The sequence below is a fragment of the Aedes albopictus genome, chromosome 3 (assembly GCF_035046485.1).
Source record: "Aedes albopictus strain Foshan chromosome 3, AalbF5, whole genome shotgun sequence".
Classification (NCBI taxonomy): Eukaryota; Metazoa; Arthropoda; class Insecta; order Diptera; family Culicidae; genus Aedes; species Aedes albopictus.
In genome coordinates, this window is record NC_085138.1 from 320,661,733 (window position 1) to 320,913,821 (window position 252,089).

At 41.5% G+C, this 252,089-nt stretch overlaps 4 protein-coding genes and 1 long non-coding RNA gene across 14 annotated transcripts; 2 read left to right on the forward strand and 3 right to left on the reverse strand.

The window, feature by feature from the left end:
- Positions 1 to 5,772: 5,772 nt before the first annotated feature.
- Positions 5,773 to 72,033, reverse strand: LOC109413626 (mitogen-activated protein kinase kinase kinase kinase 5). Of its 4 annotated transcripts, none has more exons than XM_062842745.1 (15): positions 71,186 to 72,032; positions 27,388 to 27,808; positions 26,797 to 26,895; positions 26,437 to 26,732; positions 26,235 to 26,301; positions 26,104 to 26,158; positions 25,453 to 25,491; positions 17,704 to 17,866; positions 17,505 to 17,637; positions 16,865 to 17,447; positions 10,334 to 10,527; positions 10,165 to 10,259; positions 9,967 to 10,093; positions 9,779 to 9,905; positions 5,773 to 6,056 (listed from the first exon to the last, which is right to left on the reverse strand). In XM_062842745.1, exons 1-15 carry the CDS (start codon positions 71,300 to 71,302, stop codon positions 5,945 to 5,947), a joined length of 2,628 nt encoding a protein of 875 aa, XP_062698729.1. In that variant the 5' UTR covers positions 71,303 to 72,032; the 3' UTR covers positions 5,773 to 5,944. The 4 variants fall into 4 exon arrangements, with proteins under 4 accessions (XP_062698729.1, XP_062698728.1, XP_062698726.1 ...); XM_062842744.1 differs by having other exon boundaries at positions 17,505 to 17,640; positions 71,186 to 72,031; XM_062842742.1 differs by having other exon boundaries at positions 17,505 to 17,866; positions 71,186 to 72,033.
- A 4,025-nt stretch (positions 72,034 to 76,058) lies between these two features.
- LOC134290823 (uncharacterized protein K02A2.6-like) lies at positions 76,059 to 79,184 on the reverse strand. The gene has a single exon (XM_062858028.1). It carries the CDS (start codon positions 79,182 to 79,184, stop codon positions 76,059 to 76,061), a length of 3,126 nt encoding a protein of 1,041 aa, XP_062714012.1.
- A 16,228-nt stretch (positions 79,185 to 95,412) lies between these two features.
- Positions 95,413 to 107,469, forward strand: LOC134291512 (uncharacterized). The gene is made up of 3 exons (XR_009999125.1): positions 95,413 to 95,815; positions 95,893 to 96,340; positions 106,922 to 107,469. It is a non-coding gene; the product is annotated as an uncharacterized LOC134291512 (long non-coding RNA).
- Positions 107,470 to 111,680: 4,211 nt separating this feature from the next.
- LOC109401275 (protein enabled) lies at positions 111,681 to 223,132 on the forward strand. Of its 7 annotated transcripts, XM_062842746.1 has the most exons (12): positions 111,683 to 112,079; positions 115,596 to 115,692; positions 130,048 to 130,484; positions 140,799 to 141,120; positions 141,214 to 141,605; positions 196,766 to 196,868; positions 205,177 to 205,440; positions 205,502 to 205,639; positions 205,702 to 205,966; positions 221,875 to 221,960; positions 222,041 to 222,232; positions 222,492 to 223,132. In XM_062842746.1, exons 3-12 carry the CDS (start codon positions 130,477 to 130,479, stop codon positions 222,636 to 222,638), a joined length of 1,917 nt encoding a protein of 638 aa, XP_062698730.1. In that variant the 5' UTR covers positions 111,683 to 112,079; positions 115,596 to 115,692; positions 130,048 to 130,476; the 3' UTR covers positions 222,639 to 223,132. The 7 variants fall into 7 exon arrangements, with proteins under 7 accessions (XP_062698735.1, XP_062698731.1, XP_062698730.1 ...); XM_062842747.1 differs by having other exon boundaries at positions 111,682 to 115,692; positions 205,180 to 205,440; XM_019673758.4 differs by having other exon boundaries at positions 111,683 to 115,692.
- A 19,038-nt stretch (positions 223,133 to 242,170) lies between these two features.
- On the reverse strand, positions 242,171 to 249,977 carry LOC134284187 (uncharacterized). Its single transcript, XM_062842752.1, has 2 exons — positions 249,077 to 249,977; positions 242,171 to 244,298 (listed from the first exon to the last, which is right to left on the reverse strand). The coding sequence occupies exon 2, from the start codon at positions 244,289 to 244,291 to the stop codon at positions 242,684 to 242,686; it is 1,608 nt and encodes a 535-aa protein (XP_062698736.1). The 5' UTR covers positions 244,292 to 244,298; positions 249,077 to 249,977; the 3' UTR covers positions 242,171 to 242,683.
- Between the last annotated feature and the right edge of the window lie 2,112 nt (positions 249,978 to 252,089).

The following is a 252,089-nucleotide window of genomic DNA, read 5'->3' on the forward strand; positions in this document are numbered from 1 at the left end:
AGGATCCAAGGAGAAATCCCGAGAGGGATCCCTGGGAAAAAAAAACATTATAAAAATCTAGGGTGAAGCATTGGGGGAATCCCGCAAGGAAACTCTTCAATAATATAAAGGTTCCTTTGCTGACTTTCACCTAGCTTCTGAAGAAATCCCTAGAAACGTATCCGGAGGACATTCGAGAGGAGTTTCCCGGCGGATTTTCTGGAGGATTCCCGTGAAAGGGTTTTCAGGAAGATTCTTAAGATTAGTTTACTGGAGAACTTCCTAGAGAACTTTCGATCAAGCATCTCCATGAGAAGTGCTCTAGTGTTCCCGAGAGTGGCTCCCTAGAGGAGTCTCAAGGGTGGCTCCCTGGAGGAGTCCCAAGAGTCCAAGAGTGGCTGCCTGGACGAATCTCGAGAGCGGCTCCAAGGAGGAATTCGGAAAGTGGTTCAATGGCGATTGCTGGAGATACCTAAGTGGAGGGCTCCCTAAAGCAGCTCACTGGAGAACTTCCGAGATAAGTTGTTCGAGAGACTCCCAAGAGGGCTTTCCTAGAGAGTACCGAGACAAATTTCTTCGAGAGGAGTACTCTGGATATCACCCCAAGTAACACACATGTTATATAAAAGTTACGACAGCGCAAGTTTTGGTTGTATAGAAGTTTATTTTACGTTATTTCAACACAATGTTAGAATTACGTAAAATAAACTTCTATACAACCAAAACTTGCGCTGTCGTAACTCTAATATAACATGTGTGTTGCTTGGGACCTGATGGTGGCTCCGAGAAGGACTTGCAAATCGCGCGAGTGTGTTGTTGGAGGGAAGTCCTAAAAAAGAGTGAAATCACTGGAGGAAAGCCTAAAAAATCGCCTCAGGAATCTGAGCAGATTCCTTTGTAGAATCAGGGAATACATTTTAAGAGATCACTGGAAGAATCACAGAAGGAATCCCTGAAAAAAAATACTGTAGAAATTTCAGGTAAAAAATGGAGAAATCTGGGAAAGCAACCCTCCAAAAATATAAAGGTTCCTTGGACGACTTGCTCCTAAATTCCGAAGAAATTTCTGAAAAAGCATCCGGTGGACATCAAGAAGAGCTTCCTGGTTGATTTACAGGACGACTTCCGTGGAAGATTCCCTAGATTAGTTTGCTAGAGGACTTCCTAGATGAATTCCTTCAAGCATTTTCATTTTGTCCGAGGGTGGCTCCATGGAGGAGTCCTGGAAGTAGCTCTCCGGAGGAGTTCCGAGAGCGGCTCCAAGGAGGAGTTCTTAGAGTGGCTCCAAAGAGGAATCCTAAAAGTGTTTTCATGGCGATTTCTGGTGGTACCTAGAGCAGTTTACTGCAGAACATCCGAAATAAGCTTCTCGAGAGATTTACAGGACGACTTCCTGGTTGATTTACAGGACGACTTCCGTGAAAGGTTCCCTAGATAAGTTTGCTAGAGGACTTCCTAGATGAATTCCTTCAAGCATTTTCATTTTGAAGTGCCCGAGGGTGGCTCCATGGAGGAGTCTTGGAAGTAGCTCTCCGGAGGAGTTCCGAGAGCGGCTCCAAGAAGGAGTTCTTAGAGTGGCTCCAAAGAGGAATCCTAAAAGTGTTTTCATGGCGATTTCTGGTGGTACCTAGAGCAGTTTACTGCAGAACATCCGAAATAAGTTCCTCGAGAGATTCTCAAGAGGAGTTTCCTGGGGACTGCCGAGAGAAGTTCGTTCGAGAAGAGTACTCTGGAAAAGTCTAAAAAAATCACTGCAGGAATCTATGCAGAAACCTTTTGTGAAACCAGGGAATAAATTTCAAGAGGTCTTTGGATGATTCCCGAGAGAAATTCCTAACAGAAAACATTGTAAAAATCTCGGGTAAAAAGCTAGAGAACTCCCGGAAGAAAACCATTTAAAATCTCGGGAACAATTCCTGGACGAACCCTGGAAGGCATGTGTGTAGGAATAGGAACCACAGAAAGATCTTCAAGTTGACTATTGGTGAGAATAATTGAGGGAATTCCTGAACAAATCCCTAGAAGAAGAAATCCATTCAATAAACCACATGCACTAGAAGCTCTAGCCTATTCTATTTGCGATACCTTCACCGGGGTCAGTTTTAAAATCGGACAAGCAGTAGTAAATCAGCTTATTTTCCAGATTGGATATATGCAAAGGTTTCAAAAATTCAAAGTTTCTCTTAGAATGCTTCCAGATTAAAGATTTAGAATTATTCGCATAAATTCTTTAGAAAAATGTTATTGCTCTGAAAAAGAAAAAAACGCCTCTCAACAATTCTCGAAAAATCCTGAAATTGTAATCCTTCTTTGTAAAATCTTTGAAAATATCTTAGTTCGTGCTCAGAGGGTTTTTCGTAGAACCTCGGAACGATCCTTGTAGTATGATTCTCCCGGAATTTTCTGAAAAATTCTCGCGTAATCTACTGAAGGATCCTCGTACAATTCTTTTCAGGACTCTCAAACACTCATTTGAAGAATTCTTGCGGAATCATCTGAAGGATTCTCGTGTAATCTTGTGGGGATCTCCCGAGAGTGGCTCCCTGGAGGACGTCCTAGTTATGAGAGTGGCTCCTTGGAGGAAAGCTTAAAAAAGAGCGGAATTACCGCAGGAAAGCTCAAACAATCGCTGCAGGATCTGTGCAAAATTTGTTTGTGGAATCAAGGAATTTCTAGAGGCATCAAAAGAGAGTCTCTGGACGAATCCAAAGAGGAGGAATCCCGAGAGGCATCATTGTAGAAACCTCGAGTAAAAAACTGGAAAAATTTCGGAAGAAAACTTTTCAAAAATTCCGGGAGCAATCTCTGGATAAACCCTGGGAGGTATATCCGAAGTAATACTAACAGAAAAGTCTTTGAAAATTAGTTCATGCTCAGAATGATTTTCGTAGAATTTTCATAATATGATTCTTCCGGAATTCTAAAAAAAAAAAATCTAGCATAATCCTCTGAAAGATTCTCGTACAACCCTCTACGGGCCCCTCACACAATCATCTGAAGAATTCTTGCGGAATTATCAGGATTCTCGTGGAATCTCCTTAAAACGTTCTTATAGGGCTCTCGCAGAATTATCGAAGGGTTCTCGTGGAATCCTCTAAAGGATGACCGGAATCAACTAAAGTATTTTTTGAAGGATTTTCGTAAATAGAATTCCTTTGAAATATCTTCGTAGATTCTCGCGGAATCATCTGAAGGAATCACACGAAATCCTCTGCAAAATCAATAAAAGAACACTCGTAGAACCAGAACATTTGTAGATACCTACGAAGGATTCTCTAGAATAAACGATTCTCCCGGAATCATCTGAAGGATTCCTGTCCTGCGGGTCCTCTGAAGGATTTCCACAGAACTCTGTGAAGAATTCACGTGAAATCCTCTGAACAACGCTCATAGAATCCTTTGAATGGAAACCATCTGCTAAACGAATCTGATTTATTCCTCTGAGGGCACCTAGTAGAATCTACTAAAGGGTTTTAGTACAATTCTGTGAAGGATCCACGTGGGACTTCCGGAGAATTATTTTGAAATCATCTGTAAGATCCACGTACAATCCCCTGAAAGGATCCGTGGATTCATCTAAAGGATTCTCGCACAATCTGAAGTATTCCCCAAAATGCTTACCGGAGATTGACTTTTTGGAAGGTTTCCATGGGTTCATCTGAAAGAATCCTCTGAAAGATCTCGCAACAATCTAAAAAAAAAATCGCGTAGAATCATCTGAAGGATTCTCGTACAATTCTCCAAAGGATTCCTCTGAAGGGTTCTCGCGGAATCCTTTGAAGGATTCTTGTAAAATTCTTTGACAGATTATCGCAGTATCCTTTGAGACATCCCCGTAGAATCCTTTGAAGCATCCTGGTAGAATCTTCTGTCAGATGTTTGGAGGGATTTTCGTGCAATTATCAAATGGATTGCAGTGGAAAATCATCCGAAGGATTCTTTGCTTTTTTGAAAGATTACCGTGGAATCATCTGAAGGATTATCGCGAAATCTTCTGAAAGACTACTATAGAATAAACCATTAGAAACTGCTGAAGGGTACTTGAATAATTCTCAAATGGATTCCAGTGGGATCCCCTAAAAAATTCTTGAACCAATCTTCTGAAGAATTGCCATATGTACAATGCTCTAGCGCAATCCACTGAAGAATTCTCTCGGAAACTTCGGAAGTTCTCGCTGAATCACTGGAAAGATTCTAGAAGAATCGCGTAAAAGATTCACGTGGCATCCTTTGAGGCATTTCTTACAATAATCTGACAGATGCTTCTGAAGGGGATACTTAGAAGGATTCTTGCGAAATTCTCTGCAAGATTCTTGATGAATCGTTTGAAGAACACTCGTAAATTCCTTCGAATGATTTTTATTAGAATCCTCTAAGAATTTCTCGTAGAATTCTCTGAAGGATTCCAGCGAAATCCTCTAAAAGATTCAGAAGAATTCTCATACAATGTTCTGAAGGGTTCTCGCGAAATCATCAGTATCTCTCGGTATCCTTGCTCGAATTCCCGTTGAATCATTGAAGAAATTCTAAAAGAATCACTTGAAGGATACACGTAGAATCCTCTAAGCCATTCTTCTACAATTCTCTGTAGGATTTTGTGAAGTATTTACGTGCGATTGCCAAAGGGATTCCAGTGGGATCGTTCGATGATTCTCGTAGAATCCTTTTGTTAAGATTGTTGTGGAATCTTCTGAACGAATTTTCACGGAACCATCTTGTTCAATCAATTCTTGTTAAATCCTTTACCTCTGAAGATAATTTGATGAAGGACTGCCGCAAAACTATCTGAATTCTCGCAGAATCATCCAACGGATTATTGTACATTCCTCTGAAATGATTTATGCAGTCTTACCAGAAGAAATCTTCTGAAGGGATAGAATCCTCTGACGGATTATCTGATTCTCGTCAGACCATCGAACGATTCACGTGAATTATCTGAAGGATTCTCTGGAAGATTACCAAGGAACCATCTGAAGGATTCTCGCAAAACCTTCTGAAGGACTACTATAGAATCCACTGAAAGATCCTTGCAGAAACCTCTAAAAGGTTCATGCAGAATTCTCTGAGGGCTTCTGGAAGAATTCTCCAAATGGTTCTGGTGCGAATTTCTGCAGGATTCTCTTTTCTAATGCATTTCTGTATAATCCTCTGAACAATTCACACGGAATCCTCAGAAGGATTTTCGCAAAATTTTACCTAAGAGTTTCCGTACCATTCTTTGAAGCATTCTCGTGGAATTTTCTAAAGGATTTTCGTGAAATCCGCTGAAGGATTCATAAAATACACTGAAAATGTAGTCGAAACAAAAAAAAAAAGAATTTCATTTGAAGTTGGATAAAACAAACGTCCCTTAATATTGCGTATTCTGTCAGTAGTCTATTTACAGTATTTTACATCAAAACCTGAACTGAAAACTGTCGGAACACGAAAAAGTCTAACAAACCATCGAAATATGTGTGTAAAATCTGTTCACCGACACAATCTAAAACAGAACCTTCAATTCCGGAATCTACCCTGATCAACTAAAACTAAATTAAAATCAATGACTATCAAAAGTTGTTCCTGGGGCTCAAAGTGCCAATCTCCACTAATTCAATCAACTTTCACTCCCTTACATGTGTATGTGTGTGTTTCTCAATCAAAAGTTTTCATGTTTACAAAAGAAAAATCTGTTCTGTCGCGAAGAGATATATTTGATATATCCTACTCTTTATATAGTTATGCCGGAAGCTCCAGCTTCCTTTCTGTACAAACTCTCAATCGCTCTAACCACAGAGTACATGCTGACTGCTGTTTCACCGTCACTCTTATAATTTTTTGCTCACTTTCTACTAAATACATTCTGCTAGTTTTTGTTTTCACGCTGCAATTGTATTGTTACCCTATATAGTTGCGTAACGGTACGTACCTTTTCCTCCAGCTGGGTGCTGGTGTTGCCTGCCTGACTGAAATAATCTGCTGCTTCCTAGTAACTGGCCTCGTGACCGGCAACCAAATACAGGTCGTGGCCCTCCTCGCTGGATCCCTCCATCGATTCCGCCGGCCGCAGGATACGGCTCTGCAGCATCACAATTCGGCTGATTTTGGGGAAATAAAAGGAAAAACGTGCTTAGAGATGTACGATATTTATTTTGAAGGAATTCCTAGAAAAGTATCCGGAGGACACTAGAAAGAAGCTTCCTGGTAGATTTCCTGGAGGACTCCCGTGAAAGAGTCTCCTAGAAGACGTCCAAGATCAGTTTGATGGACTGTCTATAGAGAATTTTGTTCGAGTATTTCCATGAGGAGTACTCTGAAGTTTCCGCGATTGGCTCCCTGCAGGAGTCCAGAGAGTGGCTTCAAAGAGGCTTCAAGGAGGAGCCCCGACAGTGGCTCCCTGGAAGAACCCCGAGAGTGACTCCAAAGAGGAATCCTGAGGGTGACTCCAAAAAGGAGTCGCGAGAAAGGCTCTAAAGAGGAGTCCCGGGAGTGGCTCCAAAGAGGAATCCTGGGGGTGACTCCAAGAAGGAGTCCTGAGTGTGGCTTCCTGGCGAAGTCCCGAGAAAAGCTTCAAGGAGGAATCCCATGAAGAATCCTGAGGGCGACTCCAAAGAGGAATCCCGAGAATGATTTCAGGGAGAAAAGTTCAGCGAAAGATTCCCCAGAGGGACTTCTCTTGGTAGTACTCAGGAAACCCTTCTTGGGAATCTTCAAGAAATTCTCTCGGTATTACCCAGAAACCCCTTCTTGGGAATCTTCAAGGGACTTATCTCGGAAGTTTTCCATTGATCTGCTCTAGAGTGTACTTCATTCAGATACCTCCAGGAATCACCCTAAACCCACACTCGGGATTCGTCTTTGGAGTCATCCTCAGGATTCCTCCTTTGAACCACTCTCGTAAACTCCAGAATACTCCTCAGGGAAATACTCGATTGATTTTCTCGAGGCAGTTTTCCAGAAAAGTGATCTTGAAAATTTTCCAGAAGACTCTTTCACGGGAGTCCTCAAGTGAATTCGACAGGAAGCTCCTATCCTAAGCTGTATCGATACATTTCTAGGGATTTTTCCAGAAAGTTCGTCGGGGAAGTCCTCCAAAGAACCTTTATATATTCGGAGGGTTTTTTGTCGGGATTCCTCCATTTTTAACCCGAAATTTCTACAATGATATTTCCAGAGATTCCTCTCCGAATTACTTTTTGGATTTTTCCAGAGATTGTGTCCAGATATGCCTCTTAAAATTCATTATTTGATTCCAAAAAGATTCTTGTACAGATTTCTTCGACTACTTTTTAAGGCTTTCTTTGATGATTTCATTCTTTTTGAGATTTCTCCAAGGAGCCACTCTCATCACTCGGAAATCCTTCATGAAGCCACTCTCAGGTGATCTCCAGAGTACTCGTTCCGAAAGAACTTCTCTCGGTAGTTCTTCTTGGGAATTTGTCGAGGAACTTATTTCGAAGGGTCTCCAGTGAACTGCTCTAGGGAGTCTTCTATTTAGATACCTCCAAGAATCGCCCTGAAAACACTCTCGGAATTCCTCTTTGAAGTCCCTCAGGATTTTTATCTTTGTAGTCACTCTCGTGAACTCCAGAGCGTAAATGATCGAACGTTTTTTTAGGCAAACTAAACATGGGAATTTCTTTTTTTTTTTTTTGAGCCCTTAAAATCTCTTTAAAAAAATCCGGGAACAATCTCTGGAAGAACCATGGGAGGTATATCTTAAGTAATTCTAATAGAAATGGGAAGGGTCCTATGGAGGAATGGGAACACCAAAAGAAACTTGCGATTGAACAGTAGAAGGAATCGTTGAACGTTTTCGTGCAAGAATCCCAAGGAGAATTCCGGAAGAAAACAAATTTAAAAGATCGCAAACACTAGTAGTTCTAGTGAGAAGTTTCTTGGAGAATTTCCATGAGGAGTACTCTGGAGTTACCGAAAGTGACTGGAGAGTTTTTTTTATTTCTTTTTACTCGTGAAATTTAACTACATTCTCTCTGGAGGGCTCCCACTCAATAGTGACTCGTTGGAGGACTCCCGAAGATGGCTCCCTGAAGGAGTCCCAAGAGTTGCTCCAAGAAGGAATCCTGAGGGTGGCTCCAGGGAGGAGTCGTGAGAATGGCTTCATGTACGATTCTTGGAGATAGTTAAGTGGATGGCCTTCTGAAAGAGTCCCGAGAAGGAATCCTTGTGGCTCCAGGGAGGAATCGAGGGAGTTGCTTTCTGGGCAATTCCTGAAGATAACTAAGACGAGGGTTCGATAGAGCAAATCTCTGGAGAACTTCTGAATCAAGCTCCTGGAAAGTTTCGTAATATGAAGTTTCGGAAAAGCTCCCGAGAGATGTTCTCTCGAGGACTTCCAAGTGAAGTACTCTGGAGATTTCAGGAGTGACAGTCAGGAGGACTTCAGAACGATGCTTATTGGAAGGATTTCCAGAGTGGCTTGTCTGAGGAAAGCCTCAAAAACGAGTATAATGACTGGGAAAAAGCCTAAAAATTTCTTGCAGGACACTGTGTAAGTAAGCTTGGGGAGGGGAAACATACATTTCTAAAGACATCTCTGGTATCCAAGCTAGAATCCAGAGAGGGATTCCTGGGGAAAAATCACTGAAGAGCCCTCGGGTAAAAATTGATGGAACCCCCAGAGTAAACCTATCAAAAATTACAGGGACGAACCCTGGAAGGTACATCTGATATATCAGTAGGTCGACTCCAGAGGCACGTTCTCCTCCATGTACATATTGTACATCTGAAGTAACCCCAACAGAATTCCCGGGAAGGCTCCCTTGAAACAGAAATTCCGGGAACTCTCAAAGGAATCTGGAAGCCTTCTATTCAAAGGATCGCAAGTTCTAGGCAATTCTGTTAGGCTCACCTTTGCCGAGGTCTGTTTACAAATCACCACCTTAACAATAAGTTACCAATTTTTAAATTCAGATTGTAAATCCTAATGAACATTCGGGTAGAATCTCTGAAGTAGTTCTGGGAAAATGCTACGAATCCCAGGAAAAATTTCCGCTGGAGAACTAATGGAATTGCAGAGGAAGGCCTTTCTGCCAAATGCTTAGAAAGAATTCTTGTAGAAATCCTCGATGAAATCTTGGAAGGAATCCTTGAAGAACTGGAGCAATCCCAGGACGACTCTTGGAGAAATCCTTGAAGCAATTTCATAATGGATGATTCTCAGAAGAAATGCAAGAAATAATTACTGATTTTTTCGGGAGGAATCTCAGCAGAAAAGTGTAAGGTAATTCCAGCGGAACTTCGGGAGGGATTCCGCAAATAATCCCTGGAAGAATGCCGGAAGGAATCCCTAGAGACATCTTGGACGAAATTTCGAGAGGAATCCTGAAAACAATACGAGGAGGAATCCATGTGGAAAAAGTAATTCCTGGAGGATACCTCCTAAGTAACATTTTGATGACAAATTAGTCTTGTAGAGGTTTTATGACGGTTCTAAGAACTTCATCTAGTCTATTTGACTAAAAAATGTTACTTGGGCTGAGAGAAATCCGTAGAGAGCCCCGGGAGGAAATCATAAACGAATTCCTGGAAGGATCTTTGAAGAAGTCGTAAAAGGAATCTTCGGATGAATCCAGAGAGTAATGCCTGTAAAATCTCTGCAGCAATTCTTGTAAGAATCCCAAAATCTTTGAAGACTTTCCAGAAAAAAAACTCAAGAAATTCCGGAGGAATCTCGGAAGGAGTTTCAATGGGAATCCTGGGGAGAATGTCGGAAAGAATCTCAATAACAATCAAGAAAAATATTCAAAACGGACTCTGGGCGAATACCTACTGAATTCAATAGTACCAAATTACTCACCTATCACTTCCGATCAGCTCGTATATCCGACTGATGTCGGTAATCTCTTGGGTAATCTCACCATTTCGTAGCGATCTGCCCTGCATGCCATTTTTGTGAAACGCTAACACACTATCGGTAAGACAAACTGAGAATGGGAATAAAATTAATGCTTTTCGTTGAGTGAGAGAAAATCTTGAAGCACTTACCTATACTATCGATATTAAAACTAAACTCCAGCCGAGAAATATACTTTTTGCTCTGTTTGGGAAATCCTACAACATCGACTATTTGTACGACATTATCGTAACACACTAGAATTGCGTCTCGTTCGATCTGTTGGGAATGTTATAAAGCACGTAAGAATCGATCTTCAGCGAAACCAGTTTCCCAGTATACCAACTCACCTGATGCACTTTGATTGGTCGTAAGGTGTCCCTTCGGTTGATCACCGTGGCCATGCCGTCCATCTCTTCCGCGTTGGAATTGAACCAACTGGAAGCTGTCAGAGAGAATAAATGGAAAAGGAAAGTTACATGACTAGAACTCCAACTAAACTTCTTCCTCGAATCTTACTGTTGTTGGTGTTGATCAAATCCAGCTTCAAGCTATCGTTCGGCCCCTTCCGCACGTTCACGCACACGATCGGATATTCCAGCTCCGGGGTGATGATCATCTCGAACACGTTCGAGTTCACACCGTAATACTGCAGGTTTCCGGACGGCCAGTCGCACTGCTTGAGCAGCATGAACTTGTTCAACGGGTCGTACCTAGGAAGGGGAAGGGATGCCAAGTCAGATCGTTGCTGCATTTGAAGTGTCGGGGTAATGTTGACCAAGATATGGTCTTCACAGGGAAAAATTTCTACTCAGTGCCTGAGTTGGTCTTACTCAGAAATCGAAAAATCCTTTGTTTTCTTACTCAGTTTCCGTCAAAAGTGGGACAACCCATTGCCAATTGGTTGTCCCACTTTTAGCCGAAACTGAGTAAGAAAACAAAGGATTTTTCGATTTATGAGTAAGGCCAACTCAGTCATTGAGTAGAAATTTTTCTCGGTGTTGGACAGTAGTTCATAAACATCAGCATTTGCTAATTGTCATCAAGAAGTAATGGGAAATCCTTGAAAATTGTCTAACCGTCTAAAGCAATATTTACTGGCGAAGAGTTCTTGACAGAATTCTCTAAGTTCCTAATGGAATCCTGACAACAGTTTTTGGAGAATCTTCAGTGGAGTTCCTACAAACATACGCAGAAATGATCCTGGAGGAACTCTAGAGAATTTCATAGAGGAATCCCTTGAGTATTTCCCTAGAGAACTCTCAAATGGAGTCCCTGACTTCCTGACTCCTCTGTCAATTGAGAACAGTACAAAGGAGTTTCTGGAAGAATCTAGAAAAAAATTTCTGACAAACTCACAAGAAGAGTTCCTGAAGGAATTTTTAAGAACATAACTTTCTAGAGTAGTTATGAAAGAGCTTCTTAGAAAAGTTCCTGAAGCAATCCTCACAGAATGTATGTAAAACTCTCTAGAGGAACTCCTTAAACATTTTCTAAGAACTACTTTTGAAAGTTCTTCAGGAATTTCGTTAGAGAAACCTTCAGGAAATCATCAAGAGAGTGCTTCAGGAATTCCGTCAGGAACTCATCTCAGACGGATTCATAGAATAATCTGCAGTATTTCCAGTGAATTTCTATAGGAGCTGTTGGAGAAATCCACAGAGTATCTGTAGGGTAGAGATGGGTAACTCACTCGCGAATCGACTCAAAGAATCGATTCGCGAAATCGATAAGTGAGCCATGACTCTTTTCAAAAGAGTCACGATTCGCTGATGTTCATTACGATTGGGAAAAGAGTTAGTATGACTACGCACTTCATGATGATTCGACGCAGAACATTGCAATCTTTGACAATTAATTTTGTTTCCATACTACTATATTATATGACCGGCTCGCACCAGCGATTCGATTTATCGGAGAAATTAACGAAAACCTGCGAATCCTGTATTTCACTACGTTATGCTCAGACGTTTGTGCAAATCGTCAATATACATACCATGCAAGTGAATTTTGTATGAAAAGAAGTTGGTTCACATCGAAAATTGACATTTTCTTCAAATCCCGGAAATGAGTTACTGAATCGATCAAAAGAGTCGACTCTTTTTTGAGAGTGAATCGGTAGCGATTCACTCTCAAAATTGAATCAGTTTTCCCATCTCTACTGTAGGGTACTCGAGAGGAGTTTCATTGAGTATATTCTTGAAAAGTTCACAAAGCCCTCTCTAGAGGAGTCTTAGAAGAATGTTAAAGAAGATGTCCTTGGGAACTCTCTCATGGAGTGCATGTAGGAAAAAATCCAGAGAAGTTCCTGGAGTAATCCCAAGAGGAGGAGCTTCTATATTAATCACCAGATAAGTTTCTGGAACAAGCTATAAAGGAGTTACTGAAAGAATCCTCTGAGAAGATACTGGAAGAATCGCTAGAGGTGTTCCTGAAGGAATCCCCTGGAGAAATCCGAGAGAAACGCCGTCGATGATTTTCTGAATGAATGTCATGTGGAGTTTCTGTAGAATAATCGAAATAAATTTCTGAAGGATTCTCAAAACGAATTCTTAGACGACTATCTGAAAGAGTTTTACAAGACTTTCTAGAGCAGTTCCTTGAAGATTCGCTGAAGACATTCCTGAAGGACTCTCTAGATTTGTTCCATCTGGAGGCCTTATCGGAAGGATTTCAGGAGAACTTTCTAGAGGAGTTCCTGATAATGTCTCTAGAAATTTTAGAGTCCTTCAGAAAGAGTCTGGAGATTTCCTCAGGAATTCCGTTTGAGAAACGTCTAGGTCTTTCTAGATAATTGCTTATGAAGAACTCTTTAGAGGAAATCCTGGAGTACTGCCTAGTTCCTGTGATGGTTTCTGAGAGTACTCCAAGAATTCCTCAAGAGAATCATCCAGGAGGAAGCCGTATATAGACTCTATAGTCTATAGTTTATAGAGTCCCTCAGGAATTCCGTAAGGCGTAGGAGAAACGATAGGGAATTGCCTACAGAAACTTTAAAGAGGAAAGTTTCTGGAGGAATAATTTGAAAAATCCATAGATGAATAACCAACTCAGAGGAGCTACTGGAGGACCACCAAGAGTAGTTCTTTGGAGGAATCCCCTGGGAAGTTCTTTGAATAATTTTCAGGAGCAACCTTTAGTGGAGTTCCTGTAGAACCTTCTAAGGGAGTTTCTGGAAGATCTCTAGAGGAATTCTGGGAGACTCTTGAGAGGAGTTTCTGGCGAAATCTCCAAAGTAGTACCTGAGAGAATCCTCAGAGAAGTTTCAACCGATATCCCAAAGGAGGTCCTGGGGTAATCCCCAGTGGACTTTTATAGAGGAATCTACAGAGGAGTTTCTGAAGATATGGGTCCGTTCACAAACAAAGTAGAAGGAAGGGAGGGAGGGAGATGGAAGATTTTCTGATCAAAATCATAAAGCGTAGACTTTCGAAAGTATCGAAAATTTTGCATGGACCAAAGTCTACGTGGGGGGGGAAATGAGTCTACGTTGTTTGTGGATAGCACCTATCTCTAAAGGGAGTTTCTGGACATAGCCCCAGAGGAGATCCTGAATCCCAAGGAATACCAGGAAAAATCTCCAAGAGGAACTCGCAAAAAAAAATACTGAAGAAATCCCTAGAGACATTCATGAAGGGATCCCCAGGAAGTTCCAACAGGATTTTACAATTTCCTGGATATCGTCCAGCGAAGTTCCCATGAGGTTCACTAATACACTAGAGAAGTCCCCTGAAAGACTCCCTAGAGGAGTTCTCTGAGAGATATTCTACGCCTACTTTTTTGTAAGCCTCAGAAGGCCTCTCGATAGAAATTCCCGACGATGGATCCCTGGAGGACATCCGGGAGTGGCTTTCTGGACGATTCCTCAAAGTAACTAAATATTCTTAAGAATCTAAACACTCCCTAGACAGGCTCTGGAGAGAAAATAAAGACTCCCAACAGGATGAGTTTCAATGGGGACTTCCGAAAGAAGTTCACTCGAGAATTCCCAAGAAGACTGCTATGGAGATTTTTCGAGAGTGGCTCCCTGGAGTACTTCCAAGAGTGACTTAATGGAGGTCACCAGAGACAAGTTCCTTCGAGAATTTCCAAGTACTTTGGAGAACTTCTGAAAGAGGCTCCATTGAGAAATCTCAATATTGATTTCCGTGAGAATTTCAGTAACTAGGTGGAGGAGTATTAAGAGCAGTTCTCAGGAGGACTTCCGGGAAGAGTTCCCTGAAGTAATCCCGAGAGGATATGCAGAGGATACACGCAGAAAAATGTCGCATATTTGAAACAAATGCATTACAACTTTGATTCAAATTCATTACTGTTTTTTAAATCAAAGCAAATCAATATTTGATTCTAATACTAAGCGACTTTGATTCTAAAATAAATGTATTAGAAACAAAGCCGTTGTGTCTTTGATTTAAAAACATAACTACTTTGAAATAAATCGGCATTTTGCACAAGTGGATCCGGCATTTTGTTTTCATTGTTAAAAAGTGACAAAATAAAAGACGAAATTGTCGAAAAAGAAATCGTAAAACATTTTTTTAAACGTTTGGTGCCTTCATTGGTAAGTACAATGAAGTGAAACTTGTTGTTTATTTCTAAAATTCATATCCTTCTAAATAACGGCTACACAGCAAACCTGTTCAGGATAATCGAACGCAAAGAACTCGAGGAACTCACTCTGTAATCGTTTCTACAGTCGTTCGTTGCCGTAATGGAGAAAATACCTGGTAAGCATATATTGTTCATAAAATTATGTTTTCTAAGGAAACCCATTTTGATATACAGAATCTTCCTCCGCTATCCAGTGAACCTTCCGCCGAATCTGCGTCTGCAACTACGCCGCTTCCAGGAGAACGTGCCTCTGGAGCTGACCTACTGATACGCCGCTTCCACCCACCTCCACCGGCTATTGCTGATGCAACAAAAGGCAACTGCAAAAAATATAAAACTGAAAAGTTCTAAAAACTTTCATTAAGATTATGTAATTAGGAAAATATAGTAAATATTGTTCCTAAAAAGTTTTATCCAATTCTATTGGATTATTATGTAATTAGGAAAATATAGTAAATATTATTCCTAAAAAGTTTTATCCAATTCTATTGGATTATCTGCTTTGATTGAATACGATCTTTTAACTAATGGGAGCATTTTGATCACATGCTCTCAGTATTCATAAGATCGCAATCAATTCAAAGCAGGTAATCCATTAAATACATATTTTTATGGTCTTTTTGAAGTATATTACTATCAAATAGTATTATTTTTAAAATAAAAAAAAAACTGTATTTGATTTAAAAATAAATATTTTTGAAATAAAGTAGTAATATATTTGTTTCAATGAACATTAGTATTAGAATCAAATATTTTACACTTTGACAGCTGGACTTAAAAACAACAAAATAAATGCTTTGAAGCTAATACTCGCTTTTTTTGATTCAACAAAAATTGCACTTAGGCCGTGGATCAATGCTATTTTATTTTTGATTCAAAGTCGTTTTTTTTTTAGAATTTAAAATATATTTTTCTGCGTGTAGCACATATGTTCTATAAATGCATATGCAACTCTTATATAAACAAATTGAGTCATACAAGAGTTGCATATACTGCTGTAGAACAGGTGTGCTACTCGGGGAGCTGGCTTCTGGAGAAGAGGAGAATCCTCGGCAAGCTCTCTAGAGGACTAATTGAAGGAATCAATAAAAGAGTTCTCTAGAAAACTCTTCACTAAAATTCCCGGAAGTACTTCCCTGAATAATCTCCTAAAGGGATCCTTAGAAAAGTTTCCAGAGGACAATAGGAAGGAGGCTTCACTAAAGGACGAGAAGAGACCTCTGAAAGATACCCAAGGGGAGCTCCTGGAGTCCTCCCGAGGGAAGTTCCTCGGCGATATCCTCTGGAGGACTCTATGACATTTCCCCGAATTCCATTAGCCCCTGAGGGTGACTCCCTGGATGACACATGAACGAATTGGCAGTTTTCACAGATTCGCAGATTTCGTAACATGGGACAAGCAATCTTCAGCTTCTTTGTGTGATCTCTTTAGTTCTTCGTTTGGGTTACACGCTACTGTTCAGTATAGTTAGCACTCAATATTTACTGGGTGCCGTAAAATGTGTTCTTCTTGAGGTTTGAACGTTCATGAACGTTTTGGGGAGTGATAATTTTGTACTGATGTTCATTGATTTATTCAGCCAAGCCCTACTCATGAGGGTGGCTCCCTGAAGGATTCCCGAAGGTGTCTCCCTGGAGAACCCACGCGAGTGGCTCCATGGAGGAATTAAGAAAATGGCTCTCAAGAAGAACCGTAAGAGGGGATTTCTGAGGGAAGTTCCTCCGAGAAGTGACTGCATGGAGGACTCCCAAAAGTGATCTTCATGGAGACCTCCCAAGAAAAGTTCCTACGAGGATTTCCAAGAGGAAAACTCTAGAGCTCCCGAGAAAGGAATTTCCTAGGGATTATTCCAAATAGTCCTTTAGAGTGTTTGTCTAGGTCCCTTCTAGAAATTTTCTCCAGGAGCCAGCTACTGTTGGGTGTTTTTTAGAAATCTTCTGTCGGAAGTACTCCAGAAACCTCCTCTGGGAATTCCTGCAGGGAACAAGCAGCCATTCTCGATAAATCTCCAGAGCTGTCTCTCAAAGCAACTTCTCTCAGAAGTTTCTCTGCAAACTCTTCCTTTTGGGATTCTTTAGTTAGCTTTAGGATTCCTCCTGAATGCCACGCTCTGGTCTCCTCCATGGAGCCACCCTTTGGGAGTTATCCTCGAATGTCTATGCTTTGAAAATTTCTCTAGAGTGGCTTCCTGGAGGATTCTCGAGAATGGCCTAGCGGAAGGCTCACGAGAGAAATTCCTTCATGGATTTCTAAGAAGCTTCCAGGAGTGACTTCTTGGAGTCACCCAAGATAGGCTTTCGGGAGGAATTCAAGAGTAGCTAAGTTCCTAGAAGAACAATTCTCTGAAGGGATCACAAGAAGAGTTATCTAGGGTAGTCCCGATAAGATATTTCTGAAAGATTCCCAAGAGGAGCTATAACGCTAATAATTCTACTTACCACTGCATCAGGAAGATCCCACTCGGCAGCGAACCGCACAAATACTTGTACCCGTTGTAGGGATTCCGCGTCACGCAGCACTGCGTACAACCTTTGGTGTCCGGCACTTTGGTCGTGAGGGCAAACTTCCGCGGGACCAGCTTCTCCGGAATCTTCTTCATATGCAGCGAGAAGCGGTGCGTTTGCTTGGAATGTAGCGCCAGCAGATCGTGCCGGTACAGCTGCGAGGTTTTCCCCGACAGCGACATCAAGATGTCCTTGATCACGTACAGCCAAACCGTCCGCCGCGGGTACAGCTGCTCGATGGCGGCGTCGTGCAGTTCGTTCATGTTCAGGTTGAAGATGCCCTCGTCGGCACCGATCAGCAGATGCTGATCCCGGGTCTCCGGATGGATCCACGACGTCGTACAGTGGATGTGCAGCGGACAGTCGTTGAAGATCTTGGAAAAGCAGGCACCCATGTGAACTTTTGGCGTCGGTGGCAGTCCGTTCGAGACGGGCCGGGGAGGCGTGTGCCGCCGGCTGCGGTGACTCCGCTTCGGCGGCACCGGAGGAGTGTTGTTCAGCAGATCCGGTTGGGTATCTGAATGAGGAAGAACGATTGATGGTACAGTGCGTTGTGAGTAAGATGCTTACTTACCATTTTCATTACCACCGTCTCCGTCGCTCAAACTTCGCTGTCTGGAAGACTTCTCCAGATCGTTGAACAATCCCGTCAACTGATCCATCGATCGCCGCTTAGTCTGACTATCATCGTCACTCGTTCCATTTTGCTGCTGAAATAGAAAACTTTTCATAACACACATCCTCAAAGTATTTCCCAGAAAAAAATGCCATACCGCATTCAGCTTCTCAAACCGTGCGCTCAGATCGAGATCCGCGTAGCTTAGCGTGGAATCGTCCCGTGCTCCGTTATTGTCGTAGCTGTTGTCCCCGGAGCAGGAACAATCGCCGCCACCGGTCAGCGAGTCGTTTGGATTGTTCGATAGCGGTAGCGTTCGCCTGGAAAGGGATAAATACAGAACCGATTAGCAGAACATTTCTGGGATCCCTCAGGTGGAATCGATGGGAGGGCAGCATCCTTCCCGATCAAAAGGTACGGTACACAGGGCAAACAACATATGTATTAGGAACAAAGTTATGGTCTTACGACAAAGCAAGCCTCCCACCGAAAGGGGGAATTGTTATGGGCTAGTACTATTACTAATGATCAGCGGGGACATTTCTCGATATTAATAGGTATTGCTGGTTTAAGTACGACAAGCAATCAAGCAAACGGGAAATAAGCTTAAGCGTTCGTTATCCAATATGTTAGTTAAACTGATCATACTAACGCCTCTACAATATTTGCGTTAAGAAGAATCGGAGATAAATACATACTACAAATATACTTACGAAAAGAAGTTTAATGTTCTCATTTGTTTACGCTTTCAAAATGTTTTACAGAGTTGTAATTTGAAGCAACTTTATCGAAGAAACCTTCTTTTTTGTAAAGTTGGGTTTATTAGTGTATAGTGTAAAAATAATTACAAACTACTGATTTATACAATCAATTTCAAATTCTAACAACTGAACATGTATAACATTACTACATTGCATAATAAAGATGATGTATTGGGTAAACATTTTCAAGATTCGTATTTTCTTAAATTTTCCTATAATTACATACCTATCGTAGGTCGTTTGAAGCGGTGGTCTAAATGTTGGTTCAAATTTTTAACAATTAATAAAATTTTGAACGCCAAAGGTAGGCTATATTCCGCTCAGACTGATGTTTGTTTCTTCTATGAGTTGCACTAGGAGTTTCTCTAGAAATCTACTGGAAATTAAACTAGGTTTCATTAGATTTTCATCTAGGACTTCCAATGGCAATTCCTGTTGGAGTTCCACTGGAAATTTCTCTAGGAGTTTCACTAAGAACTATTCCAGTGCGGAACGGATCTGGTATGATGGTTAAAGCCCGTGACTGTCACGTCGAGGACCTGGGTTCGAATCCCACTCCCGACATACTCAAAAAACTCTTCCAGGGGTTTCACTAGGATTTTCTCTAGGAATTTCACTTAGAAGGAGGTCTAATGGAATTTTGCCTAGACATTCCACTGGGAGATTCTTTAGGAGCTCCACTGACAATTCTTTTACAAGTTGCACTGCAAGTTCCCCTGGGAGTTCTAGGAGTTACAAAAAGAATTCCTCAAAAAGTTCCACTGGAAATTCCTCTAAGATGTTCACTGAGAATTCGTCTAGAAGTTTCACTGGGGAACCCATTATTAATTTTATTGGGAATTCTTTAACACTTTATTTTTTTTTTTTCATAAGTTCATTTGCGATCTATTCTAGAAGCTCCTTCAGAAATTTCTTTAGGTCCAAGAAATCGTCATTCTACCATTCAAAAGCAGTTACTGGAAATGAGTTCATTGTTATCGAGATATTCAGTAGAGCGCAGTGATAATCTTTATCGATATTGGTGGGCTTTTGAGCAAACAAGCTGCTTTTTCAGTTTTTGAAAAAAAAACTATGATGGCTTGATTACTCTTAAGGAATTGAGTTGCTCTGAGAATTTTCAGATTTTTTTGAGAATCCTTACAGAAGTTCCTCCTGGTATTCTTCTAGAAGTCCCTTCGAAGATTTGTCTGAAAGTTCCTCAGGGAAACCTACCGAGAGTTTCTCCGGTAATTTTACGAGGAAACTATCGTCGAATACTTTCTGTAGAATTTTCTTCAAAAGTGGCTCTGGTATTTTTTCCAGAAGATTTCAAGTATTCTTCCAAAAATTTTCTGGGAGATTGTTCCATGAATGCTTCTAAAATTTCTTGAAATTCTTCTGCAAAATCCCAGGAGAATTCTTTTGAATGATTCTGCAATAACTCTGCCGGAAGTTTCTCCGTGAAATCTTTCGGCATCTTTTCAGGAATTTTATGTTTTATAGATTCGACCGGTTTTTTGTTTATTTTTAAAACTGCCTCGGAGATTTTTTCCAGAAAATCTTCATGGAATTGCTGAAAGATTTCTTTCAGTAGTTCCTCTAAAAATTCCTTTACAATTTTCACCTGGGATTCTTCTGGAAGATCTTCCGGGGTTTTCCCCGGGGTTTCTTCCTGCTGGAATTCAAAAGTTTCACTGGAAATTCTTCCAAAAGTTCCTCCGTAATCTGTTCCGTAAGTAGTTCCTCTGACGGTTCTCCAGGAAGTTTTCAGAAAGTTTCTTCGGATATCCTTCTGAAATTCCTTCAAGACTTTCTGCAGAACTTCTTTCGAGGATTATTGCACGATTTTTTTTTTCAGGAAACTTCTCCAGAAGTTCCATTCGAAATTCAGCTGGAAGATCCAATTGGGATTCCTCCAAGAGTTCCATTTGGATTTCCTTCACGATTGTCACCTAGGATTCCTCCTGATTTTGTTTATAGAAACACTTTCTGGGGTTCTCTAAATTTTCTCAAGTAATGTAGGAAATTCTGTGGCAGCTCTCGAGTCCAATTCTATATTCTTTAGAAAATCAATGTTCCTAAATGAAAGCTGTGAGAAACTCCAGAATGCATTGCAAGAAAAATTCTAATGCAAAAATAACTCGAACAAAAATGACAAGCTTTAGGAGAAACATCCGAAAAACTCCTTGAAGAAAAAAATCATGAAAGTACCTGAGGAGATCACCAATGCAAAAAATCTAAGAAAAAGATATATACAAAATCAATGTAAGAATCCCTGAACGAAATGATAAAAACTGAATTCTGCCCGAATTTATTCTGGCCTGCTTATACTCTCATAGAAAATTGTACATTTGAGCGGAGCTGCACTGCTCTTTTTCTTCTTCTTAAGAAGTACCGTCTGAGATTACTTCAGGAGTTCCTAAATTCCCTTCATTTTTTTTCCGAGATTCTTTTTCGAGATTCTTCCAGGAATTCCTTCTAGGATTACAACAGCCATTTTTCTTGAGATTACTCCGAGATTTTCTTCCGTGGTTTCTGCACAAACTTATTCTAGGATTCGTCTAGACTTTCCTTCTGTGTTTGCTCAGGAGCTCCATCTGAGATTGTTTTTTGGGTTCTTTCAGAAGTTCCCTCAAGGATTCTTACTGAGTTTCCTAAAAGGGTCCTCCAGGAACTTCTTTCAGGATTCCTTAAGAGATTCCGTTCGGGTATCGGTGGATCCCCCGCACTTATGTGCACATTTTTTTGACGATGGGTATTTTTGCCGTTTTTTTTTGCTTTTGTCAGTTTATCCTTCAGTTCCATTGCGTTCGCGATTTGAACACACGCGATCGGGAAGGAAAATACAAATATTGTAATTTGAGTAAATGAAACGTTCGTTTATTTCGAAGTATTACCCGGTGTAGATTATTTCTCTCGCGTTCGAAAAGTAGTCGACCCAAGACTCTATTTACTGTAGTCAGTCCGGGACAAAAAAGAGATTCCTTGTGTGACTTCAAGGGGTTTCTTCCGCAACTTCTTAAAGCGTTCCGGGAATTCTAAATGAATTCCATCCTAGATTCTGCTAATAGTTTCCTAATAGTAGTCCTGGAAAATATGCTTGGGAGTTCCAGCAATTTCACCTAGGACGGAATTCCTCCAGGAGTCCTCTGGGAGATTTCTTCTAAGATTCCTACAGAAACACTTTCCAAAATTTCATCTGGGATTCCTTCTAGAAATTTCATGCGAGAATCCTCCAGTAGTTCTTGGGAGATTTCTTAAGGAATTCCTGGAGAAATGTTATCCCAGAAAGAATTATTGGAGGAAACCAAGAATCTTTTGGAAGAATTCATTAAAAAATTGTATGCAGAATTCGTCAAGGAACTCCTGTAAGAATTGTATCATGAATTCATGGAAAAATTTCATACGGATCTCCTGGAGTAATTTCGTATGAATTATAATAACAAAATCTTCTTGAAGGATTTCGTAATACTCTTCGGGAGGACTCCCACTGGGAAGGTTTGCGAGAATTTCAAAGTGAACACCTAACGCAAATCCGGAAGTAGTTCCTAAAAGGATCCCGGTAAGAGTTCCGGGAGTCCCTGAAGGTATGGCTGGAAGAATCACGCAAGATGTGTTACAAAAATAAAAGAAATTAATTATTACAAAGGATTAACACATCACGGACACATAGAATCTTACAAATGTACAAATAAGCGACATTACAAATTAACACAACACGACACAGAACATAAATGTGCCCTGTTATCCAATCCAGATGGATAACATCTTCCGATCACAGGATGACGAGGTTTCATGTATTGGTTTGGGTCCATCAGTCATCCTGGAATTGTATTTTTTTTTGGCAGTTTGCCTTTTAGTTCGCAGCATTTGTTGCTGTGTTCATGGTTTGGTTTTGTCTAGGAAAAGTAATTCTAATCGGGCATCCCGTTACGGGTTTTATTACTAGAGCTCTATAACTTGAAGTCCGTGTCAGGGAAAGGTTTGTATCTCTAGTATTTATCCACTGAACGAAATTTCCTGGAAGTTGGCAATCAAAATAGGATTGCACTTCATGGGCCACTATTCTGACAGAACCCTATAAATGTACATTAAAATTAGGCGAATATTTACAAGTCAAATATAATACAAATAACTCACGAATGTTACATTTAGAACACATTAAACAATTATTTTGTCTCATTATTATAACAAATATTTATACCCGTAACAGATCGCCCCCTTAATGCTAGAACTAGGTAACTCGTTTTGGAAAGTAAGGGTAAAAATGGCTGGTAAAACTTATCCTGCTCTAAAACAAACACTTTGTTGGTCTTAAAAGAAGAATCATTATGTGTTTTTGTAGTTTCAATCGACAAGCTTTTGTTTATGGTGGTGAACGTTCAGATGTAAACAAATTGCTCGCGATTTCGCAAAACCAGTTACCTAGTTCTAGCATTAAGGGGACGAGATGTTCTCAAAGGAATCTCGCATGAAGAAATCCTGAAGGAAAGCTGGAGAAATTGCGAAACGCACTTCTGGAGCAATCCCGGATAAAACTACTGGAGGGTTCCTAGTAGAAACTCCTGCATTCTTGGAGAAATCTCACTAGGAAAAACTTCAGAAATCCCAGACGGGATTCGTTGAGGAAACCCAGAAGGAACACCTAGTGAAATCAAGGAACTAATTTCGGGAAGCATTCCAAAAAGAACTCTTGGGGAAACTACTGTAGGAACTCCAGGAGGAATCCTAGTATAAATTTATGGGAAAATTGCGAAAATCCGAATCGTAAATAACAAAGCCACGAAGCGTCAAAGGCTTAGAAAAAAAATATCATAGAAAACGCAACCGTCGTATGCAGTGCCCTATAGGCCACTGCACTGTTTTGATTTTGTATGAGATTTTGACGTTTTTGGCCTTGTTGTTTGCAATATTTCTGTAAGAGTGAAAGAGAGGAGGGAATAGGGTGCTGTAAGAATGAACGAGAAGGAGAGAATAGTGCACGCCGTGGCACCTAAGGTAATTTTATCCTTCAGAAAGTTCTCCAATTCAGTATTTCTCCTAGGATTGCCCTTGGGATTCCTCCATATCTTTCACGGTTTCCTTCCATAGTTGCTTCTGGGATTCCTCAAGGATTTTCTTATGAGATTACACATGGGGTTGCATCAGAAATTCCTTTCGGGATTCCTTCAGAAGCTTCTTTTGAAATGCTTTCTGAGATTCATCTAGGAAAACCTTCCGGAAATCCTCCATGAATTTCTTCTGGTATTCCTACAAGAACTTCGTCCAGGAAGTGATTCCGGTATTCTTTTAGGAATACGGGCTTCAAGAATTTTTATTTTATTTATTTTTTTATTATTATTGAATTTTAACTTATTGCTAAATTCGTCACACTCTTCAAGAACTCCTTCCTGGATTCCTGCCGGAGTTCCTTCGGGCATTCCTTTCAAGATTCTTCCAAGATGCTCTCCAAGAACTACTTCTGGGATTTCTCCACTAACTCTTTCCGGGATTCCTCCGGGAACTTTTCTAACATTCTTCCAAGATCTGCTTACAAGATTTATTCAGGAACTCCGAATTCCTCTGGGGACTCCTTCCAGGATTCCTCGGGGGTTCCTTCAAGAACTTCTTCTGGGATTCCGCCAGAAGTTCTTTCCGGAATAGCATTAGGGATCTTTGCAGGACCCCCTGCAAACTCCTTCTACGATACCTCCAAGAAGTCGTTTCATTTCATTTTTCGACGTCATTTCAAAAGAAACGATTAAGAGCATCTAAGAAGGAACTCCTAGATGATTACCGGAGCTCTTTATTAAGGAATCCCATGAAGTAACGAAAAAAATCTCAATAAAAATCTTAAAAGAAGTTCCTGGAAGAATCCCAGATGGAACCTTTTGAAAAATCTCAAGACAAAAAAAAACGTGGAAGAATTCCATAGGCAACTTATGAAAGAATCTCGGATGGATCTCTTAGAGAAAACACTGAAGGAACACTTAAATGAAACATGTAATATTTTTTTAGAGAAACCGAGGGAGAAATTTCCAGATAAAATTGCTGGGGTTATCACAGAAGAAATTCCTGGAGAAATCTGGGAACTAATTTCTAGGGAAATCCAGGAACACATGGCTGAAAGTTAGAAGGTCCGGAAAGATTCTCTGGAGGAATCCTGACATGAGCTCCTGGAGGAGTCCTAGATGGAACTTCTAAATAAATCCTCAATAAACCCCCGGAAGAATCTCATAAATAACTCCCCGAAAGCCCCAGCAAAAACGCCTGCACAAGTCCTGGAAGAAATTTTTCGGAGGAACCGCGAAGAAACTCTAGTAAAGTAGTAATTCGATAAAGGCATTAATGGTACGATAGTAATGTTTTTTTTTCAACTTCACAAAATCATTTACATCATTGCATAAATTTTATGATTGAATGTGTCATTGAACCAGCGCAGCGGTCATCCACATGCAGACTACTGTCTTCAACAAATCCAGCAAGTTCACGAATCATACGTGCATTGTGGTACTGCTTCCACCTTTCAATAGCATAAAACCGAACATGGTGTTTGATCGGTCGGACCCTTTAACGAGTCGGTAATTCGATTGCATTCAGAGGCCTAGTTAGATGTGAACTTGAATTAACAACATATTGGAACGAACGTAGCTAGCTAGTGATTAGGTGTTATTTACGCAAACTGACGACAATTTGGGCTGAAAGTTGCTGTGGGTGATGAATGTCAGTGAATTAATGAATGAGTAGGTAAGTGAGTGAGTAACAGAGGCATATCTTGATGTTATAGCACTAACAACATGTGTTACGAAGAATGCACCAAAGGCGGCTTTTGCTAGTCACATTTAGAGAGCGCTAGGTGTTATTGCGATTAGTTTGGAACATTCAATGTGAGTGTTTGTGTGTTTTGGTGAGTTAAGTTGGGGAAAAGAGGGCGTGGGCATGGCGTGGTTTCGCATTTCTTCCTGAGCAGTAGTAGTGATTGCGGAAAGTGAAACAAACGTTGAGATGATTTGCCTAATTGGAGACTTTGAACAAAGTTCTGGTGATGACGGGAGAAGATAGGTACACGAAAAAGGTATGCAACGCGCGGGACATGTGGTGAAATAGGAATTATTAAAAGTATATGGAAATAGTTTTTGTTTTTTTAACTTCAATACTGGGTAGAGGTTGACTGAAGATTGGTTTACCTTAACTTTAACTCCTCGTCTATATAATGCAATAGACTCCTAGAAAAGAAGAAAGAGAGAAAGAACGAACAATGCAATGGATTCGAAATGAGTTGGCGATGTATAGAGTCGGGACTTGTATAGCGGGGAAAGAAAGGCGGTTCTTGGAAGATATACCTTACTGTGACGCTCTTACTAATTCAAGGGTTGCTACCGTTACTGGGCGGTGTGAGTTGATTGTTGAACTGCCATTTGTGTGAATATTTCTACTGTAGCATTTAGCTGTGTCAGAATGTGTCAATGAAAAGCTTCCTTCGAGTGTACATGTAGGTGTTTATGTGGGTAGTATGTGTGAGTGTTTTATGGCAGGCATTTGTGACTTTTCTGTGTGAAATGTTTATGGGTCAGTTTGATTAACATCGATTAACGGACGGGGAATCTCAACATCATTTTGGTACTATCTCATTCGCGGGTGCAACGGCGCATTAACTAGGTGTCCTTAGTAATATTACTGCCATTTATGGTAGTTTGGTCAAAAGTAAACGAAACGACGACAGCGGTCTAGTGAATTATTGGATCGGAAAAAACAACAACTTCAAGGAACAAAAGCATAGTTTTCAAATAACGATTTCACCGTTACTGCACTTCGAGTTGGGCGCCATCTGTACTTACATATCACTAGGTAGAGTTTCAGGACTAGATGATCGATCATTCTCCATGATTGGTTCTGTGAAATGAAAATGAAAAGTGAAATCACAATAACTCATTTTGAGAGCATCACATTGCAAGAACCTAATACTTACTACACATATACACCGGACTAGGGGAATGCATTTTGCTCGTAATTCTTTGTGGTCCAATTGCAACAGCCTGAAATGGAATGAAAAACTATTAGTACTTACAATTTATAGGTCAAGCTAAACCTATAGGTATTGAATACTATCAACATAAGTACAATATTGGACGTAGGACAATTATACACAAGCAATCACACCAACCACTTACCCCTTCTTCCTCCTCATGGTAGAAGTAGCTTTGATGCGGGCTGTGGTACTTCTGCAGCAGTTCCATCGCCAACCGGATGGACATCTCCGACTGGAAAAAGGCATGCTGCAGTAACCGTTCGGCCGTCGGTCGTTTCTTGGGGTTCTTCGTTAGCGCCACCTTGAGGAACGAGTGAAAATTCGGACTCCACCGGTCCTTGTCCTTAAGCGTGGGTGGTTTGAACCCGCTCTTGGACATCAGGAACAGGGCCCGCATCGGGTGCAGGTCGAACATCGGCGGCTGCAGCTCGGCCAGCTCTGGAAGATTGGTGAAAAAGCCTGTCATTATCAAGAAAAGAGAAAAAAAGTATAATCCGCTTACCGATAGCAGTAATTCCGCAGGCCCAGATATCACAGAGGTGATTGTATCCACCTTTTCGCTCCACAGCAGCCACCTCGGGCGCCATCCAATAGGGAGTTCCTGAGAAAGATTTCCTTAATGTAATCTGTTTCCAAGACCCTAATAAAGACACGAATCTAAGCATGGCATGTTCGAGAAACATTATGATAAGAAGAAGTGTCAGAATGCATGAGCATAGACGCCATTATAATTCGTATTAACTACTAAGTGATCAACCAGACAATCGATATGGCACAAGAAACCAATGAACGGAGCATGGAAAATGTTGAAGTCATTAACGACACTGACTGCGTCTTTGAGGTCTACGGGAAAGGAAGGAATACTAAATGTGACGTTGGTATTAAAGACCGAGATCACCTCTGCATCTTCACGAAATATTTTTTATTTTTTTTTTTTGAATAATATTGAACGAGCTCACGGATACAGTAAACACGAAGTAGCAACTATTGACATGAACAGCCGCTTTCAGCTAAGGTAATATGGAACGAGCTCACCAATAAATATCTACCCTTGTGTCAACCGAAGAAAAAATGCCTTTCCAAATCAACTCACCGATAAAACTCCGCCGCTTGTTGATGGTCGCCGTAATCTGGGCCGACACGCCGAAATCCGCCAGCTTGACGTCGCCCTTCTCGGTCAGCAGGATGTTTGCCCCCTTGATGTCCCGATGGATTTTACCCATCGAGTGCAGATAGGACAACCCGAGCAACGTCTCCCGGCACATGTACGCAATCTGCACCTCGGTAAGTGGGCCCGTCACCTGGTAGATGTCCTGCAAACTTCCACCGCCGCAGTACTCCATGCAGATCCATAGCTTGTCGTGCCGCAGATACGACCCGTAGTAAGAGATGATGTTCGGATGGCGACAGTCGCGCATCATCACAATCTCCTGCTGGATGATCTGGATGTCATCGCCCGGCTCGAGCTTGATCACCTTGATGGCCGCTAGTTCGTTGGATTGGAGCTTCTTGGCCTGGAAGAGAGGGATAGGTAAAGGAGAAATGATAGAGTCTTTCGCACGAAATGCTTTCTTCAAAGTACAGTTGGGACTTCATAATTTGTTGGCTATCTTACACCCAGTAGTCATAGAATGATTATTATTTAGCAATAATCAGTTGAATCAGTTCTAAAGATGATTGAGTATATTTACGGTATACGAAAACTAGGTTGGTATAGCGCTATAAGAGGGAATCAATGCAGGTTGGAGCCAGTTTTAGTCAATGTGAAACACCAAATGATAACATATCATTTCATATTAGGTCAAAGATCAAGCAATTAGATTGACGACATTTATTTACAAACACAAATCTCCGTTTTTCCATCACTTTGTAATCCTTATCAATTCATCGGAGCCAAACCACAATCTACAATGGTAAATACTACGGTGCATTATTTCGCTGCTGTTCCACGCTTCCACTGTCATCCAGCTAGATTAACTTCACACGCTTCCACTATGCAGCGAACGATTTAATTTTAAATCAGCACTTGTCTTGGAGAAGACTGGCGCTTAAGGATGCATTTGACACATTCTACGGGCCGTGTATCATCAATATTCATTTTTTCAAAGTTTAATTTTGGCATATTTCACATTTTTATAACATCTTTCCCGTAACGCCGGTTACTGCCCATATTCGCATAGTCGATGTAACCACCAACGTCTGCTCTGATGGGAAAATACTATTTTATAGATTTTTTCCGGATTTACATATGCACCGACTATTTGAATGAAATAATCTGTCAGTTTTGTGGATTACAGCTACAAAAAGTGAGCCGCAATGATTTTAAGATGTTTCATGTAATTTTTCCATATTTAAAACGTGTACGTCAGTTTATGCGACCATTCAGTCGTTTTGATGAATGATTACACGGATAAGTTGACGTAACAACCAGATAGCTATGATCGTTATGTTAGCTATTACGGTACCCGTTTTCTTAACACGTGTTAGATTTTTTTCCGGAATGTCCATCTTCTTCTTCTTCTATATGGCTCTACGTCCCCATTGAGACTTGGCCTGCCTCGCTTCAACTTAGTGTTTTTTGAGCACTTCCACAGTTATTATTTGAAGGGCTTCCTTTGCCTGCCATTGCATGCATTTGTATATTGTGAGGCAAGCACAATGATACACTATGCCCAGGGAGTCAAAAAAAAATTTCCGACCGGAACGGGAATCGAACCCGGGTCTCCGGCTGAATATCCGTATTCGTGCGTTAAATACATTTTTTGTTGATAAGCAGCAGTCCCGACTCGAAAGAAGATGTACTAACCGTGGTTTCAGAAAAAAAGTTAACACGTCACATTCTGAAAATGTGAACTATCTGATAGTGCGGTCGAGCGTACCGTAAAGCGTGGGCATCGTAGTAAGATTCACAGTTGGTCGGATTTAAATCAGACCGGACCAATTGTTTTTCAATGATTATGGGAAAATGTCCAGCAAGAAATTGGGATATCAAAGCATGTGAATTATTTCTTGAAATACTATGATTCCTTGGCTTATCTTTACCTGTCCAAAAAATCGCCTAGTTCAATTGGACTTTACGCCGACCAGTTTTCTTATTTCGTTTAAGGACAAGGTATTTGGTGTACATAGCTCAAATTTTCTAGATCACCGTTTTTTAGAACCGTTCAACGGATATGGCTGAAAATGCATCATGCTGGTTGCTTAGTGATTGTCAACATGGTGATGCATTTTCTTCTATATCTGTTTAACGGTTCTGAAAAAGGTGCTCTAGAAAATTTGAGCTATGTACTCCAAATACCTTGTCCTTAATGTGTGCAAAATACCGGAATTAACATTAATCCCCAGGCTCTGCGATGGATCCTAACGGCTTCTTCCAATGCACCTTGTAATTAAGGCAGTCTATGTTGAAAAGGTTATTTTATGCCTTATCCAAAATATGGTGTTGTACATAATTATTTATTAAGAAATACCTTAGTAATATTTACAATTTTTTGAGATTTACTTGATAAACTGAAACATTAAATGTCACCCGCGGGCCTCATTTATTTTTTCTCATATGCGACAAATTACGAAATGTTACGAAACTAATTTCATTTTAATAACCTTGTACTATTCCTCTACACTAAGTTTTTACAATTAAATTAGTAAACATCAAAAGCTCATACACCCAACGCCTAGTCAGATAGATATGGATTTAATTTATCTAAGTTTTGGAGGATGTTTACGACTGGGAAGAAATGTTGAACTGTTGTGGCTTTCTCAGTCTAACAGGATTAAGGCGAAACTGGATCCATTTCCTCACTTTTTGGTTTTTGATTTTTTATTAAGTAACGAAGCGATATTTCCAAAATCGGTTTTCGTGCACATGTAGAGTATGGATCAGGGTATCTTCTGATTTTTTTACGCGAGGGAAAATGTTTTTAGTTTTTGCAGAAACCATTTTTGAACAAAATTCCACTAAAAAATGGTTTCTGCAAAAACGAAAAACATTTTCTACAGCGTAAAAAATTCAGAAGATACCCTGATCCATACTCTATATGTGCACGAAAACCGATTTTAAAAATATTGCTTCATTAGTTAATAAAAAATCAAAAACCAAAAAAATGAGGAAATGCTTCCAGTTTCGCCTTAAGGCTTTTTACGGCATCACCAGCATCGACAGCCATGTTGGATATGTGGCTCGAAATTTCAAAATGATAATTCTTAGCAACGAAAGCGAATATTCGTATGAAAAAATTTCATCCCATGTGTTCACTCGCAGTGATTGCCATGATACATTTTCAGCTGCGTTACTGCATAATTATCAGTGTTTTATCACTTCAAAAACGCGAGGCAAACAATCATTGAAAAGTTAATAGTCAATGATTCGTTTGAAAGCCCAGTGATGCATCAAGACACCTTAAAACGGCTATGCCAAACTCCTGACCATTTCACTTTTGTTAGACTGAAAAGCCACAACAGTTCAGTAGTATTATTTCAATGATGGTTTTGAAACAAAACGTAAAACTTATAATAGTTTTGCTGTGGAATGATTTTACTCGTGGCTAACCATGAGTTTACTATTTCATTAATCAATCAGGTGCCACAAAAACTCACGTTTCGGGTTTCAATGAGTTTGCTTCAAGCACTTAGTAAGTAGCTGAAAGGGGGTTTGAGGAGTTTACATCGTAATTCAGAGGAAGCGATACAGAACTACCACAACCATCCATACAAAAAAATATAACTGTTCATACATGAGGTGTTTGGATTCTATACTTAGGAGATTTGACATACACCCATTTTAGAGTAATTTAAAGTAAGCACGTTAACTGCCAACAATACTCGCCGCTAACCAGGATCACGGCATATGGCTACATTGCATGAACTACGAATTGTATCAAGTATTTAAATAAATCGATACAGTATGAACCCAATTTTGACAGCCCACAAACTTTTTGCTCTCATTAACTTACGGTCAAACTTTAACTAATTTAATTATGTTCATCACTAAACTACTGCTTGGAAATCTACTTAGATCTTTAAGGAGAACAAAAAATGTGTCCCCGAAACAGGCTGACAAAATCGGTTAAGTGATGTATAATGAAGCGGACAAAACACGGCAGGCTGCGGTTGGCTGGGATCGTAGCTCGTGTGCCAGAGAAATGACAAACTTATACCATATTAGCAGAGAACCAGGAAGGAGCCGTTGGCTTCGTGGTAGGGCGCGCAGGTCTTTTAGGTCTTCCTCAACTGCATTTTGCGGCCCTAAGGGGCTCCAAAATCTCAGGGCGACTGGAAGCGATTGATCCAGGACTAAGACCAGTGGAAACGATTACTTCAATCGGCGTAGACTCACCATTACGAGTTGAAGGCTTTCAAGTATCAATTTGTTAAATTATTCGCATGTTGTTGTCAAAGCATCATAAATGTTTCAGTATCTACATTGCATCCATAATAAGTATTAAACATAATTGATAATATTCACTATGAAAGTTGTTGATATTGAAAATGATTTTCAGGCATCTGAAATCAAATAATTAGATATCTCAAATATAAATCATGTTTATGTCAATAAATTATCCCAATAAATTGTGTTCAATCACGTTTTATGGGGAGATTTTAGTTTTCTTGTACACAGACGTCAGTATTGCGACCACATGGTTCTTCTTCTTCTTCTTCTTCTTCTTGGCGTAACGTCCTCACTGGGACAAAGCCTGCTTCTCAGCTTAGTGTTCTATGAGCACTTCCACAGTTATTAACTGAGAGCTTCCTCTGCCAATGACCATTTTGCATGCGTATATCGTGTGGCAGGCACGAAGATACTTTATGCCCAAGGTAGTCAAGGAAATTTCCTTTACGAAAAGATCCTGGACCGACCGGGAATCGAACCCGTCACCCTCAGCATGGTCATGCTGAATACCCGTGCATTTACCGCCTCGGCTATATGGGCCCACATGGTGGTTACGTCAAAACGTTCTTTTCAATATACTCACATGTTTTAGAACAAACACATTTTTTTAATAATTGGAGCATATGCTATACATGGTGTAGGATATGTTAAGCTAAAAAAGTGGATTTTGACCTATGTGGCGTTTACGTCACCTATGCGAATATGGGCAGGGTAGATCACCTTGGAATGGTGCGTTACGGCGTAAGATCTACCACATCAAGTTTCAATTTTCCTATTTTCCTGCCTACAGTGGGAGCATGGATTGAAACTTGATGTGTTTTTGTGATGTTTCTGTTTTTAAATGTTTTGACTTTTACTGCGAACGATTTCTGTTTTTATTCGTTTATTTATTTTTTCCTCTTCAATCTTGTGTTTGCGAAACATTGGTTGGCTGCTTCAATCCTTCGGCCCCTTCAATATCTTCAGTATTGATATGCAGATGTGTATGTTATTTATATTTTTGTTTTTGTATACTACTTTCTTTCAGGAATATTAAGATAAGTTCATTTAACAGATCCGTAAACTATCCATCAAAATGTCAACTGCGCTCTAGATTGTCGAATAGAGCTCCCCATAACAATCCCACCCTACTAACAGAAATTCCTTTTCCTTAACGTCTATGGAGATAGTTTGGGTACCCTACATCTTCAAGTAGACGTTAAACTAACATTCCTACCCTTTCCTAGCGATTGTAAGGACGTGGACAGGTATACAATGTGATGCTTGTTTCGACCAACTGTAACAGGTAGAAAAAGGCGTTAATCCCAAACGTTATTTTAGCAACACTACGTTCTAGATTTTTCAAAACATATGAAGTTGAGCATTCTATAGCCACCCACGATGTGTACAATTGCCTATGCTATGCTATGCTATTTCACATTTTTATAACATTCTACATTACTCTGTCGTCCAAAAATGTATTCAACATGACATTAACGTAACAATAAATATTTATTGAAGGACAATTGAGTTTAACAATAAAATCGTAACTATAGGGTGTCCCAGAAAGTATGGGCACAACTTTGTATAGCGAGAATACCATATTTTTTTTACCAAACAGCTATTTCTATATTTTTGTATTTTTATTCAAAGTATTTTCTTTGATACCTGTGAAGAGTTCATACTTGAAAAATGGGGTTTTGTATGCAGAATGTTTAAAAAGAAAAAACAACTTTCTAAACTTCTGCACAAACTACTTTTTTACGTTTTTGTCACATACACAAATTCGAAACACTTTTTTCGTTTTTTTTTTGACATGATATATTAAAAACATGTTTCCTCAGATGCATGATTGAATTTTTTTATAAGAATGTGTTTTACCTGTGTGTAGGAGCACTTCCAAATATTGAGAAAACTGGAAAATTCACTTTTTCACGCCCACAGACACGCCCACAGACATTCGAGTTTTTGGATATGTTGTAACGAGAATAAATACTATTCAATCTACACTTAATAAAGCTGGAGCATTTATTTTATTTATAGTGAAATTTAATTGCAGATTTCTGTATGCTGTGATATACATTTTGAAGCTTGTTTTCGACTATTGGAAAACCGGGGATCCAAAAATATCGAAATTTGTTTTTGAATTGAATTTTGCTGCAAAGTTGTGCCCATACTTTCTGGGACACCCTATATAAGGCATTTAGGCACACTTTTCACCAACGCTGCCGTATTTCAAATACCAACGCATTGATTTTTCAAAAGTCTTCGCCCATTAATAGCTAAATGTATGAAGATTTTTTGGCATACAAAGAATATTGATTGCAATATTTTACAACTCTGAGGTATGGCTGTTCAAAGTGTAGGTTTTTTGTGCGCTGTAACGTCACGAAAAATCCAAATTTTTTAAATTGATTCAAATACAGAACAAGTTTCAAATATTGAATTTTGTGTGGTTTTTGTACTCCAGAATATTTTTCAAATGAGATTAATAGAATGTAAATCGGTTCACTGACGCCTGAGTTTCACCTGGTTAAAATTTTGCGTTGTAACGTCACGAAAAAAAAATCTGTGGAAAAGGCCAAATCTCTCTGCCTTGGACGACTTCTGCAGTGGTCAAACGTAGTTCTATATTCAAAACGATTTCCTTCTCGTTGTGTTTAAGCTCTTTTTAAGGTATCATTCATAAATAGCGTACCATTAGGGCGCGTTAACAAACTACGGGTGGACGGGGGAGGTGGTGTTTGGCCAAAATCTACGCTCTATACAAATTTCAAAAATTGTGTAAATTGAAACTGTACTGCAATCTTGTAGAATGTTTAAATCGTAATCAAATGCCCCTCAAACCGACAATTGCTATGACATCAGAGACAAACAGACGAAACACTGACAAAATTATCATCTCCAGTATATCAGAGTATTGATAACTTCGTGAGTTGGTGTCTTCAGCGAAGTTGTTAGGTTGGGCAAAGACTTACAGTTGATGAATTGTTTGGTTTAAAATTTCTCCAACAGGCGGCGCTACAGAACTCACAAATTTCATATATCTCAAGATCTCGATTACTTAGAAAGACGGTTTTTTCGGCAAAGTTTTTTGACAAGTCAAGGACTTGCAGTTGATTTACCATTAGGTGCGAGATTTCGCCGTTAGAAAAGGCTAGTGTTTATTTTGGAAAAGCTGGAAAGTGATTAGAAATGCTCAAAAAGCATTCGACAAGCTGGAACTTTTTTCACTTTGGACATATTGTATTCGAATCAAATGGTAATCAAAGAACAATATGTAAGTCATAAATGTTCAAAAATTAATTTAATTTGATTCACTTTGTTCTAAGATATAAGAGTTAATAGAACCACAGTCAAAAATGATGTATTCTACTTGAAGCGCTCCAACTTTGTGTAGAGCTATCCAATCAAGTCCAAATGTGTAGCAATTACAGATAACCCAAGTAACCTCACGACACGGGCGAACGTGAGGTGGTCGAAAGGTGGCGGCAGCATTACGATGAGCACCTCAATAACGACGTTTCAAGCACCGAAGGTGGCGAGGTAACAGATCTAGGAGTAAGTTCGCAGGACGAAAGATTTCCAGCCCATAACCTCCAAGAGATTGAAGAGGAGGTTGGCCGGTTGAAACTACCAGGAGAGTTACTAAAACACGGTGGAGAAACACTGATGAGAGCACTATACAGTGGCGTTTCGGTTTTATCACTAGTCGTTTTAATCACTACTCGCCCAAATTCACGGTTTTCTGTTCGATTATATCACGATTTTCATTTCGTTTTTATCACACTTGTTTCAAAACATTCCGAAATCAATACAGTATTGTCCAGTCCACCAAAACAGTTAAAAAATATAAGCTACGACTTATATATTTTGCAGCTGAACGATTTTGGGTAAAAAATTTACATTTATTTCTCTTTTCGCTAAATTTACGGTTTCGTTTATATCACGGTAATTTTTTTTTTTTGCCGTGATAAAACCGAAAAACCACTGTATTAGTTCATTAATAAGATTTGGGAGGAGGAGGTATTACCGGAGGAGTGGATGGAAAGTATCGTTTGTCCCATCTACAAAAAGGGAGACAAGTTGGACTGCGGGAACTATCGCGCGATCACACTACTGAGCGCTGCCTACAAAACACTCTCTCAAATGTTATGCCACCGTCTATCTCCGATTGCAAGAGAGTTCGTGGGGCAATATCAGACTGGATTCATGGGTGAACGCGCTACAGCGGACCAGATGTTCGCCATCCGCCAGGTGTTGCAGAAATGCCGCGAATACAACGTGCCCAGGTGCCCACACATCACTTGTTCATCGATTTTAAATCGGTGTATGATACAACCGATCCAGACCAGCTATGGCAGATTATGCACGAATACGGACTCCCGGATAAACTGATACGATTGATCAAAGGAACGATGTATCGGTGATGTGCGTAGTTCGAGTATCATGGACACTCTGGAGTACCTTCGAATCTTGCAGAGGGTTACGGCAAGGTGATGGTCTTTCTTGTTTGCTGTTCAACACTGCTTTAGAGAGTGTAATAAGGAGAGCGGGGATACACAAGAGTGGAACGATCTTCACGAAGTTCGTTCAGTTTCTTGGTGTCGTTGATGATATAGAAGCTCGCAAATTTGAAACGATAACAGAAAAGTACATCCGACTAAAGAATGTAACCAGGCGAATCGGATTAATGTGTCGACGACAAAGTACATGATGGCAAAGGGCTCCAGGGAGGAATCACCACGCCCACCACTCCGAATTTCTATCGACGGTGATGAAATCGAGGCAGTTGAAGAATTCGTGTACTTGGGCTCACTGGTGACCGCCGACAACGACAACATCAGAGAAATTCAGAGACGCATTACGGTAGGAAATCGAGACTACTTTGAACTCCGCAGAACTCTACGATCGAACAAAGTTCACCGACGCACGATGTTCACCGTCTACAAAAAAAACGCTGATAAGACCGGTAGTCCTCTCTGGGCACGAAACATGGACCCTACGTGCAGAGGATCAACGCATGGACACGGTGCTCCATTTACCGTTATTATAAAATAAAATATACCATCAAAACCTGAAACGCCATTTTCTTTATTTATCTATCCTACACCTCTGGGCAAATTTTTAAAATCATCGTTGGGCGAATTTTTGAGTTACGCCCTTTTAAAGGGCCTAACCTCTAAAAAATCAAGTTTTCTATAGAATAACACCACATTTCATAACAGAATCATGAATTAAAGGCATCAATAACAGAAATTATCATGAACAACATTGAAATTTGGTAGTATGCATCCATATGAATATCGGTGGAGTGCATTTTGTATCAAAAGTTGTCATTACGTCAATGCACGGTAGAAGTTCTTAGGGCCTATAGAAAGCAAACGTTACATTGGTGTAAGAAATTCAATGAAAAGTATATTGTATTCTGATTCCATATGTCAGTAGATGTTCATATTACTCTCCGTCAAGGCCATAGTATTTACATGCTCAGCACCAACATTTCAAAAGGACGTAACTGATCTTCAACACAATATCTTCTCCCATAGCAGATCGAATCTCGTCTTTACCAAGACACCAACAATCACTATCGGAAAGAATTGCATTTCCTCCGTCCAGTAGTAATTGTACAGTGCATCGGAGAGATCAAATTTTGGTTTCGGCAAGCAGTTTCGTCATTTCAAAATGTTAGCACCAATATATTAGGAGCGTACACTCTCTATACAGCAAATCTGCCTTAAGAACAATAGTCAAAATTTGTCAAAAATATTTAATATGAGCAACCACAAAGTAGACAAAAAGAAATATGTCTGTGGCCACATATCTTAAGTTATAAGAATAGAAATTCAAAATATCGAATGGCCAGAAGACAGAAAGTCGGAATAGGCAACAAATAATCAAACATGATATTCTGGGTGAAAATTCTTTCTTCTTTTAAAATATGTAGGTAAGACCTTTTGTCCCTACTAATTTAACTTTTCTTCGACCTATTGTCTTTCATTTTTTTATTTAACTCCTGGAGCAACATTTGAAAAATGCTCAACAGGTTTTGTGCCCTTTTTCGAAATCGCTTCGAGGGCCTAACAGCAGCCCGCAAACGCAAATGAACATTGTTATTCGAAAGATCGATGTTTGCTCTATCTGAAAACTGTCTTAGTTTGTGTGAATAAGTTGATGGGGGCTCAGGAGCGACTTGTGAAGTCATTGTTTACCAATGCTTGTATGCCCTTTTCAAATGTTGCTCCAGATTTGTACGATTTATCTTTTCAATTTCAGCATTTCAGAAGGGCGTAACCGGTTTACGATACGGCAACTTCTTCTATGGATGTAGATTGCATGTCACGCCTCTAATGTAAGCCATCGAAAGATGAGCATTCTTTTTGTCTAGAAGTGCCACGCCACAGCTTTGAAAAAAAAAATGTTGATTAGGAAAGCATTTACGCGCTCTTGAAATGCTGAGGCTGAGAAGACAAAATATAGAAATGCAAAAAAAATCGAAGACAATATTGCGTGTTTCGCCGTAGATTATCGCACAAAAATGTTCAAAATCGCTAATAGATAGTCGCCAGTACATCATATGTTCGTGTCTTCTACAATAAATGCGGAAAATAGCTGATGATTGACCGCGCCGGAGACACCGAAACGATTAACCTTTTAGGACGCGCGCCATCAAGCAACCAAAACTGCACCGCGCTCGCGCTGTATATGAAGAGCGAGGTTTTTTGGTAGTGTTGTACATTTTACAACAGCGCGCGTGCTGAAGGGTTAAATATAACCGCGCATATCTATTTACATTTATGCATAACTTTACGGGATATTTTTTCTTGTAATGCATAGTAGGTCGAAAAAAAATAAGTAGGGACAAAAGGTCTTACCTACATATTGAAAAAAAAGAAAGAATTTTCATGCAGCATTTTATGTGTGATTATTTGAAGCCTGATTCGACTTTTTGTCTTTTGGCCTTTCAATTTTTTGGTTTTCTATACTTTTAGCTTAAGCCGTTTGGCACACAGACATATTTCTCTTTGTTTAATTTATGGTTGCCCAAGTTTGACTATTGTTTTTAGGGCAGATTTTCTGTATAGAGAGTGTACTCTCTTCATATATCGGTGCCAACATTTCGAAATGACGAAACTGCTTGCCGAAACCAAAACTTTGTCTCTCCGTTGCTATGTACAACCACTACTGGACGGAGGAAATGCAATTCTTTCCGATGGAGGTTGTTGGTATCCTGGGAAAGATGAGATACGATCTACAGCTATGGGAAAAGATATTGTTTTAAAGATCAGTTACGTCCTTTTGAAATGTTGGTGCTGATGTGCATGTGAATACTATCGCTATGACTGACAGTAATATGAATATTTATTGACATATGGAATCAGAATACAATATACTTTTAATTGAATTTGTTACACCAATGTAATGTTTGCTTTCTATAGGCCCTAAGAACTTCTACCGTATATTGACGCAATGACAAATTTTGATACAAAACGCACTCCACCGATATTCATATGGATGCATACCACCAAATTTAAATATTGTTTATGATAATTTCTGTTATTGATGCCTTTAATTCATGATTCTGTTATGAAATGTGGTGTTATTCTATAGAAAACTCTATTTTTTAGAGGTTAGGCCCTTCAAAAAGGCGTAACTCAAAAAATCGTCCAACGATGATTTTAAAAATTTGTCCAAAGGTGTAGGATAGATAAATAAAGAGAATGGCGTTTCAGGTTTTGATGGTATATTTTATTTTATAATAACGGTAAATGGAGCACCGTGATGGACCATGGAGTTTTCGAACGCAAGGTGCTGCGTACCATCTACGGCGGAGTGCAGATGGAAGACGGGACTTAGAAAAGGCGAATGATCCACGAGCCAACCATCGTCCATGCCGCGAAAATCGGGAGGCTACGGTGGGCGGGTCATGTCATCAGGACGTCGGATAGCAACACGACTAAAATGGTTCTCGAGAGTCATCCGACCGGTACAAGAAGACGTGGTGCGCAGCGAGCTACAGTATGCGGCAGGAAAAAATGCGAAAGTATTTTTCAACTTCAAACCTCATTTTCGTCCACTTGACGTTAATCAATCTATTTTTCAACGTTCCATGATCTATAACAGGCTAGTTTTCTAGAAAGTGAATTAAAAATTTTCCCATTTTGGTCACTAACCTTTACAGGACGGCGCCTGAAGCTGAATGCAATCAGAATTTTTAAACAGCAGAAAAGTACACGGTTCGCTAAATTTCTCATCTGATAAAACAATATATTTAATTTTCTCTACAATATTATCATATTTATGTACTTATTTCATCTAGTATTTGAAACTACATGGCTTTGGATCAGTATGGTCTGATTTTTCATCAAATTAAAGCTAACTTTCTTACTGTTTTCGCTATTTTGTTTTATAACCATTGGGCGCGCAGTTTTTTGATACCCACTTTCTAGGCGTACATCATCACATGTTAAAAATCAAATATGTTCATTTTGATTTTGTAGTGCTAAAATATAGACATTGACTGATTCACTGACATGAAAAAATAATCAAATTTAGCCCCTAATTGGGGTGTGCTAGTGCCTTGAACTTTTCGCATTTTTTCCTGCCGCACCCTGTAGTTGGGTCGACCAAGTGTAGGACGATCTGCAGACCCTACGCAGAGTGCGGAATTGGAGACACGCAGCCATGAACCGAGTAGAATGGAGACGACTCCTATGCAGTGTTGAAAATTTCATTTCGTCATATCTAAATTCAACCACCTACAGCTCATTTTAGAAGCAGAACCTGAGAATATGGTATATGGAAAATTTGTGCAACTAGACCAGTTCTGCGAGAAAATCACGGAAAAACCGCTATTTTTCGAATATTCATGGTATATGTCACGGACTACCTTTGAAAAATGCCAAATGATATTCACCGTGAATATCATTGGGATTTTTCGAAGGTAGTCCGTGACATTTATCTTAAACATTCAAAAAGTTGCGATTTTTCCGTAACTTTCTTGCAGAACCGGGCTAGCCGCACAAGTTTTACATATATTATATTCTCAGGATCAGCTTCTAAAATGAGCTGTAGGTGATTGAATTTAGATATGACGAAATGAATTTTTCAGCACTGCTCCTATGTACAGCAGAGGACACTCAGATCATAGTCTGACCGGTAAGGGAAGTCATAAGGAGGTGGAACCACTGTGCATTGAAACTTTTTACGGGTATGAAGACCTCGAATGATATGCTGAAAAGCAGGCTTTATCCCATTTTGGGAAGTTATGCCAAGAATATGAAGCAGAAGAAGAAGAAGGAATAGAAGATGCAGAACCAAACATTACTATAATTTTGAGAAGTTTACCGAAGCCACCTTGATGATTTGTTTATTTACAATGCCTTGCACATCTGCTTTGCTATCAAAAAGTAAACTGATTGGGAACCACTGCAGTTCACCACTTTGGGCGTACTTTTTTCGTCACTCTGCTGTTGTGCACTTGAGGAGGAGCACGCTATGTCTGAACCAGCAGATTATAAAAATTGTATGTACATCGGGTTTCTTTCCATAAAACATCAGTATTCAAGCTATATTTTCATTTGCAGAAGGTTTTAAAATATTCTATCGGTGAAAATTTTTCCATACATTTTGTATGGGAGAGAAATTGACCGAAAATGAGGATTTCAAGCAAATTTGTATGAAAAACGGTCAAAAAGATGGAAAAATCAAAATTTCCCCGATAGAATATTTTGAAACCTTCTGCAAATGAAAATATAGCTTGAATACTGATGTTTTATGGAAAGAAACCCGATGTACATTCAATTTTTATAATCTGCTGGTTCAGACATAGCGTGAGGAGGGACCTCATCGCGGGAATGCGATCTGAGTTGCACGTGCGAAAGGTAATTTGAAATCAATTATTTTCGATTCTTCCCTACCGCACCACACCACGCGCGCGCGGTCATATGGGGACCATCGCATCGCGCCAAGACTCTTCTAGGCTGACCAGTGCATCGCGATTTTGGGTCGAACGAATGAGAAGGAAGAGAATGCAAGTTTTGTTGTGGCTCGGACCGTCGCGACGTCCGCCACATCAACCGCAGAGAATGCCTGCCCGTTATGCGACGGTGTCGGGCATGCAATTGTATCGATGGCACTATTTCCATTTATTGGAGGCGTTTATTTTGACATCCCATTGGATAGGTAAGGGACACCGAAACAATGCCCGATCAAATCGGTGTAATTCGCAGCGATATGCTAATCGACTGGAATAAGCGTCGTCGACTGGACGGACGAGGGGGTGACAATCTGTAAAATTAGTTTTCTGACGTGTGATGATTGTTTCGACTTTTGTTGTTCTGGGACATCGCAACGCGCAACGTTTGGCACCTGGATGCACGAATTATTACGTGCTAACGGAAATTATATTTGGAGGATAAAAAGGTCATTTGGGAATTGAAAGTGGTTGGTCACAATACAACGTGTGCTGCAATGAGTCAGTTTTAGCACTCCTTTTTGCTTTTCGCATGGATGAACGCTGTCAGCTGGACATTAACTCGAATTAGGACAAACACAAGCATTAAACCAGTTCCAGTTGTATCGTTGACTGTTTTTAATTATTCTTCTTCGTAACTTACCCACTGGGACAAAATGTGCTTCTAAGCTTAGGGTCCCATGATCACGTCCACAGTTATTAACTGAGAGCATCCTCTGCCAATGCAATGCCCATTTTGTGTTTGTAATGTTTGTAGTAACTGTTTGACCCCATTAAGGTACTCTTTTGAAACCCTTCAACTACAAAGAAAACAAAATTTGAGCAAATGGATTGATTCAACAGCAACAGACCAAAGGAAATTCAGATTATGAAACGTGAAGCTTTGAAACATATTGTTGTGTTGATGTTATTCTAAAATATAACATGCTCGAGGCACGACACGCGATTTAACCACTTCATGTGTAATGAAAGAAGATGAATTGGAAGTCACGTGTTTAGGCTTTGTTTACGGAAGCTTTCGAGCAAGTTGTTGCATATTATTTTCAGCATCTTTCTGCTGCTATTTGGCAGTGTTGCTATGATAATTACATCAGATGAAGTAGCTCAAATACCGTGGATGGAATGTTCGCCTGGCTAACATGCCTATTCATGTGAACTCACATACCTCCCAATTTTAGATGTCCACAGTGACTCTTTTACACAAAGTTGTATAACTTTTCAAGAAAGCACTCACTCATATGTAGTTTTTGCTTGAGTGACTTCTTGAATATTGAGGATGCTTTCGATGACGTGCCTTTCAATGTCATATTCAAAGTCGCATGGCGTCACAAGCTCCCTCCAACGAAATACAGGCTCTCATTACGCTTATGCGTCTCACAGTGAGATTCCTCCAGGCTCCAGGTATGCTTGTTGGGATTTCCTGCTTGGATTGCTACAGGAATTGCGGTCGGTCTTCTTTGTGGATCAATCCTTTAGAAGCCCTTAAGTAATTCGTGGTGTGATTCCGTCAGCTGCGTTTCTTCTATGTATTTCTGCTGGTGTTCCTCCAAGAATTCTGCCGGAAATTCTTCCAGGGATTTCTATAATGTGCCAATCAGATATTTCCTTAAGATTTTTTTTCCAGGCAATTCTACAGTGATTCTGAAGGAGTATTTTTTCTGACTCTTTCAGGAACTCCTACTGGGATTCCTACAGAAATTCATGCAGGTGTAGAGCCGTGCGGTCACGGCACTGGTCTTTTTCGGATTCACTCAGACTGTCCACTACATTGTTTAACACATTCATTCATTTTATTTTATTAATCTACATTGTGACCACAACTACAACTTATCAATCCGATCAGAAATAACTCGCGAAAAACACCCCCGGCTTCCAGCCGAGAACAATTAGGAAACCAACGACCGACGGCGACGACGCGCCAACGTCGAAACACTGCCAAAGGACACTGCGACGAAAACAGGCCACACAAGACCCCTTTACGCTCTCAATGTTTTTGGTTTGGCCACACTCTGCAAAACAGAAATGCAAGTGGGCATATTTAGTTAGGCAAGGTTAAGGTAACGTCGGTTGTTAAGAAACAACCGAGCGACCCGAGCGACCTTGCTGAGACAGACGGATGGGCTGAGTTACAGTAACGGCCGCAATAAGCGGGACGTTACACAGGCATCCCTGCAGCACTTTTTTCAGGAATTTCTTCTTCTCTAAGTATTTCTTCAATAATTCTATCCAGTATTACTACGTAGATTTATCCAGGAGTTTCTCTATGCATTATCCTGGAGACTCTTTCAAGAAATCCTGCTGGCATTTTCCATCAATTTCTGCTCTGTTTATTTCAGGAATTTCTGCTGGTGTTCCTCCAGGAATTCCTCCAGAAATTTCTTATAAAATCTTTTTAGATCTTTTCTCCAAATTCATGCATTCCTCCTGTGATACCCCTAGGGATTTCTTCAGGAACTTATCTAGTAATTTCAACAAAAACTCGTCTACGTCTACGTAGGTAGGTATGTTTCCAGAGAGTTCTGTAGACATTTCTGCAATAATACCTCCTGGAATTACTCCGAAGAGTCATCCATGAATTAATCTAGCGATTTTTGCTTAGATTTCTTCAGGGATCCTTCTAGGAATTTCTTAAAATATTCCTCTACACGGAGAAAAATAATTAGTAAATACAAACTAATTTCGGTTTAATTTAACCGGCGTTTTGGTTTGAATTTGGCACAACTGGCATATTAGTTTAATTTAATTACCCGTGGTAGTTGCTTTCAACCAAAGTTTTGGGTTGTTTCTCTGGCACTTCAGCGGTGAATTTCTACTAATCTCCGTTTGAAAATACTATTTTATTGGTTGTTTCGTTTTGACAGTCGAGTAAATAAACGGTTTTGTTTTTTGTTTCAACTGCCATATGCCGTTTGTATTTAACAACTACACTCATTTTTCTCCGTGTAGATTTTTCTATAGGGCTTCCTCTATGGATTTCCCGGAACCCGGGATTTATCCAAGATTTCCTTTTACGAAATTCTCTTGGTATTCCTTCCGAAATTTCTTTAGAAATTCTTGCTGGAAATTCTCCTGGAACTCAAGCTAGAATTAATTGAGCCATTCTTGCTGTGATTCCTGCTGGGATTGCACCAGAGATTCTCTCTGTACTTTTTTTTTTCAGGAATTCCTCCGTGAATTTCTCCAGAAATTTTATCTAATACCCCAACAGGGATTTCTTCCAAGATTGCAATAGTCATTCCTCCAATTTAAGAAATGCTCCAGGAATTCCTCTATGGATTTTTTTTTTAGAAATTGCAATAAGGATTCTTTCAGAGGTCACTTAAGGCTTTAATTCGGAACTCATATATAGGTTTGCTGCTGAAAGTACATACGGGATTCCTTCAAGAATACCTAGAGGGATTACGTCTCGTAATCCCTCGGGTGATTACTCCAAGAATTTCCCCAAAAAATCTTCAAAGTATTCTCCACAGATATATTTTATTTTCGAAGGTAAGCTTTAGAAACTAAAGTGGAAAGGCAGCGGAAACGTAGCCAATTCGGCAATATGAGCCGTATGAGTATACTTGTCCATCAGATATTGTTCCAAACAGTTCCGCTTCTGCTGCCGTCTACTGTCTTCTGTAGACCACAATTGCTATACGCTGCGAGAAGGCTTTGTTCCAATAGGAATGTCATTACATGAAAAAAAGAAGTAGAAGATTTAATTGTTCTGGTGTAAAATGCTATGACCTCAACACCCTTCTCGTTTTTTTTTTCGCAAAGCAGACCGTTCACCTACCTCCGCAATCCCTCACTCGCTGCTACTGCCTTTGATGAGCTTAGATCAATTTTTTATGGGAAGATTTTATCAGCCTAAAATGCTACCAAAATTAGTCCAATCATTGAATGCAATCAACATGAACGGCCATTGAACTCAAAGTGCGAGTTCTTGTTGATCCTCGGATGGTGATAATTTGGTGATTTTGTTCTAACTATCAGTGCAATTCAATATGATATATTTTTATCTAATAATGGGAAGCAGTACTGAAAGTGTCATTTCGACAATATGAATATCTATATGCATTTTTCGAAGGTAGTCCATGACATTTACCTTAAATATTCGAAATAGAGCCGTTATTCCATGACTTTCTCGAAGAACTGGTCTAAATAGCCGCACAAGTTTTTCATGTATCATATTCTCAGGTTCAGCATCTATAAAGAGCTGCAGGTGTTGAATTTAGATATGTCGAAATGCCATTTTTAGTAACTACTGATGGGAAGGATTAGTATTTGGTTTCAATTCAGAGATCGAGCAAAGGCGCTTAAGGCTAGGTATAATGGCCACGACACATTGGGGAAATGCCAATGTCTCATCCTCAGAAACTATGAACAAAGGATGACAGTTAACGTCTTAGCAACGTCATTCCCATCGATTTCAACGCGTTTTGCTAGATATGAAACTGAGCGGTTGGTACGAGATGTCCCCGTTCTTTGTCTTCAATGTAGACAACGCTGCACCGTAGACCTGGCTGCTTTAAGAACAAACGTCTTGAAATACTGCTTCAACAGTTCATCAGAACTTCAGACGTACAAATCTCATGAAGCAAGCTTCAAATAACAGTGCATTTTATTTTTCTGTTCTTGCTCACTTGTAAAAAGCTTAAAATAAGAAGATCAGGTGCGCAGGTTTTGTTTACCTAGAGATTTGTGCGCTCAAAATCGTGAGTAGGTGCCAAAGTCGGCCATTTCGGGGTTCTAACAAGTCTGTCCTTAATACTTGTAGTATTACATATGACAAGAAAAATGATAGATGTACGAATGACTATGTATGCGTTATTGACTGCACGAGACTACACTACACTAGAAACAGTGGCAACAATAGCGCAAGAGGTGATAGGTACCGCTCAGCGACGCCAACGCAACAACGGTTGGTTCGACGAGGGGTGCCAACGAACGTCAATGTTATAAATTTGCTGCCATGCAGAAGTCGAATTCGAATGTTATTGGCCGGTACCAGGCTCAACAGGGAGCAGTACAGAGTGGCAAGGGCAGAAGAGAATCAAATACACCGTAACAAGAAACGGTAGCAGCACGTAGAGAGTATGATTGATTGCTAGAATATGCAGGAACTCACGGATCGTAACGATATGCGGAGGATTAATGCAACTTTATGCTATCAAAAAAATAATAACTTTGTCGATGCAAAGACCTTGATGATTTCGTGGCTATATCGGTCTCTTTCTACCCATAGTATAAGGGAGTAGAGATCAAAGTGGATAATGAAATGATAGATATGATAGAATTCGCTAGGTAGCGAACAAGTGTGAATTTTTTTTAGAAGGTGAAATTAGGCAAGTAGGCCATGTATTGAACGAATACATCGAATGCGTGAAACTTCTGCCGTGCGACCTGTGTTTTTAAACAGATCGGCTTGGTTGGTAGTTCATACCACCTTACCAAGACTGGCAAAAGTTTCAGGCACCCGACTGCCTGTGTATTGTTCTGTTTTCATCACAAAATCTATCGATCGGTAGCTTTTTCGGAATTCGCACTCCGTTCATAGGGGCATGCCTATATCACGGCGTGTTCTTCCTATTAGCTTTTTCGATCTTATAGGATAGAACACTAATACTTTTTAAGCCAAACTTAGAGACCGATATAGCCACGAATTCATCAAGTGATTAACCCTCTAATACCCAATCCCGCCTTTAGACGGGGTATAGTTTGAGCATTTTTGTAATTTTTGTTTCGTGGAAAATCTTTTTTTTATATTTTTGACTGATATTAAGGACTGTTCTGTATATCTCAAAATGTTTTTTGGTGTATTTTAAAGCGTATTTACATTTTTTAAAAATCATTGAAAAATTGATGTTTTAGTCACCTTTTAGAATCATTGTTTATTTTGTATTGAATCGTTAAAATTAACATATTTTAAATTTTTCCCAAATCATTCTATCCTTGTTTAATAGTTTAAGGGAAACGAATACACTCTAAAATTATTTTCATTAAAATTACACGGAAAATGAAATTTTCTGTGATTTTTTTTAAATAATAATATTTCAACAATAATCATAAAATCTCAAAATGTTTTCGTCTCAAAAAATCCGTTCCCCAAATTGGCTTCCAGGAAAAATATAAAATAGTGGGGATATTAAAAAAAAAAAAATTAGAAAAATCAAAAACAGAAATTCACGAAATCGAGAATTGAAAAGAATCATCTTCCAAAACATGTTTAAATCGATTTTAGATGACGAAAAATGATATTTAGATCAAAAACAAAAATTTGGGTATTAGAGGGTAAATAGAATACGGTCGATAAACAAGAATATGATATAAAAAGTTTGGCTTAAAAAGTAAAGTGTTCTATCCTATAAGATCGAAAAAGCTAATAGGACGAACACGCCGCGATATAGGCAAAGAAATTAGTTTTGACGAAATTGGTATCAAAGGGTTGTATAAATAATTCTCAATTCAACATCACCAATTTCAGATATTTCCAACCGATTTACGATAGCTTACATAGGGAACTGGAACCATCTCGGCAGGGCTTCTACTTTGCCCAGACAATCAATTTGCACGTACATATAATGAAGTTTATGTTCATGTAATCCGTTTTTTTATGCGGTAAAGTTACATCGCATAAGATGCAGTCAAAGTTCCTTATGAGTACAAAATATCCCTACCTCCACGCGGTACCGGCCGGAAACTATGAGCAACCTTAGGGAAGATCGGGTAACCAACCCCGGTGGGACCTTTGGTCGTAGGCTGACAGGGAAGGGGGGGTTTGCTTCGGCAAACCTGAGCGTCTGTTCTCCAGGAGGAGCGGCTCACAACAGCGTCTGATCCCCATGTTAGGGGCGGCTGATCTACGTCCGAGTGCCAGGGAAGGACTCTAAGCTCAACTGTGCACTATGGTCCTCCGGAAAGTAGGGGGTTGGTGTCAGGCCCTACGAGCCAGCCGTAAAAAAACCATTGTAACGGAAAATCAGCAACAGAATAATACGAACCGAGACCAACGGCAACGACCCCAGCGAACAAAAAGGACTTGCGATTGGAAACTCGGTACGTGGAACTGCCGATCTCTCAACTTCATTGGGAGCACCCGCATACTCGCCGATCTACTGAGGGACCGCGGGTTCGGCATCGTAGCGCTGCAGGAGGTGTGTTGGACAGGATCCATGGTGCGAACGTTTAGAGGTAATCATACCATTTACCAGAGCTGCGGCATCACACGCGAGCTGGGAACAGCTTTCATCGTGATGGGCGATATGCAGAGGCGCGTGATCGGTTGGTGGCCGATCGACGAAAGAATGTGCAGGTTGAGGATCAAAGGCCGATTCTTCAACTTCAGCATAATAAACGTGCACAGCCCACACTCCGGAAGTACTGATGATGACAAGGACGCATTTTACGCGCAGCTCGAACGTGAGTACGATCGCTGCCCAAGCCACGACGTCAAGATCATCATAGGTGATTTGAACGCTCAGGTAGGCCAGGAGGAGGAATTCAGACCGACGATTGGTAAGTTCAGCGCCCACCAGCAGACGAACGAAAACGGCCTACGACTCATTGATTTCGCCGCCTCCAAAAATATGGCCATACGTAGCACCTTTTTCCAACACAGCCTCCCTTATCGTTACACCTGGAGATCACCACAGCAGACGGAATCTCAAATCGACCACGTTCTGATTGACGGACGGCACTTCTCCGACATTATCGACGTCAGGACCTATCGTGGCGCCAACATCGACTCCGACCACTATCTGGTGATGGTCAAACTGCGCCCAAAACTCTCCGTCATCAACAATGTACGGTACCGGCGACCGCCACGGTACAACCTAGAGCGACTGAAGCAACCGGATGTCGCCTCAGCATACGCGCAGAACCTCGAAGCCGCGTTGCCAGACGAGGGCGAGCTCGATGAGGCCCCTCTAGAGGACTGCTGGAGTACAGTGAAAGCAGCCATCAACGACGCAGCCGAGAGCACCATCGGGTACATGGAACGGAATCGATGGAACGAATGGTTCGACGAAGAGTGCAGAACGGTTTTGGAGGAGAAGAATGCAGCGAGGGCGGTAATGCTGCAGCAAGGGACTCGACAGAACGTGGAACGTTATAAACAGAAGCGGAAACAGCAGACCCGCCTCTTTCGGGAGAAAAAGCGCCGCCTGGAAGAAGCGGAGTGTGAAGAAATGGAACTGCTGTGCCGTTCCCAAGAAACACGGAAGTTCTATCAGAAGCTCAACGCATCCCGCAACGGCTTCGTGCCGCGAGCCGATATGTGCAGGGATAAAGACGGAGGCCTCTTGACGGACGGACGTGAGGTGATCGAAAGGTGGAAGCAGCACTTCGATCAGCACCTGAACGGCGTGGAGAACGTAGGCACGGGAGCCCACGGCAACGGAGGAAACGACGACGCCAGTGCAGCGGAGGACGGAAATGAACCAACTCCCACGCTGAGGGAAGTTAAGGATGCCATTCACCAGCTCAAAACCAACAAAGCAGCTGGTAAGGATGGTATCGCAGCTGAACTCATCAAGATGGGCCCAGAAAAGTTGGCCACCTGTTTGCATCGGCTGATAGTCAGGATCTGGGAAACCGAACAGCTACCGGAGGAGTGGAAGGAAGGGGTAATCTGCCCCATTCACAAAAAAGGCGACCATTTGGAATGTGAGAACTTCAGGGCGATCACTATTTTGAATGCTGCCTACAAAGTGCTATCCCAGATCATCTTCCGTCGCCTGTCACCTAAAACAAATGAGTTCGTGGGAAGTTATCAAGCCGGCTTCATCGACGGCCGGTCGACAACGGACCAGATCTTTACCGTACGGCAAATCCTCCAGAAATGCCGTGAATACCAGGTCCCAACGCATCACCTGTTCATCGACTTCAAAGCGGCATACGACAGTATCAACCGCGCAGAGCTATGGAGAATCATGGACGAAAACGGCTTTCCTGGGAAGCTGACTAGACTGATTAAAGCAACGATGGACGGTGTGCAAAACTGCGTAAGGGTTTCGGGTGAACTATCCAGTTCATTTGAATCTCGCCGGGGACTGAGACAAGGTGATGGACTCTCATGCCTACTCTTCAACATCGCTCTGGAAGGTGTGATGCGACGAGCCGGGCTCAATAGCCGAGGAACGATTTTCACAAAATCCGGTCAATTTGTGTGCTTTGCGGACGACATGGACATTATTGCAAGAACATTTGGAACGGTGGCAGAGCTGTACACCCGCCTGAAACGCGAAGCAGCAAAGGTCGGACTGGTGGTGAATGCCTCAAAAACAAAGTACATGCTGGTAGGCGGAACCGAGAACGACCGGATCCGTCTGGGTAGTAATGTTACGATAGACGGGGATACTTTCGAGGTGGTGGAAGAATTCGTCTACCTCGGATCCTTACTGACGGCTGACAACAACGTGAGCCGTGAAATTCGGAGGCGCATCATCAGCGGAAGTCGGGCCTACTACGGGCTCCAGAAGAAACTGCGGTCGAAAAAGATTCACCCACGCACCAAATGCACCATGTACAAAACGCTAATAAGACCGGTAATCCTCTACGGGCACGAGACATGGACCATGCTCGAGGAGGACCTGCAAGCACTCGGAGTTTTCGAGCGACGCGTGCTAAGGACGATCTTCGGCGGTGTGCAGGAGAACGGTGTGTGGCGGAGAAGAATGAACCACGAGCTCGCTGCACTTTACGGCGAACCCAGCATCCAGAAGGTGGCCAAAGCCGGAAGGATACGGTGGGCAGGGCATGTTGCAAGAATGCCGGACAACAACCCTGCAAAGCTGGTGTTTGCAACTGATCCGGTTGGCACAAGAAGGCGTGGAGCGCAGAGAGCACGATGGGCGGACCAGGTGGAGCGTGACTTGGCGAGCATTGGGCGCGACCGAGGATGGAGAGCGGCAGCCACGAACCGTGTATTATGGAGAAATATTGTTGATTCAGTTTTATCTTGAATTTGATGTAATACTAAATAAATGAAAATGAGTACAAAATTGAAGGTGCTATACGTGCATTATATGCACGCAATATGACTTGAAGCGATATCTTATGCGATGTACGGTAAGCAGTATTGCGACGTAATATAGCATCTTATGCGACTTAAAAATATTTGAAACAAAAAAATCTTGTCACCTAAGTATCGAACTAATAGCCTTTGGATTATCGAGCCGCACTTCGCACTTAACACCAAACACTACTTATGAAACACACTGATTAATTGTCATGACATTTTAAATCACCTCAGTGCTTGTTGGAATGCACTTGGTTTCCGTGCGCTGTACGTGTTCATCAAACTATCTGGCTGGAGATCAAAATGATGTAGCATGATTGCGGGCTCAGTTACCACTACTCCTCTCTTGCGAGTACCACCCATTGTTAATTATAAGGTCAACAAAACAAAAATGATGACTTTGTAACTTGTTTTGTAACAATATGATGACTTTTCACTTTCTGGTAGCTTTTTGGTACTCCAACAGCACCCTTTTCATTGTTATCACACATCACATCGCAATATGCCAACGTTAAAAATTCTTGCTTATGCGAGTTTGTATGTACATTTGAACGCGTTTATGTTCACTTTTATGTGATTTAGTTTGTACAGCAATGCGGGTTAAACTAACATAATTGGAAAAGTTCCAAGTGAAGTCGTATAACCATTGCAGTATGCAATTATGCAAATTCAATCAACACTTAGCGAGTTTACTCGAACGTTTTTGCGAATAAGCAAAGTTCGTCACAACACAACATCGGAATATCGTCTACTACGATGTATTGTTTTTTCACTCTTATATGATTTCAATAGATACATCGCAGTAAGCTCAAAAAATAACTTCATATGCGATGAAAATTGTCCCCCAGCCGTACATATATGCGATAGTGACTTAAAATAGTACCGTAATCCGGGGTCAAATTGATCACCACCCCGGTTTACGGTACTTTATACGATGTACAGCGTGCATTCTTATGTGATTCCTGGTTGTCTGGGTGGGCACTTTTCCGCTAAAACTTAGTCAATTTTGAACCAATTGACGCACTTTATGGAACGCGGTGAGATACGCAAAGTATCTAGTTGTGTACACAAACATCCTTATGTGAGTGTAGCTGATCTGGCGACATTGGTGTTGTGTAGCAACTACGGGTGGTCAATCAAGCCAAAGCTCAGCAGTGACACGCCATTGATCAGATACAAAATTTTGAAAAATTGTAATTAGTTTTTCCATGCCTAGATAGCTTTAGACGATTAAGTGTATAATATAAAACGCAAATCAACGCGGGATCAGATATTAATTTTCGGAAGAGATTTGTTTAATTGAGTGAATATGTTAGATAGGGTATTTTACTTTTCGTTTTGTTACATAAGGTGTTTTAAAGCTTAATTATTATAAACTTTTGAAATGTTTAGACGAAATAAAGAAACTTATACGCTGTTTTGTATAGTAAAGCTTGATTTGTGAATTCGCCGCCAACAACGCTGCAATCACCTATTCAAAACTGAATCACGTGCATCCAACACCGTTCGGGAACCACTGTCACAGTGGAATGCAGAAGCGACACCAATTGCCCAGGCCAACACTTTGGGGGAAGTTTTGGGGTGAACCTCATTATCGTTACGGCGCAACAAAAACATGTGTAACACGTTTTTGTAGGCTAGATGGCTTGGAAGGTAGCAACGACGACGGACGACCGATAGCGACCGGTACCAACCAACCAATAAGTAAGCATTCCACAAGCAAACACACTTCTCAGCAAGCTACATAGAGGTACATTAGAGCTATCGCAGCCGCAAGTAAGGCGAGTTCGGTTCGACAGAAAGCAAACAAAATGCAGAGGTTTAGCGAAGTAAGTTGAACCGGGCGGACGGCGGTACCTACGTATATCTACTACCCAGTAATTCCCTTTTCCGCGCTTATCAGTCATGTGGGTACGTGATAAATACACGGTATTGCGACGCTACTGGAAGGAGTAGGAGGATTGAATGAAAAGAAATCAATGCCAAATTCATCATCTTTGCGACACCTCTATACTGCGGATGGCGGATGGTGCGACTACTGCAAACAGAATCGTATGTTCGTGGCCAGCAGAGCATTCAAAAGTTACAATGACACATAGGTGCACTTTCGCGATTCTCATTTTATTGCTTGCTAGCTACTATTTCAGCTGCCTTTCGCTCTCGTTCGGGCGAACAAGCGAACACTCACGCACATTCCTAGAACCTCTTGCGGTCTTGCCATCTGCAACTTTTCCGCCCAATCGACGGTAATTTAATGTTTACGCTGTGTAGTTGATGATGTTTGTGTTTACTCTGACTGTAAGGTACTACAGTGGTTAACAAATTTATGGCATTATGTTCTTTGCTAAGAATGGTTTTAAACCAGTCTTGTAAACGACCATAGTTTTTTTTTTTTTTTTTCAAAAACCTCTAATAATAAACATTAAAATAATGCAATGTCCTAATACAGAACTGCAAAATGGTAAGACGACTAGGACCGTTCAATATAGCTGTCCTCACAAGTTCGTACCCCACGCTTCCACGAGTCAATCGATGGCAAACACCGCCAGCTAAGAGTTGTGTGCTTAGTTGGTACTGAAGCCTGGGCACTGTTGTTCCTCTGACTTCGGCTGGATTGAGTATCTCCGGTGGAGATACTGGACGGAGCGTGGTTGATGAGCCCGAATAAAAAATACAGTAGAAAAACCGAACGTTATATTGTAACAGTACTATTTAAAACCATATTTTTACAATAGACACCACTGTAAAAATAAAAATACAAAAACAATAAGATGTAATGTAGGATACCATACCGTGAATTGTAAATAAGATTTTTACAATATATTATACAGGTTGTTAAGTATCGTAACAATATAAAAAAATATTTTTCTCCATATATATTTTTTTGCAAAACCATACATTTTATTGTTAACAAATTGTTCAAAATACTGATACGTGGGTTTAAATATACCGTACATTGTATGGTACATGAATGATTTCAAACAATAAAATGTACCGTAAATAAATTGTTTTTAATTGTAATTTCACTACTGGTTATACATTTAATCAAATGGTTTTGGAATGGTTCTCTTTTGTTATGTTGAATTGTTTTACATTACATAAACCATATATTGTTATATTATCTTGCATTTTCCTCCTGTTAATGGCATTTTAAGCTTATTATATTTATTAGAATGCGCTTTGGGAATTCCCAGAGCGTTTTGGATAACCCTTCATATATAGGATCGCCCACGTCTAAGTCTGAGTAGTCTCTGATTGCATTATCAGTTGAAGCTTAGGCTCCCATTCCCCACCAGCCAGATAACCGGGTTTCGCAAACTAAGCATTATTTGTGGCAACACTTTGAGCGGCATGATGGAACTATGCCGAGCGCGCTAAGTGTTATTAGACCACTAATGTAGTTGCATGAAGTGGGTGACGAGGTACATAAGTATCATTACAGCGTGCTTAACCGTTATTGCAATATTGAGGCACCAGTTTGACTAAAGTTTGAAATACATAACAACTCATGAGATAACTGTCAAGTTCGATTCAAATATAAGTTAGGTTAAAAAGTGAACCCGCAGACGAACCTATATTAAAAGTCATTTTAGTGTTCAGTCCAGTCCATATGTTAAAGATGGCTCTACGTCAAAGATAAAGTTTGTCAACCGCATTTGATTCGATTGTGGTCGAAGGCAAATTCACATGAGAGAAGAGGAGAAAATTCCCCTAAATGCAAATACAGAAAGAATAGTGTTGAAGTGTTGAACTCATCTACTGATTTACGGTACCGTAAACCGGGGTCAAATTGATCTCCGGGTCGAAATTGATCAGACGTTTTTCCGTTAGATAAAGTATGTTTTAAATAGTTTTCTCACATGTATCGTGTAGTATAGGATTACTACATCACGATACTTGGAAGGAAACTATGTAAAGTATGCTTGATCTAACTGAAAAACGTTTGATCAATTTCGACCCGGAGATCAATTTGACCCCGGTTTACGGTAATCTGACCTGCATCTTTCCGGGTTGGCCTACATTGCATTCGTATTTCTCTCATCGCACTCTACACACCTAGCCCGCCCTCGAGCCCGCCATATCTCTTGGACCCCTGCTTGGACCTGCAGTTCTTAGGACATCTGGTTTACCACTGATTTAAACATGTTATTGGCATTAACCCTTTGGAGCCGGAGGGGTCATATATGACCCCAGCGATGAAACCGAGCATAACAAACGTGTTCGACACCAGCGAGGTTGCGTCAACAGCGGCGAAAAAAATCGATTCCAAAAGGTTAAATTGATGTTTCAACTTATTCACTTTTTTTTTCTTTCCTTTCCTTTGCATCAAAAAAGTCACAAACATCAACAAAACAAAGCACGGAAAAAATCTTAAACTGAATAAATCTGGTGTTCGATTTGAATAGGTCGAATCTGCATAGGAATCACAGCAAACATACGATCTATTCAAATCGACCACCAGAAATAATTAAAAATTCATGGAAAAATAATGTTTCGGAAAAGTGAATGGTTCAAACGTAAGAAAAACAGTATAATATATTGTTACATAAAAATCCAATGTAAATGTATAGTATAGCGAACCATTTCATTACAATACACTTTATTGTAGCTGGTACACTGTATGGTGCAGGAATGGTTTTCACCATACACCCTATGGTTAGTTTTTATCCGGGAGGCGATGAGGGTCATCCAATGAAAGAGAGGACTGCCCGCGATCGAGGTGACTCAGTAGCAGCTTGGCAAGATCATCGACTGATTGCGTCCACGAGGCCCAACATAAGTAAAGACCTGAAAATGGCCCTGTTGCGACTCCGTAAGTCAATGGACGATGCCAAGCAAAGCAGGATCACGTGAGTCTCGTGAATACTTGACTGCAGCAGCGGCGGAACCGGTGAAAGTTCAAAAGGTGTGGCGGATGCGACTGCTCGTGATAAGGCAATCGTCAGGTAAGGAGCTGCCTAGCGGTGCCCGCAAGGCTAGGCAGATACTAACCTCGAAGGTCGACAGTAATACCAGTAAGTCGGACCCCAGCCAGGCGTCCCTGAAAGCTGGGAAGGGTGGGCCTGCAAAGACTGGCCCGCCCCGGATGGAAGGAAACAGAAGGTTGCGGCCGTTGTTAGGCCCTCAGCAACCACAGAGTACACGGGAAAAAATCCGCTGCTTGAAACCTGCTAAATGAGTCATGATTTCGCGTAAAATGAGTGTTTTCATGTTATAAATATACACCACAAAAAAGGTCATAATTTCATGACTCATGTTGCCGTAACTTCACCTTGGCGTTCCGTTTTTCATATTTATTGACAAAAATTTGTAAGTTAAGTCATGATATCATGCCCATGAATACCAGAACTATTAACTAGATTCATAAAACCAGAAGCGGTATTCATAGAACAAGTAGGTTTATGGTTCCAGTTTTATTAGCGAAATTTGGTAAGTCGGTTCATATTATCATGAACAAGGTTGTTAATCGATAAATTATCGTTATCGGCGATAAAGTTAACGTCTGTTATCGTTTATCGTCGATAACGATAACGTCTTCGGACGGATTCTTCATCGGCGATACAGTTAACTGTTGAAATTATCGACTCGATAACGTCTCCGGAAAATTTTCTTCGCGATCTGAACCGTTGTTGATGCCGTCACTAGGGTTACTAGATTTATCGCAAAATTATCGAAGGTACGTTGATCTTCGCGTTGATTCATCGGTTGGTTATCGTTATCGAGAGATTATCGAGCAACGTTTATCGTTATCGAGTTTGCGTTGAGTTAACTGTCGATAATTTATCGGTTAACAACCTTGATCATTAGGTACGTACTCAAACTATGAACTAAATTTATGAAAGCTTGAGCATTACTCATGGTGCAAGTATTTGTCATTTATGGTACTGGATCGATTTGCGAAAAATGGTAGTACTGGTCATGTTATCATAAAGCATGTTCTAAATTTATTACCTAATGTTATAAAAACATAAGCTGTATGCATGATTCTAGTATTTGTAATTCATACTATCGGATTAATTGGTGCAAAGTGGCATTTAAGGTCATGTTATCGTGAAGCACGCACTCTGAAATCATGAACAAGGTTCCTAAATATTGAAGTAATTTTTATGATTCTGGTATTTGTCAATAATGATGCCCGTTTTATTGGCAAAATGCCGTACATAGAGGGTTTAGTGGTTAAGCCGAGGTGAAGAAATTGAAAAAAAAAGTTAAGCCCGGCTTAAAATGTTGCTAAGCCTGGTTTAAAGTTTAAGCCCGGGTGAAGAAATCGGCCCTTACCGTATTTTTTCTTCTGCTGATGAAAAATGGCCAAAATTTTGTGCCGGAATTGTGCGTGAGCTTGATTGTTCTGCTGCTAATTAAGCTGGCCGGAGTTTTGTGCCGGAATATGGAGTTTTTTCACTTTCAACTTCTGGAATGTAGTTCAATAATTATATAGTTTGCTACTATTTAAGTAAGAACAATTCACTACACTTTTTCGAAAACCAAAAAAAAAATCTCACCGGAAAACACTGCCGCTCACAAAAGGCGCCTTGACAGAAGTGACAAAAATGGCGTAGGTGATTCTGCGCGAGGGTTTGCGTAACGCTTACAGTGCCCAAATTCGTTTGTTGTGATTCATGATTTTATGACTCTGCGTTATGTTTATACGACTCAGCGTCTGGTTGAGATGACTCAGCGTCATAGTTTTATGACTCAGAGCCATGCTACCATGACTCAGCTTTATGGTATTCAATTTATGAAAACGAGCTTAATTTTTTCATAACGCTTTTGACGGCCATGGCTTTTGTTGATGGAATCAGTTAGTATTATTCATGATAATCGTTGTTAACGTCACGATATCATGACTTGTAGTTACAATATCATGAAGCGACAAGTTTTATGATTTCATAACATTTTAGTCATGGATCCGGCAACGATTTTTTCCCATATGGTGAACCAAGGGGAGGACCCCCCTTGGACAAAAGTCGAGCGGAAGAGGCAGAAGGAAAAGCCGCAGGTCGAGTGGAAAAATCGCGAGAAACGCGACGCGTTCGTCTTTAAGACCGAACAGTTTAAGTACTCGGACGTCTTGAAGGCAATGCGAAGCGACGCCAACATGGAGGATCTGGGAGTCGACATGCGCAGTATCAGACGTAGTCGTACGAGCGAGATGATCCTGGAGCTCAAGCACCATAAGGAACGCGCCTTTAGTGCTACAAGGCTACAAAAGTTTGGCGGAAGAGGTCTTTGGCGAAAGGGTAGAGGTGAGGGCTCTCACACAAGAGGCGACTCTGAAGGTGAAAACCCTAGACGAGGTCACCGAAGTGGAAGAGCTCGCCACGGCACTTCGGAAACAGTGACAAGTGCAGGTGGCCGCCGCTGCCATTTAGTCGTCAAAAACTCCGTTAAAGTAGGGAGTATCAAGGTAGGCTGGTGCGTATGTCATCTGACAATCTGACATTCCACGAGCCCCCGGAGGATTGATTCAGATGTCTGGAACCAGGACACAAGTCATGATACAGCAAAGGCCCTGGCAGGAGCAAGCTGTGCAGGAGATGCGGCACCGAAGTCCATAAGGCACAAGGCTGCACGAGTCCACCCATTTGTCTGACCTGTACTGGGAAACCCGTGAACAACAGGCATTTAAGGTGCCCGGCCTTCAAGAAAGCTGCAGTGAACAAATTACAGTACAGGCAACGCAGCTGAACCTGAACCACAGTGACGCAGCTCAACAACTGCTTTGTCAAGCGGTTTCTGAGTGGAGGACGGATGTCGTTATCATAACCCATACCGAGTACCCGCCGGCAACGGTAACTGGGTCGCGGCGATTCCCATCTACAAACAGGACTCGTAGTACATACGGTAACGTAATGTGCAATTCTCGCAAAAAGCAAGGTCATCTGAGAAGAAATTGCTACAGTTTGAAGAGTCGAGGTTCGGTGAATCAGGTAGTACAGGATGACAAGGATACTAACTACGATTTTGAAAGGTCAGGTCTTCTGGCGAAGAAACGGACGGAATGGAATGCTTGATGATTTCTGCAGTTAAAAAAATTATGAACCGTGTGTTATCAACGCGAAAGTATAAAATTGTTTGCTAAACATGGATCACCTGTTTCTGTTATCAGTGAGGCCGATTGTAGGAAGTTTTTCAGGGATATCCCAACAATGCGTAGTTCAAATAGACTGTTTATTATTGTTGATGGAGCTAGATTGCGAATCCTAGAACATCTTGTTATTGTCATCTGAACTGAGAAGTATGTACACCCTAAAACTGATCAGCACTAAAGTGCATAATTTCCAGACTACGCCAAAAATGTGTAACCCTTGCACTTTCACAAAATCAGCTGCCACAGTGCCACGTCCACAAAATCGTGAAATTCGCCAAAAAATTTGTACGTCGATCTAGCTAGGTATACTAGTGACCTTGGTAAACAAAAAATAGAAATGTTGCATCTAGAAGAGTGTACGAGCTGTTTTTTTAGAATGTGTAACTGCTACACATTTTTGTGTGGTCTAAAAATTATGCATTTATGAGTAGGTCTTACACATTTTAGTGCTGAGCGGTTTTACTGTGTATGCTCTGTTAGCTAATGATGCTGTTTTTGAATGGACAGATAAATGCGAGGAAGAATTCCGGTTCAGAAAATGCCTTGCTGCAAGCAGATTTGTTGGAATTTTATGCTGAGAGAATCAACCATCGTCCACACCGCGAACATCGGGATGCTAAGGTGGACGGGTCACTTCATCAGGATGTCGGATAGCAACCCGACTAAAATGGTTCTCGAGAGTCATCCGACCGGTATAAGAAGAAGTGGTGCGTGGCAAGCTAGGTGGGTCGATCAAGTAAAGGACGATTTGCAATCCCTTCGCAGAGTGCGGAACTGCCTTAGACCGAGTAGATTAGAGACGATTCCTATGTACAACAAACAGAGAACACTCAGCCCTTAGTCTGACCGGTAAGTAAAGGTAAGTTCATATGTACAGTTGGGTAAATTCCGCTTCCCCAACGTGTTCTCCGCACTCTGTTTGAAACCAGAAACTTCTACAGAAGAGGTAGATGCTCGAAAACGGCTCGACATTGACAAGGAGTTAATCCCAAGCACAATTCTGTTCGGTACTTTTGGACGAAATTAGAACAGCAAAATAATTTCGGTAGGTTTGGTAATCGATTAGTGGATTTGAAAACAATCCCTGTACTTAGATCTGCATATAATTCGGATGCTCCACTGGATCAGAGGTTTTAATATCTAACAGTACAAATCAACGGCCTCAACATCGGAATTGTTATTGTTATTGTGTATCGTGTTAGTCACATATTCATGAAAACCAGTGTAAACTGCAATATGCAACAATCAATCAGATCGAATTGGAAACGAGCCACCTTTCACACAACGTTGTCTACGATAGCGCAACATTGAGGATGGTAATCGATTAACCCGGAACGCATACTCATAGCATACATGGGGATGAATCGTTCTAATTCATATTAGAAACGATATTATATTCAAGTATATTCACGGTTCCACAGCGTAAATCCGCAAGCGCGGTATGGAATCACCATCGGATTTAATGTTGCGCAATCGGATAGAACTAACCACTTACACATAAGCATTATATATAATTACGCAGTATTGTGAAATCCATTGAACTAGAATACAAGCTATACGCCATTTGTAATTGTTAGCTCCAGACATGCACCGATAGGATATAAAATTGTAAGTAAAAAGAAAATCGTGTTAAGTACTGTTGCTTTGAATTCCACTAAGAATTTGCATCCTTTGACAGATACGTATTTCGACCTCAACTGTAAGGTCGTCTTCAGTGTCTTGTACTTGACTCGACTGACACTGAAGATGACCTTCGAAATCGATCGAATCAATTTTTTACATTCGATTTTTCTTTCGATTCAAAAATATTAAATTTCTTTTTTTTAGAATGATTCCGAATGGATTCCGAACATTTTTTTATCCCTCAGGATTCTAGTTGCATGTTTCTTAATAATGTGTAAGACTTAGGAACCCACAAAGGATTATGGGGCAATCTGAGATTCCTTTATAATACTGCATTTCTCTCAGGATTCTGGAAGAATCCGTCAGCGAGTTCTGGGAATATCCGTCTAAGCATTCTGGGAGATTCCCGAGGAAAAACTTCTCTCAGGATTCTGAGGGAATCCATCACAGGATTCCGAGAGAATCCATCTCGGGAATCTCTCAGGATTCTAGAAGAATTGCTCTAAAGATTCTGAGAGAATCCATGTCAGAAAACCGGAGTAACTCCCAGAATTTAGGGAAATCCTTAATGGAATTCAGGAAGAAGTCCTATTGGAATAGTTTTTCTCTCTCTTTTCTGGGATAAGGTCTCTTAGGATGCTGGTGTTATAATTTTCAGCATTTTGAAGGAATCCTCAAAATAATGGAAGAGTCCCTTTAATAAAAAAAATCCGGATGATTTTTTCTCAACAGTATCGATATGGGAATTCCTAGCAGAATTCTAAGGAATCTCCGGATTCTAAATTCATTTCAGAATTTTGAGGTATTCCCTACCAGGGCTCCCTACCAAGGGTAAAATCCCTTTCGGGATTCTAAGAAATTTCTGGATGATCTGGGCTAATTCCTCTACGGATTCTAGAAGATCCTCACTTAGGATCCCACTCAGAATTCTGAGGAAATCTTTCTCAGCACTCTCAGGAACTCTTCTCAGACTTCTCAGCATTCTCAGAATTGCGGCGAAATTCCTCTCAGAATTCTAGGGGAATATTTCTTAGGATTCTGGAGAAATCCCGCACAGGATCACTATAATCCTTCTCAGGATTCTGCGTAAGATCCTTTTAAGATTTTGATTAAGTATTCTGCGGGTCCCCAGATTCTCGGAAAATTTTGCTTTCAGGGGTAATCCCAGTCAGGATTCTAGGGAAATTTCTCTCAAGATTCCGGGGAACTTATCTCATGATTCTGGAGAAACCCTTGGGATTCTGGGGCTATATTTTTTCAAGATTTTATGTCACATTCTTTCAGCATTATTAATTATTGAAGAATCTCTCATGAGACTCTGGGCAGAATTCTCTAGAGAAATTTGAATTTTGGAGAATCCCTCACATAGATTTTGTGATTCCTCTTAGGGTTCGGAAGAAATCCTTCGCAGCATTCTTCGAGAATCCCAGTAGAATTCTGTTTTCTGTGTTCTGGAACAGATGCTCCAAGAAATCCCTTTCGGAATTCCTGGAAAGTCCCTCTTAGTAATCAGGGAAAATCTATGACAAGATTATGGGAAAAATCTCTTGAGATTCTGTTGTAATAGTTTAAAGTATTCTAGAGGAAACACTCTCAGAGTTCTGCGACAATCCCTTTCAGAAGTTTAGAAGAGTCCTTTCATAGATTCTAGGCGAATGTCTTTCAGGAATCTGCAGTAATTTTCTGTTTTATGTTAGAATATCTCTCAGAATTCCAGAGAATCCTTCTCAGGATGCTGGGGAAGTCCATTATCGTTATCGTAATCCCTTCCAGGGAAATCCTTATCAGATTTTCGAAAAAAGCTCTCTTAGGTTTCTAGATATATTTTTCTGGAATTACCCTTCTCATGATCCCTCTCAAGATGCTGGGGAACCACCTGTAGAATTCTCAGGAATACCTTTCGGGACTCTAGAAGAATTATTCTCAGCATTCTAATGGATTCCACCCAGGATATTTTGGGAATTTTGGGAGAAAACTTTAAAGGATTCTAGAGGAATTCTTCTCAAGATTCTGGGGTCCTATCTCCCAGAATTCTGTGAGAGAATATCTCAGGTTTCTTTGGCAATCCCGCCCAATATTGTGAGGAAACATTTCACAGGATTCCAGAATCCTTCTTAGGGTTCTAAAGCTACTCTTACGAGGATTCAGGGTATTTTTTTAAAGTATCTTGGGGAATTATCGTAGGAATCCGAACATCTTTTTTTGTGAGAATCTCTCTCAGTATTCTAGATGAATTTATCTCAAGAATGTAGAAGAACCAGTCTTGGAATTTCTCTCAGGATTCTGGGATAATCCCTCATAGGATTCTGGAACATTTTGAGAGAATCCCAGGGGAAAGCTTGTCTTAGGATTCTGAGACTATCTATCACAGAATTCTGGGAGAATTCCTCTCGAGACTCTGAGATAATCCGTCTCCTAGATATGGCTACTGACACGGATTTCTTCAGATTTTTCTTCCAGAGATTCCTACAAAAATAATACCAGGAATTCGCTAAGAAAGCTTTCCTGAAATTCCCTAAGGAATTCCTCATGGGATTTCTTCAGAAATTTTTCCAAGAATTCCTGCAGGGAATCACCCGCGAATTCCCTCTACAATTCTTTCAAGAACAACTTCCGGGATTATTTTAAAAATGCCTGCAAGAATCTTCTTGGGATTCCTTCAGAAACTCCTCCAGGAATTAATCCACGATTTCAGGATTTCCATAGGAATTTCAGCAATTTCTTCATTACTTAGATTTCCTCAGAAACTTCTTCTGGAATTCCCTCAGGAATTAAACTTTGTATTTCTTCTGGAATTCTTTCTGGGATTCCTCCGGGAATTCCTCAAGGGACTCCTCCAAGAAATGCTCAAGGGATTTCTCCAAAAATTCCTCAAGGAATTCTTCCAGGATTCCTCTGAGAATTCTTGCATGGATTTCTCTAAAAAATTCTACAGGGATTCGTCCAAGCATTCCTCTAGAGATTCTTCTAGGGACTCCTCCAGGAATTCCACCAGGGATTCCTGCTGCAATTGTTCCAGTGAGTCATTAAGAGAATTCTCCAGGAATTCATTCAGGGATTGCTCATGGAATTTTTGCAGGCAGTCCTCCAGGAACCCCTCTAGAAATTTCTCAAGGAATTTCTCTAGAGATTCCCCCAGATATTCTTACAGGCGGCATGTTCCAGGCATTCCCCCAGGAGTTTTTCCAGAGATTTCAGGGATTTCTATAGGGATTCCTCCAGAAGTATCCGAGGAACTCCTACAGGAATACCTTCAACAATAATTATCGTAGTTCCTCCAGAAATTTCTCCTGGAAATTCTCCAGAGATTCCTCAAAAAACTTCCCCAGGGATTTCTTCAGGAATCCAGGGATTCCTCCAAAAATTTTCCCAGAAATTCCAAGAATTATTCAAGGTATTCCTCCAGGCTTTCTTTTAAGATTTCATCCAAGCATTTCTCTGTGAACTCCTCCAGGAATTCCACTAAGAATTCCTCCAGGATTTACCATTCAGGAATTTCTTCAGGAAATTTTCCAGGGATTCATCCGAAAATTTTATCAAAAATATCTCCTCCAGGGATTCCTCTAGAGATTTCGCCAGAAATTTTTTTCATGGATCCTCCAAAAATTGCCCCAGGAATTCCTTCAGGGATTCCTATGAGGATTCTCCCAGAGATTCCTCCAGGAATTCCTCCGATGATTCCTCTAGTATTTCCTCCAGAAATTCCTCCTGAAATTCCTTCAGAAATTGCTATAGCAATTCCTCCTGGGATTCCACGGAAAATTCCTCCTGGAATTCCTCCAGATACTTATCTGGGAATTCCTCTAGGAATTTCTCCAGAAATTTCTCCAGGGATTCCTTCCAAAACTTATCTAGAGATTCCTACAGGAATTAATTCAAGGATTCCTCCAGGAATTCTCCCAGGGATAGTTCCTGTTGGGAATATGCAATACTGTTTCCTCTCAGTGTGGCATTCGGCGAGATCGAAGGCGAGATCAACCCTGCGAAAACTTTCCACAGCAGAGCCGAGCGAGCGCGCCACGCGTGCATCAATTTTTTTTTCATTTTTATTAATGTGTAGTTTAACCTAAATGCTAATTCTACACTCACGTGCATCAATGAGTAGCATTATTCATTCAGTCCCTTACGTTAAACCCGTTCAGACGTGATTAAAGTATTTTTCTAGTTTCATTCACACGAAGTGTTTCATTCCGAGTCCGATTCTCTTCTTTGGTTATTTCGTTTCCATTGTGTTTTGTCCACCTCTGCCCAACAGTTCCACGGAATTGCCCCAAGAATTCTTCTAGGGATTTCTCCAGGAATTCCTCCTAAGATTCCGCCATGATTTTGTCCAGAAGTTCCTCCAGGAATTCCTCCTGGGTTTCCGACAGAAATCTGTCCAGAAGTTGCTCCAGGCATTCCTCCTGAGGTTTCTCCAAAAATTGCTTCAGGGATTCCTCCAGGGTTTTTTTTTTCAAGAATGCCTACAGAGATTCTTAAAGAATTTTTCTAGAAATTTCTCTGAAGATTCCTTCAGGAATTCATCAAGAGGTTTCTTCAGAATTATCCCAGGAATTCCTTCAAAAATTCCTCCAGACATTGATCCTGGAGTTCCTTCTGAATTTTCTACAGAAATTACTACCGCAATTTCCTTCAACAATTCCCCTAGGAATTTCTCCCGGATTCCAGGAATTACGTGAAGAAATCCTCCAGGGATTCCTGCATGAACTCCTCCTGAGATTCCTCTAGGAATTCCTTCAAGGATTTTTCCAGGAATCCTCACATTTTTCCAGGAAATTATCACACAGGTGTTTCTCCAAGGATTCTTCTAGGGATTTCTCCAGGAATTCTTCCTAGGTTTCCGACAGGAATTTGTCAAGAAATTCCCCCAGGCATTCCTCCAGAGGATTTTCTAGAAATTGTTCCAGGGATTCCTCCAGGTATTTTGCCAAGAGTTTCTCTAGAAATTTCTCTAAGGTTTCCTCTAGGAATTCCTCAAGAGGTTTTTTCAGCATTAGCCCAGCAATTCCTTTAGAATTGCCTTCAGGAATTCCGATAGGAATTGATTCAGGGATTTCTTCGGGAGTTGCTACAGCAATTCCTCCTGGAGTTTCCCTAAGAATTCCTTTAGGAATTTATCCAGGAATTCTTCCTGGGTTTCCGACAGAAATTTGTCCAGAAGTTCTGTCAGACATTTCTTCTGATGTTCCTCCAAAAAATTTCTTCAGGGATTTTTCCAAGAATTCCTAAAGGGATTCTTCCAAGAATTTCTGTACAAATATCTCTCAACATTTCTTCTGGAATTCCCCAAAAGGATTCTTCTGAAATTTCTCCAGAGAGTCCTCCTAGAATTCCTTTAGGGTATTTTCCAGGAATTCATCATAGAATTTTTTCAGGATATCTTCCAGGGTTTGCTCCAGGAATTCAAACAGGAGTATCTCTAGGGAGTCCTCAAGGAATTTCTCCAGGAATTCTTCCAGGGATTTCTCCAGATATTCCTACATGAATTCCTCCAGGAATTCCTCCACGGATTAATACAGGAATTCTTCCAGGGATTATTATAGACATTCATTCGGGAATTCCTCCAGGGGATTACTCCGGGATTTTTTCTAGAGGTCTCTCCCAGAATTCCTCTAAAGGTTTCATCAGAAATTCATCTAGGAAATTTTCCAGGGATTGTCCAAGGTATTCGTCCAGGAATTTCTCCAGGGATGCCTCCAAGAAATCCTTCAATTATTCCTTCAAAAATTCCTCCATGGATTTGTCCAGAAGATTCTTCAGGATTTCCTCCAGAGATTCATCAAGGAATTGCTTCATCCATAGAAGATTCTTTCGGAATTCTCCCAGGAACTGTCGATGAATTCCTCCAGGGGAATTCCAGAATTTTTCTCCGAAAATACTTCCAAGAAATTCTTCAAGAATTTCTCCATGGATTCCCTGCAGAGATTCTTACTAGGACACCTCAAGCTTATATGGGATAATTACATCTCAAAAAGTTCGATGGGCACCCTTTCGGTTCGTTCTGATTTTCAGCTAAAGTCATTCACAATTGGGCGGTGCTAAACTTGTCTGAAGTTTGTATGGAGGTTCGTATGGAAAAACCAGAAATTGATCACCGCTACCGGCACTACACTGATTTGTATAGGATAGGTGAGGTTTTTTTAACGTAATGTACAAAATACAACAGCGTGAATGCTGAAGAGTGCAGTAATGCTTTTCAAGAATATAATGTTATTATTTCCAATTTCATCGTGTTACGTTTAGTTATAAAAGGTATTTGGTATCAATTTGCTGAGGCTGCTCAATCCAACCCTCTCTTCTTTTTGGCGTAACGTCTTAACGGGGATAACGCCTGAATCGCTGATTGTTTTGGAGATACATTGCTCAACGTCATAGCGGATGGCCGATTTACTCGAGAAACTACTGTACTGGATCGCGCTTTCAACGTTGCTTACAGTATCCGCGATCGGCGCACACGAAGGAGAGATAGCAAAATTCTAGCCCTTGTTTAACAGATCCAGTTCTGCTTGTGTTGGCCGCACAGACGAAAGATTGACAACGAAGTTATCAATGGTTTGTGGGGAATGCTTTGCCGTTTTCGGTGCTTGTGCGAGTGCAAGAGATAACAATTTTTTGCGGTGCCTTCGTTTTGTTTTTCTAACACCCTCGCTCAGGTTGCGATTTATTTTGCACAACACAGTTTGCCAACACTCTTTCTTCTGTTCCACACATCGATACAATACAACAATACACTCTGCAGCAGTGTGGTAAACAACGTCATTCAGCAACTTTAGATGGAGAGGGTACAGCTGTTCTTCCACAATAGATAGAGCTTTGTGTTTATATCTTATTTCTTCTATTAGCCAAATTCTTCTGGCACTTTTGGCTGCTTTTTCACTAGATTCACTTTTAATAGACGGTTTTATGTGGATGAACTTTGGTATTAGACCTCTTCTTTTACACCGTGTGAGAAACTGGATATCCAGTAACAAGCTTCTTTTCTTCGTAATCAATCGGCCATAAAGGCGAAAGCACTTCAAGGATGTAGCCTTCATTTCACTTCAATTCTTGGGATTTGCGCTAACGTAAGAACCTCGACAACACTAATAAGACGCGACGCGAGACGGAACACAACACTTATTATTCTTACAACGTTAAAAAGGAGATAAAATTACCTTTTTGAGTCGACCGGTTTGGGGCTCGTTGTTGCCCATCGACAGGACGATGTCCGACTGACTACGTAGAAAACTAATACTACAATCCTACTGTATGCAGTATTCGTCGTGAAGCTTTGTATTTTACTGAATTCTCAGCTTGGTCAAGTGGAAAAGGGAGGACGTAATTGGGGCATCGTCTTCATTCATTAATGGGCGGTCGGCAGTAGCTATATACATGGATTCCCATGCGTTCAGTTGTGTAACTTTTCGGACATTTTTAAGCAGCTTCGCTTGCTCCCAATCTGCAGTATGTCCCAGCGTCGTGGTGTGCATTGCCACACTTGAATCACAAGTCCTTCCATGTTCCACCGCGTTCTTGTGTTCGCGTAGAAGAGTTTTAAATTTACGGCGTGTTTGCCCAATGTATACCGCTGGGCAGTTTTGTCACGGTATCTGGTAAACTCCGGATTTTTCGTCGGGTGGGACTCTGTCTTTCAGATTGCACAACGCATCCTTCAAGGTGTTGCTACTCTTGTATACCACCTGAAATCCGTGATGGTTGAGGGCCCTTTGGATTGGGTTGGTCAGCTTTGGATAAAAAGGAAGGCTAATCCTTTTCACATCCGTCTTTTCTGGCCGCATTGTCGTAGCATTACTCCTCTGTTTCTTCCTCTCGTTCTTTCTTAAAATTTTGTCCACAAACTCTCTTTCGTACCCATTCAACTCAGCAGCTTTGTGGATCCTGTTCCTCTCCTCGACAAAATCATCTCTTTCCATGGGAATGTTGTAGAGACGATGGGCCATGGAGTGGAAAGCTGCTTTTTGCTGGGCTCCGAAGTGATTGGAGTCTGATGTTATATACCGATCCGTGGAGGTTGGTTTTCGGTATATTCCAAACTTCAGTTTATTATCTTCCCTCCTCGAGATCATCAAGTCAAGGAAGGGCAGTTTACCCTCTGCTTCTTGCTCTACCGTAAACTTGATAGTTCTATGTCGTGAATTCAATAGTTCAAGCGTCTGGGACAAATACCGCTCTTTGACTACTGCGAAGACATCGTCAACATAGCGTCTCCAGACTCGAGGAAAACACCTTTCTTTCTCTAATCCACCTTCGAAGTCACTCAAAAAGGGGGGTACCTAAAAAAGAATTCCTTTGAAAACTTAAGATTTCATTATTCGGCTATTTAAAAAAGAAGTCGTACAGAGAATTGCTATTTATATATGAAATTATAATTCATATTTCTGGTATCATATTTCCAAACAAAACTAATAGAGTCAATCACATAGTCCATTTTGGACAATGATCTTGTAAAATGTGACAAGTTAAGAATAGTTTCCAATAACTATCAATTCAAACGCATATTATGCCAAATCAATGTCTTTTATGGATCTATGTTTATCATTAAGACAGTGGCTCTCAGATTTTTTTCTAATTTCTATACATAAAGTCATGAAAAATTCCTGGGGGCCTGGCGGATTCTGGGGGGGCCTGGCCCCCCCTCTAGTTACGCCAATGAGCTTGATTGGGAAAACTTAAATCTTTGAAAAGAGTTACTTGGTGGTACTTAGAGTTGAGGAAGTCCTAAATCATACTGAATCGATCAAACTTTTTCCACTTTGGCACGCTACGGTTCCGAATGCGAGTAACTTTGGCAAGGGTCTGAAAAGGCCAGTTTGACACCGATTCAAGTGTGGGCAAGCATTTATTTTCCGAATGCGAGTAACTTTGACCAGAGTCTAGAAAAATATAAATGCATTGCAATCAACTTTTCCTCATCCGACTAAGTCACGTCTTCGAATGCGAAAGAATTTGACCGGATCTAGGAAGGCCAGTTGATCGCTCCACATTCGATTTGGATTGGGTATCTTCCCAGTTCCTTGGTATTTGGTTTTCTCCCATAGTTACTCCCGGGTTTTCTCCAATTATTCTTTCAGGGATTCATGCCGAGCTTCCAGTCGGGATTCATTTCGTGATTTCTTTAAGGATCCCATCACTGCCCCTATTCGCATAACAGTCCCATGTTTGCTGGGTTTCCTATTCACATGGGACTGTTGTGCGAATGGGGGCAGATCAGGGATCCTGTACGGGATTTCTTATGTGATTTTCAGGAATTTCTACAGGAAATCTTCCTCCAGAACTGCTCAAAGCTTGACCAGAAATTCGTTCTGTTTCTCGTTTTTTTTTTTCAAATATCCTCAATCTCTAGTTGTTATTTCTGTTCATATGTCGTCAAGTTTAAAATTTTATTTATTTTAGTGTGTTTCTCAAAATGTTTGCGGTACCAGTTTATTATTCTTAATAAGCTGGAAGCAGGGAACACTTTTTTTTATAAAAAATAGACACTCTGCGTTCAAACGGTTTGGAAACCCCTGTCGCAAGTCTCTATCGCGATCTAAGTATTAAGTACACAACACACAATGATGTTGATGCGCTCGCCTGCTGTTACAGAGCTACTAATTAAAATTGTATCACTTTTCGTTCGTTCGTGTTCCTTGCCGGGACTGCCGGAGAGGCCCCAAAAGTCCAAGAAAAGCGCAACTCCCCGGGGATTAAAGTTTCTAAAATTATCTACACCAGGAAGAGCAATTGTGTTTGCATTGCGACCAAAAATTCCCCGCATTAGTCCCTTCTTCCAGAAGGTGGAGGACAAAGAATCCCTTCTACCCCCTCCCATCCTCTACCGGAATCTTACCTTGTACACATCGCCGTACGTCCCGGAGCCAATCTTGTGGATCAGCTCGTACTCGTCCTCCGGATTGCGGCGCGAGATTCCCGAGCTCAGTAAACTGGTTGTTGCCTGGTGGGCCATTCTGTCAACATTGTTCGCTGCCTGTCCTCCGCCAGCCGCGACTCGCCTCCAGCCTGCCGACGACGACGACGACGACGATACCTGAAGAAGCAGTTTATCGGATTCTGACGTTTTCGTTGTTCCCTTTCCCTGCTTCCCTCTCACTATTTCCAGCAAAAGCACTAAAGTAGCACTGTCGTCACCTCTTTTTCTGCGTCTTCCGTCTGGAGAATTCCTTTGGCACCTCCCCTAGCAATGGGGCCCACTCCCCGAGACACTCCACTAACACAGTTGGTGGCCTAAATATTTTCGACCTCACCACCAAGAACAATCCCACACTCCAGTGCGCGTTGGCCACGGAGGCACCACTAAGCCAAGAAGCAATAATAATTATTGCTATAGCTGCTCAATCGACTTCCTCCCCCACCCAGACGGATGGATATCAATGGGGGTACGCAACGATTCGACCCGACCGACACACAAGAAATTATTACTGTTCTTCCTCAATTTGTTAATTCCGATGTTTCACTTCACCACAAAACGCTGCACTGCACTTCGATCCGCGCGACCCGACGATGAGCTTTTTGGCCCCGTCCGTCCGTAACACACACCTTTTTCTTCCGTCCGATTCGAGAGGCGATTGAATTTTTTTTCGTTTTCGACTTTTCAGTTTTCACTAGCTCTGCTGCGCTGCTGAGTTGCGATGCGATGATGGCTGATTTGGTTGCGTGTTTTGACAGTTTCTCCGCTGGTTCGCGTTTCAGCGATGATGGGAGCAAAACGGAAACGGCGAAGGAAAAGAGAATAAATGACAGGTGGGTTGGCGTCTCCGATAGATTAAAAACGTTGAAAAGGGAAATTCGATAGGGTGGATGGTGGTGGATGGTGGATGGTGGATGGAAAAGATTTTAATCCAATCGATATAGGTGAATTCAGATGACCCCCAATTGTAGAGGCGCTAAGTGAGATAATGTGAAAATCGTTTGTTTACATCAAAAATTCAATTTTTCGTTTTCAAAATTAACTCATATTTTGCCTTGCAAGGTGGTTGCTATTTTCCATTGGTAATGGCTTCTATTATCATCAATCTCGATGCCCACGGCGACAGATACCGGATTGACCAGCTAACAAAAAATCCGGAAGATTGCCCGCCGGAGGCATAGCGGGAGCTCCTCAAATTAATCACATAAGTTGCTCGTAAGTACCTACCGGATCTAAGCGCATCTGAAAGAGAATTAGATTTTCTTTTCAAAAAGTGCTCGTTTGTTTCTCTTCTCTGTTCTCTTCTATGGCCGAGTCTATGGCTGATTAAATTATATTTTTATTCTTTTTCGATTTGAATTTAGTATAGATTTAGTGTTTACTTCAGCTATACAAAATTCCGAATGAAAAGGGATGAAAATACTGATGTGATTCCTGATTGGAGTCAGTAACGCAAGTGCTGCCAGTATTTATTACACGTTAAATCCATACAAGTTAAATTCATGTTAACCAATATCATATCACCCTCCTCTCTTTATAGCTCACATATTTACTCTGATTAATCAAGAACAAAATCCTTAAACTTCAGCGGTCTACGAACTTGACGTTGAGGACGATCATCGGCTTGCGTTATCTCAGATGTTGATGCCGAGTAAGCTCCCCTGCTTGTTTGATTGGTACAGCTGCTTCTGGATGTGCTTCCGGATTCTGTCAGGGGCTCCGCTTTGATTGATTGATTGGTGTTCGGCGTACTGGTCACTGCCAGCGGATCTTCGAAACTGAGGTAACGGTCATCAGTATCTTCAGCTTCTCGTTCTGGCAATACCATTCCTGTTCCCTCTCTGATGTGTACACGGTTACGACGATAGTGTAGTGGTTAGGATTGGACATAGTAGATAAATGGCTATAATTCATCATGTGTGTAATGAATAACAACCATTCTATTGTGAACACCCCTAAACGAACCAGCGTGCAAACCGGGATAAAGAACGAGAACTGAACGAAAGTTGAATTCGTTTGGAAGCGAGAGAGTGCACCCATTCGATGCCACCGCGGCGCGCGGAGAACCGCATAGGAGTGAAAGAGAGAGGAAGAGAGATTCGGAACCGAGATGGTTTGTAGGTTGGGGTTCGTGGACTCGGGATTAGGTGGAGGACTTCAGTCTGGTTTCTATTGTAGTAACGATCAGATGTAGAATTTATGCTACCATCTTTCGTTACGACAATGGTGCAGCCGGTAGGTGGAATTATACTGATTATGATTTAGTGAAAATCATTCGTGGGCAAAGTGGAAAAGTGTGGTTCAGAGCTTTTGTCGGCGTTCGAAGTTTGAAATTTGTTTTATATGGAGTTGTGGTAGGTAAACGTATATAGTTCCGACGGGAGGGAAATAAATGGATATGTAAAGAATAATAAGTGGATGGAATTAACAGCGGGATATTACTGGACGAATAATGGCGGACACTGGATTTTGGGAAGCAGTTTTCTAAGCAGAAGCGAGTGTGCAGCATGCAGATATGGAACAAAGAGCGCGTGAATTTGTGTGAGGGCAAACAAATTGAGAGAATGGAGGGTGAAAGATAGTTTTGTGATGCAAAAGAGAAAAAATAGATGAAAGACGAAAGCAAGAGTAGAGTTTGAAAAAAAAATAGATGAATAAAAGGCAAAAAAATGAGAAAAAAACGGAATGCGCAACAGAGCCTTGAGAAAAAAAAAGAAACGTAACGAAGTCTTGGAAAAAAATGAGAACGCAAGGTAAAAAAAAACATGAAATGCCTGAAAAAAAAGCAAAAAAAGGATTTGTGAAAAAAAGAGAAAAAATAGATGAAAGACTAGAGCGAACTAAGAGTTTGACAAAAAAAAATGATGAGCGAAAGGCAAGAGGAAAAAAATATACAAAAGACAAAGGAAGAATATTGAGATGCATTGGTAAAAAAAGAGAATGAGAAAAAAATACGGAAAGCAAGACAGAGCCTTGGAAAAAAATTAGAGAATGCCTAAAAAAATGAGAAAAAAAGACGACGGAAGGATTTGTAATACGACGGAACAGATTTGGATAGCATTTAAATTGGATTGAATATGATTTGGTTTTAAAATGGGTTCGAATTAGATTGCATTTGGATTGGATTGGGATTGCATTTGGATTTCCATTGATATGGATTAGATTTGGCTTTGGATTGGATTTGGCTTGGATTGGGTTTGGATATGATTTGGATTGGATTCGGATTGGATTCGGATTGGATTTGGATTGGATTTGGATTAGATATTGGTTGGATTTGGATTGGATTAGATTTGAATTGGATTTTGATTGGATTCGGATTGGATTTGGATTGGATTAGATTTGGATTGGATTTGGATATGGATTTAATTTTGAAGGGATTTGGATTGGATTCAGATTTGATTTGGATTGGGTTTGGATTGGAGTGAAATGGATTTGGATTGGATTTGAATTGGATTTATATTGGATTTGGATTGGATTTTGATTGGATTTTGAGTAGATTTGGATTGGATTTGGATTGAATTTTGACTGGATTTTGATTGGATTCGGTTTGGATATGATTTGGATTGGGTTTGGATTGGATTTGGATTGGATTCGGATTGGGTTTGGATTGGATTTGGATTAGATATTGGTTGGATTTGGATTGGATTAGATTTAAATTGGATTTTGATTGGATTCGGATTGGATTTGGATTGGATTAGATTTGGATTGGATTTGGATTTGGATTTAATTTTGAAGGGATTTGGATTGGATTCGGATTCGATATTGGTTGGATTCGATATTGGTTCGGATTCGATATTGAATTGGATTAGATTTTGATTAGATTTGGATTGGATTCGGTTTGGATATGATTTGGATTGGGTTTGGATTGGATTTGGATTGGATTCGGTTTGGATTTGGATTGGATTTGGATTAGATATTGGTTGGATTTGGATTGGATTAGATTTAAATTGGATTTTGATTGGATTCGGATTGGATTTGGATTGGATTAGATTTGGATTAGATTTGGATTGGATTTGGATTGGATTTGGATTTGGATTTAATTTTGAAGGGATTTGGATTGGATTCGGATTCGATATTGGTTGGATTTGGATTAGATTTTGATTAGATTTGGATTGGGATTCGGATTGGATTTGGATTTGGATTTAATTTTGAAGGGATTTGGATTGGATTCGGATTCGATATTGGTTGGATTTGGATTAGATTTTGATTAGATTTGGATTGGGATTCGGATTGGATTTGGATTGCATTTGGTTTGGATATGGATTGGATTAGATTTGGATTGGATTTGGATTAGATATGAGTTGAATTTGGATTGGATTTGGATTGGAATTGGATTGAATTTTAAAGGGATTGGATTGAATTCGGATTTGATTTGGATTGGATTTTAATTGGATTGGATTTGCATTGGATTTGGAATTGAATTGGATTTGAATTGGATTGGATTTGAATTGGATGGGATTAGATTTGGATTCGATTTTGATTTGAATTGGATTTCGATTATACTTTGTTTGGATTTAGATTGGATTTGTATTGGATTTGTCATTGATTTGATTAAATGGTAACGTTATTTGCATTTCAATAGAGATTTATAAAGAATATTCTTTCGAATTACATAAACACGTTTCACCTTCCTAAGATGTTAGAATTTTCACACCACGATGGTGTAGTGCACGTTCAGCGTGCCTGTCTGGGTCATATTGACCCCAACCTTCTACTACAGGGTTAAGGAATTAATTTAGCAGAGTAGAGAAGGGGGATAATGTAGTGGTTAGGATTGGACATAGTAGATAAATGGCTATAATTCATCATGTGTGTAATGAATAACAACCATTCTATTGTGAACACCCCTAAACGAACCAGCGTGCAAACCGGGATAAAGAACGAGAACTGAACGAAAGTTCATGTTCGGCCAAAAGACTATTCCGCGAGCCTTTCGCAGAATCGCCTGCTCTCCTTGGTGGTTGTAGTGTAACAACTCGGACACTTTCTTCCGGTAAGCCGTTGGGACAACTACACGATCGTTTCGTAGGATGATCCCGTCCTGGATCACCAGTTCTTGTCGAAATCCGTGATAGGGTTTGATGCAATCCGCCATTGTTGATTTGTCTTCGGGCCAACCGTTCATAATGACAGTCTTGAGATTCTGCAGAACTTCATCCTGTTGAGTTTCTCGCCGGATTTGATCCAACACTGCATCCTGCATATCCACCTCGTCCAAAGCGTTCACGCTTTCGATCCCGTACCACAGCTTACTCCATTCGTCATCTTCCCTTCCCTTCTTCACGTCAATATTTCTCGATAGTGTATCCGCCAAGACCATTTTGGAACCCTTTACATACCTGATCTCCAAGCTGTATCTCTGCAGACTCAGCATCATTTGCTTGATTCGATTGGGTGCCGCGGCCAATGGTTTCTTAAAGATGGTTTGTAACGGCTGATGGTCCGACTCCACAATCACCTTCTTCCCTCCGAATATGTATTGGTCAAAACGTTTACACGCAAACAGGATCGCCAGCGTCTCCTTCTCGATTTGCGCGTATCGCTGCTCTGTAACCGACAACATTCTGGACGCGAACATTATCGGCCGGCCTTCTTGGAGCAACACCGCACCCAACGCATATCCGCTCGCATCGCATTGTATAGTTGTTTGCAGTTCAGGGTCGAAATACTTCAGTGACGAAATGTTGGTAATCTTCTCCTTCAACAGGTTGAAAGCTACCTGCTCCGGTTTTCCCCAAGTCCACCGATCTCCTTTCAATAAGTTTCTCAGGGGCACACTTACCTCCGATAGACGAGGGATGAACTTCGCCATGTACGTCGCCAGTCCCATGAACCGATGTAGCTCGGCCACGTTCTTCGGCTCAGGCATCTCTTGTATTGCCGATGTTTTCAGAGGATCCGGTTTCAGGCCTTCTTTTGACAATATATGTCCAAAAAACCGCACCTCCGTCTGATTCAGCTTCATCTTGTTCCGGTTCAGCTTTATTCCTTTCTCTTGACAACGTTGCAACAGGGCGGCTAGATTTTTGTTATGATCTTCCGTGGCTTCCTGCTGTGTTTTTCCTCGCCCAACACAGAGGATATCGTCAACGAGCACCTCGATACCCTCCAGCCCATGTAGTGCTTCTTGGAATTTGAGCTGAAAAATTTCTGGCGCACATGACAGACCGAAGGGCAGCCTCTTCCAGACGTACCTACCCTCGGGTGTCCAGAAAGCTGTCAATCTGCTGCTACTGTCGGTCAACTCTACGTGCCAAAATCCGTTTCGGACGTCTAGTGTCGAAAACACCTTGGCATCCTTCAGATCTGGAAGTATCTCCTCCAAGGTTGCCATCTGATACCTCGGACACCTGATGGCACGATTCAAATCCGTAGGATCCAGGCAAATTCGAATTTTGTCCTTCCGCATCACTATGACGATATTACTCGTCCACTCTGTAGGTTCATTCACTTTTTCTATCAGTCCTCTTTTCTCAAGATTCTCCAGTTCACTGATCAACTTTCCTCTTACCTGCACCGGTACTCTTCTCGGCTCTTGTACTCTCGGTAGCTCGTCATTCAGTTCAATGTTTACTTTTCCTTTCAGTTTTCCGTCCCCCACAAACACATCACTGAACCGCTCCACGACTTTGTCTGCTTCTTCCTTTATCTCACTTTCCCGCTTCGCTTCTTCATCGCACACTTTCACACTCTTTATGCTCACGATTCCCAGCGCAATGCATGTTTTGTAGCCAAGAAGAGGCATGGGCAAGATTTTCGGGGGCAAGTCAACTACTTGGAAAGCCACTCTGAACCGCTTCGATTCCCCACGGTGCCGCAGTACGGATTTACCGACCGCCGGAACCATTTGACCACCAAATCCCTTCAACTTCGTATCACTAGGTTCAAGCTCCGTTTGACCACCGGTAATGTACTTCAGTGCATGCAATGTGATTACATTGCATGACGCGCCAGTATCGACTTGACACCGAATCTTCTTTGCCTCATCGCTCTTTCCCACTGAAAAACTGATCTCGGTAGTGATTTTCTTATCTACAACATTGACCTCTTCCACATTGGCCACATAGTCGGACGAATCACTATCACTTTCTTCGATGTTGTCTACTTTCTTCGTGTGCCTTTTCTTCGGATTGCGTGATTCTTCAGATCTTGATTCTTCTTTCTTCTCTGGCTTCATGCGGCAAACCCTCGCATAATGATTTTGCTTCCCACAGCTGCGACACGTGACTCCATTTGCTGGGCACTCTTCACGGTTACCAATCTTATGGTCATCGCGCCCGCAATATTTGCACTTCACTCGCTCTCTGTACTTCGATTTTTCCACTTTGCACTTCGCGATAGTTTCCGGTTCCCCTTCCGGTTCGCGTGGCTCTTGCTTCACTTTCATCGCCGTCAGACGATCGTCAACTAGCTTCTGTGCCCGACAAATATCAATCGCACCAGCCAATGTTAGGTTCACTGTTTTCAGCAATGCTTTCCGCGTATCGTCAGACCTGATTCCGACCACTATGCGGTCACGAATCATGGAGTCCTTAAGATTTCCAAAATTGCACGACACAGACAACTTTCTCAACCGACTGACGAACTCGATCACTTCTTCGCTTTCCCGTTGCACAGCCGTATTGAAGACAAAACGTTCGTATGTCTCGTTAGTCTGGGGCAAACAGTATCCCCCCAACGCGTTTAGGATCACTCCGGGATTCACTTGATCCGCCACTGGGAGCAGCGTGTCCAACACCTTGACGGCATCCAACCCCAAGAAATTCTTCAGCAGCGCAACCTTAATGTTATCCGGCTTTGCTTCGATCTCGGAAGCTAACACAAAAATGTCCCATGACTGTCGGAAATCGCGAAAAGCCTCTGCGAGATTTTCACTTGACAGGTTCAGAAACTGCGGTGGATGCACACCAATAACACTCATGTTGACGTTTGTCTTTTCACTGTTCCTTTGCGATACGGGCCGTGCCCTGCTTCGTTGCTGCACTTATCTTCTTCTTGCGATTTTCTCAATCCGTTCGCGCCGTCAATTACGCCGAAACTGACGCCGAACTTTTTTCGCTCACGAATGCTTTCTTAATTCACGAAATCAGCACTTTCCTCGACGCCTTCTGTCGCGATTATCACTTCTACGCGTTATACACCTCGTTTCACTACTTTTCGCGGCTTTCTTACGCAAAAATAGCGATAAAAGTTTTCACTTCTGACACCATGATGTGATTCCTGATTGGAGTCAGTAACGCAAGTGCTGCCAGTATTTATTACACGTTAAATCCATACAAGTTAAATTCATGTTAACCAATATCATATCAAATACAATTTAATCGGCTATAGAAGAGCCTTTGAAATCGTTTCCATTTTACGTCGCTTCATTCACATCGTACAAATGTACATCGAATAAATTACATCGCAAGAATTACATCGGATCTGTTTATTACATCAACAGCCGCCGAGTACATCGGGCTGTGTAATAATCATCAATCGATGTAACGACCTGGTTGCAGCGATTTCGATGTAATATTCAACAATTTTTTTTGCTGTGTACGCTGTTGCTGCCTACTTCCGCTTCACACTTTTCGATGGAACGGTCATCTGTAGCCTCATCGCGGCGAAGACCAAAGTGGCCCCCCTTAAGCCACTTTCTATACCTCGCTTGGAGCTGCAGGCGGCCGTCCTTGGCGCTAGGTTAGCGTCCTTTATTGGTGAGAATCACACTATTTCAATCGAAAGAAGGGTTTTCTGGTCGGACTCCAGCACAGTGCTAGCATGGATTCGATCAGACGCACGTAGATACCGACAGTACGTAGCCTGCCGTATTGGAGAAATTCTCACGACAACAGAAGCTAGCGAATGGAAATGGGTTCCTACCAAAATGAATACTGCAGATGAAGCCACGAAGTGGGGCAGTGGCCCTTGTCTTTCTCCCAACGGAAGGTGGTTTCAAGGACTACAGTTTTTGTATTCTTCCGAGCAGCAGTGGCCACAACAACATCACGTGAGGAATAGGGTGTCCCAAAATAGAAAAAGTGTCAAAAAGTTAACTTGCTCACCCTTAGAATGATAGATTAGGGTCTTAGAAACAATAGTTCCATACATGAAAACTCAATCAAAAAATATTTAGAGGTTGCACGCATCGATTTTATGAAAAATGGACGATTTTTGGTATTTTTACCAAAAAAATGCTAATATGAGTTGAAAAGTAAAAGAAATAAAAGTCATCAATCAAAGTAAATCATAGTTCTGGGTCCCGCAAGTAAAGTTTGGAGGGAGTTTAGGTCGACAAAGCTGATTTTATATATTTGGCAAAGCTTAAAATATCAAGAAATCGCGATTTTTTTCACCAAATTTTTCAAAAATGCTCAATTTATAAAGATTTTGAAATTTTTCCTGTGATTCGCAATTCCCTTATTTTATAGCAAATTATGTGTAGATTATTTCGGCTGAAGACAGTTTTGAGCTATCTCCTTCAAGAGTTGAGTTATCGGCATAATAATGATAACACAATCAATGAAAAAATCGGATTTTCTTATGTTATTTGTTTTTGTTCATTAGTTTCTATGGCTACCATGCAAAAAAAGCAAATATCAAGTGTTTGACATGTTATGTTATGCAAGTACACATTTTTGAAGGTTTTCAGAAAAAAAAATTAGGTTACTTTGATAATTTTACATTGATTGTGCTTACTGATTCAAAGAAAGACTCAAGAAGTGACTCGTTGTGAAATTTTAATAATATAAGTGATCGCAAGTCAGACAATCAAATCCCATGTGTGAAGTTCTATGATATATTTTGAGTGATGTGTAGATCGCTCAACAATGTTTACCTTTTTAAATAGGTGTTGGTACTCTTGTTAAGCTAACATATAGGTTATTTTTAGTTATACCAGAACTACTGCTCTAACATTGAAAACCACTAAAATGCAAGGGTGTTTTCGATCACCTGGCAATCATTTGACTCATTTATCCATAACTCAGTTCAGAAGCATAACAGTGAAATGAGATGTAAATGCAGGAGTTTTTACGAATACTAGGATATTTTCTTCTTCTTTTTTTCGCGAATTTTAACTAAAGCAGATTCTTTACATAATATTGAGATCTATTATATAATTTGATTTTGAAAACAAACCATTAGCGCACATATTTGCAGCAAGGGTTGAATTTTAGGAAGAATCAGGATGTTTAGATTCTACTATTATTAAAAAAAATATAACTTAGTGACTGGTCTAATATGTTACAAGAGGTGTTAACCTAAGAAAGGGGTCGTTCATAAACCACGTAGACTTTTTGGGTGGTCTAGCCAAAGTCTACGCTCCATATAAATTTTAAAATTTTTGTTTGGACAAAAGTCTGCGAGGGGGGAGGGGGTTTCTGAGATAACCAAATTTTGGTCTACGTGGTTTATGAACAGCCCCAAATATCAATGCTAAAATCTTTCTGCTGCGCAGCTTACTTGTTAAAACATAATTTGCAACCAAAATTACAAGTTTTGAATCGGTAGCTTACTACTGTTATCTGATCAACAGATGAAATCTAAGAAAAAAAAATTCTTCTCGTGTTCACAAAGCGGGTGTGAAAAGTTATGTTCAGCATATGTATATAGATATAAAACAATAATTAACTCTAAAAGCCTTTACATATTGTTGCTGTCATGCAGTATGAATCAGTAATGATCAAAGCAACCCAATAATTCCTGACATTCTTCAAAAATGTACACTTGCACGTACTATTATGTCAAACATTTGTCGTGTGTTGTTTTAATTGCATGGTAGCCATGGAAACTAGTTAACAAAATCGATTAACGTAAGAAAACACGATTTTTTCATTGATTGTGTAATCATTATCATACCGATATCTCAGCTCATGAAAGAGATAGCTCAAAACTGTCTTCAGCCAAAACAATCTACACAAAATTTGCTATAAAATAACGGAAACGCAAATCACAGGAAAAATTTCAAAATCCTTATAAATTGAGCATTTTTGAAAAATTTGGTGAAAAAAAACGCGATTTCTTGATATGTTAACCTTTGTCAAATATATAAAATCAGCTTTGTCGACCTAAACTCCCTCTAAACTTTGTTTGCGGGACCCAGAACTATGATTTACTTTGATTGATGACTTTTATTTCTTTTATTTTTCAACTCATATTAGCATTTTTTTGGTAAAAATACCAAAAATCGTCCATTTTTCATAAAATCGATGCGTGCAACCTCTAAATATTTTTTGATTGAGTTTTCATGTATGGAACTATTGTTTCTAAGACCCTAATCCATCATTCTAAGGGGAGCAAGTTAACTTTTTGACACTTTTTCTATTTTGGGACACCCTAGTGAGGAACCTTTGTACAGAGGAAGTAATTCGTACCTGTTTCGTTCACGAAGTCACGCGACATGAACCGTCAATACCAATTGAGCGGTTCTCTCGCTGGGCTCGGCTACTAAGAGCGACTGCCTATACCTTGCGGTTCATCTACAATGTACGGAGGACGAAAAAACAGCGACACATTGGGCCGCTGAACTCTGAAGAAATTCGTGAGGCTGAGAACACTCTTTGGCGACTCGCTCAAGAAGAATCGTTTCCGAGTGAGATTTTACAACTAAAAGCAGAGAAATCAGAAGTGTCGAAATCATCACCTATCGCCAATTTGTCACCCTATTTTGACGAATTCGGAGTACTGCGGCAAAACGGTCGTATCGGCTCAGCCTCCTACGTTGGATTTAATACCAAGTTCCAGATAATCCTACCGAAGTCACATCGAGTAACAGTTCTCCTTCTGGATCACTATCATCGCCAAAACCATCATATAAATGCCGAAACCGTCGTGAACGAAGTGCGGCAAAATTTCTACATACCGTAACTTCGCGCTGCAGTACGCAAAACAGCAAGAACTTGCCAATGGTGTAAAATTTACAAATGTCTGCCATCTCCGCCGAAGATGGCACCATTGCCAGCCGCCAGACTAGCGTCCTTTGAACGACCGTTTACAAATGTGGGTGTAGACTACTTCGGCCCAGTACTAGTGAAGGTAGGACGTAGTCACGTAAAACGCTGGGTGGCCCTATTTACGTGCCTAACTTTAAGAGCAGTTCACCTCGAAGTGGCACACAGCCTGAGTACGGAGAGCTGCATCACTTGTTTTCGTCGTTTCGTCGCGCGCCGTGGAGCCCCTCTAGAAGTTTATAGTGACAACGGCACCAATTTTCAAGGTACCGAGAAACTGCTTAAAGAGCAAATCAACAACTGTTGATGTCGCAGAGGTTTGGAGACGAAGAACAAGGCGGGGTTGAACAGGAACTAACGTTTATTAATGAACACGTCTAAACTAATTGGTGGTTCGATTAGGAATGAGAAAATTTTGTAACAACCCTAGTTGCTATGTATCGCTTCACTCCATGTTACGGTTGTTAGGGGCGTAGCGGGGTTGCTACATGGGCTGCACGATTGCTTCGGTTTTCAACATCCCCTCTCAATCGGTTACTCCAAGTCTTGATCTCAAATCTTGGAATCGTACATTGTCCAGTGACTTCGTGAATAAATCAGCTTCTTGGTCTATGGTTCCAATTGGCTCGATCTTTACGGTCCCAGCCGCAACGTGGTCTCTCAGGAAATGATGCTTGATGTCAATATGCTTGATCCGTTTTGATTCCACGTTCTTTGCCAGTCCGATACATCCACGGTTGTCCTCAAAAATTGGGATTGGTTCCCCCTCGCGTTACAGTTTAGATCTTCCAGGAGTCCGCCCGACCAAATCGCTTCACTGACAGCGGCGCTGAGGGCCACGTATTCCGCTTCACTCGACGAAGTAGATACAGTCACCTGTTTTCTGCTTGCCAACGATACGGTTGATCCAAACACCTTGAAGACAAAGCCTGTTACAGACTTTCGGTCCTCTTGATCGGACGCCCAATCCGCATCCACAAATCCGATTAGTGGTGAAGAGGACTCATTACGCTTGTACAGCAAGCCAAACTTGGTAGTGCCTTTCAGGTATCTCACAACGCGCTTCAGAGCCTGCCAATGATGGTCCACCGGGTCCTGCTAGTAACGGCCTAGGTAGCTCACCGGGAAGCAGAGGTCAGGTCGAACACAAAGCATCTGGTACATCACGCTTCCTAGCAGCTCTCTGTAAGGCTCTTGAGTTCCATGTCCGGATCGGTTCAACTGCAGTCCCTTTTCCATAGGCGTTTTCGTCGCGTTGCAGTCCGTCATTTTGAATTTACTTAGAATCTTCTGAGTGTTGTTCTCCTGAGACAGCTTCAGAATCCCTCTTCTTCGGTCATAGTCCATCTTCATGCCCAGGAAGAATCTCGCCTCGCCGCAGTCCGACATTTCAAACTCACGAGATAGTTGTTGCTTCAGTTTTTCAATGGTTCGGATGTTTCTTCCAACGATGAGCAGATCATCCACATACAACACCAAATAGACTTCATCATCCTTGTTGGTCGAAGTATACAGGCAATAATCTCTTCTCTGTTGAATGGTAGGTACAATCTTGGAGGTGCATCACACAGCTCAGTGGAGAGCTAGGTATCAACTGGTAGGTAAAGTATGATGGAAATGAATTGTAAATAAGTTATACCTAGATTGAATAAAGAAGAGACACTGCGCTGGTAGCAATATCAGTCAGTGCCTGGGTTTGGAGAACAAAGCCTCGCCTGTGTTTTTATTTTCAACAGGTTATGGGCCCAGGGACGCCCTGGCGGTGGTTCGGGAAGCGAGGAGACCAAGATGCGGTACCATCCAATATTCGATGAGGTATCAAGATGCGATGAGGCCTGGTGCCAATAGTCGTTGAGATATCGAGAGGCGGTGAGGATCTAGTATCTTGAGGGCCTGCGCTGGAACCAAGAGGTCGAGGTAGAGGGTGCTGGCTGATCGGGACGCTGGAGCTGGATGATCGGGACGCTGGAGCTGGATGGCGGAAAGGTACTCGGATGAAGCTAGGAGCCAGGAGGAGCTTGGCAGCAAAGGTAGCTCAGTAGTTAGAGCAAATGTGCTAGTCGGAGCTCGGCGGGCTCCAGGGGAGTACGGTGGCCAGGTGAAGCTCGGGACGCGTCGAATCTGAGTGTGTGATGAGGAGTGTTGAATGGTAGGTACATTCTTGGAGGTGCATCACACAGCTCAGTGGAGAGCTAGGTATCAACTGGTAGGTAAAGTATGATGGAAATGAATTGTAAATAAGTTATACCTAGATTGAATAAAGAAGAGACACTGCGCTGGTAGCAATATCAGTCAGTGCCTGGGTTTGGAGAACAAAGCCTCGCCTGCGTTTTTATTTTCAACATTCTCGACCTTGAAAATCCGATTTTCAGCAACATCGCGTTGAATTTTTCATTCCAGCATCGTGGAGATTGCTTGAGTCCGTAAATTGACTTCAGCAGCTTGCAAACGGTCCCTGGTGCTGATTTGACTCCATCCGGTACCTCCATGTATAGCTCTTCCTTCAGGTTGCCATGGAGAAAGGCCGTCTTCACATCCATTTGATGTACGTGGAAACCATACCGTACAGCCACCGCCAGTACCACACGAACTGTTGCCAAACGAGCCACAGGAGCGAACGTTTCTTCGTAATCGACGCCAGGACGTTGCAGGAAACCTTTCACGACTAGCCTTGCTTTGTGCCGCACCGCTTGACCATGCTCGTTCTCCTTCAACCGGAAGACCCATTTGGATTTCAAGGGCTTGACACCTTCGGGCCGTGAAACCAGTTGCCACACGTGGTTGGACTCCATCGATTTCAGCTCGTCGTTTACAGCATTCATCCAACGGTCACGATCATCGTACATCGGAATATCGGAGAATTTTTGCGGTACATCTGGGAAAGGTGAAGAGCCAACAGCAGTTGCTTCAAAACCAGTTAAATAATCCAGTAACTTACCCGGAAACTTGCGCTCCCGCTCGCTGCGCCTCGTGGACGATTCATCTGAATTTCTGTCCCGTTATTGGTGCGAAGGGAGCGCGGTGGGTAGTTCGTCATCGGATTCGCTATCTTCTGCTTCGGTTAGATTCATTTCGGCGTCATTCTCCAGGACAGGACCAGGATGTTCGTTCTCCTCAACGGCGACGGGATTGTTTTCGCCTTTCCCCTCTTGATCGGACGATGTCAAGATCATCAAAGGAATTTCTTCTGATTCGCCGTGGTCCGATGCATACGGGTAACTTGCTTCATCAAATTTCACATCCCGCGCGATGACGACTTTCCGAGCATTTCTATCCCATAAGCGATATCCGTTTTCGGCATATCCGATCATCACCAGCTCACGGCTCTTTGCATCTAGCTTCTTGCGTAGCTGGTTCGGGATCCAAGCGAATGCTTTACAGCCGAAGACTTTCAACTTCTCCAGGTTTGGCTTCCGATCTGTCCATCTTTCCGCCGGGGTGAGGTTCTTCGGGAGAGCAGCTGTAGGACTTCTATTTAGCAAAAACGTACCTGTCAGAACAGCTTCTCCCCACATTGCTTTGGGCATCTTCGAGTCGATGAGCATGGTCCGGACTTTCTCCACCAAGGTTCGGTTGAACCGCTCCGCCACCCCGTTTTGCTGGGGGGAGTACGCCACCGTCGCCTCTATTTGGATACCTTTTGCCTTATAAAACTTCATCTGGTTTCCGGAGCAGTATTCACGTCCCTGATCGACGGTCAACTTCGATATCGATTTCCCGAACATGGCCGTCACCATCGCCTCGTATTCTTGAAATTTTTCAAAAACTTGCGACTTTTTCTTCAGGAGGAACACCATCGCAAAGTGGGAATAGTCGTCGATGAAGCTGACAAAATAGCGGCAGCCATCCCAGGACGCAGGCTCTATCGGTCCACAGACATCCGAATGAATTCTTCCGAGGGGTCTCGTTGCTCGTTCTCTCGTTCCGTCGAATGGTTCTCGACACATCTTACCTTGAACACAGGCGTGACAAAACTTGAGCTTCTCGGGTTTGAAGTTCAGTCCCTTGGCCAAATCTTCTCGCACCATCGTCTTCATTCCGTTTTCACACAAGTGACCTAGTCGCCGGTGCCACAGATTTGTTACGTCCGAACTGCACAGGTGCGCTGATTTCTCCGGGACTTCAATTTCAAGCTCGTACAGATTTCCTCGTAGATAGGCCGTCGCAATAGGTTTTCCATTGAGCTTCAACGTTGCCAACTTGCTGTTGAACACGACTTCGATACCTGCCTTCGCTAACTTCTTAACCGACATCAGATTGTCCCGGAGGCTTGGTACGTACAACACGTCCTTGACTTGCAACGGGACTCCAAGATTACTCGATCCTGCAATGACTCCAACCTGCCGGGCTTCTAGAAATTGTCCATCCTTAGCGACGTTGATGATAACCGTCTGGGGAGCTGGCTTCAGTGATGCGAAAAACGATTTCGAGTTTACGAGATGGTCACTCGATCCAGAGTCCAACTTGAACACGATCTTCCCGACACTGTCTCGCTTCGAACCATTCCGATCCGCCATGAATAGACCATTCCCGTCGAAAATTTTTATGTGCTCTACGGCTTTCTGTCAATTTATTGAGCAAACTTTCCCAAAGAACCCCCATGTTTTGAAGCCTCTAACTATTGAAAAACAGCAAAAATAGTGCGAAGCTCTATTTTACACCGCTTTCCCCTTTAGTTTTTATTTTGGTGAAAGTGCGTTTGATCCCGTCCTCCCCCCTCTGACGTTTCTCTTGTGAGGTGAATGGGCCTTTTCATTTGACGTCTTAAATCAGCTGATTGTTCGGGCGTTTGACAGTTCTTCAATGAAGATGACACGTTCTTGTTAGCAGCTGTTGTTCAAGCTTTGTAAACAAATGCATGCACGGATCTGTCACATGAAAAGGCCTATTTTGCGTCAGCTGTTTGGTCAGCTGGATGCTGGATGTCAGTTTTGCTTTGTTTACTCAGAGTGGCAAAAACAAACAAAAAAAAAATATTTTATAGAATCTTCTCGAAATCGTGATGGTAAAATGCGAAGACCATCAAAAATAGCATCAAAAGTTTCTCCGAATGTTCGACAATATAATTCAATCGATTTTATGTAAGTATTTATGGTTTCACAGTTTTCATACGGTGTTCTTCAAACATGTTCTGTGGATCTTCACCAGGTATGGCCAAACTCAACACCGGTTGCAACGGTTGGATCTGTTAGGCCCAACCGAAGCCAGAGCTACCGCCCTCGCCGCACAAACACCGAAAAGCGAAGTCATTTTATTCGCCAGTGACGTCGGTCCAGAAAGAGGAAACACCACGCAGCCGGAGCAGCACCGAGGTATTCGGATCGATTCTTCATTGAAACATCCTGCCGGATACACATGGCTCATATCGAAGCGTCCCATTGTCCCCGATGGAGGAGAATATTCCCAAGATTCCGCGGATACAGGGTCCGGTTGGGGTGGAGCTGTTTGGTGTGCAAGATTGGAGTAAGCTGGCTGGAGGAGATAAGAAGAGAAGGAGTAGAGTATACTGTTGCTGAATCGGTTCGCGAGAAACGAGCAAACAGACCTCGAAACAGACAGTTATGCTTCCGTTGCGCCAAAAGTTGACCACTCCAAAGCCAAATAGCTCGGTGTAGTAAAAAATTGTTCCTCCTCCTGCGGCGGGCATATATGAACGACGAAGAAGGCGACACTCGGCAGCGTCGGAAGGATGAACACCCCAGGCGAAGAGAACTTGGACATCGATCAAACCCTATCAAACCTATTACGCCGAAGCAGAAAAAAAGATCTGATTCGACGAGGAACAGCGGTGCCTACCAAAGTATCTGGAACCATCCCCGATGCTGGCCAAGGACACGCAGGACGTTGGTACCACTGGTGCGAAACCTCTATCCCAGGACGAAATCATCACGTTCGAAGAGACGCAACCGAAAAAGTAAGATTTGTTAATGAAGGCCATTCGAGAAGAAATCCGGAAGGAGTATAACGCTCGACTATCGGTGCTCGTCGTAATGGGGCCACCGCCCAAGGGGGAAGTGAAACAACAAGATACCTTCTTGAGCAAATCGGACTACAATGTGTTTCAGAAACCCACGATATAAGCACCTGTGGTATGCCACAATAGTTCAGCCTATTGGACGCAGTGGCTTAATTTCCCCAACAGGGGAGGAAAAAAAAAGCACCTGTGGTGCAGACGGGCGCTAAAACACGTCGCAGCATTGACTGCACGAGACAGTTAAATTTTTGCTGAACTGTGGCCAGCCGGCGGATGAGGACAGCAGTAAACTGCGGCTAAACTGCCACGAGTGTCGACTGGCACAGTTGAAAGATACTCCGCCCGGGTTCTGGAATGCAGAGTCCACTCCGACCCAAGAAATGAGACCGGAGCCATTGATGCTTAACGTATGCAGAGCCGTAGTGTGGTTCAGCAGCTCCCTTGGCGAACGCTTAGTTTAGCTACCCTAGCTGCGGTTTTCCTGTCTTTACAAACCGTGCCACAGACAACAATTATTAAAACTCAATAAATCCAATTCATTAGCGTTTGATGAATCTTATACTCATGCTTCTTGAATTGAACACAAATTTATCAGAAAAAAGCCTTTCTCCATGCACGTATGTATTTCAAAAATTTAAACATTTTTTCATCTTTGAAAAATTTTAATAAAAGTTCCGAAATGTACCCAAAAGTTTCTAAATCGCCTTCTTCGAATTTATAAATCTGGGACCATTTTGGGCACTTGCTGGTATAAATATATCAATTTCAAACCGATTGACTTGAATATTTGAACATTGTGAGATATTGTACATATCTGATCTTGTCCCAAAAAGCAAATGCTCAAAATAGGTCTCCATGCCCAAATGGCCCAGACCCTATTATGCTTTTGGTTGAAATCCAAAGTAACCTGGGGGCTGTCCATTTATTACGTAAGATTATTTCGACACTGATTCTTCATTAGGGCCTAATTGACATTTCTGGAGCTCGATTTGAATAGGTCGTATGTGCTTTCGTCGATATAAAATTCGATCAGTTGGACTCGCTTATTGAAGCGAAAGCTGTTGAAATTAAACAAAACTTATACACACAGCCGATTCAAAACAAAACAGGCTTTCCGTTCAATCGCTAGAAGTCCTCGAAAAGTAATTAATATTGCTACAGTAACTAAAATAAACTGATCGATTTTTATATCGACGAAAGCACATACGACCTATTCAAATCGAGCTCTAGATTTACGATTTCTCTTCATCGATCCACTCTTTGTGTTATTACGGAAAGTGTATTAAGTTTTCCAAAGATTTGTTGGTTGAAATGCGAAGACGACGACTACATCTTGCTCTAGAAACAAAAAAAAATGAATTTGTTTGTTTTGATCAAGTTATTAGCGAAAAAGACAGTCGACGAAGAGAAATCGATCAAGTCAGTTAGGCCTTTAAGAAAAATTATTGTCGGTTTTTTCGATTTTTAGGCACCCCCTCCTCCCTTGTAAGGTTTTTTTTTTGTATGAACGCCCAAATATTTAAATATGTTTGTATGCCGCATAAGATTTCTCAAACCTCCTCCCCCTATAAACCCTTACATAGGGGAAATTGCCTATTCTCGGCCGTTTTGTTCTCTTCGTCTTTGGAGTTTTTTTTTGAAACCTATTGAACTCAGAGTTGGTCTCAAATCCTTCCCAACTAAGCTGAATTATATGGCCAAGTTTCAGGCAATTTGGCTGACAAAAACCCCCCATGACGAAGAGAACAAACCTGCCGATAATACCCATTGTCACCCTAATTAATGGACGGCCCCTGGAGTGTGAATATTAAGTTTTTACTCACTTTTATGTGTCGCATCTCGATTCGGATGATATTGTAGCTCTTAATTAGCTGAATGATGCGCAATGATAACAATCGGTTCAAATTTACTTCCAGCTGTAACTTTGAATGTCGCGCGAGTCGATTTGGTGCTGCGACGATAATATAAAGGACTATCAAGTAACTTATCTCAGAGTTGTTTGAAATTCCTTGGAAGCTCATTCTTAATATATTCTAAAGCTGAAGGACAAGAAGACTGGGGAATGATATACCGCATTTAGTTCACTACTGGACTGCGAACTGCGACATTATAAGTGCGAAAACGTTAATAAAAGTGCGCGACTGCATCAAATCAGGTTGATGTCTTCGGCGAACTATTTCTTCAATCTATGGAGAACAAGTGCTCTGAAGACACCGAGTTGATTTGATGCAATCGCGCACTTTTATTAGCGTTTTCGCACTCGTGAAAACTAGTGCCATAGTCCAGTGGTGAACTAAATGCGCTATATATTCTAGGATATGGCTTTCGAGCGAATGTTAGAACCGTCATATTTTATTTCTGTTTGATTGTTCTCCTCAATAACGTTTATGATAGCATCCGCATTAATGCCCATGTGTTTAAGGTGCCGACGGATTATGCTGGTGCCCTGGAACCGCTTCTGTGCCATGATCACTAATCGCGGCCTATAATGTACCTGGAGACCACATTCTCGGCCTGCAACTTCCGCACGAACGGATTCAGGACTTCGAGGAATTGCTTCCAGGTCAAAGACAGCTTCGACCTCAACAGAATCAAAAAAATCAGGATGTTCTCCTGGAAGATTCAAGGAGGAATTCTCCGTCGCGCTTCGATGTGCAAAATAAGACGACTCTCGAGAAATTCTACCTCAAGGTTTCGGCCCTGGAACCGCCAACTTTACATTGTTCGCTGGGAAGTTCTGCAAGTTAAGTAGAGATCCACCAAGAACAGTTGAGGTTTCGTGTAGAACATCCGTTCACTTTGCCAAGATCCGGTCCAATAGTTTCGTTGTTCTTTCCCCGACATTTCCACCGTATCTTCATTCGGAATCCCCATCAAATAAAAAAACAATATGCTGGTTGATTAGCGGCCGGGAGAGGATCCACGAAAATCATCTGTCCCATCGGATGTCACCGGTAAATGTCAACATGTGATGGGAATTCTGGCAAAGTAAACAGGTGTTCTGCGCTAAGCCCCAGCTGTTTTTGACGGATGTCAACTCACCGGGTAGAACATGCAGGCGAACGAGGTGAAATTGGCGGTCCCAGGACTGAAACCTTGATGCGAAAACAGCTGCTTCACTTCCTGTACCGCATTTAGAACATACAGTGGATCCGGAACGGCCGGCAGTTTCAAATCAACCGGTAGTTGCAGCCATCGTTTGCCACGTAGGACCTGATGGCCGCCTCTGGCGCTGCCTCACCATCCTGCTTCTGACGTTTCGGATCCGTTATCGTTTCGTACTGCGCACCTAATTTTCTTCTTCGGAACCAGCGGATGAACACTTGCCCCAGCAACTTGAATCGCAGTCGCTGCGGCAGTTTCGGCTTTTTACTACCCGTCTGGAACCCGGGAGCTGATATCCGCTCCTGCACTAATATTCTGCATGCATGCGTTCATGGCTGCATCGCACATCTTTCGCATACAGCTTGCTTTGCTCCTTCTTCCTTCTGGGCATTGAAGCTGATCCGGCTGACGTCCGTGGCGCTTCTGGATATTTTGGATATGGTGACGACCGCTGTTTAAGTTCGCGCACAGCGCAAGGTATATTTTTTCATTTTTTCTTTTGGCAAAGATCTTCATTAATCCAGTCAGTGGTTGAGGTGGTCGCGTTGACTAATCCGTGGGACCTCTTCGCCGTCGATTCATTCGGAATCTGTTTGAGTGCTGTGCTGACCTTCCTGGATGGAATCGGAATCGTTTGAGTAGTTTGACGTTTCCGAGTATAAACAAACATGACAGCATAGGGCTGCCATGTGTTTCTCATTTTCTGAGAGGTGAAAAAAAAGTTCACCATTGACAGGGTTACCAAAAACTACTTCGCATGGTGATTTTATTTGAAAATGTGGTGAGATTCAGAGTTTTTGAAAATTTGTAAGAAAATCAGGAGCACATATAAAAAAAATCTGAAAACGGCAATAGTCATCAAAAACAATTGTCTTTCGAAGAAAAATAAGAAACAGGGGAGTTAGGTCAGACGGGAATGGTCTATTGTCAACTCTCGACCGCTGACCTACCTACCGTTGGAATCGGAAGAACAAGAAGCTCTGACACCGAACCACTTCTTACTCGGAAGCTCAAAAGGAGTCAAGCAACCGCCAAAGAACCCCACCGATCATCGTGAAGCAGTTTCCAACAACTGGAAGCAGATATGTCATCAGTTGGACATCTTTTGGCACCGTTGGCTGAAAGAATACTTGCCGACCATCTGTCGGCGGACTAAATGGTTCTGCGATACCAAGCCCATCGAAGTGGGAGACTTAGTACTTGTAGCGGAGGCCTCAAAACGGAACAGCTGGATTCGTGGACGAGTAACCGAAATGCAGCCAGGGCCAGACGGACGGGTGCGGCGAGCAACTGTGCAAACAAGTACAGGGTTTATGAGAAGGCCGGCGTGCAAGCTGGCTGTACTAGACGTGATATCTTCTGGTAAAACTGCTTTGAACACGCAGTGTTACGGAGGCGGGAATGTTGCTGCATCGCCACGCCTCACTGTACAGCCGACTGAGTCTGGCTCTGATAGAGTCACTCACACTAACCCATGTGATAAGGGGATATCGATGACAGCACGACGCAACGATGATAATGCAATAACAACAAAACCGTAATCGAAAGTTACCTCAACGTGGTGATCTACGAGTGTCTATCTAAACCTAAATTAAAATTAATTTGATTATCCTAAAACATCAGTTATAGTTATAAGTTATTATTGCTACTGAATTCGTATCATACGCTGTTGTGGATTTCTTATACTAAAGGTAGTGTACGGAAGCTTAGGTCGAGAACATTCGAGCCGCATTATTATTGAAAAAGCGAATTGTATTAAGCTTCGTCCAGTCAACACTCACTGATCCTTATTCAAACTTAACCTAAGAATACTAAGCCTACACCAAATTGTAAGTATTGTACAGTACACGAAAAATAATTTAATAATTTTATTTATGAAGATAGAATAATGTTTTTTATTAGATTCGACGTTATTAATTTTATAAAATCAACTAATTATGTTCATAAAATGACATATAATATATAATAATAGCCATAACATTTCCTTATACCATGTATAAGTTTTGTGTTATGGCTAGAGAAGTATAAGATTAAGCTAATAAATTCTCTAAGGCTTTGTTTTGAAAGACAGAAGCAAAAACGGCGCCAAATTTTATTCAACGTAGGCCATTGTGGCGCGTTGTATCTCGCCGCCAACAATTAAAAAGGAATTTTGTAAACCGGCGGAACAGCGCTCGAAGATCACGGTAGGTGTTTTACTTGCTTATTTTTTGTGCCAATAGCTTATTCATTATTTATTTTAAACAGAACCAACCAAGGCCAGAATGTAAAGAGATTTCCTCCAAGTACCTCAACACTGTGGCAGGCAGACGGCGGAGCCACTCGCTTGGTCGGAGCTGGAGCGGAGATTCCGGCTGGCTTCGCTACTGCTCGGCGATCCAGCTGACAAAGGGCGGCGCCACCCGCTTCCGGAATGGAGATGCCAGCTGGCTCCGTTTCTCCTCGATACTCCGGCAAACTAAGAGCTTCTTTGCTGCCGGAGCGGAGGTTCCGGCTGGCACTGTTTCTCCTTGACTCACAGAAGGCTGCATCACCCATTGTCGGAACGAGAATCCCTGTTGATCCGCTGCCCTAAGACTGAGGCAGTGCCACCCGCTTGTTTTCTGCCAGAGGGGACATTCCGGTTGCTTATCTGTACCGGCTGGCAAAAGGCGCCGAAATCCGTTGCCGGAACAGCGATTCTGGCTAGCATTTGTAATTTTGTGACTGTTTTGATCGAGGCTTTGTTGATATTATCAAATGAATAAATAAATTATGTACGAATCGTAAACAAAACATCAATGTTTTAGTAAAAATAAGAAAAAAAAGTAAAATATTAGGAATTTCAAACAAAATATAAGGTAATAGATTTTATTAGGTATGATGCATATAAATAATTAGGAAATTCTAATACAAATTATTACAAAGAGCGAATGGCATTCATAAGTTTAAACTTATACTTTTTATTTATCGTATGTTATATTCCATATAACGCACTCATATGAGCTTTATTAGGAAAACGAAATGGCAAAAATGTATAACATTTTCTTATATATTACATATGGAAATTTCTTTTCGTGTAGATTGTCTGATTTCCTCCTTAATATTGAAATATATTTTATGCAATTCAGTATCATAATAGGCTCCTAAACTCCTACACGAAAAGAAATTTCCATATGGAATATATAAGAAAATGTTATACATTTTTGCCATTTCGTTTTCCTAATAAAGCTCATATGAGTGCGTTATATGGAATATAACATACGATAAATAAAAAGTATAAGTTTAAACTTATGAATGCCATTCGCTCTTTGTAATAATTTGTATTAGAATTTCCTAATTATTTATATGCATCATACCTAATAAAATCTATTACATTTTAAATGCATTTCAGGTGTGCTATCCGCTATCTGCATCTTATAGTTGTTGCTGCCCAAACCACCCAAATCCACACCTGACCGTCCGGTGTTCGTGATTCCGGGAACTGCTGCATGCTGAATAATTCTATCTAGAGCCAAGAATGCTTCGGCCCAGGAGGGCAAGGGAAAGTAAACGGAAGTGGTAAGTATCTTACAGTTTCCCCCAATCTGCTTATGTGGCTTCAAGTAGGAATTATGATCAATCTTTGCATCTTTCAGCTCTATCCGCAATTCAAACTGGAGTCTGTTGCACTGATGGCAAACGGGAACAGTAACATATCTGTCCACGATATGACGACGGCGCATTATGGTGATTCGAGCAAGCTCGAAGGATCGCTGTATGGAATCCAGTTCCACCGGTACGTGTGACACCAGCTTTCGACCGACTCGCTTCACGACTTATCGAATTGATCAAATGCCCCTCCAAACTGCGAACTAATTCGTATGATGCCCTGAACAAGACGATATCCAGGAAGCCCGCTGCAAGGCCCGCTGTTGAATGTTCGCTGAAAAATGTTGACGAGTTCCTACGGGACCCATGTCCAACCGGTTCTAATCTGCACGCCGAAAGTGTGTACAACAAGGACACTGGATTTGCCCCAACGGAGTTCCATCGTGGACACATTGGACAAAACGTTTCGGACGCTGTATAAATCGACTTGGAATGGTAAGTAGGTAGGTTAATATACCTTTCCTATTCACAAAATACTCATTATTCATCACTCCGTTAAAATATTTGTTAATACTTAAAAGGGTTAATGTAAGCATGTGAAATTTCACGAGAATTCTTTCAAACGTCACTCCGTAATTTCTCCAGGAGTTCCTCATGAATTCCTCCTGGAGTTCCTTGGGAACTCCTCCAGGAATTTCTCCAGTAGTTCCTTGGAATATCCTCCAGGAGTTCCTCGAGAATTACTCCAGGAGTTCCTCGGGAATTCCACCAGGAGTTCCTTGGGAATTCCTCTAGGAGCACCAAGGGAATTCTTCCAGGAGTTTTTCGATAATTACTCCAGGAGTTCCTCGACAACTACTCCAGGAGTTCCTCAGGAATTTCACCAGGAGTTCCTTGGGAATTCCTCCAGGAGTTCCTCGGGAATTCCTCCTTGGTGCTCCTGGAGGGATTCCCAAGGATCTCCTGGAAAAATTCCCTTGGTGCTCCTGGAGAAATTCCCAAGGAACTCCTGGTGGAATTCCCGAGGAACTCCTGGAGTAATTCTCAAGGAACACCTGGAGGAATTTCCGTGGTGCTCGTGGAGGAATTTCCGAAGAGCTCCTGGAGGAATTCCCGAGGAACTCCTGGAAGAATTCCCTTGGTGCTCCTGGAGGAATTCCCTAGGAACTCCTGGTGGAATTCCCGAAGAACTCCTGGCGTAATTATCGAGGAACTCCTGGAGTAATTATGGAGTAATATCCCAGGAGTTCCTTGGGAATTCCTCCAGGAGCACCTCGGGAATTCCTCCAGGAGTTCCTCGGGAATTCCTCCAGGAGTTCCTCGGGAATTCTTCCAGGAGTTCCTCGGGAATTCCTCCAGGAGTTCCTCGGGAATTCCTCCAGGTGTTCCTCGGGAATTCCTCCAGGAGTTCCTCGGGAATTCCTCCAAGAGTTCCTCGGGAATTCCTGCAGGAGTTCCTCGGGAATTCTTCCAGGAGTTCCTCGGGAATTCTTCCAGGAGTTCCTCGGGAATTCCTCCAGGAGTTCCTCTGGAATTCCTCCAGGAGTTCCTCTGGAATTCCTCCAGGAGTTCCTCGGGAATTCCTCCAGGAACACCAAGGGAATCCTTCCAGGAGTTCCTCGGGAATTCCTCCAGGAGTTCCTCGGGAATTCCTCCAGGAGTTCCTCGGGAATTCCTCCAGGAGTTCCTCGGGAATTCCTCCAGGAGTTCCTCGGGAATTCCTCCAGGAGTTCCTCGGGAATTCCTCCAGGAGTTCCTCGGGAATTCCTCCAGGAGTTCCTCGGGAATTCCTCCAGGAGTTCCTCGGGAATTCCTCCAGGAGTTCCTCGGGAATTCCTCCAGGAGTTCCTCGGGAATTCCTCCAGGAGTTCCTCGGGAATTCCTCCAGGAGTTCCTCGGGAATTCCTCCAGGAGTTCCTCGGGAATTTCTCCAGGAGTTCCTCGGGAATTCCTCCAGGAGTTCCTCGGGAATTCCTCCAGGAGTTCCTCGGGAATTCCTCCAGGTGTTCCTCGGGAATTACTCCAGGAGTTCCTCGGGAATTACTCCAGGAGTTCCTCGGGAATTACTCCAGGAGTTCCTCGGGAATTCCTCCAGGAGTTCCTCGGGAATTCCTCCAGGAGTTCCTCGGGAATTCCTCCAGGAGTTCCTCGGGAATTCCTCCAGGAGTTCCTCGAGAATTCCTCCAGGAGTTCCTCGGGAATTCCTCCAGGAGTTCCTCGGGAATTCCTCCAGGAGTTCCTCGGGAATTCCTCCAGGTGTTCCTCGGGAATTCCTCCAGGAGTTCCTCGTGAATTCCTCAGGGAGTTCCTCGGCAATTCCTCCAGGAGATCCTCGGGAATTTTTCCAGGAGTTCCTCGGGAATTCTTCCAGGAGTTCCTCGGGAATTCCTCCAGGAGTTCCTCGGGAATTCCTCCAGGAGTTCCTCGGGAATTCCTCCAGGAGTTCCTCGGGAATTCCTCCAGGAGTTCCTCGGGAATTCCTTCAGGAGTTCCTCGGGAATTCCTTCAGGAGTTCCTCGGGAATTCCTCCAGGAGTTCCTCGGTATTTCCTCCAGAAGCACCACGGGAATTACTCCAGGAGTTCCTCGAGAATTACTCCAGGAGTTCCTCGGGAATTCCACCAGGAGTTCCTTGGGAATTCCTCCAGGAACACCAAGGGAATCCTTCCAGGAGTTCCTCGATAATTACTCCAGAAGTTCCACGATAATTACCCCAGGAGTTCCTCGGGAATTCCACCAGGAGTTCCTTGAGAATTCCTCCAGGATCACCAAGGGAATTCTTCCAGGAGTTCCTTGGGAATTCCTTCACGAGCACCAAAGGAATTCTTCAAGGAGTTCCTCGATAACTACTCTAGGAGTTCCTCGATAATAACTCCCGCAATTCCTCGGGAATTTCACCAGGAGTTCCTTATGAATTCCTCCAGAAGTTCCTCGGGAATTTCTCCAGGAGTTCCTCGGGAATTACTCCAGGAGTTCCTCGTGAATTACTCCAGGAGTTCCTCGGGAATTACTCCAGGAGTTCCTCGGGAATTCCACCAGGAGTTCCTAAGGAATTTCTCCAGGAGTTTTTTGAGAATTACTCCAGGACTTTCTCGAAAACTTCTCCAGAAGTTTCTCGGGAATTCCTCCAGGCGTTCTTCGGGAATTCCTCCATGAGCACCACGGAAATTCTTCCAGGAGTTCCTCGAGAACTAATCCAGGAGTTTCTTAGTAATACCTCCAGGAGTTCTTCGGAAATTCCTCCAGAAATTGCTTAGATAATTTCTCCTGAAAAACCTTGGGAATTTTTCCAGGAGTTCCTCGGGATTTTTTTAATCATAGTGGATGGACAATTCCAGCATGAGTTCTTGGAATTCTTAAAGGTATTTCTGAGGAACTTCTGGAAAAATTCCCGAGGAACTCCTGGTGTTATTTCCGAGAAGCTTCTGGGGGTTATCCCAAGTAGCTCCTGAAGGAATTCCCGAGAAACTCCTGGTGGAACTCCCGAGGAATCCCTGGATGAATTCCCGAGGAACTCCCGAAGGAATTCCCAAAGAACTCCTGGAGGAATTCCCGAGGAGCTCCTGGAAGAATTCCCGGGAAACTCCTGCAGGAATTCCAGGGGAACTTTTGGGGGATTTCCCAAGGAACTCCTGGTGAAATTCCCGAGGAACATCGGGAGTAATTGTCGAGGAACTCCTGGAGTAATTCCCAAGGAACTCCTGGAAGAATTTCCTTGGTGCTCCTGGAGGAATTCTCAAGGAACTCCTGGAAGAATTCTCTTGGTGCTCCTGGAAGAATTCTCGAAGAACTCCTGGAGAAATTCCCGAGGAATTCTTGGAGGAATTCCTGAGGATCTCCTGGAGGAATTTCTGATGAACTCTTTAGTTAACTCCTGGAGAAGTTCCCGAGGAACTCCTGAAGGAATTCCCGAGGAAATTCTGAAGGAATTCATAAGGAACTGCTGGAGGAGTTCCCGAGGAACTGCTGGAGGAGTTCCCGAGGAACTGCTGGAGGAGTTCCCGAGGAATTTCAGGAAGATTTCACAAAGAACTATTTTAGTATCTCCTGGAGGAATTCCCGAGATACTCCTAGAGGAATTTCTAAGGAACTCTTTTCAGGAATTCCCGAGGACCTCCTTGAGTAATTCCTGCTGAACTCCTGGAGGAATTCCCAAGAAACTCCTGGAGGAATGCCCGGAGAACTCCTGGAGGAATTCCCGGGGAACTCCTGGAGGAATTCCCGAGGAACTTCTGGAAGATTTCACTAGGAACTCTTTTGGTATTGTCTGGAGGAATTCCCGAGGAATTGCCGACGAACTCTTTAGTGAACTCCTGGTGAAATTTTCCAAGGAATTCCTGGTAGTATTCCCGAGGAACTCCTGGAGGAACTTCTGGAGGAATTCCCGGGGAACTCCTGGAGGAATTTCCGAGGAACTCCTGGAGGAATTTCCGAGGAATTCCTGGACTAATTGACGATGAACTCCTGGAAAAATTTCCGGGGAACTCCTGGAGGAATTCCCGAGGAAGTCATGGAGAGATTTCCGAGGAACTCCTAGAGGAATTTTCAAGGAACTTTTTCAGGAATACCCAAGGATCTCCTGGATTAATTCCCGATTAACTCTTTAGTGAACTCCTGGAGGAGTTTCCGAGGAACTCCTGTAGGCATTCCTGGGGAACTTCTGGAGGAATTCCCGAGGAACTTCTGGAAGAATTCACGAGGAACTTTTTAAGTATCTTGTTTAGTATCTGATGGAGGAATTCCTTGAGGAATTCCCAAGGATTCCCTTGAGAAATTCCCGAAGAATTCCTTGAGGAATTTCCGAGGAATTCCTGGAGGAATTCCCGAGGAACTCCTGGAGGAATTCACGAGGAACTCCTGGAGAAATTCCCGAGGAACTATTTAAGGAACTCCTGGAGGAATTCCCGAGGAACTCCTGGAGTAATTTCCGAGGAACTCCTGGGGGAATTTCGGAGGAACTCCTGGAGGAATTTCCGAGGAATTTCTGGAGGAATTCACGATGAACTCCTGGAAAAATTTCCGAGGCACTCCTGAAGGAATTTCCGAGGAAGTCGCGGAGGAATTTCCACAGAACTCCTGGAGGAATTTTCAACAAACTCTTGCAGGAATACCCAAGGATCTCCTGGATAATTACCGATCCCGATTAACTCTTTAGTGAACTCCTGGAGGAGTTTCCGAGGAACTCCTGAAAGAATTCCTGGGGAACTTCTGGAGGAATTCCCGAGGAATTTCTGGAAGAATTCACGAGGAACTCTTTTAGTATCTTGTTTAGTATCTCCTAGAGGAATTTCCGAGAAATTCCTTGAGGAATTTCCGAGGAGCTTCTGGAGGAATTCCCGAGGAACTCTTGCAGGAATCGACGAGGAACTCCTGGAGAAATTCCCGAGGAACTCTTTAAGGAACTCCTGGAGGAATTCAGGAGGACCTCCTGGAGAAATTCCCGAGGAACTCCTGGATGAGTTCCAGAGGAAGTCGTGGAGGAATTTCCGAGGAACTTTTGCAGGAATATACAAGGATCTCCTGGAGGAATTCCCGATAAACTCTTTAGTGAACTCCTTGAGGAATCCCCGAGGAGCTCCTGAAGGAATTCCCGAAGAAATTCTGAAGGAATTCCCGAGGAAATTCTGAAGGAATTCCTGAGAAACTTTCTGGAGGTATTCCCGAGGACCTGCTCGAAAAATTCACGAGCAACTCTTTTAGGATCTACTGGAGGAATTCCTGAGGAACTCCTGAAGGAATTCCAGAGGAAATTCTGAAGGGATTCTAGAGGAACTTCTAGAAGAATTCACGAGGAACTCTTTAAAGAACTCCTTGAGGAACTTCTGGATGAATTCTCGAGAAACTCCTGAAGGAATTCCCGTGGATTTGTTTTAGGATCTTCTGGATGGATTCCCGAGGAAATCCCGAGGAACACCTGGAGAAATTCCCAGGGAAATCCTGGAGTGATTGCCGTGAAGTTCCCGGAGGAATTCTCGAGGAACTTCGAGATGACATCCCGAGGAAGTCTTTGAGGAACTTCTGGAGGAATTCTCGAGAACTTCTGAAGAAAGTCCCGAGGATATCCTGAAGGAATTCCTGAGAAACTACTGGAGGAACTTCTGGAGAAATATCCGAGGAACTTCCGGAGCAATAACCGAGGAGTTCCTGGAGGATTTCCCGAGGAATTCCTACAACAATTCCCGAGAAACTCTTGGAGGAACTGCTGTGTGAATTTACGAGAAACTCCCGAGGAATTCTTGGAGGAATTCCCGGAGGGATTCCCGAAGAACTCGTGGAGGATTTATCGAGAACCTCCTGGAGGTATTTCCGATTCCTGGGTATTTCCTAAATATCTGCTGAAAGAATATTCGGGAATACCTCAAGAAACTCCTGCAAACATTTCTGGAGGAACTTCAGCAAACATTCCTGGTGAGAGTTTGTCTCGAACTCCTGAAAATTTTCCTGAAAGAATTCTTGAGGAAGCCGAGGAAGACCTTTCGGAGAAATTCTTATGTGAACTTCCGGAGGACCATCGGGAAAAATCCTGAATGAACTAATGAAAGATATCCCAGTGTATTAAAAAAAAAATCCCGGAAAAACAATTGCAAAAGAAAAGGAGGATCGAAGTAAGCATCGTCGCGATCGGACGTGTTTTGTTTTCGTCGTGTCAAGGTTTTTTCGCGTTCTTGTCCGGTTAGGTTCCCGTGATACTTTAACCGATGGTTCATCATCCGGAGTGATTTTCGTAGTCCTCAGGACTGGGTGCTGCAGGTTTCGTGAACAGTAGTGCTTTTGGTGCAGGGTTCGGTTCGTTTGTTTTCTGTATCGTGATTGAAAGCAGCCAGCCTATAGAGAAAAACCCGATTTAATCCACCTATGGTGAACAGAACCCTTCTTACACTTATTAAAAATATTGTTGTATTATGCGTATTAAGCAAATTTATTTTGTGCGATTGGCCAAAAGTTCTAGAAAATATTGTGGATTTGACATCGAGTGAAATGGTTCCCAAAATAGCATCAGACCATGGACTTACCAGTAATGCCAGATACCTCCAAGAATCTTATATGGAATGTTAAAAAAATAGCTTTCATATTCAAAATATTGTATCTTTTGTTAACTGCCAAATAATCTTGAATCGATTAACAAATGGATAAAAAAATCAGCAAGATGCACTTTGTCTAATATCTCTTAATCAGTCGAATAAATTAACTCCGAAGTACTTGGTATTCATGGTTATGGTGTTGAAAGGACAAAAATGATACATCTACTAAGTTAATCAGTTTTGGCATTAACTAGTTATTTTGGCTGTACAGTTCTTGCATTTTTCCCACAATATATAAATTTAAAGCTTTCAGTTAACATATTGTTAGTTTTCATAAAATTCCTGTGTATTTGTAATTTGTTAATTATAATTTTGTTGAAAACAATAACCTGCTAGAATACACTTTGTATGAGATCAGCATTATTTATTGAAAAATAATTTCCCATAGACTGGTCAAAAACAAATGCAAGATAACAAGTGAATATAATAAAATAAATTATTGAAATACTCTACGTAAGATATCTCAGTAATCAAATGTCGAATCGAAATAAAATTTCAGGGCCTTATACAAGCATATTGTAGCTTTCATTTGGTGCTTAGAGAACCCAAATCGGTTGACAGACGGCTGAGATATTTATTATGGTACCCTTGGTCAAAAATCTCAAAAAGTTAACCTGTATTACTCCCAAGTACTCTTTGAAAGATATCTCGGTAACCAAATGTCCAATCCTAATGAAAATGTATAGGGTTCTACTAGAATGTTGTAGCTTTTATTTGGTGCCAGGATAACCGAAATCGGTTGACAGACGGCTAAGATATTTATTATGATACTTTTGGTCAAAAATCTCAAAAGGTTTAGTTGTATAAATTCGAAGTACTCTTCGAAAGATATCTCTGTAACCAAATGTCCAATCGAAATAAAATTTCTGGGCGATCTACTAGGATGCTGTAGCTTTCATTTGGTGCCAAGAGAACCCAAATCGATTGACAAACGGTCGAAATATTTATTATGATACACTTGGTCAAAAACCTTAAAAAGTTTAGAAGTATGACTCATAAGTACTCTTCGAGAGATATCTCGGTAACCAAACGTCCAATCGAAAAAAAATTCAATAGCGTTCTACTAGGATGTAGTAGCTTTCATTTGCTTCCAAGAGAACTCAAATCGGTTGACAGACGGCTGAGAAACGTGCGTGACTTTTTTTTGTAACGCACATACACACACACACACATACACACATACACACACACACACATACAGACATTTGCTCAGTTCGTCGAGCTGAGTTCATTGGTGTATGAGACTCGGCCCTCCGGGCCTCGGATCGAAAGTCGGTTTTTCGAGCGATATTTATACCCTTCTTATGGGTGTAAGAAGGGTAAAAAGAAGAGTATTTTCACCGCTCGTCGCTGGTGAACCGTTTGGTGCTGTGCCACCCAGACATTATCTTCCATTGGAGGATTGCGTGGATTTTCTAGTATGAAGTGATGAAGTGATCCGCAGACTTTTGTGTTGGGTCAAATATGAAATCACGAGTGGTGTTTTTGGAGATTTTGATGGAGTGAGTGCAAAGATGCTGTGCGCGAGTTTTGCTTTGGCCGGATCAGATGCGTCTTCTCATAGTGATGGATCCACGTGTATCACTATCGACCAGTAGTTATAGATGGATCTGGTTATCAACATTGGGCTACAGGACGTCGCTAGTTCCATTCCTCAAGCGGATTCACGGATGAATTAACAAACTTCGGTGAGAACGTTACATGCTTTATTTTTCATTTTAACATTTATTCATACCACTACATACCTAATTTCATATTTGTATCTCAATCTCGGAGCGTTTGGTACGGTATGTCCACGCATCCTTCCCTCCCTGTAGATTCGAGAAGTGATCCGATTTAAAATAAAATGTTATGTTCATTTAAATCGAATCATTTCAAAGAATCATCTTTGCGGTAAACACTGCGCAGTAGGCCTGGCCGCTTTGATGCTTGTGTCATACCTTCGATATGCTGCAATCATCAATATTGACAAGAAAAATAATCGGGCGTAATCTAACCTGATTATTTTCCAGGATGCTTTCTTGTACTGGCTGCGAATGTGTTAGATTAGATTAGATTAGATTAGATTAGATTAGAAAAACAATTGCAAAAGAAAAGAAAAATCCTTATTGAATGTATAAGAAAATGTTATACATTTTTGCCATTTCGTTTTCCTAATAAACCGTATGAATAAATGTAATGTATAGCATAAGTAACCAGAAATAAAAAGTATAAGTTTACCCTAATACAATCAATCATTAATGCTAATGAATGATATTAGAATTCTTATATCATGTATGTGATACAACTAATGAAATCAATTACCGTTTATTTTGAATTTGCCTTCTACTTTTTCTTCTTCCAGTTAACATGATCAAGAAAAGAAAACATTATTTTAATCGAAATACTTAATTTATTAGTCATTTTTAGAGGTTTGCACTGCACTTGCATCTAAACTGGCACTATAATCTATGTAAAATTTTGGAAGGCATCTTTCGGCAAGATCTGACATCTCGAGTGGATGTACTCCAGCGGTAAGTTGGCGACGGGACGCGTTTGTTGCAGTTTCCGCACAATCAGATTGTTGTTACCGATAATCATAAGCCAATGTCGTTCCGCTTGCGAAGTAATTTGCAAGATTGCAACTAAAAATAGAAAGTTACACGTTAGCAGCTTATACTAGCAAATACACGAAAGTTCTTACCCGCCGCCTCCGTCTTCGCAAATTCCTTCATCTTTCGAGCCCCTCGCGTCGAAAATAGCACTGGTCCGCTTCCTCATCCGCTTCTTAGGGGTCTTTTCAGTGATGTCGACTTCCTCTTCCGAGTTGAAAAGAAAGCACGGGTGCGGCTCCTCGAACAAATCCTGAGCCGGGAAACGGGTTTCGGCCCGCTGGAATAAACTAGTATGCTTATGTGGCTGCGACAAAACAATAAAAAACAGATTACCTGATAAATCTTGTCGATCACTGTTAGAAAAATATTAAATTCCTGGTTTTGCTTCAGTAAAATACACTTGCGTGTTTTCAATTCGCATTTTTTGTTTGCGGAACTTCTTGATGTGGGCAAGCGCTCGATTGGCGGGAAAAATCAAACTGAAAACTTATTCAAAGTATAAGCTTAGCCTTATACTTTTTGTCCATTAGCCAAAATATATGAAAAGTATTAGTTTGGCTTATGGCAATGATGTGTTATCATAATACATAATATTAGGTGAATTTATTATCGTTATTAGGTTCGTTGTTATTGATTGTAAAAGGCGATTGTAATGGATTTAATAATTGAAATATTTTACGTGTGGATGAACTGCTACAGAATACCCAAGAAACTTTTTTGATAACCCATTCAAAGAATGTCGAGATAAATTTTTTGAACAATTTCCCGAGGTACTTCTGAATGAATTCTAAAAGGAACTTCTGGAAGAAGAACTCTCGGTGGAACTTCTGAACGAATTTCCATAGCAATGTTTGGAATAATTTTCGGAGAAACTTTTAGAGAATTCTTTGCTCTCTTATGGTACTTTTGAAGTCCTCACGATATAACTTTTGGAAGCATTCCCAGAAACTTCCAGAAGATATCCAAGAGTAATTCTTGGAAGATCTCCGGTTAAAATTCTGGAAGCATTTTAGGAGAAACTGTTGGAAAAATTTCCAGATGATCTAAAAGATTTTTTGTATTTATTATAGAGATTTTAACCTGAGAACGTCTGGAAGAATTGCAGGAAATACCTCTAGCAGCAGCAGCAGCTGAAAAAAAATACATAGAAAACACCTGATCTAAAATTCCTTTTACAGGAATTTCTGAAAAAAAAATGCATGAGTAAAATACCAAAAACTCAAGGTATACTTACGGAGAGAAATGTTCGGGAGGAATCTCTATATAAAAATTCTTAAAAGGAATATCCGTTAAGCTTAGTTATAAAAACACCTCTTAGAGGAACTTTTGCAAAAAAAAATCATTTGGAAGAATCGCATAGTATGTATTAAAATAATATTAATGAATGTTCGTATATTTCAGACTGACCGCGCAGCCGTCTTCCAGTGCTATGAAAAAGATTGACTCCCGCACCAAATACACCATGTACAGGACTCTGATAGGACTGGTGGTATTCTACGGGCATGAGATCTGGACTATGCTCAAGGAAGATAGCAAGTGTTCGAGCGTTGGGTGCTAAGAACTATCTTTGGCGGTGTGCAGCGGAACAATGTGTGGCGGTGAAGGATGAGCCACGAGCTCGCTGCACTCTACAGCGATTCAAGCATCCGGAAGGTGGCAAAAGCTGGAATGAAACGATGAGCAGGGCATGTTGTGAGAATGCCGGACAACAAGCCTACGAAGCCGGTGTTCGCAAGAGATCCGTATAGTACAAGGAGACCTGGAGGGTAGCATGCAAGATCAGGTGCAGAACGATCTGGATGTAAACGCGCGGAACGATCAAATGTAAAACGCGGCCGACGATGGAGCAAATGTGTGCGAATCGAGTGTTGTAGCGAGGAATTGTTGAATCAGTTTTATTATAACATGTAATAAATACTTAATAAATAAATGAATGCTATGAAAAATGACCAGAAGTGACCAGAACTCCTCAACGAAGAAAAAAGAAAAGAAATCCCAAAATAAACTCCCCAGGAGGAATGGGGAATATGCCCAGGACTCATAAAGAAAAATCTCTAGGAAGAACTCCTCAAAATCCTCGGAAAGAGCATTCAAGAGGAACCTATGGAAAACTCAGACCCCCGCATCGTACTCCACACGCTATGTCCAAAGGGAAGTATTATGAAAAGTGAATGTACCTCAAATTTTTTTCGCTTGAACCGCATTTTTGGACCTCTAGATTCAGAATATGTGCGATTTAAGATCATCCATCTTGGGTTTTTTCCCATACATTTTTATATGGGACGAAATTAACCGAAAAATGACTTTTTTCGGCATTTGTATGGGAAAATAGGAAAAATATAAAAAAAACCCAAGATGAAATATTTTAAGCAGCACAGATTCTGAAACTAGAGGTCCAAACCTATGATCCTAGGGAATAACATTTGAGGTACATTCGATTTTCATAATACTTCCCTTTGGACATAGCGTGCTCCAGCAAAAATCCCCAGGAATAACTAGTTTTAAAAATTATAAAGGTGAAATACTTTGAAGAAAATAGGAAAAATTGACGAATATTGGCAGGCAGGAACTCCTGGATAAAAATACCATAGAAGAATAATTCCTACTGGTAACTTCTGGAGTAAATTCTTTAGGAAAAGCTTCCGGAGAAAAAACTTACGATGGGACTTTTGGAAATAAATCATAAGGGAATCTTTTAAAAAAAAAATCAGTAGAAATAACTTAAAAAACTCCCGAAAAAAAACAGTACAATCCTGATCGTAGAAAATATTGATAAGGAACTATAGTAGAAAAAGGGTAAATCGTCCAAGAAGAGCGATTGAATCATTTTTAGCGCACTTAAACTTTGTAGCGACTCAAACAGACCAAAATGCGCGCGGAAACAATTCGAAGTGAATTCTTTCCGCCGGGAAAAATGTGTGTAGAGATGTTTTTCCTTTCCGTGCCAAAATCCGCTGCCGGGTTTACACTTCGGGAAAATTGTCATCCATGTTTTCCGTCACGGGATTTGAAATTCCGCGCTCCATTTAAAATGCACAGGCGTCAAAATCCCGTGGCACATTTTCCGAACTGTAAACCAGCCTTTACGTCTGTTTGTCTGTGATATAGACCTCAAATGTCAAAGTAGAACTATTTACCATTTTACTTATTTCGAATTTTCTCATTATTGGCCTCCTAAAGTGAGGTTAAGTTTTGTGAAATCCCATTTCGTATTTTAGTGATTGAGTCGTTTCAGATGAAATTTAATGTGGGATCGGGGTAGAAAAATTCATTTAATCGAAAAATTTATCAAAAAAATAAATGATTAAACCGATGAGGAACTGGTATTTCCCTTTCAAACTTCCAAATTTTCACGACATAACCTCTACTTTTAATCGCCAATACCGCATTTAGTTCACTACTAGACTGCGAACCACCGACGAACCGACGTGACAGCTAGAACAAATAAATTCAAATTTGTTGTCCGCGACGCCATGATGAAAAATAGCCGAACACTATCGCCACCTGCATAACGGCTCGCGATGATTTGATAGCTCGACACCGAACCCCCGTGTGTTCATATAGGAAACGGTTCGCGTCTGCGCTGATTTGACAGAAGCGATCGCTCGCTTCGGTGGTCGACCGTTAAATTTGGGGGGGACACTTTTGAATCACCACTGTCACGTCGGTTCGTCGGAGTGTGAACTGCGACTTTATAAGTGCGAAAACGTAAATGAAAGTGCGCGATTGCATCAAATCAGGTTGATGTCTTCGGCGCACTATTGTGTTTCCAGTTCAAAACCGAATTAGCGACATTTTTTCTTTTACTTCCGCTGCTTTTGCCTTGCGTTATACACTATGTCGGAAGTGGGGCGCTGTATAGAATACCAGGTGTACAATACAGCGCCCCACTTCCGACATTGTGTTTAACGCAAGGCAAAAGCAGCGCAAGTAAAAGAAAAAATGTCGCTAATTCGGTTTTGAACTGGAAACATAATATTTCTTCAATCTATGGAGAACAAGTGCTCTGAAGACACCGAGTTAATTTGATGCAATCGCGCACTTTTATTAGCGTTTTCGCACTCGTGAAAACTAGTGCGATAGTCCAGTGGTGAACTAAATGCGCTATATTCCTTTGTTTTTCAAGTTCGAGTAAAGTATAGATAGTAGAGTAAACATAGATCCGCGGACACCGCTGACTAAAGTGTTCCAAGCGTGTAAGTAGTAATTTTCAAGAGTGCGAAGATTGAATATGACGTCATGCGCTCCATTGATGTTGTCCAAATCGTGACGTCATGCTCGTTTGGATACAGATTTTGACAGTTCGTTTGGATACAACGGATTCATCTCACGCAGATCTATGTTTACTCTACTATCTATAGAGTAAAGTACAATTTCGATTAGAATACCATGCTTGATCGTATTATTCAATATAAGCGAGATTTCGTCTTTAATTTTAGGACCCTATTTACATATTATGTAACTCATTTTGGTATCATAATAGCCAATTTTTCCGAACTGGCTCATTATGCAACTGAAATGAGTTGCATAATGAAAAATAGTTATATAATTATGAAAAAAATCATTGCATACAATTTTGTATGGAACTCGTTGCAAAACTCGATTTTTCAGCACTCTTCGTATTTATCCAACTCGGCAAGCCTCGTTTGGATAAATGTACTACTCGTGCTGAAAAAATCAACTTTTTGCAACTTGTTACATAAATAACTATAAGGCAATCCATGACGACTTTTCGCGATGGGAGTGACAGCTAAAAAATGTAAACATAGTGTGAGTACAACTTAACAAAGTTTCGTCAAGTGTCGTCGGTGCTTAACAAATTCCTTTGTGTTCAACTGTCACCCCGATCATCGGATGTCAAATATACATGGTAAACAAAAAAAAAATCAGCTGATCGCATCTGTCTCATGGATTGCCTTATTAGCTTGAGCTGTTCTATAAAGCTGAAAGAAAGTGTAGCCACGTGGTGTTTAAACAATTTCCAAAAGGAAATTCCTGGAGGGATCTCTGAAGAGTGGATTCCTGGAGAAATCTAGGAGGAAATAACTGAAGGACAGTGGGTGGTCAGACCCAAGGAAAGTAATCATTTCGGCGATATCCTCTGAGGGCTTCTCAAAAGACATGGTAAGATTTTTGGAAAACGGCTAGTGCCATTCCCCTCGCATATCTCAGCTTATGAAAACAAATTGTATTACAAATTGTATTACAAATTGTATACACTGAACAGAATTAATATTGAATATTTAATTGGCTTTTTAAGCGATGTTGAGATAATGCCATATTCTGAATCTGCATGCCAAACTGAGCCAAAATCCAAATTTTCATGAATTTTGGAGCCCGGGAACCTATTTAAAAATCAACTTGAAGTTTGTATGGGAGCGATTTGTCGAATCACCCCTCGTCGGATTTTGTACTGGGCGGAGCTGTCAAGCAGTTGCCCAGCTGTCAAAAGGTGATTTGAATAAATCTTTTTGAAATTAATTTAAGGTATCAAAACAAAGTTCTAAAAATCTGAAAAAAATCATAGTGGCTTAGAAAAAGGTGCTCTTTCGTTTAAAAATATAAAATCATTGAATTTTTCTTAATTTAAAAACCCAATTAAAATGAAATGAAATGAAACGAATGACACTGCCATTTTTAGCGTGCATCACTGCGTGTGAGAGTGGACTCCGTTCACGACTGATTTCACGATACCTTACCTTTTCCATATCAACATACCTTTTTCCCTTGCGTTTTCGTGCGCAAGCGATTCGTTCGGTTCTTCGTCAAGTTTCGATCCAGCAGCCGCCAGCCAGGGATGCCGGGTCAACTTTTGAAAAATTTGAGAGGATTTCGAAAATTTTGTGTGGAAAAGCGTAGATTCGTAGACCGTTAATTGCAGTAAAATATATGAAGAATTCAGGAAATATTTCAAAATACTACAAATTCTGGTTAATGCTTTGTCTAGATTTACAGGATTCTGTCAGAATAACTTATCTTCTAAAAATTATAAAGATTTAATCTGGAAAAGTTAGATGAATTTGAAAAGTTGGCAACGCTTCGTCCAGCCTCGGCTTGTTGTTTCATCGCGTTTTCCGTTTCGCACCTTACCTTCATTCGTTCGTGATTCTTTTCTTCGACCGGACCCAAAGTATCTAAATATAATCTAAATAATAAATCTAAATGGGTATTTAGATACGTTGGACCGGACCGCCGTCGCGAAGCCTGCAGCAGCCAGCCAGCCAGCCAGCAGCCGTTCGTTCTCGTTTTGTAGTCGCGCAGCCATCGTCGTCGGGGTGCTGTTCCAGTCGCAGTCAGTGAAGGAAAAAAAAAAACTACTCTTGTGTGTCAGATTGTTCAACCTCTTTTGCTCCAAAACATGGCGACAAAATTGTACTGCTGCTGGCAGAAGTGTTTGTGCTAGGGAGAATCCGAGGGGAGAACGAGTGAAAAATCGGCCCTCTGTGCCGATCTGTGTCCTTTTCTTCTTTCCTGGTTCACCGTCGTTTCGGGGCGTTGTTTTTTCCGCTTCCGCCGGAGGACGACGGATTGAGTGTGCTAGTACAGTAGTTGGTCGTCGGTTCGTCGTTTTTGTGTCGGTCGTTACCGATTCTATAACATTCCCCAGAAAACCATTCCCCAGAATACCAATCCCCAGAATTCCATTCCCCAGAAAACCATTTCCCAGAATGTACCATTCCCCAGAATGTACCATTTCCCAGAAATCCATTCCCCAGAAATCCATTACCCAGAATGCACCATTCCCCAGAAATCCATTCCCCAGAATGTACCATTCCCCAGAAAAGCTTAATATACTCGTCTAAAAAGTTTAATTCGATACACAAACAGTACAATGTTGATCATAATGATATGTTATAGGCAAGGATTTTAACATTATAGTGTTGTTTCTTATACGATATTTCCATAAAAATATTCTACAATGGTTCAAACGTTTAATTACCATTGTACACAGTTGCATGTTGATCTTTAAACCTATCTTGAAAGTTCACTAACTGTCCATTCCAGTTGCGTTGCTATAAAATGTTTTGTTTTTGACAGATTTGTGAAAATTGTGCAGCACTTGTTTCACGATGAATAAAGTTTTAAAAGTGATGTGCAAAATTTATAGAGAAAATGCATTTTCTTTTGATGTTGTTCAGTGTACAAGATGCTAATGGACCAGTTTATGGTCGGTTTATATTAAAAAGATTTTTCTGTCGAAAACTTTGAGTTACTCGGAAAGACTCAACTGACCACGTTTTTCTACGCAAATGGTTGGAGGAATCCATCCCAATGGATGTTCCTAATTATTCGCTTCAAAGGCCCTTCATTCATGCGGTATGAGAAGGGCTTTCATCATTATTCCAATACTATGGAATAGAAAAAGTGATCATAGGTATAAGCAGTTTTAATGCCAGCAATTCTAAATATTTTTAATGAAGAAGGAAAAAGGTATCATTGTTTTCCTTTTGGCTTTCAAAAACCCAACAATGTTCCTTCTTTTAAAACAATTTTTGTCTTAGAATTAAGGCAATTAGTATTTTTTTTGGAATTATAACTGCTTACATTTTCAACATAGATTCTCCCTTCTTTTCTACATAGGCTGTTCTTTCAAATTGCACTTTTCAGGAAATTATGGGCATTATTGCAACCACCGGTGTTAAATTGATGTTATATTTATTATATATTTTTTTTCAAATTTCTAAACACCTGTGCTTGTGGTGCCGATAATTACCTAAACATTGCAACTCGAAAGAACAGCCCATGTAGAAAAGAAGGGAAAATCTATGTTGAAAAAGTAAGCAGTTGTGATGCCGATAATTTCCTGAAAAGCGCAATTCGAAAGAACAGCCTATGCAGCAAAGAAGGAAACATCTATGTTGAAAATGAAAGCAGTTATAATTCCTATAATTGTACCAATTGCCTAAATTCTAAACAAAAAGCTGGGTTTAAAAAAAGGAACAGTGTTGGGTTTTTGAATGCCGAAAGGAAAACAATGTCACCACAGACAAACAGACGTAACACTACGAACATTTTTCGATTCAAATTTTAGTCTCGGAAACAGATTCGCTTAATTCTAAAAGGACTGAATTTGGCCAACCATCAACTAGGTGGCAGTAGTGTCAAACTCGAACAAAAACGATGCGAGCGCCGCGGATTGGCAGTTGGTCAACCCTCAAATAAACCGTTAAATCGAAGTACGATGGCAATTATCAGAGTATTACGTTTCCTTCTTCGTTAAAAAAATGTTTGAGTCGTTATAAGAATTGTTGGCATTACAACTGCTTATATGTTCATCAACAATTTTCCCTTCTTTTGCATAGGCTGTTCTTTCGAGTTGCACTTTTCAGGAAATTATCGGCATCGCAGGGCCCATATAGCCGAGGCGGTAAACGCACGGGTATTCAGCATGACCATGCTGAGGGTGACGGGTTCGATTCCCGGTCGGTCCAGGATCTTTTCGTAAAGGAAATTTCCTTGACTTCCTTGGGCATAGAGTATCTTCGTGCCTGCCACACGACATACACATGCAAAATGGTCATTGGCAGAGGAAGCTCTCAGTTAAAAACTGTGGAAGTGCTCATAGAACAATAATCTGAGAAGCAGGCTTTGTCCCAGTGAGGACGTTACGCCAAGAAGAGGAGAGAGGAGGCATCGCAACTGCGTATATACTTTTTTAACATAGATTCTCCCTTCTTTTTTGCATAGGCTGTTCTTTCGAATTGCACTTTTCGGGAAATTATTGGCATTACAGCCTCCACCGGTGTTAATTGCTAAAATATTTATTTAATATTTTTTTCAAATTTCTAAATACCTGTGCTTGTGGCAGTCCTGCAAAATATCAGTCTCAGTGCCTGTTTTTCAGCCGAAAATGAATGACTGCGGCGGTCGTTTTCAGTTCCTCGATGTGAGAACTGACAGAGTCCGAGAGCTCCATTCGTGAGCGACCCAACAAGATCAATTCCCAATCATCCACACACTACTCATGCTGAAAAGCCATTCGTCTCAAGCGGTGGCTTGTGAGAGTGAGTGCCCTATACGTTAGCACGGGTGAAAACACTCAACTACAGAAAATTGAATGGAAATTTAGCCCTGTCAGCTCTCGCTTTCAGCACGCTGCGTACGAGTGTGAGTACCTATTTCATTTCGCTCCCGTGTTGCTGATCGGAAAGCAACTTTGACAGGAAAACCAAAACGGAGAAAATGAAAAAAGCAAAATATCGCTATCATAAAGGCCTGTCGAAAAATTGCAACACTGGCTTGTGGTGCCGATAATTACCTGAATAGTGTAACTCGAAAGAACAGCCTATGCAGAAAAGAAGGAAAAACTACGTAGAAAATGTAAGAAATTTTGATGTCGATAATTTACTGAAAAGTGCAATTCGAAAGAACAACCTATGCAGAAAAGAAGGAAAAATGTATGTTGAAAAAGTAAGCAGTTGCGACGCCAATAATTATACCAATAATCTAAATTGTAAATGCAAATCATGCTTACTTCCAAAGTTTTTAAGAATTTTTGGCAGGATGTTTCTTTCGGTGATTTCTTACGATTAAATATTTGATTTTTAGCGATTAATATAAACCATTCAGGGTCTCCAGTTAGCTTAGTGGTTAAGGCTATGGATCGCCAATCCGGAGACGGCGGGTTCGATTCCCGTTCCGGTCGGGAAAATTTTCTCGACTCCCTGGGCATAGAGTATCATTGTACTTGCCTCACAATATACAAATTCATGCAATGGCAGGCAAAGAAAGCCCTTCAATTAATAACTGTGGAAGTGCTCAAAGAACACTAAGTTGAAGAGAGGCAGGCCAAGTCCCAGTGCGGACGTAGAACCATAAAGAAGAAGAAGATAAACCATTCAGAAATAAAACAATAGTTTTATTTTCTTTCTGGGGAATGGTACATTCTGGGGAATGGAATTCTGGGGAATGGTACATTCTGGGGAATGGATTTCTGGGGAATGGTACATTCTGGGGAATGGGTTTCTGGGAAATGGTTTTCTGGGGAATGGTACATTCTGGGGAATGGAATTCTGGGGATTGGTTTTCTGGGGAATGGTTTTCTGGGGAATGTTATAGAATCGTCGTTACCTAGGTCGTCGTCGTTGTCGGGGAAAGAATTTCCGGGATTTTTCACGGGGTGCGACACGGTTTTTTTTCCGTGGTGAAGAAAACAAAGTGCAATTTTTTATGTAAGTGCCGCTGTAAGAGAAGAAAACGAAGCCGAGAGGGAGTGGATCCTCCAGGTGCTTCTGGCTAGTTTGGGATTGTGTGTGTTCACGGGAGAACGGGGAAGAGGAAAAACAGTGAAGAAAGAAGCGACAAAAGCAAACGGGAAACGAGTCGTGATGTGCGAAAAGTAGCTCGGTTGCTGCTTTTAATTTCTGGATCGCTTGCTGGTGGAGGGTCCCCTCCGGATGGTTCCCTGAAGGGGTTTCGAGTCTGTGAGCTGGAAAAACGGCCATTAATAATTTATCAATCTGTGCGGGAGGTGTTTTTGATTGAAGAAATGAGTGGCATTTGAATTGAGAATTGTTAAGTGTTGATTGCAATCCGACAGGAAGAAGCCAGAAAGCGAATCCGGAGAGTTCCGAAGAAAAAGAAAAAATCAAGTTCCTCTCATCACAAAAAGTTTATGTGCTGACAGATGTAAAAAATAAGGTTCCTCACTAGACCGGGACCATCTGCGAAAAAACATTTCCGGAGGATCCACCCGTCTTCGCCGTCGTCTCCTGCCCAAAGTGTTCCTCCTCCTTTCCCCTTCTGTCTCAGCAATTGTCCAAGAATTGCACCTTTGCAAAATCGCAAAGAGAACGAACATTCATCTTCCATTTTTCCTGTATCATCATCATCGTCCAACCATCTATCCAGAGGCCAACAGCAGCAGCAGCAGCAGCAGGAAGGCAGAAGAGAGAACCTGCTGCACTCACACAATCTCACGTAGGAGTTTCTTCCAGACCCGTGCCGTGGTGCGGCCCAGAAGGGAAAATTGCATCCATCGGTTCGTTGTCGTCGTCGTAGTCTGTTGGTACAATTTTAATTCAAGCATAACATGTGAAAAGGGAATTACTATTGAAATGAAGTACGTTATTGAGGAATGGATGGAATTTCCGTTGTAGATTTCCTGCTGGGGATGTCTCCAAGAATTTTTTTTTTTGTAAAGCAGGATTTCATTCGCGATACTTTCATCATGAAAGTGTCATGAATGTTTTCTGTGGATTCCAGCCTATTAATATCCTTGAATTGATCCCAAAAGTCCCATAATTTATATAGGCAAATAACCCACGATGCAAACAACCAAATCAAAAGGGAAACTCTTTGCTTTCATGTGATAGTGACCTAACGATACTGTTTTTAAAATATTCTTTACCGTAGACACCGTGCCTAGAAGTTTTCCGGGGGATTGCTCTAGGGATTCGATCTATGATTTTGTACAGAAACTTCTGAAGGATTCTCAGAAGGAGCTCCTGGAGGATTTGAAAAAGAAACTTCTAAATTGTTCCCAGAAGGAGTTTCTTGAAAATTCCTAGAGAAAATCTGGAAGATTCTCGTAAAAAAACTGTGGAAAACCTGGAGGATTCCCTCATAGGATTCCCTGGAAAGAACTCTTGAATAATCCCTTAAAAAAAACTTCTGAAGGATTCCTACCAAGGACTCTTGAGGGATTTTCAGAAGCAGATTATGGAGGATTTCCACAAACAATTACTGGAAGATTTCAAAAACTGAACATGCAGAGGTATTTCAGCAGAAACTTCAAGAGTATTCCTGAAGAAATAATGCTGGTAGGATTTTAAGAAGAATATATTGGAGGTTTTGTAAAAGACAATCCTGAAGAATTCTCAGAAGAAACACCTGGAAGATTCCCAAAATGAATTCTTGATGGATAGCACGGGATAATCAGTAAGAAATCCTTGAGTATGTCTATAGATAAGTTTGCAGGGAATTCAGTTCAAGCACTTGTAGGACATGTTTATGTCATGTTTATGGATTAATTTCCTAATGTTCAAACATCTTCTGGAATCATAAGAAGAACTTCTTTGGAATTTCCGGAAGAGTTCCCAAAAAAACTCCTAGGTGAATCCCAGAAGTACTTCAGGTTTTTTCTACCTTGCACTCTTCGATGCGCATTTCCGAAAATATTTCCTAAAAGAATGCTAGAAGAAACTCTTTGAAGAATCTCAGATGAAACTCCTAAGTGTAGGATCTAGTTAGTGTCCACGTCACTACACTAAGGAATCCCGGATTTTATTATAGGTATTCCAGAAAGAGTTTCTGAAGAAATTTCTTAAACAGTTCTTGGAATAATACTCCTAGTAACTTCTGGAGAAATCCCCGGAGAAGTTCCGGGATGAATTTCAGGAAAACTTCTTGGGTAGAAACTCCAGGATTTTTGATAAACTTAAAAGACATCTGAAAATTTAAGACTTAATCATGCGGAACCGCACGAGATTACCGCGACTAATTTCAGAAACGTTCTTGGAGACATTTCAGCAGGAACCCCTAGGGTAGTTCTAGAGAAATACCAAGAGATTACACCGAAAAATCTCATGGGATGTTCTGTAGGTATCCCGAAAGAAATCAATGAAGGAATTCCAAGAGAAACCTCAGAAGAAACGCATGGAGCAATTCCTGGTTGAAATTTTAATGGAAATCCCAAAGGAACTCCGAATTAACCCCCGGAGAAACTACTGGTAGTTTTTTCCCGGAGAAACTCCTAGAGGGATATAAGGAGGAAGTTCTGTGCAAAACCCAGACGGAACTTTTTAAGTAATCTCAATCCAAGTTTATGCAATGGCAGACAAAGGGAGGCCTTCAATCAATTACTATGAAGGTGCTAATTTGATGATATTTCAGCGGGAATGTAGAGCCAGTAAAAAGAAAATGACGTAGAAGTTTTTTTTTTGCTGGCGAACATATCGTTTACGATGTAACTTAATCATTGTCATTCATATGTGCTAAAGAATTCAAATACTTTGAATGATTTTGATTATTGATTGATTCGATTTTCACAGATGATTAACTATTATGATTAAATTGATAGGGAGACAATGCTATGTTTGTTGTTTTCCGTTTCTCTTTCATCATAATTCGCCTCAAAACTTTAGAGATGACAATCTCATCTTCCAGTAGACTGATTGAACTGTAAACTTAATCGATTGTTTATTGCATCTTAACGCTGGAGTAATTGAGCTGTTGTAACACGTTCAAGAAAGCTTGTTTTGGAACTCAGCATTACCGTGGTACTGCTGGCAGGGATTTTTTTTTTTTTTACTATTTCGTTTATTTCAAGGCTCACCCGCCAAATTTAGCTTAACAGAGCCGGTTTTCATTTTCTATTTTGTATAGGATAATTTACATCGTTAATAAATTTATTTTTTGATGACCCTTCTTTTTCATCCGGTGATAACGTTTGTACCGCATGATCCGCGTTTGGGGGACACTGATCAGAGCAAGCCTTTTTCGTTGCAAGCTGTGCATTGTTGCGCCTCGATCGCCGTCGCTTGTTCGATGCACTATTGTGTTCGGTGGATGAGCTCGATGCTTTGTCATCATCAGTCCAGTCGTCGTCATCAGTCTTCTGTTGGTTTGTTGTCTCGTTTGTTGTTTCTCTGCGTGCTGTTTTGTTCACGTGAACGGGTGATGATGGCGTTTGCCGCTCTTCGTTTATTGGTGGGAAATCATCACAATTGAATAACCCGCCGAATGACTTTGACGTCGTCGAAGTAGGTGTTCTCACATTTTGAGGGGAAGAAACGACGTTCGAGTCCGGGCATTTTCCGCCAGGATGAGACGGTTGGCCGCAGTGGCGACATGATTTCGGTTGATCGATGTAAGAAACCATGGTTTCGTGAGTTTCGATGGTAATAAACGAGGGAATGTGACGGAGTAGGTTCATTCTCAGTACTCGCACCCCGTTGGCTATACCAGGAAAGTAGTGCTTCCACTTCTCATTCCTGATGGATATTACCTCGCCATACTTTAACATATGGTCAGCGATTGTGACGTGGCTCATTGACGGGGGAAGATCGTGCACCCGTACCGTCACGGCATCACAATCCACGAAAATCGGTATGCGAAACTTTACGTCTCCACAAAGCATAACTTTCCTCCAGTTATGCTCTTTTTGATAGCGAACAGCAATTTCATGAGAAATCATCTCAATGAACACGCAGTTGCGGGTATGGTGCAACTGTATGCTCCGAATGTCCGAATATTGAAGCTTAATTTCATTCTCCAAAAAATCTCGCACTTTAGCAATTTCAGGGCGAATCGGCAGAACACTAAAATCAATAACTAGAGTGTTTTTTCGAGCACTCGACATTTTTCACCAAACGCGAAGGAAAGCAAGAAAGCAAAGAATTACGTCTGACGCGAGCAATGTCTGGCTAGCAACTGACTGCTGGCAGGGATGGAAATTAGTGAGGATTGCAACTGAGCAGACTCAAACGCAAAGCAAGCCTACACGTGAACAACAGTGACCTGAATATATTCTCACTTTTTCACTCGCGAGCTAACGAAGCTGGCACGCAATCGTCCTTGATGTTTTTCTCCTTAACATTCCTTTTGAAATTCAACCTATGTTTCTTCATTGATAGGGTGACCATATTGGAAAAAGTCGAAGGAGGACATTGGAGTCGAATGTGGTTGAAAAAGGAGGACTTTTTGTATAAAAGGGACTTTTTGAAGTATGTTGTAGAAAATGAAAATCAGCGCTATAAGCATCGATAATCTGCTTTATGCTGTATAACAGTCGGACTGAAGCAGCGTACGCTGAATAAATAATATTGTGCGGGCATTCCCTTACCGAACACGGCGGTTTGGAACGTTCGTGCCACGAACAGTCACAAAAATCGTCCGTTCTTGCCTTCACATCAAGCTTCACAGTCAAATGTGTCAAAAATGACAGAGTGGCACGTGCTGTTTTGCTAGCTCGCTCACACTGACTTAATTGACGAAGTTCGTCGAAAAGGGCGTTTGAAATAGGGTGTCGAATCGACCTTCGAATCCAGTGGCCTAAAAATGGTTTAGGCAAACTATTTGCAGAAATTAAGCAAAATTTGCTGATTTGTTCAGTGAACTCTGCTGAACACCAGCATCGTAGAGTTCAATCCCAAGTGATGGCAGGTTCTATAATTATTGTAACTTTTGGATAATTAATTCATAAACTCCATCGGGAATCACTCGATGGATTTCTCCAAGGATCCTTTCAGTAATTTTTGAATTAAGTCGCTCGATTGGTTCCTCTGGAATTCAGAGAATGTTGCTAGAATGATACTACGAGAATAGTTAAGAGGCTCTACGAAAATCTTTCACTGAATAAACCAATATTCCTCGACAGATTTTGCGAAAATTCCCTGAGGATTTTACGGGGGTATTTCTGATGAATGAGAATCCATGAGAAACCTTGAGTATATTGTACTCCTCTTGAGATTTTAGAATTGTGCTGCTAGTGCTTGCGGTCTCTTGAAGGGGATTTTTTCCTACAGGGAATGGCTAGGCTTTCCTCCAGTAGTTCCACCCTGTTTTAAGGATACCCTCCAAGAAACTATTATCGAGACTCGGAAGTCCTTAGAGGAGCCGCTCACAGGTGATATTTCTCTTGATGGAATTTTTCTCGGTAGAAACCCTTCTTGGGAATCTCTCGAAGAATTTATCTCGGAAGTTCTCCAGTGAACTGCCCTAGCGAGCCCCCCACCTGATATCGCCATGAAACCACTTTCAGGATTCCACAGGAACTGCTCTCGGGACTCCTCTAGGGAGCCACTCTCGGGAGCAGCAGAGCACTTCTCAAGGAAATGTTTGAACGAAAGGTCTCTATGAAGTCCTCCAGCAAGCTAGTCTTCGGAATTTTCCAGAAAACTCTTCCTCGGGAGTCTTCCAGGAAATCCGCCAAGAAGCTCCTCTCGAGTGTCCTCCGGATACTTTTCTGAAGATACCTCCGATTTTTACCCGAGGATTCTATAATGTGATTCTTCTAGAAACATTATGAAATTTATTCCCTGATTTCACAAAGGATCCTTACACAGATTCCGGCAGTGATTCGTTAGGCTTTCTTCCAGTGATTCCACTCTTTTTTAATGTTTCCCTCCAAGAAACTCTCTGGCCTCGGAAGTCCTCATGGGAGCCATTCTCAGGTGAAATCCAGAGTACTTCTCTCGTAGAAACTTCTCTCGGTAGTCCACAGGCAATCACACTTGGGAATCTCTCGAGGAACTTATCTTGGAAGTTCTCCAGATAACTGTTCTGGGGAGCCACTCTTGGGAACTCCAGAGTACTTTTGATTGAAATACTATAACGAATTTCTCTAGGAAGTCCTCCAACAAACTACACTTGTGAATCGTCCAGAAAACTCATCCGTGCCTCCAGGAAATCCGTGGGGAAGCTCATCTCTAGTGTCGTCCGGATACATTTCTAGGGATACCTTTGGAAGCTAGGGGAAAGTCCTCCAAGGAACCTTTTGTATTTTTGAAGGGTTTTCTTCCGGAATTCCTTCAATTTCCACCCGAGGTCTCTACAATGATTTTTCCAGGGATCCCTTTCGGGATTCCTTCTTGGATTCGTCCAGAGTGAGACTGTCTCCAAAGGCTTCTTAAAATTCATTGTTTGATTCCACAAAAGATTCTGAGTGCCACTACACCACACCGATTTTTGCTGCCACTGCACTACACCGATTTTTGCAGCGATTGTTTAGACTTTACTCCTGTAATTATTTTTTTCCTTAAGCTTCCCTTCAAAGACCCACTCTCGGCACTTGGAAGTCCTCCAGGGTGTCTCGAGTGATCTCCAGAGTACCCATTTCGAAGAAACTTCTTTCGGTAGTTCCCGGGAAATCCCCCTTGATTGATTGATTTGTCTTTATTATAGAGACTTTCAGCCCTTGGCAAATCCCTCTTGGGAATCTTTCGGTGAACTTATCTCGGAAGTTCTCCAGTGGCTCTTGGGAGCCCCTACATAGATAGATCCAGAAATCGCAGTGAATCCACTTTCAGGATTCCTTCTTGGAGCCACTCTCAGAATTCCTCCTTGGGACCACTCTTCGCTTTGAAGGAACTTTGGGAAAAGTATTCAAGATTTCTTCTAAAAAGTATGCCCAATGCTGAATGAGAGCTAAATTGGGAACAAACAAATAAAGTTTGAAAATGAATAGGCTATGGTACATAAGGAAGAGAACGCTCGTACCATACACCGAATTACATTCAGCCGAATGAATCAGAACCCATTCATGGATTCCATTCCCATCTTTCCAATGAACGCTCAATGAACGTTCCAAAGCGAATGCTTTTGCGCCGGATCCCGAATGCCAACATTCGTTCATTATTGATTGCTTTGTTTTGGCACACAAGTTCGGTAGTGATTTATTCAGCTGTCGTTTGTCGCTGAAGTTGGGGCCCATATAGCCGAGGCGGTAAACGCACGGGTATTCAGCATGACCATGCTGAGGGTGACGGGTTCGATTCCCGGTCGGTCCAGGATCTTTTCGTAAAGGAAATTTCCTTGACTTCCTTGGGCATAGAGTATCTTCGTGCCTGCCACACGATATACACATGCAAAATGGTCATTGGCAGAGGAAGCTCTCAGTTAATAACTGTGGAAGTGCTCATAGAACACTAAGCTGAGAAGCAGGCTTTGTCCCAGTTAGGACGTTACGCCAAGAAGTAGTAGTAGTTGTCGCTGAAGTTCTTCAAGCAGTTCCTCCAGAAATTTAGTTAGAAGCTCCACCGAAAATTTTCCTATGGATTCCAACAGGAGTTAGAAAGAAAGACGCGGACACCTTCAGCCAGAGGCTGTACAGACTGAATGAAACTAAACATTAGACAAGGGACACACGGAGCATGCACCAGTGGATACGGAGAAGAAACTATTCTCACGAAAAGTTTCATCGCCCGGAGCGGGAATCGAACCCTCACCCCATAGCATGGTGCGATTAAAAGCTTGGTGACCCTAACCGCACGGCTACGAGGCTCCACGAAGTTTCGCCGATATCATTTGCGGGAATTCCACGGAAAATAATTCTCCAAATTCAAACGGGAATTCCACTAGTAATTCCACCAGGAATTCCTCTAGGAGTTCCAAAGAGATTTCCCGCAGAAGTTACTTCAGGAAATTCAACGAGAAATTCTCAAGGATTTTTTTTCTCAAGGAAGTTACAACAGAAATTCGTGTAGGAGTTCCACCTCAAATGTCTGCATGAGTACCACTGCAAATTCCCACAGGAGTCCCATCGAGAAATTCAGTGGCGTCTCGTAACCTCACTTTTTACCTGTTCAACGAGAATTCAGAATCCGAATCAAATTGAAAATGGGCGGAAACGGGAAATCACGTCATTTTCTACAAATTATACGCCAATTTATTGCGAAAAATCAAGAATTTGCATTCGTTGAATAGGTAGAGTTGAAGTTAAGGAATCGCCACTCAAGAAATCCATTCCTCTAAAAGAAGCATCGGAAATTCCTCTCGGAGTTCCACCGGAACTTCTTCAGCCGGTAATTTCTTTGGAAGTTCCACTGGTATTTGTTCTTGAAGCATTCCTCTCTAGCAGTTCCACCGTCAGTGTTCCAGAGAGTTCCGTTAGGAATGCTGCTAGGAGGTCCAAAGGGAATTGCTTTAGCAGTTCCACAATATTTTTTTTGAATTCCACAAATTATTTTTCAAGGAGATCCACTGGGAATTTCTCTGGGGGTTCCTCCGAGAATTCCTGTAAGTGTTTCACTGATCCTCCTCCGCGAATATTCAGCTATTATTGTAGGAGATTCATCTTGAATTCCTCCAGAAAACCCTATGGGAACTCTTCTAAGACTTCCACCGTGAATTCCTATAGGGAGTTCCACCGGAAATTCTTTAGGATTTACAGCAGGAATCCTTCTAGGAGTTCCTCCAGGCCCAAGTAACACACTTGTCACAGATGATTCTACTTACTTACTTGCTAGAAGTAAGTCACAGTGACTTCTTCGCAACAAATACCTGCGCTGCCGTGACTTTTCTGTGACAAGTGTGTTACTTGGGCCTGGAGGAACTCCTAGAAGGATTCCTGCTGTAAATCCTAGGAGTTCCAAAAAGAATTTCTATATAAGTTTCACCGATAATTTCTCGAATTTCCACGAGAAAGTTCAACAGAAATTGTTGTGAGAATTGCACCGGAAATTTTTCTCCACCTAACTTTTCTCGAAAAATTCCCCTAGATGTTTCGAAAAGAATTTCCCCAAGTATTCTTGAAATGATTTCTCCTAGTTTATCCCAGGGAAATTATCTAGGAGTTCCCAGAAATTCCTTAATTTGAAGTTCCAAATAGAAATTCTTCAACAGTTCCACAGATTGTTTTTCTAGAAGTTCAACTTGAAAATATTGTATGAGTTCTGCAAGGAATTTTACCAGTAATTACATTAAGAGTTCCACCCTGATTTCCCTCAAGAGTTCCATCGGGAATTCCTCTATAAGTTTAACCAAATATTGTTCTAAAAAAGGGGTTCTCAAACTTTTCTAGCTTGCGACCCACTTTTGATTGTAAAGAACTTGGCCACCCACCATAAACGGAAGTTTTTCTCAGGAATCTAAAACGAATAAACGGTAGACAGCAGAACGGTAGAAAGCGTCTGGAACCATTTTGGTAGGGGGGTCTATTTTGGGCACTTGTTGCTATAACTCAGTCAATTTCAATCCGATTGACTTTAATTTTTGATCATAGTGTTCCAAAAATCAAGTCAATCGGTTGAAAATTGACTGAAAATCAAGTCAATCGGTTGAAAATTGATTGAGTGCTCAAAATAGGCTCCCCTGCCGAAATGGCCCCAGACCCAATAACCAAATGTTTAGGTTTGCTGAATTTTATTAATCTGAACTTTCGAAAATTCATGCAGCAGAGCTTGGCACTTTTATTCTATTACCTGTTAAGTACTGTGTAAAAATATAGGACAAGTAATGGCCACGTAAAACTTTTGCAATCAAAATTACTTAAGCGTTCGCAGTTGATAAGTAATTTGCAGCCAGAAAGATTTGCCAACAGATGGCAGTGTCATGCGATGCTGTCAGTCATGTTGTTAATTTTCCGTACGGAATAATAAGTCTTTGTATTATTCTGTGAGTAAAAGTGACATTTCTCTTTCTTTTTTGTTTCATCTTTCGCACCAAAGACATCAGTGTGCATTGAGCTGTTAGTACACAGGGGCCTTAAGCCTGTGTACAAATATTAGACAAGGAAAGAGCTCAAGAAACAACATCAGTTTGAAGCAGAAAACGCAATGGGGCCGGCAACGGAATGCGGAAGCACTGCGGTATGGATCAATCCGCAAGTATGCCGCTGCGACAAAACACAATGAGCGCGGATTTCCTGCGGGTAATTTCAAAACAACTTCAGTTCGGTGAATATGTTTGTTTCCTGGAAGAAACAAAATATATGAGAATCTGCAGCATTGCTCTTGCTCTGTCTTGCTCTATCGAAAGAAATTTGAGGTTCCCTAGTTCTCGAAAATTCCTAAAAGAGTTCTTTCAGGAGTTTCGCGATATTTCCACTAGAATATCCCCCAGGAGTTCACGGGAATCCATCCAGAAGTTCTCCTCCAGTTCTTCCTCCAGAAGTTCTTCGTTAATTCCTTCGGGTGTTTGTTGGGAGAATATCCAGGAGTTCCTCGTGAATTCTTGTAGGAGTTCCCCGGGAATTCCTTTGGGATTCCCCAATGAGTTTCCAAGAAATTCATCCAGGAATTTCCCAGGAACTCTTAAAAAAATACCTCGAGAATTTTACCAGAAGTTTACCAATCATTCCACCAGGAATGATCCGGGAAATTTTCCAGGAGTTTCTCTGAAATTCCCGTGCAATTTTCCAGGAGTTCCTCTGAAATTCCCGTGCAATTCTTCCAGAATTCCTGCAGGACTTCCTGGAGCAATCACCGGAAGATCTTCTGGAGCAAATCTCCAGATATTCCTTCTGAGATTTCTCCAATAATTCCTCCGGAAATTCCTTCAGGAATTCCTCTGGAGATTCTTTCAGGAGTTCCTCTGGAGATTCCTTCAGGAATCCCTCCAGAGATTCCCCCAATAATTCATCCGGAGATTCCTTCGGGAATTCTTTCGGAGATTTCTCCGGGAATCCCTTTGGAGATTCCTCCGGGAATTCTTTTGGAGATTCCTCCGGAAATTCCTCCGGAGATTCCTCCACCAATTCCCTCAAAGATTCCTGTAGTAATTTCTTCGGAGATTCCTCCAGGAATTCCTTCGAAGATTCCTTCATGAATTCCACCGGAGATTCCTTCAGAAATTCTTCCGGAGATTCCTCCAGAAATTCCTCTAGAGATTCCTCCTGGAATTCCTCCGGAGATTCCTCTAGGAATTCCTTCTGAGATTTTTCCAATAATTCCTCCGGAGATTCCTCTGGGAGTTCATCCGGAAATTCCTTCGCAAATTCCTCCGCAGATTCTCTCAAAGATTCCTGCAGTAATTTCTTCGGAGATTCCTCCAGGCATTCCTTCGTAGATTACTTCAGGAATTCCTCCTGAGATTTCTCAAAGAATTTTTCCGGGGATTCTTCCAGGAATTTCTCCGGAAATTCCTCCAGGAATTTCTCCACAGGTTCGTCCAGGAATTGCTCCGGAGAATCCTCCAGGAATTCCCCCAAAGATGTAGTGATTCCTTTGGTGATTCCTTCAGGAATTCCTTCGTAGATTTCTTCAGGAATTCCTCCGGAGATTCTTCCAAGAAATCCTCGGGGGAATTCGTGGAGGTATCCTCGGAGGAAATCCTGGAGGAATCCCCGGAGGATTCCCTGGAGGAACTCTGGGAGGAATCCTCGGAGGAATTCTTGGAGAAATCCTCGGAGGAATTCTTGGAGGAATCCTCGGAGGAATTCCTGGAGGAATCTCCGGAGGATTTCCTGGAGGAATTCTGGGAAGAATTTCTGGAGTAATCTCCGAAAAAACCTCCGGAGGAATTCGTAGAAGATTCTCCGGAGCAATTTTTGAAGTAATTTCTTGAGAAATCTTTGGAGAAATTATTAAAGAAATCTCAGCAGGAATTTCTGGAGAAATCTCCGGAGGAGTAGGAATCTCCGGAGGAATGGAGACCTGATCTCCCTGATGCACACTCCTGGTGTAATCTTAAAAGAAAATCCTGGAGAAATACCAGAAGAAACTATGAGAGGAGCCCAAAAATTTACTCCTAGAGGAGATCTAGAAGGGGCTTCTGGAGGAATCGCGGAAGAAGTTTCTGGAGGAACCCGAGCACAAGGGAATAGCAACAGCATAATAAAATGTGTTATTTTGGAAAAATAACTGAGTAGCAGAAAGAGTTATTTTCATGTTATTTACATAACATATCCTGTTATAAACTTGTCTGTCATAAGCGGCAAAATAACAAAAAATATAACAAAAAAATGTTCCTGGAAGACCTGTTTAATAACATGTTTTGTTAGTTTCAATAACAACTTGATAACAGCGAATTTTTAAAATATTTCAATAACAAATTTTGATATAAATACGTTATTGATAACAATCTGAAAACAAAATTTGCTTTTTTTCTGTTGTGGATAGGAACTCCTCCAAGGTCCCATATGCATTCAATAGGATACGCAACAATAGGATCTATCGTTAAATGTTTCATTCATAATTGGAACGCTATTGTTGTCGCAAGCGATTTATTATCGAAAACAGAGAGAAACAATAGTTTTCGTTTATTTTCCAAACAACTTACGATGAAAAACTACCGTCGTTTTGAAACACTTTATTAGGTGGTTCATTGTTTATAAGATTAATTTACATTATTACCTCATTGATTGACACATTTATCCAAGTGAATCTAATGCCGTTTTTTTTTTGATCCAGTTCCAAACTGGATGAGATCACAGTTTCAACCCCAACCCGATTTCGGTTTCGATTGAACTAAAGTTTGTTTGAGTTTGTTTGTTTACACATTTTCCGCCAATCCAGTTCCAACCCAGGTTCAAAAAGAAAAACGGCATAAGTGGGCTCGATGCAGTGAAATCAATAAAAATAAAATGTCTAAAAATAATCAATGGAGTTCTTGATGACTTATTTTTTTACATTTTTGTCGAAAATGTGTTGTTCGTCGTTGAATTCCACCAGTTGATCCAAAATGTTTCATAAAATGGCTAACACTCTATTACACTCTCTATTTTCATATTCATATCTAACTGAAACTGGGACAAAAAAAAACGGGTATATTTTTCAAAGTTTTGAAACAAAAGACTGACACTGTCACAGTTAAAACGTAATGTCAGTAAGAAGAGGAACTGATGACAAAATAATATTTTCTCTTACAGTTCCTCACGGAATACTGTGAACAACGTTAACCTCGAATGGTGTAGTTTTGATTGCAAAGCTAGTTATGTTGTAATATTAATGATCAAATATGTGTACAGTTGTACAGTCTCAATGACACAATAATAACTGAACTTGTGCTACAACAAAACATGTTATTGAAATGTAATTTGAAGAAAATATACCAAGAGCACGATCATAACAAAATAAGATTGCCCAACAGAACATGTTATGGAACGGTGATGACTTAATAAGTTAATAATAACAAACCGAGATATAAAAACAGGTTTTGTGATTCCGTTGTTATTATTTTGATATTTTCCTCTGCTCGGGAAGGATTTCCCAGATAAATCTGATAAACAATTCCTGGAGAAATCCCAAAAGGAATTCTTTGAGAATTCATATAAGAAACGCCCAGAGAAAACCTAGAGAAATCCCAAATACCTAGTTCTATTTTAGAAAAAAAAAAACTCCTGAACAAATCTTAGAATGCATTATTTGCAGATTTACGGCAGTAGTGTACTATGGTGGGCTTTGTGGCCGTGCGGTTAGCGGCGTCAGTCGTCTAGGCGTTTCGTAAGCCTCGGAGTGCGGGTTCGATTCCCGCTCCAGTTAGGGAAAACTTTTCGTCAAACGGAAAATTCTTCATTGGGCCACTGGGTGTTATGTGTGTTGTCCGTTGTCTCGTGTATGTAATGTTCAGTCTGTGCAGCCTCTGGCTGAAGACGGTGAAGTGTCTTTTTTTTTAGTGTACTATGTAATTTGAGTGATTTGCACGTGTTACGAACTCCTTGGGTTGGCGAACGCTTCTACAAAAACTTCTGGATTCAATAATACGGTTTAGCTTGGCTCTTTTCATATGTTATGCTTGTAATCTCCTGCATGCCTCGCATGCCATTCACAAACATTTTTGTACCAACAGCCCGCACACTCTCGCCCATAATAAGGCAAGGGGCCAAAGCAAGCATTGGTACACAAAGGGATTTCGTAGGGAGTCCCGTTCGTGTGCTGTGCTTCCAACGTGTGTCGAACCGAACCATCATCGCACAAAAAAGGAGCAAAATCCTCCCTCAACTCGCACTAGAACGACACGAAAACAGAGGTACTACACAATCCGGCCTCCGCCCTGCTGATATCGAACTGCTGCTTGCTGCCGTGTATCGCTCTCTTCATCGTTCATGGTTCTCTCCTTGTTTGTTGAGCAAAAAGTCTGTGGTCTCTCCGAGGAGCGGACAAAAACAACAACAGTTCACGCGATTGTTATCCCTTTTCACACCCCAGGCCTGTCAGCGAGGAAGGTTCGGTAACAAAAACAACAACACCCGGAGAGGAATCCTCCTGATTGCCGGAGAAAGAGAGAGAGAAACATTCGCGGAAGGGCGCAGCAACTTTCTGTCAAAATTGGAATTGGGAACTTCGCGTAGATTAGTGTCGTGTTCTGAAATCGAAACAATCGAAGTGTGACAATAAGCAGAACATACCGGGGTGTGGAAGAGTCCGAGTCCCCATTTTTTTGGGAACGGAAGGTGGTGCTAGTGTCTTCGACAACGTCGCTGTTTTGGATACCTTCGCGGAGCAGTTGAAAAATATTGTCGCGTAGAAAGTGCTGGCTCTGCTGCCAGACGGAAGCAGTAACACATACACAGACACGGCGGTTCTGTTTTCGGAACAACGACGGAGCACGACGCTGCCGCTGCTGTGCACACCAGAATGATGTGGTAAGTCGATGCGGGGTCTTACGATGTAGTATATTATTAATATTATGCATACCTTTTCGGTACCGGTCAGATGGGATGACTTGCAGTAGTTCAGACGTTGTCAAAAGATCATTTCATTCGAATGTCCTGTCATTTAACATTTAACATTTCCTTTTTTTTTCATTTAACCGATGAGGCTCTGGAAACCCGAGCAGAAGAAAAAAAAAACTCAATAAAAGCATATTTTGATATGGAGTTCAAAAAGTGATATTGGTTTGTTTGATATAATCTAATCTAATCTAATCTAATACAAACGCAGCCAGTACGAGAAAGCATCCTGGAAAGTAATCAGGTTAGATTAGACCCAATTACTTTTCTTGTCAATATTGAGGCTTGCAGCATATCAATAATATGATGCAAGCGTCAAAACGGCCAGGCCTACTGCGTTGTATTTGCCGCAAAGATGATTCTTCGAATTGTCTCGAGTTTAAACGATTGTTTTCCGTCGAAGCAATTCTAGAATCTGCAAAGGAGGAGGGATGCGTGGACATACCGTACCAAACGCTCCAAATATGTGTTATTGTGTTAAATATGATTGAGAAATATAAGAATATGTAAATAATGATACTGAATGGAATATGGTGAATATTGGAAAGCTCTCACCCATTTAGCTTGTGCGGTCCGAAGTTATTCTTGATGATCCCCGTGATACTAAACTTCCAATCTGCGTCTACCGGACAATTGGTAGCGGTAGCGGCACACGACAAAACGCGAGAACAACAACGAGTTTCGGCACTTTTGACTTTACCCGGTCCCGACTAATTCTACGACATGAAACTACTGAACTCTCCAGAAAGCGTAGTACCGGCTATCACGCCACGACCGGAATCGCGAAAAAAGGGCAGCGGAGAAAACTTTTTACTGGAACGCACTTTCATTTTCGCAATCAAAATATTCAGCACTTTCTATCTTAAAACATGGACTGGAGTCGAAATTTTCAATACTGGAGGCGTAGCACCCGCCGAATCTCTCACAAATCTTCGCAAAATCAATCATTGCCACTTTCTCACCCGCGGAAGAACGATCCGGATGGCGTAGCACCGGACAAACCGTCAGCGGAATCGCGAGAAAAAAATTCGAGCACGAACGAAACCACGACAAGCAGAGCAAAACACGTCTGCACGCGGCAACGCCTACTGCACTTTTTTTTTCTCATATTGGTTTGTTTGATATAAGAGGTAAAAGTATTGTAAATAATAGCTAACATTTACTCCTCGACCAACATCATCATAACAAATTTAGCTCTTTTGAGAGCTAACCAATAGCAGCCAGCTATTCGGTTGATCTTCCAATAGCAAATTTTGTTATTGATCAGACGTCCTAGGAACATTTTTTGTTATTATTTTCAGTACTTTTACCTCTTATATCAATCAAACCAATATCACTGGAAGTTGACCAATTATCTCTTTAAGAAACAGTAAATTTTGGTCGAACGGCAGTTGTGTAAACCCTTTTAATATACATGGGTTTTAGACCCCAATTAAAAAAAAAAAAAAGTTCGCCGGCCTTGCCCGAAGGCTATATAAGCTTTATGGAACTGTTCAGGAAAGCTTGGAATCAAGAATGACTCCGAAGTATTTTACCTGTTACGTCACATTGATTTCAGGATCGAAGAGACGCAAAAGTTGAACACCATTACGGTTTCGCTTTTCCGTGAAAAGAACAATAGATGTTTTACTCGGTTTTACCGAAAGGCCATATTGGCGATACCAAGCCTCAACTACCTGAAGAGCGTTTTGTATCAGGTCGAAAAGGGTGCTGATGCACATACCAACTAACAATGTTAGATAGTCGTCGGCAAAACCATAAGTAGGAAAACCGCTATTATTGAGTTGCCTCAATAGCGTATCTGCTACTAGATTCCACAAAAGAGGTGATAAGACTCTCCCTTAGTGGCATCCACAAACATTCAATTTCACAATCGCCGCTTGACGCAATGTCGAGTGAATCCAATTAGAAATCATTGGAGATATACCACGACCCCGTGCGGCTACCAATATGGCATCAAAGGGCACGTTGTCAAAGGCAATCTCGATACCTAAGAAAACACCCAAGCAGGAACTCAATATGAGGTGTCCAAGAAAGCTTAGAATCAAGAATGATTCCAACGTACTTTACCTGTTCAGTCACATTGATTTCAGAATCAAAGAGACGCAAAGGTCGAACGCCATTACGGTTTCGCCTTTTCGTGAAAAGAACAATAGATGTTTTACTCGGATTAACCGAAAGGCCATATTGGCGACACCAACCCTCAACTACCTGAAGAGCGCTTTGCATCAGGTCGAGAAGGGTGCTGATGTACATACCGCACCGACTAACAATGTTAAGTAGTCGTCGGCAAAACCATAAGTAGGAAACCCGGTATTATTGAATTGCTTCAATAGTGTATTTGCTACAAGATTCCACAAAAGTGTTGATAAGACTCCCCTTGGAGGCATCCACATACACTCAATTTCCTAATCGCTGCTTGACGCCATGTCGAGAAGAGATGTCGGTTTTTGAGCATTTGATAAATCCAATTAGAAATCATTGAAGATATACCCTGACTTCGTGCGGTTTTCAATATGGCATCGAAGGCACGTTGTCAATAGCACCCTCGATATCTAAGAAAACACCCAAAAAAGATTGCTTGTGAGTAAATGCTTTCTCATCATCTTGTGTGTAAGAGTCACAAATTGGTAAGCATGTTGTTTCACATAAAGGGGCACGTTAGCCAGATGAACATCACGGATGTGATGATCGGTAATGCGTTCTAAGCATTTCAGAAGAAAAGAGGTCAAACTGATAGGTCTGAAACTCTTTGCTTCCTAATACGACGCTCGACCCAGTTTAGGAATAAACTTTACAGTAATATTCCGCCAGAATATGGGAATGTACTCTTAGCAAAACTGCAAACAAGTAGTTTTTTCAAAACATGTTTGAAATAAATAAATCCCTTCTGAAGCAAAATAGGATATATCCCATCTGCTCCAGGAGATTTGAAAGGAGCAAAGCTATTTAGTGCCCACTCAATCGATTCTATAATTATGATACTATTAGCCGAAGCTAAAGAATCATAACTACAAGAAAAGACATCAGGTTGATCTGAAGATGTAATACATATACAGTATACACACATCCGGGGAAGTGTGTACTGAATAAACATTCCAAAACTTCCTCATCGGAGGAAGTGAAGTCGCCATTTGGCAAACGAAGTTCGTTCACTTGGAAATCTTTAGATTTTGCAAGGATTTTGTTCAACCGACTGACTTTACTTAAACTGGAAACATTTGTACAATGTTTTTTTCAGCCGGATCGTTCAGCAGATCGAAGAGCTTTCTGGTAGGCCTTGCGAGCCGACCTGAAAGCCTCCGATCCAGCCAAGCGTCGTCTGTTCTAACTCTTTCTACATTGTTTCCTGAGCTTCGCCAGATCAGAGTTCCACCAAGGGGTTCCTCTTGTGGTCTTCACAGACCGCAGAGGGCGAGCTTCTTCAAAAGTTTCCATTATGAAGGCCGTTGTATTATCAGCATGATCTAAATCACTTGGAGTGTCAATTAATGGTGAGTATCAATGAAATTTGGCTGCAACCAAATCGGTAAAGAGATCGCAGTTGGTTGACCGGGGATTCCTGAAACGCAAAGTTTGCGAAGTAATATTCACATGTTCAAACAAGATGCAGCGATGGTCAGATGAAGATTCTTCATCTGACACATGCCAATTGGTCAGCTCGTGACTAATTCTGCAAGAGCAAACCGTTATGTCTAACACTTCCTCTCTACCAGATACCATGAAGGTTGAGCGGTTGCCTATGTTAAGTAATCCAAGATCTGTACTAATTAAGTATTCCATCAAACTGGAGCCTCTCAAATTTATGTCTGAGCTGCCCCAGATTATATGGTAAGCATTAGCATCGCTACCAACAATTAGCGGAAGGCCTTTTGAAGTTCAGTATGCAATGACTTGCTTGAAAGCATCCGTAGCGGATAGTTCATCATGCGGTAAATAAACCGAACAATAAACGTATTTCCTGTTGAGGTTTCCAACAGATACATCGATTGTGATAGCACATACATCTCTAGTAGTTAGTTCAGAGATGAGTGTAGCAACGATTGCGTTGTTGACAAGCACACATGCTCGAGGCATGACACGTGAGTTTGCCATTTCATTTATTTTTGCTGAAAGTAGCAAACACCGGATTCACAAGGTTTCCTAGATAGAAATTCCCCTTATGAAAGTAAGATTCTTGGACTAACGCCACTTGGGCTGTACCATTTTGCATAAGTCTACAAAGATTGATCGTTGCTGTTCTTTTGTGCTGAAGATTGATCTGAGCTATCCTAACCGTAGCCACTACCCAAACTAGGCAAGATTAAACTCTTAACAATCACAGCACAAAAAAGAACAGCAACAATAAAGCCAGATCGGTATCGATTTGAGTGCGCCAAAGGCGAGGATGCACAGAATACACTGTGTAAAACGCATAATGCGAAACCATATAGGTGAAAATTTAAACTAATTAATAACATCTTCATAATCCCGCCCTTATTCAGCCTCAAGTATGAGATTGAAGAAGGGCAGCTGATTGTCTCGGAGAAACACAAAAACTTGGTTTAAAAATGGGTTTTAGTCGATTTTCGGAATTTTAAATTTTCGTCTGGGGTTAAACGGTACTGTGCTATGAAGTTGGAAGGAAAATAAACGGGTTTTCCAACGCTTTTCTAGTTCTAGCGATATCTACACGATTTGTATACGCGAAGAAGACGGAGAAAGTACCTATATAGAAAGATAGAAAGTTACGGGCCAGGGATTGAACCCAGTACCTGCTGCCTACGAATCAGAAGCGGTAGCAATCAAACCACCAAGCCAAATGTTTAATTTTAATCATGCAGGTCGCATGGAATTCTTGACTGTTTGGCACGACATGCCAAAAAAGTGAATCCGCTTTTTATCACCGACAGAATACTTTGCTGTCTTATCAAGCCACTCGGCTGTCCATGTCACTCAAAACTGTCTCCATCAGTGACAGAGAATGTAACAGCTATTCATTCGTCTCTGAGAAGACTTCAACTATAGTCTTCACATTTTGAATCAGATCAAAACATTGGCGATGATGACTGTTGTACCGGTAGTATGTTTCGCACGTTTCACAACAATCCATTCGATCCAAAGCCAAATCGCATGACCAGAGAGGAAGCAACAACGAAAATGAAACGTAACCTATTATTCATCCACCAACACCGTCGCGAACATTTAGCAGATCAGAAAGCTAAGAAAACGGTTGCGGCGATCTTTCACGACCGTGTGTAAATCAATCGTGTTCCCTGAGAAGCACTGCTGAAGCAACTGCAATGCAATGGTTTACCGTGGAACTGTGTGACGCTAGATGCGCACTGTCGGTCTGACCAACGAAACCGTTTCAGTTCGATGAAATGAGAAACGACGACCGGGAAAACAGATGATGCCGTTTCAGAGAACATACAAAGTTGGGAAACATTGGGTTGGGTTGTGTTTTTATTTTCTTTTTTGCATATAGGCTATAGTTAGTGTGACATGGATGGCGGGCAAGTTTCAGATGTTTGGGCTTACCTTAGAAAATGGACCACCGAATACTAACAAGCAAATCCCGTTTTATTACAAAAATGGAATCACTGAAAACTTTTACACGTTTTCAGATTCTTCTTGTTCTTTCTATTCTTCTTCCGGACCCTTCGTCAAAACTGGGATAGAGCTCGCTTCTCAGCTTTGTATTCTAACTAATTAGTATTCACGACGATATGCACCTTGGCGACTCAGTTGGCAATTTGGGAAGAATCGGAAAGAGCTATGGAATTTTGAACTATATCACAATATTCGTTATGGAAACTTTTTTTTGGCTCGAAAAATTGTTTTTGGGACGTAGTGTTTTCGAAGAAGTTACTAATCAGAAGAAGCAATTCTTTGAAAGTATTATTAACCCTAAAAGGGTTACCTGGGGTCCATTGGACCCCAGGCGCCTTTCAGAGCTCGTCTTTGATGGAACACACTCAGCGAGGTGACGAAACTGAGGCCATGAAGGTATCCCTTTTAGGGTTAATCCACCAAGAAGTGAGATAGAAATTCAATCCTACCATGATTACCATGATTTTGGGTGAATGTGTTCACACCCGTTTTTCTTAACCGCTGAACCTAATTTATTGCTGTATGGTCCATTACGGCACTACGTGAGCGATTACAATTGATTGCTGCACTTGAATTTTGTACAGCGCCTGAATTTATACTATTCTACTATGTTTATGATGAACATAAGGATGTTGATGTGTGGTTGTTGGGCGCTGTCCATAAACTACGTAGACTTATTTTTGACCATCTCAGAACCTCCCTCTCCCTCCTCGTAGACTTTTGTTCTTATTTTTTTTTTTTTTTTGAAATTTGTATGGATCGTAGACTTTGGCCAGAAACCCCTCCCTCCTCATAGTGTAAGTAGTTTAAGGACAGGCGGGTGGCGGGATGAATTCCCGTCGCAACAGAGGTGTATTACACAGCGCAACATTTTTTTTTGTCTCAAGAGCAAACTTATGTGTCTCTGACAGATTTTGGGCCGCAAAATCCGAATCCAGGCTGAGATTTGCTCCAGCACGTCACAATTTTGAGCTATACCTCAATTTATAGGGCAAAATATGTGAGATTGGGCTTAAAACTTTCAAAATCGATTTGTTAAAACGAAATATTTTGCATAAGTCGTTAATTCAGATGTTGATTGACCAATTTACCACTTGGTTGCTTAAAAAAATATTTCCATGCGTAATGGCTTGCAGTCAAAAAAGCCCAAAACCGCATATTTTGCCCTATAAATTGAGGTATAGCTCAAAATTGTGACGTGCTGGAGCAAATCTCAGCCCCGATTCGGATTCAGGCGGACCAAAATCTATCCGAGACACATAAGTTTGCTTTTGAGACAGACCAAAAGTTATTTTTGTAAAGCTGTGTTGTATGCTTAAGGTGAATATATGACGAAGCCACAACTCGAATTTTCAAGAGCTTAAATCTGAAGAACCGAATGTCGGTTTGCGCTGAAAAGTTGATCGATTGGTCACCACCAGGGGGTAACCAATCGATCAACTTTTCAGTTTAAACCGACATTCGGTTCTTCAGATTTGTGCTTTCGAAAATTCGAGGTGTGTCTTCGTTATATATTCACCTTAAATTGCACAATTTGTGTGCTTAAGATTTGCCCATATACCTATTTAAAAATATTTCCCTTAATGCTTTTTGCTGTTGTGTCCCTATCCTCCAAAATCCCATATGAATTTTATGGGATACCGCAATATTAAGAACCTAATGGTGTTGCAAGCGATTTATTATCAAAAACAGAGAGAAACGATAGTTTCCATATTTTTTCAAACAAATTTGGATTGAAAACTACCGACTAACGTTTTGAATCCCTTTATTAGGTGATATGATCATTTTTTATAAATGAATTTACATTATTAGGCGCTGCATGGTTATTCCCAGTATCCCACTTCCTCCCCGAATTTTTTTGTCAATACAAAATTTTCGAAATTTGTATGGAGCGTAGACTTTAGCCAGAACACGCCGAACGTCCATGAAACACTTTTTTAATTTCTTTTTATTTGGGGATTTTAACTTAGGCTAATTCTTCACACCCATGAAACACTGTTAACACACAAAAAGCTCTCTGAGACTCCCTTGGAGCGCCTATGGAAATCCTTAGAAACCATCTGGGACCCCTGGAATGCCAAGAAACTGTGATATCCCTAAAATGCCCTTGAGACTCCCTGAAATCCCCCGAAACGCCTCTGAAACCGCCAAAAACACCTGTGACTGCGAGTCCAAACCCCCCCCCACCAAATTGCCTCTTAGCTCTTCAAAATTGCAATGATCGTGCTGATGCGAGCTAAGCGCATAGGCCCCTCACCATCAATGCAATGGTTGAGTTTTTAATTATCATTTGTTTAGAAAGTTTTTGTCATGACGTTTTCCACTCCAATCCGCTCACGAGACGAAACACATGAGGTACATCTTGAGAAAAAATGAGGAGCACAACTTTGAGTCTGAAAGTGTACAATGATGCTGGGAGTTTGCTTGCAATGTGGCCCCCATATATGAGACTACAGCACGTGCACAGCGCCTCTGAAAACCCCCCGGAACTCCCTAAGATCCCAGAAACGGCCCTGCGATCCCCGAAGAGCCTCTGAAATTCCTTAAAATCTCCAAGGAAATGTTCCTGTTGCACATAAGGCCACTGAAACTACTTGAAACTGCGACTGCCTAATACCCACTAAGACTCCTCGATGTGTCTCTAAAGTCCCTTGAAACTCTCGGAGGACCCCTGAAACTCCATTGAGGCCCCGTGAAACGACTTAGACACCATTTTAAGATCGCTTAAAATTTTCTGTGAAAACCCCTTGAAATACCTCTGAAACTTCCGGAGGCTCCCAGAAACTCTCTTGAAATGCTCCTTGAATTCAAGATGCTAATGTTCCAGAAAGTCCCCGAAGCGCTCTAAAACACCCTCAAAAATTTGCCAGAAACGCCTCTGAAACCACCTGAAAGTCTTACGAAATTTCCCTGAAATCTTTGAAAATTCCTGGAACGCTCCAGAAACCTAACGCCAATTAGTTAAACTACATGAAATCCGCGGAAACCCATTTAAAATCCTCTATTGCTCACCACCCTCTGAACTTTCCCTAGTTCAAGGGTTGATGAAATAGTTGCGGATTTCGCGATTTTCGCGAAATTGTCGTGAGTTTTTCTGCCGACACGTGGATTTCGAGGGTCCTTCAAATTTATTTAGTAAAGTTAGTAGTACAAATTAGGCAAATTAAAAGGTTCATTCAAAACTATTGAAAAGGTATTTTTCTAGATTTCTCCAAGCATGTTTCTGAAATTCCTCTGGATAATATCTTTAAAATTACTGACGGATATTCTTCCGGAATGCGTCCAGCTAATTTCTTGGAATATCTTGAAAACTCCTTTGCCTTCCTAAAGGCGCTGTCCATAGGCTACGTATACTTATTGTTTGGTCATCTCAGAATTCGAATGAGTGTAATCAGTTTTATACCTTTTAATTAAACCCTGTTATGCTTATCCTTTGACGGTGTTACGGGGACACCTTAGAGGTTGTGGAAGATTTCGTCTACCTCGGATCCTTATTACCCGCAGACATCAACGTTAGCCGCGAAAGACGAAGGCGCTTCATCAGTGGAAGCCGGACCTGCTTTGGGCTCTACAAAAACCTGCGGTCGAAAAAGATTCACCTCCGCACCAAATGCACCAGCACCATGTACCAGACGCTGATAAGAGCGGTGGTTCTCTACGGACACGAGGCCTGGGCTATGCTCGAGGAGGACATGCAGGCACTCGAAGTGTTCGAGCCTCGGGTGCCTAGGACAATTTTTGGCGGTGTGCAGGGAACGGTGTGTGGCGGCGAAGAATGAACCACAAGGTCGCTGAACTCTACGGCGAACCTAGCATCCGGAAGGTCGCAAAAGCTGGAAGGATACGATGGGCAAGTTGTGTTGTGAGAATGCCGGTAAACAACCCTGTGAAGATGGTGTTCGCAAGAGATCCGGATGGTACAAGAATACCTGGAAGGCAGCGTGTCTACGCCTTCATTGGGACTTGGCCTTCCTCGCTTCAACAGTGTTCTTTGAGCACTTCCACAGTTATTATTTGAAGGGCTTTCTTTGCCTGCCATTGCATGAATTTGTATATTGTGAGACAAACACAATGATACACTATGTCCAGGAAGTCGAGAAAATTTCCCCGACCGGAACGGGAATCGAACTCGCCGTCTCCGGATTGGCGATCCATAGCCTTAACCACTGGGCTAATAGGAGACCCCTAGGATAGAGGACTACAGCCACGAACCGAGTGTTGTGGCGAGGGATTGTTGATTCAGTTTTATTGTAATAACGATGTAATACTAAATAAATGAAACGGATGGTTTCGTTAAAAACCGATCGGTTATTCCGCAAAAAAAAAACTCAGGAATTTGTTCTACGATTTTAAGTGCCCAGCATGGCTAGGCTCTCTGAAAATAAAAATTCAAATTTGAATTGTCTTCACAGTGTTCATGACGCGGCGGCTCCCCTAGGCTCCACAATTACGCTAAAGATACATATCTACATAACATAAGGGCCTTCAAGGTTTTCTAGAAAGTCGACAACAATTCCAAAACCAAAAATTTCAGTGAATCATGCCAGTAATTGTTCCCACTTACCTTCCATTTCATCCGACCTATTTACACGGTTTATGCCTAATTATGCCTTTCCATTTTACTCTCATTTCCAGCGAACAAAGCATAATCGGTGCACGCGCCTCGGTGATGGTGTACGACGATGGCCAGAAGAAGTGGATTCCATCGGGCAGCTCGTCCGGCCTGAGCAAGGTGCAAATCTTCCACCACCAGCAGAACAACACATTCCGGGTCGTGGGCCGCAAGCTGCAAGACCACGAAGTCGTCATCAACTGTTCCATCATCAAGGGCCTCAAGTACAACCAGGCGACGGCAACGTTCCACCAATGGCGGGACTCCAAGTTTGTCTACGGACTGAACTTTTCCAGCCAACAGGACGCTGAGGCGTTCGCCCGAGCCATGATGCACGCACTCGAGGTGAGTCATCGCGCGCGGGGAGAATCCACCACAAAGCTAATAGTTATCGATTTTTCATGCTTTTCGCTCGTTTCGCTTGTCCCCCACGTGTAGGTGCTAAGCGGTCGGGTTCCGCCGCCGACGATGCAGACAAACCCCAATCAGAATCCGCTGGCCTACGAGGAGGACATGGGCTATCGCACAATGACCCGTGAGGATGCCGCCATAATGCAACAGCAGCAACAACTGACCAGCAACGGTCAGCCGCAGCAACAACAGCAGCAGGTGCCACAGCCCCCGGGTCTTCCGCCGGGTTCGGTTGGAATTCTGTCGCCTCAGACGCCAACATCACAGGGTATTCCACCGGGCGGGCCTGGTGGAATGGGGATTGTGCCCAGCGCCGGTCTGATGAATCAAGTGCCACCACAGCAACAGCCACAACAGCAGCAGCAGCAACAACAACAATCGCAGCAGCAGCAACAACAGACTCATCATCGTACTAGCAGGTTAGTGAAAGATTTCAACTCCGTTTTGTTTGGCGATTGCGAACAACGACATTGGATATAGGTACCTATATGTTTTCCAGCAAACCAGAAGATTGTTGGTACGGAAGCAGTGGTTCAATTTTCTTCTGGTTGAGAAGCTTATCTTGTGGGAGATCTTGGGCATGACACATCATTCAGTTGACGCTATTTTGGCATTGCAATTATCGTTTGGGGTCGTGGGAAAAGAAGGGATTGAAGATTGGTTGAAACTTCTGAGCGGATTGTATCACAGCTAATACGTTACGGATCACAATCTTAATAGGGTGGCCCACACTCAAGTTTCAAGGTTATCTTTTATTACTACCAAGTGCATAACTGCTTTTGGTACGCAAATATTGACTTTTGATCGGGATTTTTTCCACATAATTCATATGGGCAACTATAAGTCAGGAACTAACGTTGACTTGAGCCGGAAAGTCTTAAGCCATGCCGCTCAACGAAAGTCATTTCTAAACCAACAGCAAATTTCAGTCTATGCTTCACGCGGCTCGATAATAATCGGCTGCAATCACGTTATTACCCGGCAGGAGAAATCTGGTCGGGTGTTCCAGTATTTTCCACAGCCACCCAACCACCCAATAACGATTTAATCGGGCGCTCTGGTTACGTCTTCCGAGCCCGTGTTCAAGTCAAGATGCACCCAAATTGTAATAATCTGATACTGTGCCGTGCGCCGTGCTGTGCTGAGCGAGAGGGTTGGCGGATGATTTTGCAAAACTACGCCGCGCGGTGTGCGCTTTCAAAATAAGCGAAAACGCGAAAAACTTTCCCGCCATCATTATTACTACAATCGACAGACCATCAGACGATGACGTCTCTGCGGCTTATCACTCCAATCCTAACCGAACTGAACGACCATCATCTTTCCTCATCATGAGCAACAGCATCATCAATATCATCATCATCGTCATCATCATCATCATGGCAAATAACGATAATGATGTGCTCATTCATTCGCTTTCGTCGCGAAACAACGCGGAATGATGAATCTGCTCTGCAAGCAAGCGCACCCGTTGATAATGATGCAACCTATCCAGAACCATCGTGTCTTCCCTCGTCGTAACTTTCCACTTCGAACGACCATGGTCGGACGAGCACCCTCTGCTCAGTCAATGCAAAAGAGGAAGTTAAGGAGATTGCGAAAGTTGACTATGAACCCAGCACCCAGCCCTCGTCGTCCCCAGGATAATATCGTCTTATAAGCCAAAAGTCCTTGAAGGGTTATTTCCCATATATTTCTTCTCCTTTCTGAGGGAGAATAGTTTTCCACTTGGGCTGAACAGCTCCTTGAGAACGACGCAAATGGACGACGACCGACCACCATCAGTAGACCAGACGACTGGCTGGCTGGCTGCTGGTGGTGCGGTTCCTGTGTTTGCATCATTACGATGAGATCAACCTGCACCAGCAGTGCAGTGCTCGCTCCGCCGGACTGATGGCACTGGGGTTCTTCGCCAGCCAACGCAAGGCAGCGACAACAACGGCGACAACGGCAGGGGACCAATCCGAATTAGTGTGTTTGGCTGCTATTCAATTTCAAATTACAGCTGACGACCCTCACCCTCACTTTGCGCAAATTGAAATCGTTATGCTCTCGTGTGTCGTGGCGGCCAACGGCGGCGTTGGCGACAAACCAGCGCAGCAACGTTGCACTAGGTCCCAATGACGCTCCAAACTTACGTAGGGTAAACGATCCCTTAGTGGTGGTAGTACCGATAGTGGTGGTAGTGGCTATTTCGATCAAAAAGTTAGCAAACGGCATTTTTAATAGATGCGTTATACTTAATTAATAATATTAAATGATCCAGCTTTGTTTTTAGGATTTGTTCAAAACCCTATTTTAAACAATTATTTTACTTTTTGTTTGGTCCTTCGCACTTATAGTGGTCGTAATGATCATATATAGTGGTGTGTCCTATAAGAATTCAATGGGATGCGCCACTATAGGAATCAATGTTAAATTTTACCACCATAATATGAACCGTGTACCTATTGTTGGTATTGTTGGTGGTATGGTTGTTTATTACAATAATCCTTAATAAACTATGTTTTTGTTTATAATTAATTATCGATTTTTACGGCTAAACCAGCCGAGTGAAAGTTTTACTTAATTCCAAAAGCTAGACTTTACAAATACTGGCGTGAGCGAGAAATGGACAAATTGAAGTGAAATCTGCGAAAAAGTTACTCGTCCTCTCGGTGAGACTCGAACACACGACTCCTACTCACTAGACAGGCGCGTTGCCAATTACAACACGAGAAGACTCGAAGATGCATGCAGTAACTAACTTGAGTTCTAGTTCAGCTCGAAATTCTTAGTCACTAGATCTTCGAGTCTTCTCGTGTTGTAATTGGCAACGCGCCTGTCTAGTGAGTAGGAGTCGTGAGTTCGAGTCTCACCGAGAGGACGAGTAACTTTTTTCGCAAATTCCACTCCAACTTGTCCTTGTCCACGCCAGTATTTATGAAGTCTATCTTTTGGAAGCAGGATTTTTATATTTTTCTTGCAAATTTAAATTTAAAAAGCTACCGACTAGCGTTTCCACACTATTTATCATGAGGTATTATCAATTATTTTGCTACAAGGAGCTACTAATAGCGCCACTGTTGGTATGCTTACCCTATAGCGGAAGGAAATGAATAGGGGTAACAATTTGTCGATTTGCACTCCGGGTATATCGTTGGATAGGGAATGAGTCACGAGGTCAGTGATGTAGTTTGTTTAGGTCCATAGTTTTAGGGTAGTTGACGGAAAACCGATCTAGTGCAAGGTGTAAGGGTGATTCTTTATTATAGCATAAAACCGTTTTAAATCGCATAGAAAGCATATACCATTTGAAAAAATGTTGTCCTACAAAAGTGGCAGGGCTATTTTTTTTACCACCATTAACTAACTGGTGTAATTTCTCTAGAACTACAATCTGAAAACGTTACATTTCTTTCTTACCTTACCGGCCAGGCTAATGCCTGAGTGGCCTCTGGTATACATAGTAGCCGTCTCCATTCTACTCGGTCCATGGCTTTGCGTCTCCAGTTCCGCACTCTGCGAAGGATCCGCAGATTGTCCCACCTAGCTCGCTGCGCACCACGTCTTCTTGTACCGGTCGGATGACTCTCGAGAACCATTTTAGTCGGGTTGCTATCCGACATCCTGATGACGTGACCCGCCCACCGTAGCCTCCCGATTTTCGCGGTATGGACGATGGTTGGTTCTCTCAGCAGCTGATGCAGCTCGTGGTTCATTCGCCTTCTCCAAGCCCCGTCTTCCATCTGCACTCCGCCGTAGATGGTACGCAACACCTTCCGTTCGAAAACTCCAAGGGCGCGTTGGTCCTCTGCACGTAGGGTCCATGTTTCGTGCCCATAGAGGACGACCGGTCTAATCAGCGTTTTGTAGATGGTTAGCTTCGTGTTACGACGAACTTTATTCGATCGTAGAGTTCTGCGGAGTCCAAAGTAAGCACGATTTCCTGCCACAATGCGCCTCTGAATTTCTCTGCTGGTGTCGTTGTTGGCGGTCACCAGTGAGCCCAAGTACACAAATTCTTCAACCGCCTCGATTTCATCACCGTCGATATAAATTCGGGGTGGCGGGCGCGGTGATTCTTTCCTGGATCCCTTTGCCATCATGTACTTTGTCTTCGACACATTAATGACTTATCCGATTCGCCTGGCTTCACTCTTTAGTCGGATGTACGTTTCCGCCATCGTCTCAAATTTACGAGCAATAATATCAATATCATCGGCGAAACCAAGCAGCTGAACGGACTTCGTGAATATCGTCCCACTCGTGTTTATCCCCGCTCTACTTATTACACCCTCCAAAGCAATGTTGAACAGCAAGCACGAAAGACCATCACCTTGCCGTAACCCTCTGCGAGATTCGAAGGGACTCGAGAGTGTCCCTGATACTCGAACTACGCACATCACTCGATCCATCGTCGCCTTGATCAACCGTATCAGTTTATCCGGGAATCTGTATTCGTGCATAATCTGCCATAGCTGTTCTCGATCGATTGTATCATACGCCGATTTGAAATCGATGAACAAGTGATGTGTGGGCACGTTGTATTCGCGGCATTTCTGCAACACCTGGCGGATGGCGAATATCTGGTCCGTTGTAGCGCGTTCACCCATAAATCCAGCCTGATATTGCCCCACGAACTCTCTTGCAATCGGTGATAGACGGCGGCATAAAATTGAGAGAATATCTTGTAGGCAGCGCTCAGTAGTGTGATCGCGTGGAAGTTCCCGCAATCCAACTTGTCGCCCTTTTTGTAGATGGGACACACGATACCTTCCATCCATTCCTCCGGTAATACTTCCTCCTCCCAAATCTTGGTAATGACCCAGTGTAGTGTTCTCACCAGTGCTTCTCCACCGTATTTTAGAAGCTCGCTTGGTAGTTGATCTGCTCCAGCGGCTTTGTTGTTTTTCAACCGGCCAACCTCCTCCTCAATCTCTTGGAGGTCAGGGGCCGGAAGTCTTTCGTCCTGTGCACATACTCAAAGATCTGTTACCACGCCACCTTCGGTACTTGCAACATCGCCATTGAGGTGCTCATCGTAATGCTGCCGCCACCTCTCGACCACCTCACGCTCGCTCGTGAGAATATTCCCGTGATTATCTCGGCACATGTCGGCTTGTGGCACAAAGCCTCTGCGCGAGCGGTTCAGCTTCTCGTAGAACTTTCGTGTGTCCTTAGCGCGGTGCAGCTCTTCCATTCCTTTGCGATCTCGTTCTTCCTGCTGGCGCTTCTTCATTCGGAAGACTACGTTCTGCCTGTTCCGCGCCTGTTTGTAACGTGCCTCATTCGCTCTCGTACGGTGTTGCAGCATTCTCGCCCATGCTGCATTCTCGCCCATGCTGCATTCTTCTCGTTTTTCAACTGTTCACATTTGCCGTCGTACCAGCCGTTTTTGTGATTCGGAGTCGCGAAGCCTAGTGCTGTAGCCGAGGTACTACCTGTGGCGGATCGGATGTCCCTCCAGCCATCTTCAAGTGTAGCTGCGTCAAGTTGCTCTTCCGTTGGTAGGGCCACTGCTAACTGCTGCGCGTAGTCTTGAGCCACTTCTACGTTACGAAGTTGCTCGATGTTCAGCCGCGGCATTCGACTTCGACGCGTGGTGATAACTGTCGAAAGTTTTGAGCGCATGCATACAGCGACTAAGTAGTGATCCGAATCTATATTCGCACTGCGGTATGTGCAGACGTTGGTTATATCTGAGAAGAATTTACCGTCGATTAGAACGTGGTCGATTTGGTTTTCTGTTTGATGGTCGGGTGATCTCCAGGTAGCTTTGTGGATATCTTTGCGGGGGAAGAAGGTGCTTCGGACTACCATACCACGGGAGGCTGCAAAGTTTACGCATCGCTGGCCGTTATCATTCGATACGGCGTGCAGGCTGTTTCGCCCGATTACCGGTTGGTACATTTCCTCCATTCCTACCTGCGCGTTCATGTCGCCGACAACGATTTTCACGTCACGCGGCGAGCAACCATCGTATGTTTGCTCTAACTGCGCGTAGAACGCTTCTTTCTCGTCATCGGGTCTCCCTTCGTGTGGGCAGTGGACGTTGATGATGCTGTAGTTGAAGAAATGGCCCTTAACTCTCAACATGCACATCCTTGCGTTGATCGGCTGCCACCCGATCACACGTTGTCGCATCTTGCCCAATACTATAAATCCTGTTCCCAGTTCATTGGTGGTGCCACAGCTTTGGTAGAAGGTAGCCGCTCGATGCCCGCTTTTCCACACTTTCTGTCCAGTCCAACAAAGTTCCTGCAACGCCACGATGTCGAAGTTGCGGGGATGTAGTTCGTCGTAGATTATCCTGTCACATCCTGCGAAACCTAGTGACTTGCAATTCCATGTTCCAAGTTTCCAATCGTAGTCCTTATTTCGTCGCGTGGGTCTTTGCCGATTGTATCGAGTCGTATTTTCTCCTATGTTATTCGCAATGGGGATTTTTACGGGTGGCTTATTGGGCCTACGCCAACACTCCTGTCTCGCCGGAGGGCCATCGTGCCAGTTCTGTTTAACGTCCCAACCAACACTGGGACGACCACGCTGATGGGGCTACCACCTTGGATCTAGCTGGGCGTGGTGCAGCGTTTCTTACTCAGCCGCTGGATGCCAGAACAGACGCTGTTTGAGCCGCATCTCCTTGGTGAACAGACACTCGGATCGTACCTCCTCAATCTAGCTGAAGTCAGAAGGACAACAGTGCCCAGGCTGCACTACCAGCTAAGCACACAACTCTTAGCTGGCGGTCTTTGTCATCGCTTGACCCGTGGAAGCATGAGGTAGGAACTTGTGAGGACCAGAGCTATATTGGACGCTCTCCTTATCGACTCACCGTTTTGCAGCCCAGATGATCCACATGAGGGCACGGTAAAGGCTGGGTATGCTGCGCAATTCAGATCCCATTGTGATCCACTAGCCTCTGCCCAGCAACTCCTATCCCTACCTCCACGCGGTACCGGCCGGAAACTATGAGCAACCTTAGGGAAGATCGGGTAACCAACCCCGGTGGGAACTTTGGTCGTAGGCTGACAGGGAAGGGGGGGGGGTTTGCTTCGGCAAACCTGAGCGTCTGTTCTCCAGGAGGAGCGGCTCACAACAGCGTCTGATCCCCATGTTAGGGGCGGCTGATCCACGTCCGAGTGCCAGGGAAGGACTCTAAGCTCAACTGTGCACTATGGTCCTCCGGAAAGTAGGGGATTGGTGTCAGGCCCTACGAGCCAGCCGTAAAGAACCATTGTAACGGAAAATCAGCAACAGAATAATACGAACCGAGACCAACGGCAACGACCCCAGCGAACAAAAAGGACTTGCGATTGGAAACTCGGTACGTGGAACTGCCGATCTCTCAACTTCATTGGGAGCACCCGCATACTCGCCGATCTACTGAAGGACCGCGGGTTCGGCATCGTAGCGCTGCATGAGGTGTGTTGGACAGGATCCATGGTGCGATCGTTTAGAGGTAATCATACCATCTACCAGAGCTGCGGCAACACACGCGAGCTGGGAACAGCTTTCATCGTGATGGGTGATATGCAGAGGCGCGTGATCGGTTGGTGGCCGATCGACGAAAGAATGTGCAGGTTGAGGATCAAGGGCCGATACTTCAACTTCAGCATAATAAACGTGCACAGCCCACACTCCGGAAGTACTGATGATGACAAGGACGCATTTTACGCGCAGCTCGAACGCGAGTACGACCGCTGCCCAAGCCACGACGTTAAGATCATCATAGGTGATTTGAACGCTCAGGTAGGCCAGGAGGAGGAATTCAGACCGACGATTGGTAAGTTTAGCGCCCACCAGCAAACGAACGAAAACGGCCTACGACTCATTGATTTCGCCGCCTCCAAAAATATGGCCATACGTAGCACCTTTTTCCAACACAGCCTCCCTTATCGTTACACCTGGAGATCACCACAGCAGACGGAATCTTAAATCGACCACGTTCTGATTGACGGACGGCACTTCTCCGACATTATCGACGTCAGGACCTATCGTGGCGCCAACATCGACTCCGACCACTATCTGGTGATGGTCAAACTGCGCCCAAAACTCTCCGTCATCAACAATGTACGGTACCGGCGACCGCCACGGTACAACCTAGAGCGACTGAAGCAACCGGATGTCGCCTCAGCACACGCGCAGAATCTCGAAGCCGTGTTGCCAGACGAGGGCGAGCTCGATGAGGCCCCTCTAGAGGACTGCTGGAGTGCAGTGAAAGCAGCCATCAACGACGCAGCCGAGAGCACCATCGGGTACGTGGAACGGAATCGACGGAACGAATGGTTCGACGAAGAGTGCAGAACGGTTCTGGAGGAGAAGAACGCAGCGAGGGCGGTAATGCTGCAGCAAGGGACTCGACAGAACGTGGAACGTTACAAACAGAAGCGGAAACAGCAGACCCGCCTCTTTCGGGAGAAAAAGCGCCGCCTGGAAGAAGCGGAGTGTGAAGAAATGGAACTGCTGTGCCGTTCCCAAGAAACACGGAAGTTCTATCAGAAGCTCAACGCATCCCGCAACGGCTTCGTGCCGCGAGCCGAAATATGCAGGGATAAAGACGGAGGCCTCTTGACGGACGGACGTGAGGTGATCGAAAGGTGGAAGCAGCACTTCGATCAGCACCTGAACGGCGTGGAGAACGTAGGCACGGGAGCCCACGGCAACGGAAGAAACGACGACGCCAGTGCAGCGGAGGACGGAAATGAACCAACTCCCACGCTGAGGGAAGTTAAGGATGCCATTCACCAGCTCAAAACCAACAATGCAGCTGGTAAGGATGGTATCGCAGCTGAACTCATCAAGATGGGCCCAGAAAAGTTGGCCACCTGTCTGCATCGGCTGATAGTCAGGATCTGGGAAACCGAACAGCTACCGGAGGAGTGGAAGGAAGGGGTAATCTGCCCCATTCACAAGAAAGGCGACCATTTGGAATGTGAGAACTTCAGGGCGATCACTATTTTGAATGCTGCCTACAAAGTGCTATCCCAGATCATCTTCCGTCGTCTGTCGCCTAAAACAAATGAGTTCGTGGGAAGTTATCAAGCCGGCTTCATCGACGGCCGGTCGACAACGGACCAGATATTTACCGTACGGCAAATCCTCCAGAAATGCCGTGAATACCAGGTCCCAACGCACCACCTGTTCATCGACTTCAAAGCGGCATACAATAGTATCGACCGCGCAGAGCTATGGAGAATCATGGACGAAAACGGCTTTCCTGGGAAGCTGACTAGACTGATTAAAGCAACGATGGACGGTATGCAAAACTGCGTAAGGGTTTCGGGTGAACTATCCAGTATTCGTATCTCGCCGGGGACTGCGACAAGTTGACGGACTCTCATGTCTACTCTTCAACATCGCGCTGGAAGGTGTGATGCGACGAGCCGGGCTCAACAGCCGGGGAACGATTTTCACAAAATCCGGTCAATTTTGTGTGCTTTGCGGACGACATGGACATTATCGCTAGAACATTTGGAACGGTGGCAGAACTGTACACCCGCCTGAAACGCGAAGCAACAAAGGTAGGACTGGTGGTGAATGCCTCAAAAACAAAGTATTTACATGCTGGTAGGCGGAACCGAAAACGACCGGATCCATCTGGGTAGTAACGTTACGATAGACGGGGATACTTTCGAGGTGGTGGAGGAATTCGTCTACCTCGGATCCTTACTGACGGCTGACAACAACGTGAGCCGTGAAACTCGGAGGCGCATCATCAGCGGAAGTCGGGCCTACTACGGGCTCCAGAAGAAACTGCGGTCGAAAAAGATTCACCCACGCACCAAATGCATCATGTACAAAACGCTAATAAGACCGGTGATCCTCTACGGGCACGAGACATGGACCATGCTCGAGGAGGACCTACAAGCACTCGGAGTTTTCGAGCGACGCGTGCTAAGAACGATCTTCGGCGGTGTGCAGGAGAACGGTGTGTGGCGGAGAAGGATGAACCACGAGCTCGCTGCACTTTACGGCGAACCCAGCATCCAGAAGGTGGCCAAAGCCGGAAGGATACGGTGGGCAGGGCATGTTGCAAGAATGCCGGACAACAACCCTGCAAAGCTGGTGTTTGCAACGGATCCGGTTGGCAAAGAAGGCGTGGAGCGCAGAGAGCACGATGGGCGCACCAGGTGGAGCGTGATTTGGCGAGCATTGGGCGCGACCGAGGATGGAGAGCGGCAGCCACAAACCGAGTATTGTGGCGTACTATTGTTGATTATGTCTTGTCTCAATGATGTTGAACAAATAAATGTATGTATGTAATGATCCACATGAGATTTTTACGGATTTCCTCAGGATTATTCCTAGAATTAACCCCGGAATCCCTACCAGAAATTGTCCCGCTATTCTTGATACTAGTTTGGGACTTTCTTTAACAGTTGCTCCCGGAATTCTCGTATGGATTTCTCAATGAGTTTTTCTTGAAATATCTTCTGAGATAACTTAGGCGCTGTACATAAACTGCGTAGGTTCTTTCTTGGTAATCTCAGACTTTCCGTCTCCCCTCGTAGACTTTTGTCCATAAACAATTTTCGAAATTTGTATGGACCATAGACTTCAGCTAGAAGCACCATCTCCCCTATGAGTACATCTTGGTCTACGGATTGATCCGGCGCCTGGCTCTTATGAAATTCCTTGCAGGAAATCTCGGAAAAAATATCGGAAGGAATGCAGGTAAAATCTTGCGAGAAACTCCGCAAAGACTTATCCGAGAAATCTCGTGAGGAAGTTCGAGCAAAATTCTCAGAAAAACTGTAATAGGTCGGAAAATAGTTCTGGGAGTAATCCCGGGAGGAAATATTAAGGAAAATCATGGAGGAATTCTGAAGACCTTTCAAATAAATTCCGGGAGGATATTCAAGAGAAATATCGGAAAACCCTCTTGATAAATAAAGCGTTGCACCAATCAGTCTAAACAGTTTCGTGGGAAAGCACTGCTTACATCAAGCTTTATTTCATGTAATGAAATGAATGAACCTAAAGATAGAAAAACGAAACATCTGAACTAGGACAACTCGAAGAATTTTTGTGAGTATTCCCGAAACATTTTAGCGTAAAGTGTTTCAAGACTTAAACCAACTATATGAACATTCACAAGAAGAAGCATTTATACAATTTTATATTAATCGTTGTATTCAGTTGCGTTCATTCATGGCGCAATTCCAATAAAATAGATTGCACGCTTCTCATTGCACCCACTAACACATATCGTACCCAGTGAATCTTACTTTCATTGTTTTATCCGCTATCTGCCACTGTTGTTGGTGTAAAGAGCTATTCCATCATCAAATCGTGCAGATGCATTTCGCAAAAAAAGAGTAAACAAATAAAAAAGCGCGCACCATGTGCTGAAATATGATAACTGCTATTATTACTACGAGGTACCCAGGGGGGCGTGTTGCATGCAGTAACAGCGCACGGGGCTCACTATACATACTCACCACCGCCACCGCGTGCAAACCGTAAAAGCACGCAAACCACGTAAAATGTGCCGTGCCGCGGTGGTTCATTATTGTTGTGGCATTTAAAATTCATTTCGATCCGGAGAGCTGATGGAGCTGAGGAGCGTACACGAAGAAAGATATGCGGCCCATGATGCTCGGGTGGAGCTTCGCGATTGCTGGCGCTACTTGCTTTTTTCTCCTTGGTTAATCAATTCCGAGCAAAACCCGAGCTGTGGTAAATATCAAAATGGCACTGAAATGATTCGACTTATACTTAAACCTGATTTTCGATGGTGCTCCACGTTGGAGACCAAATTATGAGGCCATCATGATACATGATTTGTGTACTGCAGGCATATGTTGTTGAAGATCTACAGCCGTCGAGTGTTCTGCACTGATACACACCAGGTTTCACTGGCGTACAGCAGCAAAGATTTCACGTTTGAGTTGAAAACTCCGCGGAGCGAGCGGCAAGATCATCGAGCTTACTCTGCATAGCAGAGCGTTGTTGAACTAAGAGAGCAACGTCATCAGCCAGCTCGAAGTCGTTCAGGTGCTCCACAATAATAGGCTGCCACAGCAACTCATGATTTGGTTCACGATCACCAGGATCTCGTCGATTACGATGAGGAACAGTAACGGTGATAGTTTACATCCTTGTCTAACTCTAGCCAGCGACCCCATTGTATCATAATACCAAAATATGTTTACAATTTTCTGTCGTTCTCTGGTCGAGACATTCCAGCGAAGCTAGCGATCGCAATTTCTGTTTAGTGTAGTACCAGGGCACACTACTGACCGAATTGTATTCGCTCTGCTAGCGCGCAAGGCCCGTGATGATATGTTGTGGTGGTATCACCCACAAATCTCTTAGAGACGCTAGAAAACAAAACAAAGAAAAGCAAACAAACGATATTGAAGAGCAGCGAGCTGGCGGTGAATGGTGTGAAGATGAAAAATGTTAACGATTTAATGGGTTTATTTGCGGCGACCGGCCAGCCAGCGGCGGCGGCCCGTTGGTTACGGATGGCGAAGCGTCCGCCGCGCCGCGCCGAGCTAGATCCGTAAGTGGAGTGAGTTGGTTGAGTTTACAATATGTACGGTTGACTGATTGGCGGCGGCGATGCAGCAGTACGTACGGTAGCACTACTGCAAGGTCATAGATCGTTACGTACGTGATTTTGCTATTTGTCTTGGGTCCGTCTTGGGAGATTCCAGTTAACTGATGTTTAAAGGTCAGCAGTAATTCAGATCGTTGTGGACATGCGGTTATTGCACAATTCGTTTGGCTAGTTCTTAGTTTCTCTTTTTATAGTTGGGTTTAGCAACTACATGCCACACAGCAGGATTAATAACTCTGCCATATTTCTCGAACAAGATGACATTCGGTGACTGTTGCCATAGTCTCTTATTTCGTTGCCTTGGTTCTCCGTGTAGACGATATCCAAGGATTGCAGATGTTCGTCGAAGTACTGATTCCACCTTTTAATCTTCTCACGTTTGTCTGTTAAGACGCCCCCTCTATGTCTCGAGACGGGCTTGGTGGTCTAGCGGCTACCGCTTCTGATTCGTATGCAGAAGGTCATGGGTTCAATCCCTGGCCCGTCCTTTTCATCCTACTTTGTATCTTTCTATCCACTTTCTCGCGCTCTCTCTTCTCTACATATACAACTCATGTATATTCATATGTTCATAGCCATCGCTAGAACCAGAAACGAATTGAAAAAAGTCGTTTCCCTCCCTTCCAACTTCTACTCACAGCACAGTGTTTATATAACGCCTATAAGTTATGCAACCAAAGCGTGCTGTGCCGCTTGACATTATTCAGCTTATTCACCACACAATCTATCACGAACACTATAAATAACCCCTATCCATGGATCGCATCACCGACCCAACGGTGACTCCCAGATCTCAGATCCTTTCCGTCTAACAAATACCCCAGTCCGTGCGGTTTGTGGGGACGCAGAGTGCTCTCGGTCTCTAGTAGCAACAACCAGTACACTTTAACATTGAAGAATAAGTGAAATGTCCCAGCCCCTTATTCAGTTGGATCTCAGTGCAATTGGTACCAGTTCAGATCAATCACGGAGGAGCAACCATTGACATGTAATTGATCATGATCGTTGATCGTTTTAAGACGCCCCCTCTATGTCTCGAGTTTTCGAAAGCTTTTGAAAGACGAGCCGTACTCTAATGAATATTGATACGCGGTCGATGACCGTATGGACGTGGCCGGGGCTTTGCTACAGTTAGGAGTTTTTTAACTGTGTACATTGAGCATGATGTGCTAGTTCCAAGCCCCATTTATTGGTTCTCTGGGTAATTTCGATTGCTCCGGTGAATCACGCAATAGCCACTACAAATTTTGCGGTCATCTATTACTCATGCTATCAGCACAGACAAACAGACGTAACACTTCGAACATTTTTCGATTCAAATCATAGTCACGGAAACATATTCGCCCAATACTAAAAGCACTAAGTTTGGCCGACCATCAACTAGGTGGCGGTAGTGAGCAAACGTCACACTCGAACAAAAACGATGCGAGCGCCACGGGTGGGCAGTTGGCCAACTACCATATTTTGAAAAAGACCGATAAATCGGTGTACGATGGGAATTATCAGAGTGTTACGTCTGTTTGTCTGTGCTATCAGGTTTGTCCGTCAAGATGTCCTGGTCGTTGGCTGCACATTTCGGCAAGCAATGTTTAAAATTCTAATATCCATTGAGGATCTTCAACAATATCCGATACGTGGAATAAAATTTTACTTGACTAGCTTAAGCACAGTATAATTTCAAGTCAGTCACACAATTTTCGCGTTCGTATAAATATTCAATTGACAAAAAGCTCGAAGTCAGTACTGTAGAAGTGCTAATAACATTTAACGGTAAGCAGGCATGCTTTGTCCTCGCTGAGACGTTAAGGCAAGCAAATAATAAAAGCAAAGGAAGAAGTTTAATGTCTTGTCCGAGAAAAGTCGAATAACAGCCCTATAACAAAATGATAACTAGTGCTCACTCCAGAACTCATTTAGCAATTTTGTGTTATCACTTTGATAAATCATGTAACCGCATCTGTCAAACTCTGAAGCATCATCGGGAGTTAGTTATCAATGACCGAGCAAATATCTCTCTGATAACAAAATGAGTTTTCAATCGGACCAAATCAATAGGACGCAATCAGTGAGGTATTAGAGTTTTAGTAATGAGCTGAAATTTTGTATGGTGAGAAAGCGAATTCTCCGTTTCGTCAATAACATGATATAAAAAGCTTGGTTATTATGATTCCTTGCCTAATTTGAAGCTGTTTGAGCAAACTTTGGGTAACTGTGATGTTGAAGAGACAAGAAATTGAGAAAACAACAGCACAGTTACCCAAAGATTTGCTTAAATAGCATCACATTCGGTAAGGAGACATAATACCCACGCTTTTTGCATCATTTCATTGCATAAACAGATAATTCGCCTTCTCACCATACAAAAATTCAGCTCATTACTACAAATCTAGTACCTCACTGATTGCGTCCTATTGATTTAAAGCATTTATCAGGATTAATGATATAACGGGTGTAATTGGCTGTCATATCGTTTGCAGGGTGTCCACTACCTGGAAAAACCTGGAAATACGGGAATCCTCAGGGGAATACCTGGAATACTCAGGGAAATTTCATAAACATTGGGTCGTATGAATAAAAAGTCGTGAACTTTACTACTTGTAGATCTACTCAGAAGTAGAGTAGAATTCTTCACTACATTGTTGGTTTGAATGAATATATTTTTGATTATGTAGTGTTAGTGTATCCATCTAGAAAATCGGCTACCAGGATTTTTCCAGAAATTCCGCCAGGGTTTCTACCTGCAATATCTTTGAAAATGTCTTTTGTAATGCCTCCCAGTATTTCCCATAAGACTCTTTCCGTATTTTTTTTCATGCCTTTTGACTTGGTATTCCTTTTCGAATTCCCCGTAGATTCTTCGGGATTTTTTTTCAAGATTCGAACATTTTTTTCCGGGATTCTCCTTTGGGTATCTTCCAAGATTCCTGAAATCCGATCGATTTATCTAGGAATTTTTTGCAGGGATCATACAGAATTTTTTTCAGAGCTTTTTCAGGTATTGCTCATAGTTCCCGCAGGTTTTTTCCAGGATATATACCGAAATCTCCAAAAGAGTTTCTCTCAAGAATTCTAATAGAAATCTCAGGAAAAACTCCTGTAGCAACCCTGGAAGAAATCCCGAGAAGATCTCCTGGAGAAGTCCCAGAAGGAACACTGGAAGGAATCACGGCTTCAAGGGGAATCCCGAGAGAAACTTTTACACAGATACAAAGATATCAAAGATGTTATCGCGGAATCTGTGTAAAAGTTTCTCTCGGGATTCCCCTTGAAGCCGTGATTCCTTCCAGTGTTCCTTCTGGTACTTCTCCAGGAGATCTTCTCGGGATTTCTTCCAGGGTTGCTACAGGAGTTTTTCCTGAGATTTCTATTAGAATTCTTTTAAGGGGTTTAAGGAACATAACACCAATTTTCTTCAGTTACTCCTTCCGGGATCTTGCATATATACCAAGGTTAATTCTATATTTTTTTTCAAGAAACTCTTTTCTAGAGTTTCTTCTTGAATTTCTATAGATGTTTCCTATAGATTCTCGCAGGACTTCGAAGTTTCACGTGATATCTCTTGGAGTTTCTCCTGAGACTTCACTCAGCAGTCTCCTGGAATGTCTAACAGAGCTTTTTTTCTGAATTTGCCGTGGACTTTCATTTTTTTTTTTTCAAAGTGTCATCTGGGATTCCTTCAGAAGCTACTGCTGTTGTTTCTGATGGAGTTCTTCTCGTAATTTCTTTGAGAGATTTTTCCAAGCTTTTACTCATAGCTGTTTACAGGATTTCTTGCATTTAAATACTTTAGCCCTTGGCTGGTTCGTCTCAGGTCTCAACCAAAAAACTGTCCCGAGATTCTGGATGATCTTTTCAGGATTTCTTTAAAAGTTGCTCCCGGAGTTTTTGCAGCATTTTTTCAAGGAGTTTTCCCGGAATGTCTCCCGGAATAACTTTCGAAATTTGTCGTAAGAAATTCTCGAGACATATCTAAAGGAATCCGTTAAATTTTACGAAAAACTCCACGAAGACTCGTTGGAAAAAATCTCGAAAGAAACTTCGAAAGAAAACCCGAGAGAAACTGGGACATCTCGGAAAAAAGTTCTGGGAATAATTCCAGATGGAAATATTAAGGAAATTTAAGAGGGAGCTTTGGAAAATTGTTAGAGAAATTCCGGGAGGAGCTACGGGTGAAAGCTCGCGAGGAAATCCAAGAGACATATCGGAAAACTCCCTGGCAGAAATCCCAGAAAGAACTTCTGCAAAAATCCCGAGAGAAACTGTTGGAAAATTATCCCAAAACCAGTAAGACAAATTCCTGAAGAACACATTTTTGGCAGGATCTCCAGGAGGAATCCAGCGAGAAACTATGGAAAAAATCCCCCGCAGGATACAGTAGATGTTCGATAACTGCAACATGCAACGTGAAGGAGTTGAAGGAAGAATCCTGTGGAATTTCGAACTACATACACTACAGAGAACAGACATTCAAGTTCAGTTTCAAAACTAGGAAATCAATGGCAATATGGTCTGTAAAATTACTAATTTGACTCCTGAATGTATTTTTTCCTGATTTTTCCAAAATGTTTGGATGGCATTGTAGGTGAGTTTTCCAAGCGTTATTATGGGTTTTTTTCTACGTTTTTTTGTAGTTTTGGTGATCAATAGCATAAAAACGGTAGAATATTATGCAGAATATTTTTTCTGGATATCCTAGGTCATCCAAACCGTTCTTGAGATTAGATCCTAAAGTTTGCGGCTGTTACGGTAACTTCTTTCACTATACAAAGCTACGATTTGTATTCTACCATGTCCAGTAAGTCTTCTGAAAGGTTAAAAGGCAGTATCAGATCAGTCTGGATATCCTAGGTCATCAAAACTGTTCTTGAGATTGCATCCTAGTCTATGGGTGTAACGGTAACTTCTTTCATTATACAAAGCTACGATTTGTAATCTATCATGTCCAGTAAGTCTGCTGAAAGTTCAATAGACAGTATCAGACCAGTCGGGATATCCTAGGTCATCCAAATTGTTCTTGAGTTTAGATCCTTAAATCTACTGGTGTAACGGTAACTTCTTTTACTATACAAAGCTACGATTTGTAATCTATCTTGTTCAGTAAGTCTTCTGAAAGGTTAAAAGGCAGTATCAGATCAGTCGGGATATCCTAGGTCATCCAAACTGTTCTTGAGATTACATCCTAAAGTCTATGGGTGTAACGGTAACTTCTTTCATTATACAAAGCTACGATTTGTAATCTATCATGTTCAGTAAGTCTTCTGAAATTTCAATAGACAATATCACATCAGTCGGGATATCCTAGGTCATCAAAACTGTTCTTGAGTTTAGATCCTTATGTTAGCGGGTGTAACGGTAACTTATTTTATTATACAAAGCTATGCTTTGTAATCTATCATGTTCAGTAAGTCTTTTGAAGGGTTAAAAGACAGTATCAGATCTGTCGGGATATCCTAGGTCATCAAAACTGTTCTTGAGTTTAGATCCTTAAGTCTGCGGGTGTAACGGTAACTTCTTTTATTATACAAAGCTATGATTTGTAATTTATAATGAAAGATCAATAGACAGTATCAGATTAGTTGCAATATCCTAGGTTATCCAAACTGTTCTTGAGATTAGATCCTAAAGTCTATGGGTGTAACGGTAACTTTTTTCGTTATACAAAGCTACGATTTGTAATCTATCAAGTCCAGTATGTCTTCTGAAAGTCACAGTGGTTCTTTTTATCATAACAGTAATGAAGCCCATAATATCCCAAAAACATAATAGTTACAACGCTTATTGTTCCTGTAACTGCTTTGGTAAGTACAGAGGATTATGTAACACTACTTAACGTTATGGCAAAAGCTGTTATCACAAGTGTAGACCTGAAGCTATGGTCTCAGGAGTAGTGTTGTTGATCTGGAATATCTCAAAACTATCTTGAAATGACTTAGGGTAATTTTCCAATTGTTGCACAGCTAAAAACTCGCCTATTGTTGCACACTCCATGTTATTCTTACGAGGTGTGCAACAATTGGCGAATTTTTAGCCGTGCAACAATTGGAAAATTACCCAATGATATGCCAGGGGAATTACAGATTACAGTCTAAAGTTCATTGTGAGAATAACTACTATTACTATCGAGAGCTAAACTTCAGGATTGTTTGGACGACCCTCAATGCCCAAAAGTTTCAAGGGGCTGTCCATTAATTACGTAAGGGAAATTTTACGATTTTTTGACACCCCCACCCCCCCCCCTTGTAAGATTTTTTGTATGAGAACCCAAATATTTTTGTATGGCGCGTAAGATTTCTCAAACCCCCCCTCCCCCCATAAACCCTTACGTAATTAATGGACAGCCCCTAATATATAGTAGACTTCAGGTTGATCTTGCCACCGCGATTGATTATGAAACGTTACTCAATATGTCAGATTGTCAGATATATGTAGCTGATGTTACGAGTGTAGACCTGAAGTTCTGAACTCAAAGATAGTTTGGCTGACCTGGAACATTCTCATAGTGTCTCTAAATGCCATTTGAGATTTCAAGAGCTTCACGAATCTCAGCAGATTATGCTATGCTATTTTTTATGGTGAAAATATATAAAGTTTTTTCTTGTAGATTTGAAGGAATTCATTATAGAACAGTTTGGACGACCCTGAATACCCCAAAGGTTTATTTCAGGTTGCTCCAGTTACTCCGGTTGATCATGCAACGTAACTCAGTATAGCAGATATGGCTACTGTTACGAGTGTAGACTTGAAGTTCTGAACTCCAGGGTAGTTTGGCTGACCTGGAATATCCCTATTATGGTGTCAATAAATGACATTGTAGATGTCAAGAGCTTCGCGGACTCCAGTAGGTTATGCAATGCTACTATTTGTGGCGAAAATACATAAAACTATTCTTGAAGATTTGAAGGACTTCACTATAGGACAGTTTGGAACACCTAGGACATCCCAGAATATAACACACCTTTTGATATTCTTGACGAAGGCTTAATGAGTACATATAAACGTATCCCACATCCAACAATTTTAGAACAACTGGTATGTCAATTATTTCGTTTTTCCAAATTTCATGGTGTTCAGGATGTTCTAGGTTATCAATGAAATCCCAAATACAAATATTTCCATTTTTTTTTTTCCTAATAGAGGATTCAATTTGCTACAACTTTGCCGAAGACAGTATACTGTTTTATTGGATGGGTGAATTTATCCAGCTGTTGCTAAGTTGGGGTCATATATGACCCCTTCGGCTCCAAAGGGTTAATAAATAATGAACAGTGGAAGTAAACATACAAAACAAAGCTGAGTTGCACACTTTGTATTATTTGGGATGTTTAGCTTCCTTAAAGGCCAGAAGTACGGGAACTTTGAGCATTGAGCATATTCTTTTGAAAAGAGTGGGAACTGAGAAATTCAACAGAATTGTCTCTATCCGATTTAGGAACCGCCTCTCTAAGAATCAATATAGCCTCAACCTTTACGTCGTCTGTGCGCAGTACTCACTAAACAAGAGGATGACCCTCACCGAGCCATTCCTATGCCCTAGATAGTCACAATCAGTTTCGCTACTGCGCTAGAGCACACTAGTGCCCGCCGAAGCCGAAGTAGCTAGGTATTCACGCAGCAAATGATTTCGTAAGTGGCTGGCATACATCGTAAAGTGCTAAGTACTTAATCTTGCCGGCGCGTCGTCCACTAGAACCGCAATCAGCGAGTTCAAGATGAGCGTTCTCTGCCCCTCCCCTCCATCCAGCTCCGGAACGATGAACGCACAAGAAAATTCCTCGCACTTCATCAGTTAGCCCGCCCCGTAAAAGTAATAGTTTCGAGGCCGAGAAAAAATATACAGAACCAACCAACAACAACGAGAACAATAACGCAACGGCGAGAGCACGAGTAATTTATCAATCAAAGCCTCTCGGCATCGCGACCGTATACACTAGGCACTACTAGCAGTGAGTGGCGAGTTTCGTCTCTTCATCAGCTGCGCGTCGTTACCGGATTGTGGAACAATCCGGAATCTAAGATAAACCATGACTACCTACCTTCAAGCTCACGGCTTCACTTATGACGCCCCGAGCAGCAATCGTTCGTTGGTCGCCGACCCGCGCCCCTGTTCATGATGAACAAAAGCTAGAAAACATGCACGATGCAGTTCTGCAGCGTTTGCAAACTCGTTTGGGTGGATTACATACGTAGGTACGTACGATACCGTGTGACGATGTCGGCGCGGTTGCATCTCCCAGTAAGTCTTGGGAATGTGTAAGTAGGTGGAGGCGTTAGGGGTACCCACATCAAGATATGCTAGCAAGCGACAACTAGACAGACAGTAACATCTGTAGAGCACAAAGCCCGGTTGTGCTTAGATTTATAAAATGCACGATGTTTTTGGCACGCAAATCAGTGATACATCTGGTCTGGATATGATGCAAGAAAGATGCTGCAGAAATCGATAGTGTGCACGATTTTCAAGCAGAACTGTGCGGAATCATTCCGCAATCAAATAGAAAGGTGTGACAGCCTTTTCCGCAAATGCGTTTTCTTTTCTAAAATGTTTTTTTTTTTTTGGCAATCACCGACGGTAAACTTCATCTGTCTAGTCTAGTCTAGTCTACACATACACAGCCATTCATTGAAAGAATCCTGGAAAATGGTAGAATCGACTACTTCTACCATTTTTCTTGGCATTAGCAATGCTTGCAAGGCATCAGAGATGTATTACAAGTATTGAAGCGGCCAGGCCTACTGTGCAGCGTCATTGAATACAATTGAACAAAACTATGTGACGCCGACATCTCGTCAGCCGCTCCGTATCGTATCATAAACGTGAAGCAAAAACGTTGGGAGTGACGTTGCTAAGAATGTTAATGTCACTCCGTTGGAGCTCCTCTTCCTGGGATGTCGGATAAAACTTAATGTAGTTGCGGTTTCAGCTAACGAAAGCATGATGAGGACATCTGCCCTCGTTTACTGTCGGTTGTTATATGTAGCACGTGTTTGCTGTTCGAAACTTGCGCGCTACATCATAGAATTACATAGCTGCCTATGATGTAGTACAAGTTTCGAGCGGCAAACACGTGCTGCATATAACAACCGAGAGTAAACGAGGGCAGATGTCCTCTCATTCTGCTTTCGTTAGCTGAAACTGCAACTAAATTAAGTTTTATCATTATCATATGGTCTTCTACAAAGTTGTTCCTTAGGGTATCAACTAATATTTTTTTCAATTATGAGCCATATCAAACTCTTGAAACCAGTGTGCTGAATGAGAGACTGGAGGTCGTTCAATTTCCCATATATTTGGACTGAAGATCCCATACAAACCTTCAATTCATTTGCGCCAGCTCAATTTTAAGCCGATTGTGCTGAAATGTTCACAGATTGTTCTTGTCATCCAAAGGCACGATTCTAGAGGGTGTACCGTTGTTTATGGCAACTTTTATTTCTCGCCATACAAATGTGGGCCGGTCTATTATGATATCCTTAGGAATATTCAATTCAACTGAAACTACTGACCAACGCATCAACTGTTAGTAACAGTGGATTTTTTGCCGGCTCAAATTGAATCGATTCTAAATAATTATAGACTAGTCACATAACAAGTAGCTCGTTCGAAGTAGAACTGACGTCGTGAAAATTTGCATAGCTTGTTTGTCAAGTTGATCGATTTTATTCCAGATATCATCGGGAAGGATCCAGAGCATCGCTCGACTTGTGGTACCACAACAGCTCTGTTCAATGACTTACACTTCGTCGAGGTGGTTTCAACTTGTTCATGTCTTATTTGTCAACAATACATAAATATTTAGCTGCCAAAGCCAAAGTATAGTCGCGACCAATTGAACAGTGACACCTATTTTGGGCACTCGTTGCTATAACTCCGTCAATTTTAAATCAATTGACTTGATTGTTGGGACGCGGTGAGATACGTACAAACTCAAGCCAATTGGATTGAAATTAACTTATTTATATTTATAAAGTTCACAAAATAGATCCCCAGCCCATATGGTTTCAGATTCTACTTAGAATAACTCCAAGCTGATTAAATTGAATTAAATTTTGCCATGGAATTCTAGGGTGCGACATTCTTAGAATTGTTGGAAATTTAAATTCGGGTGCTTTTTCAGATTCCACAGACATAAAAAGAGAAAACTTCGAGTTCGGGACAAAAATATTCAGTGTTAATTGGGGCGAGAGCGTCCTATAGTTGGATTCATACATTTAAAAAAGGAAATAGGGATTTTCTGCATAAATTAGGCCAATGCTTGTAATAAGGAAAAAAAAGTTCGCGAGAACAGGTTTTCCTGCTTGGGTTTCGAGATGAGGCCCCTAGTATTCAGTTCAGTAAATTCCAACATAGTTAAAAAAGGGGTTCCAGAGGCGTTTCAGAGGGTGGTTTAAAGGACGTATCAGATATATTTCGGGAAAAAACCTGGAATATTCAAGGAATATCTTGAATACTCAAGTAAATTTTGCATCGATATAAAAAATAAAAATCGGGTTGTATGAATAAAAAATAGTGAGCTTTACTTCTGTTGATCAACTCAGAAGTAGAGTCAGCAGGTTTTACTACATTGTAAGAAAGAATGGAAAAAGTTGTTGAAGAGTAGCGTTGGTGTGTGCGTTTAGAAATTCCATTACAAGGGTTTTTCCAGAAATTCCGTAAGGGTTTATTCTGGAACTTTAGAAATACCTTTTGGAATGCCTCCCAGGATTTTTTACAAGACTCCTTCCGATTTTTTCCACGTTTTTTTTATTTTCTTTGAGATTTCTGCCAAGATTTATCCTGAGATCTTCACAATAGTTTCTCTCAGGATATAGCGAAGATGTTGTCGCGGGATTTCTCCTAGAGTTTTTATAGGGATCCTTCTTGAATATTTTCCCGATTCCTTCCGGCATTCGTCTTGGGATTTCCCCAGAAGATCTTCCCGGAGTTCTTCCATAGTTGCTGCAGGAGTTATTCCTGGGATTTCTACTAGAGGGTTTTGAGGGACGTAAAAACTTGAAGCATTTGAAGGCAAAAGGGTTTATGAAGCTTTACAAAAATCTATAGGATTTCCTCCCGGAATTTCTTCCGAAGTTTCTCCGAAATTTCCATGAGCTTTCTTCTAGAGTTTCTCCCTGGATTTTTACAGGAGTTACAACTTTGATATTTCCTAAAGGTTCACGCGGGGTTTCTTTTGAAGTTTCACCAAAGATTTCTCTCAGAGTTCTCTCGGGACTTTCTCTTTTATTTGCCTAATCAACAGGCCGGGATTATTTCCAGAGTTTTTCCCAGAATCCCTACCCGCAAAGGTTTTACGATTCTTGATGCTAGTTCAGGGATTCCTTTAACCCAAGCGAGCAATCGCGCTGTTGTATTTTGTACAACACGTTGAAAAAATCTCGCCTTTTGTACTCAGCAATAGTTGCTTTTGGAGCTCTTGCAGGGATTTTTCAATAAGTTTGTTTCGGAATATCTCCGGACGAAATTTCTTTGTAAGAAATGTCGGAAAGGGTGCAAATGAAATTTGGCGAGAAACTTAGCAGAGACTTATTCGAAAAGTCTCGTGAAGAACTTCGGAAGAAATCCTGATAAAGCTGTGGGTGCTACCCCAGGAAGAAATTGGAGGAACTGTGAAAACATGTTAGAGAAATCCCGTAAAGAGATCTAAGATAAATATTGGACACCCATCTGGAAAAATTTTCTGCAAAAACCTCGAGATAAACTGGAAAGTTATCCCGTCCCGATCAACCCCTAGGAGAAATTCCTGATGAAACTTTGCATAAAATCTGGAATGATCTCCGGGAGGAATCCAGCGAGAAATTGGAGCATATCGGGAAAACCTTTGGAAGAAATGCTAGGATCAATCCCGAAGGAACACCGAGCAATTTTCGGAAAGAACTTTTTATGGGAGCCAAACCTCTGGATGGAAACGTTGATGAATTCATCGATGATGAATTCTGTGAGAAACTGCGAGAAAATTTAAAGAAGCAATTGGGGTAGAAATCCGATGAGGAATTCAGCTCAGAAAATAAATATCCAAGTTCAGTTTCAAAACTGTGTAAGTCAATCAACTGATACTGTTAGTTATAATGTCATTTCTTTATATATAAATATATTTATATAACATATAAATATTTTCAATCGATTTTTGTTTTACTCTTGAAAAAAAAAATGTGCAAAAAATTTTAGACCTTTTTTGCACATTTTTTTTTTCAAGAGTAAAACATTGTGCGATTGTGCGATTGTGCGATTTGGAAGAATGCCTTGAGTAATAAACCTTGCGCATTATTCTTAATTTTTTTATTATTTTTATTACATTTCTGTAGATTTGTATTGGAAAAAAATAAATTTCATAAACATTGGGCCATTTTTTTAATGGAAACTTTTAAAATTTCCTTCTGAAAAATAAAACCTGAAAAACTCAGGGAATTTTATTTTGTCTTATGTGTTACTCTGTATATTTACGTGGAAAGTAATGCATTGTGTTGAAAAAGGTGTATTTTATTCAACTTTAAAGAGATTCGCGCTCCAAACGCCCTGAAACGTCTATCTCTGAAACACTTTGGACACTCCATGAAGCTACCCCATGAAATACCTTTAAACAATATGTATCGCCTCTGATAAGCCTCTAAGATCCCAAAATGCCCTTGAGACTCCGTGAAACCCCTCAAAACGCCCCTGGAACTTGTCTGAAGCTTGGGCCCCCAGAAGCGCCCCGAAACCGTCAAAAACGTCTTACAAAACCCCTAAGACCACCTCAACGTCTCTGGAAATCCTTTGAAACCGCGTGGAACACCTGGGACACCCTCAACCGCCGCAGTAAATCCCATCCCTTAAAACCACCAGGGACACCCTGATAAGCCTCTAAGATCCCTAAAACGCCATTGAGACCCCCTGTCGACACCACGCCTGCTTCCAATCGCACAGCAAGTATCAAGAACAGACACCGCGTGCACAGCGATTTGCCCGTCTCGTAAGTAAGGCCTTATCAGCCATCACACAGAAGGACGTGCGGACATCGGACTTCCATCTGCCCCGATCCAACCCAGTAGACCGACGCCACGACAGCAACTCTACCAGGATGTTCTCCCCGCGACCACTTAATCGTTGTAAGGGTTGATTTCGATCGCAGGGCACCGGTATGACCTGACCTACGTAGCCGACTTCGAACCCTTGGACCACCTCTTGTATAGCGTCTGAACTAGCCATTCTCCGATTCCGCGCGCCATCTCCTCTATAGCTCCAAGACGATGCGGGTGATAGCCATTGAAACGGCATTCCAGCCCAACTTATCTCTACACGTCCTCTGGACAAAATTGTTTGGAGTTGTGTCCTCCCCGCATGTAGCAAGCATGCGGTCACGCATTGTGCAAAAACGCGGGCGGGTGTTCGGCCATTTTCTCTAAACCCTTATCTGCGGAAGAACCCGCATTACCGGAAGATGTAGATGAAGATGACTGTCTGAAGGAGCCATGGCCGGAAAGGACTTTGGTCAGGTGGAATGTTACTCTTCCCCATGGCGCCTGTTAACCCAGAACGCCTTAAATTTATTTCATCTTATGCAAGGGTAAGAAGTATTACTCAAGAGTACTCGGGTTTATAACGTTCTTGATATAGGTTTATGCAAACTCCGCCAAGAACGTCATAAAACACGTACGCCAAATTGTAAACAAACAATAAATTATCGCACCGCGGTGGATTTTGTGAATCTCGTCCGATGAATTTATTTATCAGCCCGGTACCGTTGTCAACCAGGCAGACCTTTTTCGATAACCGGCCTTGATGTGGTGCAGTGCCTCATTCCTCCGGTCAGCACTTCCAACAGGTAAGTAGTTGTTGATTTTGAAGATCGATGATTGGAACCCCGATTGCACGGGAAACGACGTCCTAGATGACCATACCCACCTCATTTCGAATGCTGCAACCGGAGGAACTTGGCACTGCACCGCGTTGCGGTTGGGTTTCCGGGTAGGTGTTCTTGATTGGCAGCAATAATGGAACGATGAGAATCAAAATCTGATGCTTGAGTTTTTCTTGTATTTTTTCATGTACCAAACTGTTCTTATGCGAGAACAGTTACTCTTGATCAAGAACGGATGATTGAAGATAACTACAAGAACCTTATAAAACTGAAAATAAGTTCAACAGTTCTTGTTGTGTTTATGGTTTTATGAACTGAACCTCAAGTATTCTTGGAGGTGTTTTTAAAACCACATATTGACGAAGAATAGTTGTGCTCAGCTGAGACTCCGATAAGATCAACTAGAATATGCAATGTTCCGATAAAACTATCATAAAAACAAATAAAACCAAATAGAATTAAGATTGTTACTTAGGAGTCCTGCATATGCCTCTTGTGTCGCGCTTTTTGAAGCACTCCATGTCCTCGCTGATAAGGATACCGATAATGAACTATACTAGTGATGACGCAGTGTGTATCGTGTGACACGGTACGATACGCGCTCCCTCAGGAACATTAGCCTATAAGTACTATTACGAATAAATAATGAAGCACTACAAATGCACATTAAAATATAACATGTTATAGTGGAACCTTCTCTCTCTCTCTCTCTCTCTCTCTCTCTCTTCTTGGCGTAACGTCCTCACTGGGACAAAGCCTGCTTCTAAGCTTTCGCATGTGTATATCGTGTGGCAGGCACGAAGATACTCTATGCCCAAGGAAGTCAAGGAAATTTCCTTTACGAAAAGATCCTGGACAGAACATACAGTAACAGGGGATGGCCAAAATGTTTGGGATAGGCAACTTTCCTACAAAAAAACCCAGATTAATCCACCTAGTGGTGATAGCGCCTTTCTCGTCGAATATATACTCATGATCTATACGTCGACATAAGCCGATCCTGAGATCACTTATACGCTTAATACGATTCATGTAAAATTTGACCTCCTTATGAACCAAATTGTGCACAGTAATTTGAGACGCAAAAGAAGATTGGAAAAACTTTATTCAGTGTTGATGCTTTATATTAACACCACAGGAATTTGAAATGGAGTGCTTTGATGAGATTACTTTGGTTACGATTTTATCCAGCTTTTTACGCTGGCTATAAAACGACAAGGGGTGAATCGATTTTGACATTTCTTGCCGACAATTTTTATAGTAAGATCGGAGTAGGCTGAAAATATAGCTTGTTGATTCAACTGTCAAAAATTTTCATCATTTTCTGCGGTCGACCATTTTGCATTGTGTTTCGCCCACATTTTATATTTGTAATCTTTTTTTTAATATAATTTTAGGCATTAAATTGAAAGGATCAACATTTAATTGGCAGCCGAGATATCTCTGAACATATAAGACATGTTACTTTATGTACAACCCTTAGAATTTATTAGATTCAAGGCTGATTTGCTGCTACTGTGGGGTTACGAAAATCAAGACCGATCCTACTCCTGCGTAGAAGTTCCGTCTTGTCCCGCGCGTCAAACGTTGACAGTGTCGAAAGTTCGTGGCTGGAATATTCCATCACCTTCCACATCGCTCCCGAATTCCCTATCAGTTTATATCACCGGCACATTCCTAGATCTCAGTAAATCGACAGACAATCTGGTCTTGGTCAAGTTGATCCAGTGTAGATCTTCCTGTTGGGTTATGGAGGGTCACCACAGAGCCGTCTCTTACAAACCGGACAGTAATGGACTAGATTTAATTTTTTTTAAATAAATCTGAGACATGTAAGCTAGTAGAAACTCCTCCATGACAAGAGTTTAGTGCGTATGCACTTCCAAATGTCTTAATAAAACTATGTCTGAGACCCAGTCGGTCCTCTACCCATTCCCGACCAGTCAAACGTGAAAACGAACATTGAAAAATAAAATTTTTGATCATCCATGAAAAGGCTTTGGGGATGAGTTATACCTAAGGATCGACTACTCACTCTGAATCAATTCCTCTGCGAGAGCTATGAAATCACTCAAATTATGTGGGAAATTACTCTGTAACTACATCAATAGAATACAAAAATAGGTAGTCCACATCCAACATACATAAGTTTTGCTGTTGCCTATTTCGGCTTTGGTATAAAGTTATGTGAACCCGTGAGGGCTCCTGGTGATACTATTATTACAGAGTCAACTCTGTATAAAAATGTCCATGGCGTGGCACAACTAAGTAAAAATTTGGTCGTAATCATAGTCCAAGCAAATACCGGCTAAAAACCAAAACCAGTGCTAGGATTCCACATCATGCACACCCGGAATCATCCTGTCCCGGCAAAGTAGAATAGGCTTTTGAATCAATCTACTGCCTTCTGCGGCCAGCACCGTTGTAAACTTTTTCGCACCTCATAACTCGTGGCATCATGAATGTCCAGTTAAATCAACCTAAAAATCAAAATAGAAAGAATTAAGTTTGAAATTATTGCTATTGACTTTCCATTCCCGAAAACTAATTTTGATGTTTTTCATCAACAATGATAATTTGCAATACCAAAGAGCTTGCTTCGATTAACCCATAATAAAATTATAGTGTCGGCAAGAATTGTCAGAGAGGGGTGATTCAAAATTTATGGAAAGCTATAGCGTAAAAACCTGGATTCTCTTGTACATATATGAATACTTTGACTATTTCTTCACTTTTAATCTTACCCAACGTTTACCAGGCTATCAAAAAAACCACCATTTGATGTATTGCTAACATTGGTTTTGTTCTTTTTCATAATTCCACTATTTTAAGTGCCGCATGCTTGCATTTGGTTCAATTTTACGTTTGACCATTTCCGGCGGACACCTGGAACCGATTCCATGACACTACTGGTTGTTCCAAATATTGTATGGATATGGCTATTTTCTTGTCAACTGTTTATCAGGCTGCCTAAAAAGCCGCGAATTGATGTGTTCCATGGGGAGCATCCATTAAGTGCGTCACGCTGAAATTGGGAATTTTCGAAGCTCCCCCTCCCCTCTTCGTACGGGTTTTTCTTATACATAACCCGGGAGCATCGTGTACTGAGTACACGCACCATGAAAAAAGCTCACTTGTAGTACAAAGCGTGTGCGTAGTGTCGCTGAGGGCGGCTGAAGACACGACTGCTCGAGGGTTAAAATAGCTTGTCACACTTTTACAATCCCCTCTTCCCCTAGGATCGTGACGTACTTAATGGATGGCCTCATGTATGATTTTGGTTTACTTTTATATTTTACCATTTCCGGCGGGGCACTCGTTACCTGTTTTTCAACACTACCGGTTCTCCCAAAGGTGCGTCTGAGACTTTTTGCTGACAAACTGTCAATTAGGTTATTGAAAAAGCCGCGATTTGGTGTGTCGCATGCATAGGTTCGGCTTACGTTTATATTTTACCACTTATGACGAGACACCCAAATTCGGTTCCCGGACAGGACCTGTTGTCCCAAATTTGGTCTGCGACTATTTTTTTGCTAACCGTTCAACAGGTTACCGAAAAAGCCGCTGTTTGATGTGTCGCATGCATGGGTTTGGTTCACTATTATATTTGGACACTTCCGGTGGGACATCCGGAACCGGTTCCGGAACACTACTGGTTCAGATATGGTCAGAGACTAGTTTCTTGCTAACCTTTCATTAGGTTATCAAAAAAGCCGCGCTCTGATGTGTCGTATGCATGGGTTTGTTTCACTTTTATATAAGGCGATTTCCGACGAGACACCCGGAATTGGTTCCGCAATACAACTGTTAGTCTCCAATGTGGTCTGAGCCTACTTCCTTAATAACTGGCCATCAGGGTATTAGAAAAGCCGTGATTTGATGTGTCGCATGCATGGGTTTGGTTCTCTTTTATATTTGGCCACTTCCGTCGGGACCCCCCGGAACCGGTTCCGGAACACTATCGGTTCAGATATGGTCTGATACTGTTTTCCTGCTAACCGTTCATCAGGTTATCGGAAATGCCGCTGTTTGATGTGTCGCATGCATGGGTTTGGTTCTCTTTTATATTTGGCCACTTCCGTCGGGACCCCCGGAACCGGTTCCGGAACACTACCTGTTCATATATGATCTGATACTGTTTTCTTGCTAACTGTTCATCAGGTTATGCATGCATGGGTTTGGTTCTCCTTTGTGCTGTGCCTACATCTGTTTGTAATGAATATTATTCGTTTCCCAAAGCGGACCACCCTTGTTTCATACAGTTCATAAAACTGCAACCTAAATCATTTACTGAAACCTAAAACATGTCGTAACCAATCGAAGTGACAGACCCGAATCCCACTCAGGTCAACTTACATTTCATAAGCCAACATGTGGCGTGAGAACACAAATGCGAACGAACTGCAAAGTAACAGTCAGCATTATGCATTCTATTTTACTTTACCCATCTGGTTGCTATTAACTGCCTGGCACAGCGCAACTCTATCTTTCTCCCTCTAGATGCTTAGAATGTGTAAGTGCGGATCGATACATATCTGATCGATCCAAAAATCCATGTAACTTAGCAAGTAAGATTTGTTGGAATAAACATTCATTCTTAACCGAACCATCGAAGTATTCACATGTAATACCGTTACTACACCTTTGTATTTGGCCACTTCCGTTGGGACCCCACGGAACCGGTTCCGGAACATTACCGGTTCAGATATGGTCTGATACTGTTTTCCTGCTAATCGTTCATCAAGTTATCGGAAATGCCGCTGTTTGATGTGTCGCATGCATGGGTTTGGTTCTCTTTTATATTTGGCCACTTCCGTCGGGACCGGTTGAGATAGGGTCTGATACTGTTTTCCTGCTAACCGTTCATCAGGTTATCGGAAATGCCGCTGTTTGATGTGTCGCATGCATGGGTTTGGTTCTCCTTTATATTTGTCCACTTCCGTTGGGACCCCACGGAACCGGTTCCGGAACACTACCGGTTCAGATATGGTCTGATACTGATTTCCTGCTAATCGTTCATCAAGTTATCGGAAATGCCGTTGTTTGATGTGTCGCATGCATGGGTTTGGTTCTCTTTTATATTTGGCCACTTCCGTCGGGACCCCCCGGAACCGGTTCCGGAACATTACCGGTTCAGATATGGTCTGATACTGTTTTCCTGCTAACCGTTCATCAGGTTATCGGAAATGGTACTGTATGATGTCTCGCATGCATGGTTTTGGTGCTCTTTTATATTTGGCCACTTCCGTCGGGACCCCCTGGAACCGGTTCCGGAACACTATCGGTTCAGATATGGTCTGATACTGTTTTCCTGATAACCGTTCATCAGGTTATCGGAAATTCCACTGTTTGATGTGTCGCATGCATGGGTTTGTTGCATTTTCATGGCTCACCCCTCCCAAGGGTACCGGTCCGGAACACCTAAATGGCCATAACTCCGGAACGGCTGGACCGATCCGAACCATTTTCAATAGGAAACAATGGGACTATATGCCGCGTCGAATGAACAATCGGTCATTAAAATCGGTTGAGGTTTACTACCAAAAAGTTATGTGAGTTTTTTGTACACACACATACACACATACACACACGCACACACACACATACACACATACACACATACACACATACACACACAGACATCACCTCAATTCGTCGAGCTGAGTTGATTGGTATATGTGACTCGTCCCTCCGGAGCTTCTATCAAAAAGTCATTTTGGGAGTGAACATATAGCCTTTCCAGTACACTTAGTGTACGAGAAAGGCAAAAATCAACATGCTGTAACTTTTCATAGAGTGCATAAAAAAATCTCAAATTTTGACTGTCAACCTATTACATGTGCATCATTGGTTCAAATTTGGTCTCGATTGATTAATTTTTCGCGAAGTTAAAACCGTTCGGATAAAACACTATTTTTTAGACAACTATTTTTTGAACTGTCATATCTCGGAAACCAGTTATCCGAATTGAATGAATTTTTTAACGTTTATCAACAATATATTGATACTTAATACGACGTTATAAAATGTAATATTTTCTCACGGCGAATTTAGTTATACCGGGTTGAAATTTTTACCCGTATAGAGGAAAATAAGTAAAATTTACAATACCACAAAAAAAGATATTAAATGTGTTCTTTCTTCAATCTAAATAGGCTCTAATATATCTGATTAGAGATAATTTGAGAACAGAAATGGAAAATCTTTGGATATCAACACTAAAATTTATTGACATTGATGTAAAAAAAATACATTTTTTCAAGAAAAATAAAAAAATGTCAATCCATGATAACTTTTTTCAACGTTTTAAAAATACTTATGTTTTAATAGTTTGTGAAGCATTTACATATTGTTAGTGTACGTTCAAAATTTCATTCAATTCGTTTCACTGTTTTCCGAGATATGCTCCTTGAGCTGTCTTCCGAGCTTAAAAATGAGTTGTCTAAAAAATAGTGTTTTACCCGAACGGTTCTATCTTTGCGAAATATTAATCAATCGAGCAAAATTTGTACCAATGATGCACATATAATAGGTTGACAAACAGTCAAAATTTGAGATTTTTTGATGCGCTCCGTGAAAAGTTATAGCATGTTGAACTTTTTTGCGAGAGAAAAAAAATTGCCTATCCCAAACATTTTGGCCATCCCCTGTATATTTTGCCCTTTTACCCTAGTGGATAAGCATTTCCGATGACAGGATGACGAGGTTTCATTAATGTTGTTGGTCCATCAGTCAATCCTGTAATCGTATTTTCTCTCGCAGGTTGCCTTTTGTTCGCAGCATTAGTTCCTTTCATAGCTTGAGTTTTGTCTAGGAAATTCTAATCCTAAGGGGCACCCCGATTCGGGTTTCATCACTACAGTTCTATAACTTGAAGTCTGTGCCAGGGAAAGGTTTACATCTCTAGTACTTAATCACGGCCTGAAATGGCCTGAATGTTGGCAATCGAAATAGGATTGCGGGCCTCTATTCTGCCAGAGTCCTATAAATGTGCATTAATTCTAGGGGAATATTTACAAGTTAAAATAGCACATTTAACACAAAAATAAAACTTGTAATAGGGTGCGGGCACCGGTTTTGGCCAGTCTAAGGGAAATCATTTTTATAAAAATAACCAATAATCCTATGAAAACAACCAACGTGTCAAAAGAAAGGTTTCAATCTATATTTTGAAGGAAAAATGCAGAAACCAAGCCAATACTTGATTTTTGTATTAAAAGTGGCACTGGCCAAAATAGAAACTCTGCCGCAGTTTTGGCCATATTCTTAAGTTTGGTTTCTATTTTGGCCAATCACGTGTATTTCTTATGGGAGTGGCCAAATTAGAAGCACCCTGGCCAAAATAGATGTATGGGAGCAGATTTTTTAAGGAAATATATTTTTTTCTTCCAGTTTTTAATCAAAATGTGTGGTTCTCACAGCTGTAATCATCATATTGTATTAGGATCTACTAGTAAAAAATAAATTTACACCGATTTAGATCGCAACAGGCTCAATACCGCACTATGGCCAAAACTCCGGACTGGCCAAAACTGAAGCTTCTACCCTAGTACTTTCCAGCATACCACGGTAGCTTTTGGTAGCTTAGCGCCGGGCCCCAAGCCGTGCCGCCATGCCTAAATATCCGTGAATTTCGCTGATGATATTTTCGAAATTCGACGAGTGTTGAAGATCGGATCATGATGCTGGAGGAGAGGTGGTTCAAAGGCGACCCAAAACTTCTCAAACTAATTCAATTTATTAGTTTGGTCATTTTATTGGAAAAAATCCACTGTATGCTGCTTTGGGAGAATTGCATTATCCTTGCCGTTCGGGTGTTCGTCGAAGTTCTGCTTCCACCTTTCGATCACCTCTCGTTAATGCATCAGAAAGGTCGTTGGACACTGTGAGATACGTTATTAACCTTTCAAAATGCGCATCTGTTTGATTTGAGGTGTTGTACTTTTTACAACACTGTTAGCTTGAGGAGGATTTTTAGCGAAATAGGGTAGCGAGCCACTTGGGCAGTGGCCGGTATTTTGGTCACTTTTCTCTATAACTCAGTCAATTCCAAACCAATTGACTTAAGATACTATACGTATATCACCGAGTTCCAAAAATTTTGCCAATAGGTTCAAAATTGGCTGAGTTATAGCAGAGAAGTGCCCAAAATAGGAGCCCTTCCGAGATAATTCCATTTCCCTACCAAAAGAAATTGAACAATGAACTTCTCCAGGAAAATCTGGAAGTATTGCTTTTAATTTTAAATATATTGTTCACCTTTTTCAACATCGAACATCACGAAGTAAACTGAAAGTAAAAGCGGATAGATAAATCACCCCTGTTTGCTCTCGTTATCAACTGCTGCACATTTCAACACTTACAGGCGGACGGTGGTAGTCACCGTTCCAGGTATTTATTGTCTGCAATTCGCATTCCAGCATTTTCCGCGATGAGTGCGCGCTAAACTCCACCGCAAATAAATTAACTCATCATCCAGCGCGCGCCAGCTGCCCTCGTCCAGCCGAGTGGAAGAAGTTGGCTCACACTATGTTCGGACGAAATCGCAATGTGGCATTCAGCTTTGCCTTCGAAGGGATTTTTGCGTCATTCGTCCATTCCAACCAAACGCTTCGCTGAGTTTGTACTTTTTGGAGCAATTTTGCCCACACTTGCATACCCAGCAGCTGCAGCAGCAGCAGCGTCGAGTTGATCTTATTTGGCTTGTGAAACCCCACCGGAGAAGGTCGTTTCGTTTTCGGAACAAAGAGGTACTCATGCGCGGACTGGTTTCTCGGAGTTGGACTCGAGTTGACCACGACCTCGAAGACCACGTTGGCACAGATATGGAGTCACGTTTACAGATCAACAAACCGCGCGCGCCCGTATAAAAACAAAGAGATTGAATTTGCGCTTGAGTGACTGGCCTCTGGATTTTAGCTCCATACGGCGAACGCCGCCGTTGCGCCGCCGCCGCCGTGAGGATTAGACGCGTGACGCATAGATGAACCGGTAAAGCCGGTATTAGAGCGACATTTCAAGGTCTTGTGATTTGATTCCAAGTTTGTTTAAATGGGTACCCACATTAAGGAAAGAAACCTTTCATTGACCGGAGTCATTCAGATTCGATTGGTCGAATCACTCCAAAATAAGCTGCATATCACTTCGGCAGGCACGTTCCACAGTAAATACAAAGTGGGGAAATTGGATACCGCACCTGCTCAAAATTGCCCCACGGGCAGTGGGCTAATTGTGTGCAATTTCACATATTTCTTCGCGGCAATCAAATTCTTCCGGTCACAATTACTCAGCACTGGCAGACAGACCCCGTTGATCGAGATATTTTACGCTCAGCAGTGTACCTAATTGCTCCTTAGCCTTTATCCATCCATGTGTGAACATACGGCACATGTGCATCGTTCATCGGTAGCATCGTCGTTAGGAGAACGGCGCGGCATGGACATATGAAGGATGATTCAATTGTGAAATTATTTCACTTGAGGCAGGCATCATAATTCAATTGCTGACGATTGGATAGCATTTGCAATGATTGCTATGTGCATGTGATTTGCGTTATCGATTTTCTGTATAAGAATGTGGACACAAAAATGCCAAAAATGAATCAACTTTATGAGAATTATCATGGTGGGAAGCCCACTCCATAAAATGTGACCGTTTATCATGGTAACCAGCGAACCGAGAAAAAGTAGGGAATTCAAAATCACGTAGTGTTTCAATCTTACATTTTATGTCATATTATTCAACCCAACTGAACATTTGATTTCCATCAGAAATTGGTCATGAGGAGTTTTAAAAACCTGTTGTCCAATAAATACGCATTCTTTATTCAAATTTTTGATAAAAGAAGAGATGGAAAATACAGAATCACTCGAAAAATGGTCACTTCACTGGGGTTTCGGATCATTTGGCCGAATGTCGTTTGGCCGAAAAAGAATGATGAACCTAAGTGATGCATGCTCGAGGAGGACCTGCAAGCACTCGGAGTTTTGAAGCGACGTGTGCTAAGGACGATCTTCGGCGGTATGCAGGAGAACGGTGTGTGGCGGAGAAGAATGAACCACAAGCTCACTGCTCTTTACGGCGAACCCAGAATCCAGAAGGTGGCCAAAGCCGGAAGGATACGATGGGCAGGGCATGAATTTGATGTAATACTAAATAAATATTAATGAACTGAAATGATTATGCCACTGTTTGGTATGCCACATATCGGTATAACTCGAGAGAACAGTCTATGATTCAAAGAAGGAACTTGTCTTACAAAAATAATCGCAGTTTCAACGACCTTAATGGTAAAATTAGAAATCATTGACTATGGATAGAAGAAGGAAATATTTCTGATGATTATATTAACAGCTAAAATGTTGCCCTCGCCTCTAAAATCTTTTGATCGAAATTCGGCCAATTGGCCGGACACTGGTGTTCCTGATCACTCTCACTTAGAAAGCCATCTTTCCGGAACATCCTGGAAAGTGACATTGTTTCGGAAAATCTTCATTTTCTTCTTTATGGCTCTACGTTCCTACTGGGACTTGACCTGCTTCGCTTCAACTTAGTGTTCTTTGAACACTTCCACAGTTACTAAGAGGGCTTTCTTTTGCCTGCCATTGCATGAATTTGTATATTGTGAGACAAGTACAATGATGCACTATGCCCAGGGAAATCGATAAAATTTCCCCGACCAGAACGGGAATCGAACTTGCACTCTCCGGATTAACAATCGATAGCCTTAACCACTAGCTTAATTGTGGAGACCCCGGAAAATCATTAACCTTTCAGTACTCGCGCCAATTTTTGTAACGCGAGCAGTCGCGCGTTGTACTTTGTGCAACACCCATACATTCTGAAATATCTGAAGACCCTGATTGTTTAGAGAAGGACTGTCTTTGGCAGAGTTGTTGTAAATTTCTTGGGCTACTTGATGCTGACAAAGTTGATTCGTAATACGTCCACTAGGCGGCGCTAGTGAGCAATATCATGTTATATCTTATATCTCAGGATCCTGATGTCTTAGAAAGATGGTGTCTTCGGCAAAGTTGTTTGGTAAGTCAACGGCTTACAGATTGTTGGCCGTTTAATTGGAAATTCCACCACTAGGCGGCGCTAGTGAGCAAATAAACTTTATATCCTATGTATCTCGGGAACCTGATAACTTAGAAAGATGGTGTCTTCGACAAAGTTGTTTGGCAGGTCAAGTACTTACGGATGATTCGCAGTTTAATTTGAAATTTCATCACTTGGTGGCGCTAGTGAGCACGTATGTATCTCTGGACCCTTATTACTTAGAAAGATAGTGTCTTCGGCAAAGATGTTTGGTATATCAAGGGCTTATAAATGAGTGACAGTTTGATTCCAAATGCCACCACTAAGAGGCGCTAGTGAGCATGTAAATTTTTAATCTCATGTAGCTCAGGATCCCGATTAAAAAGGCACGGGACACCGTCTTCAGCCAGAGGCTGTACAGACTGAATAGAACTTAACACTAGACCATAGACACGACATACATTACATGCACCAGTGGATAGCATGGCGCGGTTACACGCTTGGTAACGCTAACCGAACGGCCACGAAGCTCCACTTTGTTCAGAAAGATGGTGTCTTCAGCAAAGTTGTTTGGTAGATTAAAGACCAAATGGAGGATAAGTTACCTCTCGTGCCGACCTTCTAAAAGATAGAAAACTCACAGATAGTTGTCCGTTTGAATCGTAATTCCACCACTAGATGACACTAGTGAACATAACAAATGTACACTACCCGTCATAAGTACGGACTCACAAAAAGTATTGCAACAATATTGCATCACCCTGACTCACCTCGATATCTCTAAAACCAGAACACCTACAAAAACGCCGCCTTCAGAAAATTTGTTGCTTTTGGTCTCCTGAAGACAGCATCTTTGTAAGTCCTCAGGTTTTGGAGATATCGTGGTGAGTCAGGGTGATGCAATATTGTTGCAATACTTTTTGTGAGTCCGTTTTTATGACGGTTAGTGTATATGCAATAGTTCTCAGGATCCTGGTTACTAGAAGAGAGATGGTGGTTGCGACAAAGTTGGCAAATAGGTTAAATGCATTTGGTTGATGGGTCGTTGAAAATCAATATTTCGCCAGTAAGTGGTGCTAATGAGTATGCAAATTTTATATCTTATATATTTCCGAGTCTGATTACCTGGGAAGTTGATATCTTTGGCAAGGTTGGTTGGTAGATCAAGGGCTTTCAGTTGATTGACCATTTGATTCGTGCTTCTGCCACCAGAAGACGCTAGTTGTAAATTTGCAAAAGCATGAACGTGTTATTATTCATCTAGAAAAAATCAACGAGCTGTAAATTTTTATACTTCCGAATGTTTTCAAACTTTGAAAATTACACAACTTGTTGATTATAATTTGTTTAAATTTGCACTTGATTGATTAATTTTACATGAAGTTAAAGCGCTTAGTAAAATATTCAGTATCTGACCGTCGTATTTCAATATACTCTATCTTAAGGTTGTCTATGTCACGGGATAAGTACGTCCATCCTTTATCCATCAAACAACAATGTCGAAGACATCATCTATCTAAGTAATCAGGATCTTGAGATATATGAGGTATAAAATGGGAATGCTCACTAGTGCCACCTGGATGTGAAATTGCACGTCATATTTGTCTTCATCAGTTAGTGTTTGATCCACTAAACAACTTTTCAGAAGACACCATCTTTCTAAGTAATCAGGGTCCTGAGACATATGAGTTATAAAATTTGAATACCCACTAGCGGCACCTAGATGTGGAGTTTCAAATCATACGGCTCTCCATCAGTTAGTGTTCGATCTACTAAACAACTTTGCTGAAGACATCATCTTTCTAAGTAATCAGGATCTCGAGATATATGAGTTATAATATTTGAGTACTCACTTGCGCCACCTGGATGTGGAATTCCACATCATACTTGTCTTCATCAGTTAGTGTTTGATCTACTAAACAACTTTGCCGAAGACACCATCTTTCTAAGTACTCAGGATCCTGAGTTATATGGGATATAAAAATTACATGCTCACTAGCGCCGCCTATCGGTTGAAATCTGAATTTCTCAGATCACCTCGCGAAGGCCCTTGGGACGAGCTTGATGGTCTATTGGCTACAACTTCTGATTCATCTGCAGAAGGTCCTGGGTTCAATCTCTGGCTCGTCGCTTTCTTCCAGCCAGGCTTGATAATCCTCCTCGAAATCAAAAGAGTTTTGCAACATGCTCTAGAGCGGTGTTTTACTTTTGCCTCGACGCGAGGGAGCGAACGAACCCCAAACAGAGAGGCGATAAAAACTGAGCGAGGAAGAGGGGGACGAAAAAAGAGCCGATGATTATTTCGGGTTTTTGAGTGCGATTTTCGCCTCGAGAGTCTTTCTTTGTATGGGAGTGGAACTCGCGAGAGCTTTTTGAGTGTGAGTAGACGTGAGGAACACAACAAGCAATTATGAGTGTTGGACGAACTCCTCGCTGCGCGGCAAGCTCGCGCTCGTTGTTGTTGAGGATTTGCGTTGTGATTTCTGAGTTTTATTTTCACTCCTCAGAAAATCGCCAAAATCGCTTCTTCTCATTTTCTCGCGTGGGAGTTTCTGTCAAGCCTGCTTCCAGCTTTGTAATGTAAATAGACCATATAATACCTACAAGTTATGCATGCAGTCAAGAGAACTTTGACGCTTAACAGTAATCTTCACCTAATCTATGACTTTACACCTGACATCCACGCACCAATGCGTGAACACCTATGCCAAAAAAAACCATTTCCAAACAACACTCCGACATCCGCATGAACTTGTGCAGATGCAGTGAACTCCGCGGTCTGTTGACAACAAGTGATTACAATCATCACTTCCCTCCCCTTCCCCACATTTACCTGCAACCCGACGTATAGCAGGCGCCATTCTCGCCTAAAAATAAATTCTGATGCTGGCCCTTCTTCATCCCCCTGGGTTATACTGTGCAGTTGTCACAACTTTGCAAACCTGCGCCTAGAAAGCATCAAGAAGTTTATCAAAACTGACTAAGATGAGCGATTATGATTCAGAAATTCCTCCCGATAGGGTATCGCGCCACTTGGGCGGTGGCTTCTATATTCGTCTGTTTGCCACAATAACTCAGTCAATTTTGAACCAATTGACTTGAAATGTTGTACACAGGTAGGTACTGTACCTATCCCACTGCATTCCAAAAATTGTGTCAATTGATTCAAATTTGACTGAGTTATAGCGGGAAACAGACGAAAATAGTGGCGCGATTCCCTATCAATTTGGCCGCGAAAGTTGCCCTGACTGGTCTTCTACCAGCCCGTAATGATAAATAAATAAATAAACAAATGCAAATTAGAAATGGAACACTACAAATGCATATTAAAATATAACATTTTGTAATGGAACTTACAAATGTGTAACAAAATGAAACATCACATATGGACATATACAACATAAATTTGGTCCTGTTACTCTAATGGATAACAATTTGCGATGAAAGGATGACGAGGTTTCATTAATGTTGTTGGTCCATCAGTCAATCCTGTAATCGTATTTTCTCTGGTAGGTCGCCTTTTGTTTGCAGCATAAGTTGCTTTTATAGCTTGAGTGTTGTCTAGGAATTTCTAATCCTAAGGGGGCATCTTGATTCGTGTTTTAACACCTATGTGCCTGAGCCTAATTTTGCACATAATTTCAAAAATCTGATTCTCAGCCGTTTCTCAACGAAAGTTAATTAAATTTTGACAGTTGATCACAAAATCCTTCTAGTTTATGTAACCGGAATCATGGTTCCGGATTTTTCCGTTGTTCCGGTTTTATGGCCGGTGGTACTGGGGTAGCCTCTTTATTAGATAGAGGTGCAACCTATAATTTGCGTTCGAAAACTAGCTTGCAGCATAGCAAACTTCATGATTTTGCAAAACAAGAGTAATGGACCATGTTTCTAGAGATTTCAGATACACTGGCCGCTTCTCCGGATGATCCGGACCCAGCTGCCCCCAGGGAAGTGGCCACTTTCTGACCGGTTCTGAAACCTAGCTTGCGACATATCAAACTTCATGATTTTGCAAAACAAGAGCATTGGACCATGTTTCTAGAGATTTCGGATACACTGGCCACTTCTCCGGATGTTCCGGAAACCTGGTGCTCCCAGGGAAGTGGCCACTTTCTGCTCGGTTCTGAAACCTAGCTTGCGACATATCAAACTTCATGATTTAGCAAAACAAGAACATTGGACCATGTTTCTAGAGATTTCGGATACACTGGCCACTTCTCCGGATGTTCCGGAAACCTGGAGCCCCAGGGAAGTGGCCAAATTCTGACCGGTTCTGAAGCCTAGCTTGCGACATATCAAACTTTATGATTTTCCAAAACAAGAGTATTGGATCACGTTTCTAGAGATTTCGGGTACACCGTGCTCTAGCCTTGGAAACTTAGGTCAGACTGAGGTTGTCAATCAAACAATTGGATTATGATTCATAATGCAACCGGAATGAGTTGCATTAAAATTTTAGGGTTTTCATACAAAAAAGCGTTACGAAGGGGGATCAAAAAAGGTCGATTACAGCGTTACGTAATAAATGGATGCTAAAAGTACATGTATTCAGGAAGTAAATTTGATTCAGTTATTGCAATAATCTTAAATCATTAAAATTCTCTAGTGCATATAATGTGAATCACATTATCACTATATGAAAACCACTGAAATTCCGTATTATTGTACAAGCGGTTTGATTGACGTGTCTATGCCGATTTCCATTCATACAAAGGTAGGTAGGCAGAGTAGTTCGTAAAGTTCGCAGCATGACAGTGCCATTTTCAAACAACAACACAAATCGCTGACTACAAATTGGACCGGATCGAGCGCGTGCGGCTACTACTGTCTGTCATTTTTCGCACATCAACGTGTGCTGGCCGGCCGCACATCCTGTTTATGGCAATGATTAATTATTGTAGTAACATACGTTTCTAGGAATGGATGGATTGTCGACTAATTCCAATCCATTTGACGCTTTCCTCTTTCTCGTTCGGACACACCATGGCGTTGCGTTTGGTTTATGCTAATGCGCGCCGCAGTAAAAAAAATAATGAGATTTATTAATTCATTGGAACTCTTTGACCGAAGCGACATTTCTTCAGAGATATTTTTCTTCGATTGGTCAAGAGATTACTCAAGAAACCTCTCGAGATTCCGCATGGAAGTTCTCCAGTTTTTCAACAAATAAAGTGCCTATATTCCACAACAAGTTTTTGAAAGAATTTCAAAAGATTTTTTTTATTTGGGGTTTGTTTAGAAGTAATCTGGGGACTATGACAATTTCTTCGCACGAGTTTTGTTCTAGGTGTTTCCCCTGTTTGCTTCTATTAGTTTTCTCAGGGGTTTTCGAGACCTTTCGTAGATTTTAAGATATTTCGTAGTGTCATCTTAGTCTTAAACACTAATTAAACACTAGGCAGCATTATTACGTAACGCTAAAACCTGCCTTTTTTTACCCCCCCCCCCCCCTCTCCCTCCTCCGTAATGCTTTTTTGTATGGAAATCCTAAAATTTGTGTATGGGCCGTAACGCTCGGCCTTCCCCCTAGAGCGTTACGTAATTTGTGAACGGCGCCCTATAGTTTATTCGACATTTCGTTGCACTTGGCACCTTCTTCAGGGACAAGTCCAAGTTTACTATTGATGTTTCAAGATTTAGGTTGTGTGGCGTGATCAGCATACTGGTAAAACATTTTGAAGTTCATGTGGATTTAAAGTGAACACCTGCATTAGTTCATAACTATTGATTTCTGAAAAATGAAAGGAGCGAGGAGTCCCTCGCGAAACCGAGACTCCCCTACTACACAATTAAGCAATCGCCGCTATAGTGAAGTCGGTAGCCGATGCAAAGTGGCTTCTGTTCTGGTTTTCTCTTCACACTGCATATGACGTCAGCAGCAACAACAGCAGCTGCAGCGATGCGACCACGGAGAGAAGTCTGCTCTGGTAGATATTCCATCATTGCAGAGACGGTGGACGCCGAGAGACTACTGTTTGTCACTTGACTTAAGTGAAGTACTTCCGGTTTTGCCACTGCGCTTCCATCCAGACCTCACTCCTCAATCGGAGAGAATAGACGACGGTCGTCGTCGTCGTGGGTCGTTGGTCGGTTTCTACACAAAACTACACCAGCATGTATTCTGCTCTGTATTTTTTCCGTTATTTATCTCACATGTAGTAAGTCAGTTCCTTGTTATCGTACAGCACATATGAAGTGGAGTAGGATGATTGGTACGTGCTCCGTGTGCTCTGATTGTAATGTGGGTTTCGTCGTTCTATTTTTCGCCTCCACTCTTTGGGTGTAATTAAATCAGAAAGAACATCCTCTCGCTCTGCACTTCAGCACGGCGGCATGCCCCTCGCATCGCAAACATTTTATTTCAAAGAACACAATCCCTCTGATGCAGCATCTCCCGCCCTGTGCACTTGGCGCACAATGAACGGTCATAATGCTGCGGTTTGGAGAGATGGGTTGTCGTTTTTCGGTTCCCTTTCCAGTTCAAAGGATAAGTATCCGTTGCGAAACTAGACGGGGCGAAAGGTGACTTCTAACGGGAGGAAAAAATGAATAATTAAATATCCTTTTGGTGGAGCTTTTTTTGTTTTTAATGACGATGATGTACGGGTATGCTGCGGTACTGAAAATGGGACTAGGTCAAGCCTTTGTATACAGGGCTCATACTTTGATGCTTTCGTTGACTTGTTGTGGTTTGACAGACAGTAGTGCTGCGAGAGTGCTTCTGGATGGCTCGTATACCCTAGTTAACCAAGGTTGCGGCTATTCACACTTCGTATTTGACAAAGATTATACATAGCATCGTATTCCGTTGCGTGACCAGGTCACACGGAAGGTCAGTTGGGAAAATGTAAAAGATGTATCTGTTGTATCGATTTGACCTCGATTTACTTGTGTGATTTTTTTGTTATCTGTATTAACAAGATTTTCAGCCCTAGGCTAGTTCATCTCGGGACCCACACTTTACTTCCCTTCCGAAGTAAGAACTCCCAGGTCATCGGCGTGATAGTCAAGTCTTCTAACCATCACACCAGGTCCGCTACACACTTGTGGTGAACTAACATAAAGTAAAAATTCACCAAAACAAACTTTGCAGGGTTGTTGTCCAGCATTCTTGCAACATGCCCTGCCCACCGTATCTCTCCGGCTTTGGCCACCTTCTGGATGCTGGGTTCGTCGTAGAAAGCAGCGAGCTCGTGGGTCATTCTTCTCCGACACACACCGTTCTCCTACACAGCGCCGAAGATCGTCCTTAGCGCGAGTCGATCGAAAACTCCGAGTGCTAGCAGGTCCTCCTCGAGCATGGTCCATGTCTCGTGTCCCCCGTAGAAGACCCCCGGTCTTAAATGCGCTTTGTGTATGGTGCATTTGGTGCGGGGTGGATCTTTTAGAGACGGCAATTTCTTCTGGAGTCCGTAGTAGACACGACTTTCACTGATCTTGCGCCTTTGAATTTCACGACTGATATTGTTGCCAGCCGTTAGTAAGGATCTGAAGTCGACGAATACTTCCACCACCTCGAAGGTATCGCCGTCTATCGTCACGCCACATTACTACCCAGAAGGACCCGGTCGTGCTCAGTTCCGCCTGCCAGTATTACTTTGTTTTAGACGCATTCACCAACAGTTCGACCTTTGCTGCTTCGCGTTTCAGGCGGATGTAGAGTTCAGCCACCGTTCCAAATGTTCTGGCGATTATGTTCATGTCGTCCGCAAATCATCAAAATTGATCGGATTTTTTGAAAGTCATACCCCGGCTGTTGAACCCGGCTCGTCGCATTAAACCTTCCTGAGCGATGTTGAAGAGTAGGCATAAGAGTCCATCACCTTGTCGCAGTTCCTGGCGAGATTCGAATGAACTGGATAGTTCACCCTCACTGGATAGATACTGTCGTATGCCGCCTTGAAGTCGATGAACAGGTTGGGACCTGGTATTCACGGCATTTGTGGAGGATTTGCCGTACGTTAAAGATCTGGTCCGTTGTCGACCGGCCGTCGATGAAGCCGGCTTGATAACTTCCCACGAACTCATTCGTTTTAGGTGACAGACGACGGAAGATGATCTGGGATAGCACTTTGTAGGCAGCACTGGGAATGGATATCGCTCTGAAGTTTTCACATTCCAAACGGTCGCTTTTCTTGTGGGTTGGGCAGATTACTCCTTCCTTCCACTCCTCCGGTAGCTGTTCGGTTTCCCAGATGCTGACTATCAGCCGATGCAGACAGGTGGCCAACTTTTCTGGGCCCATCTTGATGAGTTCAGCTGCGATACCATCCTTACCAGCTGCTTTGTTGGTTTTAAGCTGGTGAATGGCATCCTTAACATCCCTCAGCGTGGGAGTTGCTTCATTTCCGTCCTCCGCTGCACTGGCGTCGTCGTTTTTTCCGTTGCCGTGGGCTCCCGTGCCTACGTTCTCCACGCCGTTCAGGTGCTGATCGAAGTGCTGCTTCCACCTTGCGATCACCTCACGTCCGTCCGTCAAGAGGCCTCCGTCTTTATCCCTGCATCTTTCGGCTCGTGGCACGAAGCCGTTGCGGGATGCGTTGAGTTTCTGATAGTACTTCCGTGTTACTTGGGAACGGCACAGCAGTTCCATTTCTTCACACTCCGCTTCTTCCAGGCGGCGCTTTTTCTCCCGAAAGAGGCGGGTCTGCTGTTTCCGCTTCTGTTTGTAAGTTCCACGTTCTGTCCAGTCCCTTGCTGCAGCTCTTCGTCGAACCATTCGTTCCGTCAATTCCGTTCCACGTACCCGATGGTGCTCTCGGCTGCGTCGTTGATGTCTGCTTTCGCTGTACTCCAGCAGTCTTCTAGAGGGGCCCCATCGAGCTCCCCTCGTCTGGCAACGCGGCCTCGAGATTCTGCGCGTATGCTGAGGCGACATCCGGTTGCTTCAGTCACTCTAGGTTGTACCGTGGCGGTCGCCGGTACCGTACATTGTTGATGACGGAGAGTTTTGGGCGCAGTTTGACCATCACCAGATAGTGGTCGGAGTCGATGTTGGCGCCACGATAGGTTCTGACGTCGATAATGTCGGAGAAGTGCCGTCCGTCAATCAGAACGTGGTCGATTTGGGATTCCGTCTGCTGTGGTGATCTCCAGGTGTAACGATAAGGGAGGCTGTGTTGGAAAAAGGTGCTACGCATACCCATATTTTTGGAGGCAGCGAAATCAATGAGTCGTAGGCCGTTTTTGTTCGTATGCTGGTGGGCGCTGAACTTACCAATCGTCGGTCTGAATTCCTCCTCCTGGCCTACCTGAGCGTTCAAATCTCCTATGATGATCTTGACGTCGTGGTTTGGGCAGCGGTCGTACTCGCGTTCGAGCTGCGCGTAAAATGCGTCCTTGTCATCATCAGTACTTCCGGAGTGTGGGCTGTGCACGTTTATTATGCTGAAGTTAAAGAATCGGGCCTTGATCCTCAATCTGCACATTCTTTCGTCGAACGGCCACCAACCGATTACGCGCCTCTGCATATCACCCATTACTATGAAAGCTGTTCCCAGCTCGCGTGTGTTGCCGCAGCTCTGGTAGATGGTATGATTACCTCTAAACGATCGCACCATGGATCCTGTCCAACACACCTCCTGCAGCGCTACGATGCCGAACCCGCGGTCCTTCAGTAGATCGGCGAGTATGCGGGTGCTCCCAATGAAGTTGAGAGATCGGCAGTTCCACGTACCGAGTTTCCAATCACAAATCCTTTTTGTTCGCTGGGGTCGTTGCCGTTGGTCTCGGTTCGTATTATTCTGTTGCTGATTTTCCGTTACAGTGTTTTTTTTACGGCTGGCTCGTAGGGCCAGACATCAGCCTCCTACTTTCCGGAGGACCATATATGACCAAAGTTCCCACCGGGGTTGGTTACCCGATCTTCCTTAAGGCCGGTACCACGAGGAGGTAGGGATAGGAGTTGCTGGGCAGCGGCTAGTGAATCACAATGGAATCTGAATTGCGCAGCATACCCAGCCTTTACCGTGCCATTGTCGCTTATTTGTTCTGATTCCAAGCAACATATTTATTCTAATTTGAATCGGATTGCATAAGAAGTTAATACATTAAATATTGAAAATTTAAAGAATTTTCATTTGTTTTTATCACTAATTTGATCAACCTTATTTTTATATCAATATCGAATGAGGTCAACTTCAAAAAGAAAACATTTCTATGAGTGGCGGACGACACGATCGTACACGCTTGACCAGATGAAATGTCATTTTGCGTGTTTCGGTAAATTTGAATCTCTCTTTCGCCTACCCATTCAAAAAATATTGTACAGTCATCCACCTGGATTACCTTATTTTCTACGTTCAGCATAAAGAGGCTCCATTTCCGCTCATGGTTGTGACCTGCTATTTTAGGAAAATTCTGTAGTTACAAACTGTCGTAAAAGTACACTTGTTAAATCCTGCATCCTTTTAAAATCCATACAGCAGCAATTCCTACATAGTGCAAACGAATAAATTCGATTTATCTACTTCAAAAACGTTTCAAAAAGTGTTGATATTACATGACCCTTTTTAAAAATGGTACCTTCTCATAACAATCACTAAAGTTTCCAACTCTAAATCCTGTGCGACCGGATCTGGAAACAAATCCATCATCTCAGTCGTCCCCTTTCTTAGGTTTGCTTAGCTTAAACAGGACACCCCTATGAGGATCATATTAGTTGTAAATTCAACAATGTTCTTCCCAAAGTTTCTCCTGGCAACCCATTTACAGCCGTTGGTACTACCTTCGGTGTTATTACGCCGACCTAATTCCAACAATTCACCGTCCAATGACGTCCAACAATTGAACAAATAAAAATTTCCTAGCTCCCCAGTGAATATCTTATTACACAGGCTACCCTTGCAACCCCACCCACCACCCATTCCACTTACTACATATGTAATAACTCGGATTTGACGCTTACGAACGAATGTTCGGCGACGACGGGAGTTGTGATGTGGAGGCCCGACCGAAGACGAAGTCGACGGCGGTGTTGGGGAAAAGTTCTCGCGCTTTATGTGGCCTAGGTGCGCAGTCAGTCCATGATTTGCATAATATTATTGTTCTTTCGACTTGTGCAGTTGTGATCTGGATCTGGGGCGCGAATGAGTACCACCCAGCCCATGTACCTTTCTGCCTCTAACGATTCGGCACAGCAAAAAATAAATCCGGCAACGAAATTGATCTGGATTTTACCCAGAATTGTACATAATTGAAACGGTCCATGATTCATCATGTTGAACGAGAGAGGAGACACAGTTGGCACGGTTATTCCTCGATTGATGTGCGTTTGAAACCCGAAAGCAAATATTTTGTATGATTCAAATGCAGCTATATTCGTTACAAAGAAAATGTAAGTAACGGACTTGGTAGTCTTATGCCTATGGTTTCTAATTTTATCTAAAAGGTACTGGGTTCAATTTAACTTACGTTAACTCACATAAACGCAGTGGTATATTCGGTCTGAGGTGGGAAAGCGGTTACATCATCACTTCCCTCCTTTTTCACATTAACCTGCGAATCTGACGTAGCAGGCGCCATTCTCGCTTAAAAATGAAAGATCACCAACATTTATGCAATAAAGATGCCTAATGCTGGAGTAGCAAGTACGGGTTGCTGTACAGCTGAATCAGCAAGACATTATTTTATTATTTTTTTCACTGTGCACACGGCAAACTGGCGAACTAGCGAAATTCATAGGAAAGAAACAGAGCATGAGTGGAAAAGGGCCTGATGTGTGAGCCTGACTTTTCCCGAAAGCACTGCGACTGTGGGCTTATGGATCAGCAGCGCACTAGTAATGTAGAATTTCCTCCGAAAGGCGTTGGCGGCGATGGAGGAAAGGGCTTTCTAGGATGGCAAACGGAAAGATGAGAACGAATGCGAAGGTGTTGCGGCGGATTGTGGGTTAGATATGGGAGAAGCATGAGTTATAGAGTTGTGCCAGCCAGCAGCTGGCGGGGCTTTTGTGCGGTGAAGCACGCTGCAATATAACGGTGAAGTTTATTGCGATGACGAGGCAGGATTCACTGGACGAGAGGGATGAGAAGAAAGGCGGAACTTTTGCACTTCTACATTGTTGCGTTCCGGTTGCAATCGTAATTTTAAAGCTGCTTAAATATTCTGCCGCGAGAGCTGTGATTACAATGGGTGTGGTCGATTTATGAACAGATTTTGTTTTGTAGTTTCAAAATTTTCATTAAACAAACAACGGTTGTTCATCAAAGAGTTCACATTTTCGTTCAATGAGTTACGTTTTCCCAGCATATGATGATTCTTGAGAGGTAGTAAGGATGCTTTTCCAATTTCTCATCGTAATAGGGGAGTGCCTTCAAAGATTGATCTTCCAAGATGGACCAGAAGTTGCTTCTGGGATTTATCCAAGAGTTCCTTCAAGGATTCATAATGGGAATTTCAATAGTGATTTCTTCCGGAATTCACTCCTTCCTTTTTGGATTTTTTCAAAAGTTTTCTTGCATTTTTCAAGGAGTTTCTTCTGAGATTCCTCCTTTAAAAATTCCAAGATTTCTCCAGGAATTGCTGCCGGGATTCTTCCAGGACTTTTTCTTGGATTCCCCAAGGAGTTCCTTCTGTAATGCCTCAAGGAGTTCCTTCTTGGATTTCTCAAGAAATTCTTTTTGAAATGTCTCCAAGAGTTCTTTCTGGGATTGATCCGGGAGATTTTCCTGGATTTCGCCAAGAATTTCTTGCGGGGTTTTCCATTAGCTCTTATCGGGATTACTCCAAGAACTCTTTCTAGAAAATCCTTCATGAATTTCTCCCATACTTTCTGCTGGGATTCCTTCAGGATTTTCTCCTGAGATTACACCAAAAGTTCCTTATGGGATTCTTTCAGGAATGTACTTGGAATGGAACTTGGAATGTATTAACCCTAGCCCAGCAGAGTAAACTGGCACAACTAACCAATGAGGCATGCCGTATGAAGCTTGAGATCCTAGGACTGAGCGAAGTCTGTTGGCCGAACTTTGGAGAACACAGATTGACGCGTGGAGTTGGTTTCTTGCTTAGCGCTCACGTCCACGCAGCGCTCATGAAGTGGGAACCTATTATTAATAAGAGGATAATTGTAGCCAGATTCAGAACACGGGTTCGAAACATTACCATGATCCAATGTTACGCGCCAACCGATGCTGCCGAATTGCAAGATAAAGAAAACTTTTACAGTCAACTGAATGCTGTCGGGGACAAGACTCCGAAAGGTGATATCAAGATCCTCATGGGCGCCTTCAACGCGAAGGTTGGTTCCGAGAACTCGGACTATGAGTACGTCATGGGACGCCATGGTCTCGGAGTAATGAGCGAAAACGGAGAGCTGTTTCCAAAATTTCGTGGCAACAATGACATGGGTATTGGGGGATCGCTATTTCCTTATCAACCAGTGCACAAAGTAACATGGGTTTCCCGTGATGGCGTCACGGAAAATCAAATCGACCACATCTGCATCAGCCGAAAATGGAGACGGAGCCTTCTTGATGTGCGGAACAAACGTAGCGCGCATATTGCGTCCGACCATCGTCTCCTATTCGGCGGATCCGACTGCGCATTGCCGGGATCCAGCGACAGGAGGAGAAAATCGGGCGTCGATTCAACACACGCCGACTGGAAGACGCTGCGATGACAAGGTCCTTCGTCGAGGAGCTAGAGAACCGTGCTGCGAATATTCCAGCAGGTGGAAGTGTAAAAAATCAATGGAGCGCTATTAAGAACGCCTTCATTGCCACCGGCGACAATAATTTGGGTGAGCTATGCACCCGAAGAAAGCAGTGGATCACAGATGATACCTGGAGGAAGGTAGAGGGGCAAAGGAACGCCAAAGCCGCGATAGAGGGAACGAAAACACGAGGAATCAAAGCCGTAGCCCGTCAGCGCTATTCGGCTCTCGAGAAGGAAGTGAAATGCTCATGTAGACGGGACAAAAGAAGTGGGTGGACTCCCTAGCCGACGAAGACGAGAAAGTCGCAAACACAGGCGACATCCGTCTCCTCTACGATGTCTCACGTCGCCTTAGTGGGACCAAGATGAATGCTACGATGCCCGTGAAAGATACGTCTGGACAATTACTAACCGACCCGACTGACCAGTTGCAACGTTGGTTCGAGCACTTTGGAAACCTTTTTCAAGTGTCGGTCACGCCATCAACACCTCAGCATGATTCGCCAAGAGTTCGACGCATTACCCATGTCAACACCGAAGCTCCATCAGTGCAGGCGATAGAAACAGCCATCCGTAGCATGAAATCGAACAGCGCCCCAGGGGTCGATCGCATTTCAGCTGAGCTGACCCCGTAGTATCCGCACAACTACTGCATCAATTATTCTGCAACATATGGGAAACCGCTACATTTCCGGCCGACTGGATGCAAGGCGTCTTAGTAATAATACCCAAAAAGGGTGACCTGACTGTATGCGATAATTGGCGGGGCAACATGTTACTGTGTATTCTTCTCAAAGTCCTCTGCAAAGTGATCCTTAACCGGATACAGGAGAAGACTGACGCAACTCTCCGACGGCAGCAAGCAGGATTCCGTGCTGAACGAGCCTGTGTGGACCATATTATCATGCTCCGTATCATACTGGAACAAATCAATTAATTCCAAGAGTCTCTCTACTTGGTGTTCATTGATTCCGAAAAAGCTTTCGACCGTCTCAATCACGAAAACATGTGGGAATCCCTCAGGCGCAAGGGTGTCCCTGAGAAAATCATCGGCCTCATTGAAGCACAGTACAGGGCATTTTCGTGCAGAGTACTGCACAACGGTGTTTTGTCCGATCCCATCCGGGTCGTTGCTGGAGTGAGGCAAGGGTGCATACTATCACCGCTACTGTTCCTCATCCTAACCGACGAGATCCTGGTTGGTGCGATTGACCGTGAACCAAATCGTGGATCTTTGTGGCAACCCATTACCATGCAGCACCTAAATGACTTTGAATTTACTGATGATGTTGCTCTCCTAGCTCAACGGCGCTCTGATATGCAGAGCAAGCTCGATGATCTTGCCAATCGCTCCTCAGCGGCAGGTCTTACCATCAACGTCAAAAAGACCAAATCGTTGGATGTAAACACGGTCAACCCTTCCAGCTTTACGGTAGCTGGGCAATCAGTGGAGAATGTTGAAAGCTTCCAATATCTTGGTAGCCAAATGGCAGCCGATGGCGGCACCAAGATCGACATAGGTGCATGGATCAAGAAGGCGAGGGCTGCTTTTGCGAGAAATGTATGGAAAAACAACCAGATCAGTCGACGCACCAAAATACGAATTTTTAACTCGAACGTGAAATCTGTGCTGCTATACGCAAGTGGAACCTGGTGTTTATCAGCGGAGAACACGCAACGGCTGCAGGTCTTTATCAATAGTTGCCTGCGGTATATAATTCGTGCATGGTGTCTTCACAATTGGATTTCCAACGTGGAGCTTCATCGTCGATGTCATCAAAAGCCGATAACGACAGAAATTCGGGAGCGAAAGTGGAGGTGGGTCGGTCACACTCTACGCAGGGGCGGAAACGAAATCTGCAAACAAGCGTTAGACTGGAGCCCAGCAGGAATTTTTGGAATATCTCCATCAGATTATGAATTCCTCCAGATGTCGTTCTGAATTTCCTTCAAAAGCTCCTTCTGTGATTTCGTATAACCAGTCCTTCCTTTCGCCGGTGGACGTAAGAATGGACGTGTCTGGTGCCGTAATGGAGGCAATCACGGAGTATCAACTACAAATCGTACGTTTTACATGATCATTTTTTGATGGAAAAGTTCCTGAAGGAATTATTGGAATAACTCAAAAATCATCCAAATTTGTGTATTCAATTTTTGAGACTTATATTTGGCTTTTTTGTGTCTGTATTTGAGAGGCTTTCAGCCTGGTCGCTGGTTCGCCTCATGCTTGGCTTTATAAGTTCATTCAGATTTAAACATAGCAATTTGGACGTCCATTTTCGGTAGATTTTACCAGCAATGTTAGGGTCACTTTTTTACACTTTTGATTACAAATTAGAAGTCGCGTTAATTCATCGTACACTCCCGTACAAAAGTTTGGGGTCACCCCCTCAAAAACATGTCATTTTTTTAGGCCCATATCTCCGCCAATTTGCGTCCGATTTCAAAACACTAGGTTTCATTCAAAAGATAATAAGTCAAAGAAACTTTGAACATGATTTAAAAGAAACTTTTTCAAAAAAATTTGTATGTAAAGTTAACCCAAAGTTGCCAAATTTTCTAAAAAATGAATATAAACTTACGGCAGTGTCGCTGGAAGTTGGGTCGACCAAATTTTAAGATGAGAGCGGTAATATGACCCATTTTCTATTAGCTTTCAACTGCTTTTTACAGAACTTAGCTAAAAAATCTAGAAAACAAGTTATTAAGTAAATTAATCCCTGATGTCATCGGCCAAAAGTTTGGGGTCACTATCGTAAAACATGGAAAAGTGATTTGTTGATATCTTTGTCATTTTTCATTCAATTTTAATTCTTCTTGGCTTATTTGAAACAAAATGAATGATACTTACTGCATAGACATTGAACCACACATATTTGTTGAAATTTACATACTAAAACTTAACGTAAAGTTGCCTCATTTTTTGAAGCGTGGTAAAATGTGCTAACTTTACATAACATTTTTATATACAAAAATCGTTAAATACGTTAAGTTGAAGACATCAAACGTAAATTTAGTTAATTATCTTTGAAATGAGCCAAAAATAATTAAAATTGAACTATAGATGACGAATATATCACTTAATCACTTTTCCATGTTTTACAAAAGTGACCCCAAACTTTTGGCCGATACATCATATTGAGGGGTGACCCCAAACTTTTGGTCGATGACATCAAGGATTAATTTACTTAATAACTTTTTTTCTAGATTTTTTAGCTTAGTTCTGTAAAAAGCAGTTGAAAGCTAATAGAAAATGGGTCATATTACCGCTCTCATCTTAAAATTTGGTCCACCCAACTTCCAGCTACACTGCCGTAAGTTTGTATTCATTTTTTAGAAAATTTGGCAACTTTGAGGTAACTTTACATACAAATTTTTTGAAAAAGTTTCTTTTTAATCATGTTCAAGGTTTCTTTGACTTATTATCTTTTGAATGAAACCTAGGGTTTTGAAATCGGACGCAAGTTGGCGGATATATGGGCCTAAAAACATGACATGTTTTTGAGGGGGTGACCCCAAACTTTTGAACGGGAGTGTATGTTGTTTTCTTCGACCGTTATCTGCAAAACCGACAATTTTTTGTTGGTGTTTAAACCACGAGGTTCAATCATCATACCAGATCTGCTCCTTGTCCCTACCACATTATATAAGATTTGCGAATTAGATTTTATTCTACCGAAAGATATCTATCCAAATGGGATGGTGCGCCAAAAAAGTTGACTTACAGGGATTTATTATCACTATAGCTTTACACAACTCAATCAACTGACCTTGTCTGCAAAACACGTTAGACAGAGGTATAAATGTCTAGGGCATTGGTTCCTGTTTTGGCCAGTCTAAGAGAAAAGATTCAGAATAATGCAGAAACTAGGCTAACACAGAGGTTTGCAATAAAAGAAACGCTTGTCAAAATAAAAACACCAATATCAGTTTTGGTCACAGAAATCAAATTCCAACCACCGCGCAACAATAAACACTATGTCGCACCAAAATAGACGACTGTCCAAAACTGATGCTTCTACTCTATTGGAAAAATCACACCCTCAAATTCCTTGTCTGATCCACTTCAATTTCGCGAACACTACAGACCATACATCAATAGATGGGAGGGTGGCCAGGTACATACGTACCAAAACAATGCTCATTTTTTCGTGAGGGATGCAAAATTTGAGAACAAAAGGGGGCAAACTGATAAAAATTCTCATGCTCCGTTCTAGCATAGAGCGCATCCTCCCGATATTGCAGAGATAGCGGAGCACACCCCATTGTGGCTCTCATCTCCGCAAAATCCGACCATCATTGCGCTCCATTCGTAGTTCTGATCCGGTAGATTCCGCATCGTCACCGTCGTCGTCGTCCGTGTGCACAGTGTGAGTCCAATCGTCGCAATCGCCAACTTATAATCTCATTTCCGTTTTCCAGCGCAAATTTTCTTCTTCCGGAACGACGAGGACCTAACTTTGGCATTGTGTTTTCTTTTTTTTTACGCTTTCAGTGCTCCGCAACCGCCAGCTCTACCGCCCCAGCAGCAGAAACCAATCTATGCATCACAGCAAAGTAACTCCAGCACCAACAGTATTACCTATGGAAGCAACTCGGTAAGTGTGCTGGGCTGGCTGCGGCCAATTTCCTGTTCTTGTGTGTCGGATTGGGAAGGGAAGGGGACGTGAAAGGGATGGTCCGCGTCATGTGACCTTGACTTTGATAGCACATCGATTTCCGTTGGTGCTCGGTTGGTTAGCATGAAGGCACGATAGGGCCCAGCCCACCTCCGACGGTGACGGCGTAGAAGGAAATTCGATTATTGCACGTGCAGGCCCACAGTGGGGTTAATAGGGTAAAACATTGGAAGATTTTTGTTTAGCTTTGGTGGCTATTGAATACAGTTGACAAACATGATTATGTTTCATGCATTCGTCCAGGAATACCTCCATAGATTCTTTCAAAGGTTTCTCCAAGGATTCAATTCCAATTGGTTTAATTCAAAACGATCGGAATTAAACCAATCTAGAGTACTGCTTACTTACTTTCAGTCCTGAGTACCCATTAGTGTGGATCAAAAAATCGTTTTTGCTCCACACCGCTTATTCGACTCATAACCAGATGTTATGCCTTCTCTCAAAATTTGAGCTGTATTGATTGAAAATTGAGAGTGCACAAGCCCTTCAAAGTTTGTATGGGAATTACTCTGGGAAAACCACGTTTTTCATTCAATTGATGGTGAGATGGTAGCATTTCCCCAAGTGTCCTAGAGTGTCCGTTAATCTTTGAATTGAATCCTTGGAGAAACTTTTGAAAGAATCAATGGAGGTATTTCTGGACGAATGCATGAAAACATCCCTGAAGGAATCTCCAAAGAAATCCCAAGAGAAATCTTTGTAAAATCTCTAAACGAATCCCTGGGTCAAGACTCCCAGCAAGAACTGCTCGAAAGATTTCAGCAGGGATTCTCGAAGGAATTAATCTTGGAATCCCAGCAGCCAGCAGGAATACGTAATTTGAATAGGACACCAAAAGATTCGAACTGAAATATATATTAGGGGCTGAATGAAAAACATTTGATTTTATTATGAATCAGCTGCCCAAAAAAATGACCTTCTAAAGAAATTCCCGGTGGAATTTCTAGAGGAATTTCCGAATAAACTCTTTAAGGAAGTCCCGGAGGAACTCGTAGAGGCATTGCTCTAGGTACACCTAGAGGAATTCCCGGATGAACTTCTAAACGAATTTCCAAAAGAACATCTAAAAGAATTCCCTGATGAACTCTTAGAGGAACGTTTGGGGAAACTACTGGAAGAATTTCGGAAACAAATCTTAGAAGAATTCTTAGAAAAATTGCTGGAGGAACTCTTAGAGGAATTTCCGGAAGAAATTCCGTGGCATTCCTTGTGCAACTCCCAGAAATATTTTTAGAGCAACTAGTAAAGTAATTGCCAGAGGAATTTTCGGAGGTATTTGCGGAGGAGCTCGTAGAGAAGTTACCAGAGGTATTCATAAATGAGTTCTCGGATGAATTCTTAATAGATTTCCCGGAAGAATATCTTGAGGAATCCCCAGCCGGATTTCTAGAGTAACTCCCGATGGAACTCCTAGAAGAATTCCCGATGGAACTCCTAGAAGAATTCCCAAGAAATTCGTGAAGAAATTCCCGGAAGAACTCGTCGAAAAATTCACGGATGAAATCAGATACTTCTAGAGAAATTCCTGGGAGAACTTCTAAAGGAACGTTCGGGGAAATTTCTGAAGGACTTCTCGAAGGAATCTCCTGGCAAGTTCTAGAAAAAAAACTTATATAGCAACTCGTAGTGAAATTGTTTGGGGAGCTTCTGCCCGGTGAAACTTGTAAAGGTGTTTCCGCAGATATTCAAACTCCCGGAAGCACTTCTAGACAAATTCCCGGAAGAACTTCTTGAGGAAATTCCCGGAAGAACTTTTAGAGAAAGTCACGATGAAATTCTTAGTGTAATTCTCGGAAAAAATGGTGAGGAATTCTCGGAGAAACTCGGAAGGGAAGGAATTCCCGGAGGAATTCTTAGAGGAAATCCTAGAGAAATTCCCACAGGAACTTCTAGGAATGTTCGGAGAAAATTCTGGACGAACTCTCAAAGAAACTCCCAGAAGAATTTCAAGAAGAAACTGCTACAGAACTTGCTGGAAGAACTCCCAAAAGAATGCCCGGAAAAACTCCTAGAGGAGTTGCAAGAGAAACTCCTAGAGGAATTATCGGAGGAAACTTCTGGTATTTCTAGTGTAATTTCTATGAACTCTTAAAGGAATTCCCGTAGAAATTCGTTAAGGAATTCCCGGATGAACTTGAAGAGGGACTTTAACCTAGTGGTCAGTCGTCCCTCTATCCTAGAGGAATTTCCGGATGATCTCCTAAAGGAATTCACAGGAAAAACTTCTAGACTTCTAGATGAATTCCTGGAGGATCTCCTAAAAGAATACCCGGAGTAACTCTTAGATGAGTTTCTAGAGGAAGTACTACAAAAAGTCTCAGTGAAACTTCTGTTGCAATGCCCGAAGAAACTCCTAGAAGATGTCTCGGAGGAAACCTTCGAATTTCCCGAAGGACGTTCTAGAGTTCCCGGAGGAACTCTTAGCGGAATCACCAGCATTTTCTTCAATCTTCGGAATCCCTAGATTCTTTTTTCAGCCATCAGTTTTCTTCAGGAACCCCCGGTATCTTTGTAAACTCGTTTTAATTCGAGGGGCAAACTCTTTCACTTTTTTAGGACTGTTATAAATTTGGACCAAAAAATGAACCACCGCTGAAAACGTCCTTACAATTGCAGATGCTAGAAATATTGTAATGAAAAAAAAATCAAGAAATAATTTAATTTATCAATGCGTTTTTGAGATCGGCGTAGAAAATTGGAGTTCCGCGGCGTAAGCGGCGGCGAACCGAAAAATAATCGGCGACGGCGGCGTGAACTAAAAATCGGCGGCGGTGCCGGCTTGGCGCGGTGGCGCACACCTCTACCCGGAATGGTTTCCAATACTGTATGGCCACTTAAGTATAAAAAACTAGCATTTATGATCGACATCGGATGAAAGTTGATGAAACGCCAGCATTTTGTCGGGTATGTGAAGGTTAATCTTTCGCGAAGCTAGAACCGTTCTCGTAAAACACTATTTTTAAGACAACTTTTTTTTTGAAATGTCATATCTCCGGAATCAGTGAATCGAATGTAACTAAATTTTGAGCAATCTCATCCTAATGTTGACGATTCTCGCTAATAATTGCACGGATTTACTTCTGTAGTCAATATTTTCAATGAAATAAAAAAAAAATCTGTTACATTTTTTTTTGAATTTATATGTATTTTTACAGTGGCTAATTCAACACTATATTATCTGTTACAAATATGACAGAGTTCCATTTTCAAGTTTCACGGGACCTTCTGAAAGGCTCTGGAGTCATTCCTTGGGTTTCCCAAGAACATCTCAGGAATATTTCTGAGGAGTTTCAAGGCATATCGAGGCTTTCCACGTTGTTTCAAGAGGATTCTAGAGTCGTTCCAAGGGGGTTTGAAGGGGCTTTTATTCTTCCAGAACGTGCGCCATCACTGAAACTGCACCGCGCTCGCGTTGTATACGAAAAGCGAAGTTTTTTGGTAGTCTTCTTCTTCTTCTTCTTTATAGCTCTACGTCCTCACTGGGACTTGACCTGCCTCGCTTCAACTTAGTGTTCTTAGAGCACTTCCACAGTTATTAATTGAAGGGCTTTCTTTGCCTACCATTGCATGCATTTGTATATTGTGAGGCAAGTACAATGTTACGCTATGCCCAGGGAGTCGGGAAAATTTTCCCGACTGGAACGGGAATCGAACCCGCCGTCTCCGGATTGGCGATCCATAGCCTTAACCACTAGGCTAACTGGTAGTGTTTTACTTTTTACAACAGCGCGGGCGCTGAAGGGTTAAGGATGTTTCAGAATATTTTCTGGGGTTTCAGGTTGTATCTGGGGTATATCCCCTGGATTGGGGTATATCCCCTGGATCTACCTAGAAACACCATTGAAAACCCCCAAAGTCTTTGAAACTCTCCTGATACTGTCAGGAACGCCACTGAACCCCCTGAAATCCTCTGGAACGTCCCTAAATTTCCCTGGAATCTTTGGAACACCCCTGAAACCTCCCTGACTTCTCCTGAAACCCCCTGGAACACCCACAAACCACATGGAACTCTTCTGAAACCCTCTGGAACTTGCCTGACACTCCATGGAACTCCACTGAAACCTCTTGAAAACCCCTGGAACGCCCCTGAAACCACATGGAACACGCGTGAATCCCCTTTCATCACTCCTGGAACGCCTGAAACTATCTGAAATTTCATGGAATGCCCCTGATACTCCCTGAATCTTCAAGAACACCCCTGAAACGCATCTCAAACATGCGAACCCTGAACCGCCCTCAGAAGTCAAAACACCTCTGAAATCCCCTGAAACGCCCTTGAAACACATAAGAACGCCCCTATCTTTGTAACGCCCATGAACCTTCTTGGAACTCCCCTAAAATCATCTAGAACTACTGTGCAACCTCCCTGACACCCCCTGAACTGCTCAAAAGCCTCTGGAACACCCCTAAAACCCGGATACCTACGTTTAATGCTTCCAGTGAGCACTGCACTAGACAACGGACTAGCCCTTGAATTACCTGGAGCGCTCCTGAATCCACTCAATCCCCTAGGAATACCTCTGGAACGCCCCAGAAAAACCTTTGAACCCCTTTTGGGTAACACAGCTATAATTCAGATGTATTTCGTTCGAATTCATATGACTATGAAATGCCTGAGAGGAAATTTGGCAATGTTATTATTGTTTTATTGTACTATCTCAATGACTGACAATGAGTCGCCCTATTTGTAGCGCACGCTATGTCTGAACTAGCAGATTATAAAAACTGAATGTACATCGGGTTTCTTTCCACAGAATATCAGAATTCATGCTATATGATCATATGCAGAAACTTTTAAAATATTTCATCGGGGAAATTTTGATTTTTTCGGCTTTTTAGCTGTTTTTCATACAAATTTGAATGAAAATCCTATTTTTGGACAATTTCTCTCCCATACAAAATGTATGGAAAAATTTTCACCGATAGAATATTTTGAAACCTTCTGCAAATTAAAATATAGCTTGAATACTGATGTTTGGTGGAAAGAAACCCGATGGATGTACATTCAATTTTTATAATCTGCTGGTTCAGACATAGCGTGTAGCGTCGTTGTAAATTTGTAGTATCTTCTTGTGTTTCTTCTTTCTGGCTTTACGTTCTTACTGGGCCTCCCTCTCTCCAACTCAGTGTTCATAGGGCACTTTCACAGTTATTAACCTTCACATACCCGAGCCCCGACAACTCATTTTGAACATGCTGACATTTCGTCAATTTTCATCCGATTTTTTTTTTTAATTCGCCTTTAATCGATCATAAATTGGTGCAAGTTTATTACACCCAAGTGGTCATGCATACCTCGAAACAGCCGCGAGTACTTCGGCTTCCCAAACTAACATAGTTTTAAGGCAGTAATAAATTGTAAAATGTAAAACCATTGTAAAAACAAAAGATTTCGGCTCAGTTATGCCCATGTGGCGCCCGAGCCTTCCAAATAAACGAAAAAGTAAAAAAAAAAGTGGTCATGTAATATCCGAAACCATTCCGGAGATATTCCGGATTGTACTGGGGTCAGGGGGTGGGGTAGGGTTTCTGTTTTGTCAAATGGCTAAAAGTGATTATTTCGTGTGTTATTGTGTTTGAGAGGTCCCCGCGGAACCTGTTTCAGGTGTTCCGGAGCGGCCGTATCATTTTTTTTTCTGCGCCTTTCTCTTGAAATCATGAAGTTTGATAGGTCGCACGGCATGTTTTGGTTGCAAACCAGAAATGTCCCCGATGTCACCCCCGTGGAACCTATGGTAAATGTTCCGTGGTGGCCATATTAGTTGATACATACTTCAGGGTATCGTTTCTGACTCAGTCATTCGAAATCATGAAGTTTGATATGTCGCACGACATGTTTTGGATGAAAACCAGAAGTGTCCCCAATGAGCCCCCCGCGGAACCTGTGACGGTGATCCGGATAGGTCAACTTATTCAAATCTGATTATCGCAGTTGTGTTTTTTTGCTCGCAGTGAAAATTCAGCTGAAAATCGACTGTTCAAACACAGTAACACACGAAATAATCATTTTTAGCCATTTCGGCACCCTCCCTGACCCCAGTACAATCCGGAATATCTCCGAAATGGTTCCGGATATTGCATGGTCACTTGGGTGTAATAATCATGCACCAATTTATGATCGATTGAGGGCGACTTAAAAAAAATTGGTTGAAAATTGACGAAATGCCAGCATTTTGAAAATGAGATGATTGTGACAAGCACAATGATAACCTATGGAAGCCGAGAACATTTCCCGACTAAAACGGGGATCCAACGATTGGTAATCCAAGGTCTTGTCTATTAGGCTATCTGGAGATCATGTCTGGAATTTAATGCTGTTTTGAAAAGTAGCGTATAGTACATTTGACTTTTCTCATATTTAATCCTCGTCGTGCATTGGGGTCATTATGACCCCAAAACGTGCACTATGTCAGCGAGGTGAGTAACATTGCGCATGTCACGTGTTTGTTGCGCTCGTAAACTTCGAGTACCTTTGTGCAGGACACTCCAACGTACGGGGTTGGATCACAACGTCCAAGGCCATACTGTCCCTGTCGTTGAGTCGCGTTTATTTTTGTGAAATAACCCATGTAGAGGAGAATGACTGATCACTAACAACAGTACATCCCGCTTTTCAGATTACTCCAGTGGTATAGGCAGACACTTTGCTACAATACAGTCTAAGATAGTTTAGACATGATCTACAAGATTATTTATTAATTGTTTCTAATCCTAAGTTGCAACATCTACAGGAAAAAAAAACTATGTCAACCATATGTCACATTTTCAGAATAGTTTGGATGATCCGGGAAGTTTCTAACATGTACATTCAAGTATCACATCCAAAACGCGTTATAGTGAGTTTGACGTGTAGCCGATGCTTCTTTACGAGTGTAGATCTGGAGACATTAATCAAAATTAAAAAAAAAACATAAATACAAAAAACATTGCTGATGTACTGGAAATTTGTCTCCAGCGACTTGTATTATATGTTTGAATCAAATGAGATACATGCTGCTATTAGTGCACTTTTATTGATATGTCATTACAAATGAAAACCGTATATTTTAGCTCAGAATGGTTTGGATGATCTAGAACAGCTTTATTTATATGATATATTGTTGAACTCATCATCTATGTCTACTAAAACACACTACACCCAGTTTTGAACGTGCAGGATGCTTTGTTACGAGTATAGATCTGAAGGCCTTAACCACATAAAACTGAAAGATGACCTCAGATATCCCTGATGATCTGGAAACTTCTCTCCCATGGCTTGCACTATGTGTATAAATCAAATGGGCAAAATCTTATGTTTGTGCACTTCTGTTGGTACACCATTTCAAATTCAAACCATATTTTTCAACTTCAGAATAGTTCGGATGATCCAGGATGCCTCTACAATATGTATACAAGTATCATATGATTCAACTGATCTTCTAAGACTACCAAAACGCACTATACTTAGTTTGAAATGCAACCGATGCGTTATTACCTGTGTAGATATAAAGGCTTTAACTCCAGAATGATTTGGATGGCCTATGGTATCGCCATTGATGTGCAGTTAGTCTTCCATACTCTGATTTACATGTATGGATCTAATGAAATCAGTTCTGACATGCATACATTAGTTTGATATACTATTACAGGTAAAGGCCTTACAATCACAGCTTCATAGCTTTTTTAAGTTGCCTTGAACATCATCAGGTTATGACTGCCATCATTTCATGTTTTAAAATGTATATTTGAATGTAATTCTTCAAGTTCAAGTGATTTAAATAGTAAACATAACTATTTGTATTCAGTAGACAGCGTTCAAAAATTTTGGACGTTTTGGATAACCTGGAGATCTATGTTATAGCTGTAAAAGGACATAACTCATTGCTATCTGTCAGCTACAACCCAAACAAGGTGTTTTGGGCAATTTTCACTAACATATATCACATTTGCATATAAATATTACTCGAAATCGAGCGAATAACAAGTGGTGTACACTACATTTGCAGCTATATCTCCAAAATGTTCTAGCATAACATAATCTCCATGTATGCATATGATAGCACAACTAATCCCCTTGATAAAAACATTTTGGTTTTGAAAATTCACCCACTGGGTCAAAAGCTATAAGTATAACTATGCAAAAAAGTTGTCCACATCCTTTAAGGGTTAATGTTCTTAGTAGTGCTGCTTCCACCTTTCGATTAGTTTGTATGCTGATTATGTTATTTTCTCATTTTCATTACTTCAGCAGCCACAGTATCAGCAGCCAATATACGTAGCATCGAATCAACAAAACCAAATGATAAACCAGATGGCCTCGCAAATACCGGCGCCACCGATGCCAAATGGAGCGATTTACGCCACGGCAACCTGCTCGCCGAACACCAGCAACAGCACCAACCCGATCTACGCCGGCCAGCAGATGATGCTACCGCCGGGACAGCCTACCAACAACTATGGACAAACGAATGGCACGTCGTACAACGCACAGCCACAGTACGGTATTCCACCGGTAAGTTCGTGAGCTTGAACAGATGGGTGGGAACACACGAGTGACCTTCCTCTCGCTTCAGGTTCCCCAGATGCCAATACCACAGATGCAACAGCAGCAGTCCTCACCTCAGATGCAGCAGGTGAATGCCCCACCGCAAGCACCACCACCACCGATGCCACCGGCATTCTCGCTTTCGGCACCCTCCAACGTTCCACAGGTAAGTACAAACATCCTTAGGCCTTCCGGGATCCATCCTCATATCGAATTCCCACCTTCCAGCCTCCGGCACCACCTTTACCACCGGCCAGTGGGGGAGGTGGGGCAGCGCCTCCACCGCCACCACCTCCACCCGGTTCCAACCTGCTCGGAGGTAAGGGGAATGACGCCGGCATCAACTCGCTAGCACTGCAGCTGGCCACCGCCAAACTGAAGCGAAGTCAACCGGCCAAATCGGCCCCAGCCCCACCGGTAGCGACGACCACCGTGACGGAGAACAGCGGTAGCAGCACCTCTAGCGGAGGTAGTGGTAATTATGGAACTATAGGTAGACTATCTCTCATCACTAACAGCTACTAACATTTGTCCCGTTTGTTTGTCTGTTGTTTCGTTTCTGTTTCATTCTCCCCTCTCCTCGTGTGTGGCCAATCATAAACCCTTTTAACGAGCGACTAACAACAACCACCGTCCATAAGTATCGGCATGAATCGAGGCTTACAAAATTTAGCGATAGATTGGTGAAGGAATCGTGTAGTGTTTTACCAATTGGCGGAATGGCAAATCTCCATTTTCGCAGTTCATCGAGAAACATGTTTGATCATTTTCACCTCATTAAGACCATGCAGCGCCATTTTATACATTGAATCAATATTTCACTTGTGCACAACACAAAATAAGCAATACTGCACATCGAGCGGTGTTCCACTTGGGACTTCCCAAGGAGATCTTCCCAGAATTACTCTCAGAGTTGCTACAAGCAGCCTTGTTAGAGATCACAGTCATTGACACCTTTTCGTCGATATTCGGTTGCCTTTGTCTCCGACATTCGCAACACAAGCAATCAAACTACCGTACGAAATAAAAATGTCCAATGAATGCACTTGACCACGATTGCGGCTTCGGGAGACGATTCGGATTTTGTTATTCCTGTCTTCCTCCACAATGAGAGCTGTGTTGGCCATATGTGTGTGGTATTCAATTCAACAAGCAAGAATAAACTAATATTAACTTTCATAATCGAAATTGACTGAAATCCATGCGAAAATCTAGAATTAGACAAATGTCATCGTGTCAGACGACATTGATTTGACCCATGTTTATGTTTATTGATCTTCGTCCTACCGCTCGTGTTGTGTGTAAGAGGTAACGGTAGCGCATGAATGTAACAGAGCAAGCTGACACCCGACTGCGGCATCGAAATGAAACTAGTGAAAAGTAGCAATCCTACATTATAGAGATCTGCGGAGGCGGCCATTGTGAGCCAATCGTGCAGAGAGAACTGTCAAAGTGTGAGCCAAATGAACATGCTTATCGTTCGTAGGAAGGCGTCGTTTGAACGGTATTGCAATCGGAACTAAATAAATTAAAATAATTTATTTTTAATATCGAGATATTGGCGGCTTATGCATGTTTAGTAAAAAGATAAAAAATTATATATTCTGCTTTCAAAAGCTCATGCTTTTGACGACACTTTTGTTGCGGCACTTGTCGAAAAAACTTCCATTGCTGCTTCTTGCTTCACTTCTGCCGATATGATTAGCGTAACACTTTTGCATTGAATTTCAGATTTCTTCGATTGCTCCGCTATTTCAACAAAAAATTGAAAAAAAAAATTCTACCATAATTAGAAAATGTAAACAAAACAACTTGAACCACAACGAAGTCACTCATAAAGTTTGAACATCTAGCTTTGTTGCAAGTGTTGGCAGCTGTTGTAAACCAAAACAAACAGCGTTGCCGAATCGACGTATGTAACTTCCGCTCATCTTTATGTAGAGGATTTCTAGTGAAAAGTATCGAATGTTTACAAGATTGGCTACAAGAGTTATTCCTGGGATTTTGATTAGAGAATCTGCAAGGATTTCTTAACCCTTCAGTGCGCGCGCCGTTGTAAAAAGTACAACACTCACTACCAAAAAACCTCGCTCGTCGTATACAGTGCGAGCGCGGTGCAGTTTAAACTGCTTGATGGCGCGCGTCCTGGAAGTTTAAGGAGTTTTTCACGAATTTTCTGCAGGATTTCTTCCAAAGTTTTTCTTGTAATATCTTCAAGGAAATTTCTCTATTCTAGAGCTCCTTCCTGGTTTTCTATGGGAGTTTCTGTCGGGATATTTCTTAAAGATTCTCGCGGGGTTTATTTTGCAGTTTTACCTGAGATTTCTCTAGGAGTTTCAGCTGGAACTTCTCTTAGAAGATTCCTTCTAGTGTTGGTCCTGGGACGTCTCTCATTTTTTTTTTCTAAAATTAAATTGAACATTCTCCTAAGATTTTTTTTCCGGAGTGTCTTCTGGGATTTCTTCAGGAACTATTGCTGATATTTCTCATTGAATTCTTTCCGTGATTTCTTTCAGAGCCAAGCTGTTCTTCGTAGTTGTACCAGAATCCTTGCAGTGATCCATCTGAGATTTTTTTTACAGATCGTCTGCATTATTCCCAGAACTCTTCCCAGAGTCTTTACAGAAAGTTGTCTCGAAATTCTGGATATTCCTTTATGAATTTCTGTAACAGGTACTTCCAGAGTTCTCGCAGAGATTTTTGCCATCGGTTCTCTTCAGAATGTCTCCCGGGATAACTTACAAAATTCCTTATAAGAAATTCCCGGAGAAATATTCGTAGAAATCTGAGTGAAATCATATGAGAAAGTCTCATTGAAAAAGTTCTAAGAGTAATCTCGAGAAGAAATATTAAGGACATCTAACGAAGAACTCTCAAAACCTCATGGAATCCTAAGAGCAGCTACGGGCAAAATTCCGTGAGGAAATCAAAGAGAAATATCGGAAAACTATCGCAACTTTGAATAATTTTGGATGGATTCCTCCTCCATGGAAGGAGCAATTCAGCGAGAAACTCTGGAAGCATATCAAAAAACCTCTGAAAGAAATATCGAGAGGTACTCTAACTGATATCTCGTGAAAAACTTCTGCGGAAATCCAGGAAGGAACTCTGGTAAAAATCTCAGGAACAACTCTCAGAAATCTTGAAAGATGTTTACTTAACTTTTAGGGATAAATTTGTATAGCTTATGAAGAGTATTACTTTTAGAAAATGTGGGTCATATTTTGAATGTATACACATTTAAAATTTTCCCTTGAAAAACCTGGAAAGCTCAGGGAATTCTATTTTGAGTTATGAGTAGACACCCTGTAGTAGGATGTTGGAGTCAATATGACCCAGACAGTCACGCTGAACGTACACTACTCCATCGTGGTGCGAAAACCTAACATCTTAGGAGGTTTAAGATAAGATCACTTAAACATTCTTTCTGTTTTAGAAACGTTCACATTCTAAGAATGCTATTCATTCACGACAAATAAAAATTTCACAGATGTTCAGAATTTTTAGAGAACCACCTGACAATGATTAGGGCCCATGAATATTGATTTCGGTTTTAGTAATTCGATACGCAAGGTACCGTGGAGGGCCCATATTCTGCGCATCTAAGACTTTTTCAATTTCAATCAGCTGTAACAAATTCCAAATCGAACCGATTTGGCTGAATTTTTGACTGCACATAGTTATTAGCTTTGTAAATGAGGGAAAAATATAATTCTTATACAAAACACTTAATTTTTAAGTAAAATCATGAAATTTCTAAAGTGTGTCTCTGTTCCTAATTCTGCGCATCCATTTTTGGAATGTTCCTTATTCTGCGCACTAATGTTCTTAATTCTGCGCACATGGGGAAAACACTAAAAAGATAACATGTTGTAATGGGAACATGATTCATAGATGAAATTCAATTGAATTCTTCATTTTCAACTTTTTTTACGACATTACGACCATATTGGAACTTTGCATGTCCTCAACATTGATACTACCTACTTTGATTACTAAGCAAAGGGAATTTGAATCATAATACACAATTTTGTTGCATTATCAAATACTACTACGTAAAACTTTTTAGTTATTCGCATGTGCACATTTTAGTAAAATTTACTTTTATTTCTAAAGGCAATATCAACTTTTTCGCCATGACAAGGTGGCACAATCTTTGTTTGCAAACTGAAACTTCTTTCTTGTCTAACTCCAGGGTTTCCACTGTTTGAGAAAATTCCATGTAAACTCACATCATATCTCGCATTTGACAAATGCTTGCATGAATACATAAAATTTCCCCCGAGGTTGATAGCAAATGTTTAAAACAAGTGGTTAGTCCGGTCGAACTATCAGATCAAAAATTCAAAAATCGTAAATTAGCCTTCAAAGTTCATAAACTAACTTGTTGAGCCGTAATTACATGCACCGGATTGCTAGAAACATAGAATATCCCAGTTATAACTATGGTGGCATTTATATGATGTTTGTTTATTAATTATATGTTCAAAACTTAGTGTTGAAATGTCTGCGCAGAATTAGGACCACCATTTAATACCGGTTCCTAATTCTGCGCACCTAAGAAGAACAAGAAGATTAAAAAAAAGAAGAAGAAAACTCAATTCTTTTCTGCCGATTCTGATTCCCCTAAGACATTTGTACAGGATGCGCATGGAAAAGCAGACATTCTCTTCATTATTTATTTCATAAAATGCTTCAGCTCATGAAGCATCTTTTTAGCAGTTTCGCTAACGGACACAGATTTTAGGCAATTTCCAGTACTTGCAACATCATTTTATTTTTTTACAAAATAATGGTCGTTGATTTGAAAAATTTTTCTTCACAAACTTTTTCATTACTATTGAAACAATATTCAAAAAATATAGTTGAAGCTAATATTGAACTAACGCCCGTGATTTTGTGATATATTCGAGAAAGTGCGCCGAATTAGGGACTGCGCAGAATTAGGGCCGGTCACGGTAAAACCAAAACCTGTGCACTTAAAACTATATAACCCATTGATTCTGTCTACAAAGTGTTGAACAGATATATTTATTCAAGTAAATCTACTTTATTTTCAAATAAATAAACGTGTTATTTATAAACATACAGTTTGTTTCTTTGAGCTGCTGGAGGCAACTGTAAATATCTTATAGCATTTGTATAATCCAAATAACAATTAGGGACAAACAGATTACAAAAGGTTACTTTCAATTACTTTATGAAAAACTTTCTTCAAAGAACTGATCTCTATACATCCTGGTAATTTGCTTGGGTTTTAAGTGGGTGGCATGGTGTAATAACAGATTCTTCTGTTTGTCTGAAACCATACTCGGAAGTTTATAATCAGAAGGCACAGTAGTGGTAAATTTGCGAAACACAACTGTTTTACTGAACCCAGCTATGTTACACCACTAGCGTCATAACAACTGATATTCATATATGTATTTAACCTTAACTTACACTAGATAACGACAAAACATTAAATTTCATCTCGGCCGGAAATGACATGAAACTATGCAAAAACAACTTATTGGGCGCATACTGTATTTATCTTGTGTAAGCTTCGCCGACATTTTTTGTGTGGTTTGTTTAAACTCCATCTTGAAAAACAAAATAAACTAAACTTTTCAGTCATCCATACTCACTTCATTGCCAAGCTGTCATATGTTTTCGCATGTTTACCATAAACTATTTCGTACTTCTGCCAAGTTCGTTTTTGTTCTGCTAAATATCTAGCGCAACCGCAAAAGAATACCGTTTACAATCTCACCTATTTGTCTATACGTGTTTCGAAATGTTACCTTCCCATCGAAGCGAAATTGACTCTTCAATGTACCTATATTCATATCTTCCTCGCAATTGCGAAATGGATTTCGACAAACAACCAGATCTCCACAGAAGTAAGTGTCTGCATTTTCTTCGCGTGGAATGCATGTCCACATTTCAGAATATATTCACTTCCTTCCTATATTCAGTAACACAATTAAGCTTTCTGATTCACAAGTTGGTTCTTCCTGTTTATTTAATTTAGGTAATCCACTTAAAATATAATTGTTCAGGAATTCAAGCACATATAATAATTCTTCTCTTAATCGTTTGAAATATTTTGATATCAGATTCAGATATTTTTGTCAGCCGACGTCGTGTTTCTATGAACCCTCCTTATATAAAAAAGCACCTGCTAGAAATTGGCAGCAATCACCTGCGAGTTAGTTGTTCCATAGTTGTTGGTATTCATTTGTGTCAATTCAACGTACTTTCTCTCATTACAAGCTCGATTTTTTTAAAACAAATAAGTTTGCAAAATTTTGGGTACGATCGGTTATGTTATTTCTTTCATAACAAGCTCGAATTTTTCTAAAACCTTGTAATCGATAAAGTGAAAACATAGCCTATGGTGTCCTGAAAAACTTTGTCGAAGACAGCGAAGTGATCTGATGCTTATGAAAAAAGTTATAGCGTTGGCATTGCTTGGCGAAACAGCATGATTTTGTTGCTATTGTTATTCCTATACATGTTAAAACATAAACACATGCATGCGGTTCGTTGGTTATAACTATTTCCACAAGCATCGGATCGCTTTGCGGTCTTAAAGAAAGTTTTTCAGAACATCCTAGGCTATCATTTTACAGTATCGGTTAAAAAGTTTCAGACAAACTTTTTCAACTAATGACAAATTCCAAAAAGTATATTTTCCCATACAAAATCCCGTACAAATTTCAATTACAATGCGCAAAGTGTAGACGCAACCGATCGTGCTCAAATTTTGCACAGATACTCAGGACCCGAAACGGAACCAAAAAGCTTTGATCTGAGAAAACGGTTCCGATGACCCACACTATTGGTCAGTCGGCATAAAAAGTAAACAGAGTGTGAGGAAGATTCGGAAGTTTGCTCGCCATTTGTGTTTACATTTTTTCTTCTTACTAATACATAGCAATCTCTTCTTCTTCCCCAACTGTAATATATTCTCATAGAGCAGGATTCTCGCGCGCAGGATTTCGGTATTTCTTTCGATTTTTGACCGTTTATCTTCGCCGGTGGTTTATCCACAGACATGTCACAGATATGTCTGTCTGTGGTTTATCTTTTGTCCGGCGACTGGAGACAAACGAGTGAACATTGAATATGGTTTGGATGGCATTCTTAACCTATTAGATGCCAAGGGCGAGATAAGAGCAAGCAAAAAGGCCTGCTTTGAGGGTCTCTGTCAGAGTGCCAATACGAACCCGTGGGGTGACGCCTACAGGATCGTTATGGCCAAGACGAGAGGTGTGGTGGGTCCTACAGAGCAATCTCCAGAGATGTTGGAGGGGATCATTGGAGGACTTTTTCCGCGTCGTGATCCTAGTCCTTGGCCTCCTTTCGTAGGACAGCCGGGGACTGGGGCTGGCGATGAGGAGAGGGTCACCGATGTGGAACTTCCGGGGATAGCTAAGTACCTTAGCGTAGGTAAGGCCCCAGGTCCGGACGGAGTTCCGAACCTGGCCTTAAAAGTAGCTATTGCAGAGGCTCCCGAGATGTTCAGGTCTGCTATGCAGAAATGCCTGGACGAGGGAGTTTTCCCAGAAGCTTGGAAGAGGCAGAGCCTGGTACTATTGCCAAAGGCGGGGAAACCACCCGGAGACCCGTCGGCATATAGACCAATATGCTTGATTGACACGGCGGGGAAGGTGCTCGAAAAGATCATCCTCAATAGAATGTTGAGGTTCACTGAGGGCGTAAATGGTCTTTCGAGCAACCAGTATGGCTTCCGGAAGGGGAGGTCCACCGTAGACGCTATCTTGTCGGTTACAAAAACCGCCGAGAAAGCACTCGAGCCTAAGAGGAGGGGAATTCGCTTCTGCGGGGTAGTGACTCTGGATGTAAGGAATGCATTTAATAGCGCCAGTTGGGCTGCTATTGCCGATGCGCTCTTGCGTCTGGAGATACCGGAGTACTTGTACAAGATTCTCGGAAGCTACTTTCAGAATCGCGTACTAGTTTACGACACGGAGGTGGGTCGGAAGTGCTTTCACATAACCTCAGCAGTCCCGCAAGGTTCCATCCTGTGTCCGGTGTTATAATAGAGCTAATAAACTATAGAGGAAGAATGTCGCTGGCGTCGCCGCCGCAACATCTCTTGCTGGCGGAGATAGGCAGGGATATAAGTGTCAACGCGAAAAAGTATGCAGTTTGACAGATAGATACCCGGCATGTTTTCGAGCGAGAACAAAGGGAACACCAGCGACATTCGTCCTCTATAGTTTATTAACTCTATTGGTGTTATGGAATGTCATGTACGACGAGGTGTTGAGGTTAGAGTACCCAGTGGGAGTGGTGATTGTCGGATTTGCCGACAATATTACGCTCGAAGTCTACGATGAAACGATCGAGGAGATAAAGTTGACTACCAACCACTCGATCAAGGTTGTGGAGGCGTGGATGCGGTCCAGGAAACTGGAGCTGGCTCACCACAAGACAGAGGTGACGGTTGTTAACAACATGCAGTCGGCGCAGCAGACGGAGATCAGTGTAGGAGAATGCACTATCCTGTCAAAGCGCTCTGTCAAGCACTTGGGCGTGATGATCGATGATAATCTTACCTTCGGTAGCCACGTCGATTATGCCTGTAAAAGAGCCTCCACAACTATTGCGGCACTGTCCCGGATGATGTCCAATAGCTCAGCGGTGTACGCCAGTAAGCGCAAGCTTTTGGCTAGTGTTGCTACGTCCATAGGGTGGGGCGGGGCAAGATGGGTCACCTAAGGATGGATCACCATAAATTTGTAAATACAAATCGTATTGGTTTGTGTTCGTCCGCTACTCTTTAATACACTAGTTAGCTATGCTAAAAGTCGATAAAAAGTTCATTAAATACAAAATATGATGTTAAACAAGCAGTTTTAAAAAGTGATCGATTTTGGGACGTAAAAAAAGGGCGGGGCAAGATGGGTCACCTTTTAAGTAATTCACATTTTCTCAACGAAAAACGTCAAAATATAAGATTTGTTCCGCATTCATATATGCTCCATATCCATACTGAGTAAACGAAAGCTACTATTAAACATTTTATAAATTTATTTGGAATATAAAAAACTTTACGATATGAGTGGTCCTAAGGCGGCTTGAAAATCGATGTTTTCACTAAAAAAATATCATAATTTTATGTTATAATTTTGAGCGCTCATTCCGCTTGATTAAAGTCATTTATGAGATAGTCTTGTAACAAAAAATAAATAACTTTTGAATGCTCCAAAAATACGTTCAAAATTGAAGGTGACCCATCTTGCCCCGCGGCCGTTTATATGGAGATTATATGGAATGTATCGCATAAGAAAAATGGCTAAAAACTATTTTATTTTTTATTTCCAATGAGAGTGAATAATTTTTCAATAAATGTCCCAAGCTTTTGTATATTCACGCTGATCATCTAACAAAATTATTAACATAATCAAAACATGAGTAATGCGCCCGAAAATGGCACTGACCCATCTTGCCCCGCGACCCATCTTGCCCCGCCCCACCCTACTTAGGTATGGCGGCCCGTCGTTGGGTACCGCGCTAAGTACTGAATGCTACCGACGGAAGCTGGAAAGTACTTACAGGCTTATGTGCCTGAGGGTTGCGAGCGCGTACCGTACCGTGTCACAGGACGCTCTCTGCGTCATTACTGGTATGGTGCCTATCAGCATTCTTATCAGTGAGGACATGGAGTGCTTCGAAATGCGCGGCACAAGAGGCATACGCAGGACTGTCAGGATGGCCTCTATGGTCAAATGGCAGCGCGCGTGGGACAGTTCCACCAAAGGAAGGTGGACCCATAGGTTGATACCGAGGGTAGATAGTTGAATTAATAGGCGCCATGGGGAAGTTACATTTCACCTGACACAGGTCCTTACAGGTCATGCTTGCTTCCGACAGTATCTACACCGTTTCGGGCATGCGGATTCTCCCGAATGCCCAGTGTGCAATGGTTTAGAGGAAACGGCGGAACACGTTTTGCTCGTGTGCCCGCGTTTTCGCACAATGCGTGACCACATGCTTGCCACAACTCCGGACAACTTGGTCCAGAGGATGTGTAGGGATGAGGTTCGCTGGAATGCCGTTTCAACGGCTATCACCCATATCGTCTGGGAGCTACAGAGGAGGTGGCGCGTGGACTCGGAGAATGGCTAGTCCAGATGCAGTGCAAGAGGTGGTCCAGGGGTTCGAAGTCGGCTTCGTAGGTCATACCGGTGCCCTGCGGTCGAGATCGACCCTTACAGCGATTAAGTGGCCGCGGAGAGTAAGTCCCGGTAGCGGTGCTGTCGTGGCATCGGTCTACTGGGTTGGATCCGAGCTTGCGGTTGGAAAGGGGTCCCCGGCAAGGGTCGGGGTAGGTGAGACCCTGCTGTCTGCAACCTTCGGGTGCATCTGATAGGGCCTGAAGGGTAGTTATACCCTTCCTTACGGGCAGGTCAGATCGGGTTGCACGTGGGCATCAGTTCTTGATGTCTGCCAAGCAGTTGGGCGCGGGCGGGGTTGACCCTGCCCGCCTTCCGAGGACAAAGGGAGTGGCGAGGACCACTCGGGAAACTGGCTAAGCGCCAGCAGGCTACCGTGATGGACTCTCCAGAGCGAGTCATCGATGTACGTTGCTGCTAGGCTACGGCAGCTAACCTTGAGGGTGCGATATGCACTAGCCCCTCTCTGAAGCAATACCTTCTTGGTGGTTCCGGAGAGACGTATGGTTTGGCGACCATAGGAATGTGTTTTAATGGGTCGAGGAGTGAGTAGTCCTGGCTTTTACTAGTGTTGTAGAAGACGGCCTTAACCCCACACTACCCTAACCTTCATGTTAGGGTGTCTGATGAGCAGATTCATCCCCCTATGGTTTAGAAGGAAAAAAAAAGATGCCAAGGGCGAAAACAGAATACTTCGTTCTTTGTTGTTCCATTTTATATTTAACCCTAAAAGGGATACCTTCATGGCCTCAGTTTCGTCACCTCGCTGAGTGTGTTCCATCAAAGACGAGCTCTGAAAGGCGCCTGAGGTCCAATGGACCCCGGGTATCCCTTTTAGCGTTAAATATGACATACTTGAGGATTTCAAGAGGTTAGCCTAAATAAACTAAATGAGCTGGTTTCCGGGAAAATGTCCGTGGGATGGCCAGGCTTTTGTCACGAGATAACAACCATAATGTTGTTTTCCGAAGGTCGCCAGTGAATTTAGCTTACCCTGCTACAACCAACCATGAAGTTGATCTTTCCCTTCCGGTATGGCTCTGCAACCATGCGCTGATGGAGGGTACACACACAATCATCAACATCATCATAATCGTTTATTCTGGACCTGGACCTTTTCTCTAGATTTTTCCCTGTTTTTTTTTCGGAATACTTTTTAAGGTTTCTGTAGGAGCTTTCTGCTGATATTTCTCAGGGAGTTCTTCCTGCGTAGCTAGGAAGCTAGCCAGTCATTTCCTTGTAGTTATTTCCAGGATTTTTGTCTTAAGATTTTTCCGGCGTAGCTCCCAGAGATCGTTCCGGAATCCCTAACGGAAATTTTGTGTCTTCTTTTTGTTTTTTTTTTTTTTTTTATTTATTCAGTATTTATTCCGTAGTACATAAGTGCAAATAATGTTCCCGAGCTGAGATATGGACTACCTTTCAACAGCTATATAATTCAATTTCTGCAATCTAGCGCTTAACAAACAACTTCAAAAATATTATCAAATAAAGGAAAAATTACAAAAAAACCTTTGAAGTAGCAAAAAGTGTTGGTATAGTTGGAGGAAAGTATTATTCTTAACCTAATATCACAGTTTGTTTATGTAGCTAGTTGTTGTAGCAGCGGATTTGCTGAAGAGGCGCATCCCATCCAAAACCTTGGGAGCACCCGCTGGAACCAATCGTCGATTCGTTCTATTTTGGCAGCCCTATGAACGTCATCAGTTGAGTGGAACGCATTCAAGTTCAGCATCATTTTTAAAATTCTATTCTGCTTTATCTGAAGCTTCTTCTTGTGAGTAGCTGCACAATTATGCCATGCTGGAAAACCGTAGGTCATCGCTGGTTTGAACACCGTCTTATACAGCAACAGCTTAGAGTTTATGTCCAGGTGTGAACGGCGATTTATCAGCGGGTAGAGCATCCTTATAAGTTTGTCACACTTGCTTAAAACATTTTTTATGTGTGTGGCAAAAGTTAGTTTCCGGTCTAGGGTTAAGCCCAGATATCCTACGTCGTCTAACCAAGGAACTTGGCGACCCCAAACTGTAATCTCGTTTCTCGGGAGTTTTCGAGGACTTCGTTTCCGGGTAAAGAAGATTGCTTGAGACTTGTCAGCATTTGATTTAATTTTCCATTTCTTTTGATACCTTTCGATTGCGTTTTGGGCTGCTTGCAGCTTGGTAATCACTATAGCTGGATCGGAGTCCGAAGCGATAAAACCAGTGTCGTCAGCGAAAAGATAGTATTGGACATCATCCAACTTGACCAAGTCGGCGGTGAAAATATTGTACAGCGTGGGGCTCAGCACAGCCCCTTGTGGTACACCGAATGGTATTTCGTGTCGATCTGAAGAATGTCCATCAACAGACACATGGTAGCAGCGGTTTGACAAGAATGAGCGGATTATTTTCGTCAGATACATTGGAAAGTTTCCTTGCAGCATCTTGTGTAGGATTGCTTCCTGCCATACTGAGTCGTACGCTTTTTCGACATCCAGAAGCACCATACCGGAGGACTTTCCTCGCGTGAAGTTGGTACGAATTTCCCTTACGAGCCGGGTAAGTTGGTGGTTGGTGGAGTGACCTATTTTGAAACCGAACTGCTCATCGGGGACAATCCGTGTATTCTCCAAATGTTGCTGGAGGCGTTGAAGAATCACTCGTTCCAGTATTTTACTGAAAGATGATAGCAGGCTGATCGGTCTGTAGTTGGATGGAATCGAGGAGTCTTTATTCGGTTTCGGAATGGCGATTACCACGGCGTGTTTCCAACTGGTTGGAAAGTATCCGAAGCGAATACATGCAGAGAAGATTTTTGCGAGAAATATGAGGGCTTTACGAGGTAACTTCTTTAGCACACAGTTTCGAATTTTATCCTGACCAGGAGCTTTTTTTGATTTGAGCTTTCGTATGATTTGGGCTACTTCCTTTGGACGAATCAGCCACGGATGACCTCCAGTCAGGTCAGTCTGATCGATATGAGCGATTGATCTATTTACGGCTATGACTGTTTCGGGATCGTCCGGCAGCTGATTAGTGTGCGCTTTCGCGAAACTCCTTGCCAGAAGTTTCGCTTTCTCTAGAGGAGAAGCAACCATGCTGTCGTCTTGGCGCAATGGTGGACTGCACTTGGTCGACTTCCGCAAAGCCTTTGTTATTTTCCACAATGCGTCACGATCTCCGTTCAACGAACGAAGAGTCTCGCTGAATCTGCTGTAATTCGCCTGATCACATTCATGACGGATTCTACGGTTCAGCGCTAGCACAATGTCCCGATATATAGGATCCCTTCTTCTGTACCACTGCCGCCGGCGTTTGTTCCGCAGCGTGATCAATCTACGTGTAGTCTCTGGAATTTCCGCTACTTTGTAGGTACTTTTCTGGACTTCCGGAACCGAAATAGCTTCAGCGTCCAATAACGTTGTTGTCAGGAACCGAATGGCGGCATCAACGTCAGCTTCGTTGTTGAGGGTTGTAGTGACCGGATCAAGCAAATCCAACTTAACGTTGATTTCATGCTGGAAACGCGGCCAGTCCGCTCGTGAGTAGCAACGGTACTTCGGTGTTGATGCTATGATTGGAGCAGAGAGCCTGACGCTGAACGTTACAGGAAAGTGATCCGATGACAACTCGTTGTGTGCGACCGGCTTAGTCATGTCCAGCAGGTTATTTGAGAGAGTTAAATCCAAAGTGGACGGTCGGCCGCGACCTGTTGGTTGGAACGTAAACGAGTCTGGGAAGTGGATGAAGAAGTTGCGACTAGCCGCCTCTTGGTACAACAGTGTTCCAGCTTTGTTTGCCTTCAAGCAATTCCAGTGACGATGGCGTGCGTTCAGGTCACCGATTATGAAGAACGGATCAGCTCTTCTGGTAAGGGTGGCAATGTCCCGACGAAACTGTGACCAAATCGATCGCCTCCTCGCTCCAGGAAAGTAGGCAGCAATTATATGGAGGTTTCCGTTTGGGGTAGTAATAGAAATGCCCACACTTTCGATGACCTTGGTCGAAATGTTGAGCTCGGTGAACTTGATGCCTCTTCGAATTGCAATCAGCACCCCTCCTCCTCTTTCAGCGTCATTGGAAACACGATCGAGACGAATACAACGAAACTTCGGGTGACTAAATGCGTTCTTATGCTGGAGCCAGGTTTCGGTGACGATCCCTACGTCCACACTATGTTGGTCCAAGAAGTCAAAAAATTCCATTTTCTTTCCATGAACGGAGCGCCCGTTCCAGTTAGCCAGACGCAAGTAGCCTAAGTTATCCATTATAGACGTACTTGGTCGTTAGCTCGAAAAGAGCTAGAAGTTGTTGTTGCTTTGTTTGACAGGTAGCAAGCCGGTCAAACATTTCTCTCGCCAGTGCGAGAAATTCGGATACCGAGAAGAGGTTTTTATCACTACTTTGATTTTTTAACACTTCAGCGTATGAATTTCCCGAACTACTAGGACGGCCCTGCAGAGGGCGCGGGGGTGGAGGCGGAGGGGCAGGATTTCGTCGCTCGGCTCTGATTTTCGCCAGTTTCTCAAGATAATTCTTGCGACTGGGGCAACCACGATAATTAGCTGTGTGCTGGCCGCTACAATTTGCACATTTGATGGAATCACGTGTCCCGTTCCTATCACCAAGCTCAAGGTCCGCCTTCTTTGGGAGGTTACACTCAGTAGATAGATGCTTTTCCCCACACTTTACGCATAACGGTAGAAGATTGCAGTTTCGCATTCCATGTCCGAATTGTTGGCACCGGTGACATTGGACAGCATCCGTTGGTTTCCGCTCGAAGTAACGCCATTTCACTATGGTATTGAAGACTGCCTTCACTTTCCGCAATTCAGATAGCCTTACGGATCCTTTCACGAAATGCAATAGGTACAACGCACTTTCTTCTAAACCAACAACCTTCCTAGAAAACAGCTTCACCTCTGCCGCAACAATGTTGAAGGAAGCAAGTTCCGCCTCCAGCTCGGAGATGTCGTACACCGACAATCCGGACAGAATTATTCTTACCGGTTGTTCGGCAGCCGGAGTGAAAGTGTGGAACTGTATTTTGGACGTTTTCAATGCACTTACTGCACCACGATAGCCTTCCTCTCCCATGCACAAAAGCTTGACACCTGTTTTGGTTGCCTTCATGTGGTATTCAGTCTGCGAAATATCACTTTTCGACATCACTTCACGCACTTGTTTGGTTGTAAGGCCCACTACCGAGATTGGTGGGACACGGACCTTCTTCGATTTAGGTGGCGGATTTGATATCGCCGGCGCTGGAGTTAGTGTCGGCATTTCGTCATCTTCACCCTCTTCGTTTGACAGTAGTTCGTACTCGTTGTTTACTGTGATGTTGATTCCATGTTGCAGGGAGCCGCTGCCGGGAGATAGAGCGGCCGGCCCGTGGGGTTTGGAACGAACCACGGATTGCTGCTGGTCTGATGACATGAACGGGCTTTTCGCGCGCGGGGGGTGCAAATTTGTTTCACTGTTGTTTTGCTCTACCTCTAGGCCTCGTTTGTTCCGGGAATGGGTTTGACTTCGGAGGGTCATGTGCGTCATATCGGTGACCGCATTTTGCCCGACCGGGTCTGGAGGAACCTTCTGCGGCTTCAGGTTGGCGTTTCGCGAATTTAACTTTGATTTGAACGAAAATAAATCGCGAAAAAGCGGAGCTAAAAAAACTTGTTTACTAGGTACACAGGGCTGGTACCGAATGTGTCTTCTTTTTGTGATTTCTCTAATAGTTGCTCCAGGGGTTTTTGCAGAGATTTTTTCCAGTAGTTTTTTTTTTAGAATATCTCTTGTTAGAAATTCTATGAGGGATCCTGAAGTCCTGTGAGTAGCTCCGGGAAAAAATATTGAAAAAAAGTTTGATAAAACTGAGATATCTCGAGAAAAGCACGAAATAATTCCGATAGAAAACATTATGGAAATTCCAGAAGAAAGTCTGAAGTTGTAAAAACAGTTTTGAACGAAAAAACCTGTTTTCTATTTTTAATTGTTGTAATGGTGTTACTAACGATAATTGTTCATCCTTGAACCCTTTCACGATGCCTAGTAGGTTACTTTTCAGCTGAATCCGTAAGCTTCCCAAGCTACATCATAGAATTGTTAAGTTGTTTCAAAAAATGTAGCAGGATTCAAAGTAGCGTTTAAGTTTTTGTTTCTCAATTAAATTTATCCCATATTTCTCCTTATAAACGTATTGCTAAAATTTCCTTTACTTTGCTTCCCACTAGGGCGATCATCCTCCGGAATGGCCTCGATGATGGACGAGATGGCGAAAACGTTAGCCCGACGGAGAGCACAAGCTGAAAAGAAGGAGGTATGGTGCAGAATAGCCGCTTCTTTCTTGCTCATTTGGTGGTAAGCAAACAATCTCAATTTGTTCTCCCACCATTTTAGCCGGACTCCACCGATGACGGATCATCGAACGGACGCCAGCGGGCGTGGGAAAAATCTAGCACCCTGCCGCACAAGCTGGGCAGCAGCAGTCAGAACAACGCCAACAGCAACAACACCAGTCTTAGCGGATCGGAATCGCCAAAACCGTCGCGGAAACGATTCGGCAGTGCCAGCGAAGAAACGATACTCAAGGTGGGTGAAAGATATAAAGTCATATGATTTTAATGGTATTCTTACGGACAATTCCCTCGAGCTTAGTTTAATTTTTAATTTTTGGGATTCGGAGATCATCATGGAAAGAGGCTTGTCTTTTAGTTGTAGGAGATTATTTGAGAACTTTTAATTTAATGACCCTGCTGTCTAAGATGATATAGTTCCCTGTTTTGGAATCCAAGTTCACGATTCTAATAACTCTCTCCAATGGAATTCATCCACCATTCCACTATTGCAGCAAATCAACGGTGACAGCTTTTCGCTGCCCAGTGCGGTCGAGCTGGAAAACTTCAAGGAGGAAATCCTGCGGGAGATGCGGAACGAGATCGCGAAAGCGAAACAGGAAATCGTCGAAGCTATCAAATCGGAATTCAACCGGAGGTAAAAGACGGGCTGTGGTGTGTGGGCGAACCGTTGTACGCAGCAACAGCAACAAGGCTGGATAGTAGTAAAATTGTAATAATTGTCTCTAGTAGGTTTTACGAGTCGCGACACGTGGGGGGTGAGTATTTATTAGCGGATAGTTGTATGTGGGGACGGACACCGATTTACGCGTGCGCCGGAGGGTGCGGGTTTTCCCCATCGAGTTTTTTTTTTCTTCTCATTTTTTGGTCTCTCGCGAAACGGGGATGTTAGGTCGTTTTTTATACGAAGAGAAACGGTAAAATGTACGCTGTATAATGCGTACACGGCCATCAGGCGCAGCAATGGATGGGTTCTGTTTTGTTATTTCGTAGGTTCTTATCTGGAGACTCGCAAAAATGACGACGACGGTTGTAGAAGTTCGTCGCTTTGTGTGTACTGAAGATTCGATCCGTGCGGTGCAGCGCGGTCGAAAGCGGCTATATATGTTAAAAATATATATAAATATGAAATTAACTCAAACAATTGATACATTATACAACTAACCTAAAGAAAAAGAAGAGAGGAAACTGTTAACTGAAATGCAATTTGGAACGAACTTGTCAGACAACAGCGAAACAAAAAGTAGTTCTGCCCAGCAAGATGTTTGAAAACACGAAATGTTATGTGAGCCACGACGCAGTTTTTCGCTTAATCAGGGGTTTGGTTTTACTAGGCTGACCATCCGTCCCGTATTTAACGGGACAACAAAATTTTCAAACACTCGTCACTGGAGCATAGTTAACGTTTTGGATTTAATTATTCGTTCTTTCTAGCTGAAATAGCATTATTTACAACATGCAGTTCTGTTTTTGGACATTGATTTGCTTTTTGTTGAGTTCCCGAAATGTGTCCCGTATTTAAACGGGACAAATCTGGTCAGCCTAGGTTTTACTCATCTTTATTGTCTGGATTTATCAGTTATTGCGGAATGCAAAATTGGATGGTCCAAATGTATGTATTTTTCAGCCATACTAAGTTGGCTTAGTATACTTAGCACCATACATCTTTTCAAATATTCTACGAAAGTGTACGAGGGGAGAAGTGGGGTTTGAGATGACCGAAATTTGAATTCCCTGATGGGACTGTTATTATGAAATTATGTTGAGGCTTATGCTGTAGATTTCCTAATCCCGGGTGGAGGTGAATAACAAACCAATAACTAAAGAATAACATATTTTGTCACATCTAAATTTGCAATTCTTAAGTTTTTAATGAATAGCTCAGGATAACACATAAATAATAAAACATGCTATTAATAATAACTCGTCAATTACAAGAGTTATTATTATTATTATTATTATTATTATTGGCTCTTCGTTATGGGGATTTTAAGCCCGAGGCTGGTTCATCCCCCGAATGACTTATTATTGAATAGTATAGTAACATAATAATAACAAATATTACTATCATACTATCAGCCATATCTTTTTTTTTTTTATGGGTTTTCAGTTGGAGCTGCGTGACAGCTTGTTTGTCAAGGCTGAACCCGTTATTCAAATTTCATCTCTACAAAGACCAATGTTTAGACGGAATAGGCTATGTTGCCCAATTTAACACTAGTTTTTACATTGTGCCTTAGTAGTTTTAATCAAAATTTTGCATTTTCCCTCCAATAGATGTATTAGTCATGTCCGCCCTCAGTCATGTGAAGTCTATGAAGCTATCAGAATAAATCTTAACCCGCGGAACCTGAAGCCCCAGGGATGTTAATGTCCTTGCTTTTACTTCTTGGAAATAACATAACACAAAATGCTGTCTATGTTGACAACTGTGCCTATGCTATCTCCAAGAAATATAACGGTCAAATACCAATTGAAGACAACAGTCGTTACTGCGATAACACCTATGTTGGTAGCCACCTACAGCTCTGGCTCCATCCCCAATGATAGACACTAGTTTTGAACATGTCATGGGCTTCCAATGATACGAGATACGAAAACAACCTAACTATTAAAACAAAGCCAATCCGTTCATTTGTCATATCGGTCCTACTTAGATAAATCATGTCATTTTCTCTCCTAGTCATACAAAAGTTATGTCCTTCAGCTTAGAAACAATCAGTTTTTGTCCAAAATGTCATGTCGAACGCATTGACGTCAATAAAGTGTTCAAGTATGGTCCACTGCACGAACTTGGGCTGGCCCGCTCACTCCCAAAGAAAATTTGACGTTTAAGCGGTGTCGTCACCGCTCAAAAGTCAAACCATGTGTGAGAGCAAGCAGGCCAGTATAAATTCATGCAGTAATCCATTGTTCGTACGTTAGCTTCGAATCTATCAGCACTATTAAGTACTGCAGCTTTCCTTCCTGCTATTCGGTTGATTTCACAAGATTTATATTAAGAGAATATTACTGGATAACATTGTAATTTTTAAAAAAGCAAATTTGTTTTGATAAAATTACTAATTTAAATATATTAAATTATTGTATATTACTGAAATTATAGTAAATTTAGTAGTTAATCAAAATCAACCAAAAAATGTGGGAAAGAAAGCCCAAACAGCATTTTCAAGTCTATTGACAATAAAAAAGTTTCAAAACCTGTCACAAAACCTATAACATTTCTACTAGGATTTGTAACGATCATCAAAACCTTCTCAAATCCAACCGACTTGGAACTATTGCTTGGGTATAGAATCTATTGAGCCCCGGCGGTCCCTCCGTGTTTATCGAGCATGTCTGATGAATATGCCAAAACATATGATCAGCCATACTCCATCTGCAGCAGCCGGTTCGTGATGAACCGTTGGAGGCGCATTAAAGTGTTAAAAAGGTGATATGATTCACTAAAGAATACTACATTACAATAACCTTCACTTTAATACCGTCAAACCCTGCGAACTTGGCCAGGGTCATACTATCAGCCATAATATCAAAACAATAACATAATTTACCATCATATCAACACTCCGAATACCGTGATTAAAAACGTTACGCGGAATACCGTGATCAGATATAAGTTGGAACTTTTACTTTGAGTACCTAGTCGTTCTCAGCCGCCTGTGAACCGATTTTCAATTTTCTTTCAGGGATATTTTACCCAACTTTTCTACTTTTATTTTATACAAAAATCTTGTTTTTAGGAATGTACATTTTTCCTCCAGATTAGCGTGAGTAAGGAACGTTTTTTAAGAATTTGATATTTTTTTGTTTGCATGCGAAATTTAAGCCGTGACAACTTAAAATGACTGCAAAACGTGTTTTCTGCTAATAAGGCATAGTGCAGAGTTAATACAAAATGTTCGCAACTATCTTGAGCATCCCTAGCTACGATCAATTGCAGCACTCGATGAACAAGCGCTCCAGTGCTCTTGCCAAGCATCCTAGAGGGTTAGGGTGTTCGGCAAAGTTATCAAGAACGATTGGTTCTACACTTTTACGTCTTCGATTTTGATCTAGACTACTGAAACTGATCTTAGTTAAGTTCAATAAGACGCTCTAGTGTTCTCGGTATGCATCCTAGAGGGTTGGAGTCTTCGGCAAAGTGTTTCGAATTGATTGGTACTACATTTTAAAGTCTTCGGTTTTGATCTAGCTTTGCTAAAACTGATCTAGATAAGTTTTATCTTTCAATACGATGCTCTAGTGTTCTCGGTATGCATCTTAAAGGGTTGGACTCTGGCAAAGTGTTTCGAATTGATTGGTACTACATTTTTACGTATTTGGTTTTTATCTAAATCTGCTAAAACTGATCTAGATAAGCTTTATCTTTCAATACGATGATCTAGTGTTCTTGGTATGCATCCTAGAGGGTAGAAATCTTCGACAAAGAGGATTCACAAACCCTCTAGGATGCATACCTAGGAGACTAGAGCGTCGTATTTAAAGACAAAACTTATTTAGATCAGCTTTAGCTAAGCTAGATTGAAGCCGAATACGTAAAAATGTAGTTCAAATCAATTCGAAACACTTTGCCGAAGACTCCAACACTCTAGGATGCATACTGAGAACACTAGAGCGTCTATTTGAAAGATAACACTTATGTAGATCAGTTTCAGTAGATCTAGATCAAAATCGAAGACATAAAAGTGTAGAACCAATCGTTTTTGACAACTTTTCCGAAGACCCTAACCCTCTAGGATAGGATGCTTGGCAAGAGCACTGGAGCGCTTGTTCATCGAAAGCGATCGTAGCTAGGTATGTTCAAGATAGTCGCGAGCATTTTGTATTACCTCTGCACTATGCCTTATTAGCAGAAAACACGTTTTGCAGTCAGTTTAAGTTGTCACGGCTTAAATTTGGCATGCAAACAAAAAATATCAAATTTTCACTGGCAAAATCAGTTATTCTTTAGTTGTTATGACGTAGAAATTTGGTTTTTTTTTGTTATTTTAACTCTTACCCGGGCAGAAAAAAATAACTAACGAAGACCAAATTTTGCTATTGAAAATGAATAGCTGAATGGCAAAATTTGTTATTGGTTTGTTGGGAATAACAGCTAAAAGAACAAAAATAATAACTGACTTTGTTCCGGGAAATAACTCAATAATAACTAAAGTTATTCTTATAAGAACAAACCAAGGACAACATATTTCAAAATGGAAAATAACTGAATAAATTATTATCGAGTTAATGAGAACAAAGTAAGTACAAAATAAGTTATTTTAAAAGAGATCATCATAATTGTAAATTTTGTTCTTATGAATGGAAAAAAAATGTAGTGTAAGTTCAGAAATGTTTTGTCCTTGGTTTGATCTAAAAACTAGTAATTATTTACTTTTTTTCTGAAACAAAGTGAGTTATTATTTTTTGTTCTTTTACCCGAGCAGGAGAATAAAAGAAAAGTAGAATAACTAACTCAGGTATGGAAAACCGAATACCTACAACCTGAATGAGATATTCACTAGCCCTGCATAAGAGGTAAAATGCCTAAAATAATAACTGGTGTGTATTCTGTGCATAACACGTGAATAATGACACCAGGTATGGCAATACCTAAATATTAATCGGCGATTTTTCCATACAAATAGCGATTTTTCAATAATTGGATAATACCACAAGCAGTCCTCAACACCTAACCAATAACTCGTTGAGGTATTTCATCAATACCTACAAAATACCAGAATAAATAAAAAGAAAATCGGGTTAAGTACGGTTCCTTTGAATTCCACTAAGAATTTGCATCCTTTGACAGATACGTATTTCGACCTTAACTGTAAGGTCGTCTTCAGTGTCTTGTACTTGACTCGACAAGACACTGAAGACGACCTTACAGTTGAGGTCGAAATACGTATCTGTCAAAGGATGCAAATTCTTAGTGGAATTCAAAGGAACCGTACTTAACCCGATTTTCTTTTTATTTACAGATATTCCCCTAACAAGCCCAGGTTAATCATCATTACCAGAATAAGTTATTTTCAATACCTGGATAACCGACCAATACCTTGTCTTGGTATGATACATGACTTTGGTATGCTCCAGTTATGTGTCAGTTATTCATTCCTGCTCGGGTTGGGATATTATTTTACTTAGGATACTCAGAAGAACTTATTTTGTTATGATTGCATATTTTGTTATTTTTCAGTTATTTATTGTTATTCAATAATAACTCATGAATAACAAATTTTGCAATGATAACGTTTTTTGTTCTTAGCGAGTTATCTAGTGTTATTCATTAACACTAGAACGATAAAATGAGATATGATGGCAAAATTTGTTATTTTTATGTCCTTGGTTTGTTCTTTGCCTCTACCCGGGTTATTTCAAGCACACACTCAGTTGAGCTCGGCTAATTTTCATTCGCACAGCCGAGCGCTCGATTCTCGCAATTTTACTGAGATATCAGCAAAAAGTCGCGTTTATTCATAGCAACACCCATGGGTACCGCTAACAACAAACTTTAAATATCAAGGGTTTAGCCGAGATTTCAGCAAATGAACATACACTGCAAATCTTGTTTGCTGTTATTCAGCAAACTTTGCTGATTTTTTTTGTGCTGATTGCATTCAGCAATACGAATTTACTGAGTATCAGCAACAATTTTGCAACTTGCTGAACCATCCAGCAATTTTGACAGTCAATCAGCAACGTTGTGCTGAAATTCAGCAAAAAATTTGCTAAAATTTAGCAATTTATTTTGCTGATTTTTTTTGTGCTGGAAGCATTTCAAAAAATTTGGTGTGTAAACCGAGATTCGCACAGCCGATCTCGGCATTCTGTTTTAAGTGTGCACACTAGTACAAATTTAGCCATTCAAACATTCTATTTTAATGGTAAAATTTGCCCTTCATTTTCCATTTCGCTCTACCCGGGATGTGGTGGATTTAGGAAACCTTTCAGATATCTCTAATTCCTTTTAGAATTATTCCATAAATTCATCTAGGGATTTCTCCAGAATTCAGCTGTAGATTTCCCTTTACGGCTTTTTTCTATGAATTTACCGAGGGTTCCTCTTGGAATTCCTCCAGGATTTCCTTGTCGTATTCCTACACGAACATCGCGCATTTCAAATTGTCCCGATTTTGCTACCAGAGGCTGAAACAATCGGGCCATCACTGTATGAGTTATCCTACGGCTATCTTTTCAAAAATGGATTTCTTCAAGATAATCTATAGGGATTCATCTAGCAGTTCTTTTGGGATTACTTAATGAATATATACTTCCTTCTGAAATTCCTGTGAGAATACTTCTAGGATCCCGCTCGGTTATCTCTTTATTTGTGGGCATTTCCCAAGAAGTTTTATTTTGAGATTCCTTTACGTAATATCATGAGACTCCTATCTGCCATCTCTTGGAAGGTCTCTAGACGTACTTTTATGATTTCTCAGTGGGTATTTCATAGAATTCCTTCAATAATGTTTCTGAGGTTCCTCTATGTATTCATATTTTTTTATGAGTCCTTAAGGAGCATCTTCTGGAGTTCACCCACATGCTTTTTCTCAAAGTTCTCTCGTTTCTAGTGGAACTCATTTAAAAGTTCCACCGAGAATTTAGATCCCTCCAGGAATTCATTCTTTGATTCCAGTAAGAGTTTTCTTTAAGTAATCTAGTACAATTCTAGGTTATCTCTGCAGATTCCGCCAGAAGTTGGTCTGGGATTCCTCGAAGAATCATTTGTGAGATCCCTCCAAGTATTGCCTTGAGATTCTTTTATGTAGAGGAATTCCACGGAGTCATGTCAGTCGATCCTGAGCGACCATTTCAAAAATATCTGAAACTTTGCACAGTTTTTCAATTTCATCTAAATCGCCATTTTTCGATATCAAAACTTCATATTCAATCGCGACTAACTTTTCAAAAGGGTGTATGCGAAAATAGTTCAAAAATATTCTAAAAGCTGTACAGCAAAAACGGATTGTTCGATTGTTATGAATTTTTCAGCAAAGTTAGATAACTAAATGATGATTCCTTAGAAAATATACACTGTAAAAAATTTCTTTTTTTACTTTAAAAAAATATGATCTTGGTCACAAAAACTCAAATATCTCAAAACCCTACCTTTTTACCAACGTCAATTTTTTATGGGAAATGGCCCATTATATCAGCTATCTACCATAAAATTTTGGTGATGGTAAACTGATAAACAAAAAAGTTATGACATTTCAAACATTTCACAATTTTTACATTTAGTAACCAAAAAATGTTTTTTCTGTGTAAATTATTTCGAGAATTATATTTTGATGCTGATTTTATTGTAAAGGCTACCGCCTGAATTAAACAAGTTGTTTTCATGATATTTTTGTTTGATTATTCATAATTACTATAGTATCTATTTGAAACTTAGACGCGATCCAGTGTTGTGATCAAAATTATTTAGAGTGTCATACTTTTTATTGTACGTGACTGGTGAAAAAATCCCTTGATAGTGTTGAAAAGCTGTTGATTATAAGAAAAATGGAAGTAAACTTATTTTTAAGACAAAAGCTGTATAATAAAAGGGCAATTCTCGCTGAGACCGGCCCACTATTTACACCTTGTCTTCAAAAATGTTCAAGGTGCCGATTTTCTGAAAGCCCTCGCTAAAAAAGTAAGAAAAATGCATTTGGTTACTCAAATTGATGGACCCCCCTTAGTTTGAACCACAACAATTTTTGCAGACCCCTCGATTTTGGTCAAATGGTGGCTCACTTAAACCGTTATAACTCGAAAGTTTCTCCGAAAACCACCTCAAAACGAATTGTTGAAAAGAGGAAAGATAAAGCTGCTATTTACAATAATAAAAAGTTGTGTCGGCCATATTGATTTTGGCCGCCATCTTGGATTTTTATACCAAAACATTTTTTTCACCATGAGGGCAACATGCCACTTTTGCGCACTGGGCCCGGTGCCAGCCATTTACATAAATGCAGCGTTATTTCGCAGTGTTCACAAACACGGATTTAAAACACCATAAAAGTTATGAAAACTATGCCCGCATCATTAAGAAACAATCAAAAACGGAAACGAACCTCCGATTTGGCCTTATTTTGCGGCACGCGCCTTTGTGTATACATGCAGGCGTAAACTCGGATGCTGTTGCATGTCGTTGCCGGTGCGCATGGAAATGTATGGAGAAAACGTGGCTTAATTTACAAAACGGCAGATAACTTTTGATAGGGAAAAAAGACATCTCTAATTTTTTGATATGTTATGTATAAATGCCTCAGCTTTCAATTGATGCAAAAATTTTGAAAATCGGTGGTTGCCCTCATAGTGTAAAAAATGTTTTGATATAAAAATCCAAGATCTGCAAAAAAAAAAATTACCTCTTAGAGAACAGACTTTATGATCGGAAGAATGCGAGTAACTTCAACAACAACACATGCATGAGAGGTACATACCACAGACAAACAGACGAAACGCCTAGAACAATTTTCGTGAAAATCCATTGCCCAGTTCACACTACCACCACCTGGTGGAAATGTTTCACGAAACACTGCGTTGTGCAATATCGTCATCTGAAGGCGCTAGTGTGGAACGTCGAACGCAAAGAAAAACGATGGGCACTCTTCTGGTAATGGAAGCCACAACCAAGATTCAAAATGATCGTTAAAGGTGGTCAATGAAAATTTCGTCAATGTTACGTTTGTTTGTCTGTATACATACCATGACAATGCTCACGAAAAAGCAAAAAAATACTACCGCTATGGATATTAAAAATTTTATAGTAAATGTTCAAAAGAGTTACAAAATCTCACCGAAAGCACCATAGATAAACTGAAAGAGACTGGTTATGCCCAAATTGAATACAAATTTACGCATTTGCACGTCCTGCCGTCTAGACTTTGACAAACGAGCCATCTGTATATCATCGGTAAAGCAGAGCGCAGGAAGTTCGAAAACGACAACAACTGAGAAATTGCCAGAAGTGCTAAGTGCAGAAAGTCATGCCACCGTACCATCAGCGACATCTGTTTAAACAATTTAATCACACCCCTTTTCAAAAAAGCTTTGAAATAGCTATACTTCAACATCTATACCCATTTCAATATTTTTAACGTTGCAAAACAAGCTTTCAACATTCATCTTGAAGAAGAGGGAAAACACTTGTCCTCAAATGTAACAGCAAATTAATGAATAAACGACTAATGATAAAATCGGAACATTACTGGGCCCATATAGCCGAGGCGGTAAACGCACGGGTATTCAGCATGACCATGCTGAGGGTGACGGGTTCGATTCCCGGTCGGTCCAGGATCTTTTCGTAAAGGAAATTTCCTTGACTTCCTTGGGCATAGAGTATCTTCGTGCCTGCCACACGATATACGCATGCAAAATGGTCATTGGCAGAGGAAGCTCTCAGTTAAAAACTGTGGAAGTGCTCATTGAACACTAAGCTGAGAAGCAGGCTTTGTCCCAGTGAGGACGTTACGCCAAGAAGAGGAGAGGAGGACTGTACATATAATATACATAATTCATAATAAAAACAGCTTGTTTTACTCACGCAAGGCCATTAACAATAAAATCAGCATCAAACTGCGATTTCCGGCCGAAATAATTTAAACTAAAAAAAAATTATTATTAAATGAGAAAATTGTGAAATGTTTGAATTGTTATAACTTTTTTGTTTATTAGTTTCATCACCAAATTTTTATGGTAGATTGCTAATACAATGGACCGTTTTCCCTAAAAAAAATACGTTGGTAAGAAGATAGGATTTTGAGATATTTGAGTTTTTGTGACAAAAATGATATTTTTTAATGTTAAAAAAGATTTTTTTCACAGTGTATATTTTCTTAGGAATCACCATTTAGTTATCTAACTTTGCTGAACAATAAAATCAGTATCAAACTGCGATTTCTGACCGAAATAATTTACACAGAAAAAAATATTTACCAAATGTGAAAATTGTGAAATGTTTGAAATGTTATAACTTTTTTGTTTATTAGTTTACCATCACCAAATTTTTATGGTAGATTGCTAATACAATGGACCGTCTTCCCTAAAAAAATTACGTTGGTAAAAAGATAGGGTTTTGAGATATTTGAGTTTTTGTGACAAAAATGATATTTCTTAATGTTAAAAAAGATGTTTTTTCACAGTGTATATTTTCTAAGGAATCACCATTTAGTTATCTAACTTTGCTGAAAAATTCATAGCAATCGAACGAACCATTGTGGCTGTGCAGATTTTTGAAAATTTTTGAACCATTTTCACATACACCCTTTTGAGAAGTTAGTCGTGATTCAAAATAAAAATTTGATATCGAAAAATGGCGATTTAGATGGAACTGAAAAACTGTGCAAAGTTTCAGTTCAATAGAAAATCATGAATTAAAAAATTTCCTTAATTTTGATGCTGTTGCTTGGAATCGCTCTGTAATCTTTCAGGATTTTCGTTCTTTTGAAATATCTTTATAATTTTCATCTGGTTATATGGGTCCTGGTTATTTCTTGAAATTTATTGAGACATTTTTTTCGTTGTTTTTAGAATTCTTATGCTTTCACGGAATAATCTTTTGAAACCCCTCCAAGAGTTCCTACGCAATATCCATCAGGAGTTTCCCTGGAGATTCTTCAAGAATTCGTTTGGTATTTTCATTAAAGCTTACCCAAGAATTGCTCCAGGAGTTTGTTCTGACATTTCTCTAGGAATTCCTTCAAGAGCTCCCACCTATTTGTTTTTTTTTCTGGAATACCTTTAAGAAATCACATGAGATGTTTCTATGTAATCTATTTCTATTTTTCTTTAAGGGTTTTTTTCTGGTATTTCTCCAAGAATGTTACTGAGATTCCTCTAGGTAATTTCGTACGTCTCCACTTGATATAGTCACCTAAAAGGGATCCTGACCCTTAGGATTTCTCACAGGAGTTCCTTCTGGACTTAACCTAAATTTTCTTCCGGAAGTGGAGCCTCGTGGTCGTGCGGTTAGCGTCACCAAGCGTATAACACAGCGCAACATTTTTTTGTCTCAAGAGCAAACTTATGTGTCTCCGAAGGATTTTGGGCCGCTGAATCCGAATCCAGGCTCAGATTTGCTCTAACACGTCACAATTTTGAGCTATACCTCAATGTATAGGGCAAAATATGTGATTTTGGGCGTTTTTGACTGCAAGCCATTAAGCTTGGAAATATTTTTTTTTTAAGCAATCAAAAGCTTAATTGGTCAATTAACATCTAAATTAACGACTCATGCAAAATATTTCGTCTTACCTAATCATATTTGATAGATTTAAGCATTTTATGTTAGTATGAAAACTTGCATGCAACTTGATGATTTTGTGGCTATATCGGTCTCTTTCTACTCATAAGTATAAGGGAGTAGAGATCAAAGTGGATAATGAAATGATAGATATGATAGAATTCGCTAGGTAGCGAACAAGTGTGAAAATTTTATAGAAGGTGAAATTAGGCAAGTAGGCCATGTATTGAACGAATACATCGAATGCGTGAAACTTCTGCCGTGCGACCTGTGCTTTTAAACAGATCGGCTTGGTTGGTAGTTCATACCACCTTACCAAGACTGGCAAAAGTTTCAGGCACCCGACTGCCTATGTATTGTTTTGTTTTCATCACATGCAACTTTTGGAGGGTGACTTGTATGGGAAACATCGTACCTAACATAAAACGCTTAAAACTATCATATTCGATTTGGTAAAATGAAATATTTTGCATGAGTCCTTAATTTAGATGTTAATTGACCAATTAACCTTTTGATTTCTTAAAAAAAATATTTCCTTGCTTAATGGCTTGCAGTCAAAAAAGGCCAAAATCGCATATTTTGCCCTATAAATTGAGGTATAGCTCAAAATTGTGACGTGCTAGAGCAAATCTGAGCCCGGATTCGGATTCAGCGGCTCAAAATCCTTCGGAGACACATAAGTTTGCTCTTGAGACAGATCAAAAGTTATTTTTTGTTACGCTGTGTAATCGTACCATGCCATGGGGTGAGGGTTCGATTCCCGCTCCGAGTGATGCAACTTTTCGCTTTCTTTTCGTTTCTTCCTCGTATCCACTGGTGCTCGTAATATGCATATGTCGTGTCCGTTGTCTAGTGTTAAGTTTCGTTCAGTCTGTATAGCCTCTGGCTGAAGACGGTGTCCGTGTCTTTTTTTTTAATTTCTCCAAGAGTTTCTTCAGAGATTCTCACGGAAATTCTCCTAAGATATTTTTTAGACCTCATTCAAAAGTGTTTCTGAGATTCATGCAGGAGCTCCTTCTTGGATTTCTTCGTAGAGTTCTTTCTGGGATTCCTCCAGCGTTTCCTACTGGGATGCCAACAGCAGTGCCTTTCGAAACTGATCAATTTCTTCATTCTCCACAAGTTTCAGCAGAATTCTCTCGGAAATCGTCTTTGGAGATTCCTCAGGAGTTTCTTCTGGGAGAAATCCTCTAGGAGTTTCCTCCATGAGTTGCTTTAAGGAATCTTCAGGATGTTCTTTCTGGGAATCCTCCAAGAGTTCCTTCTGGAAATATTCCAGGAGTCCTTCCTGGGAACTCTGAAAAAGACGGCTCAGTTGACACTGTTGAACGCATTCTTTACGTCCAGCTTTATTCAGCCTGACCAGGCTTTAGTATGACCGGTAAGGTACGTAAGTTCTTAGAAGGAGTCTTCTAGGAGCTTTTATTACATATCCTCTAGAAGTTCATTCGGGAAATCATCCTAGAGTTCATATTTGAAATCTTTCTGAAGTTTCTTCTGGAAATTTCCAAGGAGTTCCTTCTGGGAACACTGCTTGAGTTCCTTAAGTTGAGTGAAACTTCCGACAATTAATTCTGGCAATTCTGCAGGTGTTTCTTTTCGGGAATCCTCCTAAAGTTCCTGGAGAAATCCCTAGATCAAATCTCGAAGAAATCCTAGACAAAATTCCTGCCAAAACAAATATCTACGATTAATTTGCGATTGCTTCAGATGTTTCGTTATTAGAGTGTGAGGTCATTGAGAATTCATTGTTGCGCTTTCAAGATTCCATCAAAAGTTTTCCTTCGATTTTTGTCGAAAATACTTCCAGAATGAGCTTGGTCAAAAATCTATCATTATTGCCCCTAAGACCACGGCACTGTCCTCTCTCCAGATGTTCCATTCTGAAGTGGGTTAACACTGTTACTCAATGTATGTTGCCAGTGAGCAAGCTACAAGTACTGTCTTCCCAAGTAACCATTACCACTGTATTTCGCCTTTTTGGATTTATATGGCTCTTACTCAGCTAATATAGAGCACGTCAGCTTTATGATAGCACTGATTCAGCACACAAAACGAATAAAAGTGCCTGGAGATACTGTCCTGTTCCAGTCGCTCCTTAAATACCGGGAGAAATCCTCAGAGAAATTTTGATACGAATTCTGGATGATCCATACCCTTAAAGAGTGTTTATGTTTACATCACTAAGGTTCAAGCGAAACACTGCTCCTGGGTTACGTTGCGTCGTTAAAAACTTTACAGAAATCGGGCAACAATATCAATTAGGTTGAATCTCCGAGGCATCAGTTATCGACACTTGAACAAACAGACCGTACGGCTTTTTTATAATAACCATCGAAAAAAAGGCGATCGTTTTAAATAACGTGAGCGGAGTAAACCGCTAGTTGAAAGTCACAGTTACAATATCCTCGTCGTAGCATAATAAACCCACGGTTCAATTCGAGAAGAGTGTAATGAGAAGTAAGTCGAGAATACAAAAATGCCATCAATAGCAGACACATTCATACAATAAAAATCATTCTCATTATACAATAAAAACAGCCAGAAAACAATATCTAGTTGTACAACGTAAACTCTACGATATTAGCAAAGTTTATTAAGAAAAACGGTCGGAAATATTCGACTTTTTTACACAAAGGACATAAACGAACCCTTAAATTCGCGCACATACACACACACTCGTGCGGAAGCGAAATACCAGAAAAATGCTCGTGTTGAGTCTGATCGATGTTCTACCAAAAAAAATCCTACAAAAAGCTCTAGCTAAGCAAAACGAGATTGTCCTCTACTAAACTCTACACAATTCGGTTTTCGCTCTCTGTGTATTCTGTTGAGTTGTTTTTCTATGGTGTTTGTACATATATTGAAGACGAACTGATGCAGAAAAAAAACAATAGGCCGTCGATAGTAGCAGACGAGAAACTATTGAGCGAGGGAGAGAAACAATGCGCTTAGAGAGGAGAAAGAAGCGCAAACCCATCACATAACACAGCCATTTTTACACACTGAAACAAAAAATACCCTTAACCTATGCGGAAATCTAAACTGTTGTTTGTAAGTTAAGCAGCAACCTAAAGCACACAAATTGTTCGGAATGGTAGAACACGAGGAGAGGGTAAACAACATGCTCGCAGCGCAGTACTAGAGGTACGTTGACATCGATCGAGTCGTATATTCGAATATGTAGGGAATCGATTGAAGATAACGGTAAACTGGTGAATTACGAAGCAACGACATCTAGATGTCGTATGTGTGTACATATTGTTGTTGGCATGGGAACGCAGAATGCTGAGGCGACAACTGTTGGAGATAGTTTCTTTTTTCTTCTGAAATAGGTAGGTCATTTCAGTTGTTTTTGTTTTTCTTTTTGGAATATAACGCAATAGAAAACTAAAACATAGGGATTGAGTTTTTTGAAATTTCATAAGCCGTTCCACTATTTTTGCATTTGTATGTTATGTGACAAGCAGAATGATTCCCTAGCTTTTGGTTACGTCCCCCAACCCCGCACATTTATAGTGAGACGGTGAGACATTTGAAAAGGTATTATCTTCAAAAAGCATTCATCGCATTTGAAAACTTTGAATTGATCAAACATATTGACATTTTGATGACCAATTAGTCTTGTCGAGATTTTGAGAACCGCCATGAAACCTTATACCTTTTATGTTTGTTTTATGATGATTCTTAGAACTTTTTCTTGTATGTTTGACTGAAAGATGTTACTTGGGAAGCGCAGTGTTGGGAATACTCACTTGCAAGAGTTATACTGCCCATAACTGCATAACAGTCACATTCGACAAAAGTAGGCATAGTAGAAAATGGAACTCAAAGTTTGCAATTCGCGTTAGTATAATAGAAATACACTAGAACTCCAATGGCGCTGTAGCCACTTTTCTCAATTAATTATTTTAATAACTTTAATTGCAATAATTTACTATTTTTAAGTGTCCTTCATGTAGAGTACCTTTTGTTTTGGTAAACAAAATTAACTTGACACTTCTAGTACCGCTGCTGACACTGTAAGGGCGTGGCAAACTAGATGTTAGTCACACGAACAGTCGCGGCATTGAACTTCTGTGGCTAGTTATTCTACTCGTTAGTATGGAAAAGGATAGAAATTTCAAAAAAATTGCCAAAAATTCAAAATGAATCCTTTTGCAATGAAATTTTCTACAGCTCTTCTTCTATGCTGGGCGAATAAATGAAAAAATAATTAGACCAAGATATGATTGGCGGTACGCTATGAGGACAGCGTGTATTCCCAGTGTGACTGTATGCGGTTACATTCGTGAATATTTGATAATGAGACAAAACGACTTGGTATTTTTTTCACATTTCGTAGAACAAACTTGTCAAGTTCATTTAGGTAAATGAAAGTACTGATACTGATGATTAGGAGATGATCCCCGGTATTAACTCAATATTGACAAAAACTGCAAATGTTACAAATATGCAGTTATGGGCAGTATACTCACTTGCAACTATCTCAGCTCAGAAGCATGCTATCAAAATTCGGTGTACATTTACATTGTAAATTTATCTGAAATTTTTCGATAGCATACTGTTTCTGAACTGAGAGTGAGTAAAGTATATGTTAAGTGTAACACTGATGCCCTTTTGTGTTGTGCTCTTTCGTCAATTTTCATTGTTCACTAATAGATGGCTATAGCATTTCTTCAAAGCAAGAGACCTGGTCCGTCCATTTTTCATAGTCCTTGTCGTTTGGCGCAACGTAATTTGATATAAAGAACAGTTAGCATAATTGTTAATTATGCCAAATGGATTTATGCCAACGTCCCTCTTCCATAAAATATCGAAGTTAAGCCTAATGCCCTACTATATTGAGAATTTTCTACTGACACAAAGCTTACAACTGCAAAAATAGATCTTGGCATGTTTTGTACGAATAAAAAAAAAAGTGAAAGGACCCCATTGATCAGCCTACCCCCGGTAGTAGCATAAACATAGAGACGCGCCTGCAGAAAGTCTATTTAATTTGTGATCTACTTATTAACTGCTCCATCTACGTGTGAGAACGGAAACTAGCCTACTGAACCTGTCTGTACAGAACTAATTATTATTGAACACTAATTCCTTTACTGCAAGAAAGAAAGAAACCTGCTTTTGTTTTAATTTAGGAACTTTTGCTGTATTATCGTATCGAATGTGAAATGTAACGCCTAGGAAACTATTTTAATTATGGAAATGAGTTATTTTAAAGCGCTTCTTGATGTGCGCATAAAACGTGCTGAGCTGAACTTGATAGTTAGTTATACAATAATTTCCGCGATGGAAAGACAGGCCTTCCGAATCACGAATGAAAAATTTACAAATTGTTCAGTATTAAGTAGCACTAAAGGAAGGATCGAGACAAAACGGAATCTTTTCCCGGAATCGTACGATTTACATCACAAAGACTACACAAATTCGGTTCTCAAAATTTTACGGATTACCTCTTATTAGATTATGTATTGCAGAAGCTTGTGTTTTCATCGCGTGACTGAGAAGCTTATGCCCTCGCTATATCCCATGAGAGTATGAGTTACGCAGCGTACATTCTGAAAGAATGACACTTGGTTTCGCTGAAAAAATCTATAAAAAAGCAGGAATTTGGCCATCAAATTACAATTATCACAAGTTTTAGTGCTTTCTTAGTTCTAGTTTTAAACTATCCAAAATTCAATCGCCAGCTTGTTTGTACTGGCGCAAATTAGTCAGCTAAAATCTACTTATGAGGAATGGAATCCCAATCAAATACCTACAAAATCAAGTTTATGCAACGTTGAGGTGGAGAAACTCCCAGGTTTACTTTGCTCGCTATTGTCACGCATTTATACATTAGTGAAGTAAAGCAACAAAACGAAATATGTGCTATGCTCTTCTTACGTTGCAAGTCCTTAGTGTATTTATATTTGTATTTAGTATGTGTATATTGAAAAACAAAGTCTCCTCTAACAAAAGAAACGTTCAAAAAACTAGAAGCTTCCCAGAAATAACAAAAAAAAATAAAATAAAACTAAAACCAAGAATCGCTGTGTACCAAAATTGTTTTTTCGAAAGAGAAGAAAACGATAAACAAACGAGAAAGAAAGCGGAAAATGATGATCAAAAGCAACTGTTAATCAACTGACTAAGAAAAAAAACTAAAACGAAAGTCCCATCTCCAGAGAAGGGCAAATTTTGAGGTTATGAATACATAAATTCAAGAACAGACCACACACGTATATATCTGTCTCTCTCTCGAAATGATTTTGTGATTTATTTTTATGATTTTATTTACAAGTACGTATATACAACAAATTACCGTAAAAGAAGAAAGCGGAAAGAAGCGATATAAGTAACGTAAAACAAAGCGTTAGTAAGCGAATAACTAATAATGACTAATGTGGGTATTGAATCGAAGCGAACAAGTTAAAAAAAGGAAAAGTTGTCCTGAAAGTGGAAGCTACTTGCTACGAAAGAGCAAAGATAAATCACATTCAAAAAAAGAAAAAAAAATAAGGAAGAAAAAAGCAACCACAGATACACGCGCAACACGTAAAGGAAACAGAACAACAACAAAAAAACAACACACATATAGATAACCTAAAAATTTTATAAAAATTAACGATACAAAAAATATTGCGAATAAAAAAATAAAAAATTGAATAAAAAAAAATCAGACGAATGCCGTCGTCGGGTTTGTAGCATCCATTCGACACGAGATTTTGAAGAATTCTGAGTCAATAGGAAGCAATCAGTGAAGTACTAGATTGAAAGTAGTGAGCTGGATTTTTGTATGGTGAGATGATCAATTCTCCGTTTCTGCAACGAAATGGTGCAAACAGCGTGGGTTATGTGATTTCTTGCCTAATTTGATGCTGTTTGAGCAAAAGTTTGTGTAACTGTGTTGTTGAAGTTGTAGGAAATAAATAATACAACAACACAGTTAACCAAACTTTTGCTCAAATAGCATCAAATTAGGCAAGAAATCATATAACCCACGCTGTTTGCACCATTTCATTGCAGAAACGGAGAACTGCTCATCTCACCATACAAAAATCCAGCTCACTACTTTCAATCTAGTACTTCACTGATTGCTTCCTATAGTGGCACTTTCCAAATCGAAAAATCATCGATTCGATTCACTCCATGACCAACTTGATGTGGATTGGATATGTTTACTGCTGGCTTTGTTTGTACACCAACTCTGGTGGTTGATGCCCACACCTTCTTCACACGGTGTTTATTACGATTGCATGTTGGTTGATGTCATGCTATTTGCTGCATTGTGTCGCAGCTTCATTGCCCGAGAAAGGAATTCTGGAAATAGGTTACCCTTACGATTGTAAGATGTTCCAGTGATGTCATTCTATAGCGTTTTTATTGGCATTTTCCACAACTAGATGGGAATTATTGAAAAAGATTAGCTAAGGTAGATGGAATGAACTTGTGCTCGTTCTACGAATGGAGTGACGTGACCCAGCTTGACTCGCATATAATGGTGAGAAATCTCGGCACGAATGAGATGATTCTCAATTCGATTTATACGGTGAGTCAAATGCATGTTTATTTCAGTCACCATGAAGTCAACAAGATAGGGAAGTGGAACCATCTCGGCAAGGCTCCTAGTGCCCAATTTCTGCTATAACTCAACAAATTTTGAACCAATTGGCTTCTTAAGCGGTGTTGAGATAATCCCATATTCTGAATCTGCATGCCAAAGTGAGCCGAAATCCAAATTTTCATGAATTTTGGTGTCGGGGAACCAATTTAAAATTCAATTTGAAGTTTGTATGGGAGCTATTTGTCGAATCACCCCTCGTCGGTTTTTGTACTGCGCAGAGCTGTCAAGCAGTTGCCCAGCTGTCAAAAGGTGATTTCAAAAAATATCTTTGAAATTGATATTAGGTACCTACAGGGTGCGGCAGGAAAAAATGCGAAAAGTTCAAGGCACTATTACACGCTAAACATGGGATATATAAAAATGGACGGGACTTCACATTAGGGTTTTTAAAAAACTACTTGTTTCAAATTTACCCTAATCCCATCACTTTTATTATGTTCTTGTTTATAATTTTACATTTCACACTTCCTAACACTTATACTGGGCCAGAAGGGCTTTCAACTGACTATTAGACCTATCGATTCAAACGTTCACTTCCAACTGACTGATCGAGCCAGACCAGACCGAGGGCACACCTGTGTCCTCCGATTGAGTTCGATGCTTTCTCGATGTCAGCAAAAGTTCACCGGATGGCAACTGGCCTGGTTGTTCTGGGTTGCGTTGGATGGTCGGTGTTACTGTGCGCCGGTATCGATTTATCGTGTCATCAATATGCTCGGAGTCCAAAGGGTATTCTGGTATGGGGGTTATGCTCAGTGTCTCCAAGGGTGATACTGCTTTGTCAGCATCTAGTCCACGATAGGCGGATACCTGAACATCGTGGGTAGAGCCTAGGGATGTCCATAACTTCCCCCGCCTTAGTTTGAACCGTCTCGGTTCAATATTGTTTGAGAGCTTTCCAACGCATTGTTTGCAGGGATCCGTATTGTCAGCTTCATTTTGAGTTTACGAACTTCTCTCGTAAGAAAAGCGAAAATTACTGCTACGAAGCATGTGATGAGAACTATTCCTACTATGTTGAGCACTTTAGTCCTTTTGTTTGCTGTTTCTAAGTGCTCCAGCTTATGACGATTCCTAATGTGCAGTTGTTCCATATAGTCAATGGATTCTGGTTCTGTCTGTGACTCATCTACGCTAACTGAATGTAGGGGTAAGATGACAGGTCTGGATTCTCCTCTGAATGTTTTGCTGGTAAAGGTTTTTCCGTTGAGGGTGATGGAACAATCTCTAAATGATATGAGAAACGTTCCTGTTAAATTCCTCGGACCATATCCACAACTGTTTTGCATCGAAGTCGTATCAACAGAGTTTTTAACTAACAGTCCGAGATTCTCGATTTCCTTTGTGTCAGGTTTCATTGGAGATCTAATGAAGGTACAGTTACCCGTATTTCCTCTTAGTAACTCATGTAAGCATCCGTCATTTGAAGTGTTAAACAAGATCTGGACGTCGCAGATGATGCTACGCTCGATGTTCATGCATGGATGGGAAATTAGGTAAGACTCATTGTTACCAACAATGGCTTTTGTTGCATTTATCGGTATGATTTTAAACTGTCGTGGAATGGCTTCTATTTGGAGTTGCACAAATTCTCCTTGCCTGAATTTAGGAATTTTTATGAGTAGGATTATGTCTGAGTTATTGTGGAATGCTATGGGTTCCAAAAACTCATAAACTTGGTCATAGCTGTTAATCACCACGCCTTGTGACTCCAACAGATTCGTTGCAAATTCTAGCTCTGATGGTTGTAAGAAAGCCTTTGAAATTAAACCCAACTTGGACAACTGAATGGCCTCGAAAATTGTAGACAGCTGCTGGTTGATCATGTCGATGTTGAAGATGATGTTGTGTAGGTGCAGGAGATGTTCCCATTCGACAGGTCTGTCTAAGCTCAGTCTTGTCTGTTTAATGATGCTATCTATTTCCCTAGACTGTCTATAAGCTTGTTTAGTAATATTGTTAATCCTTTCCTCAAACAATTTATTAATTTGAATTTGTTCATTATTCTCTGTTACTAAAAGGTTATTTGAATTTTTAAGAATTTCAAGTTGGTTTTCTATTTTTAACAAATCTTCATTATCGAGATTCCCTGTAATCATTTTTAAGGTAGACCCAAGAAAATTAAGAGATCGTTTTGTTTTTCTACTTCTAGCGGTTAAATTTTCAAGGATAAAATAAGCCTGACTCTGCTTTTGTTTAAGAATTTTAACTAGTTCTGCTATCTTTGGGTTTTCTTCAATGTTCAAAATAATGGATTCATACTGCTTGAGAACGACGGTAAAGGAAAATAAATTAAATCTATGGAATAGTGTGTGAGATCCTTCTTTTATAAAGACTGAATTAGTCTTGAACGCAACTATACCGGGATTTTCATTAAGTTCAAGGATTTCCAAGTAAGCAGAGTAAATAGGATTGAAAAACATCATAATTGTAAGACAAAAAAGTATCGGGTGTTTGTGTGTCATCTTCGAGCTGAAATGACAGGAGAAGAAGGGAAAGAAGACAAAAAGGTGCAATTAGTTCTACGTCGAAATTAAGTTTTACGTTTACGTTTTAATTTTGTTTTGTGGACTTTTCTCCCATTCTCGTCGATTATATTTGACTCTAAATTATCTTTGACTTGTATTTCTCTATACCTCTCTTGGTGCTTCAAGTTATTCCTTTTTCTTTCGAAGACCGTTTCATTTGGAAGGAAGTTTTCAGGATCTTCTCTGTTTATGTTCAGTTTTTCTAAGTCTGAACGTTTTTTCTCTAATTGTTTTTGAGACAAAATCCTGTAAAATTCCTCCTTCAGTCTTATTCTTTCATCGAGATCTTCGGGGACAGGGTCCTCGTTTCTGAAGCCAAAAAATAACTCTTTTGGAGTTAACTTTGTTTGAGAGTGTATTGAGTCATTATATATGGAAACTGCAAGATTAATTTTTGCCGTTTCGGACAAATCTTTAGTTGAATCCTTCATACTTAAGATGTTGTGCAATTCTCTAAGGGAGCATCCATTAAGTACGTCACGCTAAAATTGGGAATTTTCAACCCCCCCTCCCCCCTTCGTACGGGTTTTTCCTATACTTAATACATTGCTTGTCACACTTTCATAAACCCCCCCTCCCCCCTAGGACCGTGACGTACTTAATGGATGGCCCCTAATAGTCCTATGGACGATTTCCACAGTACCATTCGAAGAGGATTGTCCAACACTCGTATAATGGTACTCTACATCGTTTTCCTCAAGGAATTCTTTAACTGTTGTTGAGGTGAATGATGCTTCCTGATCCATGACGAGAAAGGAAGGTTTTCCAACGTTAGCGAAGAAGTGGGTTAGTGCTCTTAGAATGTGTATAGTATTCCGTGTTTTAATTGGGATAGCCATTGTTAGTCTGGAGAACTTATCACAAAGTGTTAGATAATTTCTATTTCTGATTATGAATATATCCATATGAACAATTTGCAACGGCCTGGATGGTGTTGCTGTTAATTGGAATTTTTGTTTATATGGTCGCCTTTCATACTTAGCCTTTTGACACAGTTTGCAGATGTTGATAAACTTTGAAATTTTGCTCTTCATTCCTGGGAAAAAGTACCTTCTTGAGATGTGTGCCTTTGTCTCAATGATACCTCTGTGGTTCGCGTTGTGTTGCCGTTCGATGATCAGGTCCTGTTCAAGCTCATCTGTTACGTCTTCTAACAATCTTTGTGTCCAGAAAATTTTTAATGATTTTGCTCTTGAAAAGTAAGTTTTATAAATAGTTTGCAGCCTATTAAGGATACTTTCGCTACAATAAAGACCGGTAGCGCATTTCGTCGAAGCGTATTCCTTAAGAATATTGATCAGGGCTGCTGGACCAAAATGTACCTTCTTTATAGTTATTCTGTGGAAGTTTTTAAATGGGGTCAAGGATTCACGACTATCTTCATCTGTCTCTAAAAGTACAATCTGATTTCCAAATCCGTTAAGGGGTCTTTCCGTTGACGGGATGAAGTCGTTATCGTCAGTGTCCGCGGAGTGTTGTGTCATGTCATCGCTGGAGGTAGAGTTGGCGTTTACTTCTGTTTTATCCTCAGGGTTAATACGAGACAGTGCATCTGCATTAGCGTTTAGAGTACCTTTCTTATACTTGATTTCAAATTCGAGCTCTTCGAGAGCTAGTTTCCAGTGTAAAAGTCTCCTGTTCAGATCATTTTTCTGCCGGAGCCACACAAGTGGTTTGTGGTCGGTTCGAATTTCGAAAGAGGTTCCGTAAATATATGGTCTAAAATGTTTCGTTGCCCATACAATGGCCAACAATTCTTTTTCCGTGGCAGAATAGTTGCATTCTGCTTGATTCAGCGTTCTAGAGGCATATGCAACAGGATGCTCTTTGCCATCTTCGAATTTCTGAGACAAAACGGCTCCTAAAGCAAAGTCGCTTGCGTCAGTTTCAAGAATGAATTTTCCATTGAAGTCGGGGTATTTTAGAATAGGGTCGCTCGTTAGTAACTGTTTGCAATCATTAAAACAACTAATAAATTCTTCGTTGTGGACAATTTTTGTATCTTTTTTCAAGCACCTGGTTAAAGGTTTCGTTAATTTTGCAAAATCTCGAATAAATTTTCTGTAGTATCCAAGAAGTCCTAGGAAGCCTTTGATTTGAGTAGTTGTTTTTGGGATTGGCCAATTAAGGATTTTTTCGATTTTATTTGGATTGGGTTTAATGCCATCTTGGGTTACTATGTGCCCCAAAAATTCACATTGTTTCTGAAGAAATTCACATTTGTCAAATTGAATTTTAAGGTTGGCTTGAGCAAGCCGTTGAAGCACTTTGTTAAGGTTATCGATGTGGTGCTGTAACGAGCTACCAAAAATAATAATGTCGTCTAGGTAAACTAGGCAACAATTTCCAATGAGATTTCCGAGAATGTGGTTCATTACGCGCTGAAAAGTTGCTGGCGCGTTTTTTAATCCAAAGGGCATGCGGATGAATTCGAAGTGCCCTTTCTCTGTACTGAAAGCAGTTTTCGGCCTGTCTTTTGGATGTACCTCAATCTGGTGGAATCCAGATTTAAGATCTAGTGTAGTAAAATAGGTACTACGGCCGAGCCTGTCAAGGATTTCTTCAATTCGCGGGATGGGGAATTTATCATCGACAGTCTTTTCATTTAATTTGCGGTAGTCTATGACGACACGCCATTTCTTTTTTCCGCTTGCATCCAGTTTTTTTGGAACAATCCAGATTGGAGATGTCCAGGGGGAAATAGAATTTTGAATAATACCGTCCTCCAACATTTCGTTGATTTGCTTCTCCACTTCAGCTTTATGGACATGAGGGTATCGGTACGTTTTGGTATGAACTGGAATATCATCTGTAGTTTTTATTCGATGTTGAATTGCAGAAGTGCAAGACAACTTTTCTGAATCATTATGAAAAATTTTGGAATTTTTAGAAAGGATTTTCAGTAATGCAGATTTTTCTTCGTTGTTGAGATGTTTTATTCTAATCATTGTTTCCAATTCAGAAGAGGGTATGTGAGACGCTTGATAAGAATGATGTGAATTCATATTGTTAACTTCTGCTACTTGAATAGTTTTTGCTGGCTTTGTCCAATGGAAGGTGACAGATTTGCCAAAGTTTCTTATTGGAGCGTTTACAAAACCATTTTCTGCTTGGTACAACCCAGAAGGGATTACAGCGTTGGCAATTTGTATGTCGTTAGGGAGGTAAACGTTGCCATTATTCTGTAAAACGGGTAGTTTGATCATTCGCGTAGAGTTCTCTGTCAGCGTAATCTGCGAAGGGCCTAATTTCCTAATTTGCATCGGGATTGTTTTGTGGGGAAGGATTATTTTGTGGTTGTTCACGTCGATCAGTGCTTCGATGTCGGAGAGGGTTTCGTATCCAAGGATTCCGTCAAAAAAATTGTGGAAATTTAAAAGGTAGAAGGTAACTTTTTGCTTGAGGCCAAAAATTGTCGTGATGAATTTTTGATCGGCCGCATGCCGTCCTGAGCTATTAGAAATTTTGAGGGTTTTGCATTTTAGCTGTTTTGATTTTGGAATCAGGCTGGGCGAAATGAAATTTTTGTTTGATCCACTATCCACAAGTATTTTTGCGTCCTTACCACAAATGTTCATTATTACGTAGGGAAGTCCGTTGATTGCATTTAAGTCAACGATCTCGGATCGAGGCCTATCTGAAAATTTACGCTTTGTTCACTGACTTCGTCTTCACTATCGTCTTCGCTATGTGTGTCATGTGTATCGTCGTCGTTTTTCTGTTCAGCGTCATGATTGTAAACTCTGGAACGTAACGACGGGTCTACTTCCATGGGTGTCATTTTCTGTCTGTCGGATAGCGGTTTGTGTCGTGTAGATGGGGTGTCTGATTGCTTGCTAAATGGTTTATTGGAAGATTTGAAATTTTTGCTACCATGGGGCTGTTGGTCGAATGCAGCTTGTGTGTGGGACTTCGTCTTCTCAGCGTTTTGGAACCGACACAGGAATGCGTATGCATTCTCCAAATCACTGGGTTGTGCTGTTTGAGCATACCCAAAGTAGGGTTTACTAAGGCCGTTAATAAATGCTGCTAAACATTCTTGTTCAAGGAAATGATTAATAGCGTCCCAATGGTTTGCATAAGTTGGATTCTGCTTTGCCAAAGACTTCATATTAACCATTATTTCCTTTGTTTTCTTATAGTAAATATGTAATGATTCGGTCATTTTAAGTGACCATAATTGTGTCTGGTATGTAGCAATATTATTGCGATCACCGTAGACACTTTGTAGGATTTCCGCTACTTCGTCGAAGGTAGTGGGGTTTCCGTTTACACATATCATATCGCGAGCTTTGCCCTCGATTTTGTTGATCACCGCTTGTTCGTACACGGCAAATAAGTCCGGTGCGACGTGTGGTCGGCATAAATTCAAAGCTCGTCTTGCTGTATCAAGCCAATGACTGAGCTGTCTTTTATTCCCGTCGAATGATGGGATCATTCTTATGGGGTCTGGAATTCGAAAGAAGTCCGTGCGACGGTCCTCCACGACGGGGGCTTGCCGCTGTTGTTGCAACTGTTGCTGTTGCTGCTGTAAATTATTGTTTTCGACTTGAAGAGCACCAAGTCTGTGCTCCAAGTTTTGTATTTGGTCAAATATTGCCTGTAAATTAACTTGTTCCATGTTTCTTTCGTGGTACCTGAGAGGCTTAACTTTAGGAACGGGATTAAATCTACGCATACAAAATGATAGAGAGGTTGGGAAAAGAAAAGTTGTTTACTCACGGTTCGACACTCTTAAAGGGTTGAAACCCACCGATGCAGTTTTCGTGTCGGGCGGCGCAAATCACCTACGGGTTGAGGGATGGTTTCCAAGAGCCTGGTTCCTGATGATCACTGGAGATAGTCACTAGTTTCTTGCTTCGCCACGGGTTGGGCTAAGCGTCTACTTAATGCTGAATCCTGCGCAAGTCAGTTACACTTTTAGTCCTTGGTTACCGGCACGTCCGATGTCGTCAATTCGACACTAATTTTCGGTTTTCGCACTACTGTCCAATTACCACGGATCGGGTTTTGTCACTAGATTGTCTTCCAAAAACTAGCACTGCACGTAGAGTGTTCCGTACGACTGCGCCAAAAATGGACGGGACTTCACATTAGGGTTTTTAAAAAACTACTTGTTTCAAATTTACCCTAATCCCATCACTTTTATTATGTTCTTGTTTATAATTTTACATTTCACACTTCCTAACACTTATACTGGGCCAGAAGGGCTTTCAACTGACTATTAGACCTATCGATTCAAACGTTCACTTCCAACTGACTGATCGAGCCAGACCAGACCGAGGGCACACCTGTGTCCTCCGATTGAGTTCGATGCTTTCTCGATGTCAGCAAAAGTTCACCGGATGGCAACTGGCCTGGTTGTTCTGGGTTGCGTTGGATGGTCGGTGTTACTGTGCGCCGGTATCGATTTATCGTGTCATCAATATGCTCGGAGTCCAAAGGGTATTCTGGTATGGGGGTTATGCTCAGTGTCTCCAAGGGTGATACTGCTTTGTCAGCATCTAGTCCACGATAGGCGGATACCTGAACATCGTGGGTAGAGCCTAGGGATGTCCATAACTATATATGACTATTTTTTCATGACAGTGTATCAGTCAATGTCTATATTCTAGCACTGAAAAATAAATATGAACATATTCGATGTTTAACATGTGATAATGTGGGCCTAATAAGCGGATATCAATAAACTGCGCGCCCAATGGTCATTAAACAAAATGACTATAACAGTAACAAAATTAGCTCAAACTCGATGAACAACCAGATCACACTGATCCAGAGCCATGTAGTTTCACATACCAGATGAAATAAGTACATATATTTGATGATATTGTAGAGAAAATAAAAAAATTTGTTTTATCAGATGCGAAATTTAGCGACCTGTGTGATTTTCTGCGGTTTGAAAATTCTGGTTGTCTTCATCTTCAGGCACCGCCCTGTAAAGGTTAGTGACCAGAATGGGAAATTTTTTCATTAACTTTTCAGAAAACTAGCCCATTATAGATCATGGAACGTTGCAACATAGATTGGTTAATGTCAAATGGACGAAAATGAGGTTTGAAGTTGAAAAACACTTTCGCATTTTTTCCTGCCGCATACTGTAAATGAAGTTCTAAAAATCTGAAAAAAGTCATAGTGGTTCAGAAAAAGGTGCTCTTTCGTATAAAAATAAAATATCAACACATTTTCTAAAATTCAAAAACCAAAATGACACAATTTTTGGAATGCGGTGAGAAACGCATGTAGCCTTGACCAAAATTTCAAGTCAATTGGTTTGGAATTGACTGAGGGTAGCGAGCCACTGGGCAGTGCAATCGTCAAAATTTTATTTTAGATATGCTAAATAGATCTAAATAGAAATTTGGACAATTTAACAATTACTTCTATGATTATGATCTCCAAATATTATCAGTTAGCAAAATTGGGACCTTCGCGAAATTAGGGCAATCCACGGTACTATACAAAATGTTGTTTATTTATTTAATCTTAAAAAAAATTCAAGAGTAAAGTTCCAATAAAATAAACATGATTCTAAAAAGAAATGGAGTCTATGATGTAATTCCAAAAATACCTTCAATGTGGGTTCTCGACATCTGATAAAATTTTCAAACTCTATTTTAGCCCAAATTTTATACTGTAATTGTGTTCTGATCCGTATAGATACAATGCATTTACAATTAGTGAAAGAAAGGATAACTACTAAAAAATATGAAAATGACTGTCACATGACATCATGGTTTAGTAAAAATATCTAAGAGCATCAAAAAGCCTATTTTCACAGAGAACAGACACCCAGGCAGGAACAAGTTTTATTCAGAAAGTTGTGTAAGGATTTGAATCTTCACTTGAGTAAAGTTGCAAACCAATACACGATCGGACACGAATGCCACATGAGTGGTAAAGTGTCTTTAATAAATATTAATAATAAAAATAATAATACACGATGACAACCAGTCACGCCTCGAAACACCATATTGCCACAGTCAGTTGTGAACTGAAACATTTCAAGTAGTGGATTAAATTAGTATGAGAAATTAACCGATTGCAGCGCCACGCTATTGCCACTTGTGTTACCGATGAAATATTCCTTACACAAAATTCAGGTTGGACTTGGATGTCTGTTCTCTGTGCTATTTCTCCCCGTTTCTCTATTTTTCTCTTAATCTCTCATTCTCATTAGCTGCCCTATGCAGTGGGGCAGTGTAGTTTGGACGACCCTCAATGTCCAAAGGTGCATAATACTACATATATAGTAGAATTCTGGGTGATCCAGTCATCGCGATTGATTATGGAACATTACTCAGTATGTCAGATATAGCTGATGTTACGAGTGTAGACCTGAAGTTCTGAATTGAAAGATAGTTTGGCTGACCGCTGGAACATTCCCATAGTGTCTCTAAATGACATTTGAGGTTTCAAGAGCTTCACGGATCCCAGCAGATTATGCTATGCTATTGCTTATGGTGAAAACACATAAAGTTTTTCTTGTAGATTCAAAGGACTTCATAGGGCACCGCACTGTTTTGATTTTGTATGGGATTTTGACGTTTCTTGGCCTTGTTGTTTACAAAATTTCTGTAAGAGTGAAAGAGAAGGAGAGAATTTCATGCAGTGCCCTATTATAGAACAGTTTGGACGAACCTGAATGTCCCAAAGGTTTATAATAAAAAAAAAGTTGACTTCAGATTGGTCCAGTAACCACGGATAAATATGCAACGTTACTCAGTATAACATG

Excerpts from the sequence above, each read along its gene's own strand:
- LOC134284187 (XM_062842752.1), bottom strand. The coding sequence starts at position 244,291 with ATGACACACAAACACCCGATACTTTTTTGTCTTACAATTATGATGTTT.
- LOC109413626 (XM_062842742.1), bottom strand. The coding sequence starts at position 71,302 with ATGGCCCACCAGGCAACAACCAGTTTACTGAGCTCGGGAATCTCGCGC. Across the intron at positions 10,528-16,864 it reads GGGATCTTCCTGATGCAGTG|GTACGACCCGTTGAACAAGT; the intron begins GTAAGTAGAATT and ends TCCCCTTCCTAG. Across the intron at positions 10,094-10,164 it reads GACCAATCAAAGTGCATCAG|ATCGAACGAGACGCAATTCT; the intron begins GTGAGTTGGTAT and ends CATTCCCAACAG.
- LOC134290823 (XM_062858028.1), bottom strand. The coding sequence starts at position 79,184 with ATGAGTGTTATTGGTGTGCATCCACCGCAGTTTCTGAACCTGTCAAGT.
- LOC109401275 (XM_019673758.4), top strand. Across the intron at positions 141,121-141,213 it reads CCATGATGCACGCACTCGAG|GTGCTAAGCGGTCGGGTTCC; the intron begins GTGAGTCATCGC and ends CCCCACGTGTAG. Across the intron at positions 205,967-221,874 it reads TGGTAATTATGGAACTATAG|GGCGATCATCCTCCGGAATG; the intron begins GTAGACTATCTC and ends GCTTCCCACTAG.